The following is a 288358-nucleotide window of genomic DNA, read 5'->3' as shown; positions in this document are numbered from 1 at the left end:
TGACTGAACTTGGGGAATTTTGCAAAGACAAAGGGACAAACATTGCAGTCTCAAGATATGCAAAGTCAGACTGGGACAACACTACAGAAAGACACTTGACCAACCAGTGACTGCTAACTTGTGACAGATACTGGACCTTTCAAAATAAATAAAATAAGAAAAAGAGTGTAAGGACATGGCATTTTATAAAAATATGTTTTCTGTCAGACATTTACTGCTATTTCAATAGAATTTTCCAACGACACTTTCTGAAAACCCATCAAATGTTTTGAGAAGCAGGTCAAATTTTAAAAGTAGTCCCAAAGCTTCTTTTTCCATCCCAACATTTTCAAAAACCATTCTGGCAACACTGAAGATAACATAAAAGGACCTGTGGCTGTAACTGCAGAAAAAAGGTAGTTCTACTGTACAAATTATTGACTCAGAAGGACTGAATACAAATCTACTTTATTTTTCAAGAAAACTTTGAAAGACATGCATCATGATTCTAGAATCCCTATAAAATAAATTGAAGCTTTGCATCTGTAATACTTTCAAATGGGAAGAAGCTCAAATGACTTTTGAAAAGTGCTGCATGCATCATGTTTTCGTTCTTGTTCTGGCTCCAATCTGTTCTTGGGGTTTGGTCCTCATTGTCCACTCCTGTCGTTTGTTATCTATGCCCTCACCTGTCACTGATTACTCATCTGTTCCCACTCACCTAATCAATTCTGCCAGCATGCATCTTCCTCTGTTCATCCACAGTAGGTTTGTGTTTTTCCTATCCTTTTTTTATGGTCTTGGTGGTTGCTTTTATTTTTTGTAGTACCTGCTCCACATTTTGTTATTTTTTCAAGATTTTTTATCCATGCCATCTGCTCACCAACAGTCATATTGTTTTGCATTTTGATCCTCTACCTTGCACATCATGATTAGGTGAATTTTAAATACTAAGTCCAGATAGAGAACAGCACTTATGTTTTGGTTTCTAACACTTATGTTGCTACATGTGACAAATACCCTACACCTAAAGCCTAAAGGCATTTTACATTTACAGAGATGTAAGTTCTTTCTATTATCTGCAAATCATAAATCATAATTACTTCCTAGAAGTTGTCGTCTGCAGCATGGTGTTAAGTTGGCCCAAAATTGTGACATCCACCTGTGCATAATGTGCTATCTGCAGGAATAAAGGCATGCAGAATCACTCTACCGGCGCTGAATTTGTATTTAGAAATGCAGGTTTTGTTCTCAAGGGCAAACAGTCTTAACTCCATCTTTGTGGCAGTCATTTTTGTCCTGTGAGTTTGGAAGAAAATACAGAAAGAGAAAAGAGGAGCATGCAAAGAAAAATCCAACTTTTTGTTTGTTTTTTCCTGTATGGGCAGATAATCAGTTGGCAGAAGAACTTTCTAAACTTTTTCTTTTCTCAAACTCCACATCATGTTTGCACTTTTCTCATTCATCTTTACCAGATAGTGTTTGTTGTAAATGAATTTCTGGCATTGAATTGATGCCGACAAGGAGAGAGGAGATCTGTTTTGGAGATTTAAATCTCCTCTTGTGTAATAACTCTGTTATGTTTATCTACAAAACGACAGGAGTGATTAATGCTTGTGATACACCCTGACATCTCGTAGGCTTTCTGATGCTGCTGTTTGTTCACTCAGAGAGTGAGGATTGTAGTCGAGTGCTTTAATAATACCTTTATTTTTTTTCTTTTATTTTTAAGTCTGCTGTTTTATGCTAATCCTTTCAGTCCTTTATGCCTTTGGCCATTAATTTTTGCCCTTTTTTAAAGTTGTCTCTTTTCATGTGTAAAAATAAACTGAGGGTAAAGAAATTTTAGTTTTACTTTTGTGTCATGGAACAAACTTTTCTGTCTCTGTACTATTTCCTCACCTCAAGGGAGCCTAAACTCATGCGAATGAATTGAAGGACAATGAGCATAAAAAGACTGAGATTGAGATAAACCACAGAGAAACTTTGTCTAACACATAAGATTTTTTGGGGTTTTTTTGGTAAGCATGAAGGTTTTATTAAATTTGTATTTGTAGATAAATCTCTGCTGCCTCCTACTGTTGAGTTTGGTGCTGCCATCTTGTGTTGGGAAATATTGCACCATAATTGGTTGGAAGTGGGGTAATAATTGGGGTCAGGGTGGATGTTAATTGTAAATTGCCAGATAATGTGTTGGTGTGTTCTGTTGGTGTCGCCTCAAGAAATCACTTATTGGTTCCAGCTCCGGGGGCGTGGCCAGTAGCAGCTTATTTGCATAAAAGTGACAGAGCATAAAATGGCTCACTCTGAAAGGTACTTAAAATGCACAAAACTGAGCAGGTAAAATTTCAATATCTGAGAATGATTTTGTGCAAAATTGTAATGAACATGTTTTGTAAAACCCAGACACATGCTAAAGAAAGCTTAATCGATACACTTTAATCTGAGGATTTTAGAAGTCAAGCTTAAGTTCCTTGACTTTAGGTTTATAGAGTGAAAATGAATAAAGCATGATGAATAAATCTGATAATTCTTTGTAAACAAAGTTGTCTTAGTGAATTTAAAGTTAAGTTTTGTTTCAGTGTTGTTGTTTTTTTTTTATTTCAGGACAACAGAAATGGAATGAACTATACTGGTCACTGGACTACGAGAGTCGAGCAGCGATGTAAGGCCAGACAATGAATGGAAAGAAAAATCTCCTGAAGAGCAACGTTTGGTGCAATACTGTTGCAATACCTGAACAATTTCCATTTCCCTTTGTTGTTGATGGGTTTTGGTTTGAGCCTTACAGATGAGCACAGGAGCTCCTCTGATACCAGGGTTACGGCTGACAAGATGACAATTTTTCTGATAGATGACGGATCAAAGAGATTTAACGTCGCAGTCAATCAAACTTGGAGGGTGAAATGATGAACCGAGGCGAAGACCAGACTCCACAGGCCTCTGCTTTCATTTTGATAAAGTCTAGAGGCACAAAGTCACATCCAGCTGAAAAGTTAATAATCTAGACATCTGAAAGAAAAGTTTGCAGATGAGTTGGCTGTAACCGTTTGAAGGATTTTATTTAGCTGTTGTGCATTTCCTGTGTTTTCTTTATTTTTTTTATGTATTGTTTTCATTTATTTTCATCTGGGTTGCTTCTTAGGTGCCAAGGGAAACCAAGTAATCATTGGAAGAAAGCTGCAACAGTGAATAGCAGAACCTTCTGGTAACCACACCTACATTTCCTGTCAGTAATGTGTCTATGTAGGAGAAAAAAAAAAAAAAAAAAAAAAACTTTAGTCTGGTTTTGTAGCAAAATTTCACATTTGAAGCCTAAACAGTGAATATAAAAATGTATTATCTTACAAGTAAAAAAAAAAACAGAAGAAGTCATGATTGCATCACCAGGTACAATTCTTGTCATCTAATAAATAATATTCACAAAAAGGGTTTGTTTTGCAAACACCTGAGGTCAAACCAATCACGCTTCCTTCTTGCTGCTGTCTTAGTGGATTTCTACGGTAAACATCCTGCATGGTGAGCTCTTTAGTGGATCAGGAAGTAGCTTTTCCAACAGATTAATAGTGAACGCACTGAGGAGAAGGTTAGTGAACAACACTACTGCATTACACTTCTCTTTCCTGCGTTACACAGCCGTCAAAATAAAAAAGTGTTGAGTGAATTACAGATATTACAGACGTTTGTCAATTCAAAACCACATGTAATAAATGTGTCTCTATGCCCACAAGGAAAACTTCTTAGATTCACTATCTGAAGAATAATAGAATAACTTAATCTTACATTTTTTTAGTCATTTTTTTGAGTTTGAGTGGACAGTTTACTCTTGAGGGGATTTGACTGAAAACTCTTTGATGTAATGAAGTGAGGAATACGCTGTGTGATGGATGAGAATAATGTTTACATTTTGATGCATTATGCGTATATATGAAGTGGTCAATATTAATGTTTGATGAACTTTAAATCTCTAAAATTCACCAGTAATCGTGTAAATTAAATGTTTAAAAAATGTACAGTGTTACAATTGCACATCTGTCTGCAGCCATTTTTACATGTGAGTGTAAAACATTGAGTTGGGGGGGTCATGGCCAGCAGCAGCTTATTTGGATCTGAAGTGACTAGAAGCCCTAAAACAGGAGCTGGAAGTTGACCAAGCTGACCAGACTGAAGTCTGATCACCTAAGAATGATTTTGTGCAAAAAAATAAAATGAACATGTTTTGTATAGTCTTTAAGTTTCTTAGTTTCTTAAATTTTGAGTTACTTTAGAATATATACAATAATACTTTGAAGAATTTGAATTAATTCAAATTCAAAAATACCTTATTGATCCCAAAGGGAAATGAAATGAGTTACAAGATTTAATTTCCCTTTGTGATTATTAAAATATTTTTCAAATTAATTTAAAGAATTCCTTTTCTGATACTTTATTAGCCAAGTGAAAACTGAGAAATGGGCTTCCATACCAGTGAACTGTCATCAAATTAAAGATTTTTGTTTTTTCAAAGGTCAAACCATTTTTCTGAAATAAAATATTGTATTTTAAAGCTTCTTCTATATGTTTACCTAATCAATTAATCTGGAGAAACTAAGCCTTTTAAAAAGAAGTGTCTTGCATGTAGAGCAGCACAGAATTTGCTCAGTTTGCTCCGATCAATGCCTGTCGCTCCTCTTTTTCCAGGTGGTGGCCTTTTTGCCAACCTCCACCTTAAAATAGCCCGTTGCCATTACGGCTCCTGTGTATCCAAGCAGATGAAGTCCCAGCCGAGCGCTCCGTCTGCACACTCGAGCATAGTGATAACTTCAGACAGTTAGCTGGCTCTGCCTTCTCCTCATGCCAAGCTGCAGAGCTAGCCTTTGCCCCAGCCACCGCTGCTGAAGCTGTAATGACCGGGGACCTTTAAACCTCAGGAAGACGGACGCCTTCAAACACTTCACAGCTATAAAAAAAAAAAAGAAAAAAAAAAAAGAAAAGATCAGGAGGTAGGAGAGGAATAACAAAGCATGATCCAACTTCACCTGAGAGATGGATATTTGTGTGCGCAGGTGGGAAAACATGCCAAAATCACCAAGTTTCATCATGTCCTTGGCAACCATTTCAGTAGTCAGAAGATGTCTGATGAAATGTTGTTTGTTTCTGATGACTTGTAAGGAAATAGGAAAACCAACAAAGACAAACCCATGGTTACAGGTGTTTGCTTTCGATCTGTCTGACTGACCTGACGGATCACATCACTTTCAGCTTAAAGACATGTTTTATTCATGAAACACTCAGCCATCTGTAGCTGCTGCAGGGGGGAGACATGGATCATTGTGGGAACACGATAGATTCAGACAAATCTGAAAAATGTAGTTGTGAAGCATGATATGAACTTAATGGAAGTGAATTTTTACTTTCCTTGCTTTCACAAGAACTTGATTTTCTTATTTCTTTTTAAAGAAAAGTATTGAAGATTGCTGATTTGTTGCTTGAAAATTAAGCACATTTTTAATTTGTTTTACTAATTTATTTGTAAGTTGATAGTTGGTGCAGTTAAACTCAAAGTTAATAAATTGAGGTTTAAATCAATTTAACCAATTTAACCAGTCCTAGTACTGCATTAGCAGTAAGACAGGTCCTAATACTTATTATTTCCCTTTCTTTTGGCATCCACAGATTCAGATGAGAAGTGAATGTACCCCATGGTTTATTTCACCAACATTCAGTGACAAACTGTTGCTGTGGTAACCTTATCCCCTAACAGTCCCAGAAAACAAAGTTTGAGAGCTGGCTATTATTTTCAGCCAACCAATTTACACAACCTTATTTGACAGCGTCCTAATTAAATTTACTAGGCAGATGATTATGTGGGCATGTTTATGAAATTGAGTCTGTCTTTCTGTCAGATCGTGACTGAAGTACTCAAATTACTATAATCAATTTATGGTTGTTTATGTATCCAATAGCTTTCATCATGTAGTCCTTGCTTTTACCTGCTGCATTTGTTTTTTTCTTCTCTGACAGACCATGATTCTTCTGGCCTTCAGTGATCCTGCCCTTCCTTGTCTAACACAGTAATGTCAGCAGCTTGCCACTGAAACGTCATAACTAAAAATGCTCCAGAATGTTATTGGCATAGAGAGACAACAAACTTGAATTGTCTCTAGAATTATATTAAAGGTGACTTTAATTATTATTCTTCTACCTTGGAAAGGTTAGGGTAGGTTTGTGGGCGATGTAAAACATGTTCATTTGATTTTGTGCAAAATCCTTCTTTGACAATAAGATTTTAGTCTGATCTGTTCTATTTTGATCTTCCTTCAGATCAAGCTGTTTTAGGGCTTCTGTCTCTTTAAGTCTAAATAAGCATCTGCTGGCCATGTCCCCCAACTCAAAGTTTACACACACAAGCACGCATACAACAAATCAACAAGAAACACTTGTCTTTTTCCAGCAGCCATCATACGTTGCATACAGCAGTAAAACCAGCTGACCAAAAATGGTGGAGATCAGCTTGGTTTCCCAGGTGATGGACTGGACTTACCTGTGGTTGCCATGTGAGAGGCAGTGCCTAATGATGTGTGACATTACATTCGGAAGGTTTTTGAAATGGCTCATTTCTAGACACAAAGCATTAACTTATTGCCAAAAATTGGCTGTGTGGTTTATTTAAGCACTACCGCTGCTACTGTTTTCAGAAGCAGTACAAACATAAATAGGCGTACAAAACGTGCAAGATGTGCATTTCACATAAGAGGTCCAGATTTAAGTCAAATTTGGGCTAAAAAATACAAAACTTTGGTATAAAAATGACACATACTATTTATTCAGAGTGTTGTAAATCATAATTCAAAATATACAAACTGGCCAAATTATATGGTATTTGCACCAACACAGGCAAAGCAATCTGAAAATGTCAAAAAAAAAAAAAAAAAAAAAATTCCTTTTTTTCCTGCAGTTCCTTTGCTCTAAAGGTTTTTGTGTTTTTTTTTTTTTTTTTTTTTTGTTTGTTTTGTTTTGTTTTTGAGGAGGGGGTGATCAGGGGGGATTATTATTTTTGTGCTTTTGGTTGCAGAAAACAAGCCAACAGGAAAATGGATCATATGATGTTCTTGGCCTAATCTCTGCTCTCATTCTGAAGAGCTAAATTGTTGAGTTCCAAAGGTGTATTTGTTGCAATTGCCTGAAAAGGAGATGTCATATTCCAACAGAGTTCAACGGAGACAAAAAAGGTATAATTCCGATATGACTGAAGTAGATAAGAGCTCTGAGAGTAAAGGAAACATGTCATTTCCATTTCAAGAGCTGCTAAGGAATAGAAAAACATCATTCAGAAATCTGAGATGGTGAACGGTACACAGCTGTAAAGGGGGGAAAAAAATGAAGATTCTTTTTAAAGGTCATTTTGAATACTTTAAATTATCTTTAAGAGAAGGAAACTTATGAAATCAGCAAACACTAATTTAGTTTTGCAAAACAAAGCCAGACATCTTGGAGGAAAGAAGTTTACAAATGTTTTTTTGTTAAAAAACATCCTGATCTGGAGGTTAAACTGTGTAGGTTTTGATGACAGCCGTCAATGTACTGCATGTTCTTGTGGAAAAGATCAAACTGCAGTACTTGCTGAATCATCAGTCTGATGCACTGAATAAAGGATCTGTAACTCCAGTTCTCAATTATCATTGTCCTGGATACATCCCTGCTCTGGCACACCTGACTCAGCAAGTTTTGCAAAGGCCTGGTCATTAACCATTTATTTTATTCAGGTGTGTAGGAGCAGGAATTACTTCAATCGAGGTAGCAATTTTTTTCTAAAATATTGCTATCGTTTCAATAAAACAGCAGGTGGATATGGAGTTGGATTTAGTTATGAATCAATAATTGAAATAAGGCGTAAGGCATTCTAACTTTTATCCTGAGTTCGAATGTTTAAAATCATTTTGTTTAAGGAAAAAATCGGGGTTAAGTTCTGGTGTTTGACGATAATTAAAATACTTGCTAAATAAATGGATGTAACATCACAAACCAGAAGTGGTGGGGGTGGACATGATTCCTTTGAGGGAGACATATCATGCAAAATGCACATTTTACACATTTTTGTAGTTCCATTTAGGCTGCTTCTAAAACAGTGCAAGAGCTTAGAAATGACCTGAAGTTTATTTGGCAATAAGTAAATGTTTTATTTGGTATCTGGAAAATCAGCAGCTGCAAAAACCTTCCGAATGCAATGTCACAAATCTGTAGGCACTGCCCCTCCCCTAGCAATCCTATCAAAGTCCATCTTCCACCTAAATGGAGCTAAAGCACATTTGGTCAGTTTTGGTTCTACAATAGCCCCTGGAAAAGATAAATGTTTTTTGTAACAGAAACAACTTGCTGCAGTCTTGTCGGTTGTGCAGGATGCTCTACTTCTGCTTTTCTAAGCTGAAGAGTTGTAGAACTGTTCATTGGCTTGCACCCACCCACCCAAGTAAACATTGGGGGGCCTGGCCAGCAGCAGCTTTTTATGGATTTAACTTGACAAGATGACCCAAAGCAGCTCATTCTATAATCGGCTCAAAATAGGCAGAACTGAACAGACTAAAATGCTCTAAGAATGCTCTTGTTAAAAAATGTAGTGAACATGTTCTGCATAGACCAGATCAAGCCTAACCTCTTCAAGGAAGCATAACAGAACCCCCTCCACTGCAGAATCTGTTGTCTACTGTAGTGCCTTCTACTAGTCCAGCCTTGATATTGCAGTGTATTTGATGGTCTGAAGACCATGTAGAAATATTGTTTTCCTACTTTAAGAAATGGAAGAAAATCTTCCATATTGATGTGTAAGCTCACTTTTTCTACGTGTTCTGACACTTTTTATTACATTTAGCCTTTAAATATCTTGGTTATACTCCTGATTTCACTACTCCAATTATATATTGCAGTTGTCCAGCACTAGAGGGAGTATCAATTACCTAGGCCAACTGTTGTAAAGCTGCATGTTTGGCAGTTTTATTCCTTATAGGCTTCATTTTTATTACTTCTTAGCTAACTGATTCACAAAAAAGATTGTTGGCTTCTTTTTTCTGCAGTATATTTAATCCCAGACTGTCAGTGAAGGCTTTTAAATACATTTGCCTTCCTTTTTGTGTCCTATTTGGTCCTTTTCCACAGAGCCTTTCTCAGTTCAGTGAGCAGTGCACAGTACAAGCTGAACCCAGCACCACAGGTTGGATTAATATCTCACCTTCTTTTTCACCAACCTTTACAGATTTATGTCAGAGATTCTTTTCAAACACCACAGGCCTCCTACAGTAACTCCTATTTGATTGTAAAAGTTAATGCATCTGTCTGCGACGAGGTGATGGAACCAGCCTAGTGCAAATGCAATATTCATAGAGATTTTTCTTACAGGTAATGGCAAGAATGAAATATGGTTCACCGTCTACAGACGGTATCAGTTTATTTCTTGGGTTTACTAGTTCCTAAGAAAGCAATACTTGTATTTCCTTGTTGAAAGAAGAATAAACTCCTAAACTGTTCAGGTGACTCCCTAACCAAACACAGCCTTTAAACAACAAACTGTTCCAACTGTTCCAACAAACTAACAAAACGTTTCTCCAGTCGGGTTAAAAGAAGTCTGTTCAGGGGGAATAAATGTAACACTGTAGTCAATTATCAATTACTTATCTCTTTAACATCCTAAAATTACTCTTCCCAGAACCTAAACTCTTAACATAGATCCAAAACAAAGTATGTAAATTGCCTGTACCTGACTAGTCTTTATCTGTCACCCCAAAGCATATTACTCTACTTTCAGTCACACACACATTCACACACTGATGGTGGTAAACTACATTGTAGTCACCGCTGACCTGGAGAAGACGAACAGAAGTGAAACTGCCCTAGTTTTGCCCAAGGACACGACTGAGACAAACCGGCAACCCGCTGGCTGCAGGATGGACTTCCATAACCTCCACCTCAACCCTGATAAGCAAATTGGACACCATTTAACATAAGATGGATGCAAAGTATGTTCAACTTTATCTTTGGTATGTGTGGAGTATGGGTCAAAATTCCAGTAGTGGTTTGAGAGAAATTTGTGACAGTGTAGTACAAAGTGGGCAAGACTCTGCATGAGGTGAGACAGTTCCTCTTGTGTAATCCTGATAAGTAAAAATGGTTACATGAGAACTAAAATAACAGGAGAAAATCAATTTGTCCACTTGACTCAAATACATGGAAGAAGAGTGGGGTGAGTGGGGTGAGGCAGTGCAAAGCTGGGCCTCAGCTGTAGAGGTGATGGGTCAGACACAGTGAATACAACAGCCCATTGGATAATGCTCATTACTGTTTCTCTTTGTATCACCGATAATGTGTGGAAGTTATTTGCTTCACAAGATCCATTTGATAGTGGTAGCATCACAGTGGAATTTCTAAAGATCATTCAAGTTGTTAAAAGCGTGGCAAAGTCTGGAATTTGACAACCTTTATACATCTGTAGTAATTATTGAGTCACTTTCTTGCATGACCACCACCTATATAACTCTACACTCTAAAATGTATTACCTATATGGATTCACTTTAATATTTATGTATTTATTTGAGAATCATTGCATGGGCATGAGTCTAGAAACCCACCATCTCTGACCAGGACTGTATTTTCCCTCTATTTTCAATTTGCTCCTCTATCATATATCCTTTTGTTCACTGAGTCCTCAGTGGTTTTCCCCTCTCCTGCCAGGTTTCTGAGACTGTAAAGTACTCAAAGCGAAGGTCAGAAATCTTGCTGGTGGTGCCAGCATGTAATAGTCCTCTGCTCTCAATCCTCAGATGGTTAGGTTGTTAGAAATGCCCTCCAGCTGCTCCCAGTGGGGTGGAGCAGAGTGTCAGCTTCTCATACGGAGGTCAGACAAGGGGGGTTGAGCAAGTTTTTCCTCCTTTGGCTTTTGTCATCCACTTTCTCAGTCTGTCAGTATAAAAGTATGAGCACAGCTTTGAAACTAAGATTTCCCTTCCCCCATCGGTTTAATACAGAGAAGCTGAAGCACAAAGGTTTCTAATTTTATGCTGGTCTTTAATGAAAATATATAAACTACACCTTCAGTGTAAGTTTTATGTCAAATACACGTTTATTCAAGAAGTCCCAAACCTGGACCTTTGCTGAATGTCTTAATCCCACAAATGCCAGAAAATCCTAATAATGTGTATATATATATATATATATATATATATATATATATATATATATATATATATTATCAGTATCATTACTTATATATATATATATATATATATATATATATATATATATATATATAATATATATATATTATATATATATATATATATATATATATATTATATATATATATATATATATATATATATATATATATATATAATATTATATGATTTTTATCTGAGCTCGGGTCCTCTACCAGAGGCCTGGGAGCTTGAGGGTCCTGCGCAATATCTTGGCTGTGCCAAGGACTGCACATTTCTGGACTGAGATGTCTGATGATGTTGTTCCTGGGATCTGTTGTAGCCACTGCTCCAGTTTTGGGGTTACTGCCCCGAGGGCCCCGATGACCACAGGCACCACTGTGGTCTTCACCTTCCAGGCCCTCTCCAGTTCCTCCCTGAGGCCCTGGTATTTCTCCAGTTTCTCGTGCTCCTTTTTCCTGATGTTGCAATCACTTGGTATTGCTACATCTACCACAACGGCTTTCCTCTGTTGTACAGCAACATCTGTGCAGAATATGGACTGGAAATCCCGAGATCAAAGTGGGAAACACCCCCAGAGGTGGTGCAGAACGCCAGAGCTAAGATCCTGTGGGACTTCCAGATCCAGACAGACAAAATGGTAATGGCGAACCAACCAGACATTGTCGTCGTTTGTTTGCTTAGTTTGCTGTATCTCAATTTTTGTTCCAGTGGTTACCCTTTTTGTATACCAAAACCAACTTTTAAACACTTCTGCAGAAAATGTTGTTCTCGGTCAGGGGTGTTGAACTCCAGTCCTCCAGGGCCGGTGTCCTGCAACATTTAGACATGCCTCTGCTGCACCACCTGAATAGAATGATGAGGTCATTAGCAAGGCTCTGGAGAACTGATCTACACAAGGAGGAAGTAACTAAGTCATTTCATTCCAGCGTTTTGTACCTGTGGCACATCTAAAAACTGCAGGCCCTTGAGGATTGGAGTTTCAGACTTGAGATGGACAAAAAACTTTATTTTTTCAGGCAGCTTACAGGGAAAAGTGACTTTGGTGCTCAAATATCTGAGAGAATGTATCTTTAGCCGTTTGGAAATCATTAAATTTGTTCCATTTTGAGTCTCTTTCACTTTGTTTCCAGAGTTTTTTTTTTTCCTACATAATTCCTACATAATAAAACAAACATAGAAAGATAAGAGAGAGCATAATTTCATGCTGTGAGGAGTATTATACATGTAGTGACTGCAGACACAATGGAAAGAAGTTTCTACACCTGCAGAAAGAGAAAAACAGAACTAAGAAACCACAGTGGCAAACAACAAGCACGTCTAATATTAACTAGAACATCACCAAAAAGTACACAATACTAATTAATACAAGTTGCAATTTATGGCAACTGCCCTGTTTTGGGACTTTGTACTTCAAACTGCCTTAAGACTAATAGTCCACATGGTGATTAAACTCATTACAGTGGATCAATAGTATTTGTGGGAATTTGTGACAACTGCTGGTTAAAATCTATGAAAACCTGAGGGCTCCTCTCAACTATCTTATAACTGCATATTTTTTATAGTTCAAACAGCTAAAATACCCTTTTAATGGATCTCATCATAGTTTTTATATGGATATTAAGTGTTTTTTTAAAAAAAGTAAAGTATATTAGTCTTTGAGAGGACGAACTTGTATTATTCTGCCACTATCAATATATTGCTTAAAAACAATCTTAAAACGACATTATTGTCATGTATCACAATAATTTCTCAGTTTAAAATCCAGAAAAAAATATTGACAGGTCTGAGTCATGACAGACATTGAAATCCAAAAATCCCAAGTATGTCTCTAGTTTAACCAATGATGTCAGCACATAAAACATAAAACATAACCAACTACATAACCAACTACTTTCAATAGGTTATACAACACAGTTTAATTCTCTTTTTCAATCTAGTACTATAGTGTTCTCTAAGAAAAAGCTTGATGTTGTTTCTCATCTAAGGTGCATGTTGGTTGGAGTGTGTTGGCCATGCTTGGATCCCTCTGAGGTGTCACTCTGGGATGTAGTATGCACCTGTAGCTTGAAGGATGTGTGCTCCATATTTGGGTAAAATTCTGTGCCAAGCCCAGTGATCTCTGAGCGTGGTACCGTATGGGCTGGACTAGTGAGCCGAACAGACGACCGGTGAGGCTGTTATTGGAGAGTTGATCCCAGGGGTTTAAAGAACCAGCTTCATCTAACCTCTAACCTTCCACCACAGCCTGAGGCTCTGGCCCCCACTGAAATACATAGGCACAGACAAACAGCAATGTCTGCATGAAGCAATGTCCAAAGAAAAACAGGACTGACATGACTTCTTCCAGCTACAACTGTAGGTCACAGTGGAGAAAAGCATTGAAATAATATATTTTAGAAGGCAAAAGCAGTTCATGCAGAGACAATCTAAAAACTGAGTGGGCACCATTATTTGAGTGTTATATTATTAAACAGATCCAGGCTGAAAGAATAGGCCTCAGAGATCCACTGAAGCAACGTAGTGATTTGAGAGAAATATAAATACCAGCTACAACTGTAAGAGAAAATGCCATAATCACATTCTGTTCTCGAAAGTTCAAGTTTGCTTAGTCATTTTAATAGTTTTATTCACTTCTGATTTATTTTCCCACCTGACATGACTCTAAAAATACTGTTATTAAATGTCCAGTTTATCTTCATGGGTGACAGCAGACAGTTTGCTTTTGGTTGTTTGTTTTTTTTTTCTTTGTATTAAATGATGGTGTGTATGATCGTTTAAGTGAATGAAGCATATCTTTCCTAAGCTTGACCAGTTAAGATATGTAAATGTGCTGTACAAAATATGTTCATTACATCTTTTCCATAAAATCATTTTGAGATGAGATTATAATCTGTTCAATTCTGCCTATTTTGAGCTCCTTTCAGAATGAGCTGTTTTAGAGCCTTTAAATACAAATAAGTTGCTGCTTTTCACATGTGAAAAAGGCTGCAAAAAGATGCACCATTATACAACCACACAAAAGTATGCACAACCAACAAAAACGAGCCATCCAAACAAACCTAGCCATGTGTGAGAAGGACAGTCATAAATTAAATCAGTTTTTGCAAAGTCAGGTTCACTTTTTGCTAGCCTAATGTTTTAGCTGCTGGTCTTGGTCAGGATTCTCCTGCAAATGAGATTTTTAATCTAAATTAAGTTTTTTAAAAGTTTAAAAGCCAGTTACTCTTCCACATAAGAGTTTGTTGATTTGGATATTTTTTTCATTGCATTAAAACTCCATTTTGTTTTGACTTGAGTTAACTTCTGATTTTAAAAATGTAGAGTTATTGGATTAATAATCTCAGCTCTAATCAAATTTGAATATTTAATTTCAACTTCCCTGAAAGTTTAAAGTCAAGCTATTTATTTTTTATTAAAATATTATCAAAACAGTAATTTAAAGTTAAAATGTAACTTTGCTTCAGTTTGAAAAGGCTTTATCTCCTTCCTTCATCTGACATATTAGTAATTGCCACTAAGAAAATTCTGCTCTACACAAACGTCCTAATATAATTACAATAGTCACTTCCTCTTCTGTGTCTGCCTCTCTGTCTCACTGCCTCCCTCATTCTGATTATCTTCTCTCTCTCTCTCGTTCACTTTCTGGCTCACAAATCTTGAAAATTGAGATCTGAAGGATGGTGCAGCACGAAGCCTCGATACAAGGCTACCACTCTCAGTCAAGCAAAGACACTTCTCTGGCACAGGAAGCCGGGTGGGAAAAAAACCTTGACAGAAGGATTTCTCAAAGATTTTAATCTTGAAAGAGAAGAAACTTGTGGTTTAATATTACCTCTGTTTTATATCACACTGAGATGGGTTGGTTTAAGTTAATCATTCAAAGGAAAATCTAAATTACTCTTTTTATTATTATTTTTATTTATTTTTTTTTACAGAAACTTGAGACCAAATTAAAAGGAAAGGGTAATATGGAGTTGTCTTTGAATTTTGCTTTCTTTTGTCTTTTTTTTTTACAGTCAAGTCAGCTCCCCAGATGACTTTGGATAATTTCATGTATTTGTATCCTGCTCACATGAGCTGCTCAGCTGAAGCACCTTCTGTCGATCTCACCAGGGTGATGAAACATCACCATAAAACTACCTCATTCTGAGAAAAAGCCTCAGACTGGAGGGGAAACACATGTACTTGTGATGTTGTCCAACAATCATAAACTGGAAAAAATATCTCTTATGCTCTGTTCTTGAACTAATTTGAAGACTACATGAATGTTAAAGTTCTACAGCTATTGATTCTGTAGAAAGTTGGCAACCTGAATCAAGCCTAGATCAACACCTCAGCATCCACTGAGCTCACTGGTGGTTTCCAGTCGCTTCCACTTTATGCTCTAATGGTTGGCTGTGGCATGTTTGGGAGTGAGGAGGTTAAATTAATCGATTGCTGTAGTCTTTTAAGGGCAGATATAATTTAAACTGGAGTTAGAGCTTTGGTATTAGTTTCTGCTATATACTGTGTTGCCGTTAGCAGAACTAATATTGATGATTAGTTTCTTAGAGTTAGCTCATCTAACTTTTTATTTAGCAGTGCCCACTACCACTCTTGGCAATGATCCAGATTCTGATGTTTGAAAAGTGCTGCACTACAGTGAATTTGATTTTACAAGTTGTGAAACATGGAATATCTATTTTTTCCTCATTGCTCTTTCCACCTGCTGTTTCAAAGATAATAGCTTTACAAACAAACCCAGCAAAGGCTGGCATCAGTCTGGGTTCAGCGTGCTGCCAAAGCCTTCATTTCAGCACAGCCGGGCAGAGTTTCACCCTCCTCAGCCCGAGCTGCGGCCTCAGGATGCAGTCAGGATGATGGGGACTCCCGCAATGATTGAACATAATGACGTGTGAAACCATTAGGCAGCTAATCAGAACCGGCAATGAAGCTGAAGATGATGAAGGTGGCGCTGGCGAGGAATTCATCACGATTGTCCAAAAAAGGAAACAGGAAGGGGGATTCTGCTGCAGTGCTGTGTGTGCTATAAGAATGAAGGCAGACATGGAGAGGATATATAAATAATTCACTTTAATCAGGGGAATAAATCTAAGCCAGCTGCATTTGTGTGGGCATCACCAGTATCATTACTTTTTGTTTTTACTGATTTGTTTGGCAAAGTAAAAATGAAATAGTTTTCTTTTCAGTGAGGGTTAGGGTTGTTTAATTTCTGGACCTCAAATATTTGCCTCAGTCTGCTCACCTCAAATCAGTTCATGTCAGTACATTATAATCTTCTGTTGTGCTGGGGGAACTACTGACTGGACAGTCGTCACTGACCCTCAGACAGAGAGGATTCCTAACTGAAAGTTGAGCGGTGGGGAGGTGTACATTTTCACTTTTCTAAATTTAAAATTATTGTCCTTATTTATTATTCAAATGTTTTAGCAAACTAGATGGTCAGCTTTTCTGGATTGTTAGCTGCATCTAGAAGAGGGGTCCCCAAAGTCGGTCCTCAGGGGCCGGCGTCCTGCATGTTTTAGTTCTCTTTCTGGTTTAACGCACCTGGATCCAATGATGGCTTGTTAGAAGGCCTAAGAAGAACATTGACTTGCAGAGAAGGTTGTTGGTACTACCAGGGAGGGAACTAAAACATGCAGGTTGCCAGTCCTCCAGGACTGACTCTGGGCACCCCTGATCTAAAAGGTGGTGCTCGATCCACTCAGGAGTTTGGAGCAGAACGGTCGCCATGGGAGATTAAACGATTTCCCAAACAAGCATGAAAGGATCAAAACAACACTTTAATTATATTTTTGATGAGGGAATAACATTATAACTTGATGTAAAGGTCAGTCATTTTACGTATTACTACCCCTTTAAACTTGTATGGATATTGTTCCAACTGCAGATACTCATATAGCAAAGCTTCAGTGAGTTGCAATTTTTCTTGTACCCGTTACGTGTTTTAATGAAGTTAAATTCTGCCTTACTTGTATGTTACCTTGTGTCTTCCATTTTGAAATGTGGCACAGATAATTAAGCCACTTTTACCCGTCAGATTTACACAGGAAGAAAACAAGGAGCCACAAATGACTAATTAAATGAATCTACTTTATTTGAAGTGTGAATTAAAAAAAACATGCTTCAATTAGTAATGAAGCTGATATAATGAAGCTGGTGGTGACGTAACAGTATATTAGAATTTCACACACCCAAGTTACTTTTATGCTAGAAACCAACAGAAAGCAACAACTGATGAGGTTGCCAGATGTGTTGGTGGGAGGAACATGGCTGTAAGCAGCTGACCTGAAACATTCTTTCACTGGTACATCACACACTTCACCCACAACGAAGCCACTTCAGAAGCTTTTGCCTTAGATTTCTCTCTCTGGTGTCTCTCCACTCTCAGTTTTCTTTTAATTATTATATCTAAGATCTTTTTGCCGTTTTACGATAAATAACTGAGAAAGTTCCTATATGAATGGCTTTTAGGACATTTTGCACTTTTTGTGAACTGCAGACAGACACAGTGCATTCTGAAAGTCTTCACAAGATTTCACTATTTCAGCATCTTGGAATATTACAGCTTTACTCCAAATATTAATCTCCCTGACATTATAAAACTAAGTCCCTATTAAGACAAGGTTCAAGACAGTTTTGGGGCAATTTAATTTCATGCTTGTTGTTTGACCTCTGACCTGCTAGTGGACTTTACATAGACAGGTGTGCCATATCAAATTAAGTCTATTCAACTGTATTCACCACAGCTGTACTCCATCTAACCCGTAGAAAAATCTTAATGTTGATATTCATAATAATGAGGTATTTGTGGAGAATCAGGGTCACACTGAGAAATTAATTGAAAATAAAATTACAAAAATTAATTCACAATGTTATGAGAATAATCTCAAAATAATATGGGAGTAGTTGAATTACGAATATTCAGAATATTATGACTGGTATTTTGTGATTTATATTACACTTATTCTCTTTTATTACGACTTTATTCTTGTAATTTGATGACTTCATACTTTAAGTACAACCTTATTTTCATTATTTTGACTTCATTCTCTGAATTTATGTTTTTCTCAATAAGTAATAAGTACAATGTTAATATTAATTTAATACAATCTGGAAGGAAGCTGTAACAAAATGTGGTAAAATGAAGTGTTGTGAATAATTTCCAGTTGTACATACTTGTACACATCTGTGTGATGTTTCCTCCAAAACATCTGCATATTTGGTATATCCAAGATTTTAAAGAGACTATAAAAGTTTGAGATACATGTATTATTCAGATGTTTTTTATGTCTGTAAAGTGAGAAGCAGAGCTTCAGTTTGGTCCACATTGATGCTGCTTCTTCTTTGCAGGCAACTTTCCAAAGCGAAATCCGTCCTGACAGAAGAGAAACTAGCATCTAATGTTTCACAGTTATTCTAACAGGCAGCAAGCTGGGAAATATCTCTCACTGTACATGCTAAATGCCAGAACTCATCATAGGAAAACAAGCTTTCCAGTGACTAACAAGCACTGATGTTCGGTAGTGGAGTGAAAAACTTGACACACTAGTTCTACAACATTAATACCTCCTGAGATGCTCAGATTTTTATTTTTTTATTTTTAGCTGGAGGATTTCAATAAAATATTCATAGAAATTGCACCATGTTTTCCAAGTTATTGCCTGACATATATTTGATAAAAGCTTCCAATTTTAACTAAAAATATTCTGAAAATTTTGTTTATTTTTTCCCAATGATAACATCAAAAATGCTTTAAGTTTTATTTTTTTACCTTTACATTGTTTTGGTTAATAGGCACATTTATTTTACGTTGAGAAAGTAGGAATAGTCAAGCTAAAAGGTTAGATTTTTGCATCCCTCCTGCATGTGAGTACGGGTTTCAACTCTGACTCTGAACGTTACATAAAGTTGAGTCAGCAGAAAAAAAGCTAATCTGAGAGGTGTTATTACAGAGCGAGTCACTCAGCTAGCCAAAGCTAACACAGATATATCCACAGCTAGTCTAACAGTTTGTCCAAATGCTTGTCTGTGTTTTTTGACAGCGACAAAAATTAAGTTTAAACAAAATAGCCTCATCTGAAACCTTGACCGATGTTCTGAAAATCATAACTCTGAAACATTAGCAATTCTTTCTAATGGCTTTTTTCTCTCCATTTTGATAAGTCTCTGATATTTTGGTCCATGCAATGTTTTGTAGTCCTATGTGTGTTGAAAGGTCTGGCTGTATGGAAGTACTGCCTTGGCTCAGTTGTGTTTGTAGTGTTAAGCTGTTTTCTAGTCTGTCAAATGGACAAATGTCTGACCTTTCACCAAACAGGTTGTATCTTAAAAGGTAGTTGGGAAGTTGCAGCGACCAATCAAGTCTCTGTTCTTGGCCTTAATTTTCCATATTTTCCTTAAAAGTTATATTATGTACCAACTGCTTCAAGGCTATTTAAACAAAACTATACTCTGTTGCAAATGCAACCCCCTTTACATGATAAATGGCATGGTTGTTTTATATGAGGTTTGAGAAAACTGTTTAATAATCAATTATATTGTTTGGTTTAAGGCCACAAATGTTTCAAACAGAGCAAAAATAGTTTCTAAAATTTTTAGCTAAAGTCTATTTCAGTAATGGTAGCCAACAGATGGAATACTATGTGCACTTCATTTCAGCCTGAAAATAGTACAAAGAATGTATATTCTTAACTGAGCAACAAACAACAAAGGCAAAACTGATAGAGAAACTAAAGAAAGAAAAGTATTTTCTTATTTTGACATATAAACTCAATTTCAACAATTCAACTAATTTATGGCTTTGTAAGTGGCTTTAAATGACAAAATCAGAAAAAAGATATGTCATGTAACTACAATCAAAACTATCCCTGGGATTAGACTGGGCATTTTGGAGATTTTGTAATATCAGTTATGTGCTACTAATGCTTTATAAAAATGATTTTTCAAAAAAAGAAACATTTCAAACTCATCTGGCTTTGTATACATGAATTCTGATCCTCTCCCTGATTTTGAGCCATTAGTTTGTTTCATTAAGTCAGTGAAACATAAAATTCCAATTAGGAAGAATCTTGTGTGTGTCTGCCAAAAATGCTAAACTGTGGCGATTAGCAAACTAATTTACACTTTGACTGTCTTTGGTTTTACATTGGTGTGTGTTGCATTTGACTGCCGCTTCTCCTCTGCTGCCTCAAAAGCTTTAATTCCACATTAAATGGCTAAACAATATGACTTGGGAAAGTCAATATCCATTTGTTTTTACATGAAACGGATAATCAAGTCATAACTACATTCAGTTATAATGTTGCATTATATGATTACATTGGGTTATTGAAAATATCTGGTTATTTTATTGGAGGACGTTCTTGAAAGGCAACCATCACAGAACTAATTTAAGTACCAGACGGTTTCAATAAAACTCCAGTTAAATGTTGAGATTTGTTATAAGTCCATGAGCATTTTAATTGCCTCTTTTCAGCCCCTGATGGCCTCAAAAAGATATTAAACTGTTGCTTCTTGCTTAAACTTCAGGGTGCATTCACATCAGCCCTGTTTAGTCTGCGTTGATTGTGATCTTGTTCCTTTGCCTCATTTCAGAGGTGTGAATGCACAATTGAACTCTAACGTAAACTAAAAAAGCAACTAGACTGCTAAAAACCTAGGACTCAGGTTTTTGTAGAAGTGAACTTTGGTGCTGTTCAATTGGTCCAAAAGCAGGAAGTGGACTAAGGCTCAGTGCATTCTGGGTAAATACTATCAAAACAAACCAGGGTGTATAAGCGGTATTTTATCAAAGACAAAGAAATCCTGCAGCAGCCAACACCTCTCCATTTTTGTTTACAAAGAAGGAAGTTGTGCTCAATGTCCCCTTTAGACGTGTTTGAGTATTTTCCTTCAGAGTATTTGGTGCTGTGCCACCACAAGTGACGGGTTCAGGGAGGAGGTTGTTGTTTGACATAATAAAGTGCTAAACTAAACCACACAGAATGAAAACGTAATAAATGTTGCAATCTTAGTCCAATAGGTTTAGTGGATTGGAGGCTATCAGGTGTGAAAACACGATGTGTGTCAAGCATGTTGCAAAAGCACATAATTTTAAAAGTGATACTGTCAAACGGATAAAAACGTATTCTTAAAGTGAAATAATTTGCAAGGGGAGCTAGCACTTTTTATTAAATCAATGTTAAAGACATTTTCTTTAAACAAGCTCCTCTAGCTTACTGAAAAGTTACATGAAAGTTGGTTTTGTCTTGAAGTGTTTTTGTAGTGTGATGATAAACTGTAAAAAGAATATCTGGTCACAGAAAAGGCTGCACAACTTCTAATTTTGTTCAGTGAATACTTCACCATTAACCTTGGAGAAACTGACAAATAAAAGCTACTATACGAGCCTTCTGTGGCCAAAGAGGAAAGGTGATTTTTAAAAAAGAATTTACTGTACCTCAAATATAGGGACAAACAAGTTCATTAGTTAGTAATTAGCAAAGGTCACCAGTAATTATCCCCTTCCTGTGACCATAAACTGTGTCCTGGCAAGCTCCGAGGCTTCTGTGGCAGATCCATACTGGATATTCAGCAGCGGGTTGCGAGTCCATCTGTTAATATCGACGGCTGCTTACAGAAGCATGTCTTTATAATTGCATGTGCTGCTCAGACACGCTGCATGCTCCACTCCGGCAAAGGAGGCAAAACGATCTTGATGAATGTGTCTCTGCAAATAGAGGAATTTATACTCTTTTGCTTCACTTTCCATCACTTTTAAAACAGCCCAATATTATTTTCATAACAACTATTGATTGCACTTGTGCTAAAGCTCTCTCAGCAAATTAGGTGTGTGTAGGTATACATCATGTGTGTGAGCATGGCATTCTGCACAGTTTCGCTCTTGAAGCAAGTGTTTGTCTGTGTGTAGTCGTCCATATAGCTGATATGTGTATTTAAATGTTTACTGAAAGCTTAGATTTTTACTCCAGTATAGTGGAGTTATCAAGCAAGCAACCTCAGTCATACAGATTAAGAAAAAGGTGCAGTATGCACAATGAATAAACTTTAATCTTAAATGTTTCTCTGAGTTACATCTGTCTTCAAATAAAAAAGGGCCAGATGGTCAGTGTCTTAAAGAATAGAAATTTGACCAAATCCTTCAGCTTTGTCCTCTCATTATGTGGCTGTATGTCCTGTCACCTAGCAACTGTGTCACTACTAAATACAATTTAGTAAAATTGAGCTTGAACTCTTGCAGAGCTTTATTTATTTAACCCTTTAAATTAATTAATCAAATACTTGTTACTTTTTTTTACAAACACAGACAGAAAATTCCTATGTAAATTAAAGGCTAACAAAACAAAATGCTTTTCATTTTAACTTTTTATATAGTTTAGAAGAACACTATTTTCCATTAAGTTTACAGATTTTCCTTATCCATAGGAAAGTCCTTTGTGTCTTCAAATGTTTAGCTATAGATAAAATTATTCTTAAACGATTCCCTGAAAAAACAATATTAAGTCTGATAAAGTCTGTAACAGTGTGCCAGAGCTTTATGATGACTGCATTTGTGTAAATCTTGAGTATTGGAATCAGTGTTTATGTTTTCCAGCTTGAAAAAATGTCAGAGTGCCAATTTCACAGAGGAATGTATCAACTTCCAGATCTCAAATACACAATATTTTTTGCTGATTCTGTGAAAAACTCTTAATTCCTTGCTAAAAAACTTATCTAAAATAATTATTGATTAAAGGTTAATCTTTTATTACAGATACATTTTATTTGTAAACCTTTTCACATTTAAAACTCCACAATGTAGAGGATGCACAACAGAATTCAATGAACTGAAAAACTCTGCAGACTTCAGTAGAGGTGATTTATGCCAAAGAAAAACAGGTTTATGTTAATAAATTGTCAAGATAGAAAGACTTGGAGACTTGAAAGGACTGAAGACAACCTACCAGTTTTGTTCCTCTGAGTAGCTAGGATCTCCATTAGGAGGATAAGGTCGGCTAACTTTGCTGTTTCGGGGTTTGGTGTTACAATGATAGATGATGGTGCAATTTATTTTGAAAATAAATTTGCTGAATGAAAACTCACCAATTTTGCAAAAATGTTTTTCAATCAAAAGGTTTTGCGCTAGGATGAGGTGTTTTTTTAATATATATAAATGTATTTCACACAACTGCAGTGGAAACACTTTTATCGGATCTCACGACTCGTGACCAACAGTTGGATGTTACAACTGTTGAAAACAACAAAGACGATGACCGGATGTAGGAGGATCATGGTTTGTTAGTGTTTTTTGGACAACCTGCAGCTGCTTCCACCAGAGCTCTCACAGTTCATTCTTCTATATTGTAGCCGCTCCCAGGTCTTTCACTCCCAGGTCTTTCGAAAGACACCACCATCTCCTCTGATTTTGATGAGCACCAGCCCCACAGTTGAATTATGAATATATCTCATGTAAAGTTTACTTCCATCACTGCCATAATTTGTAATGACTTACGTAAAAAAAGTGTCTTCTTGTTTAATTTAACTTATTATTCAATGGAATTGCTGCAATTGTGAAATTGCACTTTTTTTTCGACATTTATAGAAATGTAGACAAAGTTTTGTGCACATTTGTAACGGAAATGCAACTACTGACCTGATGCTCTCTGCTGGTTCTCCTTAGATGTAAAACTGTTTCAATTTGAACAATGAACTGAGTTTAATGCTCTGATTGACACCCGGAATCAGTTGGAATATATGTGACTGAATTGAAATGATTTTTTTTGTAAAGTTCCTTGGGAGCCATTTATGGAGCCATTTCACATTTGTTGTGAAATGGCTCCGTATAACTAAACTGAATCGATCTGACAAAAGAGTGAAGGTTTTGCACTTTAACCAGATGTAAATGTAATGGTGAGAAATGTAGTGGAAAACAGAGTGGGGAAAAAAACTGCTCCAACACTGTAGCTACTCCTGAGAGTTACTACTGCTGAAGGTGGTTCAACAATCTTGAGGTGTTCATGGTTCTTCCATTTTGGCTCCATCTCTTATTCTCTCCCGTCTTGCTCCTGGTTTCGCCCCCCTTATCCTGCCTCTAGCTCATAAATGTGCATCTGTCCGTTTCTGTTTGAGGCTTTAAATTGTGGTCCTCTACCCCCACCCTCCACCTTCTTCACTCAAAGGAAAACTCCACCTCCTCTCTGCTGTTTATGTAGTCTCTGACAGTGCATGCTCTCACTCTCTCTCTCTCCCCATAACCTTCCTCCTCCGCTTAGCATCCTCTCCCCTCACACCGCTCTGTGACTCCACTTGCACTCGCAGCCTGTTTCCTGCCTCTCCGTTCTCCGTACTCACACACACGCATGCGTGCACACACACTCTTCTTTCTCCGTCTTGTCACACTCGGTCCTGTGCAGAATTGAGCTCTGGGAGTGGAGGAGATGATGCTGGCACTGATTCCCTTCTTTTCTCTCCTGAAGAAGGGAAAACTAGTCTGAGAGAGATGTTGATGCAACAGCACCTCTTTCCCTCTGCCTGCTTCCTGCCACGCTCCAGCTCATATTAGGTGGATTTAAGCAACAGAGAGAGCTTTGCAATTGTGGTGTACTGGATCTCCCGCTTCTCCTTTTCCATCATCCCACCTCAAAGGATGCTCAGATCCCTGCAGGACCAGGAATATCACTTCTGGAACTGTCATTGGGCTCGCTGCCCCGGCATCGTTGCAGTCTGAGGCGGCCCGGTCCCCTGAAGGAAAGCAGAAGCATGTCAGAGGCACCTGTGATGCTGAAGAAAATGAGCCGAATGCGTGCCGTTCTGCAGGACTCGAGCCTCTGAACCAGATTGAGATTATCTTGGAAGAAATCTTTTGGATCTTTGGAGTTGCTTTCTCATGGTTTTCTAACTTTGATCCCTTGGATCCGACCAATAGGTAAGGCTTTGACTTCCTCTGTTGCTTCTTCAAAGCATCTTGTCTTCGCATTGTCCACTTCACCAGATTTGCTTTTGCTGGACTAGTTTCTCAGCTCTGGAAGAGCTCCAGCTCCGTCTGATTAGTCATTACTGCCGCTGCTCTGTCCTGTTTACTATGCATCACCCAGCATCTTCGGCGGCGGCAGCGCTCGCAGAGTGCTTCTGCTCGGCTGCAGAGCAGAGAGGAATGCCTCTGCAGATGGGAAGGCATTGACAGCGGGTGTTAAGTGAATTTGAGTTTTGTCATGATCTTTCTCTGCTACTATGAGTGCAACAGGAAGCAGTACTGACACTGTGATTTTTAGTCCTGGTTGGTTCTCAAAATCTTTGATGTATAGTATCAAAGTTATTTTCTGAGGAATTGCTCCTCTTCAGTTGTTTTTTTTCCCTTAATGTGCTTGTTGGATTTGCTTCAGGGTTGTTCCATGTTCCTTGATGCATCTCCTTTCTGTGTTTTTGTATCGTTTCTGGTGTATAGGTGGAAAATTTTTATCAAGACTGAGATTTTCTTGTCATTTTTTTTTCTTACAATTTAGGCAAGGATTGGTCGTAGCATGGCTAGTCTACCAATATGTTTAGCTCTTTTTTGTATGTCTTCATTTATCTAGAAAAATCCACTTTTTGTGTGTTGGTGAGCAATTTTTGCTTCATTGGTTAGTTTCTTTCAGAACATGTCTTATTTTGTGTTTATTAGTCTTCCTTTAATTTTATTTCACATCCTTTGAGATGACTCAATAGATGTACATTTGAGTCATCTTTGGTCTATTAGTTCTGATGTTTCCTTTAAAATCAAATCTAATGTATGTATTACTATCAAAACTGATGACTTCCATAGTAAGTGAGAGATTTTGCAGTTAATACATATTTGTGAACATTTGTCATTGTGCTTAAATTTCCCTTTTACATTGGTGCTGGATTTCTTGTGACAAATCTACCATTTTACTGGTTTTCAGTTTGCTCTTGGCTGGAAAAAGATTTACCTTTATACATCCCATCTTCCTTTATTTCTTTCGGTTTTCCATTAGATTTGCTAGTGAGTGATCTCAGCTTCATCATTCCAGAATAGTTAGCTACCCCTGGTTTAAAAGTACCTATGTTTTTTGTTTTTGTTTTTTTTCTTGGAAATTAATGGCTGTTTGCAAGTTTCTGGACTTCACCTTTAAAAGGGAATTTTAATGCTTTATTATTATGCATTATTATTTTAAAATGATGCTTCTTGGAAAAAAAAATGTCTTGACGTAGCAGTTGTAATTTCCAGTGGACAGATGTAAGATTTTCATAAAATATTTTTCTTATGAATTGATGAGTTTAAAGGAGTTTAAACTGATTGTGTTAAACTGATCATTCTCTGTTTTGTTTTGCAGCATTTGAAAGAAAAAGATGATTATGCTTTGTGTTTATTGGATGATTTGCAGGTATGTGTAGACATATGAGCGACAGAGGCGAGAATTTGCCAATAATTGATTAGGAGGTAAAATACAGAAAAATCAGCTGTTTTAAATGCAGCAACACTGAGAATTACAAATGTGTTTTTTTTTTTTTTTTTTTTTATGTATAAAGACTCAGTATGGTGTTTATACTTTGACCTTTCTTTGAGTTTAATTAAATTCAGGTTACACATGAGGGCATTGTGTTTTGTATAATAAACTAGAACAATCTTGTAATTCTCTTTTATGTTGCACTGAAAACCATTACATTAAGACACCAAGCACTTTTTCTCTGTACTGTATTATATTTCTAAATTGTATCAAAATGAGTCAACATTTGAATCAGTATCAGATTTCACAGAAAACTGGTAATTGGTATCAGGAACAGCCTGACAAGCATCTAAATCAGGCTTGATTCAAATGGACTAAACTGGGACCAAAAAGATTCATGTAAATATAGTGTTAAACAGAAAAAAACCACACAAAGTTAATTGTTTATGCAAGAGATTTAAGCATATGTAGGATAATCAACTTTCTTAATGCATCAAAACACCAGATTCCAAAAATATGAAAATATGGAAATATGGAACCTAGCAGAAATTAGAGGAGTACAAAGGAGAAAAAACGATTGGTATGAGCTTGAAAAATTTAGTTAGTAAATGTGACTAAATCTAATAAATGGGATGAAATAAAAATAAAATGTACTGTATTTGTTTACCCCTGTCTATCAGGCAAGATTTTTCTTGACTAATGTAATTTGTTGTGTGTGTTTGCCGTTTTTTGTTTGTGGCCAGTCAGTCTTGCTTTTTTTTTTTTCTTTATGTCTTCTAAATTGATCTTAAAAACTGGACTCAAATGTGTTTTTAACTGCGTCTAGTGATCTTGGAAAAATCGATTCCGATTGCTCAACCATGTGTTTTACGACATTTTTTATGAAACTACACCACACTGTTTCGGTCATTGCTATAAAAAAAAACACTTCCCAGCTGAGTCTTTTTCCATTCTTTTGGTTTAAAGGCTTTAAGATATCTCTAAATATGCCATCTGTGTGGTTCATAGTCACTATAAACTTATACTCAGTTTCTCTCTTTCTATGATTGATTCTCAGAGGTAAACAGAGTTGCATTGTCAGGTTTTGTTTTCCATAAGATGTGCTTGTTTTTGGTTAAGGGAGTCTTTAGTTCTGGCCAGTTTATGCTGGTTTTGGTTTATATAAATCAGACTTTACTTTTATTTGGCTTTTAGTTGCAAACACTATGCAGCATATTGGTAAAGTAGAGCAAAGATCTTTTTTACACATAAAATCAGAACAGTCTGGCATTAGAATAGAACACATTAAGCATGGCTGTTCTGGCTACTAATTAATTGCAAGACATCTGCGTGAATGGTTTACAACCCCAAAGTGACCCGCATGTGCAGAAGAAGAGTGTAGACTGGAAGAATGAATGGCGCCATCTATGAATCAATTTGAAAGTTGTTGAGAAATGGGAGCTGACAATCTTACTGCAAGATCATAGGAAGATGAAGGAAGTTAAGACAAAAGAAAGCACAACTAATAGAAAAGGTTTTCTATGACACATTGACTCCAACTTCTGTAGAGAAGTCTGTCTGGATGCTTTGATGCAACATTAGCATTCAGACTTCAGAAGCTTTGAAAACTCTCAGATGCATTTCCGATTTACAACCATATATGGAAGTGACACAAATTAGATTTGTTGACAGGTGAAAAGATCAGAATTAGATTGTTCAGACAACCAAAATAATCTCATTTGGTCGCATTTGGTTCCTGTGTGAATATATAATTTACTAAGAAGGAGGTAACAACAAAGTCCTTGTACTGACCCCAAATGACCCCAAATCATGTAATCTTTAATTGCTGATTTATTTCAGCAGATGAAGATACTGATCCATGTATGTAAAAGAACAGTTTCTGAGTGGTTGCATTTTCAGGTTTTATTTTCATGTACAGTACATGTAAGATGCACATATAACATGTAAGATACATGTACAGTTTTAAAGGAATATGAGGACATGTCAACTTCTTTGCTAAAATAAAACATCTTCCTTTTTTTTTTTTCAAAAATTAACCATAGATTCACTCATGCTCCATTTATCCTGTTTAACTTAAAATAGAAACACATTGTGTGCCCTGAGCTGGACGGCTGTGAATGAGATCTGTTGCATTTAATCATGATGGGCATACATGTCATAATAATTTAGCTTTAATCATTTATATGGGCACAGTTTTACTGCTCTGTGCCAAAACTGGGAAAAACAAATTCCATGAAACATTATTTTATTCACCTACATTAATACATTGGAAAGGTCCAATAAATTTGGAGAAGTTCTGTGACAGTGGACTATTTTGGATGAATTTCCAATCAGATGGTGATTCCAAGATAATTGGTGTAAAGGACCGTGCAAAAGCCCAAAATAATCAGATGGCTCACTAGTTTGCCAAGGTCTGGACGAATTGGTTATTGTCTGCCTGGACTAGAAACTGTTTGAACATCTCCATGAATCCATGAACTGCTAGAACTCCCTGAAGATTGAGCGTCTTGGCCACAATGACTGTAGGAGTTAAAGGTGGGTCTTTCAAACAAAAGATTGATTAGTTGGCTGTTCACCATTGTGGTAGCAGGTAGGGATGGAAGAACTGTTGTGTTGTTTTTTCTGGCCTTTGAGTCTCTTAGGAGGTTTTAGAAGTTTTTAGGTCTGGTGTTGAACTTGATCTTGGAAGATCTGGACTTGGTGTTGGTCTATTCATGCTCAGAAGCTTTTTTCATGGCGATAAACATGGGTGATCAAAGTGTAGCTTAATGAGAAGTATTCAAGCAAATGTTAGAGCAGATGTATGGATGTATCTCAGATGATATATATAATTGCTACCATGAGGGAATTAAAGAAAAATCCATTATAATTTCTGCTTGAGGATTTATTTTGTGTAAAAAAAAAAAAGTTCAAATAAATGTTTAAAAGGCAAAAATGAATGACATTCATGCCTTTGAGAAAAGGTGACCTTCCTGCTGTGAATCTCAATTAAGAGCATCTTTGCTTTGATTTAAAGTGCTTTTCTCCTCTTTTTTTATTTTACTGGAGCAATTGCATATAAATACTCTGGAGTTGTATAGTTTTGGCTCCGACTCTTGTTTTTCACCAATTTTTTGAACATGCTGAGTCTATTTTAGGTCAATTTGAATTCCCTCTCAGAGCTCAATATTAATTCTGTTGCAAGAAAAGAACAACTTCTGCATTTTCAAATATGTTCCTTTGAGGCCTTAATGCTGCACACACAAACGTCAGAAACAAAGAAAAGGAACTGTTTATTGTGATTGAAAAAAAGGAAGTGGAAAATAATGTGAAGATGAGTTCTGGAACATAAAATCTCTCCACCCACATCATTAAAGCTCAAAATAATGAATACAACCATTGATGTTACTGAGAATGTTTCTGAGGAGGAGCGCTGCATGTGTTTACTACTTTGTTCAGAAACACCCAAGGCTTTCTGTTAACCGGCTGCAAAGATGACTTGATGTGCTGTGTTTTCTTTTCTACCTGCGAGCTACTTGATTGTAAACAGTTAAAACTCAAAATGGGTAAAAATCAAATGAGGGCATTTGAGCCTGGAAGGGTGAGCTGGGGTTTGATGCTTCTGGTGGGCAATGAGGCAGAATAAGAGCAAGGACTCTGTAGTAATAATAATAATATAACAATACAGAGGTGGAGGAACCGCAGCATCAATCAGCCTTCAACTTTCATTTGTAATGGGTCTTTAGTGGCTGTTTGGTTGGTGTAACTGCACGTGAATTTCAATATGGTGGCACCTATTGGTAAAACTGCATATTGCCTTTCTCATGCCCGTCCATTCTTATCGTTTTGTCCATCCGTCCGTCTGTCCGCCCATCCATCCATCTATCTGTCCATTCATCTCTCCATCCTTTCATTAATTAATCTATCCATCACCTTTTTGTCCTTCCACCCATCATCATTTCATTCCATCTATCCTCCTTCCATCTAACCATTTGTTAGTCCATCCACTCTTCTATCCTTCTTTCATCCATCCTACCCACCAGGATATTGTTCATCAGTCCACATTTTACACTTTTCATTTTCAAACTTTGTAGATTGTAGAAGTAATTCATCCATCCATCCATCCATCCATCCATCCATCCATCCATCCATCCATCCATCCATCCATCCATCCATCCATCCATCCATCCATCCATCCATCCATCCATCCATCCATTTTCTGATCACCCTTCTCCCTAATGGGGTCGGGAGGTGCTAGTGCCTATCTCCAGCTGCGTTCCGGGCGAGAGGCGGGGTTCACCCTGGACAGGTCGGCAGTCTGCCGCAGGGCAACACAGAGAGACAAACAGGACAAACAACCATGCACACACACACTCACACCTAAGGAGAATTTGGGAAGGCCAATTAACCTGACAGTCATGTTTTTGGACTGTGGGAGGAAGCCGGAGAACAATGTCTGTTGCTTTTACTGTACTTATGAAATTGTTGGAAACCAATTTGGGTTGTTCCCCAGAAAAGCTCCAGCTGGCTTGGTAAAAGAAGGCTGAGGTTGGGGAAGGAAGATGAGTGAAAGGACAACTGGCAACTCTGACATATGTGAGATGTTTCTCTGTTTGACTCCCCCTTCACCTCACAGAGCATTTATAAATTACTCAGGCTAAAAACGAGCCCACTGCCACACACAAGAGGATCATAACTGCATTAGATCTGAGAGGACGTCACCTGGAAGCTGATTCAGAGCCAAAGGACGGGCTGATTTGTCCTTCAGCGAGATGCCACCCTGAACAAATCAGCCGCATTTTAGTCCTCTGACAGCTTCCTCTGTTCCCCTTCAGCCTCAGGACACAAACGTTTTGGGAACAGATCGACTTTGAGGCATAAAAGATGGGATTTAGAGGGAGAGACCGATCGTGTAGGCATTATTCTGAGGAAGCTGGAATGAAGATGGAGGCAAGTTATCATTTAAAATGACACTAAACCTTTCTCAGATGCAGCATTTCTTGTGTGTGAAGGGTCTTCCTTTTACTTTCAGTGGTTTTCATTCTGTAGCGTGATCATAAAATAAAACGCTTATGTTTCTCTGCTTAGACTGACACTGGCTGGCGTTTTGGGAAACTAAGCCTCGTCTTTTCTGCAGTAATCAAACACGTTGGGGAGCAAACAGTGATTTCATGTGCAAGTGGTTAATTAAGGAAGTGTTTGCAGGAGGAAATCAGACTCATTCTTAGCTTACAATTTAATTATGACATTCTGTCCTCTTTTTTTCTAGAAAATGCAGGATGAAATTATTTATAGATATTGCATACCTCATAACGATTTTCAGATGACAGTCTGCAGTAAACAACATAAAACTGACAAATAATGGTTCAATTTTACTTGAGCAACTTTCGCTTTTAATAAGACTTAAGATATAGGTTGAGTTTGAGTTTGGTATTTTATTTAAAATGCCGTGATATTTCAATCAGATTAGTTGGATTTCATCCAGGGTATTAATATTCCCACAGTCTATGGATAAGAAACAGAACCACAGCATCACAAGACTCCTACCATAACTATACTAAAAATACTATAAACTTCAACTTATTTCTGCCATAAGAAATTTCACTTGAGGAAACTGGCAGAACTTATTGCAATACACAATAATGTTGATTTGAGACCATTTTCAATTTGCTCATAATAATGAAAGTAGACCCTCTCAAAGATTAAAAAATTCTAATTCACCTAACAAACATGTAATGCTGGATCTGGAAGACATTTTAGAATAAAAAAAATAAATAAACAGAACACCCAAACCAACAAATGAAGGGCATTACGAAGTCTCTTTACAAGAAGTTGCCTTCAAAAAAGTAGAGGAGACCAAAGCACCACACTGAAACATTTGTCACCCAGTCTTAGAGAGAGAGATCACTCATGCAAAAGGAAATTATGAAGCTTTTTAATTCTCTTGTTCTGGGCCCTTCCAAATATTTCTTCTGATCCTGAGAAAGTTTTACATTTGAGGTTACCGGATGGCAAGTGAAGGTGGATAACTGCTTTTTCTTTATCATTGAAAGAATTTAACAGATGAATCTCATCTGCTCCCTTTTGTTTCAATCAGCCTGCAAATTAGATTAAAATGCTGATTGCTTTCACAGCTTCCTGATGTTATCATAAGGCTGATATGAAGAGAATATCATAGATCTAATTATCTCACAGTAATTAAAAACTATAGTAAATTTTCCGATATATGGATGCATAATAAAAATAATATTCTGTTTCCCATATTAGCTTCCTGTAGTTTTCCACTCCTGTTATGTCTTTTTGTCTTTATTCTCCTTGTTTTCTGCATTTTTTTCTTCTTTTCAATACAATACATCTTGATTTCTTAGTTTTTCTACATACCTCTAATACCGCTTCATACAACTTACACCATCCAATTAGCGACAGCAGCAACATATTTTATTACAGACATTGCGAGAAAACATCCGCTGAAACCTCCATAAATAATCTGGTAAAATGTGTGTGTGCATTAGTGTTGTTGTTGTAAGGATTGTGTTTGAGTGGGGGGATCTCTCTGGGGAGCCATGGAAAAGAAGGGCTGTGGACTCCACTTCCTTTCCGCTAATTACCCGGCAACCGTCTTTGCTAATTGTCAGGGCTTCATATGCACTTGATGTCTTTAAATATATAACAGCAAGAAGTCACCTAAAGGAAGCAGAGAAATAGTGATTGGAGAGGGGGAGGAAAAAAAGAGGTCAGCGGCTCTGCTTTGAAGTTGTGCAGGACCCGTAACCAGCAGAATAGCTGCTGCTGGATGTGGGTTCATCTCTCCGAGCAGTGCACACACATGAGCTGCAAGTAAATAACTCGCAGTGACATCAAACAGAGACGATCGTCCGTTTCTGAACACCCACCCTTACAGTCTAACGTGATCTGCTGAAACCAAGACGGAGTGAAATGTTTGTGCCTGTAAAGCTGCCCTGATTTTATCGCACTAAAGACATTAAGATTTTGCTGTCCCAGATCAAATTTACCAAAAACTAAAAACATTTCTTGTTTGCAGCTCTGTGAAAAACTGAGTGTAATAAAATACTACTACATATCTCACCTTGCACTGTTACCTTTTTCTTAAGGGCATACTTTTAAGGACCAAAACTCAGAACCTTGCCTCCTCTTTAAATATTTCTCTAAATGAATTTTAGAGCAAAATGTGACAACCAGGAGAAAAAAAACAAAAAAACAGGATGTTTCAGATACCAATCCAAGGTAGACACATGCAGCACCGGTAAAACAAAATCCATGCCTGCAGTGAAATATCAAAGAGCAATCAGTTAAATCAAGCTTGACATGAATATTTAAAGCAAACATGAAATGAACATGGAGTAAAAACAGGAAGGATTTCACACTGACTGCTGACAGATGACGCTTGTCTGTGTTTACCCAGAGATTTTCATCAACTGTTTGTGTCTTTAAAGCCTTTTCCAAACCAAATCTGAGGTCTCTTGAAAGTCCTTGCTCTCCATTTGGGGTTTTATTCCCCTCCTACATGAGTGATCCTGACAACCTGTATTAGCGGTGCAGAATTTTCTGACAACATGATTTGTCTCACAGAGAAGAACAAACACAAAAGGTTCACATGAAGGTTGGGAAACCTGGCTTTGGAGGGAATCAAGGCTTTTGATTGCATACTGTAAGTGGAGCAAATAGATTAAACCATGAGTCACATTGCATAAATACACAAGGGGAGGTGGAGGCCAAAAGGAATCTGTAATGCCTGATTGCTCACATAGATTCCTGAGAGGCTACATCGTAAATACAGCTGGTGTAATGTCCTGTGAAGGAACATGGCTTTCTGGGGAATAAATGGCACCTGGTCCTAAACCAATTAGCACATTTCAGAGTGAACCCAAGCTACGCAGTTGAGATTACAAAGAAAGAAAACCAAAACAAGATTCTTAATACGTAACTGAATTCAGATCATTTTCTCTCTGCTTTAAAGTGGATTTGCCTGTAGATGGTTTCCAAAATAAAGGCACGGAATTTTGTCCCCATTTGTTGTACAACTGTATATCTTGGAAAAGCATTAGTAACACCTCCTGCACAACCAACAAGAGTGCAACAAGTGGTTTCTGGATGGCAAGTCAAAGAACAAAATGTGTTTTTTTGTTTTGTTTGTTTTTTCGCAGCCTTTGTACATAGCATACAGCAATGTATGCTATGTCGGTACTAAATACCGACAGCATTTAGTTGACCAAACGAACTGGGGCTTTGCTTGGGTTGCTCAGCGTTGGGCTGGGCTTCCTGGTGGTTTCTAGGTAACATTATATTGCCTGCTGATTTATGTTACACTCCAGACCTTTTCCAGATACCAAAACACATTGACTTATCGATTTTTTTTTAAACAGTGAAAACCCAAATGGAAGTACAAAAATTTAAATTTTGAATAATAGATCACATTCAAAGTATAATCTGAGTTTTCAGTAAACATTCTGGCCTCACCTATTTGTTATAAAGAAGATATATCCATCACTCTTTGAAAAAAGGCCAATCTTTCACACTCTACAGCGTGTTTTTAAATAAAACACACAAATATAGATAAAAAAAGTCTGATTCAAAGCAGCTGCAAACTCATCTTTTTAAGAAGTGAAACAATCTTTTCTTTATCTGAAAAGCAAACTTGTTTTAAAATGCAACACTTACAGATTCAAAAAGTTGATGTGCTTTATTCATAATTCAAACACTTTTCTAACCTTGAAAACACATTAAAATTCAAGCATGTTCTATGCGTTTTGCAGCAGCAGTAAAAAAAAAAATGTAATGGAAAATAAAATGTTTAGGATTTTTCTATTCGAGCTACAAATAACCTTCATCCCAACCAAAATGGGATGACTAAGAGTTTTAGCATGCCTGCAGATGAATTAATGCTGGGAGGAAACACTTTCATGGTAAGCTGGATAAGTAGCAACAATTATAAATCTGTCCCTAGAGGGCATGAGCCCAGAAAAAATAGTGCCCAAAAATATGTGAGATAGGATTTTCAAAGGCTGCTCATTTGAGAGTAGAATACCCTCATCAGCTTCTGGTGTTACTGATCAGCACTTCTGTAATTGCAATTGCAATAATTGACATACACTGTTGTCCCAGGTAACAAAAAAAAATAACACAAAGGAGTTTAAGAGTTTTTACTGAATATTTTTAGACTGAAATATAATAATAATCTTTTTCTTTGTACGGTTATGATGGAGATATAAGGTTGGTATATTTACCATATAAGTCTCCAAATTGCACCCATGCTCAGTTGTGCTGGTTGCTGGATCACCAAAGGAAGGAATGTGTAGCCCTTAAACTATCAAAAGGAGAACCCAGGCACAAAATGTGGACTCACAATAAAATGAGTTACATAATTATCTCTTCACTAACATACTTTTCAGTCAGAAACAGGAGAAACAAACAGTATTTGAGTTTGACCAGGCCCAAACTGTGATTGCTAGCAACTTGATCAGAGCTTCTGTAAAGGCTCCCGCACACTCAGGCACACAGTGCATATTCTCAGATTTTATTACTGAGTGTACAGATTGCCAACATTTTGTTTTGCTTGCTCTTACAAGCCACTTAGATTTTAGTGTGGAGTAAAATAAAAGACACTGATTTGTTTGTCAAAAATTGTGAATAATTCTGATGAGGTATTGAATGTAGTGAATCAAGACGTATGCTGGCCAAGAGCAGATGGTTTTCTGATGCGCTTGTATGATGATTGTGTGATTACTGGACCTTGAAACAAGGCAATGAGAGATGATCACTTTTGCTAACAAGAGGCTTTAAGGCATCATTCATTCAGGGATTTTATTGACAACTTCTCAGGCATCATGATTGCTGAACAGTCACAACAAAAGGAGGGCATTTATCTCTTTTAGAAATTATGTTGCAGAAATCAAACTGCATTGGTGGAGTTTCACATGGATTAGTCATTGTACCATGAGATGCGACTCTTAATTTGAAAATGTGGTTGTTGTCTTGGAGAAAATCAAGGAGGGATTTTGAAAGAGGGTGAAAGCGGGTCTCAGAAGATATAAAACAAAGTGTCCAAAACGTGGAAACAATAAAGTGACAGAGGAGAAAAGGAAAAGGAAGAAGATTAGAGAAACAGACCATCATACCAAAATGGAGAGAGTAATGTTGTAAATTAAGTGAAACAGCAAGAATCTAATTTAATTTGCATCCAGAAAATAACCTTCTCTTCATACATGGCCCTCATAAAAAATGTTCAACCATCTGTAGTGTCAGTCTTTAAAGGAATTAGCTCTTGTTCATTCATCTTCAGAGTGGCAGACTGCTATATGAACCAATCATCTGTCCATTCATCCAAACAAGGAACCTGCCTGGATAGAAACATGCTGCAGCACCTCACAGGGAACACAGTCCCTCCTCTGGTTCTGGTTCTTCTCTGTGATCTGGTCCCTCTGAGATGAGACAAGAGAAACTCAGAAGGAAGCCATCCTGCAGCTGTCTGTATCTGATGAACCATCTCATCCTTTCAAAGTGGAGAAGCAGCATTTCTATTCTCTCCCAGGATTGCAAATCTCCTCACTGAAGCACATCCCAGCCACCCGCTGGAGGTACATCACTTCCAATGTTGCCATATCCTCTTATCATAAGCAACTTTGTGCTTGATTTTTTTTTTTCTGATTGCAAATATGGTGAGTTGCAGGATGTTTTTTTTTTTTTTTTTTTTTTGAGTTTGTGTTTCAATCTGAAGTTGCTAAAATGGAGTTGGCCAAGAAGACTATTTCCCAGCTCCCCACAATAAAGCAAAAGGCTAGTGGTCAGTAGTTTGCAGTATAGTCTTTGTTATGCAGGTATACTCTGTAAAACCACTTTAAAATCTCTTCTATTTGTGTTCACCCACTTAAAATAAGCAGAGTTTCATATCAAGCCAGGCTATGTTTGTCCAGTTTTTCCTGAATGAGCTGACTCATTTCACTGAGTGTGAATGTAGATACATGGAAGATCTGTTTTTGTGGGGTTTTTTCCTCTTCTTTTTTTTTTTCTTTGTCCAAACTGGCTAAAGGCAGTGATGCTGTTCCACTGAGCTTTGTTTTATTTTTCACATACTTCTGTTCCTGGAGCTAACAGTGATTCTGTGGTGGTTTATTTTACTTGATGAATTGGATACAGAGGTTTAAACTCTGTTTAAAATATAAACTGGAGCAGCTTTTGTCACATATATTGCGTTAAAGTAAGTGACTGGGCTCTTCTCAAATGTGTGTAGCTGAAAAATAACCTATTGTAGTTTATGTTGGAGTTGGAAGCTCCAGTAAAAGATTACTGTTTTGCTTTCAAAGATGACATGTTTCCATGATTTTCTGTAGTGGAAAATCTACAATTTTTAGTTTGTCTGTAAAAATGCACTGAATGTTTGCTTTTTGTTATCATTTCACCAAAATAGAGGGGAAAAAAAACTGATTCCAGGAAAAAGAAATGTCCTTGGTCTGAGAAATTTCATTGAGTCAGGATATAAAAATTCATTATTTGATTTCCATCTCCTGACGGCACCAGCTGAATACCTCTCTGTAACCAGCTGTGGAAAAATGCCCCTAGTGCTTGGTTGTAATACCACAGTATCATTTTAATGTAGATGTTCCCACTGAAGCCTTGATTGGTATTCGGTCAGCAATCAGAAAGAGAATATTATATTCGAAGTGAGAAACACTTTTTTTTCTCCTTTTCCAGACCAACCACATAACAAATTTAATGTCTTGACATAAACATTGAGGAAAGTAAAATGTGAATTGTGTTAGCTTTGTGGTGTTCTATGTATGCTTTTCTAAAGAGGCGTGTTTCACTACCAATTGTGCTTCTTACCAAAAATATGTGAATTTGCTTCTTTATTGACATCTATAATTCAAAATTTATTTATTTTTTATTTTTTTTATTTCAAACTTTTTTTAGACTTCAAACCACACAGGCTGTTGTTGTTACAACCTGTGGCTTTTTATTTCACCCACTGAAGCTGGAGAGTTACCTAATATCTACGTCATGTCAGGGTTCAACTATGAAATGCTGAATTGATTTCAGTACCAATAAAATAACAATAAAGTTATGTCTTTTTGCTAATCTGGATTTTAATATTGAAATAAAAAAGAGCTAGAAAAGATCAAATAAATCAAGATTCTGAAAATAGTTGAAATCCATGAATACTTAATACCTCTTCTTCTCCAATAATTTGTCCCTAATTAATTTTTAAAACTATCAGTCAGTTCATAACTCTAACTATAAACATGCAGGTCATATAAAATAACAGTCTTACTCCTAATTGTCTGATTTTGGTAGTCTTACTTTGTGTACATTTAAATGTGTCTTAAATTTATCTTTTTGGATCAATTTATCTCTTCAGGTTTCCCTTGAAAAAGGGATTTTATCTCAAGGGACTTCCTGGTAAAATAACAGTTCATGATAAACAAAAGTAAATAAAACTGTCTATATTGGTTGAGTAACATTGGTATATTTTCATTCATTAAGCAGCACTGACATAGAAATCTTAACATAATTATTAATAAGATTAATAATGTAATAGTGTATCAAAATGGTGTTGCTATTAAATTTGAAAAATCTATTGACACCCACACTGACTAAAACCAAAGTATTTATTAAGTGTTATCAGCTAAACATAAGTTCTAGCTTACAACTGAGGCATCATGAAACTGACAAAAGGTTAGTTAGTTTAATTATTTGCCCAAAATATCTTAGAATATTTCTCCTTCATTCTGTCATGTTTATCTTTTTGTAATTCCTTACTAAAGGGTAGAATCAGCCTCAAGGTTACCATAAGTTTGAACTAATATTGGCTTTGTGACTGATGATAATATTTACCTGTTGAACGGTTGGCTGCTTTGACTAATGACTACCTGATTTTCATTTTCTTAACTCCTGACTTTGCAGGAGGGCTGGAATAAATTAAAGGATATAAAACGGGGGGAGGAGATGGAGGCAATGGCAGATGAAAAATGGGCAATTATTGAAAATGTCCACAAATCCTCCATGGGCGTATTTCAGCGATGCAGAGTGTTTGTCATTACAGATAATATTGTCATGCAGTTGTGTGTAGAGAAAATAAAATTACACCTAACTCTTATTATGCTTCACTTCATTTTTAATAATAAATAAAACTTGTCAGGTTTTCAAATTTGCACATTTAGTCATTTCCTCTTTAGTCATGTATATATATATATATATATATATATATATATATATATATATATATATATATATGTATATATATATATATATATATATATATATATATATATATATATATATATATATATATATATATATATATATATATATGGAATCATTTTTTATTTTTTAATTTTTTAAATTACCCCATTGTTTATTTGGGATGGAATATATATATATATATATATATATATATATATATATATATATATATATATATATATATATATATATATATATATATATATATATATATATATATATATATATATATATATAAAATGTGACTTGAGCTAATCATAACCTTCTTGCATAGAGGTAAAATTACCCCATTGTTTATTGAGCCAATTTTAGGAATGCGCCTTCCCCTTGGTTGAAACATAAGAGGAAAAGAAATGTAGAAAATATTTTAAAAAAGCTTTGTCATCAATGATGAACACAAGTCTGATTGGATTGGTTCGCATAGCATCCAGTTTCATTGTGACTGAGGTTGTACTTCTGTCTGGTATTGAAGTTTCTAACTCTTATTCTGGATTTATTCTAATAAACACTCATTTTTGCTCTACAATCTCTCTAGAAACTATTAAGTTAAGCAAATAATCGCTATAGCAACCCAGATGGAAATTATATACACAATGCAATTTCACTCAAGAGTAACTACTTTATTACAGCTTAATGCAAACATAAAACTTCAGGTCTGTTGGTGAATATTTGTACTAAAGTATTTGCATCCACACAGTTTTCTGTCAGGTTCTGTGTTTTTCTGTGTTTTAATTCCGAGTTTCTGTGTCCTGAGTCTCCTCTTTGTCCTGTCTTCCCCTTGATTGTTCCCAGGTGTGTCTTGTTCCCCTGATTACCCTCAGTGTATTTAGTCCCTCCTGTGTCCTTTGTTCCTCGTAGGGTCCTTGTCTAATTGTAGTTGTCGTTAGTTGTCGTTCTTTTGTCTTTGTTAACCGCCTGTATGACTAGATGCTACCGGTGTGAGCCCTGGCTTCCGCTCAGCCGTGCTGCCTAGCCGCGAACTACTTTGTTGACGTTGTGGACTATTTTCATTAAATATTTCATCATTCACCATATCTGGGTCTCCAGCGTGCTGCCTCACCACCTCCACCACCACACTTTGACATTTTCTGCTCTTTGTGTGACAATTAGTCTGAGCTGAAGAGTTTTATGTCAGAGACTCAATGACTTGTGTAAATGTAAAGAGGAGCTTCGACTAAAAATATATTTATCCACCATCCCCTTTGTTAGCTGTACTTTAGCTGTAAGTTTATACTCCAGTTGGATTTCTACCAATCACTTAATAATCACTTCAGGTCCATGCAGTTATTTGTGGGAAAGCATAAAGCAGCCCAAGGATTCGAGGAGCTGGTTTTGAAAAAAAAAAAAAGTGTTTCACAAGAGCCCATAAAGGAACTTTATTTATCCATTGTCTACATTTTTCCAGACTGTTTGAATTTTGAAACTTGAATAAACTCCATTCTGCCTTCCAACTTTTTTTAAAAATTATTTTCCACAAAATCTCTATGACAGCAATGCATTCACAATGATTAATCACAACACCGTCAGCAGCTCAGTTCCTCCAAGTGTTTACTTTGGGACAAATTGGGACAGATTTGTCAGTTGCTGAACAACCCACAGAACTGACTGACAGATGGTGTCACAGATAGAGCCAGGTTGTTTTGGTATTTTCCCCTGAATAAATACAATCATCATTTGAGAATTTTTACCTGAGTTTAGTCAGGTTATCTTTTGCCTGATATTAAATCTGATCTGAAACATTTGTGTGACCAAATTATTAAAAACAGAAAAGATTTGTTACCATGCAAAAACAGTTTCCCAGCAATGTCCCACTGAAGCCAAAGGAAGTCTTGGGGATATTACATTATTGAGTTTACTTTTATATATTTCAAACTTAAAATTCAAGATTGAAAAAGTAGGAATCACAAATTCATAGTTCATAAAATGTCATTTGAATATCCAAAGAGACAGTAGTCTGAACATATATAGCACAAAAATACATTTGTTTTCAAGTAGACAAATATTTTTCATATATATATATATATAAGAAAAAAAATATTTTTGAGAATAAAACCTACTCCAGGTCACTAATTCTGACCTTTCAGAAGTTTTTGACCCATCTCTTGTCAGATATAGAACAGTTCACCAGAAGTCAGTTGTGAAACAGAGGCAGCAGTACCCTTTCTGAAGTCTGCAGTTTTATTGGTCACAGCTGGTTCTGTTTAATGAGCCTCTTTCTCCTCCACAAGCTGCTCATATATTGTTGTTTCCAAAAAAAGCAACCTGCAACTCTTGTTCTACTTCTTGCAACGTCCTCTTCTTGTTTTCTATTGTCTCTTAATCTTTTATGCATCTGTTACCAAGTTTTCTTTTCCAACTGCAAATAAATACCCCCCCTCCCCTTAAATGCTGTGTAGAATTGGTAGTTCTACACAGCATTTAAAGATTCCACGTAAATACTGTCATCATGCTTTCACATGGAGCTTCACACACACCTTGCTGTCTGTTATTGTGCTGGCACTTATTCCTTTTCATTTGGTTTTAATTTAGTTCCGATTCATATTGTGCAGAAGGTTCATCTTTGCTGCTGGCCTTGGTTTCTGTTCTCTGATTAATCAAGTTTTTATTTTCAATTTCAACAGTCTTTTTTTCATTATTGAAATCTTTAAAAAGTTACCATTTAAAAGTTACATTTTGATTACTGTCATTAGCTTGAAGTTGAAAGCTTCAAGCTTCAAGACTTAACAATCCAACTGCAGTAGGTAGCAAAGTTGTACAACCCAGTGGTATGGAAATAATTAGCCAAACAGATTAGTAGCAGGTGCAACTTTCTTTAAAATGACAGTGGAGAAGGTAATGGTTGCCATGGGAATGGCAGCTTCATTTGTTAATTAGGGCTACCTATTATTATTTCCATGCTAATGAAAGGTTCAGTGACCGTTAGCCAAGACTTGCTGTCTGAGTTTATTTAATAAGGACCAGCTAGCATAAATAAGATAAGCAGTAGCAGTAGCGGAAATACTTATTGGCTAATGTTACCTTATTTTCTAATAACCAAGCTAAACAGATTTTCACTTGCTTTTTGCTTGTTAGTGAAAAGATTACTACTTAATAAGCTAACTAATAAGCACTTCATCTAATTCTAATAAGTCTAACTATGCTAATAACCCCAGCTAATCGTAAAACCCTTTTAAAAGTTGTCAAATAACAAATATGTCCATACGTCCTACATATTTCAAACTTCCTCTGTTTGAACCACTTTCAAAGGTCAGTTGGATATCTGTTTGGCTTCCTGTTTTGGATGAGCTGTCACATTAAGAGACAAATTCTGCTCCATCTAAAGTGGATCGGGCAGCTCTGGTGTCCAACTTCTATCACCTCGTGTGACATATTGTCCCTTCTTATAAAACAAATCTTTTCACATTTTTAATCGATAAGATCTTTTTTCCTAGCTGAGTAACATGCTTCTACTTGTGTCAAAGAAAGGAGCAACATCATGGAAACGGCAACATCTTGCACTTTAACACTGCGGCTCTTCAAAACCTAAAGTGTCGCGGAAAGAAGGTGATCTTGAATTAGTCTAGTGAACTTGAGTAGCTTAATCAGAAGGGCGTTGATTTTAGCAAGTATTTGGGTAATAATGGTGACCCTTCAAGTTGCTGTGTAACCATAACGACGTGCTTGCAGCTGTGGAGCTCATGCATCTTTGTGAATCAATGAAGTTACCAACTGGAAGAGCTGCAGATTTGTAGCTTTTGATGATGATTGTTTTACTACTAGTATTCATAAAGCAAAGGTGTATTACTGTTTTTAATTTCTCAAATTAAGTCCTGGATTAAAATTTTTACAGATTTTTGTTGCTTACAGTATTCTAAAATACCATACAGTGTTCTTTATAGGTTTCAAATAACATATGGAATGAACTATTCCAAGCTATTCCCAGTGCCTGTCAGTGATCGACCACAGTTCAGTTGAGATGCGCTGTGTCAGCCTCTTGAACAAACTGTACTGTGTTGGTAGCTGTGTGGCAGATCCTGTCACATGCTATCAGGGTCCGGTTGAACATCCACTTTGTCCCCACACTGAAGAGACTTTTCTTTTTTTTTTTTTTCCCCTGTGAGTCAGAGATCCTTTTAGCTCTGCAGCAGAAGATTGCTAACAATTCTCCCGTTTTTCTTCTGTTCCAATCATCGCTTGTTGGCTGAAGAGCTTCTTTTGGTCACCGCTAAATGGAGGAGACTGACAAACACTCCTGCTCCAATTGATTCTTTTCTTTACAGGTTTAAGTTTTCTAATGAAAAAGTTTTAAAAATACCTCCAGATGTTGTCACAGAGGGAGAAATTACATTTAAATATTGCCTGTTTGAATAAAACTAACATTTGACTGAAGTGATCCACATTTTCTTAATTTTCTGATGGCTTGTTATGATGAATAAAAAGGTAGAACTGATCTAAGAAAACATGATAGCATTTGTTTATCTGGACTCTAATTTATAGGACACATTTCCTCTGAGAGAAGAACAGATAGTTTGAGGACTGAAAATGCATGCCTTTTAAATTGTTAAAGGGGAAACAGGGAAATTAGAAACAAGAGCTTCTTCAAAATCTCTTCCAATAGGCTGGAGAAATTACAAATCGTAATTATGTAAAAGTGTTTGAAGATCCCTCTTCACCGCATCGCCTCTTCTCCAATGAGCAAACAATCCTCAATAACCAGCTTGCTTGACACATTAACTTTCTCCACCAAAGGCGATCAGAGATCCTCAGGTAAAGAGGACATGCTCTTAAAAACAGAAGCTCTCATTACATCTCCACAACACTTGTTTCACTTCTCCTCACAGCCCAGAGCGATAACACCAGCCGCCTCTGACCTGCACAGGCGCTCCGGCTGCAATCTCTTCCCCAACAAAGGAGCCAATTTTTGACTCGAGGCCCTTACTTTGAATATTACGATGAGAAATTAAAAGATGGAAGAAGGGAAATAAAGTCCTGGGCTCTAATTAAAGGAGTTTTGTGGATCCCACCGAGAGGTGATTATGGAGAATAGAAGTTCCTAACAAGCATAGCATAAGGTAATCCTGCCCTCTCACAGCTCACAGCACCCAGAGGCAGTAATGGCTGCTCAGGGCTTGATGAATACATGGACTCTGTAAAAACTAAACATTTTTTGGGGTGGGGATGCAAACATTTTCAAAATCTCTTCCAAGAAGTTACAAAAGTTTTTGGTTGGGCTGTATTTATTTCCTCATGGAAACTCTTGGCTCATATTCGTCACATCCTGTAGGAGTAACTCTGATTTTGCGAGATATTTGTTTAGATTTTTGGGCAGTTTTCCCCTAACAACAATCTTAAGAATGCTCAAATGCAAAATTTTGCAAAATTCACAGACAAACCAAGAGTTTAAAAATAAGACCCATAGATTTTTTGGCAATAAGTTGATATTGTTTGGTGACTGGAAAATGAGCCCTTTCAAAAACCTTCCGAATATAATGTCACAAATCAACAGGCAACCCCAGCGAAGCGCAGCCTGTTACCTAGCAACCGAAGGTAGGCTCTAGCACATTCAGTCCTTTGGTTTTGCAGCGCTTGTATGGCTGTTGGAAAAGTGTTTTGCTGTTGAGTTACCATCTAGAAGCCATTTGCTGCATTCTTGTTGGTTTGGTAGGAGGCTCCACTTCTGCTTTTAAAGTGTTACGGTTGTATAAGATGTTAAAGCATCTTTTTGTTTGTTTGTTTTTTTCTCTTCAGAATTGTTCATATTTGTTTACTCTCAACTCACATTTGAACATTTTTGTCTGACATCTGAATGTTTGTCAGTTAAATATATGAGTGTGTGGAGTGCTGTCTTTGTTTCGTGGCTCTACACCACATATGACGCAATATTACATACATATTGTCTTATATGTATGTAATATCTTAGTTTCACATTTTGATTTTAGTGACTGAAATAGAAATTATAGCTATGATTTATTTATTTACATTATGTGTGTGGTCTGTCATGTTCTGAAAATAGACAATTTTAAAACATTGCCCAGTGAACAAGGCTTCAAACAGTGACAGAGATGGAAATAACCAAGTAACTGGAGTCAGCAAGTGTGCCTACATATAAAGGAAGTGATTTCACAATAAAAGTCCAGAAATTCAGCTTAAAAATTCTGTTTACTTGGTATAAATAATTATCATGCTCAGAAAAGCAATGCAAACAACAACTACAGCTCAACAACAACCACAGCTGCATCACTGGCAGTTTTCTTGGCTTTGATGTGTTTCCTTTTATGTTTGAATTGTAGATTTTCATGCTACCAGCAGGTACATGCATGGCAAAAGGTTATGAATCATCCCATTACAGCACATTAAAGTGTTATGTAATGGTGTCTTCATGCTTAAGAGCCTACATCGGATATATTTCAGTGAACAAGATAGCCGTGCAGGATTTTATTTGAATGCTGTGTTGTCAAACAGAGTGGGATTAAAACGAGAAGCGGTGAGCTGCTTCTAGTCTGTGTGGTGATTTACTCCACTTGAAAGAGAGTAAATGCTTATGGGTCTACAAGCTATTTAGACAAATAACAGTAAGTCTTTTCTATCTTTATATCAAAAACATTTTAGATCAGATTTTTCAGTTGTGTGAAGATGAATGAAAATATATTTTAACATTCTTCTTTCTGCTGGTTATAGGTCAGGTTAGAAGCAGAGCTCACACTTCAGCACTTTAATAAAAAGTGAATTTCTCGCTGTCCAGATAAATATGTGGTGCTTTTTTTTAATTCTTTAGGAACCCATAAACAATGCCTCCATGTGGATGTGGGGCACAAACAATTACAAACTTCTCAGTTTAAAAAAAAAACAAAGTTCATGTGAGGACAGAACCTCAGACTTGAAACTCAAATAAGCTTAAAGTTTGTCAAAGACTCTTTGCTAAATATTTGATGGCAGTTGTTGTTGTCACCAAGAGTGTCACCAGTTATTAAGCTTAAGGGACAGTTATTTTTTTACAAAGCACCAAGTTAGTTTGAATAGCTGTTACTTTTGTGTTTTTACACCTAATAATCCAGTAAACTTGGCTACACTGCGAACCGAAGTTGCAACATGTGTTAAACTTTCATCTGGTGTGGTTCTCTTTCACACCTCACTGTGTCAAACCAACCAATTTTTTTTTGAAAAGCCTGATGAACAAGTTGAGGTGGTGTTGCACCAAGAACCACTAGAGGAAACGGCACAAGCACCTCTGAAGAAGACATGTGCGCAACGTCGTTCTTCACAAAATCTACATAAAAATGTATCAGATTTTAGTGATTGTAGGATTTCTCTTGTTGTTGGTAAACTCATGAGTCATTAGACTTGCATTTACCCAGAATGCCCTGAGCTGTAGTCGACTTTGTGCTTTTGGACCAGTCTCTGGTCTGCTTGATATCCAAATATGCATTTGAACTGCACCAGTGTTCACCTCAACGAAACCGAGAACTAAATAATTATGAGGATCAGGGTTCACTTTCCGTCCACATCAGACACCTCCCCAAATGAACTAGACTTTATAGGCAGTTTGATCAAAGTGGATTAAACAGAGCTGGTGTGAAGCCACCTTTAATCGGCATTTGGAAACAAGTTGTCTTATTTTCACAGGTTATCTTTAAGCTGGACTTAGTAGTAACTGCCAATATCTAGTCTGTGTGGTGTACTAAGTTAAAACTGAATAATATCAAAACAAACTTTTGAACACTGAGAACATTTTATAAAGACTTTATTTGGTTAAGCAAGAAGAAACTCTTTTTATTCTTATTTGTAATTTTAGAGAACAACTAAAGCAAGAGTCTAATCAGTCATCTAGATGGATTTAGGGGGAATTAGAAAAAAGGGAATGAAGGATACTTCAGAAAGAAAAAAATTGAGGCTCACGCAAATGGTTAAAATAAAAAGCTGGGGCTTCCCGCTGTGATTTAGCACACATACTCCCACATGGTGCTTTTACTACAGTTAAGGATGGTAAAGTCACTCCTCTGCCATAATCCTGTGCAAGAGAACTAAGACTGTAATGTACACAGCAGTGCGTATGCAGATAGCGACATCAAAGGGCCCGCTTCATGAAAAGTGCTTCATGTAAGAGGGATTCAGCGATCATAAATGTAATTCAGAGGATCCGTCTGACCTGGAACAGCTTCCTCTCCCTTAAAAAACAGTGTACTTTAATGCAAGAAAGAAATGAGCATCAGTGATGCTGGCATTCCAGTCGGCGGATGAGGGCACAATGAACCCAGAAGTTATTGTATGGCTTCTGACTTTCATTTGTCCTCCAACTCAAGCGGATTTACAAATTAATCTGTCAGAGCTTCCTGTCTGATCAGGGGAAAGGTGCTGAAAACACAAGCCTCCTTCTGTGCTGCAGAAGGAGGCTATAATCCTGGATAGAAATGAGAAATAATCTTTTAAGAAAGCTGGCTGCTTATTACATTAGGTATCATTAGATTTTAACCAAACTTGACTACTGCAACCTCCAACTAGACCTCTCTGAATCTGAACTGCTTGTCTTTCTATTCAAACTATTAGCATCCAGGATAAGCCTGTTTTGCTGAATCAAAGGGAGTTGTGATCAAGGACCAGCTTGGCAAAATTCACATTTTGAATGTTTTCCTTTTAGTCTCTACTGCTTCTGAAAACAGCAAAAGTGCATAAAAAAACAAAACGTAAAAAACAATACATTTTATTTCGATTGGCGCAATCTTCTATAACCACATACCAAAACAAACTTTCTCCTGTGTTTTCATTGTGTTACCAACCGTAGTGAAGTTGAGTATTGGATATCCGCGCTCCACAGAGTAAGGGGCGTTTAGCTCAAGGTTGATCCGATTTATGAACACTGATTCCGGCCATACTGTTACTTTTGCTAGTCTATCTTGTTAACAGATTTTCTTTGTATTTTCTAGACCTTGAACACATGATAATGTCACGTATTCTCCATTGTTGTTGTGTTTCAGGAAGCGAGAGTAGAAGATTAAACTGTGAGAGTTTGGACCTGAGCTCAGGCTAAATGAATTTAAAGCATGGAACTCAGGCAAGTTGTCTGCAGAGTATTTTGAAATCTAAACCTTTTTTGTCAGTTTCTTGCTTTTTCAAATGATGGAATGACTCTAATTTTTCTTCCTGTTGTAAGATGTTGAGCTGTGACAAAAAATCTTATCAAAAGCTGATATTTAATAACCATATGGGATATATTTTCTGTGAATGTGGTGTCGTTGCCCAGGGGGCTGAGCAGATCCTTTCCTTTCCCCAATTATGTTGTCACTTTTTTACCCAGCTTTCACTTTTCAACATCTTCATGTTCTTACAGTTTTTCTCCGGCTCTCTTTTCTGTTCCTCACCAACAGTTCACTGATTTTTCCCACATCTCTCTTTCCTGTCTCACTGTCTTCTGGTTCAAAGTATCAGCTTGTTTTCTGACTGAAAGGCTCAGTTCATTTATACATTTCTTTGGCCCTGAATTTGTGCGAATGTTGTTTGGTGTCATTATTTTTTGTGCTTTTAAATGATAAAAGATTAGCATGCTGGAAACACCTGCCATGTTTATCATTGTTGTTGTGCTGATATAAGTTTTGGTTTTCCAAATGCAGAAAATGTTGCTCTTGTCTGTCCACAGAAAAAAATTATTAAAATTTTACCTGCTATTCAAATGCATGTTTGCAAAGTTTTTGAATTAAAGATGCTACCTGGGGCATGTAAAGCAATAATTTTATTAATTTCTGTCTGATCTTGGGGAAAATTTGCAGAGACTTCCAGTCCTGGGAACATTTGCAAGCCATCTTGAATGTTTTTCACTTGTCAAGATTCCTTCTTTCTGTGGATTAATAGTTTGGAAATGTCCTCCTCTGCTTGTACATAAATTTGGCTTGGCTAATTAGTAGTATGAAAGGATATCAGCAAAACATCTGACTCTACCAGCAAGGTTTGATGTGAGAATGTAGCTTAAAGAGCAAAAGTCTCTTAGCATCATCCATTCTCTTGACTTCCACCTTAAATTGTTAACAACACATTTGACTGCTTTAGCAGAGAGTCTTCTTTTTAGCTCACTGAAATCTAGTGTGGAGTTTTGTGTTTAAATCATCAGTTTTAAGCAGGTGAGAAACGATTATCAGCCTAAAAGATGTTCAATACCATCTTTACTCAGACTAAAGAATAACTGTCCTGTTCAGGCTGTGTTAGCAGATTTATTTCTGGGCTTAAAAGGCATAATAATACCTGCAGGCACCATTTGGTTTAATATTCAGTGTAGATGAGACTAAACCAGGAATATATGATAATGGGTGCAATGTAAATAAATTACTCCGGTTCTATTCAGTGGCGGCCACAGGGCTCCAAGCGAGGACAGGAACCATTACTGTGACGGATGTGAACCGGAGCGACGGGCTCATCGCGGCCCGCTGTGCTCTGAGACCCAAACAGGCAAGTCAGGAAATAAAAGCCGGGCTTAGAAAACCTCCTGGGAAAAACAAAATACCACAAACGCGGAAAAAGAGGTGAGAGTTTCCGCCTCCCTCCAGACCACATTTTTACGATCCCATTATATCATCTCTGCAGTGGGAAGCTGTGATGATGGGAGGAAGGGCTATTCTCTGCAGATTTAGTGGTCAGGACGGTGAGGAGATGTATATTCACTTTATGGTCATTAGCCGGCGAGGAAAGTGCACCTTCGCTGCAGCTGCTTTGGCGATGCTCCCAATTGGTTGGAAAGAGATAGCGTTCCCCTCGAAGGATCATTTGAATCCCTGTAAATACTGCTATCAGCTGGGCCTGGAAAGACACATTCATAATCACAGCTGCTGTCCAACCTGCTTGAATTTATACTTGATTTACAGGAAATTTATTTTAGTATCATAATATAAGAATTCCTAAATATTTTTAGAAATAAAAGGTATATAATTCAGATTTTTAGTATGCTTTTTTTCCTTATTGTACAATTTTTGTTCATATTTAATACTGTTAATGCAAACACAATGAAGGACACTTTAATGGTGCAAAGTCCTACATAAACGTTCACATATTCAAATTTATTCAGTAAATTGAACCAAAATCAGCATTAAACAGAATCTACATTTTGCACATTTTCCATTTCAAATAAGCATCATTCCATTAGCAAATGGGGATTGTTTTCAAGAATAAATTAAAAGTGCAAACATTTATCATTGATTATTTTTCTTTAATTTGTCAAAATTTAAATCACGTTGTCATTGAAAGAAGTTAAATTGACAAATCTTTACAATTTTATGCCACTCTTCTGATATTATATTGTATTTATTTCAAGTTCTTTAATTTAATATTCTTCTGTTTTGACTAAATTCATCACATTTTATGAAATATTTTTAGTTACGTTCATTGCCCAGATTTGATGTATAAATTAGCATGATAATACAGCATTTTTTTTACAATTTTTCCATTTAGATTGAACTCTCCAGTCTTTCTTCCAGTTTTAATTGAAGCCAAAAGTATTTTGGCATTAATTTAAACTAGTACACTGTGATTTCTGCTTCTTGTTGTCTCCTCTCTCTGCAGCTGTGAAACATTGCTGCAGCTTAATTACTGTGTTCATTTCATCAGGGCATTGTTCCTCTGAACAAAGCTGAAGAATGGCAGATGGCTTGAGCTAAAACACGCAAATATGCACAAACAGACAAATCACACGGCCAACAATTGCGGCCTCATAGAGGTATGCACATTTGTTTCTAATTAGAACTCGCTTCTTTTTTTTTTTTTTTTTCCTTTTTTATTTACAGTCCAGCTCACCTTTTGTCACGTTAACCCCTCGGTCTGAGATACACACAGGGCAAAGAGCCGCCAGGAAGCTAAGGCTGAGGTATGCAACACAGAGGAAAATGAAACATGAAAACTAAAAGTAAGGATGGGAGGGAAAGGCAGGAAGAAGGCAGCAGAATCGCCTTGTGAAACATTCCTCTGTCAAAAGCTCCTCAGATTTATCAACCCAGTTTTCTTCCTGCCTCTCTCCTCAGATAATTGGAAGGAAGCGTGTGTGCACAGAGCCATGGGGGAGACAGAAAACATATTTTGGCAGAGCCTGACAGGTTAGACAATGATAGAAAAAGCAACAAATGCTGTCAGGAGACAATAGCGGCTGAGTCAGTGAAGACCCGCACTGCGTTATCTGCAAGTCTGAAGAGCACAACCCAGAGTTCAGGGGTGAATGTAAACGTGTTTTTTACCTGATTGTGTCTGTGTGCGTGTGTGTGTGTGTGTGTCTTTACATGGCGCCCAGGCGGTGTCCTTGCAACAATGAGACCAGCAGATTGACTGCTGTTAAAGGTCACAGCTTAATTATCTGTAGTAAATCAGCCGCCGCCGTCTCCTCTGGTCATAATGCAGTTAGAGCGCAAGTCCACTTCAAGTGGAGAACAAACCACCGCTGAAGTGACTGCTTTGACATTTAAATCAGGGAATCCAACTATGTTCTTCAGAGAGAGAAAAAGCTTTATTTAGCTGAGGGACAATGGTTTTTATAAAATAATGAGCCACTTATAAAAGCACTTATTTACAATGATGAACGTGAATGCCAAAGCCAACTTCTCAAAGACAAGCCCACATTCCGGTCATTAGCGTTTCAGATGTAAAAGCAAAAAACAAGCAGTTGCCCTTCTGTGTGCTATGAATATTCAGGAGGATTCATCAGAAGCGTCAGGCAGAAAAAATAACACAATTAATTTTAGGAAATTTGAACCAATAATAATAAAAAAAATAAAAAAAATAATCTCAGTTTAGCCACTAACATAAAAATATCTGAATAATTTGTGACTGTGATGTCTGCTTTACCTTCACATCAGCCAACATTAGAAGTAAACTGTAAAAACATGATGTAAAGTTGTAGCAGGTCACAGAAAGTTGGACTTTAAAGAACTGAATTATCATCTTTGCCCCTTTTATGATATTTTCACATTGGCAGTTTAGTTTTTATGCCTTAAATTTTTGGTTTTCAGTGGAATGTTCAGCTCAATGTGATGATGATGTCACACTCAAGGTTTTGACCCTGTCAAAAAATGAAAACTTGATTCACACAGCTTTGATGCTTATAGTTTTATCAACACATGTACAGATTGCATATCAGAATGCAGGTGTTTTTGTCTTTGTTTATTTAGTATGTCTTTCTCTCATGTAGGACTTATGGTTTTCTGTCAAATCATCGAAGAGCACAGAGTAGTCTCCTCTTTATGCCTTTATGTTTCACCTCTGAAGCTTTCTTTCAAATCTAAAACTGTAGGGTATGTTTACCCTTTCATACATCATTTAAATAATAATAATAAAAAAACAGACATACATTTCTTCTTTTTATGTGTTTCTTCAACAAAGCTTTTACATTTTTGTTATTGATGCCTGACATCTGTTGAATCTTTGAGTACATGAGGCATTTACTGATCCTCCAGATCCATTTTGATTAAAACAAAGAGCTTGAGAAAAAAAAATTGATAAACAAACTGTTAAAAACAAGCAGCTTGATGAATTAAAATGGAGTTTCAAAATGTATTGACCTATGAAACTCGTTGTAAAATGTCTGACTGGTGCTGAATTTCTAAGAGGCAGGAACTCTCTGAAGGTTTCTGTGAAGGTCTTCAAACATGAAGACTCATTATCTGGATATGGACTTCATTTTTTTTTTTTTTTCCAACAAAGTTACGATTTGGTAACAAGTATTCTTGAACTTGTCATCTAGAATTTCACCTGTGATAGCAGCAGGATGTTTGAGTCGCTGTGCTATATTAGTTCTGATTTATTTTTTTGGTGTTTGGATGTTAATAATTATTCCTCTGCTGTGCAGCCTGAAGGAGTTTTGCGCTTAGGTTCTTTTTTTTTACTTTCGGACAGTAAGGATTTGTAACCATGACAACAAGATATGGTCTTTACAACTGCAAGCAGCTGATTAGCATCTAAAAACTTGTGGAATATCATCTCTGCTGTCCGTATATTGAACTGTTAGCATGTCAATGACAGCAACAGTGTCTTCAGTCAGAGGTTTTTCAAATGTGATGAAAGAATGACTGCTACTGGTTTTACTTTCTATCCACAGCATTTTCCTTCCACAACTCTTTGAAGATACATTTCTTTTAGGGATAAAGTATTCTGGGAGTGACTATGTAAATCTTGAAATTTAAACTAATAAAGAGCCAAACACCCCATGTTCTTTTTAATTTCTTGCTTAAGACTGACCTACTGCCTCTTTCCTAAAATAATAATGGTCTAAGTCATTTTTTGCCAAAAGTATTTTTTTTTTCCCTTTTTCTTTCTTCTAGACTGTCATTTAGCAAAAAAAGGTGTTTGTTTGTTTTTACAAAAAAGAAACAGTTATTAAGTTATTTTTAGGCAAAAATAACTTAAGCCATTATTTTAGTTACCCAAAACTGAAAAGTTAGAAGTTTTTTTTTTTTCAAAGTTCTCTAAAGAATAAGAGATAATTGATTAACTGAATAAATGATTTCTTCACTGGTCATGAAAATGCGGCTCCTTTGCAACCTCAGACAGATGAATATAGGCAGACAGATGGATAAAATTGACTCCAACAGTGGCTCGTCAGCAGAATGGAAGGCTGGCACGTCCTTCTGGTGCTGAACTTTGTGTTATTGACGTTGGTTTACCGACATTACTTGACACTGAATTTGGCCGCAGCTCTGATCAGCTTCAACCTGGGCCCTCGGCGGACCCCAGCTGATGTTTTATTCACCACGTCTGAGATAAAACGAGCCGACATAAACCCAGTCCTGCTGTTGCCGGGACGCTCACCTGCGATGCCTCGTAATAAAGCTCCCTCTGTCTGTCTGCATCAGTCCGCTGCTCCCCCACCAGTTGTCTCCACCAGCTGTGAGTGTCCAGCCTGCTCTCACTCCTGGAAGCCATCATGGTCACATACGTGAGAGCCTGAATGGAAATGAGAATTACAAGCTGGTTCAATGGTGTCATTTTATAATCACGCAGAGATACTGGAATAGATGGAGCAACTTCTGTCTGGATTTTCTCTGCTGTTTGCTGAAATTATGACGAAATTATGTTTTATGTAGTTAAAGAAGAGTCTTTTTTGGAACAGTTTCATTTAACTAGCTGTTAAAAAAAGAGCTTAAAAAGAAGGTTTTTGCTGTTGTTGGAATTAAATTATGGAATTATGATAGTAGTTTGATGAAGGGGTTGTATTACGTAAAATCAACTTTTTTGAGCTTTTCATTATGTTATAATGTTATTCCTTATCAAAACACGCTTGGAGTGTTATCTTGATTCTATCATGCATGCTTGAGAAGTACTTTAGCTGAATGGTACTTTTAGTTTAATTACCATTCAGCTAATTAAACTAAAATCTTAAAGAAAATTGATGTTTTGAAATAATCCCAGCATAACCAGAAATTCTGTCAAAACTGAAAACAAACTAAAAGAGTTATTAACTATATTAAGTTGGTCTTTTTAGTTTCAGTAAAAAAATTTAATGTTTTCTTCACAATCAAAGATTTTTCAAGTTAAAAAAAAAAGAAAACGTTTTATTTGTATGTATTCCACTTCTAGTTTAGTGGAGTTCGGGAAGATGCCGTCACAGAAACATCATATAGTCTGGTAAAGCATATTTAAAGCCAATTACTTCAGGATTTTCTCAAATGTAACTCTTAAAAGACTGTATATTTCATTTAACCAATAACATTTGCACTAAGTTTCATTTTCTATAAAGTAAAAGTGAATTCAGCTGCTGTCTTCTCCTAATCCACATCTGTTTGCATTATTAACGCCTCCTCCTGTTTCTCCATTCAGCTCAGTGCTCTGTCGCCTGATTAGGAAAGAAAGAAAACAGTGTTTGATTTATCCACTGCCACCAGCCAGCTGAGCAATCGTCCGCCCCGCTGCTGGCTATCAAGGGCATCGCTGATCTGACTATAAATAATCAATTATTCCAGCTAATGACCCTACAAGATCCCCCGTTAGACGAGGTCAGCCTTCTACTTGGCAGGCGCCCCGCTGCCCCCGCCGAGCCGACAAGTGATTTGACATTAGCGGGCGTCAACACGTCCTCTCGGCCTCCCTGACCGAGCAAAGGACCAGCTCTGCTCGGCCGTGACGGAAAACTCTGGGCCAGAGCTGTCTCTTCACCCCTCTGTTCTTCTGCGCAGCCAGTCTAAAGTCTTTTTATACATTGAGAGTGGAAAAAGTGGCAGAAAGAAAAGAGGTCAAACTGACCTCCATTTAGGGCACTTTTTGTACTTAAGATATCATTTTTTTTTCCCATTCTAATGTATCTGGAAACCATTAACTGTATTTAGACCGTCTTAATTACTAGAAGTGACTAAGTCTGTTTTTGAGTAAAAGGTTGCTAGAGATTTGTGGCCCTTGCTTAACATTAAAAGCTAAAAATAAAAATAAAAACACAGCCAATGAAAGAACAACACTTGTTTTGTTCCTAAAATTCTCTAAGATGTAAATTTGTCAGAAAATAAAAACACAAAAACTTTCCATCTGCATGAACTCCATTTTAACCTGGACAGACTCACATAGAAAGAAAGGTTATTTGGCAAATAATAAGAAGACGAGTCTCTGTGGATGATGGGAAAAGGTGGGCATTTATCGAATCGTTTGTCATGTATCATGAAAACATTTTAACCCTGAAAAATTTGATTTATTGCTGTGATAAATTTAGTTAAGTGATGGTGAATGAAAAACAAACTGACAGAATGACTAGACATATTATTTTTGCTATTTTCTACACAGTTTGTTAGGTGAGATCAGCAATAAGTATCATTAAATTTAAATTCAGCTACATTGTGGAGTTTAGTGATATAAATCACCTTTTTTTTATCTAAGTGACCTCCTGAAGAAGCTTATTTCATTTGGGATTTTTATTTTATTTTATTTATTAATTTTTTTTTTCAGGAACAATATTTGTGTTTCTGGCACCTCAGATACCTGAAATATAAGTAATAAAATAGTTTTTAGAATAATTTTGTCATTATCATAAAGTACCGCAATGAAGGTCACAATATGTTCTCATTCATAAATCAAACTGAAAACATTAGCATTCATTTGCAGTCATTTTCTAGTGATCTAATATATTTGTGTCACATTCTCCTCTTGATTTGTTTAGCTAAGTCCTCCACTGAGGTTCTGAGAAAAACGTTTTACAATCTCATAAATGAAGAATAAAGACATTGGGAATGATCAGTTGTTCTTCACTAAAACACAGTTGTTCCCTGTTGGTGAAAAGTAAAGAGTGAACATACGTTTGAGCTAACATCCATCATAAATTACTTTTTTTTATTTTACTAAACCCACAGAGAGACTTTAAAATGTTGTTTGGGAACCAAATTAAGATATCACTGCTCTGGCTCACTCATCTTAAATAAACCCAAATTGCTTCTTTTTTTTTTTTTTTCAGGTCTGCTAGGAATGGTCCTAAACAGCATTATGGAGAATAATTCTTGTAATGATGTCCTGAAGGTAGAGGTATTTAAAGACGGAGGCCTGTTTCAAGGCATCAAATTGTAAAGCTAAATTTGTGTTTTGTTGTTTTGATATATACAGCATTTTCATAAGAACTGAAGGCAACACAGGTACTTGATTCTGCTATGAAAGAGAACCCTGTGCCTGAAACCCACTCAGCCACTGAAAAACAAAAGAATTTAATCTCACAGTTCTGAGGCTATAGTAAGAATTTTTCAATTAACTTAAATCTAAATCTGTCATGTATATTAAGAGTTAGAGTTAACAGTACATAGTTTTATTTGTGGCTCTCTTAATAAAAGAGAAGAGAGTACTGGCTCCAGAAAAACCGTTACAGTATTTCAAGTATGGTAAAATCTATGTTGTTCATGCAGTTCACTGTTGATCATTAATTCTGCAATTTGACAACAGGAAATCAGTAAAACACCAATAAAACATGTAACAAATGACCAGATGAATCTGTTAAAGACCACTACTATAATGTCTTTGAACAGTGATCAGCTAACTAGTAATACCAGGACTATTCCTGGTGGTCTGTTCTGAAATTTCTGCTGCAAAAAAATTTATTCCATATTAGTTAAAAAAAAAAAAAAGTAAAACTAGTTTCATCTTACTATCCGCAACTATATTCCAGAAACCTAAAAAAATAGTTTTGACTATAGGCTACGACTATCTTTTCACTATCCTGAACACTAATTTAAGATAACTACAGCTATCTTAAGTAACTAATATGTCTGGTCATAAACCCGTTTCAGATGTCTGGTATGTAATGTAATGACTTGCCATATAGGCCACTTCTGCACTGACTATGGTTTTATTTGTTTTCGGACATGCAGCTTGATGAAACACCTCAATGAACTTGGTGGAAAGTAGAGCAAAGAAGTCTAGACTTAAAAATGAGTTTTTGAAACAGGTGCAGTAAATGTTCCAAATGTGGTAACTTTTTCACAAAAAATGAACTTGGAGTTTTCAACATCAAATGAAGCCAAACCACTGTTCTGTCAAGTCAGAGAATTGTGTGATGTTATGGCACATAACATAATGTTGCGTCATTTAAATATTTGAAGTAACCTTGGTTGAAATTAAGCAGTGTGTTGCATCATTTATTTTTAGACATTGAACCTTCCTTTTAACTTCATGTCAATTTGAAACAACTGAGATTGAATCTTAACTGTTGATGGCTTTGAAGGTGGCATAGCATTTGTGTGGCGTTTGTGTCTTGCAATATCATGATGGATTGACTGACTGATGAAATCTGCTGAATCACATGGACTCACCTTACACAGTGACCAATCAAGCACTCAGCAGGGGAAATTAACTTTCAGATAGCAAGTTTCAGCTCGGTAGGTCCAGTTTTGACCTGCCAGATGTCCGACGACCCCTCTCAGCGGGTCTGGTTCTCAGCTGGAGCGCGCCAGATGCCCGTCGACCCGCGGCAGCGGCGAGCGACTGTTTATCAATCAGCCTCGGCGTCCGCTCCAGCCTCCACCACCTGTCCCACTCTGTCAGTGTCAGAGCACATTTTCGGGAGCAGGCCAAAAAGCGAGCGGATACATTGAGCTACTGGCTCGCAGGAGGGTTTCTTCATGGGTCATTATGTAGCAGAAGAGTGGGCTGTTAACGAAGCCATTACTGCAAGCGCTTGGGGCCTTGTGTGGATCTGGTGGGGGGTCTGCTTCTTGGCCGTGTTTTTAGTTTATTCAATTATTTCTTATCATTCAGGATCATGTAAGTGCAGAATGTCCAGTTGGATGGGATGAGGGAGACTTGGCAAGAAGGCTCCCTGTCTCATCCAGCTTCATTAAGGTCTTTAGAAACAACCTTCAAAGAAAAACAGCACAACAGATTCCAGAACTGTTTTAATGTCCATTTTATTTTGCCCTCCAAAGACAAAAAGGATCTAAATTAAAGATGCAGTTGTTAGTTCAAGGTGTTTTAAATTTGCCACTTTCAATTTGTCATATGGTTTCTAAATGGTCTTAGAAATATTTATCAGAATTTGATTGGTTTTAAACGATTTAATTGTCATTCTGACTGTAGATTTGAGCAAGTGTAATAGATAGCTTTTGTCTTCCAGCCAGTTTCTCACACATAAAGACATCTTCTGCTCTAACTGAGTGATATGTTCTCTTGTCTTTCCCATTTTGAAGAGTGATCAAGAGAAATGTGTCATTAAGTCTGATTATATTTACACACCAGGGAAAACAGGAAGACATAGAAGTTTCAAACTAGACTGATGGACTGAAAACTGTTCCACCACACAGCGCTAGTGTCTTGTTTTCCTTCCTTACAGAAATGAGGTAGGTGTAAATTATTTTGATGGCTATAATATAGCAGAGAAGCAGAGTTGTTGTGTAGGAACATGTAAAGAATCTCAGACTGATTCTCTCTCTGCCAGAGAACCCTTGAGGAAAATGATGCAGAGCGCACCTCGGGCTCTAAAGCGATCTGTTTTGAAAACTTTGAGTGCGGGCCTCCATCATCCCTCGGCTGCGTTTCAATAAAGACATTCATCCTATTGCTAATGCATCAATAAAACTGCTCATATATTCAGACAGTATAGTAAATTTTGATTAAAGACCGTGAACACTCCCAGTGCCTGATGGTCATCTGAAAAGAAAGCTTCACATCATAAACCTGCTATACACCCCTCGGGGTGAAACATAAAACATCTTCTACTATGCTGCATGCAGAACCACAGGGCCGTGATTGAAATATTAACTTCCAGAGGTGGAGATAAAAGCTGGGGTTTGCTAATTTATCTAAAATGCTAATATTTTCTCAGGATAGAATAAATTAACACAATTAAAATCCTTCACACTCCGGACAACTGATAAAGGTGTTGTGTGTCTGCCGGTATTGGCCTTTTGAATGCTAAGTAATGTAATTTATTCTTATCTGGAGTTGTTCCAAACTTCATATTATATTAGCAATCTCTAATCGGAGTTAGACGAAAAGTTCCAGGAATTAAAGTAATTTATAACCTTCGACAGATGGAGAGATCTGCATGTTCTATTGACAGAAATACCAAACATTGGCAATATTTATGTTTAAAAGTATCCTACATTCCTGAAGACAATTGTAAAGGTGCTCACACTTTATTCTTGTACGACTTTATCCTTGTGATGTTATGACTTCTTAGATTTTTTTTCTTCTTAGCATTGCCCTGATACGCTGTCATTTCAAAATGCAGCTTTAAAAATAAAATGTATCTTTGAAATGTGTTGAGAGGTTTTGATTATAATTTGTTTTAGAAATCCTGCATTGAGATATTTTGTACAACTTAATGCCACATCATTGTGATTTAGCTTGACTTCCTCCCTCCTTTGATTAATTGATTGATTGTCTGAACCTGTTCCAGTTGTACGCTCTCTGTTGGTAAAAGCCAAACCTGTTAAGTTTCTTTAGCTGTTCATCTGTTTGAATTCTCGTTGTGGTTTACCTTGGACAAATTATGTCGGTTAGTTGCTGTTGTAGATTCCACATGAAAAAACACTTTACCCTGAAATACGACTGACTCAACAAACACTTTATGTAAAGCCCCCAGTTGGGCAGTTTCTAGGAATCCTTTGGGATCTTTGCAACAAAACCTTAAAACACATAAAGTTTAGTCAATATAACCCACATCTTGCCCAGCATTAACTTTGAGCCAGTTACGGTCCTGCCATTCATCACCTCTTAGAATAGAAAGCATTAAACCTGCTGACATAAGGTCTGCTGGCTGCCCAGTTCCCTCTTGACCTTCTACTCCAAATCCAATTTTGTATTTTCCACCTTTTTTGGGGGATACAAAAGTTGATCTGATGATGCTGCAGGATACACACTGCCCGGCAGCTAGAGGTAGACAGGTGGGTCACGATGTAGTATTTATGACTCAGTAGTGGAACAAGCAGTTTGACTTTCTGCAACACTGTTATTCATGTCTCTGCGGTCGTTTGTCTTTGACTTTGGCCTCAGTTATTGTACAGTTTCTGTCTCTGTTCCTATGGAGGTGCTTTGCTGTATTTTGTAATCTCAATAAAAAAGAGACATTTACTTTAGTAATTCAACAGAGGAAGTGAATCATCTGTATTATATCGATTGACACAGAGTAATTATTAATTGTATTGTTTGTGATTATAATGAATGTAAATCCAAAATTAAGCTTCTCAGCTATGTGAAAAATTGCATAAAGCCAAAATATAAACTTTTTTATACATAAACGTGTGAAATGACAACATTCACTAGAATATACAATTGAATCCTTAGTTATGCTGAAACAGCTTTAAGACGCTTAGTCACTGTTGTGGTTAGCTGCTGGTTTCTCATCTAACATTAAACTCTTGATGTTTTTCTGGGACAAAATATGAGAGATTACAAGATAGGAGATACGTTTCCTGCAGGCACCCAGATAAGAACTGGTGTGTCTGATAAGTTTAATCTTTTCTGTGTGTTGGAGTCTTTGAAGTCTGCTGGTTTTGATGTCCTGAAATGAAAACTCATTTAAACCTCATCGACTCAGAGACTGCTCATAAGCAGGTTGAACAATATTGTTGCAATACTCAAACATAAAAGGGTTCTTCTGTACATAATACATGAAGAAAAAAAAGGTTTACATCTGGAATAAGATTTATTCATTTATTGGGTTGAAGAAGAAATTGACAATTATTTAGGGGACAAATTATGGTAGCCTTAAGAACATATTTGTATAAATCTGTAGAAAATGCCCAACTTTTGTCTGCTAACTTTGCGTTAAAAGATATTTATAGCAAAATATTGAGAATCTCATAGTTATCAGAACAACCAATACTGAAGAAAATGTTTTTTTGATAGAATTTAATTTTGTGAGTAAAACAATAAAAACATCATAATTTAAATATTCCTGCTCTTGAAAACTTACTAATCATAAACACTAGTTTAGCTAATGCTAATGCACTACACCAAGACTGTACTTAGTAGAAGCAAACATGATCTGCTGTGTATAACCATGTGCAGTTAATAATTGAAGAATTAAAAGTGGCCTGAGGATGAAGGCTTGAGGAACCCCATATGTGATTTAATAACATCAGGAAATTTTGAAATTTTCTGATGTAATTAGCAATATTATCATACTCACTGCTGTAGAAATTTTAAACCACATGCAATTGCTTCATAATTCCCCCTTTAAAAAGTTTATCAAATAAAAATAAAAGGCCACAAAATTAAACATGCTAAAATCTATTTGAGCCTGAGTCAGTTGGTTCTCTTTTTTTAATTTAAGAGACTTTTTATGGTTATTGTCCAACATTTTATCTACCTTAAATTATTAATATGCTGCTGCAATAATGACATTCTTTTTTTTTTTTTACGTATTTAAATATATATCAGCACAACACATTGACAGCTGGTGCTCTTTCTGAAAATATTTTAAAAGAAAATAATCAATAATTTACCTCTCAAGGTTTATTGCAGCTGTAATTAAACTGTAATCCAGCTCAGTGAAGGTTCATTAACTCTGAACGTGTTCAGCTGACTGCGTCATGCTGGGGAAACTGCGGTATGCTTGGTTCATTTTGTTCTAAATTCAAAAGTTACTTCCTTTCTCCCTGAGCTGGTAAAGATTTCTCTTTTTCTGACAGTGGGAGACGCAGGATGACTGTGAATGACGGTGTCTGGAGGTGCTGGGTTTCATGTTAAAGCTGTGGCATGCAAGTTAAAGCCGTTCATTCAGTTGTCTTGCAGCTGTTCTCACCTTGGAGATGCTAAAAATATACTAAAGATGCATTTTTCTTTTCTTTTTTGCCTAAATAATAATAAAAAAAAACATTCTGTAATTTTGATAGTGTTTTTCTTATTAGAAAATAATGAAATCAATATTTCAGGAGAAATTTTTTTTGTTTTTTTCTTGATTGGAGCAACATTGAAATGGATGACATTCATGTCATTCTGAGGAGCAGGAATATGTTTGGATGCATAATTTGACACCGTTACATGATATTCACACATTAACATGCAGGCCTAGTAATGTGATCACATGTGGATGTCTATAGGCCAGGATAATTTTATGCACAGGATAAATGTGAGATGTATAAAGGTAATAGTTAGACGTGTGTATATAATTGTTTATTGAATAAAAGTAATTGAATCTTTGAACTTTTTTAAAAAGTAGATTGTGCAAATCTACAGATGCACTGGGTGAAAACCTCTAAGCACAGGTTAGGGTCCCTTATATGAAAGTAGGCTGACAGGAAACGGGGGCAAGGAGAGGGGGGGAAGGCATGCGGCAAATATTGTCTGGTCCAGGAATTGAACCCACGACATCAATGTCAAGGACTCAAGACTCAACGTTATCCCCTACGCCACCACAGCACCCCCTTTGTAGAGCATATCTAAAGTATTCAAAAGAAATGCAGTCTGGGAAGCAATGCTACTTTACACACTGGCGTTTGCAAAGTAGCCAATCTAGGAGCACCATTCAGTTTCTTTACCACTAACTGACTGAATTCCCAAGAGTGGAGATAAGGAAGATTGTAGATGTTAACTACTGTAGTAGTTTTAAAATTGTTTCCAGTGTGTGTCAGTGCATAACATGGTACATTTAGTGTTTGAATTAATATAATATGCAGTTAGAAGCGTTTCCAGAGAGAGTCTCCATAAACTCCACTGTATTTCTCAATTTCAAACATGGGATTAATTAGAGTGGTTCCCCTTTACAGCAAGAGTACTCTCATAAGGACTAAACAGTCAATTAACCACATATAAAAGGAGCTGTAAAAACTTTATTGACAATTGTTAGTCATTGTGTGTTATTTAAGGCCTAGAGACCTAGAAGTGACCAGTACATTGCAAAAAACAAGTCAGGAAAAATACCTTACACCTGTCTTATAATTGTTCACTGGTTGATGAAGTTTCAACAGCTTATTACATATTTCTGAGCCTTATTTTAAAATTATACCATTGTCATTCTGATTTACAATTCTGAACACAGTTGAAAAGGTGTAAAAACAATGACACATTCCACTAAAAATGAAATGGTCAAACCTTCTGTTATTACAAACAGCGTTACCAAGCCTGACCGTTAGTTTTAACAAATCAACCAGCTTCATATTTATATTCACACATTTATATTCAAGCAATCAAAATTTCGGTAAGAACATGGATGAAGTCGGACATGATGTCAGATCACAATTAAGACTTGTTTTGATGGCAGTCATGTAACACTTCAGTGTTGGTGGAAATAAAACCTTCCTCCTATTCCTGACACAGCCAAGGTGACTCTTCCTCAGCTTTAAACCTTCAGCTGCTAATGAGAACAGATCTTCAGCTTCAAACTCTATAAAAACTCCAACTATAAAAGTAAAGAAACTCTGCTCACTTTGTACAGTGACCTTGTTAATTATTACACTATATGGAGATTAATGGATCTCTGGACATTTAGGAGGCTTTAATACAGAAACAGACGTCATTCAGGTTCTGGAAACCCTTGAGATGTAATCAATGTTATTTCAATGTTAGAAAACTGGTGAAGTTTAAGTTTAAGCAGACACTCTCTGTTTAGGTCCTATATTTTCTCCATCACTGGATATTATTTCCGTTTTTGTAGAGCGGATACTGGATCTGAATGAATGCTTTTGTACAAATATTTTCTTGTTCAAATTTTATACAGAAACGGAGAAAGCATCCCCACTTGACAAAAAAGGGCCATCTGGTTCTTTTCAAACACCGGTTTAGTTTTTTTTTTTTTTTCCAAGTCTCTACTGGCTGTTAAAATCTACTTTAAAACACTTAATCTTTAATTTTCTGACCATAAACTGAAATATAAATAATTATACAGGAAGAAAAGAGAGCATATTGAAGTAATCCTGGCATTTTATGTTTTATTTCTCATTATTTTGATTCATACCGATATCTAACACATATTTGTATGGAAATAAGTAATTTTCTTTTTTGAAACATTGTGTTCTTTAACAAAATGCTGAAGAAATCTGAAAAATTACCATATAGTAGTTCATCTTTAATTTGAGTTAAATTTTCTTCTGGAAAATGAAAATCTATGCAGTTATACAGGTCTTTAATCTGATATGGTGCTAATTTATTCAGTCTTTTTTTTTTATTAACAACAATATTTTCAAATTTTATTCTCTGAGTGAAAGTGAACCAGGGTAAAGACTTTAGAACTGGGAAGTTGTGCTCTATCTTCCTGGTTTTAGTGAGAACACAAGCAGCAGCGTTCTGGATCAGCTGCTTCTTTTTAGGCAGATCTGTGAGGATTCTGTTTCTGTAATTAATGAGACTAAAGATCAATGCATGGATGAGTTGCTTTAGATCTTACTGAGTCCTTTTTATTCTGGAAATGTTCTTCAGGTGATAGAAGGGTGACTTTGTAACTGTCTTTATGTGACTCTGAAGGTTCAGTTCTGAGTCCATTGCTGCACCCATATTTTAAGCCATCAGTGTATGGACCTGAATATGTTGCCTATGATAGATAGGAATTTTTTTTTATCTTGTTTTAATTTATTAATGTAAATAATAAATAAAGTAAAAAGTACAATGTAAATGTAAATAAAGACTGAAAAAGCCACAAAACATGATTTAATTTGCAGTCATGTTGCAAAAACCTCCTGCTTGTTCTTATATTTCTTACCTGTTTTATCAAATAATCTTTCTTTTGCCATGTAAGCTGTTAATGAATTTTGGGTTTTCAGTGTTTAGGAAAGCGGTTTTACTCTTATATCTCAAAAAAGGCTCAAATTTAAATCTACATAGAAAAATCTCAGTCTATATTGCTGTGGTTCCAGCACCTTGCAGCACAAAATGCATTATTTGACCACGTTCATGCAGCTGCTGATCCTCTGACAGCGATTAGGTCTTAACAGCTTCATGGGGGCTTTAATCCACAGGTGCATGGAGTCGCCCTTGGCTACACTCAGATATTTTCGGAGAATTTTAGCAGAAGTAACATTGCTCTGCTGAACAGAACAGCTGTGCTTCATCTTCCTCATTCTGTAACTGCTCAGAATGAGGATTTATTTAGGAGATTTCCATCTACAAATAAATAATACAAGAGTCCATGATTAAGATAGAAGTAGGAGAATAAAGGAAGGTGTAATTTACATAGTTAGTTAATCAGTAGCTGTGATGAAAAGTTTTCCTTCCCTATATGTTGGTGTTTCACTGCTTTAATCGTGAAACAACCCATACTAGTCGGCTGTGAAGCATCACAGTGGGTAGCAGAGCCGCAATGACCTTTGGAAAACTCTCAACATGGGAATGAAGCCGTCCCTGAGTGGAACATGACAAACAGGCCGTGCTGAAATTATTCCAAAATGTCACAACCAACAAAATAATAAAAATCATAAATCCCTTTTTTTTTTCTTCAAATCCCTTTATGCTCCGGTGATTCGTTATGCAATAAAGTAAAGTGACACATATTTATCCACATCTTTCTAAGCTGATGAACATTGTTCATCATTCGAGTTCCGCCATCAAAGAAATAAACTGTTTGGTTGCAGGAAAAGCAGTCAGTCAGCTGAGACGTCAGTGAGTTAGGCTCATGTTTGCAGGCTTTCCTGTTCTGTTTGCTTTGTGGTGTTGGATCAATAAAATCTTTACCAATCCGAGGAGAGGAGAAGCAAGCAAGCTGGCACAAAGTTTTCCTGTAATTGCAAAACTGCGTTTCATTCATTTGAGCTCAGATGCTCAGATGAAAAGTCATCCTGCTCCAAAGAGCAGGAACAAACCTTCAGGTTTGTCAAATTTGTAGTTCAACAAACAGCTGATGGACTGAAATATGAATGAAACTCAAACTAAAGACAGCCAGTTTGACTTTTGAGTTGTATTCAGATAGTTAAGCTAAATGTAATAAAGTAAAGTTTAATTTACCATCCTAACTCTTTCTTGACACCAAAAAATCTGAGACTTCTATAAGCGTTGACTGTCCCAACTTGTGATCCGTCTGCAGGATTTGAATAATGATGCTGTTAGACAACAGCATCAACACCCTGGCATTAAAGAGCCAGTGTGTCACTATTTAAACTTCAATGTTTAGTTATTTAAGTCAGTACTTCAACTTCTATAAGAAATGAAAGAAATCACCACAAAAAAAACATCTAAAAAACTGAAAGTATATTAGTATATGAGTAATTTATATATATATATATAAGTGGGACTCACCCTGAATGGTTAACTGAAGGGCGAACAATCCTAATCCAGAAGGATCCATCAAAGGGTCCAGTCCCACACAACTACCGACCAATAACCTGCCTCTCCACAACCTGGAAGCTCATGTCAGGCATCAGAGCGGCCAAGATAAGCAAACACATGGATAAACACATGAGCATGGCACAGAAAGGTATCGGTGTAAATAGCAGAGGAGCCAAACACCAACTCCTCGTAGACTGCACAGTTGCCCGAGACTGCAAAACCTGACACACCAACCTGTGCATGGCTTGGATTGATTACAAGAAAGCCTATGACTCAATGCCGCATACTTGGATCATTGAATGCCTAGAGATGTATAACATCAACAGGATTCTGAGAGCCTTCATTGCAAACTCGATGAGGCTGTGGAAAACCACCCTTGAAGCCAACTGCAAACCACTTGCACAAGTTTCCATCAAATGTGGCATATACCAAGGACATGCTCTCTCCCCGCTACTGTTCTGCATAGGCCTGAACCCCCTCAGCCAAATTATCAACAAGACTGGCTACGGATACCGACTCAAAAATGGGGCCAACATCAGTCACCTTCTCTACATGGATGACATCAAGCTGTATGCCAAGAGTGAGCAAGACATCGACTCACTGATCCACACCACCAGGATCTACAGCACTGACATTGGGATGTCATTCGGACTGGAGAAGTGTGGTCGGCTGATCACAAAGAGGGGGAAGGTGATCCACACAGAAGGAGTCTCACTCCCACAAGGAACAATAGCAGACATAGAGGACAGTTACAAGTACCTAGGTATACCACAAGCAAATGGCAACCTCGATGAGGCCACAAGGAAAGGAGCCACAGCTAAATACCTCCAACGAATAAGGCAAGTCCTGAGAAGCCAGCTCAATTGCAAGAACAAAATCTGTGCGATAAACAGCTATGCCCTGCCAGTAATCAGATACCCTGCTGGAATAATCAGCTGGCCAAAGGAGGAAATAAAAGCCACAGATATTAAGACTAGAAAGCTACTAACCATGCATGGAGGGTTCCATCCCAAATCCAGCACCCTGAGACTGTACACGAGCCGCAAGGACGGAGGCAGAGGACTAGTGAGTGTGAGAACCACTGTCCAGGACGAAACAACTAAGATCCATAAATACATCAGGGACAAAGCCTCAACAGACAATGTGCTCAGTGAATGTCTCAGACAACAGGAACGGTTGAGGTGCCAGAGATACCATCATGGGAGGACAAGCCCCTACATGGGATGTACCACCAGCAAATAACCCAAGTGGCTGATATCAGTAAATCCTACCAATGGCTGGAAAAAGCTGGACTCAAGGACAGCACAGAGGCCCTCATCATGGCCGCCCAGGAACAGGCCCTAAACACCAGAGCAATAGAGGCCCAGATCTACCACACCAGACAAGACCCAAGGTGTAGGTTGTGCAAGGAGGCCCCTGAGACAGTCCAGCACATCACAGCAGAGTGCAAGATACTGGCAGGGAAAGCGTACATGGAGCGACATAACCAAGTGGCAGGCATAGTGTACAGAAACATCTGTGCAGAATATGGACTGGAAACCCCGAGATCAAAGTGGGAAACACCCCCAAAGGTGGTGAGAACGCCAGAGCTAAGATCCTGTGGGACTTCCAGATCCAGACAGACAAAATGGTAATGGCTAACCAACCAGACATTGTCGTAGTGGACAAACAACAGAGGAAAGCCGTTGTGGTAGATGTAGCAATACCAAGTGATTGCAACATCAGGAAAAAGGAGCACGAGAAACTGGAGAAATACCAGGGCCTCAGGGAAGAACTGGAGAGGGCCTGGAAGGTGAAGACCACAGTGGTGCCTGTGGTCATCGGGGCCCTCGGGGCAGTAACCCCCAAACTGGAGCAATGGCTACAACAGATCCCAGGAACAACATCAGACATCTCAGTCCAGAAATGTGCAGTCCTTGGCACAGCCAAGATACTGCAGGACCCTCAAGCTCCCAGGCCTCTGGTAGAGGACCCGAGCTCAGAGGATAAGAACCACCCGCGGTGGGTGAGAAGGGAATTTTTTATATATACGTATATATTAGAAGTCATTGAGCACCCTCCCTTCCATCTGATCAGCCTGCTTCCTGGGCTCCTCCCTTCTAGCTGGTCCCTCAGGGAGGAGACCCAGGGGAAGACCCAGAACTCCTGGAGTAGTTATTTATCCTGTCTGCCCTGGTTGCACCTTGGGATCCTCCAAAATGACCTGGAGTGTGTGACACATCTGGGTTTCAGGACCCAGCTGGAGGAAGGTGCGAGAGATGCATTCCAACAAAAAATAAATATTTTTGAGATTTTACAGAGGGTTAAAAATAACAAGATGTCATCTTGTGTTTTCTACTACCTGCTTGAGCAATACTACACTACAAAATCACAAAATATTACAAAGTACATTTGTTAGGTTTCTAGTGCAAATGTCTTAATGCACTTGAAAATGACAGAATTAACTTACAAGTAACTTTTTAGCAGGAAATAGGTACTTGTTTTAAGACATTAATTTCATAGCATTGACCAAGATATTACGTACCAAATGTGCTGCTATGTCAGCAGCACATTTTGTATGTAAACTAATATTTGACAAAGAAAATCCATGTTTGCTGTTATTTTTATCCCTTTTTTTTATTAATATCAAACCAATGAAGTAGTCCTCTTAACACTCCCCAGGCAGATATAATGAATATTTTAATCCCACTGGTTCAGATCACGAGGAGAAAAACATATTTAGCATCTGATGGACATTAATGTTAATGGTTTCTAACCACATTTGAATCTAATACAGTTGGTGACAATGCAATCTCCTTCAGATTTATTACACACAAGCTCCACACAAATATTTGCCTTTTCCTTCCTGTCGGAAATCAGCCGTGCGCTCTCTGGTAATCCTCAGCATATTGGTTTGTGACAAATTGTTCGGTTCAGAGTCAAACGTGGAATGGGGAACATTTGTAAACAGCCGGTAGCACATTTCACCGCGTGTTACTGAGACATTAATCTTGATCCGTGTTAGCAGAGACAGTCTGATCGCCGTATGATCCCATTGTTGATATTCACAGGTGGAATGAAGCTCCAAAAAGGATCTATAGTTGGGTGAAATGGATATGTGAGAACAGAGTCAAGGTGTTTTGGCTTCAGCTCTTGATGAATATATGATTTCTATCAAGCCCAGATGCAAACCAAAGACTGATTGGCCTGCTGAAAGCCAGAGTGTTTGTCTGGTTCCTTGTTGCTTTTGTCACAAAATGAACAGATTTTGTCATCATCCACAGCTGCAGAGGGTGTAATTTCCTGTTTGAGAGTAAAAATGGAAGCAGAGGGGGCTTCGCCTTGGCGACACACTGTAAAAGGGGCTTTTATATGCTTTAACACAATAGGGGCTCACTGAAAGTGGATTATTGCACCTGGCTTCTTGTGACGGCACGCCATTCTGTGGGACCGCCGGTGCAGCGTGCAATCCTGTAAAAGCCAGTAACCGAGACCCTTTTGGGACCATGACAAGTCCACATGCTCACCCTGGTAGAAATCAGAACATCAGGGCTTGAACAAGGACTGGCAGTGGGAGTGCTGGTCAGGTCATTGATGTGCTTATCCTGCTGCTCGCCTGGATTACATCTGCACATTGTAGTTTAGTATAGTAAATTAAAGCTTCTACATTTTAAATCTCATTTAGACAAGGTGCAAAACAACCTGTTCCCTCAACTTAAAGATTTTTTTGTTTTGTTTTTTACCATATCTTCAACATTTCTGTGAACTATCTAGCATGCAACTGTAATTAAACAGAACAAATACATTGAAGTATATTCCTCATGCAAAAGCAACATGTCCTTTTTCCCTGGTGGCCACTAAAAAAGTGAAACTTTTTACTGTGGGCCCCTGTGAATAACTGAAATCCACAGATACTGAAGACCTCTAAAAATGTTTCTGCCAATTTTAATAGTTTAAAGACCTTCATTATTTATACACATACAGATGAAAGTGTCTTAGCGCCACCACAGAAGCTACTTGACAAACGCCAGGCAGTAGAGAAACAACTAGCATTGTGGGTAAGTATTTCAGCTTCCCAGCTGCATTTTGTGTTTGAATATTTTGGATATACTCTACAAAAATAATTGTAAAATAATCTATGTTTTAATTCAATGATATAATTTGGTTTTTAGCTGATAAATAGTATATTGAATATTAAATGATCTAGAAGATAACTGTTAAGTAAAAGAACAAAAACTGGGGATGTTTTCACAGCAGATAGTTCAGTAGACTACTGGCAACAAAAATTGCAACATTTGTTACGTTTTTATTAAAACCCTTTGAAAAATCTGTTCCCTATCCTCGCCTGTGGTGGAGCTGTACCAAGACCAATGAAGAAAGTTCCTTCTCTGTAAAAAATAAACAAAAATGAAGTAGTGTGAGATTTTAGCGCTTGTAGGATTTCTCTTTTGATGTTGGGAAAAGACCACAAGCTATTTCTCCCACTAGTGCATGACACATATGTTAGTTTTGGTGTTATTTACCCAGAATGCCTTGCGTCATAGTCTGCTTCCTGCTTTTGGAGTGGTCTCCAGTCTGTTTGCACCACCTGATACATATTAAAACTGCACCAGAGTTAACTATGTTCAAACCAATACCAGGGTGAGGTGGACCAGAGTTTAATTGTGCATTCACATTTCCACCAAAGAACAGGACTTTACAAGAAAATGGACTAGAGTTTGATTAAAACAAACCAAACAGGGTTGGGATGAAGACATCCTATTTTTTTTAAAATGCCTTTAATTTAAACTTACAGTGAGTTCACTGTACTCCAGTGGCCTCCACAATAATTACAACTCATTATTGAGGGAATTCCCGTTATGGATCCCTTCTTGTCAGACCTCTGCCATGCAGCGTTATAAAAGAGTCCAACCTGGTACTAGCAATTGTACCAAAGTGGCAACTCGCTTAGCTACAGTCTCCTCTTGAAATCATACCATGGGGTGTGATGACCTATGTAAGTATAAAAATTTAATTTTTGTATGGAAGAGATCTCCTGAAACTGAGCTCACTTCATTGCTAAATATGGGCCATCCATGAATGAAACATATAAATCGGTAGGTAGTAGTAGTTCTGCTCCACTTACTTTAAAGGAAAAATTCTTCCTTTGCAAACTTTCCGTCTGCAGCACTCTTGAAGTATCAAAAAGAAACATTGAAGCAGATGAAACTTGTAATTTTTCACAGCTTTTCTTTAGAGGGGAAAAAATGTCATCCTCATCAGTTTGATGTCTTTCTTCTCAAGCTTTTCCCTTTCGTTGCTGTAGACTTCTCTCCATTTCTTAAAGTCAGGCTCCGTCTTTCTGATCCGATTTTCCTTGTTCCATTCTCCTTTCCTTCCGTCTCGGATGCAGTCATATTTCTCGCTGCATTCAGCTATTTCACTTCAGCATACCTGAACAGACCCGTACAGAGGCAACGACAGAGAGAGAGGGGACTTATTAAACATTTCCATGAGAAAACTGCGGCATGAATTACATCTTTGATATGTTCAACACTGATTTTTTTAACAGCTTTTTATCATTTCTGTTTTGCATTAAAATTTAGAGTCATTTGACAGGAAGAGCTTTCCTTGCAACAACCAATAAAATGAGTGCAGAGGAGAGTTCCTTTTCATTTTGAGGTATCTCATCATTCTTCCTAATTTCCTCCTCCAAAATTGCCTTGGCTGACTCTCTGCTATCCTGCTTCCCCTTCTACAACCATTAAATCATTTTTTAGCAACAAATTTCTGTCCTGCCTCTAATTTTTGTTTGAAAATCTGGTTAGAGTACCCTCTCATCGCAGTGAATGCTCCCATCTTAACCCAGCACAATCAATCCAGCAGCGGAAGGTGGATTATAAAAAACGGGATAATTGCTACTCTTAATAAAAAAATCTTTTTTCATCAGCTTGGATCGACATCAATAGCTCCCACAGGACTTCCTTAGTGAGCTGCCAACATCGTGCGGAGCCCTTAACCTCGGGTGTGGTTAAAACCTTCTCTGTGAACCTCGAGGTTGCCCTGAACATGGAGCAGGATCTGCCAGCTCGGTTTCCAAGGAGCATCACATGCTAGTGTTTGTGCTGGCAGTGAGAGATGTAATGCTGTTATCACGGCCTCTTAACTTTGTTTGCAGTCTCCAAGCGTGACTTTCAGAAATCTTTAAGCTGCAGCGAAGGAGAAACGTCCTTGATGACGGCCCTAGGGATGTTGATGGAAGAGTAATGACGATGCCGTTCCACTAGGTGGCACCTGTACAAGACATGTGTGACTCTTCTGGTAAAAGAACAAACTGCTGGAGTTGTTGAAGTTTTTGGCAACTGTCTTTTGTTCTTCCATTTGCGTCTGATGCTTCTAAAAACAGCACAGCCACTTAAAAACATTCACCCAGATGGTTTATGGCAATAAGTTCATGTTAAAATGAGTCATTTCAAAAACTTTCAGAAGGTAACATCACAAATCAGCAGGTACTACTCATCACCGAACAAACACAGCAAAGCTCAATCCCTCACCTAGCAACCCCAGTGAAGCCCAGACTGTCACCTAGCAACCCAGGCTGAGTTGCAGAATGTTTAGTTCCTGGAAAAGACAGAGTTTTGTTGTTGCCTTACCATCCAGAAACCACGTGCTGCTTTCTTGTTGATTGTTCAGGAGGAACCACTTCTGCTTTTCAAAAATGTAATTGCACATCTGTTTGCAGCCATTTTGAGGCGCAAGTGTAACTGGGGCGTGGTCAGAACCAGCATCATTTGGATTTAAAGTGACAAGTGACCTTAAAACGGCTCATTCTGAAAGTAGCTTAAAATGGACAGAACTGACCAGACTAAAATCTCATTATCTGAGAATGATTTTGAGCAAAAAATGTAATGAACATATTTTGTCTGAACTATAGACCTATTGAACCTGTTCATGACTCAGTTTGCCAGTTAGGTGGAGTTCTAAATGGCAAACACCCAAAGCTGCTGCATTTTGGGGAATAAATAACTTTTAGAGTGGTGCTGGAAAATGCACATAAAAAATTATACACACGATCTACATTCCTGGTGGTGGATTGATAATAATCAGGCATTTATAATGTTAAATCCAGTAAATGAGAAAGGAACAAGCCACCAGAGAACTGAAAGTTTAAGGCCTTTCAGAATGAATAATTCTCAAATAACAAAAGAGCTGCCTTTCATTATGCTGCTATTCATCAAATTAATATTAGTAAATGTTCACTGACTTTAGCAACAATTTTCTTTTGTCATAATTGCAAAAGAGTGCTTTCAAAGCTCTGTGCTTGCACATTTTTCATAAAGAAAAATATAATTTATCTTTTTATGACAGTCATGGTCAACAAGAGAGATTTTGTTGCTGTTAAGAAAAAGACATGAATATAAAACCATTAATTTTTTTTCCTGCTTGATAAAACCTAGCACCGTAGGGTCATGTCTGAGCATCTCAGCTCAGCGACAGAGGCGCCGGCCTTTCTGTGCACAGCGGTGTGTTAGAGAAAAGGTCAGGGGATTTCGTTGATATTCTGCAGCCGTGCGCTTTTTTGGCAGTGCACTCGAAGGCGCAGCGGGCACTCGAGCTTGAAATGATGTTGCTTCCTCTGGCCAGGAGGCTACGACTCCCATGCCACACAGCATATGCAGGACGTCATAAATCGTGCAGTGTAAATAAAGAGCCGCTTCGCTCTAGCACGTCTCACTCCTTCTGTGTCCCTTTTTTATTTTGTAAATGGTATCTCTTTCCACTTTCTCGCCCTCATTTTTCTCCTCTGCACTTCCTCTGGCATATTTTCTTCCTCTAACCTTTTTACATTTTCCTGCCTGATGTGGTTCAGACAAAGCCCCATAATCTTCAGTCTGGAAATTTTCAAAAGTGTGCATCCAACTGGGATTTATGTACTGTATATGCACATTTGTAAGTAGTTGTTATAAAAAAAACAGTTTTTTTTTCTACTCTGTTGGTTTTACTTTATTAGTCTGACAGCAGGACAGGGCAGAGGTTTCTGCTTTGACACGTGTTTGGATTCACCGTCTGAACAGAAATAAGCGTTCCTTGATTACGGGCTTACATCTCTCCTGCTGAGCTTCCACAGCGTTCAGGCTCAGCAGGTAGCGTGCTACTGCTCAAGAATTATTTCAAACCAAACAATACTCTGTTGTTTCACAAAAACAACATACAAAATGAATGTGCAGCAGTACAAACTTTTGATTATATTCCCCAGAAAATCAAGGAGTTCCCTATTGGCAGTGTTTTTTGAACCCAATCATGCTTATAACCGAACTCATTTGACTTAGAATCTTGTATATTCTCTCCTTCCTCAGCCTGGTTCCTTTGAAGACCACACTAGGCATTGGGGATGATATCAAGGAGCCGATGACTTTGGTTTGGATCCACTAAGCACCCAAAGGCAAGTTTAATTTTCTTTTCCTTTTCGTTTAAGGGATAATATTTTTGTAAAATTGACTTCTCTGAGGTTTACATCATGTTATAATCTTATTCCCTAATTACCTGCAGTGTTGCCTTGGTTCTTTTATGTGTATTTAAGAAATCCTTTAATCTCCATGGCAACCATTCAGCTGTGCAAAACACCTGGGTGGACCTATGAGCTTCAGCTCAAAGACTGAGCTTGATATCAAGCCTGTTAAAGGCAACTTTAGTTAAAATTAAGTGCTAATGATAGCAGGTATGTTACACACAGAATAGATTAGGAATGACAATGCATCTGGTGCTGACATATTGGAATGGTGAGGTGGGAAAATCTGCTTAGAGCCCCCAAAAGGCAGCCTGATAGATTTCAGTCATCATGAGGGGGAATCTGTTTTATTCAAAAATTACAAATATCGTAAACTTTAATTACGTGCTAAATTTGTCCCCACTGTAAACTAGTAGAACCAAAAACAAATGAACATACATCTCCTAGAATTAAACATAAACCCAGTAAAATAATTCAATTAAAAGGGCAAGATGGAGAGGAAAAAACTTCCACATTTAAATGGCTCCTTCCAAAAGAACATGTGTTGCTCCACAAATCTCATTAAACCAATGCGTGAGCAACAATAATTAAATATGTTGCTGATTGTTATATTTCTGTTATGAAGGCAGCAGGAGATATGTTCTATTACACAAAGGGGCCACAGTGAAAGGCCGATTTTACTCATCAGTGACTTGTAACCTTAATAGCCGACTCTCCATTATTTGTGTCACACCCATTAATGTGCTTGAAAGCCAGTTCTCCACAGAGAGCAGCTAATGCACGACATGAAATCCGACCCAAAGCCTCTGGAGCAGTCTTGACTCTTGACTTTTACTCACTAACGCAGCCATGTTGTATTTTCTCTGTAATTAATATAATGGATACAAAGCAAAGCATAATTTATAGTGTTAGATGTGACTTTTATAACTTCTGCAACTGAAATTTTATGATAAAATAGTTTTGCTATTTAAGAAAAATAAAATAATCATTCTTGTAACTCAACATGAGGGCTTTGGCAATTTATTACAATAAATATGAATGATATTTCACTACACTTTCAATTTTCTAGATCAGAATAACTGAAGTCAAGATTTTCAAATTTATACTGAAATTGTGGATTATGTAAAGTAAATCAGCATTTTCGTTTAGTTGTGGAGTCTTGAAAAGTAATAATGGACATAATCTCAGAAAAAAAAAAATATGAGAAACTATAAATTTGCCATTTTCAATTAATCAAAATGGCATCATTTTGAATTGTTCCAATCCAACAATCAACTATGTGAGCACTTGTGTAATCTGTAACTGGAGCATGCAGACTCATAAAAGGCCATTTTGTGAAAGAACACACTCAGAGCAGCAATTAAGCCAAATCTGTATAAAAATATATTTGGCTTTTAAAATAATAATTAAATAATCTTTGTCCATTAATATACCTAGAACTACAATGGCATAGATTAGCTTCACCCAGTTCAAATTGTGTATCAGAAAAAAATATTAAGCACCTTCTGTTATCCAGTTAGTAATTAGTTGATCCATACAATAATCACCAGATCAGCCCAGCACTGTGCTGATGTCAAGTCAAGCAGACAGGATAACATACAAAATCTTCTTTTCAATGTTCAGCCTCTCTGTTTTTTTTTTTTTGTTTTTTTTTATTTGGTGACTTTTAAAAAAAATGACAGTAATTGGGCCTACTGATAGGTTGCTTCACAAAAGTAAGACAGGCGATTTAAATATTTCAGCTTCAGAACTAGCTCAAACATAATTTTCTGTATTTTTTCATCTACTGGCTTTTCAAAAAGCGATGAAGGTGAATTACGAGCATTTTCAGGCGAATCCTTCTCTGATCTGCTTTTCACTTCACTTGCCTGCTCAGAACAGGAAGACTGCTGTCTGATTTGTACAATCAAGACAGAAATTTCAAAAACCTTTTAAGTCTCACCGTTGGTGTAAAAGCATCAAAAGAAAAGGCCGCATTTCAAACATGTCCTCTGACGTTTGCCTTGAACTGGAGTCAAACATTTCCTCTCAACTCCTTCCACTGTCTCCACAGAAGACGACTTTTTGCTTTTGTCTTCTGAAGTACTCTGTGCTTTGCTCAGCTGCCAGAGATACAGCAAATCGGAGAAACTGCTGTCTCAGTCCAAAGCCTGAAAACACACAAAGTAACGAGGTTGAAGTGGGAGGGGATGAGGCGTGTGTTAGTGTGCTGATGAATAGAAATTACCTTCCTGCACATATTTTCCTTCATACGTGTGAAGAGGCTGATAATGTCTCTTAAACAAAAACTGGGCCAGGTCCGCTAACCGGATTAGCAGCAAAAAAAGAGCAGTCGGCATTTTCCTGAAGGTACCGAATTATGTTTTAACTGCACTTCTTTCTCAACGCTCCCTTCCTCCTCCATATTGTCTGTTTTCACTTATTTTTCTATTATGTATTTATGCACTTGTGTGAGTGAATCTCTTGAGAGAGCAAAACGGCAGCGGCTGAAATGTGATTTGTGGAAAAACAATATCGTAACTACACCCAGAGATATGAAAGTCATGTTGTCCCTCTTCCAGCCTGTGTGTTAAGTCCACATTAAATAACTTTCAGAAAACAAAATTCACTCAGTTTGAATTTTGCAGCTGAAAGAATTTTTTCTGGATGCTCAACAACTACAAGATGAGAGGTCTGTCTTCTTCTCTTCCTGTTTTTTGGGTTTTCTTTCAGATTTTTAGAGCGAGTCTTCGGTCTCTATTTAGTCCTGTCTTCTGCATCCTTTGTCAGTCCCCTTTTTGGTCTCCCTATGTAATCATTAGACATGGTGACATGTACATGTAAACATCCCATTCAAAATATTCTGATTGAAATCAGCTTGATCAGAATGACTTTGTAGTCTGAATTAGAGGGATTCTTAATCCAAACAGTGTGCATGTAAACACTTGTGCTACTCAGGGCTTGTATTATAAATAAACACTGGTGTGTCTACACACATCATGATCCAGTTAATTAATTTTGTACCCATATAAAATACACATCTGTAATTACTTAATATGAATACATTTTAATCCAATCAAATTGAAATGATTGGATTGAATTATTTCAATCCAAAATTTCTTGATTACATGTGCAATCAAGAAATTTTGCACATGTAAACATTATCTCTTGTCATAATCTGTATTATAGTGCAGCTAAAGTAGAAGTAGCCTCTAAGGGAAAAGCCTCTCTTTGTTTAAGGGTGAGTTTACATGAAGCCGGAAACTGGAAACTACTGGTAATATTGGATGTTTGTTCCACATTTAGCTGGCACCGTCAAGACACCTACAGTTGACTGTAATTGTCAAGTCAGGCCACTAGATGCCATTATGATTTAAGGATGTTATCAAACAAACTGCTTTTTTTATTATTTTATTTCTACAACAGAAAAACAAGACTGCATAAAAACATACAAAAAATGGCAAAGACCATTTTTTGGTCTTTGCCACTTAACATTTTTTTCCACATAATATATCTCAACTTTTCCTCCCTCATTATTAATACACTTAGAAAAAGTATGAATACTATTAGCAGGAGAATAGCAGTGAAAGATCTGGAAAAAAAAAAAAAAAAAAAAAAAAAAAAAAAAGAACAGATTAAGTAGCACAACGTAGCACAACGTAGCACAACGCGCTCCGCTGTGTTTTTTTTATTATTATCTGCCTGCTCATGCATAACTGTGCATTCTTGTGCTTTGTGCTTTTGTATCTGTGAAGTACTGGCTTAAAAAATTTCTGTGTGAGACTCCGGTCACTGGAGCAAGCAGCTGAATAACAAAAACAATGTTACAGTTTAAACGAAGGGAGTAGTTCTCTGAGCAGAAGCGACCATCTTTATCAACTTGTTGAGATGTCTTAAGCCTCCATCTGAATGCTGCTCCCAGATAAATGATGACAGGAGATAATTTCTGTTTAACGGAACCCCAAAAAATGATCATTCATCCACCATCGTACTTGATGGTTACCATGGTGTGATTTTTCCTGATACATACTGTCTTGAAACATCATCCAAAGAATATTCTTCTGGCTGTGTTTTTTGGATATGCGCTTTAAAAATTGTTGAGTCCATTTTTCACAAGCTCCTGAAGGCAAAAAATAGAAGTAAACACGCACCTGTTATTCAAATGATTGTCGGTTTGAGTTATGGGTGCTTTTCTTTTCCAACAGCAGACTCTTTGAACAGAGTCCTGACAGAGATGGAACGCTGGAGTAATTGTTCCATTGCTCTGTGTGAAGCCGGCCCATCCATCAGGCTGCCATGTGTCCTACAGAGAATGTGTATAATGCAGGGATGAGGACAGGACTTGATGATGATGATGATGATGATGATGATGGGGGATCTGAAAGAAGAAATTGCTGCCTGTCTGTGTGCACAGCCTGAGCTGCATGAAAATGTCCCTCCATTGTACATAGAGACAATGCAGGAGAATTAAAATCGGGTGAATTTTAACCAACCTGGTCGCTGCCAGTAAATAAACTCCTCGCTTCAACTAAAAGCAACAAAATACCCTGATATTAACGATCTATTGGACTCGTCCCTGTTTAATTGTACATTAATTTGACCGTTTCAAGTTGTTATTTTAGATATAAATCAGGTGGAAAATATTCACCAGTGGAAAAGCTCGAAACGAAACTCATCAGCTGCTGACCTACTTAACTGTATTAAATATACGCCTTAACAGAGATCTCCAATGTCTCTATCTAAAAGCCTCAGACTGTGTCTGCATACTGAAATAAAACCACAGGAGTAACTGGGCTTATTTTGTTGTTTTCCAGTTAAAGTTTGCATCGAAGTTATATCTTTTTTTACTTTATATTTTGCATTCTTAAGAGCTTAAAGTAAGCACACTTATCGAGCCAATAGAAAATAACATTTTTCATAGTTGAAACCAAACTTAAGCATTCACTAAATTTAAAATAAGAAAATAGGCAAAGTGAACTTTCCTGTTTTAGATCAGCTAAGCTCGAAAAATGATTTCTCTTTGTGAGCTGCTACAACAATTCATTTATATTCCCTTAATATTTATCAGAACTACAATTTAAACTATGGATTGAGTTAAAGCTTTTTAACAGTCGTTTGCTTGAAGTTTATCCCTTTCCTTCTGACATAACTCAGTCAGGTTTGTTGGCTGCCTTGCTCACACAAATGTTTCAAGTGTCTGTGAGCTAACCTCTTAGCATCATAGTCAAGTTCCACAAACTTGGAATTTAACTTTTTCAAGTGATCAAAGTGTACAGATATTACAACTATCGCAACTTTGGATGGAACAAAGTATAAAAGGATCAGTATGTATAGTCACTTTTTCAATCGATATGAAGGAAAAAAGGCAGGTTTTGGATAGCAAAATGATTATTTGGTTTCATGGCAGAGTGTTCAGACAGCCTATGCCTTCTTTTTTTTTTCGAAAAAGTGCTCTGTAGCGCCAACTTGAAGGTAAAAATCTAAACAGTTGGCTGCCCTTTTCTTGCCCATAGACATGTACAAGTCGTGGATAAAGTGAAGGTCAGCCCTCATGATCCGCTTTGCTGAACTAAATGTTTGCTACTTTTTGGACCTGTCCTGTTTTGTGGATGAGCCAAACCACAGAGTGATGGATGAACACAGTCAGACTGAATGATGGCTTTGTTGATGACTAGCAGTAGCTCGCTGGTCATCTTAAACATAATAGATACTTGACGGAAAATTAAGTTATCTTTTTTTTTTTGTACGGGATAATAGACTAAAATCATGTTAACTATTTTACTAGATAAATTCTAACAAGTAGCATGCTATCTAGGTAACATGCATGCTATGCATGGATGTGGTTAATTATACTATTAATAATTTAGGTTGGCTATAACTACATCTAACCTGCAACAGTGTTGAATGTGCCTGTAAAACAATTATCTTTCAGAACAACATGGCTCACACAATCAATTATCTTAGCCTTTAGCATAATCTGATGTCATCTTTAGATCAGGCTAAAGGCCAAAACTTGTCTACTTACTCCAGGCTGACAGAACTAGAAGGTATTTATTGTCAGAATAATTCATATGTCACAAAAACTTGAGCAAAGAACTGCTCAGAAGCCCTTGCACTGAATTGTTAGTGTAGTTTCAGCCCACTTTAGATTTCTAACTAGTCACACGATGTTTGTCAGACACCAGATGCAAAACAGTTATACTGTACTGATAGGGAATTGCGAGGACAGAATGGAGCTCTGGAAGAAAGAATAAGTTTTGGTTAACACAAAAGTAAACTTTGGAGTAAATAACATAATACAATCATACTTAATACATTGGAATACTTAAGTTTGTTTATTCCTGTAACTCAGTACACTACGTGAAACATATTGTACAGATTAATTACAAACAGACTAATATTTTCAAGTTATGACCAGGTAATTACATTGATTTTTGACTTACAGATAATAAAAACATGACCTTTTAGACTAAAATATAACAAACCGACAAAAAAAATATATATATATTTCAGAAATGTGCTGTTAGGAAAATATATGTTTGATACCTGCTCATAGGTCATTTACAAAAAAAAAAAATGCTTTTAAATCAACAGATGAGTTGTATATTCTAATTTACTGACAAAATTGTGAACTGGATAGGAATTTTATAAAATTATATTCTAAAGTTAAATACTATTTGGCTAATAAATCTCCAAAAGCAAATATTTTCTGAAACAATAAGTGGTTTTAATGAGCTTTACTTAAAATAAATACCCTTCACATTGCATCAGTTTATAAGGCACAATCATACAACTGTTTTTGGATAATGGTGGTAATTTTATTAAATCTACATAAAAACTGTCCTTAAAAATGACAAATCTGCAAAATTATTCTCTTTTGTTGGTTTCCTCATGATGACCAACTGCTTTGACTCTTTCCAATCTGGTTTTCGTGCTCACCACAGCACAGAGACTGCCCTCGTAAAAGTATTCAATGATATCCATATAAATACGGACTGTGGGAGAACCACAGTGCTGGTTCTGTTGGACCTCAGTGCAGCTTTTGACACTGTCGACCATGACGTATTACTGAATCGACTTGAAAGTTGGGTCAGACTCTCCAGTTCGGTGCTCGACTGGTTTGAATCTTACATAAAGAACAGGGATTTCTTTGTTTCAATTGGAAACTTCTCATCAAAGAGGTCAAAGGTCACATGTTGGGTACTATAAGGTTAAATTCTAGGACCCCTCTTATTCAATATTTATATTCTCCTACTAGCTCAGGTTATAACAGAAAATAATATTAGCTACCATAACTATGCGGATGACACACAGCTCTACATTACGATGTCACCAAGTGATTCTGAACCCATTCAATCACTGAACAGATGCTTAGAACAGATAAATGTGTGGATGTGTCAAAACTTTCTCCAGCTGAACAAAAACAAAACTGAAGTCATTATTTTTGGACCTAAAGAGGAACGATCTAAAGTCAATGCACAGCTTCAGTTATTACAACTACAAACTAGCAATCAGGCCCGAAACCTGGGAGTAGTGATGGACTCGGACTTGAACCTTGCAAGCCACATAAAGACGATTACAAAGTCGGCCTTCTATCACCTGAAACACATCTACAGGACTAGAGGACTAATGTCTCAGCCAAATCTAGAGAAACTCATCCATGCGCATTGATTATTGCAACAGCGTCTTCACAGGTCTGTCCAACAAATCAATCTTCCAGCTGCAGCTGATCCAGAACGCTGCTGCTCCTGTTCTCACTAAAACTAGGAAGATAGAGCACATAACATCAGTTTTGTGCTCTATGCCTTCTTTAAGCTCATATATTCTTTGAGCTAAAGCTCAAAGAATATATTTTAAAATACTGCTGTTAGTTTACAAATCACTGAACGGTTTAGCACCAAAATACATCAAAGATCTGCTGTTGTTATATCAACCTTCCAGACCTCTCAGGTCTTCTGGTTCTGGTCTGCTTTGCATCCCCAGAACCAAGAGAGGAGAAGCAGCTTTCAGCATCTATGCACCAAAAATTTGGAACAAACTTCCAGAAAACTGTAAAACAGCGGAAACCCTGACTTCCTTTAAATCTCAACTAAAAACACACCTGGTTAGAATTGTATTTGAAATGTAATATGTAACAATGTATTGTCTATTATATGTTGCACGATTTTGTGTTTTTGTGTTTATGATGTAAAGCACTTTGAAATGCCTTGCTGCTGAAATGTGCTAAACAATTAAAATTTGATTTGATTTGATTTAAAATGAGATTTTTCACAAGTTGTTTCTGTTTAATCCTTCTTACAGGAGTAAATGGTGTCTAATTTCACCTTCAAATGGAGCATTCATTCTTCATAGTGGACATCCATAGAGCTAATACACAAGACAGGTTTTATGTGCTTCTAAGACTATAAATCTGATTTATGAATGCGCAATGGTTTTTAAATATGCAACTCAAATAAAAGTTTATTTTTGAAGGTGTTTAAAATAACCCTATTTTATCTTTATTTCTGTCCTGATTTTAAAAGATTTTGTTAATCTGACTCTTCAGCTTCACAGTGAAGTAAATGAGCTCCTTTGTATAAAGGAAACAAATGGCGGCCATCATCATTCCATCCAGGTAGTGAATTAAATCAGTCCACATTCTGTGATGCTCCTGCACAGCGCTTTCTAATTTAGCCTTGTCCTTTTCCTCCAAGTCCAGAGAGGTTGTTGACAAGATGAGGACAGGGAAGGTCACAGTTGGTCTCTGCACAGCTTTGTTATGAGAATCTCTCTCTGAACTAGATTGGACCGAATTAACAAACTTCACTATAAATCGGGGGCTTATCACGCTAGAAGAGATGCAACTTTGTTGTTTAGGTTGTTGTTGATTCAGTAAATATTAATGTTTTTCTGTCAACTTGTAAACATCTGATATTTAATCCAGCAGGTTTCTCCAAGCCAAAATGTTAATTGGTGAAAATATTATAGTTGATACCAGAGAATTACATACACCATACATACTTTTTTTTTTTAACTGGTGAAGCTATATCAGGCAATTGTTTTTTTTTTTTTTTTTTGCTTTTTTTTTTGTTGTTGTTTTTGCTTTAGATTAGTTAGATTTGTCAACACCATTTATATTTTTTTGAAATAAAACAATAAGAAAATATGCCAGAGATGTATTTACTAATGTCTTCAAAGTCAAAAGTTTACATACAGAATTACTATTGTCTCCTTAACAGTGAGGAAAAGCCCAAATGATGATTTCTCTGCTTGGTTAACCTACATTTAAATTATTTGGAGACTGACCTGTGGATGAATTTTAAGGCCACGCCTTGAACTGACCACTTCCTGGTTTCACACAATAGGAAAGTCAAAAGAAATCAGCTAAAATACCAAGAAGAGAATGATGGAGGTTTATAAATCTGGAAGGAAACCAAAAATGCTTGGCATGCAGTTCAAAGGAAACACCACCAAATTCTGAGGACATTGATATTCTCTTATCACTGTGGCATCAATTGGTTTGTGGAGTACAAATATTCACAACTAATTTAATGATATAAACCACCAGACAAGCAATAAACTTTTTTTTTTTTTTTTTTTTACTTTTTACTGACATTTATACACAAAAGAGTCATGTAGGAGGAAATCTTTGACTTAAAATGTAATTCTGACTCAATAAGGGGTTCAAATAAATTTTTCCAACATTAAAATTGGAGATTGCACCAACAAGTACAACAGCTGTCCTTGATTACATGAGTTAATACAGTAATACTAAAAATAATGCAAAAACATAAATCGGTCTGAAAAAAAAATGTAGTGTTAGTAGGGTTGTCAAAATGATCAATATTTTGATATATTTGACACCAGAAAAACTGATTATTCAAAGATACTCATTTGCATCAAAACATAAACTGACCTATTTACATTTTCCCAAATTGTCACATTACATCAGGCAGATGGACAGAAAAAAACAGTAATGTCAAAGAATGCCACATGCTAACTGTGATTACAAGCTAACCCCACAAGCTAATGCTACAAGCCATGCTGATATAGTAAACCTTCCAGAGATATGTATTTAACTGTTTTTAAATGTTTTTGAATTATAGCTTCACAGACTCAAACAGCCTAATCCACTGTTCTGATTCACGTTAATCTTTGTACAAACTGTGAAAAAATGTTTTAGATGCACCAGATCCATTTTTGTTTTAAAATAAAAATTTTAGTATAGAATGATCTTTCGTTTTTTAAATCTATAACACTAAAATTCTTTTTTTAATAAAATAGGGCAAGATTGCCCTCTGTTTACTGGATTTACGCTAAATATAGAGGTTAAAGTTTGTTGTATTTGTTGGTCTTAACCAAACAGTTATTCTGTTCCTTCAAAAAGGGTTACTGTGGTATCAAAATATTATATCAAGTAATTTTCTTAGTATCAATATTGAGCCTGAAATAGTATAATAACAATGTGTTTGTGTTGTGAAGACATCCTAGTTAAAAATATGAACTCCAGCTCAGACTGCAGTGTGGATTATTACTCACCTCCATCCACTTCATCCTTCTTTGCACAGTGAGTCAGTGATGGCTTTAAATATGCCTTATTAATGGATTTAGTTACACTTTTCATGAGTTATAAAAGAGGACAAACATTTTCCAAACTCCACTGTTAAATGACACTTTGCAAAAAAAAAAAGAAAAAGTCTCAGTTTGTCAAACTGTCAATCACAGTGAAAGAAAGATCTTTGTTGTCACAATTTCTCTGTTGATCTAATGTCATTTACACAGAAATACTGCCAGACGGACCCTGTTAATAGAATTTTAATAGAGCAATTACAATTTCAGCACATGGAAAAAAGCCGGCGGCCCTTAACAAGTCAGATTAAAAACAGTTATTCTTATTAAATTTAATCCATGATGCAGCTGATATCTCTGTGGAGGGAAAATGGAAGGCTGTATGTCATTAAGACGCACAAGAAGGAATAAGAGAATAGAACCAAAACAATGTTCATAAAGAAAGTGTGATTAATTAAAGATACAATGGAGGTAGTATTTTAATATTAATGGATATGAATGTGGCATAATGAGGAGATGAAAGCAGAGAGTCACTGTCATCTCATTTGGTCTGTGTCCTCTGAGGAAATGAATATTCATAGTGATCTAATCACAGGGTATTAAGATGTAACAGACATTCTTGTTGAAGTCATTACATTTAAAAGGTCGTTGCCGAGGAACATGAAGTTGTTTTACTGCTCAACGTTTGTTGGATCCAGCAGCAGCGAACAGCTGAGATGAAATGACAAAAACCTGCTGAGGCTTCAGGATTTCAGAACTATGAAGAGCAAAAACAGACACACGCCGCCTTTATTCACTCAACAAGCTCTTCATTAGGAACAATTGGACCTCCAGTTTGTTCATGCACTCATCTAATTGGCCAATTGCATGGTGGCAGCACAAACGAAACAAAGAAACCCTCTGAAATCTGAAGCAGCAGTAGAAACAGGGAAAAGATTGTTTGCTTGGTAAAACCTGAGAATGAATCGTTTGAAGGTGGTGAGCTGTAAACCAATTTCTGGAGCTGTTTTCCATTTTACCTGAAGTATTTTGGTGCAGTTGTTTATACTCGTCTCCCTGATGGATATATTATTTGCACCATTTAAGTTGCAGATTTTGTAACTTGGCCTAAGTTAATGCAAAGGGAGAGGCAAAATTGACTGGACATAAGCAGATTAACCTGGTCTTGATCTCGGCCAAGCAAAGACGTAACCAAAAGGATGATCAGGTGGACCAGATTAGCAGAACTCAGGTGCATATTAAAAAATAAGAACATTAATTAAACTGAATATATTTCACCAATTCAAATCAGGATGAAAATGTTAGAAAACTTGCATATTTCTGTTCATTTCTATGCTCAAAGCATTCAAACTATTTCATAACATCAATAAGAAACAAATTTCAAGCACTGAAATATGGATTTATTGAAAGGTATGTCCATGTTCTGTTCCGTACATTCTCAATGCATAAAAAGGCCTCTGTTTATGTGAATAATCGCACCAGAGCAGCGCGGCACAGAGGTTCTGACGATGTGTCCTGGAAGCCCAGATTGCTTTAATAATCATCTTCAGATCATCTGCCTTAATGTTTCTCATCTTGACAATACTCCAAAAATTCTCTTCAGGGTTCTAGTTAGGTCAGTTTGCTGATCAACCAAGCAAAGTACCACCATGATCATTGAACCGCCTTTTGGTACCTGTGGCAGTCTGGGCTGGTACAAAATCCTGCTGGAAAGTGACATCAGTAAAAAGCTTGTCAGCAAATGGAAGCATCAATTATTCCAAACTGTCCTGGTAGATTCCTGCCTGTTCTCAGGAGTAGGGAAAACGGCTCCCTCTGGTGGTGCTTTCAGGATCTATTTTCTCATTTCCTTTGGTTTTAGTTGGTTTGACAAATCAAGCAGTTTGTCAAACCAGTTTGCTAAAACCAGTTTATAAATGTGAACTTCAGGTCTTTTATAAATGTGCAGAGATTGTGAAAGTTGAATACTATCATCAGTCGTAGTGAGGCTAAGCTTTTCCTCTTGAGGGAGTTTGCAGTAGATACCCTGAGGTACTTCAGGTATCAGATCAGGTTTGAACCTTAGGGATATGTTTCTTTGAAGGTTTCCAGGTACATTTCACTGGCACAGATTCCCAAAATACTGTTTATATTACAGTATCAATATGAACTAAACTCTGACACAAAGAGAGACACCTGGTATAGGGCCTTTGGAGGAGATCAATATTTTCCATGTGGTATTGAATGCTAGATAATAAGTCACATTGTTGTACATTTATCAGAATTTACCAAAACACACCTAGATGGATTCTTCAAATATTCTGATCTCTTATTGTTTTGGCCTGCTTCAGACCCAACAGATTTTATTTTAAACATTTAGGGTTTATTCACACCACCCCGGGTCAGCCCATTAAACTGTAGTTAATTTGCCTAGAAAGTCAATTTTGTTTGTTTGTTTAGAGGTGTGAATATGCAATCAAACTCTGGTGTTCTCCCCTTTAATTTGTTGTAAAATAGGTTTTTAGCAATGTTCCCTCTAAGCTGCGCGCCTGCGTAATCGCGCACTGCTCACATATTCTCAGCGCACAAGAAAATCTATGTAGCGCATAAAATAAAGTCCAACGTAAAGTGGACATTGAGCTCAGACATCAGTTTTGACTATGGACCAATAAATTTTTTTTTCCGTACTACTTTGCGATCTAACTCAGTGAGTGACAGGAATCCAGCCAATGATACGATACGGTTCACTTTCGCTACGCAGCCAATCAGCATTGTGCTGATTGGCTGCGTAGCCAATCAGCCATCAACCTGGGCTACGTGGGTTACGTGCCTTGGTCATATGCGCCGTGCAGGTGAGAATAGTGCTGTAGAATTAAGAAACGTGAAAGCCATCACCTTATCATGTCTACGTGGGACATCCACTCACCAAGCCAAAGTAAAAAAAAAAAAAGAAATGCACTTCTTCTAAGATCAAATGGAATCAAATCAAATGAAAGGAATGGTCTGCATTTGATATTGAAATGTTGAGTTCAGACTTTTGACTATGGATAAGCAGACATTTGTACACTGGCAAAGAAGTATGAGGCCATTCTCCTCCACCCACAGATTATGGAGGCCATTAACAGTCAATATGCTGAATTCAAGTACATAAAGCAAGAAGCAGACTGACCATCAACCTGGGCTAAGTGAACAACCACTGGAGAAGTGAGAAGACGTGAGAAGCGAGAAGGGCAGACGTGAAAAAAACTGTAATTAAATATTTTACAAGAATTTATACTGCATCACAAGCTTCAGAAAACATTTCATTGTGCAAAATGTGAATGTTTTAATATGAACAAACATTTATGTCTGAAAGGTGTAATGTTTCATTTCTCACCCTGGCTGAAGCAGGACTCTAACTTATAGCATGCATCTCATGAACAGCAATGTTTTCTTTTCTTTTTTTTATTTTAATTGAGCAAATCACTTAAATTCAAAGCAAACGAATGAAAATTGCTGATGTAATTTGATTTTTTTAATAAGCCATGCAACTTTCTATGATCCCAGATTTATGATACTTGTACGTGGCCACGCCGTGTACACTGATGATGCTCACAGTGGTCCTCAGTGTGCCCAGGAAGCTTGTGTGTACGCCCAGACACATGAACAATTAGAGGGAACATTGGTTTTTAGTATTAATTTTGTGACACTACATTGAGTATTTTATTTTGAAGGTCATGTCAGGGATGGGATAGGAAATCAGCCACTTTGTTTAGTGTTGCACTCAGTCACACATGAAGAGGTGCATCTGTTGTGATCAGCTTTGAGCCAACATCAACGTCTGTAAGTTTTCATTCTATATTCTTGATTAGATTTTATTTAAGATCTTATTTTTTAAGAATGTGTGAAGTAAATGTGGAATTTTGAGCATGGCATTATAATTTTCTTAGTTTAACTTTTTTCTAGTGCTAATAAATTAAACACAGCTATTTTTTTATTTATTTATGTTACAGTTTACTCCATGTTACACATGTACTTGGGTCACCAAAATAAAGAGGAGGCAAAGAATCTACATCCTAACTCAAGCATTAATTCAAAGGGAATTAGGCTTACTGCTAAATTGTGTTAAGGAACACACAAGGAGAGCAGATTAGATGGTTCAGTTAAAGTGAACTCTTGTGTTTTGAATGTACAGGTGAACGGAAAGCGGCCCAAAAGCAGGAGGTGGACTATAGCACAGGGCATTCTGGGTAAATGCAACCAAACAAACATGCATGTTTAGCCATTTGGGGGAAGAAATGGCTTGTGGTTTTTTCCCTGAGACAAAAGCAAAATTTTACAACTGCTAAATTTCAACACTCCTCCATATTTATTTACATTTTGTGAAGCAAGAAGTTCCACTCAGTCTGTTTTTGTGTTGTTTCCTTCAGTAGTTGTTGGTGCAGTGTGACCACAGACAAGGAGGGGAATGTTTGACACAGGGTTTGGATCGTTTGACACAGTGCAGTGTGAAAGTGAACCACACCAGCTGAAAACATAACAGATTTTTGCAAATTTCCTCCAATTAAGTCGAGTGTACAGTACCATCAGGTGTAAATCAACCTTGAAGATGTCTCACTTGTCAGCATACCTTGAATTTATCTCCTCAGATGTTTGTGTTGCATTACTGCTGGTTAGTTCATTGGATATGAGAACTGTTTGATACCTAAGGATGTAACGGTCAGAGTTAAAGAAAAATATCTGATAATGGATTGGAACTTGACTTAAAAAATATAAAAAAACAGCCCAAATATGATCTACCAGACTTTCAGGAATGCTGGAAAACTTTTGATGATGATCACTTTAAGTTATTAGCATGTGAAAAGCCAACCAATAATAATTTTCCTGTTAATAGTCAGCTTGCTAAAATTCTTCACCTTTTCTACCAGAACCATCTATCACCTCCCATTTCTCTGGTATTTCATCCCACCTCTCCCTGTTGGCTGTCTCCGACTTAAGAAAAAACCTCGGAGGAAGAATTACGTAAAGTTTCTCCTTCACTCATCATTCTCTCTCATCACAACAGAGTTTATACATATATTTATGACCTCCACACGCTTTTTTTATTGTTGTTTTCTGCCACCTGTCAATGAAAACTGCCTTTGAAAGTTATCAAAGACTTTCTCTGAACAGCAGAGACTCGAATGACCTTTTTGTTTTATCAGATGGCACTCAGGAGGACCTGTCAGGAGACGTGATGAGAGAAATGACATTCCAGATGGTGGATTCATACCTGTAAGAATGTCATCTTGTCAAAGGGAATCATTGTTCTTGGGATTTATTGTCATGACACTGATATTGAAGAGATATTAGATGCAATGACCAAAAGGGGCCTCAAAAACTGAAGTTGTGCTGAATCCTAATTGTTTCTCTTTAGGGACAAAAGTAATGACTTAAGTTTGAATTTTTGTTCAGCTAAAGTCATGGCACATCAATAACTGATTCATTTGTTCTAAGTATTGTTCTAGTATCAATCAAATTGTAAAACATTTTTTGTGTCAATTTAATCTGCTTTAGGTGTCACACCCTGCAGAACACACCATGTTCTGCATGGTTCAAAATCTCAGAACTCTACATAAAAATAGCTTACTTTCCCCCCTAAGACTCTTCAAGTTGCATACAAGCCATAAAAAAATAACTTTGCTAGTTTCAAAAAATTTACTTTGCTAGGAAAAGGTGTGGCGTGCACATATGTGTTTAGCTCATCTACAAGTTTAAATGTTTGCCATATTTTTTTATACAAAATAACTTTAACTGAATCAAATTTCACGAGGAGTGTCTTTACAGAGCAGCATTGAAGTTTTGAAATAGAGTCGAAGATGGATTTCCTTAGGCTTTGACTGGACCGTTCTAACTAGCAACTTTGCTTTGATCTAAGAGTTGAAACTGGTTCTATGATTTGGGTTGTTATTCAGCTGTTAGGTGAACTACTTCTAAAGTCTCTGATTTTTTAAAGATTTTCACTGACTAAACACTCTTGAAATTGTCAATAGAAGTATCAAAAAATATTCAACCCGCTGTTGTTGAAGCAGAAGTAAATCACTGAAGTGTCTTTCTTGTCGTTACTAGGAGCAGCACACATCTTGTTTAAACTCTTGGTAGGTCGGTTAAAAACAGAACCGCTTTATGTTTGGAGTTTCAATTCTATAGGCAAACATGCCTCAGTGCTGTTTGAAGGCCTTGTGTCGAAAGGCATTAACTGTCATTTTCTGTTAACTTTTTGAGGGCACATCTTTGGTTCCCTCTAGATGCAGGAAAGTGGTGGTTCAACAAGCTCAGATGAATGACCCTGAAAGCGTGAGGCGCCGCACTTCTAAGATGTTGGTGTTTGCTTTGAAAGCACAATACTTTAAAAGAGCATTGTACGGATTTGAGTTTTTTTAATGCATTTTCTTTTTTTTTAGGTTTCTGTGTATTATTGAGTCTTCGTGTTGTCCTATCTGCCCCTTAATTGTTCCCAGTTGTGTGTTGTTCCCTGATTACCCTCTGTATATTTAATCCCACCTGTGTTTCTTGTCCCTCATGGGGTCTTTGTCTATTCTGTTTTGTTTGGTTTCAAGTCTGCCATCAGTGATTCATTTGTATCAGTTGCTGCCAGATGTGAGCATTAGTCTTCCACTCAACCTGCGCTACCTGGACTTTGCATTGGTATTTCCATCATTAAAATCATAATTTCCTTCACACCAACCTGGATCCTCTTTGTCTGCCTAAACACAAGTTATAACAAGTATACAGGGAAAACGCTTCAGGGGGCAGGACGACTGGAAAATGTGGGAGTCATTGTTCAGATATTCTTCACTGGTTCATATTCTTTTGTCCATTCTTTATATTTCCTGCAATTATAGTGTTATGCTGCATGAACATCAAATGGATACCTATATTTTTGGCCAAAAGAACACAATCTAATTAGGGATGCATAATCCACTTTTTTTCTTTTTTATTTCTGATGCCAATACTAACCTGTAAGGTTTAGAACAGGCTGATACCAATGCAATACAGAAAAGCAGTCCTAAATTGGCTCAAGATGTTTTTTTTTGTTTGTTTTTTTTTTTTTTTTTTTGTTTTTTTTTTTTTACACAGATATGCATGTACTGAATTACCAATTTAGATGACAACTCTGCACCAGTACAGCTCACCAAAACATAACAATGGCATTATAAGCTTGGTCAAACATGTAAAAAACAACACAACTTTAATTTGTTCAGTTAGTGTTGTCACGATGCCTTGAACTTTCCAAACCCACATGCAAGGTTACTCTCAGGAGATAAGATTTAAGATTTACAAAGACGAATAACGGATGATGCAGACATGTCTGGTTGGGAGTGGGAGCTGGGTCGGATATGTCGCCGATCTGCAGGCAGATTTGACAAGTGAGAATCCGGTGACAAGAAACCTGCTCCAGAAAACTGATCTTACTTGCAGGAGTCAAATGGTCTGTTTGGGAGGGTGGCAGGAAGGTGTGAGCGAGCGGCGGTGGATTCAGAACTGAACCGTAACCTTGAGACAGGGCGGCGATCGAGCAGCTGTTTAGTGGGCGTAACTCGCCAGGGCAGCACAGTGGAGCGGTGTTGGAGGAACCCAACTGGATCCTCAGATGGAACTTGCAAATCCCGCACTTCGTAAATAGTGTAAAGCGACTGGAGCCTAGGAATCAGAGAAAGGTACAGGACAGGTAAATGTGCGAAACAGACAGCTGCACTTTTAGGAAAATCAGAACCAGGTGTACCACAAAAGTGAAAACACTCTGGTGGCAATGTGCCGGGAACCCCCTCCTTTTATGCTCCTACTGATGATGCTATGTGCTATGTCTACAATGCAGTAAAGAAGAACATTCAGAGCATTTCTCATTTCTCAATCTTGCAAAACTTTTTTGTTGTTGTTGTTTTTGTTATCAATCTTCAATTTTCAACATAAAAAACCTGTAAAATTAATAAGTAGGAACAGGCGAAAATACCGATAGCTCCGTATAGATTGAACAGAGTAATCTCTTATGTAAGAGTAATCTATTATATAAGCCTTTAAAGGATTTAACTCATTTAACACATTCAAGAAATAACTGTTCAGTAAACAGGAACCTTCTTCAAACAAAGCTGATCATTTCTGATAAACCCAGTTTCTCTGCACTGTCAATATTTTGGAGCGTTCCCATTTTTTAAAAAACTGGTTCCATTTTAGTGGCCTTTGTTCAAAACAAAAGCTGCCATAGAAGTGATTAATGAACAGTCATGCTTTGGTGACACGAGTATTACATCATTTCAGCCAAAGCTGTCCTCATCTTCTTACTTTAACAGCCGTTTGTAGTGGACTACCTCTTCTGTCTGAGTCAGTAAGAGCTACAGTGTGTAAATCATGGAAAGACCCTAAAAATAAAGATACAGAATTCTAAATGGCTGCTAACCTAATAGGCCTGAAAGCAAATAGGCATCACTGAGGTGAAAGGGGGCATAAAAATGAATGAATTCCTTCCAGGGGTCACTTTATGTCTGTCTGAGCTCAGGCTGTATGTCTGAGTCGGTTAATGAACCCTTGGTAGCTGAAGCCGAAGCCCCCCCACCTCTCTTTTACAAGATAATTTTACAGCCCCGGTGAATCTCCAGGAAAGCTATCAGTGTGTGTCTGAGTGTGCATGGAGGCATATGTGTCCTCCTCCCGCGAGGGTTTGTCTTCATAATTTATATGCTTGTGCCAGTGTCTGTATGTGACCTGAAACAATGCCCTCCCATTTTACTGTCTGCAGCAGCACTTTTCTAACTGAAATTGAAAAAAAAGGGACTAAATGAAGTACAATAACCTTAAGACAAGGCAGCAGTAAGTCACAGGGCGACAAGCTGAGTGGAAATAATATCACTGCTGTCCTCTGGGGACCTTTTACCTCTGGTGTTATTGGATTATACCCATAACAACTGATACTGGAATATGAAGAGAGTAAAATTGTCATAGACAGAATCATGTTGGCATCCTAATTGTGTCTGGATGTGAAAAGATGCCTTATAACCAAGGGCAAACAAACAAATAGTTGTGCCAAAGTAAAGTTCGAAGTTAGAGTGAACTCCATTTCAACCCTCATATCCACCAATTAGGAAGATAAACAGTCACTTTGTGGTGTACACCTGTTCCACTGCATGTTAACATAGGAAGACGATCAGCCATTCACATTGCAGTACATTTAATCATCCAGACATGGTGAAGATGACCTTTTAAATCATGAAAGTTCAAACCGATCCACTGGGATTTTCTGCGACAAACATCTCCCCGCTTCCTAAAAAATGGGCCAATAAATAAAATATTGAGTGTGTGAATGAAAATGCCTTGTCGATGTGTAGGGACAGTTTTGATATGATAGAAAATACTATTAACTTTTTACTTTTATTTTACTTTCTTTGACATTGGAAGTTCTCTTCTATTTCTTTTCTGTGTATCTGCCATGTCTTCTCAAATCCCACTTGGTCATGGCAAAAGACTGACTGTACTGAAAGTGCAAGTAGAAATGGCACCAAAAAGTAGCACTAAGCTACTCTGATTATGTTTTCTGTAATGAGAGGCCAGTCAGAAAAGCACACCTATCCTTTGGAGGTTTTGGGTGTTTTTGCAAAACATCAGGTAGGCTATTGAGGAAATAGAAGTGAATTATGTGACAATCCAGCCAAGATCTGGACATAAACCATTCAACTTTTGAACTTTCAATTTGAACTTCACCAAGAAAAATATGAACATTTATCCCCGATTCTGATGCTGCTACCCCAAGAAATGACAGCAGAAGACATGAGAGTTTTACCACCACATGTATTGTGCAACGGCTGCTAGAAAAGACTAGTGTTTTGTTATTAACTAACCATCCAGAAACCAGTTGCGTTCTGGTTGGTTGTGCAGGAGGCTCCATTTCTGCTTTTCAAAGATGTACATTTGTATAATTGTGCATCCATTTGCAATCATTGTCCTGAGCGAGAGCAAGGTTTCCCCCAGAAAACTCGCTAAGCCTGGTGGATGTGCACTAGGGGAGTCATAAATCCAGCGGACCGTCGTGTTTTTGAGTTAAAAAATGTTTAAATTTGACAGGAAATTTGAAAATACCATTTGATAATTATGTGTTTTTGAAAGACTGGAAAATGAACGCCTGAACAGCAACTATAAAGTCTTGAAAAATGCAAACTTTTAAAAAAAGACTTAAATAAATAAGCAATGTTTGGCCTGGTGGGGGACAAGAAAAGCTTTGTGGCCCGCCAGGCTTATAATACTCTGGGGCAAACCCTGAAGTGGAAACATTGAGTTGTGAGGCATGCCCAGCAGGAGTCAATTTGATTTAAAGCAGGAGTGTCAAATTCCAGTCCTCAAGAGCCACTGGCCTGCAGTTTTTTGATGTGCCACAGGTACAAAACATAGGAATAAAATGGCTTAATTACCTCCTCCTTGTGTGGATCAGTTCTCCAGAGCCTTGCTAATGACCTAATTATTCTATTCAGGTGTGGTGCAGCAGAGGCACATCTAAAAGTTGCAGGACACCGGCCCTCGAGGACTGGATGTTGACACCCCTGATTTAAAGTGACAAGAGACCATAAAACAGCTCATTCTGAAAGGAGCTCAAAATACATAAAACTGAGCAGAATAAAATCTAATTTTCTAAGAATTATTTTGTGCAAAGAAAATGTGATGACCATGTTTCATACAGACTATAGACCTGTGCAAGGAAGCATAGATTATCTTTATGGAATGGTTTGCTGAAAAGATCAGCATTTACAACATATCCAACCACCTAATCAAACACTGATATCTTTATACTGTCGGATACAAAAATTCAGATATTTACAGGTGAATTATGTAACATGGATGTTTGAACTGCCACGCTGTGACCCTGTTCTGAATGGGTTTACTGTGGAAAAGTGATGGAAAGCAGTCACACGGAGGTTAAATGCTCCGTTCATGTGTAATTTCCACCCCAGTGCCCGACTCTTGCTCAGCCATGTGGATAAAAACAAGAAAACAAAATGATGACTCTAAACATTGCTCATCACCTCCCTCCCATCTGCTTGTAACACCCACCTCTGACAGATCACTGCTCCCACTTTATCCTCCTCAACAGGCTGAGTGTTAGGAGCGGAAAAAGTTAATACCTTTTTGATGATATTTCATTGTTCTGTTCATCCAGAGCCAACACAGAGATGAAGAAGAAAAAGTAGAGGATTAAATGGGGGAAGAAGAGGAAGAGCGCTTTAATCTCCTGCGTGGCATGCATGCAATAATACCTCGACTCAAATTATTTTGGTCAGAGCTTAAAGATGAATAAGAGTAAAAATATATATGCTGTGTACCAAAATCTGCTGCTGTTGCTTAAAAATTGCAGCATAAGAGAAACCATTCGCTCGTTTAATTTACCTGTAAGACAGTTTATACCAGAAGGGAGCAGCAGCCAAACGAGTGATTAATAAGAAGAATTAAAACGCAAATAAAGCAGATAAGACAGAACTACAGAAACATAACAGTTATATTGGCCAATAACAGCCATCCATACATACATCCAGAATGTTGGTTCATTTCTCTCTTTGTCTACCTGTCAGATTCCTCCAGTCACTTTCAGAAAAGAAATCCATCCATCTGTCTTGTTGTCACTAAATAGCTTTACTGCAAAAAAAGAGAAGTTTCCAATAATATTGTTTCTACCAAAATAGTGTTGAATTTGACTTCCTCTAAGCTCCAAGGTTTCAACCCTGCAGCATGTCGGTTCTTCGTTCACCAACCTCATGAATGTTTCTGTTCTTCATTCGCTTGAATCTTTTACTCTTTCTCTTGTTTCTTTCCTTTACAGTCCTGCCAGCACAAGGTCCTACATCATGACCATTAAACGTTTTACTCATGCTGCTTCTTTAATTTCTAAATATGAGTGTAAACAGAGGATGAGAATCATAGCTGGGACCGATGAGCTTCGATGGGATTCAGCAATTTGTTTAAGATCAATCCGTGTCGGCAGCAAAAGTACAGATAGCGAGCCGTGACAGTGTTGAGGAAATATGAGGGAGAAATTACAGACATGTAGGTAGAGCTGGTTGTTAAAGTTATTCACACTCCATTTACCCAACGCTTCCAGCTGACCTCAGACATTCAAATGGATGGAAGCCCTCGCCTCATCCGACTAAGTCTTCTGGTGTTTCTGAGCGAGAACCAGAGCAGTTCTGTATGAGCGAGCATTAGGCGTGCGGACATGATCGCAGACACAATCGTTTTATTTCACCTTGTTGTTGCAAAAATTGCGACAGCAGTTGGCATAGAGCATTGGAAGGAAGCTGAATTTTGCACCTTTCCCAGGTCCAAGGAAGTTTGAAAAATTCACTGAAAAAACACAAAATATGTTTGATCTTGTTTCTCATACAAATCTCTTAGCACACTTCAGAAAAGGGCAAACTGACAAGTAACCCTTTGGCAAGATATAGGAGCTTGCTTTAATAAATAATAAATAAATCCTTAATATTGATGAAACAGGAATAGTTCCACTGGCAGATTATTTCACACATAACAAGACGTTTTTCTCATGTGATAAATGCAATGGTGGTTTTCTCTGTTAGCCATAGAAAATTGAAAAGAAAAAGTGTAAAATGCTTTAATCATATTTATTTTATCAGAATTAATTTTTATTCTACTGACAAGTTGTTTATTATTGAGTTTTCACTTTAATTTCCTACTTTAAAAAGTGTCTCAAACACAAGGCGAGCAGCTCGACCTCAGGACCTGCTGTACAAATAATACCCCTGTGCAACAGAATTATCAGCCAATCAAAATTGACATACAATGATGGTGCGTCCCACAGGCCCAGCTGTAAATAAAGAGCTTCCCTTTCATTCCCCTCACTGTAGTGAACTTGGTATTTACAAAATGGTAGCCGCATCCCCTTAAACTCTGGTTGACCTAGCTGCAACAGACTTATCAAAATCGCCTTTTTCAAGACGCTCTTTAATGGATAAAAAAAGAAAAAAAAAATTCCACACCAAACCTGGATTTGCTAACACAGACCAGTGTAAAATAGTGTGGTCAAGGGTCCTCAAAGTGAACAAAGAAACAGCATCAGCCATTGGTTTCAGATTTTTCTGATGACTTTTATTTGATAGATTCACCTCAGACATCCCTCTTGAGCTTCCAAGAACTCAGTGTTTTTATATTCAATTAGCAACACACCTGCAGTTGAGAGGATCAAGCCACAATAACTCTTAATATGTTATGTTAACATACCAGGCACGTTCTCAGTTCGTTGTTTGTCATGTAACGTTAGTATACCATACAATTATTCAGCCTGTTGTTGCCTCTTCTATTTTTTATTGCCTTTCAAGATGACATGTCTGTTCTTGGTGTTGGATTTTAGCAAATAAATTTCCCTCAAAAATGCATCTTATACTCCAGTGCGACGTATATATGTATTTTTCTTCTTTATTATACATTTTATGGCTGGTATGACTTATACTCCGGAGCGATTTATTTACCGGATAATACAGTAGTAATTTTAACCTAAACATATCGATGGAAACTGCAACATAATGCTAACACAAACAAACCTGGGATAGTAAGTGAAGCAAAGTTGCAAAGTAATGTTTAAATTTCTGTAGCATTATGACCAGCTACAGAAAGTAAATTACTCAGAAATAAGAATAAGGGACAAGTGGTGAACACAAACTGAACCACTTTGTCACAACCAGTAAGAACTTTGTAAGGCATTTTAAAGACTGTATATATGAGCGCTACGAGTGGCTTACTACTAGCACTGAGCACAACTTCCAGGGGATTTTATTTCAAAGTCAGTGTTTCTTTTCTATTAGCTTACATTCTCAGATGAACTTTACTCAATATGTTTTCAAGTTTTGCTAAATTGCTGGCTGTTCAATTGTGTGCACTGTTGCCTCTGTATTTTGTTAAAATGTATTGCTTGTTATATGCATTGTTGCTTTACTTGGGTTATTTGTATGGGTTTATGCACACCACTGGGTAAATGAAATAATCTGCCACTTGAATTGGCACTTTTTTTATCAATATTAAAGATGATTGTTTTGTCTTATTTTAAATATGTTATCTGCACTGAAACTAGACTAAAAATTCTTGACAAATTTAGCAGTGTTCAAACTGAACCAGCTTTGCTTTCCCAGAACAGACAGACATGAACAGCAGGAGAGATTTTTCCTCTTTGATGCCTCTCCCTATTCTTTTGGTATTGGTCCTCATCTGGTGTTTTCTTACTGATTAAATGTGGTTTAACAAGGAGAGCTGTGTCCTTTAAGCACACCGCAAAATGAATTAAATGAAGAGTCAAGGTATCAGAAGAGGAAGTTCGGAGGATGTTGTTTGCTGCTATTGAAATGTATTATCAGACTGGCATTTTGCAGATCAAATTATTTGGCTGGATTTTCAACCACAATCAGCAAAATTACCAAAGATAGTTGATGGGAGTGAAAGGCTTTGTTTACGACTTGACATCCAGAATGCACAAAAAATGTCTTGAGCATCCTTATTTAAAGGGTGTATTTAATCATTTTCATAACCTCTCCATTTCAGTCTTGCTCAGGCTTATGAATCAGACTGAGTTGCATTCATTTCAGATGCCAAGACTGAGAAATATGTAAAAATGTGACAGGTGGCAGAGCATGCAGCTGTGTGGCCACAATCCATGCAACATGTTCCTGGTGAAATTTATTTTTGTCAGTAATAAAACAATTTTTAGTGATTACTGTAATCATATTAAAGTTCACATCCAGTTTGGAGGACATGACTCAAAAGCTTGGGTAGAATGCTCTTACTTTTATTATTTTACATGAATGTAAAATCTGCTTGTGTTTTTGATTTCACCAAATATTTAATTCCAATCAAATGATTGGAATCATTTGAGGGTTTTTTTTCCCTCCATTTCATTTGTAAAAGAAAATGGTTCCACACTATGCTTCCAATTCACAGCCAGATTTCACTTGCCTGGGCAGCATCATAATGTTTTACTTGATGCCAATAATTTGTCCCTTCAGATTAAAAAAAAAAATTCTGCTTCCTCAAAACTGGATTTTCATTGGAAATTTAAAAAAAAAAAGTTTTGGTGCTAGGATGAGGCAGTTTTTTTGGTTGTATTGAAATTGGCTCATTTCATAAAACTGCAATGCAAACACTTATTTTGCATCACACAAGTCATTTGATCAACAACAGGATGTTTCCATTGGCGTAAACCACAAAGAACATGACAGGAAGTAGTTTGACAATGCAGGGCCTGTTTTTTGGTGACTATTACGTTTCGTATTTAATAAAAACACCACAATTGCAAAAAAAAAAAAAAATTTCAACACTAGTGGTATATCAACAAAGTTTTGCAGATATTTTTAATGAATATGGAGTTTTTGTCATGAGCTTTTGCTTGAAAAACAAAATTCTTAAGCTTCAAATGTGGTTCATGAAATACCCAGTTCTTTAGAGCGTACTGTGATGACGTCCAATGGGCCGCTCAAACTGCAGATAAAAAATCAGCAAGCATGGCAGTATCTTCCACTTTCCTTACGTTGTTGTAGGTTGTGTAACACCAGCTGTTACACAACCTGTGAACGGTCATCGACTCTCAACCAAACTCTCAGTGTTCAGAGTGTTCTAGAATGAAAAATAGGGTTGAAATGATTCATTGTGATGAATCAATTTGCAAAATAAATGTCAACCAATTTAATAATCAGTTAATCATTAACTGAAGTGCCACCTGCTGAAAGAACAACAAAATAAGAGCAGTAAGTAAGTCAAAAATTGTGAGAAAAATCTACATTTTACACTTAGAATAAAGCAAAAAGTATTTTTCTGTAAATATGTTCTACACAGACCTCAAGTGTTATAGTTTTAGCTTCACCTGTGTTAAATTGTGCAAACAAACCCTCCTAAACTTCCTATCAAGAACTATTTGCTATTTAATTAACTGTCCAATCCAAAAAATAGTAAATCGATCAAACCTACACTGTATAATTGCAAAGTTCACTAAACAGTGCTTTCCTTCAATTTTGTTATATTAAGAATTTTTTGCTGTATGCATCTTTTGCAACAAATAATCATGTGTACACTAAAGGAATGCTATGTCATTGCATTTTAGGGAATAATATATGTATTTTCTTATTTGAAAAAGAAATGAAATTATATGTTTAATTGCCTCTTTCAATGTATTTATAATACTCTATAAAAGCTAATGAAAAATCTGCAGTATGTGCCAAATTTGTTTATCGGTTTGGAAATAAGTAGTAATTTATAATGCAAAACTAAAGGTAATCTCAGATTTTCAACAATAATATGTGAGTATTGCGATGACAGTGATTGATTTTTGAACACAGACATTCATTTTTACATGACATGTAAACAAAAATATATTTTTAAATGGGAACCCAGCGGAAAAGGCTAAGAGTGGAGCTGAGTAAACCTGGGCTGAGGCAGAGCTCTGGTACTGACAGAGGGGTGGGGATCCCATACCATCTTTGTGACCTTTTGTCCCACAATCCATCAGGGCGTCAGAGACTTCATGGCCCCATGCCAGGATGACAAATCTGCCTGTCAGATGAACACAGTCCAGCATGACAACCTGGCATTTTACGCGCTCAGATTATCTTTCAAACCTCGACACTTGGAAGAAAACGTGACATTCGCAACTGAGTACAGATTTAGAGTTACAAAGAAAGAACTTTTTTATACATGTTTACTAAAATTGCTAAGCACTGGGAACTTATTTAAGAAATTTTGCAGCAGAATATATTTCTTTTTTGGGGGAGAAGCAAGTGTGTCCATGTTCAACATCTGTTAAATATGACAAGTGTATCATCTTTTCATAATTGCCCTAATAAACTATATGAAGAAATTACACGAGTAATTTGAGAAACATAACATGCCTTTTTGCCTGCAGAATGTGATTTTATCTCTTAAGGAGTCTGTTTAGTCTTTATTGCCTTAACATCTATAGGCATAAATTTTGTAGTAGAAAAATGTTCTTAAAATGTTGACTTGTATTTTAAACTTTTTAGTAAAAGTATTTGACAGCTAAGCTTACAAACAATGTACACTTTCAGTTATCTTTTTGTGTTTGAGTAGCTGCAAGGTTTACAACTGCAGAGTTAAAAAACACTTACAAAATGGAACAATCATTTTTTAATCCCTACAGAATGCCTCTGAATTTGGACAGACCCTCTTTCAAGTTGAAAGCTACACAAGCTAACTGTTCTACACAGACTATTTTCACATAATAGGTTTCATGCTCAATTACCAATTTTTTTTTTTTTTACTTATGTTTTCATCTGGATGTACAAGCCATTTATTAAATGTGACCATAGTCAGACTTATTTTTGAATGACTTATGGCTTTAAAGCAACCCTGACGTGCAGACACAAAACATGAAGTTGAAAACTACACAAGCTAATGGAGACTTGTGGGCAAGTGAAAAAATATTCAAGCTAACATCCGAAAATAATAATAAGCTAACCGTTATTCATAATCCATCCTACAGCATTCAATTCCATTATATCACCATGCTTAAAGCTAATCAATCTAACTCTAATAAAGTATAAATATGAAATGCTGTTAACATTTTATTATTAATAGAAAAGGAGGCTGATGGCAGCAATTATTCATGTTCATAACTAAGCTAAAATTCAATCAAGCTAACTACTATTTAAAATCAACAGTTAATAAATCAGAAACATTGAGCTAACTGCTACAGCTAAGCATGACAATTGCCCATGGTTTCTTACAAAACAACATTTTTTTAAGCTTTCATTCAAAATCTGAAAAAAATAACTATCTTCAGACTAATCTACCCGTCTTTCTTCATTTTCCATATTTAGAGAAAATATCACCTCATTCTACAAAATGATTTTTCCAACTTTTTATAGTGAATTAATTTTGTACTAAAATTGTTTAATTTTGTCAGCTTTTGTAAAATATTTTATGAAAATAGAAATAGTTTTTTGCTGCTATAGGTGAGTTTTATTTTTGTAGCAGTAAGTCTTTGAATACAAAACAGATGCTAACCCTGGGACATTCCTTAAATCTTGTGTGGTGAAAATTTGTGCCATAAATCCAAAAAGATGGGAGAAAAATCTTTATAGGTGTTTTTGTCCTTCTGGGCTAGACCAATGTTTTACAACTTTTCAAAGCCCATAAATATTTGGTCTAAAAGCAGTTATTGATTTCTAGTGATTGGACTTGGCCACTAAACCCTCAAGATTCTAATCCATTATAGAGTATCCCAAAGATACTCATTAGGTTCTTCTCTATAATTTCTCGGGATTTAATGTTCTGTTACTGACTGCCAGAAATAGCATAACTGCAAATTGTGACAAGTTACAGCTGTTTCAATGGTGAAAAAATGGAACTTGCTTCATTACTAAAAAGAAAGTACCACGCATTATGTTTTAAATGTGGTTGTAAAACCTCAAACCAAACAGGCAGCCTGAATGTTTTGACATCTGTATCTCAGAGTAAATGATCGCGCAGAGCATCAATTAGCATAATAAACCAATTCCTTCAAACGTTACAGATCAAAACATCAAGTTATTGTGCCTATCCTCCCATTTTATTCTGCAAATGAGATTCTTTTCAGTATAATGACTGTGTGAAAGGACAACAAAACTTCTGACTCTTTTTATTGAGTCTATTGTTCTTCATTTTTCTTTTGCTGACAGTTTTCAGCTTCTTGTCACTTTCTCTCCCTCCTTCTTACTATCTTAGTGACACAGGAAGTACCTTTCCTTTGCATTAAGTGACAGCTTCTGCTTTTGTTCAGACAGATTTAGTTCTAATCCATTATCCCAAAAGCTTCAAACTCTAACTTGATGAGTGAAGGGGGGGGGGACCTTAGAATTTTTTTTTTCCACATTATAAGTTGACAGTTTGCTTCTGGTGAAGAGTATGAATAAACTGCATCGCAGATTAGAAGATGAAGTCCAATTTCTTCAGTTTAGCCACAATTATACAATAGTGTGTGGTTAATCGGTTCCCTTTCTGGGAATTCATTTAAATTAATGCAAATATTAAAGAGAAGAGTATATTTCCAAACAGTCACGCCGATCATCAGAGGCGGATAATTAATGTGTGAATTACACAGATAATTAGACTAATTAACCTCTTTTAACCCTGGCAGCAATCATAAAGCCTATCAGTATAAATTAATGGTGAGAACAGCTTGAAATCCACAAACTAGAAGTTTAAATTATAGTAAAAACCCCAAAAATGAATCTATATGTACAGTAACTATGCACAAAGACTGCACAGTGTAAACAAACTCTGAATAAGATGTGGTGTTGTGAAGAGTTTTTTTTAGAGGTATACATCAGTTTTAAATATCTTGTGTTTTTTTGTTCTTGTTGTTAAACAGAGAGGTTAAACAGAGAGGTTCATGTTGTCCATCATTCTATTAGTCATGTTCACCATCTTACTTTAGGTGCTTCATCTTGAACTTCAGACCTTCATAGGTTAATTCAGGCAGACGTTCTTCAGCAATGACCTTTGTGACCCTTCTTTTCATTAATAAGGGTAATTGTCATGAGACCTTAGAGCGAACGTTGGAAATGTTGCAAAAAAGAAAATGCAAATTAGGCATGTTTCCATTTACTGATTTGAACACAGCTGAAGAGAGAATACATATCATGCAATCACACATTAAGCTGTGTGATCAGTATGAAAGTTAGGCTTTAATTGGTTTCATACAATATTCTTTCAGTGAAATAAAATTTGTATTTGCTCTAAGACTCACAAAACAGAAATCATGTTTTGCAATAATTTTATTCAAATAAATGACTGTTGTTTTAGTGGTTTGCTCATGCCGAGAAGATGTAGCTGTGATTGGCAGATTTTACCACCTCTGAGTCGCATTAGCAGGTAGTAAAGCACCATGTTTCTGTGTCTCACTGCAGCGTTCCAAATGTGGTAATCTGTCACTCACACCTACTTCAGAGTGACTGTGTAGGCACTGCAGCTGGTGAATAAACAATCTCTCTTTAAAACTGCTCATTCGCTCCTATCAGGTGGAGGCGTGGATGCCCTACCATTCTCCCCTTTTCTGAAACTGTCCTACCATCTTGTCCTACAAGACAGTTCTGAAACTGTCCTACCACCTTGTCTCTTTTTATGCTTGGTTTCCCACCTTTGAGTACTGCCAGTTTCAGCAAAAACAAATAAGTTGTGTTCTTACAGAGAAGTAGCATAGAAGGTAAAGTTCATTGCAGGTGTTGATGTTTTCTTGGATTAAGATCATGAAAAATACCACAGCAGTTAGTTTTAACACTGTACAGCAAAAACCAAGTGTTATGTATCTAGTTTCTAGTGAAAATATCTTAAATTACTTAAAATATGACAAAAATAACTTTTCTTCAACATATAGGAGCTTGTTTTAAGTAACTTAATATCATTTTTTAAAAATAAGTTCTAGTTCCACTGGTAGATTATTTTACTTATAAGACATTTTGCCCAAGTTATAAATGAAAATTTTCAGCAATATTAAGGAATTATTCAGTCATCTTCTCTCTTTTTATGTTTACCTTCCCACCTTGAGTGCCACCAGTCTCAACAAACATAGACATGTTTGTGTTCTTACACAGAAGCAGGAGAGCAGAAAACTTTGTTGCAGATGTTTTTGATGTTTTCTTGGACGGAGATGATAAAAATGCCACATCAATTCGTTTTTACAGTATATGCCTGTTCTTTTTCGCCTTTGGACTCAGTTTGAGGAATTGTTGGATAATTTAGGTCTTCATTTTGCTGCTGTTAGCAGGTGGAACATATGAGGCTGCAAGGTTATTTTGTCTGCAGAACTGATGAGTTAGAAGCAGGAAGGATATGAGTGAGTTTGACAGGAGCCAGACTGTGGTGACTGGATGATTGCCGCTCTAGACGGTGTTCCTGGTCTGCAGTGTCAGTATCTGTCAGAAGTGGTTCAAGGAGAGAACTGACAATGTTGTCGAGGGTGGACTAAGACTTGCTGATCCACATGGGGAGTGAAGGCTGGCCCACACTGCAAAAACATAAAATCTTACCAAATATATTTGGTCAATTTTCTTGTCCAAATATATTATCACCCTTAAGTAAGTTACAAGTAACTTACTTACTTGTAAGTACTTACAAGTAAGTAAGTTACTTGTAACTTACTTACTTGTAAGTACTTACAAGTACCTTTTTACACCCATTCAGGAGGATATGTCTCTTTGAATGTCACAGCTGATATTCTATGAGTTCAGAAATTCTGCCTGTAAATCTATCAGCGTTTTCTTGGCCAAGAACTGTAATTGTTTTTTGTTTTTGTTTTTTTCTCCATTAAATTCTTTGTTAATTCCTTAACAAGGAATTAACAAAGAATTGTTAATTCCTTGTTAATCATAAGGAATTAACAAGTAAGTAAGTTACTTGTAACTTACTTACTTGTAAGTAAGTTGCTTGCTTCTTACTTACTTACAAGTAAGTAAGTAACAAGAAAGCTCCTATTTCAGCAAGAAATAGGAGCTTGTTTTCATGTTAAAAAATGTTTTAATATTGATTTAAAAACACTGCACTGCCACATTATTTCACTTGTAACACAGGAAAATGCGTTGTTACGAGTGAAATAATCTGCCATAGGAAATCATATTTTTTAATCAATCATAAGGAATTATATACTACAAACACAATTCTATATCTTCCTAAAAAAGACACCTTTCAGTTGGTTTGATCTTATTTACAATGTAAGAAGATATCTGGACTAGAAAGTACCAAATTACTTGGTCAAATTTTGTGCTTTTGCAGTGTATGTAGTCTGAAAGTCTCAGTACTGGGTGTGTAAGTATACACCCTGGACAGAGCGATGGAAGAATGTCAAGTTTTATTTAAACTACTTCCTGTCACCGGAAGGTGTTTCCGAATTTTCACTCACAAAATTAAGATAAATGAAGTCCTACGTAATCATTGCTGCCTAATTTTTTAAATGAAGGTGTTTTAAAATGAACACATGCACACAAAAAACAATTTTGATGGCAATGCATGTGTAGTCATGCCCAGCCTTTTGTCAGGAGGGGAGAGTGTTTAACAAATGACTGCCAATCCAGGGACACAGGGGCCAGGTACCTCTGCTGGTGAGTTGGCCAACAATAAATCTCAAAAATCAATATGACAGGGCTCGGGGTAATCAGTATCAATGATTCTAAACTGGAATAAGTCCCTTGAGGAGAAGAATGATAAAACTGGTTGAGCTTGGTGCCTGAAAAAACATCCTGAGGATATGAAGGATGGAAAAGAGGAAGAAAATGAGGAGAAAGTGAGGATAGAGGGAGGGGGCTATTGATGATTTTTACCCAGAAGGCATTGCAGCAATGTTAGAATCCCTGTTTTGTTTTCTGTCACTTTTGCAGTTTTCATTTTGCCCATCATATATTTTATTCTCCATTCTACAGCTGCCCTCTTCACTGTTACCCACTTGAATTTCTACAGATTTTTTGACTTGTTTTTGCTGTTTGTATAGTGTTTTCAAAACCTAAACCTTTAAACTTTTGACCCTTTTTATTGTACTACCTCAACCTTTAAGTTGTTCATGAAAAACAATAACTAATATTTCCTTTAATATGTCTCCTCTGCACAGTCTGTTATTTGTAAGATAAATTAAAATCTAATTTGTCACAGCATTTTTTCAGAGGCAAGAGGAGTAAACTCTGCAATGTTTTAAAGCTACAGAAATTCCTTCATAGTGCACAACATGGTGAAGTCATCATTTCCATGACTGTGTGTGTGCGTGTGCGTGTGTGATCAACACACAATGCAGTCCCCACTGAAACAGTGGGGTTCTTCCAAAATAACAATCATAACAGATGGATGAATGTTTGGACTGGTCAAATAAACAGAGAAGGTAATCAATGGAATGGAAATGCAAAATACAGAACATATTAGAACACAAGTTTTAAAACTTTTTAAAACTTAAAACTTTTTAAAATGGCTTCAAATGGTCTCTGAAGGCCAAACTAACACAAACAAGTAGGAAAAATATATGAGTTTTGAGACCAAACTTTAAAAACTCTTTGTCACTTAAGATGACCTTTAGTTTCTAAAAAAAAATAAAATTAAAATAAAATTAAAAAAAACATAGCATTGAATAATATAAAGGAGGAAGTTAATAATAACTAAACAGAGTTTGTAACCAGTGAAAAAACTGATAACTTGCGAACCAGATGGCCTGTTGGCGTTTTCAACAGACTCGTGTTACTCGGGGATGTTTGCTGATTTCATGTGCAGTAGCTCCTTCTCTGCCCTTTACTGAAGACGGTATTTAATCCAGTACCTCTCCTGGTACTGGATGGAAATCCATTAAAAGCTACTCTGTCATGCTGGAAACATCTGGCCCCTCTGTGGGTAAATGTCAACAAATAACATTCTGTCAGCGTTTTATACATTTATCTGCCTGTGAGTATCCTACTCTTACTCTGACTTGGCTGAATCGTTTTTGGCTTCTCCTTCCTGATGAATTTTTCGCCCAGATTACTCACTAATACCATCGAGCTTTCTGCATCTCGTACTTCACTGCCAAAGGATGCTTTTTCTTGCCATTTTATTCCCTTCAGATGAATGTCATGAACCTGCATTTACATGACTCTCATTGAAAGAGCTGCATGCTCTTTCAATTTTTTCAATCTTTCTTTACTACTAAGTGACTGTGGAAGGTGCAGATACACATTTTGTCTTTTTTCCTTTTTGATTTGATTTCAAATATTCATTTCTCTGCTTTTTATGTCTGAAAGGTCAAGCGTTAGGATTCCAATCTTTTTATGTTCTGTACTGAATATCAGCCTCTTCCTCTCAGGTCCTGAACTTTTCTTGAGTATAAGAAAAACAAAACCTTAAGGATGAAAATCAAAAGAGAGCCTGTATTATATTTAATATGCAAGAAATTATGCAGACATGAGATGTTGATATGTATCTCTTTTGGACCAGAACAACAGAGGATATTTGTTTCCAGTTCAAAGGGCTTCAGGATATTTGATGTTTTGATGCCTTTGTGAGAAATGAAGCCCCACATGGGAAAGAAGAAATAGTCACACGAAATTGTTCAAGTCATTTGTTTTGAAATACTGGTCAAAATATTAATCAATGAGAAAAGATTGTACTTAAATAAAAAATAAAAAAAAAACATTCATGTACATTGTGTTGTCAGATTTTTAATTGTTTAATTAATTTATTTATTTTTTTCACAATCAAGTTTGTACCAAGTGTTATTACATTATAACAAGAAAGTTATAAATCATTCTGAGACAATGAGAAGTTAGTCTGGTCAGTTCTGCCTGTCTTGATTTTAAGAATGAGCTGTTTTAGGGCCTGTTGACACTCCAAATCCAAATGAACTGCTGCTGGCCACGTTCCCCAACTCAACGTTCTCACTCACATGTAAACATTAAGTTTACAACATTTAGCAACATTAAGTTTACATGTAAACTCAAGGTTTACATTCTTCACTGTTTCTGTAGGCTTCTTCTCTCTGCTCCAGGCTCCTGCTCCTGGTTGCTTCACTGCATCAGTTCAGTATTAGACCGGCTGATGACGGTGCTGTGATTCACTTGTCTGGTGTTTGATTTTCAAATATTCTGTTTTATTGAGGATTTTTGTACCTATGTTTTGGCAGCGTTGTGATCATGTCAAAGCAACAACTTATATTAAAAGGTGTTTTATTGTCCATCTTGATCCTGCACTCTTCCATAAAAGGACTACATAATATCGCTCTTAGAAACATGTGATGACTAAAATCACAATACTGTCACTGTGCATCACTCTGAAAATTAAGTTAAATAAAGAAATCCCTCCATAGAGAGCGTTCATTCCATATAGTTAGCATCAGTGTTATAAGTGATCCATATGAAACAGTAGTACCTCAGCACTTTAGAACTTCAATCCTCAGAATACTGGGATTTTTTCCATTGTTTTAGAAAGCTTATGTCAGTCTGCTTTTCTCCATCCATACGCTTCTACAGCTCCATACCGGAGGGGGTTAAAAAAAAACTCAGAAACCTGGGAACCAGAACATAGAACAGAGCTACAAACTAGATGTGAATCAGGGCAAATTGATTTTGCCATTCATGATGTGAACACATGAAGCACATGATGTGTTTCACATTATGTGTTTCACATTATGTGTTTCACATCCGGTTGATGTGAAACACATGATGATTAGGCGGCACAGCAAGTGAATAGCATGATGAGTGAATATTACTGGTGGTGAGAGTAAATAAACTAAACTAAAATAAAACTAAGAAAGAAACTAAAAAGGACATAACAATAAACCAAGAGAGGACTGATCAAAGAAAACTAAATGGAAACAAATGAAGAACAAAATGCAATAAACTAAGAAACAAAGTCAATACAGAGGAATAAGCAGGTATGGCAAGACCTTTTGAGCAATAACTAATACAGAGGTCTCTATGACAAGAATAAACAAACACTATTTTCAGATAAAACATCAAATAATATTGTTAAAGTGCCATGGATTTGTTGATACCACATCTACTACTAAGAAATATATCTTGAGGATGATAACAGTGAAGAACTTGTCACTTTTCATGCTTTCAATTTCAATTGGACTCATTAGGATTTGACTAAGAAGCAGCTTTGTTCTTTGTAATTTCCATCCAGTGAAACTATTAATCTATAAATCAACAGAGAGGTCTACATAAAGATATAGTCCATATTTCTAACTCATGTTTGTATGAGTTAAAAAGATCTGAAACTTTAGTTTTTCCACTGAAAGCATTGCACAGTAAATGCCTTGTGGGTGAAATTTTATGAATATGTCCCATTCTTCTGAAGGCATCTCAAAGCTGCACCACCAGAAACTCACAGAAACACTGAACAAAATAAGAGTTATGAATAATGTAGTTGCAGTTCTACCCATGTTGTAATTTTGCAAAGCACTGTCTTTTAGCAAATAGATCAAAGTTTAAACTGGTATTGTTGCACATCTTTTATCTGGTCATTTTGTGCAAGATTTAGCAACTAACATCAGAAAATAGCACAAAACAGATTTTTTTTTTTTTTTTCCCACTCTGATTGGCTGCTGAATGGCCTACCGATTTTTAGTTGAATGCTTGTTCATTGCATTTTTGTAGATGCCTGTAAAAATAAGCTTTATTCAAATGGCTTTTTTGTTCTCTGGGAAATTATTTTTGATGATAAATATAGAAACAAGCTTAAAAATCAAACATCAACTATAGTGATAGTAATATTAACAATAAAATAATAGTCAGTTCAAAGTAGCCTACAAATTCTTTGATGGGGGGCGGTAAGGGACCTGGATAATAAATAGGAGGCGCTGGCCCAAAAAAGGTTGAGAAGCACTGATCTAGTGTGAGAAAAATAAGCAGAATTGAACTGAAACATTTTAAGAGGGACTAGAAGACAATGACTAAATACATTTTACATCACCTTCACAGCTGAAAACATCTAAATTTAGAAAAACTTCTCAAAAAACAAAACATAAAATATTCCAAAATGTAAAACTTGCAGACTCTGGAGAGTCTTGTAATAGTTTTTGTGCTCTGTGTATCAACCATTCATCCATAAACTAAGTGTCCTGCATCTATGGTGCACATCAGTGCTAGTAATATACATGGATTCTAGTATTTCTGCACAGCAAAATTACACATGTTTAACCGCAACGATCAGGCTCTCAGTGTGCAGTAAAGCAGCATCAAGCAGCAGCAGTTTGGAGCAAGTAATGGCTGCAGTGGTACTTTGTAGTTTCTGTTATTGGCATTAACAAGCGGTCGAAGTGGGAGATGGTGGACATTTTTGCCTTTGATCAGATTGTTTTATATGGCGATAACATGCACTTTGGGCTTCATACCAAACTGACATGAAAATGGCAGGGAAGTTGAGGACAGAAAAGTAAATCTGAAAGGTCACCAGTGAAGGAAGACTGAACCCACCTGTATACTGAACTATAGAAGCCAACTCTCTAATAACTGTTCACTGTTACTAGGGCAGGACTGGGAATGTTGAGGGATTAGGAGGAGCATCAGATAGAACAGGGGGAAATAAAGAAGTTTCTTCATTTCTTTTCTTTTTCTTTTTTCCTGACTCTCTTTCCACCGTGCTCATCATTTCATTTTGCAGCCTCCCCTCATTATCGTTTAGCCCTAGGCTTTCCTCATCAGGCCCTATCTCAGTTGCTACATTTTTTTCTGTCACCATCTATTCAGAGCAGATTAGCAGAGATCAAATTACCAGCCAGTGCTGACTCATGCCACTGTGACTTGAACGTAAAGATCTTCAAAAAGAGCTTTGAAGTTAATCTTGTGTCACATCTTTTTGTTAATCTGAGCCTTATTTGACATGGATCTCTGGTTTTGTTTAGATTTTTGTTTTTCATTATTATTTTCTATCTTTTTTTTAAAGAAAAAGCAAATCTTTTCATGGACAAATGTGTCATCATGAATAACGGGTAAATTGAAAACTCAGGAGGTGTGACATTCTGACATGAAGTTATCAAATAAAAAAATCTCAGCTTTTAGTCATTCTTATTGGGCATGTGAGACTTTAATAGCATTTTTCTCTGAGTGCACTTTTGTTTTATCTTTCTCTTGCTACACTTATACTAGTGAGTGACGGAGGATTCCTTGTGGATGCATTAGACAGCATTACCAGCACTTGATGGACTTTGGTACTTATACCCTGTTCATATAAAATTATGCATGCATCCAAGTGTGTTTGGAATTATAATTATTACTAGAAACAAGCTTAAGAGCATGGAAATTAAATAAATGAATGCACACAGATGGATGCTCAGACTGGCTCTCATGGCGCTCACACACAATGTGTTCATTAAGCCACCCAGCACAGCTCTCTCTGCAGAGCAGTGGCACAGTGTTCAGCTTTGATACTGCAGGTAATAAGTCATCAGAGCTTGGAGAGCTGAAGAACGCAGGAAATGTTTATTATACCTGTCCTCACAGACAGGATCTCATAAACACGTTACAGATGTGCTGTAGGTGCCTTTTCTCTGTGGATCAGTTGTTGTTTAAGGCCTTCCTAGCCCAAGTATAAGATATTGTTTTTCAGTAAATATCATTTTAAAGTGCTATAATAAAAGTTTTCTGGTATGGGTCATTGGATTGAAAAACATTTCTCTTTTTTTCATTTTGTCTTGTTTTAAATGTCATTTTGTGGGATTAGCTATTGACAATCTCTTACTTGAGCATTCAAATCTTAGTTTGGATATCACACAGTAGTTGTCATTGAGAATCAAGCTAAAAGTTACTAAGTCTATTTGGATATTAACCAGCTTCTATCTGTGATTACGCTGAATGAAGAAGCTTAACACCATACCAGTTACTCTAAGATAAAATACCAGCTATTCTGAGATAAGCTATTATTTACAGTGAGGTCGAAAGCTGCTTAAATTGATGCTAAAAGCTACTCAAAATAAGAGCTACTCAGTTGAATTAAGGATAAGTGGAACATGGCATTGAGCTAGCAGCTACTCAGAATTGAGGCGAAAGCTCCACAAAGTAACAACTACTCAAATTAAGTTTAAAATCTAGCCAGAGATAAGTTAACACTTACTAAAGCTAACAACTTCTCAGAGTTAGGCTAGTAGCAGCACACTGTGTGAAGCTGAGCTAACACAGGAGAGTAGCTATGTGAAGTTAGATCTAGACCTGAAGGGGATCCATGAATGATTTGATATAAGCCAGTTGCAATAACCACTTTTAAAATAAAAAGAGACAAAATAGCACACCTACTCATTTTATACCTTTGAATGGAACAAGGGATATTATCTCAGTCGATGTTAATGTTGCTATGCTAACCAAAGCAAACAAAATCCCCCTGCTAGTGTAACTGTGAGCTGTGTAAAGTGCCCAGCCCATAACAAATGTTCTGGTGGCCCTGTATAAATAATTTAACTAATAAGCTGATACTATTAGAAGCTATTGTGTTTAAAAATCTGTAATACATTATAATATGCCCAGATAAGCGTTGGCAGCCTGAGGGCTACAGTTAGTGAAGGAACATGGATGTTGTTTAGTTGACAGTGTTGGTTTTGTGCTGTTTGGGGGGTTTGCAGTGTGTTGCTTCTCACCCCGCAGAAAATTTGCAATATTGTTTAGAGTTTCAGGCTATGTTTACAGTAAAACACTTCACCAGCCCACCCGGGATGCTGAGGCCTTCCTTTTCCCCAAAGACTTGAGGATTTGCATTTTTACTTGCTAATATATTTATATTCTCAGAGTTTTGGTTAAACTGCCTGATGTTGGTGGCTCACAGATGCAGACTCTCCCACTGGAGCTGTTTTATCCGAGAGCTCATTAGGTTTTCCGGTTTATTTCAGTCATGCAGGTGTTCATTTCCCATTTATATCTTCATTTTAATCTGGATGCTTTTCAGTGGTCTGTGCTAAATTTCAGGAACTTTATTGGACAGCCAGAGTGTAACATATTGTAAAGTATGGTCACTTATTACCACGTCAAACAGCATATATTTATTTTTAATTCACAAAATCCTTTTACAAACACTGTCTGCAAGGATATGCATAATGTTTCACTCACAAATTTTCCATTTTTGGTTTATTTGTGCTTATTTCATAATGACAGTCTGCAATATGTCATTACAGAAGCTTTGACTTGAGGTTACATAATACAAATATAGAACCTGCAAAGACATTATATTTATCATAATGTCCTGGCATGTAAAACCCTCCCAAATGTAAAAGGGTGTACTTTCTTTCCCCTATGACTAAGCAGAAATGACTTTAATTCAAATATCTGATCTGTGATAACAAAACAATCTGTGATTTGAACACTTCAAAGCAGAAAGGGCAATTTGAACCTTAAAAACATGAAAGTCACAATGACAAGGAACATAATCCATTGCTTCTTGTCAAATAATGAACTTTTTCAATATTCAGATAAAGTTGGATGCTGAAAGTATAGAAAAAAAATAATGTAAATATCAACAAGATAGTTAGTTTGTTGGTACTGGTTACACTAGCAATCATTGTGCAGTCTCACTTGCAGAAAATCACTGTTCACATTCAACGTTTTTCATTATTTGTACTTTTTTACTGTCATTTATGTGTATTTGCACCTGTCTCCGCAGCACAAATGGGCATAAAAGAGAAAAGAAACTAATTTACAACAAGTTTGTGTTGTGTATTTTGAGATACAAAACAGAGCACCACATATTATTTGTAGGATCCATCCAAAAAATAAAGAACAAGCATTTTCATTTGTAATTATTCATAGCGTATTTTCCTTGCTTCCTTCTCCATCTCACTTTCTGGTTTTACTGGTCTTTTTAATTATCTTGGCATAAAATAGCAACAATAAAGTCCCATTCAAGTGACGAGATCAGCCTCTAAAATATGGCACCCAATCATCCGCCGTCACATCAACTGTTCAGAGCTTTATTGTCTTTAAAATAAAAAATAAGCTCAGAACCAACATAATCATTTCCAGCAGAGAACGAAGTAACAAAGAAACTTTGTCCAGATAGGGATACAGTTTTTAATTTGAGTCTCCAGCAGATCGGCAACACCCTTCATTAACCTGCCCTGACCTGCTCATTAATTCACATTCCTGCTCTAATTGGGCAGCGGTGTGTGTAATGCTTCGTCGTTCTCTTGCTGTACTTGTGGAAAAGACGCCTTGATATTGGCAGGACTGTCATGCAGCCTTGGCTCAGTCTTCGTCAGCAGAACGGCCTCTCGCCACATGTGGAGAATGAGAGCTGCTTTCTTAAAAGATGAAACTTTAATTAAATTGAGGTGATGGGAGTGACTGTCTTGCTGCATCAGAATAATAAGGACGTCCTTATGTAGGGCATAAGGACAAAAGAAAAACAAAAAATCTCAGGACAAAAACCTACTGTTAAACTTTGGGAGTTTCATGAAACTTATCTTTTTATCAAACTAAATGATTGGGAGGGAATCTGTATCTCAAATGGTCAAGCCTAGGTATCACTGTTTCTCATTCTCAATTTGTGGTTTGTGAAGCTAGAGAGTAGGGTTTAAATTGAACCAAAGCTGGTAAGAAAGTAGCTTGAAATCTTTCTTGGGTTTTTAACTAAAGGGAACAAATTATGCAAAATTCACATTCCACATAATCCATTCCACATAATCTTTGTAATTACATTTGGGTCTTAACTGCTTCTTAAAAAAGCACGAGTGCTTAAAGAGAACTATCCAGGTTGTGTTTTGTAATAAGTTAATGTGTTTTTGTGTATGGAAATCAAGCAGTTTCAAAAATCTCCAAAATGTAACATCATAGCAGGTTCACCCTCACCTAGCAACCTCAGTGAAACCCAACCCATTACCGAGCAAACTAAGCTGAGCTCCAGTACATTTGGCCACAGTACAGTGGCTGCTGGAAAAAAAAAAAGTTTTATTGTTAACTTACCATCCAGAAACCACTTCTTGCATTCTTTTGGTTATTCGGGAGACTCTGCTTCTTCCTTCAAGGATATGCAGTTGTATAATTGTGCATCTGTTTGCAGCCATTTTCATGTGCGAGGGTAATCGTTGAGTTCAGAGGCATAGCCAGCAGCAGGTTGTTTGGATTTAAATTGACAGGAGGTGCTATTCAGCTCATTCTGAAAGAAGCTTAAAATAGGCAGAACTAACTTGACTAAAATTTCATCTAAGAATGAATTTGTACCAAAAATGTAATGAACATTTTTTCATAGCCCATAGACCTGTCTTAACCTGTTCAAGGAAGCATTATAGCTCACCTTTGATATACTTGACCCGTCCATCAGTTCTGAAAAAAAGAATGATGTATTTAGAGGAGTTGTCAAATTTCAAATTTGGACTTAAATGTGGGCTTCGAAGGATGTAGTTTCTGAATTTGGACACACCCTACGTCTGTTTTCCAACCTCAATCTGGCAAATCTTTTCAGTAAGCCACTTCCAGTGTCCTCTCTGCTCGTTAAAACACAACTGTCTAAATGCTGGGTGCATTGTGTGTTTCACCCTGCAGGCTATAATTTATCCCTGACTGATTTATAATGCAGTGTGTCTGTGATGGGGACAAACCGAAGAAAAGTTTACTTGTACTACGAATAATAATCCTTTATAGGTGAAATACAGCAAAAGTGTATCTTATCTTTGTGGTGGTGGTATAGGTTTTCCTTTTTTTAATTAAAATGCCTTTTCTGAGTTAGGCAAAGCTGATTGACACACAATCTTAAGTATATTAAATGTCAACTGTGCCCGACACAAATGTGGTAAAAACTCACCAAGCTTATTAAAGTCTATTTAGACATATCCTTTTATATTTATATGCCGCAGAATAAAATGTGGATATGATATATTTGCAATATTGTTCTATCAAAAATATAACTACTCTTACACTTGTTATTGTAACCTTAAGCGCACGTGTTTCTGTTTTGTCTCTAAAATGAAGGCTTTGACAGGTTTATTAGCTCTAAACAAACAAAAATAATTGAAAGTAAATTGCTAATTGTAACATCAAAAATAAAAGTCACTCTTAGGTTAAATGTACACTTATTTAAACAACTTCTGACCTGGTGGTGATGCTTTTGCCTCTGACACACTTATAAATTCACCAGACCAATACATAATGAATTCTTAACAAGCCATTCTGTGGATACCACCAACTTGGTATCTTAGTTTTCTTGTCTGCAACAAAAACCTGTCTGCTGTGGGATTTTCTGATATATTGTCAGGCTTTTTATTGAATGTCGGGTTTAAAATTTTATGGGTTTATTCAATAATAAATCTTTGGGCCTGCACTACCAGAAGCTTAGGAAAATTTGTCAGCTGAAGTACTTCCTCTGAAGGTTGAAAGAAAATAATATTCTAAATTATTATTAAATATAATTTTTTGAAAAATGGTGCTGCTTCAACAGAACTGCCTCAGCAGTTGAATTTTTGTAAGTATGCAGTCATTGACTTCTGTTTTTAAAAAAGATGTGAGCTATGATGAAAGCACAAAAGTCTACACAGCACAAGCATGGCCAGAAACCAGGGCACAGAAAGTTCAAGCAACCTCAAGAGCTTGATGCAGGTTCTTATGTGAGGGATTTTTTGGGGTAGTTTTGCTGATCTGGTCTTCTGCTTCTTACCTGTTTCTGCTGAATAAATACTGAGACTGAGGGAGTTCTGATCCCTCATTGGCACTAGCTAAATTGGGAAATAATGGTAGAGGTCAGGGAGGGGATGATCATCTGAGAGGTATTGTATCTGTGACATGCTGACCTTATCTTTTTCCTTCTTTCATAGGTGATTAGAAAAATCCCCAGGTCCCTGTCAGGTACTCCAAATCAGCACTCTGAGGTGAGTGGATGTTTTACTCTTTACTCTGTGCATTTATGTTATAATGCAGTTCTTTTCCGTAGGTACTTTGTGGCTTCTTGGATGAAATTGCAGGATGAGCTGATAATGATGGAGGAAAACAGTTAAAGTTTTGATTGTTCATCATACTGTTCTTTTCTCAGTGGACTTTTCAGACAAGGATTTAGCTTAAGCTGGTCATTAACTCCAACTTAAATTTCCCCTTTCATGTGTGCTTATATTGAAAGTGAAATAAACATTTCCACTGGTAGTTAACCCAAATTACTGAGTAGCTTTGACTAACTGTTGAAGCTAATCATTTTTTTGGCTGACTGTGTCAACAAGCTGCTGCTGAGCTGAAACCCTCACCTTACTCGTGGTTAGTTCTGTGCATCGGTTAGCTCTAGTTAATGATTGACATAAACTAGTCAATTCTGACTAATATCAAGTCAGATACAACATCAACCCCACTAATGGTTATCTCTTTAATTAGCTGCAAGTCAGATGCAACATTTTCACTTTCACCAGCTTTATCTCTGAGTAGTTTCTAGCTGTGACTAGCTACTTTAAATGTCTGATGCTTTTATTCTGTACTTTGTGAGTTATATTTGGCGTGATATACTGATGAGTGTGGCAGCGTGAAGATGTTCTGCAGCTAGATCTGTAGGTAATGCTCATTTTTGTGCTTCCTAAATCAATTCTACTTACACAGATACACACATTGTAATTGCTCTGTTGTTTGTTGCTTATTAAAACCCTCACATCTCGTTCTCACCATCTCTCTGATGGTTCTTTTAAGAGCAATTTCCCTCCACAACCCGGTTTGTTTTAACTGAAAATGTTACTCTTTTTTTTTCTTTTTGCTTGGATACAAGTAATTATTAAATTCTCAATACATGCACTGAAAGTTCTATCACTAAGGATGCAATCTCAGTATGTTAAAACAATAAGTCTAGAGCTGGTTGTTTCGATGATTGTATAGTGTTGAATCTGATGAAACATGAACGTTTTTATTGCTAAAAAATATCTGGATTACTTAAACAAGAAAAAAAGAAAAGAAAATAGCAAAACAACCAAAGACACAAATAGAATTGCTCTTGGGCAAGCCTAGCCATAAAGGCACAACAAACATGCAAGTGAATATTAAATCCAAGAGTGGCTTGTCAACTCTTAACTTTTGAAAAATAAACTTCAGATGAACTGTGAATGGATTTTTAAATGTACAGTTCCTGGATGTTTGCAGTTCAGCTTGAATGTAAAAATCTAAGATGTTGAATATTGTAAAAGAAAAAAAAAAAACCTCAGGAGTGAGGTTTGTAGGTTCATATGAGTGAGGTTAAAAGAATGTTCATATGTTTTTGTTTTGTATTTCCATTTTATATGGTGTTCTGCAATGAGGTTCTTCTAAATGTAAAATATATGGGTAAATACATGTTCTTATGCATTTAAATAGCCCAAAACAAGCTAAAGCAACAAGCTTACATCCATCATAACACTTTTATAATCAGCTTAATTTTTTTTCTGTCTATTTATTTATGCATGTGCAACATTTTGCAACAGTCTCTGAATTTTGCTCGTTGAATAAACAGTGATTGTGGACCACTGGGAAGACTGTGGTCCACCCCCCCAGCTTGGAAAATGGTATTGAATGATTATGTTTTAAGTGAAGATGCATTTTTGTTGCATCGCTGTGTTGTAAAACATTGTTTAGTTAATACTGTTTTACAGGTTAAATGGTTCATCACAGATGTATGGCTTAAATATAAATTGCTCCGCTGCTGCATTAATTCCATCTCTGTTTTTTTTTCAAATATCAACTAGTATTACTAGAATTTTCTCATCCTATTTTAAGTGGTACATGAAAAAGCACCTGGGAACTTACTGACATGAGAGACCATTCATCTTTAGATATAAGTAGTGGTATTACAAAAGAAGTCAAAAACGCATGGTCTTGCATTTCCGCAAGACTATGTAGGTAGTGCAGCAGACTACTTGGACAGTATGACCAGGTTTTGAAAACAGTGCTCTGTTTCACCAACTTGAAGGTTAAAGTCAAAACGGTTTGTGTCCAAGATGTGTGGCATCTGCAGAGATGTTGGCAGCCCTCGATCCATAGTAGACGCAGTGTTGGGAGGGAAGTCATCAGTACAGTAGGAATAAATGTTTTTTTTCTGAAAGAAGTTTAATCACATATATTGTTCATTTAATTAATTTATTAAAATTTGTTGGAGCAACAGCCTGCACCTTTAGAATCTAAAGAGTCTCCAATGTATATACCCACAATGCATCTGGATAAAAAAGGCTTAGAACCATAAATATCACTGGAACTTTTAAAAACATACATATATTATCATTAATATCTTCAACATGAAATATGTTGTAATTTTAAAAGAGCAACATTTTTATTCCCATTTTTATTTCTCTATTAATAAAAAAAACATTGAAAAAAATTTGGCTACAATTTTTCTGATAAGAGATGCTGATATTTGCACATAGCTTCCAGCTTAAAGACAAGAAAAATAGACCTAAATAAAAACTGGTACTTTTAGTGTATTTTTGTATTGGAAATCAAATGTAATTATTCCATGCAAAAACTAAAAAATAAACTATATATTTTTTTAAGTATTTTTGAAACTTCAGTTTCTTTCTCATTGTTAGTCAGATTTTAGGAAGCACAGTTGGAAGGACCAAAAAGCCAGTTGCAGCTCTTTGCAGTTTTTACCAACCTGTGCCTAGACAGCACGCTTATTTTGACACTTTAACACTTGCTCAGCACATAAAGTAGCAATAAACATGAATATAGTTTATGTTTATACATGTTTTCACTTCTTGAGATTAGAAAATGTTTCTTAAATATGCAGTTTGCATACAGATGAAAGGTGCATATACAGCAGAAATACACCACCAGGCTTCTAAAGCACTTAAAGCTCATACAAGATAATTGCCCATTTCTTGATACCTCGGCGGCACACTGAGACCAAAAGGCTGTATGCATATTATCAGCATTCGAGATGTTCTGTGTTGCACATTTCCTGTTGCAGTTGGTTCTGTTTGAGAGTTTGCTGGCAGTATAGTAAATCGGCTCTACAAGGTGACACATCTAGTAACGTAGCAGCATTTGTTTTTGCTCCCGGCATCGCCTCTCTCTGCGGTTCTGTTTGATTTCATAAAGCCACTTCTGTTTTCCCATTGCAGGAAACAACTGTGAAATCAGCCTAACCGCTCTGAAAACATGACAATATGTGCCACAATAAGGCTGACTGCTCCATTCCTTTGAGTAGTACAGGAGCAGGCACCTGGATCCCAGCTCACACCAAAGCATATGCCGTGTGGGCCCAGATTCAGGACTGGCACCTAGGCTTTTCTGCTCTGACTCCACTAAAAAAAACCAGTGTGTCATGTATGACTGAAGAAAGTTAAATACTCACCGCTCTATTGTTAGCAAATGACAAATTAAATTTACGTGTGTAGCTTCAAGTCACAACAAATGTCATTTAAAGTCATTGTCTCTCACTAAAACCACAATCCAAATATTTTTCTGGTTAATTTTACATTAGTCATAATCCATTACAAAACATTTATTTCCAAGGTAAAGTAAATGTGAGGCTTATTCATGAAAATGTGAGAAGAGCTGTTATAATTTGTATTATGTATGATTTAAGAATACATTACACCGGAAGCATGCACACTGATAAGCTGCTTATCAATTTGCTCTTTTTTTTAACCTTTGGACGGTTGTTATAATGTGTAATCGGGACTATAAGTTATTGTTTTTATCACTGAGAGCAATAGAAAAGTATCTCAAAAGCCCAAATTCTAGGAGTTGAAAAAGAAGCTTAATGAATGCAGAGAAAACAAGGGGAAGTTCAAAGTTCAAACCATCTGTTCTATCAGTAATAGCAACAAGGATCATATTTCCATCTCCTTTTCTCTGGAAGACTTTCTAACCAGACGTAAATGTAAAGACTTAAATCTTCAGTAACTCTAAGGTTAACCCTTAGAGTTACTAAGTAGACCAAGATTCTATTTTTTTTATCCTTACAGTTGTATGTCATATAACCACAAATTAATAGGATCTTCATAAAAACTTCTTACCCTTACTGCCAAAAGAGGTAAATATTGCTGATAATGAGAGAGCTTCTTTCATGACAAAACCAATAAAATATCAAGAACTCATCCATCCATTTTCTGAGGACCTTTCTCCCTAACGGGGTCTGGAGGTGCTGGTGCCTCTCCAGCTGCGTTCCGGGCGAGAGGCGGGGTCACCCTGGACAGGTCGCCAGTCTGTCGCAGAGCAACACAGAGAGACAAACAGGACAAACAACCATGCACACACACACTCACACCTATAGGGAGAATTTGGGAAGGCCAATTAACCTGACAGTCATGTTTTTGGACTGTGGGAGGAAGCCGGAGAACCCGGAGAGAACCCACACACACACAGGGAGAACATGCAAACACGGGAATCGAATCCAGGACCTTCTTGCTGCAAGGCAACACCGCTACCCACTGCGCCACTGTGCTACCCCAAGAATTCATTATAAATGAAAAAAAAAATACAACATCTGCAAAATCTGGGTCTGTGTAAAATCACTTAAAAAATCAATAAAAAACTTTTAGAGTAATAGTTTTAAGAGCAGCTTGCAGATATCTATAAAACTTTACTTTCTCACAGACCTAATTTTGTTTTTCTGGCAGTATAATGTTCAGGGAGGATTGGGTGGTGATTTTACTGCTGATTATTCTGAACAAATCTGATGAAACCACATTAGTCGAAGGAGAGAAAGAGAGAGAGAGACAGATGAGAAAAGGATAAACGGAGGGCTGTTGGAGGTAAAAAGAGATTGAAATGTGCAGAGATGTGGAAGTAAAGGTGAGCAGTTAGAGGAGGTTGAAGTGGAGAGGACCTGATCCAGCTGCTTCTGAATGAACCATCTCAAAGATGCCTGTTAGCAAAGCCAACAACACCGGAAGGAGAGCGACAGCAGTAGAACAGGAGTCAGAAATAGAGAAAGGAGTTCTGGAAAACGCAGTGTCACTGGAGGCGAGGCGCAGAAAAAAGGAAAAAGCAGAGCTAGACTCTGGAACAAAAAGAAGTAAACGCAGCATAAACACTCTGTTCTGCTGTGACTGTGATAAACACAGAACATGCAAGACAATCAGAAACAGACACCCAAAAAGCTGAATCTTAGGAGAAACAAGCTGTTTGTGTGAAAGTCAGAGGAATGATTTTGATTCTGGGTCTGGATTGAGTGGAGGAATTAGTCTAGGACCTTGCTGTGAGAGATAGAGCATTTAACATGGCCTCCATTCCAGTAAGGGAAGGATAACAGTTTCAAGCTAAATTGTCTCCTTCTTCCTGATATGTACAGTCTATTAATGATGGTTGTATACCAAAAAACATAGACAAGTTAAAACCATCAGATATAACTACTGTTACTGACATAGTAATTTAGATTTCATTTAGTTTATCTTTTCATAAGCTTTTTGAAATCCAGTTAATATCATCACACATGTTGAAAGGTCTCCTTTGTGTCATAAAATCCTAATTTATCTTTTATTTTCACTCAATTTTAATGCATCTTTCTGACTGGGTTTCAGTTCAGTGTTAAAAGTGATTTATAATTTTACAAGTTAAACATGAAAGTTTAACATTTCAGTGATTTTAAACTGAATATTATTTTACCTGCCTTTTAATATTAATATTTGTGGCTTGAATTTCAACAGTTTAATTGACCTTCTTCCTTGTTAAAGTTTAAGCTGGATGTGTTGTGGAAAATTCACATTTTGGACATTTTTGTACTTTCATTTGGGCCAAAGCAGTTTTAAAAATTCAGCTCTAGCTGTTTTTTGCCAGTAAGATCATGTTTATTGGTAGCTAGAAAATGAGCCGTTAAAAAACAAACATCAAATGTAACATAACAACTCAGGCGGAACTGCCCCTCGCTTAGCAATCCAAGCAGAGCAAAAGGAGATTTGGTCAGCTATTTTACCACTGCATGAGCTGTAATAGTGTTTTGTTGTTGACTTAGTGTTTAGAAACCACTTGTTGCATTCTTGTTGGTTGTGCAGAAGACACAAATCAAATCAAAATCAAATCAAATTTTATTTGTATAGCACATTTCAGCAGCAAGGCATTACAAAGTGCTTTATGTCATAAACACAAAAACACAAAGTCATGCCAACCAAGACCTCTGCTTTTTTAATTATTTAGGGTTGTGTAACTGTGCATCTATTTGCAGCCATTTTTAGGAGTGTAAATGTTGAGTTGGGGAGAGTGGCCAGCAGCTTCTTTGAATTTAAAGTGACAAGAGGCCCTAAAACAGTTCCTTCTGGAAGGAGCTCAAAAAAGGGAGAAAAGAGCATATTAAAGTCTCATTATCAAAGAATGATTTTGTTTAAAATAAATTGTAATGTACATGTTTTGTATGCCCCTTCCACCTATCCTAACACGTTCAAAGAAGCATAATAGGTCAACCTTAATACAAGATGGTTTGAATCTATTTTCTCTCAATTATTCTCTCTTGCAATTGTACGATTTACAGTTATGGAAGGTTTTTGTGACTATGGCCATAACCCAGGTACTGAGTCAGCATAAATGATTTTACAAGGGTACAATTCTGGCTGAAAGGAGAGTTTCTGATAATGGCAGAAATAAAAGAAATGACATTAAACATCCTGAAAATGTGTCTTTGCCGATGAGCAGACAATATTAGAAGGCTTTCATCTTGAACAAAGGTAGTCTGTGGAGGTTCAACATCACAGCTGGTGAGCTGATTTCCCAGATGAGTGAAATCAACAACTCTTCCCCCCAGGTAATAATTATCCTTGTGGCAAACATTTGAAATCTAACTGGGTTTTTTTTCTCAAAGAGCTTGTACTATTATTGTATTCTTCACACAATGTGGTATGAGCTTTCCAAAGCCAAGAAGGGAACCTATTCAAAATTTGTCATAAGATCAGTTGCTACAGTGCAGTATGAAAGAGAACCGCACCAGCTGAAAATGTAACATACGTTGCAATTTTGGATCCCAATAGAACAGGGGTCGGAAACCCACTGAACCGCATGCGGCTCTTTAGCGCTGCCCTAGTGGCTCTTTGGAGCTTCGTCAAAAATGTTTGAAGATGGGGGTGAGAAATATATTTTTTGTTTTAATATGGCTTCTGTAGGAGGACAAACACGACACAATCATTCTTAACGTTTTCCAATGCTATAAAAATGTGTAGAAGAAATATTCAATTTTACAATTCTTGGACCGAATCCTCTGCATTCGTTGCCAGTGTGAAAGAATTGCCTGAATGTTCGCTCTGCAGCGACAAGTTGTCAAATAACTAAAAGAGTACTGTACTTTCTGGAGCGCACCTTAATAAAAGCCGAAACTACAAATTTTTTGAAAAAAAAAAAAAAAAAAAAACTGAAAACATACATAAATATGCGATGCAGTAATTTTCATCAGTACACATTTAGAATGACACTTAGCGATATTATTTTGTTTCGTTGCTCAGGTCGGGTTGCTCAGGGCTGCTATGTGTTACTGTTGCACTGACTTGCTTGGCATTTGCACAGAAATTGAACTTAAACTCCATTCATTTAAATTTATATACTTTACATTTTCAAAAGTCTGCCGTTTTATTACAATCTGTTTGTTGTTCTTTTGATCATACACTTAACGGTGATTATTCACGAAGAGCGATCGTCGTTATACAAACTGCATTTCGTGGCAGATTTTCTGAGTTCCAAAAGGGGAAAACAATGACACTTTCCCTGTCGCTCTTCACACTAAAACCGATATAAAAAATCTGATTTCTTTATTGCATTTCTTTAATTTTGTAAATTCATTCATATTGTAACAGAAGGTAAACTTAAAGCACCATCGTACAACAGAAGAGTCACGTGATGCGTCATTCCTTCCAGGACGCACTGCAAGGAAAATAAACATTTAATCATGAATACTAATTATGTATACACTTATGTATCCACTTCATTTTGATAATACGTTAATATAAACACCTAGAACCTGTTTTGCCTTCATTATAAGCCTTATATACGGCTTTTACTTTTTTGCGGCTCCAGACAGATTTGTTTTTCGTTTTGTGGGTCCAATATGGCTCTTTCAACATTTTGGGTTGCCGACCTCTGCAATAGAACCACATCAGTTGGAGTTTAAAGTATGTTATTCTGTTTCCTTATTCATTCATGTCCAAATCTGCAAACCCAAATCATGCTATTCAATTGTTGTTAGAGAGAAGAAGCTTTTTGTTTCCTAACAAGCCATATTTTGTTTTTCAAATTCTAACACTTAAATCAAAGAATGGCAAACTTTCTGTGTCTCTGCAGAGCATTTGAAAGATAAAATTCCTCACAAATCTCATCAAAGTTGATATATAATTAAAATAACATCTGAAATTTATCTTCTGCTAGACTACAGCAGCGACAGGAGAGAAAGTGAAGTTTGTTGGCATTTTAAAGTGTTCCATATGACTGCCCACAGCAGGAAACATCCTCCTGTGAGGCCTTATGATAATAGGCCCATATGTGCCGGCCGCAGTGACAGTAATTAATTGCTACACAAAACTTACGAGGTCGCCCAGCGGAGAACAGTGACCTCCATACATGAGTGCAATGACACAGTGGGGTTTTGTTTTACAGCAGCATTGGGGGAAAGACTACGAAGGGGTTGATGGGGGGTAAATTAGTTAGTGAGCCAACCTTCCCCCATAAGGCAGTGGGGGCGGCTTCTCGCCTCGATCGTTTTGGCCCCCGGATTAGAGAAGTGAAATGGTGTGGGAGGTCAGCTGGGGATTTAATACATGTTACTGTCGACAGCGCTCTACCCGTACTCCCTTTGGTCGGCTCATTGTGTCTGAAATAAGCAGGAAAAGTGTGGCAGAAAATTATGGAATGATGACGATTCATGGAGATGTGAAGCAAATCAGCAGGAGTTGATGGAAATGAGAAAGCTGGAGTGCTTCAGGAAGGATGGGGGATGAACAGCTTTCAGATGTAGAAATGAGAAGATGCAGAGCTTTACTGGGAGGAAGAGATTACTCAGAATGGGGCTGAAAATAAAGAGGTGAAGAGAGTACAAATAGAAGCCTGGTGGTGGAAGGAGGGAGAGAGAGAGGGTTTGAGGGTTGATGTCACTTGACAAAAAAGGAACTAATGAATCTGCTTCAAGCTTAAAAGATAAATGATGAAATAATTGATCTCTTTGCCTCAGGGAGTCATTTCAGCTCCACGTTTCTAGCTTTGGGGCACCGGGTGATCCTGAAATATCAAGAAGCTGGGAAGAAAGGAAAAAAAATCTGTTGTTGCTCTTTTTTTTGTAAGATGTTTTGAAATAAAGCGGGAAATTCTGGGATATTTAGCAGAAAATAAAAACACCATCTACAGCGTATCATCTGGTCTGAAACTCATTGAGACATTAAGAGCCAGATTTGTCTAGTGGACTTTATATGGCTTCGATCGATCTTAAGTAGAAACTCTATGGAGATGGAGCTTATTGAGGAGCTGCAGAGTCACACATTACCCATGCAATTTAAATAAACTCATCTTTTACTCCAGCTAAATCCTTTTAATGTTAAGATGCTAAAGACCTTGGAATTCTTAGCAAGATCAATAAACCTTTAAAAGAAGGCGGAACAATTACTAAGGGATTAACAGGATGGGTCAGTTTACTTTGAACAGATCTCTGATTCGATAGTCTGATTCTAGAGAGGAGTGAAAAAGTGCTTTAATGCATTTATTTGGATCAGGATATGTAAAAAGCTGCTATAAGTGATGTCTTATGTTCTGCAGATGTAGACAGCTTCTTCTGTTTTCCAAATACAGACTTGTGGGATTCTAACAATAAAGGGTGGGGCATCCTATCCCCTAATGGATAGTCTTACCTCCTTTAGATAAAAAAGCTGCAGTCATTGTCTGTAAAAACCTTGTTCCACTCATCTCTCCTTTGCTATCGAATGTTGATTTTCTTGTACCCGGTGACTGTCATGGAACTTTCTTTTTCCTAATGCTCCACCAGTTCTTAATGGATTTACTGGTATAGTTTTGGGTCATTGTTATGTTGAAGGGTTTAGTTGTCCCTCAGCTGTATTTTTATACAGATTTTCTCCTACAATACCCTATTGTACATGGTAAATTTATTCAATGACACTTCTATCTCAATGCTTCATTGTTCATATGAAGTTGTTTTCCTTGAACTTTTATTTTATGGAAAACATGTCCTCTGTGGTGACGAAAGCTTGAATTCACATCAGTCCTGTTTAGTTCACTTTTATCAAACTCTAGTTTGTTTGCCCTGACAGTCCAGTTTGTTTGAGTAGGTGTGAATATGTGCAATCAATCTCTTATCAACCTTAGAAAGTGAACTCTGACCTCCTAAAAGGTTAAGTTGAAATTAACTCTTGTGTGGTTCGAATGAATTTGTGAATTCCAAGCGGTTTTTGTGTCATTTCCTTTGGTGGTTCTTGGTGCAGTCTCACCATAGATGAGGTGAACAGGTTTTTAGAAGGGTTTTGGTTCATTTGTCACAATGCCGTGTGAAAGCCAACTGCACCAGCTGAAATGTATAATCAAATGTTGCAATTTTAGTCACCAATTGAACCTAGCCTCTTGGACTATCAGGTATGAAAACATCCCAAGAGTGTCCAACCACCACAACTGCGTCCTATTGGTAAAGATAAGGCTGTTTTGACATTATCTTTAGCATCTTTTACCATCTTGTGGTTTGCTTTTAGGGTAAACTTTCTTCAATGGCTGAATTCAAATTTCTTAAAACCTTTTTAAAATTTTGACCAGCCTAATCATATGCTACGGCCTTCTTCCTGAAGGCACTAGACATCTATTTGGATCTCATAATGGAATTAAGTTTCACTTCAATAGTCAAGCCACTTCAAGCCAAACCTCTGAAGTTTAAAACAGGATGAACTTTCTTCAAAAAAGTGAAAAATGATTTGTATATAGTGTTATACATTATGTTTAGCAATTTTACAATGGAATAAATTTGTTTATTTTTTAACTAAAACTGACTTTCTTTTTTCTACCTTTTTCAAAACATTTTCAAAGGTCTTTTTTAAAAATGTTAATGTTTATTTATATTACTGTGTCCAAATATTTTTTTTTCCACATTCTTCTATGTCTGCATCTCTGAACATCTCTGACCTGATTTGATCAGTTTCCATGCATTAGCTTCACCAGCTCTGTTAAAATGTTTTGTTTAAAGGTCCAAACAAATCAGTTAGATTTTTTTCGTGCAGAAAATTTTCCCAAATATCAGACAATTTTTCCAGTCTCTGTGCGACCGATTTCAGTGCTCTACACCCTGCCTGTTTTACACGTCAGTCATCTCTGGAGTCTACAAATCACATTTAATAGTAGCTCCACTAGCTTTGATCAACAGACTTTCTGCCAACGCTTTCATTTGACTGCTGAATGGAGGTGTAACTGATGGGAGCTTTTACAGCAACTCCGGGGCCCTGAACTGCAGGAGAAACAAGCTGGACGAGGTCAGAGACACTATTGCACCTGCTTAAATCCTATGGTCAATATTTGAGAGAGGGGGTTCAAAAGGAAAGGTCAGCTGTTCACCACAAGGCTGGCAAAGAACTGTGCATAGACAGTTATTCCTCAGGGCAATCTGATGCACCGACTAACATCAACTTTTTTGGGCTGTTGAGGGAAATACCCTGGAAAAGATGTTGGAATCATTCTTGGCTTCTCTCCCAAGAGATGGTGGGTCTCTACGGAACGGGTTTCCTGTGCTTCAGTTTAACCCTCGGGCCTGGCTCCAGCAGGGTTCCAAAGGTTCCCCTTTTGTTCTAGTTGCCTCAGACCAACACCTCAGATAGAGGTGTTGGTCTGGCTCTGTGAGGGCAAAGAAGGATGAATGCAACATTTTCTAAGGTTGTGGTTTATGCTGCAATTTTACTTTTTACCAGTGTATTTTTTATATGTTTAAATTTAGCGACCCTAATAAAACTTTCAAAAACCATAAAGATGTGTATGCACCAAGAAGGTGAACTGCACAAGTAGTTCATTAAACAGCAATTGAAGTTTGAACCTGCACAAGCTCTGATGACACATTATTCTGCTCTGCAGGGAGAAAGAAGTCTGCCACAGGAGTTTTAATTAGCAATTTGAAAAAAAAAGAAGTTTGGCTCTTTCAGCTTCAGCTTTGTATATTAGAGTCTTGCAACCATGACATTGTATTTATTTTAGTTTAACTTGAAATGTGCATTAACTGCAGACTTAAGAAAATATTTTTGCAAGGCACATTTGGAACATTTACTAATGCCGTTTTACCATTACACAGGAAACAATTGCATTTAACCATATCTTTAGGTGCTTTGTTTTTCTTTTTTCAAATTCCTAAGCAAAATATTTGAGAATTTTTATTTTAATTTTAAACTTTTTTTATTGCCTCTGAATTCATCAAAGGTAAACAAAACAAAAGGCATCATTAGAAACTAAAAACTTTCAAGTCAAGAGAATGATGAAAGGCTAGAATCTGAGGGAACTCTGCAGGATGCTCTATAATTAAAATGGAGTTGTATAGGTGGTGCCTATTGGTTTAAATTTGCTGACAAAGAAAAACATAAATACTAGAATTTAAATCACAGTCAGGGAGATGCGTAGAATAATACCCAGAGCGTATTAACTGAGATGTTCTAATTTTCCCAGAATGATCTGGAGTGCAGATGGTAAATCCAATTAATTGCCTTTGAGAGACTCTACTGGGTCTTTTATTGCTTTATTTCTGACTTTTCTCGTACTTAATCATCTCCTGTTCCTCCTCACACAAGTTAAAAAATATAAACAATATGCTGAACATTTGGAAGCACAAGACTCAAGAGGATGTTGCAACTAATAAGAGCTAAATACTAAGAAAAATGATTAGTACAAAAAACAAAAACAGAATTTAATCTCACAATTCTGTTTTCTCAGTATTCTCACTTTTGATCTCAATTGATTAAAGTCAGAATTGTGAGGAAACTGTCAGAATTCTTTATATTTCAGTAGCCCAATTCTTCTATGAAATTCTGCTTAAAGTCTCTGTAAAAGCGATATTTTAGGGAAATATTAAATAAGAAGAATAAGATGCTTATTATCTGTTAACTTTACCATTAAAAGAGCAATTTGATGTCTCCAGAATGACTCGACTTTATCACCTCAAATGCCGTCTGACTTGTTTCCCACAGCACTTCCAAGACAGTAAAATAAATAGAAACGTCTCTCAATAAAATCAGTACATTAAAATGTCATTAAAAAGTCATTTTAATAGCTCAGTACTGAAAGAGAAACTCAAATAAATAAAACTACATTTTAGGTAGTTTTTGCTGATGTACCTTTTTATCTGCTGTCAAACTTTTTCCTGCTACTTAACTTTCTGTTGATATGCTTGAAACTACAGAAGAGGATTAAAAAGAAAATAATTCTGACATTATTTACAACTGTTTTTTTTATTTTTTTATTTTACCATATTATGGGTTTAACATACACATGTGTTACAATTTCAAGTTCAGGAAGTGTTTATTCCGTTCGTTTAGCAATTAACTATAAAAGTTTTATTCAACCTGCACTCTTGTATTTAAATGACAAAAACATCCAGGTGACTTCAGCAAAAGGAAAAATAAACCCTTTAGAAACGAGGGGAATTTCTACTTGTGTGACGGTCTGTCCAAAGGCAATGCCTGACGTATTCATCTCTTTACCCAGCTCAATTATTCTCACACACACAGAGGAGTTGTGTTCTCCACTCAGTATTAACTGCATCCTGCAGACTTGCCTTCAGCAGCAGCAGTCAGACGGCGTAGAGAAGCAGCCTGAATTATTGAACAAATCAAGGTCCCAGGCTATGTTTTTATATGATTTTAGTAATGAGGCCGCTGGAGATCACACTGAGAGTAGTAGAGAGAAAAAATAAGGTCTTCATCTGATCTGCAGCGCGCGTGTGTGTGTGTGTGTTTGTCCAGGTCTGATCTTAATAGAACATGAGTGCATATTAGAACATTCCCTATCAAGCCATTTTCTCATGAAACAGCCCTGCATTGTTTGCAGAATCTGCAGAACCACTTTGAGAATCTGATGGAATAATGACTGAGTAAAATTACAGTTTTATGGTGCAAAACACTTTTAAATATTTAAACTTTTAAATCAAAAACTGCTTAACAAAATCGAATTTGGTTGAAACCAGGTGCTTACATACATTCCATAAGAACCCAACCTTTTTTTTTTTTTTTCTCACCATCGGCATTAAATCAGACTACATAAATTTTCTTGTTTTGAATTTAGAAGTTTAATTGCTCTAGAACAGTTAGAAGACCCATTTGTGTGAAATTTTGTTGATCCCTTCAGATGTTGCTTCAAAATATTGAGGAAATGTTTTTGTCTTCTTGGCATCATCTATTCTATGAAGACGCTAATATCAATTCAAATTAAATCTGCTCTACAGCCCTCAAGCACAAGTTGGATGTCAAAAATTGTCTTTGTGAAGCCACATTTTCTTAAATTATTGATGCATGTCTTCACTGTAAAAAGTGTAAGATAATGCTTTGTTTTTTGTTCCCTGAGCCTGACTGATATATTTATGCAATGATATCGTTCATAACCTCTCAGCTAAAGCTGGGCTTAAGGGTGGAAAACATCAAATGTGAAGCTGAAAGAGTTTAAATTTATTTCGGGTCAATCCGTTTTTCTGTAATAGATTGTTTCCATTTTTAGCACTTCAATCAAAACATGCTTCAACCAGATTTATCCACTTTCATGCCTCTCAACCCAACTGTGCTTTTGACAAACAAAGTAATTAGTGAGCATCTGTTTGGACAGATTGATTTTTACGTATTGAACACTGAACCAGGTCAGTGTTCATTTTCTATGACTGTCACTGCTTTTATTTTGCTCATAGGATGAAATTTCGGTTATCAAGAGCTACTGGAGATCAAACACTGCAAGCATCACTGCAAAGATTGACAGTACAGAGTCACTGGGATGTTTTCACTTCCCTGCAAAAGATTCAACCACCAAGACACCTACTGAATATTTAATATTAAAGTAAACACTTCTCTCTACAGTTGAGCTAGTGTGACTCTTTGCTCTATCCACTGCTTCTGTTTCACTTTCCACAGTTTTTATCCTTAACCGTGTTCTGCCCACTCATCAGAGCTGATCTGTCTCCAACCACAGCCCTCATTCCTCTTCCCTCCAACCAAGTGAATCTCTTCTTTAAACCGCAGTTTGTAAATGTTAAAGCAGGAGATCCGATGTCTTTTTCCTGCTGTGAGAGAGTAATCTCTGTCAAGGATTTAAGAAAATGTTCACGCTATCGTTTCAGTGGGGCTGAACCACAGATGTGGAGGATTAGAGCGAACATTGAATATAAGATTATATCTTAAGGTGGCCTTTTTTGTCACTAAAAGTTTTTTTTGTGTTTTAAAAAAAAATGAAATTAGAACTGAATGGTTCATTTTATTGAACTTGTGTAGAATATTGAAGCTCTTGATGGGTCAGTTGGAAAATATGGATTGTTAGAAAAAAAAAGGTAGTTTCTCTAAAAAGGATATAAATTGCCCACTTTTACTTTTTGCTATTAATGCTTCAACTTTAAATATATGATGTTGATTATACCATTGTAGAAAGCTTGTCCTAGACCTCTCAGCTCTACAAATTTCTCGATGTGCAAAACAACAAAATAAGATGACATCTGTAGTACTAACTGCAGGTTTCTTTTCCCAGAGCCATGGGATTTAAAGACATTTTGATGTGCTACCCCAGAGCTTTTTAATTTCCTTTTCTGATTTTTATGTTCTTCATACTGAATAGTCTCATCCTTTGATGTCACTCTGCCCATTCCCTCTTTGTTTGATCCCTTCACTAACATAAAGACTTTTAATGGAAGAACACCACTGACAGCACAGCTGGATGTCTTCCAGTGCTGACATGTTGCTCCGTCTGCATCTTGCCATCAGTACAGTGCATCGCCATGTCCTATACTCAGCAACAACAGTCCCAACATCACTGATCAAACAGCAGATACCAGGCTTACAGGCACAGAGAGCTCTCCTTATCAGCAGCCAGCAGCATAGGTCTGTGCTCACAGTGTTAACTTCATTTAGAAAGACGCTTTATTCAGTGGCACTTCAGTTCACTACAGTCCAGCTCCATTCGACTCATTTTGTGCCAGTTTAATACACTCTACAGAATTCTTTCATGTTTCTTTGTGTGGACATTATATCAAGCTTTGGTTAATAAGTATTTGGTCTCATTTAAAGACATTGGATATGAACATAATCTAATTAGATACTGAAATGTTGAACTTGGTACAGATTTCAAGAAAATGAAACAATCCATTAAAGCTCTAATATTATCTTGAAAGCACAGATTTGTTTCTAGTAAAGAGTAGAAAGCATTATAATAACATTTAATACATTAATTAGGACAAAACTAATATGCAGAAATTAAGCATCTGTTTAGAAAAAAAATATATATTAAAGTGTTGCTTCCTGGATTGCAAAATGTACAATATAAAACTAAAAAAATGTTTATGTCCTTAATGTAAGTAACTTGAATTAAGTTCCTAATATTATTTTTCTTTAATTTGCATCTTTGTACCATTTCAGCACATCCTTTCCATCTGGGAGCTCAGATTGACGGAAAATATGAACAGAAAACGTCTTGTTTTGCCAAAGATATTTATTTTAGTCTTGCGAAAACTGAAACTTTTCTTATCTTTTTAAATTGCTCTCAAACGTCATAGTCTGTCCTGAATGTCAGCACAGCTAGCATCTGGCATCCCTCAACATTTCAAAAGGAGACGATCATTGAAGACTTGACACATGCACACCAGAGTCTCATTAAACCAACAGCACTGATGAAGGTTGGTTGGAAACTGAGTAAAATGCCCTGTCCAAGGGCACATCGAGACAGAGGGAATTGCCAGACCACTGTTCTCCCCATCAGTTCACAACTACCCTTGTTTTCAAGTAATATACTTAAGTAATAAACTTAAAGTTTAAAGACTTTGACACTTTTAAATCAGTAAGAATCACCATGGTCTTCCTCTGAACTTCCTGTCTTCTAATATGGCAGATATAACTTTTAAAAACCTGTGAATCATTTAGGCTATGTTTGTATAAGGGCAGGAATTACCATAGCAACCACTGTCTCTGCAGTTTGTTTCCTAAAGAAATGGTGAAAATCACCACAATAACAGGTGATAAACCCTTTTGTATGGGGCTGCAGAAATTCAAAACTATTGTAAAAGCCAATATTTTGCTAAGGTTCCACTAACTAAATTCCCTGGAGATTCCTTAAAATTGACTCAAGTGCAAAGGAAAATTTAAGTTATTAACTTTAGGCCATACAACTCAACGCTAACGGCTGGGGCCACAAGGAACAATAAAACTTCAGAATCATCCTTCGAGCCAAGTGGTACGACTGGAAAGGGCGCGTACCGCCATGATAGATATTAAACCAATAGTGTGGGAATCACCATAGCAACTAGGCTTACAGACACACAGACAGACTCCATATTCCACTAAAAGACAGAATTTCACTGTAGTAACTATTAATCCAAGAGTTTGTTTCTCAAAAGAGTGGGAGTCACAACAGCAACTATTGAACAAGAAGTTTGTGTTTCCTAAAAAGGCAGCAATGAAAATAGCTACTATTAGTCTAGTAATTTGTTCCCTAAAAGGGCAGAAATCGTCATAGCAACAATGAAATCAGCGGTTTGTGTTCCCTAAAAGTGGGAATTGACATAACATCTGGCTCTGTTACAAACTCACTTGTTATGCCCCAAGCATCTCTAAGAAAAACATCATATTTGCAGATAGTAATTACAAGAAAATAAATTGGTATTTCATATTTTCATTTCACTCTATTATTGTGAAGGGCGAACGAAACCTTCATTAAGATAAAGATCAAAGTCATGCCAAGGTAACGTCTGTGGATTTGTTGCAGGTGTGAAAGTTGTTTTCCTTTATCCTCGAATATCCAGCTAAACTACTGAACAAATTCAAAACCATTTCTCCTGAACCTAAGATGCTTTTAGATGATTTTCACATGTCATGCATAGTGTGGGTTTACTCTTGTTAAATGGTAGATATGCTGCCTTCCTATTGGAGACAATATAACTTTTTGTACACAAGACATCAAAATTTCTCAAATTTGCAGAGTATTTGAAGGTTTGATATTGTTGTTTGATACTTAAAACGCTATTTGATACTCAAAGTTCAGATTACATAATTTACACATTAAGCAGTACACAGTAAGAACAGAATAAACCTTCATAGAGGCAAATAATTGGATGAACAAACACATCTGGAGTGACGTACACAACTGACATGTTTAACACATTTTAAAAATGTGTTAAGTATATATATTTTTTCTATGCAACCGCCATCTTTTGTGGTGGATGGAGGATTTGCTGAGATCTTTCTCACTTTGTTTTCCAGCTTCAGAAAAATAGAGGAAGCCACATCCTCCTCCATAAGCCACCCAGTAAGCTGTTTGTAAAACTGGGATTTTGATTTGTGGATTTGTGGATCTTCTTCACAACCTCAGAAAAGATCCTGAGGTGGTGGATTATTCCCCAGGCTTTACTTATAAACAAAAGAATTAAGGAATTTTGGGAGCTTTGAGGGTAACACACATCAGGGGCACACATGATGTCTTTTAAAGCCTTTAACACACATTGGTAGCATCAACCAGAGCTAATGCAGCTATCATTAATCCCAACAGATGGCAAAGATATTGACTGAATCTTTTCTAAAACTTCAAAATATTGATATTCCTTCTGGATGTCCACACTTAGTCCATATAGCATGTCCCAATTAGCAATATATAAATTAATTGAATGATAACTTAAAATGAGCTTCTGACATGTAATATGTATCTGAAAGGCAATTTGTTTAGAGACATCTTAATACATTTTATTTCTTGGTTTTAGTTTTGTGTTTTATTATTTTTGGTTGTATTTTGGATATTTAAAATATATTTTTTTTCAGTTGCACAAAATTAAGATGTATTGGTCTTTGAGGGAGGAAATTTTGATTATTATTCTGCCATTGTCAACCTATTATTTGAAAATATCTATATTATTGCTGTTTACTGTGACAATTACTAAGATAATTTAACATTCAGCTAAAGGTTGTTTGACAGGCCTATTTATTACATGATAAATCAGTAGCCAGTCAATACCTTTTTCTTGACATTAATAGAGACATTTTGTATATTATGACCTCACTTTTGTCTTACTTATACCTCACAGGAATATGCAGCTTGAATTTTTTTCTGTCTCTTTTCGTCTTTCTAGCGGCCATCTTTGGTGGCTCTCTTATTGGTCTCCTCTGCTTTATCTCTTTCCAGTTAATATGACAAGGATTAAAGGAAAAACATATTTATAAGCACAGAAAACTATTCGGGAAGAAATTGGACTGCTTGTGAGATTAACCATAGATCTTGTTGTGCCTTCCCAGATCGATGCTCTCATTACTGTCCCATTTGATCTGATCCTCTGTTGTTCATCCGAACTTCATCTTTGGCTATCTCTTTTTTTAATTCATGTTGTACTCTTTCCTTGATGTCAGCCTCCTCCGGTACATCTCTCTGGATAGTAATAACTTTGTTAAAATAGTTAAATTGCTCTCATGTCCTGTCCTCTTAAAAAACATAAAAAAATCAAAGTAGGGAGTTTTTAGAAGCTTCTTTGTTACGTCTTCACACTAAAACTGCACATCCTGTACAACTTTAGTTATCAGATGATTTGCAGAGTCTTTCTTATGTTTTATGTTAGAAACATGCAGCTCAAATTTCTGACTATAAGGCAGATGGGCACTTGTGAGAAATGAGTTTCAGTGACAGAGATTAAGACTTTAAACAGTATGTTAAGTGTGATTTACTGGAAGTGAACCATGACTGTGCGCTACCATTTTCACATCTGGGCCGTATTTGTACTGACAACAAATACGGCAACGTGGAGTATAAAATGGGATTTCAATCTATAGCTGATTACATACACACAGGAGGGAAATGATTATGTAATTCTGACATAATGGTTTTTAACTTTAATAAGAAATGTTGGTTTGCAAGCTATAAGGATACTGAAATAGGAGAGTTAGCAGAAGTATTTTTTATTTTTTTTATTTTTGTATAGTCTGATTCAAAACTCCATGTTATTTCAAATCACTGTAATGCATGTGAGGCTTTCTCTCATTACAAGTCTCAAATTTTATTGCAGGAATCGATAGCATATCTTGTAGTGAGTTCCAGGCAATAGGAGCGCCTTTATTTTGACCCGTTGCTCTTTCCAATCCAGCTGTATTTCAATTGCCATGTCTGTCACCTATTGTTAACCACTGGCAGATGAACAATTTAATGCTTTTAGATCTCAAAAAATTACAAGTTTAATAGTTGAGAAAGAAAAAGCCTGTTCTATACCCATAATGATAAAAAACACAACTGCAGTAATAAAAGCATCACAAACCATGCAATCATTTCTCAATGTACAGATATGGCTGAAAGTAAAAGTGGGCTCTAAAAACTGCCTTCAGTCACTGAGGTACAGAAATATGTTTATGGAAGACTATTTCATGTCTAATATAAACAAACCTCCTATTTTCTTGCATTTCACCCAGGAGGAGAATGGCTGCTGGGCTGATTGTTCAGTATACTGTCAGAAACTTATTTTAGTGGCTCAACAGAATAAGAGACTGACTGTTGTCCCTTCACAGCAGCTGTAGAAATTACTTTAGACTCATGTTCTGTATTGTATTTTGTAAATATTAAAACTTCTTTCAAGACTAAAACAGTAATGATTTATCATTTAAAGTGAACCTATAAACGTACCTTCTCTTCTGTCAACATGGTACAGTAATGAAAGTCATGCCAACTTTGTTCTTTTATTTCTGCCATCAGTCGAGAGCCCTTTTGTTGTTTTATGGAATCATCACAGATGGCAGTTTGGGACAGTTTATGCAGAGTGTAAATATCTGCAGATTTCACCAGCTCTCTTTGGGATCGTTGACCTTTCAAAGCACCCGGTACAAAAACAAAACAAAATCGAGTCTAGTTGTTTTTGGTTGTTCAAATTAGCCCCTTATTCTCCTTCAGTCAATCTACTTTGTGTAGTGCACCAGTACAACACAACCACAATGTTCTTGGCAACACAGTTCAGTTCTTGTTTGCCTAAACATTAAACTTCTACCTTTATGTAAGCAGATGCAAATTAATTTCAGTTGGTCATTTTGGTGTTATTGGTAGGCCACCAGTCCATAGTGATTTAAAAACTTTCTTTACAGTCGGTGTCAGGCTTGCACCTTGGTAGTTTCCTGGTTGTTCCTGAACATCAGGAGTGCCACAATCTTAACCAATCTTAAACTACATTCAAATGGGGGCAAAGTTTAAATTCTGATTCTTTGAAATTAACTGTATATATTTAAACTGTCTTGATTTTTTTCTCTGTTTGGATTGCTGAAAATCCAAAATAGGGTAGGTAATTATTATTATTATTATTATTATTATTATTATTATTATTATTATTACTTATGCCTGAAATTTATATTTTAGCTGTGTATAGTTTCACTTTGTTACATTTTACTGAACATTGGAGTTCTCATACAGACCAGTCTTTTCACCATCAAAGAAGATCAAACACCTCCTTAAAGTCTACCAACATTTTCGGGTTGTGTTTTCCAAGACAGTAAGTTGGGAAAATAAAGCAAACAGTAGGTTAACTGAGATTATGTTACCAAACAAAATTGGTAGTTTCTTTCAATCTATTGTTTTTTGAGTGAGGTCATTTCAGAAGTCTATGTTTTGTCCTTACCAAACACACAGCTGTAATTTAAGGATCGGTTATTTATTGAAACACTCGCTTGTAGGTATTTACTCAGCAGTTGTGAGTTTAATCAGTTCTTCTCCAGTCTGCCAGATTCGTTTCATTGTGCAGATCCTGTGCTGTTCCTACCCATTTGTTGGAACCACATCCTGAGTAGTACAAGCTGGGCCAACTTGAGTGTTGCATGCATGTGATTTGATTGGCAGCAGACTGTATTCATGAATTTGCCCTGATTTTGCCTAACGATGAGTGGAAGAGCATATACAGCGTCAACTATAGTTACTTCAAAATTAATTTTCTTATTTCAAACGGATTGTTGTTTGTACTGGAAACTAGACTAAAAAGAGTTTGAGTTTCTGCAGTATGCTGACGTCTGCCCAGATAGTGAGGACCACACTGCCAGTGGAGACACGCCCAACTAGGCAGAAACAAACTAACATTAATTGGCTTAACTGAAATGCAGGAAAGTGAGAAAATTACTGAGAGGCAAATGCTTTCTGTTTGCCAGACGTTTATTGGTAAAAGTAAAAAAAAAATCATATCTTCCTAACAAAGTACAATGGAGCTTGTGGTATTATTAGAGTTAATATTTTCTCTTGATCCACTCAAGAAATTTAAGGAAACTCTTGGGCCAGGCTCTTCCACCTAACCACCCATATATATTGCTGTAATTTTTTTGGTTTTACTTGTTCTTAAGATTTTCAGTCCATGCTTATCTCTTGTCTTGCGCTCGCTTCCCTTCGAGGGCTAAAAATGCCATCTGTCATCCGGCAGTGACAGTCACACCCCTCCAAGGCGGCCCCCTCGTTTCTGACTCAATGAACCTCCGGCAGTGGTGCCAAGCTGCACCATTTTTCATCCCTTCTTTTTTCTTGTTCTCTTCCAGCAGAATGTTCAGCTCATCAGAGTCTGCTGCCTGCCAAACCCATCATCTACATCACCACGCTCCAACAGAAATACAATCACTGCTTTCTATTCCAAAACTAAACGTCTCGGTGTAATATGAGCAATATGTTTAGTCTTTTTCTCCCTGTTTAAAGAGTGAAGATGGATTATACTGGTTGTTATCAACCCTGATCCTCACAACACTGGCTCACATAAAAATGTAAAGTACGACATTAAGTAATTCAGGCTAATAAAAAAAATCTGAGTTGAAAACAACGTTAAACTATTACAGATATTTTAGTAATTGAGTATGTATCGCTTATTCTTATGATTAATCAGATTTTAAAAAATTGTTAAATACAATAAAGGTAAATCTGTCATAACACCGGTGTTACTATTGGATATCAATATCAGTCCTGTTTTTCATTTTTGAGCATCCCTGACAGTTACTTTTCTCTAGTTTAGAAAATCAACCTGTAACAATAATAGCTCATTTTCTAAATTAACCTGAAGAAAAGCTGTACAACGATCTAAAATTCTATTTAATCTAATAATAAAGAGGCAGGCTCACAAATATGCTTATAAAAAATTTATATGATCCAGCTTATAGTTTATGTATTCATCTTCAGTGAATTTAATAGATGAACTCTCACCCCATACCTATCAAGCTTTGGGTTGAGAATATGGGACGCAAACAATGTACCGGCGGGAACATGGTGCACTAAATAATAAAACATAAATTAATGAAGCTTCGAGGCAAGTAAATTTACTTCGAGGAGTTTTGATATTGAGGTACTCAAATTATTCAAGGAATCATTTCAACCTTAAAAATTATGTTGAGCTACAATCTTGTACACAGGCTACATGTATTTGTTTTGAACAGAAATACGGACAGCAACATTTTTGCTTGAAATATAGTTTTATTTTGAGTAGCTTCCACTGTAACCATGCTGGCTTAACATGTCAGTCTTAGTTCTCTCTACAATGAAATGATTGAGGTCTGTGTTAGTTTGAGAACCGCTGCAGCTGCAAATTTAACTGATAATATCACACCAAGTGCAAGTCTGTCGAGATGCTTTGCTTGTTTTACAAATGTTTTGCATTAATTATTGGTGGAACTAGCATAAATTAGAAAACTAAGTTCTGCCATTGTGTACTTGACACTACGTTCAATATCTTACAGAGTCACAATAAAGTTCAGTACACAGTGCAATCCACCACTCTCTATTCTGATAAAATTCAGTACAGAGTATGCTGATGTCAGCATCGTATGACTAACATGCTAATTCTGAGATTTTAAAGTTGTAGCTCCAGATAACTTAGTTTAAGTCCTTTTCTATTTGTCAGTCAAACCTGGAGGAAAATTGTTGCTTTCAGTTGTTGAGTTCACTCAGCAAATTGTCTCTAGTTTGTATAAGAATCCTAAAGATATAATTCAACTTTATATTTGCATTCACAGCTCATAAAAGAAATTTGACTTGTTGTTGACATCTATCAGTCCATCCCCTGGTCCTGTGGTGAATATCTGGAGTCTCTCCAGGTGACTCAGCATTAGATGGAGTGAGTTGTGGTTGGGTATCTGATCAAGATGTCTTGTAGATGCCTCTGTTTGTAGGTTTTCCCAGCACACAACACTGGCAGGAAATTGCATGCTATATATTCCTACACTAGAGAATGAGCTATAGAATGCTGCTGAGCTGAAGGATGATTGGGTTTCCATCCTGGATCTGTTTTTCTCAACTAATCCATGAAAAGTGAGGACAATAGCTTAGAGAGTAGATGACAAGCTAACTCGCTTTGGCTTCTGAGTGTTTTGGGTTTGATATTTATTTATTTATTTGTCACATAGTCTGTAGGTAACATTCATCTTTTCTAAATATCAACTTTGTCTAAGATATGTTTTTCAATTGAAGCATAAAAGGCTGTAACTGACATGTTACAGGTTTAAAGTCTAAGTGGTGGGATGCTGCTGTCATATATGAACAGCTTGAATTAAACTTTGAATCACCTGTTTGTTCTTTTCCATGCGGTGCAGGGTGACAGCAGAAACAGCGCCTGCATGTGTCACACTTTGTGTTTCAAGTCCTGCCCGGGGCTTTTCTTCACACCAGCTGTCAGCTTTTCAGCCCTCCTCATTTTCTTCAGTGAATCTAAATGACACCTCAGAGGCTGAACTTTGTATTTGGCTCTGTAATTTCTTCACACTTTGAGTCTCACCATCCCGTAAGGTTGCCTTGTCAGGTGCTGCTGTCCGTCATGGTGTACGGCTGTGTTAACGAAGAGACAGAGAAAACGCCAGCCTTGGTACGCTCACTGTCACCTGTACTCCATGTTATAATTATCCAGAGGCAAATGATGGTCTGTCCCTCACCCTGATCTCACATCCTCTCCCACTTCAAACTAATCATATGAAATCCCTTTCAACATCTTCTTTTTGAAGCTCACCAAACACCTGAATCCTCAATGTCAAATTGTCCTCACATTTACGAAGCTCCATGCTGAAGACGTCTGGAAAGTGGAACTGTAGTTCAGATTAAGAATAAGTTGCATTATTGTAATTTTCATTAATCGACAGGGCACGTGTACCTCTTGATGTGCTGTAGAAAGTTTACCTGAACCGCTTGCGTGTGCCTGGTCCACACGGAAAGATTTTAAAATTGTTAAATTATTTTCAAACCTGAGTGACCACACGCAATGATAGGAAAAAAATAATAATAATCAGCATAAAATGTGTGCTATGGAGCCACACTGAAGGTTCATACACACAAACTGATTTTACTCACCAACATTCAGATTTCAGAATGAAGAACCTTTCCATTCATTGATCTATCCATCCATTCATTGATCTATCTGTCATCAATTTATCCTGTCAGTTTGCCCATTAATTCATTCATCATCCATATTCAGACAGTTCATCTGTCTGTCTGTCCATCCATCCATTCATTGGTTTATTTGTCCATCAGTCAATAAGCAAGCCTCTCTAATAGTCAATCTATTGATTTTTGTCTCTCCATTCATCTCTATAAATCATATTGAATCAATGTGATGATAACATCTCTGGGGGAGTTTCTGAATATCTACCAGACACTGGCAGAAAGAGACTTTCGCCCTTTAGAGGAGATTGAGTCTGCAGAGCATCATGTTTTAGATTATTATCAAAGCAGTGACTGAAGGCAGCTTGAAAATAGTTTATCTGCCTGCAGAAAGAAAGTTAGCGTGAAAAATAATAGCATAGTTTATCTAAAATTAAACGCATCTTCTTGCTACATCACAGCTAAGCTAACCATTAGCTTAATGTGGTCCCTGGAGGAAAGGAGCTCTTTCTGTTGAACTTTGAACTCTGAGCACCGTAGTGGGAGTAAAGCTGTGGTTGAACCTAGATTCCTCTACTCAACTATGAATTTACTAAATATTTCCCCAGTGAGTTGGTTCTTTGCTGTAATTTGCTTTGGAAAAAAGTATAGCTGGAGAAATATGAGGGAATGATTTTTTTAAACTCAAATAAAAATAAGAATTTAACTCTGATTTGAACAGCATCCTTAAAGCATCCATAACATCCCAGAGTTTAGATATGAGTGAGGCATTCAGAGACCTTCTGGCAAACATGACGTTTCACTGCAGTGTTTGAGCATCTTCAGCCTGGTTATTTCAGAGAGTGGCATCCAGCTCATAGCTTTAGGTGCAAAACAAAGCAAACATGGCAGAAGGTAATTTGATTTCACTCGGAGATGGAAATAAATAGTCATATTTATTTATGACGGCATCTGAGACAGAAGGTCACCGGCGTTCGGAGTGACTCTTAAACCCTGTCGCCAGTCTGGTCTCACTCTGTAATTGGCTGTTTTCACACGCACAAAAAACCGGGCTTGGAAAGATCCGGATGCTCTCGTTGAAAGACGCTGGATGGGGGATTTACCTGCCTTAGGTATGATTTGCACAACAAGATAATAAAAACAAGTTTCAAGTATAATACTGTGAGAGAGACACCTGGAGTAACAGGAGGGACAAAGATATTTGCTAAAGCTGTAGGATGGCAGTAAAAAGTGTCTGGAATGCAACATAATAGCCTAAAAGGAATGTTCTCTCATCCTTACACAGACATGGATTTATTTGTTATATCGCAAAGGTTGGAATAATAAAATAAGATATATTCAACATGAAAAAGTGAAACTAATCAGACATTGCAACAATGCAAACTATCCAAGTGATTTTGAACTAGTTTGTAGAGAAAATATTTCTTTACACTTGAAATAAGTCAAAACTTTTCACATGTAACTTTTCAGCCACATATATAAGCTTATTTTAAGCCATTAATTCCTTAATATTGATGAAAAAGTACAAGTTTCTCTGTTATGAGTTTGCCTCATAACATGGAAAATATGATTCTTTTTTATTCTTTTGATTAAAAAGGTTTGCCGCTGTCATGAGGTGGCAGGATCGAAACCGGCTTCTCTCACAAAACTCCAATGGAAAGACTTTATTTACATAATACAAGTCAAGTCATCAACAAGTGGATGTTGCCACTGGCATAAACCATGAAGAAGAAAACAGGAAGTAGTTGGAGGATGATGGTGCGGCATGTTTTTAGGGGCTTACTGTGTGAAACAAACTTCATGTGTGATTTTAATTGCGTTTCTTAGCAACGCAATTGCAAAGTTGTGTTTTTTCAACATTAGCGGAATATTGACAAAATGATGTGCACATTTGTAATGGAAACTGACCAATGAATTGATAAGCATACAATAATCATGTCCTGGTTCTTTGGTTGTCCACAGTATTGTGTCTGTGTTTTCTTTTTTATATATAATTGGTTCAAACTCCAACTCAATTTTTTTTTTCAGACTCCAGCCTAAACTATCAAAAAAACTAAAACTGTGGAAGAGCATGACTTTCCTTGTTCAACAATCTCTTTATCTTCAAGTAGATCTGTGTACATGTTCATTATTTTACAACCTTGTGGTTTTCCTCCTCTCTTTACAGAAGCCTTATTAGAGGGGCTTCCCTTTTATTTATTGGTTAATGCATCATCAAGTGGAGCTCCAGCAGTAGGTCAGGGATGCGGCGCGCCTCCTCCTTCCTCTGCAAAGCGCCTCCCTTTCCTTCAGCTCCGTGGCCTTCGTCCCAGCTGCCCGCTTAAGATGCAGGACTTGTCTCATCTGCTGGACAATCACTCCTATTCTTTTAATTTAAAAAAAAAAAAAAAATTTCAGGCTGCCACTGGCTACATTTATGTCTCTGATTTATGTTGGAGTTAAAGGAAAGAAAACATCTGAATTATTATTTTTAGGAAGGAGGGTAGAGGTTTTTTAAAATGATTTTTAACTTCTTTTAAATGACACAGCACCTTGTTGGGGTTTTTTTTGCCATCAAAGGCTCTCTGCTGTGAAACTACTTGATGTAACATCAAAGAACAAAGTATTCCCCTAACCTACCAGAATCGGTTTCGCCACAAACAAGCCGGCAGAGAGAATGGGATCAGTGTGGCTGTGAAGCGAGGAGGCAGGAAGAACGGGGAGGAAAGAAAGTGGAGCTTTGTAGGAGAAGCTTTCTGAGGCTTTTTCCTCCCTCGCTGTCAGGCCACAGAACATTAAAGTGGGGGAGAGGAATTTGCATTCTTTAAATCGTTCTTTCTTCTCCTTCATAACTCACATGCTGACGATCTGGCAGTAAACTTCCACATGCAGTCTGCGAACCATTGGGAGCAAAGAAATCGTTCCTCACCAGAAGAACAACCAAAACCACACTGGTTTAATGCCAAAAAAAAGAGAGAGAAAAAATAATTAAAGGAGATATTGTCTATTTTGTTTGCAGATTTGAGGCCCGCCTACAGGAATTTATTGGCAACTACCATACAGTCTGAAAAATTTTAAATTAATCTTACATTTCAGCAACAAGCCACTTCTACCACTGTGAATATACCGTGAAGTCCACCCAAATCTGCTTTTAACTGATATTATAAAACTTGACTAAGTACAGGAAAATTTGAAAGTACTTGACATTAAGCACTTGATCCAAAAAGTGTGTCAAGCGCTTGGGCACTTTTTTTCCAGTCTGATTATTTGGTGTCTGGAAAACAAAACCTTCTGACTGTTGATTGACAGTCAGTCACTGCACCATTACATAGAAACAGGTGGCTGCTGGAAAAGACAAGTGTTGTTGACTTACCATCCAGAAACCACCTGCTCCATTTATGTTGGTTGTGCAGGAGGCTTTAATCATGTTTTTCGAAGTTGCCAGGTTGTACAATTGTACATTCGTTTGCAACCATTTTTACATGTAAGTTTACATGCTGAGTCGGGGGGCGTGGCCAGCAGCAGCTTATTTGGATTTGACGTGACCATACTCCCTAAATTGGCTCAGGCAGAACAGCGCAACTATAGCCTCATTATCTAAGAATGATTTTGAGGAACAGCGTAATAAGTTTTTTTTTTTTTTTCTTCATGTCCATCCGTCTATCCTAACATGTTCAAGGAAGTATTGCAGCTCATTGCTACAACAGTTTAGAGTATTTGAACTGCAGCTACTGAGAAACTTCCTAGTCATTTCACTCAGTTAGGCCCCTTCCTGCTGTCTGGCCGGACCCTGCGCCTGATGTATTTGCCCACAAAGCATAGTGGCAGCAGACAAGGAAAATAAAGGAGGTTGTCATGACAAAATAACACTGTGGGGTGAGTCCCGCCTCTTTAAACTTGAGACCCGAAACCCACATGTGTTCTAAATCTGGCAGGAAGGCAGAGCTGCAGCTCGGAGACACAAGACTGGAGCAATGAGAGGAGAAAAAAGGAAAGCGTCAGAGAGGAGGGTCACTGAGCGTCCAGGAAACAACTCCCAAACTCAGGGGCTCGGTCTGGAGGAGACGGGGAGTGGTTTGTAGCTGGAAAAGCTGACAGGCGAACAAGTCAGAGGGGAGGGGAATATAAGGAGAGAGGTGGCTGCCTTGACTTTGAGTTGGTCAGTGAAGGCCTCATGCAGCTTCTCAGCAGTGTCTCTGTTCCATTTTTATCCGCCTGACGCTGGTCGGTTTTCAGTTAATCTCACCGTGAGCCCAGAGGGAAGGGAAATAAAGGAGTACATCACAGAAGGGGGGGGACGCAAAGGAAAGGAAACATGGTAAGTTTGTTTCACTGCCTTGTTGTGAATACTCATTCCATGTGATTGCTGGTGGGCGGGGAGGTGGGACTCCAGCTTATGGCAGAGTTCCTCTGCTTCTGTTTTACTCTGCTCCTGAAACTTAATCACCACTTTACAAACAAAATGTCCCTGAGAGCAGAAGAGTTACACTCACCCATTCATAGATGAATCAGCATGAGGAGTGATATCCAGGAAGTTTGACTCCAAATCTAACTTTTTTTCACCAAAGAGCGGGTGGGCTGCTTGCCACATTTCCCCACAACATTTGGTTTTCATTTACTCTGTCTCCCTGGGGAAAAGGCTGCTATAAATAAACAACAGAAGCGGACTGTGGACCGACGGTAGTCAACTGTCTGGATTTACTCTGGAGGGACAGACACGCGACCCAACGCCAACTGAGGTGGGTCGTGTGGGTGATACCCATCAGGGCTGGACGTTTTCTGGTTGTTAAAGTGTACATGTTGCTGAATTTGAGAAGATATTGTCTCCATTTCCATTACAAATGTATGTAAAACTTTTATACTCCACCAATGTTGAACAAACACAAATTCTCAGTTGTGTTTCCATTAAATAAGAAATTCAGTCAAAATCACACTTGAATTCAATTTCATTATGAAAATTCTGTATTTTTATGTTCAGTTTGCACACTTATGTGGTCAATTTAAACATAATTAGCGCATAATGCTGAAACTGTCGTCACACACACACCAATCAACTTGTCCAGCACCTTCTACTCTTCCCCAGTGACAATCTAAACTGGAAAACTGGTCACCAAAATCAAAAGCCCGATCCAACATCTTTCACTATACCATTGATCATCCAAACCAAATTATAACCCCAACACCTTTACGTCTCTTCCAGTTAGTTTAAGAGTGTATGCGTGTTCACGTCAAGTTTTCTAATCATAGTCTCAAACAGGAACGTTGGTCACCAAAATCGCAAAACTTGTCCAAATCTTTAATGTCTTGCCAATCATTGTCCACAGTATGGACAATTGATTACCAATGCCAAATGTAATGTAAACATCGCAATTGCTCTACCAATAAATGTCCAAGACAGACTATTGATCATCAAAGCTACACTGTTCAACACTTTTTTACAGCTACCATTTATAGTGGAAGGCAGAGTGAACTATAATGTTCTGGTGTGAAAAAAACGTTTTCATTTTGTTACAGTAAAAAAAAAAAAACAAGAAACAAAAAAAAAACCTAATTCAAGGGGAAACAATTTTTAGTGAAAAGTATTGTTTTGTTTCTTTTTATATTGGCATGTTTCAATTAAGCAAATTTATTTTTAGGATTCCTAATTGCACAATTTTATGGGAAGTAAAAACACAGCTATTGATGTGCAGATGGAATTCCTTCAAGTAAAACCAGAATATTTTGATGGGGAAAAAATGGAAGTATCTGATTGGATCTTTTACGCTTATTGAAACACAGAGTTTGTGCTCTTCATTGAGGACAGTTTTCTAGATGAAGTATGCAAATCACAAACTTTAAATGAGACAGCCGCTCCTGCTCTGTCTATGCATAACTTTTGTTCTGGGTCAAGCAAGATCTTAAATATTTTAGGTACCTTTAATTCTTTATATCAGTAGAACACGACAGGGCCTGTGACTTTTAAATGCCTCAATTAATTGTCGCCATTGACGCTCCAAGAGAAATGAGTTCTGCACTTAAGGTTAAAGAAATTGTATTTTTACTTTAAAACGGCTCATGCTCCAGACACCAAAAAAGGATTAACTTATTGCCACAGAACGGCTGTGTGTTTTTTGAAGTGCTTGGACTGTTTAGTGGAAGCAGTTGAAACCCACGAGAATGTGCAAAAATTTGCAAACATGACTGGAGTGTAATAGATCCCCTTTAAAGATTGTGCAATGATTGTGTGTGGTGTTGGTAAATGGACAGAAGTGTGAATCTCCAGCCAGCTCTGTTTTCTGTCTCATCTCTGCTGCAAGGAAGAAGTCCAGAGCTCCTCTGAGACTCGGACATGTTAAACATCCCACCTGTTTCTGGTCCCACAGCAGCTGCAGATCCACACAGAGTTATATTAGGAACAGAGTCACAGCTATAAACATCCCACCCCAACACACACCCTGACTGACCGTCTCCATCTGCAGACAGCTTCAGGTTTTCACCTCTGTCTGCAGTGATATGTTTACATTCTGCAGCTCTGAAATCGTGGACTGGGATCAGTCTATATACTGAACATCTTTCTCTTTGTATAGACTTCTCATGGGAAAACACTGCATCCACTCTCTTTCAGAAGATGCGAACATTAAACACTTACATAAACTGCAGTAATTTAACATAAAGACAATGGTGTATAAACAACTTAAATATCATGTCCGAATAGACTTAATGTGGCTGCTGTTCCCTATCTGTTTCCCTTACAGTCTTTGTGATGAAGCTCCACAAGCTCCAACACAGGAAGAAAACACCTGTTTATCTTAATTAGAGGTTTGCTGGAGAAAGATACAATGTTGCACCCCTCTTCATTTTCACAGTTTTTTCACTCATTACTGTCATGGCAAAATTTTTAAACATACCACCTTCAGCAGCAATAACTTGGAGGTTTTCTGGGAAACTTCATTACCCTCTCAAGTGATTGTGGAGAAGTTTTGACCCTCTCTTCTTCCCATCAATCCTTCAGTTGATTGAGGTTTGCCAAGCTTTCTTTGTGCATCACCTTCTTAAAGGGCATATATTATTCAGAAATTAATCAAAGATATTCTTGGATCATTGACGAGAAATATTTTGGTCTGTCAATGAATCTGATAAGTGGCACCTTGCTGTAATCTAACTGGTTTAGATGCTTTTTCCTCTCCAGGTTTAAAACTGATGTAAAACAGCTGACTTCTTTTCTACTTGAAGTAGAAGTTTGTCATTTGTGAGTAAATTCATGTTAGTGCATTAGAATGCATGTTTGTTTGTGTGTGTTTACATAAGATTTGTATCTTGGTAAACTAAGGCACAACAGGCAAATGGGACCTATATGCGACTTTAAATGGCAGTCTAAATGGCCCAATTTTCACTTTTTCTCCCCCAAAAATTATATTTGTCCAACTTTCATATGTGCTTCTAAATCAGATACATATTAAATATTTTCAAAGTGTCTCAGTTTATACAGATTTGCAGACCTTTATTTTTCCAAGTGTGGGTATTACTTATATACTGAAATCAGGCATGTTCAGGAGACTTTTATAACAGGAGATAAGGTTTCTTTTGACAGTCTGTTATCAGCCAGACTGATTGTCTTTGCAATATGAGTAGAACAATGAAACCCAGCAGACTAAAAACATCTTAGTATTTGTAGAAATTTATCTAAGAATCAAATGTAATTTTAAACTCTGTTTTCCATGTTTTGTGGTGTTGTTTTACTCATTGTTAAAAATTCAGCATAATAATGCTACATTATTCTTTCAGAATGTCAATCGGTGGTTAAAATATTCACTTGTTCTGCTTCTAGTTTTTTCACTACACACATTAATAAGCAGGGGATTGGGATAGCCAGCTGCTTCTGCATATTAGGGAATTATTGAACTTAGTTTTCAACAATGGAAAGTTTTGCATCAGCATGTTAATGCTGTTTGAGCATATGAAATGTAACTTTTCATGCTAGGATAATGGTATGTACATGTGTTTATTAGCTTGTTAAATATGACTTTGCCTGTTGTGTTTTAGCATGTAAAACATAATATATCAACATGATGAAAATGTCTTTTTTTTAATTATTATTATTATTTACTTTTTTACTTAAAACATATGGCCACTATTTTTACTGTATCAAATGCAAATGTGTTGTATCATTTATTGTTTGAATGGTTAATTTGCAGCTCATTTGCACCATAAGATATGTTATTCAGAAGTGTAATTTGCATTTGTTTAACACGACAAGTGGTGAAGTAGGCTGTGATCAAACAGAGACAAGTCTAATTGGATTCCAGTCAAAATGTTTCTGCTTAAAAATACCTCCTACCATAAATAAATAAGCAAAGAGAGGAATTAATTAACAACAAAAGTTGTTTTTCTCTTCTTAGTACTGAACACTAGCAGTTTGGGTAATGAGTGTTTCTATATTCATTACAGCAGTGCTGTCCAGTTTGTTCACTGATTGCTCTCAGTATGAGTCCCTGCAATCACAAATTTGAAATGTAACATATTATCACATTTCAGCAAAGACAAACTAAAAGCCGAGGTTCTTACTTTCTTTTTACTCACAATGTAAAAATGTTGCTGAGTTTAATGACTGTAATCAACTCCTTGGGAGAACAAAGCGAGGTAATACAAGTTGTGATCTGGTTAGAGGTCTGATTGGCAGATAAATGTTTGTTTGATGCAAATTGGCTCGTTCTGCTAATTGCTGGTGTTTCTCACAGTGTGACTGTGCATTCTGTGTTCAGCAGTTTTAGCAACTCCAAATTGTTGCTCAGGATTTCTGTGTGGTTCATCTCATTACTTCCTGGCAGGTCTGTCATGTTTTTTTGGAAACCACTGGTTATTCTCAGATTAAAGTTTCACCTATTATTTCCAGTGATTGGAACCAAATAGCCCATTTCACCCTGAACATTTCACCTGCAAAATTGACTGAATGCTTCTGGAGTCAGAACCCAGTTTGAGAGACTTCCTACAATGTCTCCTTCTCCCTTCCTACATATATGGAAAAGAAGTGCATTGATTTTTTTTTTATTTTCATTTGTTTTCTTCAAAATCCTGAAGAACACATAGTCAAGAAAGATAAATTATACTTAAGATACTTTAAAATCAGCCTCAAGTGAAATAGTAGGATTTCATAAATTCATTGCTGTCAGATGTCTGAGAAAATGACCATTAGCTTGAAAAAACTAAGATGTTATTTCTGAAAACAAAGTCAAAGCAGAAGAGAAGGCACCAATAATGGTCAAAAACCAAGATGTACATAGCAAAGAGATATTTTCTTCCCCTTCCCATGGAGAAATCGTACGTTATCAGCTTCATTATTTTCAAATTTGGTTAACATGCCATCGAAGAGTTAGAAAAAAGTGTTCAAGATAAATCTTCAGACTACACTATTGAGTTTTGATTGCTGGTTGTTATATCCAGAATTCACTTCCTGACTTGAGTTTGAGGTAGGTTGCCAATTGATGCTAATAAGTCACTGGTTTGGTCACCAATGTTTTAGTTTTGGACTAATTAGAGGAAAAGTGAAGGTATTAGATAAACCATTTGACTTTGATCAATGTAACTGTTGTGCTGTATCAGGAAACAAACACAAAATAAAGAAGTTGGGTAGACTGGTTGGTGGAAGTAGCTTGGTTTTGGTAGATGGACAGTTTGCTTTTGATTATCAGTGGTCTGTCTTACACTTTTATTGGTTGAGAATTTAAGATATTGATATTTCATTTGGCATTGATAACTAATTGCCCACACTATGACTGGTTGAGAATAAAGATGTTGGAAAAGCATTATGATTTTGGTGACCAATATTCTTGTTTAAACTGTGATAGGGGAACAACTGAAGGTGTCAAGTAGGTCTTTTGAACTTTGTGACCAATGATACGTCCTTAAACATGATGGTGTTGGATTGACTGAGTGTTTTTTTTTTTGTTTTTGTTTTTTTTCTTTTTTTTGACAGTTTCAATCTGGCTATGTTTCTATTGACCAAATAATTGCACAAATTGAAACCACACAAAAAAATAAAAATAATAATAGTAATAATAAATTGCTTAATGAAAACATGGCAATTTTGAAAAAAAAAATCTCATGATATCTGATTAAAAATATATTGTACTAGGATGAGTTCTTTTATTGGCTGCATTAAAAATGGCGTATCTGCAATAAAGAGCCATGACACCGGTCACATGACTTATCCGGATGCTACCACCAGTGGAAAAGGCGAAGAAAATGACAGGAAGCAGCTGGAGGAAGATGGCGTGGCATGATTTTTAACAACTTATCGCATTAACAAATTTATTCACGTGTGATTTTAATTCCGTTTAATATTTAAAGAAAACCAACAAAGTTTTAAGCACATTTGTAATGGAAACACAGCTCATGACTGACGGAAATGGGGGAAGATGAACAAACTGTTTAGCTTCAGTCCACTATGTCTTCAACTGCAGCTTACCGTCTTAGTAACATGAATTTTACCTGGACAGTCTTTTTGTTACTTACTCGAGTTTTGCAGTACTTGACTCATAGATCCAAAGGTGGTTGACCTACAGAAGATTGAACCTTTACTCAAGGATGAACACAAGAAGAATATTGGTTTTAATGTAAGCCAAAAAAAAAAAAAAAGATATCCATGGTGTTTTAATTTTTTTTGTACTTTTATTTATGAAACGTTATTACCAATTTATTTTTGAAAGAGCAGTTCAGACTTCTTTATTTGAAACATTTAGAATATATTTTTTCTGGAAATTTTAAATTTTATTTTGTTTTAATTAAATTTAATCTCAAATATGATTTTAATCTCAAAACAAGATGAAAATACAAATTATTTTCTTCATGAAAAGTCCAGTTGTCTGAATTGTGATTAAAGTTCTATTTGAATTTGAGCACCAGATTGGCTATTTTTATTTATTTTTTGTCCTTTTTTTTTATTCCATAGTCTTATACTAATATTAATATAAAATTTGCTGTGTTTTTTTTTTTTTTATCTTGACAACCTCTTAATTGTTTTTTTAAATGCCATCTGTATTTCACCATTGCCATTAATTTTCCTGCTTCTCTGTCTTTGCACACCCACCTCTGTCTGTTTCCTCCGTCACGTCCCTGAGAGGGTACAACATGACCGATTGCCACTTAGCATAAAAATTGTTGTTCTAAATGGTGGCAGGCTCCCAAACAACAGAGCAGCGTGCATACAAATGAATGTTTAGCCGGCATCAGAGAAGATGGACAGCTGCAGCTGAGCACCTATAATGATGATGCCGTGGATGGACGCAGTCTGCAGCCGGCGACACAGACTTTTACTGAAAACCATCTTTAAGTGAAGTCAAAAACACCATCAGTCAGCTTGGCGCTCCTCTCACATGGAGAATTATACAAAGTGCTTTTGTCCAGAATGAAATTACATGTAACATAAAGAATGATTTTCTCCTAAATCTACTTCTGTGACAAGTTAGTGACCTTCCTTCCCTTCAGTCTGCAGGCTTTATGGTCTGCTGGAGTGTTTTAGGTTTATTTTTTGTATTCTTTGACATATGCACATATACAATAAATTACATTATTATAGAAAAGTGCATTTAGTTTAGTTTACTTTAAACTCAATTCATTATGTACGATAAAAAAAAAAGTAAATCTTACCAAGTATTTTTGGTTAAGTTTTTAGTGCAAATATCTTAGTGGGCTTGAAATAAGACAACTGACATACAAGTAACTTTGCAGCAAGTTGTAGGAGCTTGTTTTAGGTGCATAATGATCTAATATAGATTAAAAACACTAGTTATCAGATAACTAGTGTTACAAGTGAAATTAATTGCCAGTGGACCTAATATTCTCAACAAATATTACAGAATTATTTAATAGAAGCATGCTGACAATATTTTTAAGTTAGTTCAGTCTTAATTCAAGTGGACTAATATATTTGCACAAGAAACTAGAAAAAATACTTTGCAGTGTGGGTTTATGGTCCTATTTTTTTGGTTTTTATATACATCTTTAGTACAGTTTCTTAGGCCACATCTGCTTTGTGATTCTGGATGTTTGTAGTTCATGCTGCAGGATGGTGACAACCAATCTGTTGTCAGATAACCACAAACATGCTGTATGTAGCCTGCTGGACTTTGCTGCCCAAACCGATGCAGTTTGTGGTAGAGCAGGTGGTATACGCTTTTAACATACTGTTTGAGAAAGTAAGGCCTTCATGGACACACAGCATATCTGACAGTTGGTGTTCTTAATAGTGAAAATAAAGTTTTAGCTCTTTTCATAGTGAAGGAGTTGTTGTCTTCACCGTAATGCTGTACAAATAGATGTTTTTTAACAGATTTGGGTGAATTTGCTGCAAAACACACAGGTAACTGACAGCGTAAAGAGTCTGTGAATGTTTGAACCCTCCACAGAGATTCTTTAAATAACTTTGGCTAAAAATGACGAAGAGCCAACTAATATTTTTAAATGGATTCATCCATTCACTAGACTGTTTATCTGGGTCCATCCACACAGTCTTTTATTCCAAAGCTACATATTTAACTCAGAAATTTAAGGGGTTTTTCTTTTTTTTTCTCTCTGCTTGTACTCTACTGTCATATTGGTCCTATTTTCAATTTAAAAGTATTTATTCAAAATTTCTTTTAAAAAATGAGTTTGAAAGAACTGATCACACTGGAAATTTAAGGGTGCATTTTCATCAGGCCCGTTTAGTCCCCTTTAATCCAACTGTAGTTTGTTTGTACAGAAACTACAGTTTGGGGAGGTGTGAGAAATTGAACTCCTGATGTGGACTAAAAAAGTGAACTTTAAAATTCAGTTTGGTTTAAATCCATAATGTGAATGGAAGCAGACTGGAGAGCACTACAAAAGCAGGAAGTGGACTGTAGAGCAGGGCATTCTGGGTAAATACAACCAAAACAAACTCTCAAGTCTTATGCAATGGGAGATGTGGCTCAGAGACCTTAACAATGAAAGTTGGCGTGTTTGATAAGTTTATACTGTAAGATTTTCTATATAGAAAGGTTATCATAGGTGAACATTGCCCTTTTAGAGGCTGCCTTATAATCATTTCAGCTAAGATATGAGGTTTGGACTGTGTGGGAATCAGAACATATACCAAAGCGAATTTCATCAGTCAGATTGGTGGTTGAAAATAAATCCTTTCCCACCCAACCTGTTTGGATCTTTTTCCGCTCCAGAGCTTCAAAGTCGACAACAAATCCTCCCTCTTAACTTTCCAATCCTGTGTCAGAAGTGTCATAGGCTCCTTTCTCCTCCTCTGCTCACTCTCTGAGATGCTCTTTTATGTCTGAAATTCATCTTTTCTTTCTCTAGATCTTTATCCAATGTTTACATTTTGTTTCTAGCATTTTCAGGTTCCAGACTTTGCGTTTACTTCTCTAAATCCGTTGCTTCAGCAGCCTCTTCATTAGAGTCTGTCTGCACTGAAACTCAAAGAGCTGTGCAGCACTTTGCGTAAAAGCACTTTTGAAACAAATGAAACATCACAGTGATAGCTGATATCGGCCGGCACTGTCACCCCTTCTTCTGTTAATAAAAAGGACTGCCAGACTATAATTATAAAGGTCTTTCTCATCCCCATAGCAACTGACTGCAGATGCTAGAAACCTCTTCTCTTTGAGCTGATGTGACTTCCATACATCTGAATATCAAGATATGGACTGAATCTGAGGCTGTTCAATACTATTGAGTGTCTTACTCAGCTATAAACAAACACTACTCATCAAGTTCAGAGAAATGTCGGCTCAGAATTCAAACTTTGTCGTCTTTAAATTATGATGTCTTTTTAAAAATTGTGATCTTACTCATAAAAAAACATAGCAAGAGGCTAACAGATTTTAAAAGTTCTTAGCCCATTGAATAGTACTTTTATCTACATATCAGCTCCAATTTCTAATTGCTAATACCATTTATTAGTGAAAGTTTCTCAAATTTCCAGGAAGTTGGGTTCTATTTTAATATTTAATCGTAATAGTATTTCATTTTCATTCATTTTAATTCAAAATCAGTCTAAGTAAACTGAACAGAGAATCGAAATTGTGCCATCACTCATCAGGCAAATGATAAAAATGAAAAACAGTTTTGTAAAAGTCCTAAGTGGGCATAGCTGAGTGACACTGAGGGCTTGGGCCAAGTGGGGTTGTTGTAATTCAAGTGTACTAAGATATTTTCACTGGAAACTAGACCAAAGGTATTTGGTAATATTTTGTGTTTTTGCTGTGTGGTTATGCACTGGTCGATATAAGGATGCCAATATTGAAACGGTTTTAGGCCAAAAATGCATCGCTAATCAAATTTACATGAAAATGTCAGTTTGCACAGAAACGTGAAGATAGAGACCTAAATAATCTATTTAGGCAGTTAATCATAACATTTTGAATGATCCTCTGCTGTGGCCTGAATGCGCCTTCTCACAACTTCCTCCTGGCGTGTATGGATTCGAATTGTTCTGGAGGATTAAGCCACCTTCTACTGGTACATTGGAGACTCAAATTACAAGCACAAAGTTTCTCCAGTTCAGGTGATCAGATATTCAGCAAGACTGCGCAATGAGTTTCTGATGGAACTTTCTTCTTCTGGATTAGAATGTAGACGCACTCTGAAACCTCTTCATTGTGCTGTTAGCTCTGGGAAAGAGAGATGCATTGGTGTCCAGGACGTGGATAATGCTTGGACGAGCTCATGGGAATCTTTTCTTTCAATTTAGTTACCAGTACTTTTTGTCTCACTGTTCTGTCTGCAGTCCAGTTCTCTCTTCAGAAGTTGGCATCCAGCAACTTTCAGGTCCAACACACCCAAATCCAGTGGCTGAACTATCTCTTTAGCATGCAATTAAATTATAATTAAGTTTGGCTAATGATCAAATTATTTGATTCTGATTCAGGCCCCTGTTTTAATCCCTTGACACACTATGTTGCCAGCAGTACAAACTAATTTAGGAAACTGTAACTCATGTTTACCTTTCATAGAACTAATTCATAATTTTTCAGTAAAAACCCTCAAAAAGTATAAGTATGTCATACTTATCTCACTGCAAATATGTGTATCTTATAATAGGATAGACGCTCTGATGTTTCATTGCCTGCAGTCATAAGAGTCTAATGATACCACTTTGTGTAGATTGTGAAGGTCTTTGATTCTTTCGTATCTCCATCTCACCAGCAAGCTATTACAAGCTGCTATTTTCTCCAGTGGTCTACCACAGAGTGTTGCATCTGCATTAGCAAGTAATCAGGGCATGGGTTTTATTAAGATACAACAGTCTGTACAGGATCTGTCTGGTTGTATGAGACTGTTGTCTTTAAATATCGGCAGCATGAACCTGGAGCGTTTGCTTTCTAAGAGTTTCCATATTAGTCAGAGAATGGAAAGTGAAATCTTTTCAGGTTGTAGCTTATGTGAACTCATTATAATCTTATCTGGGCGGAATAAAAGTTCAGCATTAGCTCTGCCCTTGTGTCCCTTTTTTTCATACTCACTCTTGACTCTCCCTGGAGATCTTTTGAGGTAAGAGCAATGATCTGCAGCGCTCACCAAAGTAGAAAAGTCTTTCTGACAGAAATTCACTCTGCAGCTGAAACTAGTCTCACAGGTATCCTGAAGATTTTAGACTTGTTGGAAAATTTATCAGGGCTCATTTTTCGACAAGTAAAATTAGCACTAAGCACCAAGGAACACAGGCGGGACTCTTTGGACATCTTAGAGAGAGAGGCGTCATTGGTTTTACTTCAACATTTAAACAAAAAATATCCTTTAACAAAACAGATTTCATGGTTTCTCTAATTATCTGAAAACTTTAGGATAGGGGAAAAGAAGAAAATACAGTAAAATATGTCCAGACTTTATTTGATATCGGGGACATGGATCTTTTTTCCTCTGAGGAGTTTCCAAAGCAAGTTTGGATGTTGTGAGCAGGATTTTGTTTTTGACCAAAGACAAAATGATGGAAACAGTTAATTTAACTGTTGTTTCTTTTTACATGGCCATTGAAAATCCAACAACAGTGATGGTTTATCTGTGCTGTTTTGGTATTTTGTTCACAAAACGTTGTATTTATTTTCATATTCGAATCTGCAGAAGAAAGTTGTCTTAAAGTGATGACAGTGTGTTTGGAAAGAATCAGAGTCTGATGCACTGTCCACAAAATATGGAAGGAATCTTCTCTGTGGAGCTTCTAGACTTGACAAACTGGCATTCTACTCGGTGTTGTAAGGGTTCCATGTTGTGAGTTCAGCGTGTCTATAGCACACTGAAATGAAAAAAAATATATCTTGTGCCAAAAGTTGTCGTTCGCAACCATGAAATTCTGTCAGAATTCAGAGAAACTGTTGGAATGTTTTTCTCCAGTTCTGACCAACATTTTTACTTTGATGTACAATGGCATTAGCGCTAATATTTCTTTATGCTACACCATACATTAAGTTTGACCCAGGTTCTACACTTTAGAAGACAATTACCCCTGATACTGACCAAATGTATGACGGCTGTGTCAAGGCCTTGGTCCTCAACACAGCCATCACAGGTTCGAGTCTTTGGCCAGATTACCTTTATCATACGTCTTCCCCTTCTCTTATTACTTACTTTCCTGTCTAACCACTTTGAGATAAAGGCCACCAGAGCAAAAAACAAATACCTCAAGAAAATTCTACACATAAGCCAGGTGAACGCAAAACACACTTGTTCATTTTGGTCAGACAATGTTGCAGCTAATTTGTTTGCTATCTGACAATTTTATTTCAACTAGATCAACTTTATGCTCACAAACAACACCAGCAATAGCTTTGATGTCCTGACTCCTTGTTGCAGTAGTTAAAGAGTGAACTTTGATTTATTAACTTCCCTCATGTTTGAGTTGTTTCTTACTTTAAATTTGAGACTTAAGATGTTGTATATTTTGGAGAATTTCTGGAGATTTCCAAGCTGGTTAATTCGTGTTTGTGTGCGTGTGTGTGTGCATGAAGTAGCCACACATCCATTGGTAATTGGGACAACAAGCATCTTTTGTTGATAGCCATCATCTGCATATTAAACATATTTGGCTTCAAGGATGTAACTCTTTTTTGTGACAGAGGAGTGTATTTAAAGTTCAAAAATCTCTGAATAATTTTGCGATAATTTTGCTACCTGTTGGTGCAGTCACTGTTTTTCATTCTCACTCCGCCGTTATCACTTTTTGTCAATATGTATGAACTCAAACAAGCCTTGAGAAGTTCGACTGAACTGCTCTGCAAACAAAGTTATTGTTATTATTCAGCGCCAGTGCTCCCCTCGAGGGTGCTTCCACTGCAAAGCATATGAGTGTTTATGGTTCATGACACAATTATGATTAAGATGTTAGCCTCTAACAGAGAGGAGGAGGGGGTGGAGAGGCAATGAGCGAAGGAGGGGGAAAAGAGACAGGCAATTTAGCATCGGCGAGCCTCTCGTGGGATAAAGGCGAGCGGCGTACTGCTGACCTGTCACTGTGCTTCTCTCTGATCTGAGAGCACTCTCTACCCAAACATTAGCCTTCTCTCCTTGTTTTCAGCCCCATTTCTTCTTAACAAGCTGTATTTCTATTAAACTCTGAAGCTGTGTGGGGATTTCCTCACATTTCTCGCCTGTTCAATCACATCTGGGAATATATCCTTCTAATGTGCCGAATTGGACTGAATAAACTGTTTAATTTAAAAACACAAAGCAGTTTGTAAGCTTCAGCGCTGGCATAGAGGGATCTGAATGATGTCCCTCCTCATGGTGTCTGAACTAAACTTTAGATCACTAGAAAAAAGGAACACATCGTTGGTTAAGAAAAACATCTACTAACGCAGGAGTGGTCATTCCTGGAACAGTGTTAAAAACATTCTGACATGCAAAAAGAAAACTCAGTCAGTTTGGAATAGAGATGCACCGAACTGATGATAATATCTGTATTGGTCCAGATTTTGAAAAAAACTCGAGATTAGGAATTGTGACATTAAGGGCAGATCTAGTCAGTCCAATTCTATACTTTGTGTGGTGAGCAACATCATGCTGTATGTACTTTTTAATTATAGTTAGAATTCCTAATTGCACATTTTGAAACATTTGAAAGATTTGTCCCAGTTTATTTTTGCTTTTTTTACCAACGAAGTCAACATATTGTTTTTTTTTGTTTGTTTGTTTGTTTTTTTTCTTTGTTTTGTTTCTTAATTATTTATATTACATGGAGTTTTGTCAGATTGGGCTGAAAAATAAAAAAAACAGCTTGGGCAGGTTGTTCAAATTTAGGCTGCTTTCCACAATGTTTGGAGGGTTTTTAGAAAGGTGTTGGTGGAAAATTCTTTGGAAATAGTTATCAGGTGGCAGAAAAGCTCTTGAGTGTGGTAACATAGCATTTATAAATGCATGAATCTCTATATATTGAACTCTTTTGAACTCAACATCAATGAATAGTCATTGGCTAATCATAAATGGATCTAATTTATCACCAGGCAGTGGATGGATGGATGGATGGATGGATGGATGGATGGATGGATGGATGGATGGATGGATGGATGGATGGATGGATGGATGGATGGATGGATGGATGGATGGATGGATGGATGGATGGATGGATGGATGGATGGATGGATGGATGGATGGATGGATGGATGGATGAACATTAATTGTAGACAGCAGGGAATAAAGTTTAGAAATCAAAATGTTTTCTGTTTTCAGACCTGCATTGTCCTGTGGATGTTTCCAGACTATGTTGGGCATCAGTGTTTTCTGAAACAAGCAGCAGATAATCAGACGTTCAGACCAGAAAAAACCTGGCAGCTGTCTGTGTTGCCTGGAAGATGTTTTTGAAGCAGCTACTTACATCCATTTTTACATCTTTTTCTCTGCTCATGGAATTTTTTTTTTAATTTCCATCCAGCCTTTTTTTAATTTTTTTTTTCCACATCCCTTTTGGCTGAGGAGTTGCTGTAGCTAGCTTGGGTATTTATAAAGTCAGAATGCGTGCAACCTCCAGTAATGGTCTATATATTGGCAGTGTGGCCATCAGTCTCACACTGCATCTATAAAAGTCCTAATGGAGAACTGCTTGGCTATTTGGCAGCAGGATTGACCAATAACATTTTGTAAAACCTCATTTCTCTCCCTAATCAGAGACAGGCTTTGTTTGTGGACCATTGGGTTTTCTAGCTGCTCCGTGCATGAATAGCTGGCTCAATGAGTGGCACCGTTGGACAGCACCAGGATGGATGCAAGGGGGGCGCAAAGGCCAATGATTTGATTTGCCACCAATTTGCCACTTATTTTCTTTCTCCTCAGAGCCACTTTCATAGCACACACCTTCACGCTGGTTAGAGTGGCCATTATTTAGCTTCCCACCAAGCGCCATCTAGTTTCCCCGGCCTGCGCGTCCTTTCAGACTTTATTGGAAAGCTATCAGTAGCTCTTTGTGCATACATAGAGAGTCTGCACAAAGCAGAGAGCAGTTATATATTATTACTGCACTGCATTTATTTGATTTGTGACACGTTGTGAGAAAAATGTGTGTATGGCGTGACAGCATGTGAATGTAGCAATGAGAAACCATCAATAAGCACATTACTAAAAGTTGATTAGAACTTCCATATTCTTGTCAGGCAGCCAGGATCTGATCATGTATTCATACTGCCAAGTTCATATTTCATCCATCCATCATCTGTTCACCATTATCCCTATTGGGGTCGGAAGTTGCTTGTGCCTATCTCCAGCTGCGTTCCGGGCGAGAGACGGGGTACACCCTGTTTGTTTCTATTTTGCCAGTCTGTCGCAGGGCAACATAGAAACAAACAACCATGCACATACACCTAGGGAGAAATTGGACATGAAATTCCAAGAACCCACGCATGCACTGAACCCAGGATCCAGGACCACCTTGCTGCAAAGCAACAGTGCTACCAACTGCGCCACTGTGCAGACCTTCAAGTTCATATTTCTCATTACATTTTTAAAAATGTATGCATTTAATTCAATTCTTTCTTATTTAAACGTTGTTCTACACATTTACAACACTTTAATAACCTCATTCTGGCATTCATTCATAAATATTTAATTTGATTTTATTTTTGTTTCATTCACTCAATAAATATTGAAAAGTTTATGTAACAACTGTGTGAACCTTTATTTGTGTTGCTCCTGAATTACTTGTTTTATGGCTAATATCTTTTGAGGTCTGGAAAACCAGCCCCTGCAAAGCCCAGCCTGTTACCTACCAACCCAAGCTGAACTCCAAACAAAGTTTGCTTTGTTGGTCTTTCTGCTGTAAGCGCTGTGCAATGGCTGCTGGAAAGGTCAAGTGTTTTGTTGTTGACATACATCCAGAAACCACTTTCCACATTCGTATTGGTTGTGCAGGAGAACTTCCTGCTCCTGTCAGATTTCCCATCAAAATCTGTGGGATTCCCACTCAAGTGTCACTCTGACATATGTTTAATTTATTTTCCTGAAATTAAATGATTATGAAGACCTTTCTGCTATTTGTTTTATATTTCTTACTCCAGATGTCCTTTTAGTACTTCACACATGTTTGTAACCGGGAAATCGCTGCATTTATACCTCCAAGCTTCCTCTCAAACTTTATTCCCTGTGTTTGCTGACTTTATCATTAGGTTTAAGTACCGGAGCCATTGGCCCACCAGGACCCACATTGTTGTTTTTTCCCTTTGATTGCCTATTCCTGCCTGTGGGCAAAGTTATAACTGACTGCTCCTGGGAGATTTCCATAGGAACCAGTGGGATCCAAATTCCAGTGCAGTTCCCTGAGACATTTTATTTACTATGACCTGCTGTTTGTTTTGTAGAAATGAAACAGGAATGAGAAACCTTTTCTTTGAGAAGATGCTGAAACAGGAGAATTTCATAAATAATGTCCAAACTTTTTCCAACATTAAAATCCTCCAATTACATGCAAAAAAGCAAACACTGTTAGTTTGAGGAACGTGTTAGCAAGAAGAAACTTCAACAAACTGCTTGCATAAGTTTGTACGCCCTCGAATTAAAACATGTTCTATTCATTTTCAGGCTTTGGTTGGAACTATTGCCATCTCACATCTCAACCTGGCATTTTTAGCTCCACTTTGCCCAAGTTTTCATCTCATCAGCCGATCAGGACAGATTTGCTTCAGGGCTTGAACTAGACTAATCCCAAAACTTTAATACTTCTCATGAAGTCAGTTTTTGTAAATTTAGGTGACCAGTTAAACCCATAATTATTCATACCCAGTGCCAACCACTTATGGAATGAGTAACATTTACAGAAAAAAGGAAATTCCATCATCTGATGCATCAAGAACAATCATCATCAAATATACTGATTAATGTTCCAGTTATTGCAAATCAAAAACCGCTCCAAACTATTTCATATTCAGCTTTCATATAAAAGCACTCAGTTTTTTGGCTGATTTGCAGTTTTCTTTAATCTTGTTCCAGATTAGAGGAGTATAAAAGGAAAATGCTTTCATGTCAATTTTCTGAACTGGAAGAAAAAAAAAAAGTGATATGCTCTATATATATATATAAATTTATGTATGATTTTGAGATAATCACCAATTGTATGAAAGAGATTAACATGCATTGTATTAGTATCTTTCAATTAATATTAATATTGTGCAGCTATGTGCTTTTGTTTACACAGAACTTGATGTATGTCTGAGTTAGATTTTATGTATGTATTGTTACTCATTTTGTTTGTCCTTGTTGTATTACATCATCGTTACCCTTTGTCTAAGACACATTTCTTCAATGGGAGACAAATAAAAAATCAAGACGAGACAAATTTTACAGTTAATTTCCGGTTATATGGAAAAATGTTAACTCCTACCAGAACTGCCAGACACAGACAAAAGAGAAAAGAGAAAACAGTCCAGAAAGCAGCATATTATTTGGTTTTATTTCATTCTTTTTTTTTTTTAAGCATTACCTGCAGTACAGATTGTCAGGGTCATGACCCAGCTTTTCCTTATCAGTAACGCATTATACTTAAGCGTTCAAGTTGCTCCATCTGACTCGCTTTGAGTTCTGCTGCTCCACCGCCAAGATGCCGTCCTCCCACCTGAAGACGCTTGGCAGGCTTCCCAACCATCCTGGCCTTAATTTATACACCATATTCGGAAATCAAATCACCTGAAGCACAAACAACTCATATGAACACACAAAGAGCATGACTCTCTCACATACTTTTTCAGATTAGTACTGCAACTTATGATTATTCTATTATTCTGACAATTAATCAAATATTTGGGTAATTCTTTGGATTAATAACTGGGCAACAAAACCTGCCTGATAGGGACATTTCTTTGTAAGAATTTCAACCAGGTGATGCTAAAACTACCTTGTCACGTCTCCTGTGTTCAGCATATTTACAAAGAAAATTTCTTATCTTGATAGCAAAATGAGTCGATTTTTCTTGGTACAGTTTTGGCTCTGAATATAATCATTCAGCAAATGTCCAATTTCAGAGTTGGTTATGATTAATTGATAACTTACTTATTTTAGCAATCAATTTGTCATGTTTAATTTGATCATCAATGCAGATTAGTGTCTTAACTGATACAATTGATCGGCTGAACTAAATAAAGAATAATCCATTTCTATTTTCTGCCTCTACAAACTTTTGACTCTAAGCTTTAAGTTAAAAATGCATACATGACAAGAAAAGTTTCCTCTGAATCTCTAATATTTGTAACTGACAACAGCTCACCAGCTTTTACTGACATAATCTGTTTCATTCCACATCAGGTTCAGGGTCAGCTATCTGAGCCTGTCACAGCAGACAAGAAAACATCAAAACTAATTTGTGGAGAGGAAATGGGAAACCTGTCTGCCAGTCTTTGGATTGTGTGTGTGCTTCTTCATAATCGGGCTTCATGGTGTAAATAGAATATTCCTGTCAGCCCGACTGGAACAGATGTTAGTTATGGGAAGTATTAAGAAGGTCTCTCCTGGCTCTCCTGGGGCCGGAGCTCACGACGGAGAGGAGAAAAGCAAGTGATGCAGAATCAGGAGGTTTATTAATCTGTGCAGGCCATGGTGTCGCTGTGAGGATACTGCCAAGAATCTGATCAAACAGCCTAGCGTCTGATTGGCTGGAGCAGGTGGTTGTGTTTGAATAAATCCGATCCCAATATTCAGCATGGGTAACCGGAGCCTTTCGGACCAGCTGACTTAGATTCAGTCAGAATGATTTCCTGAGTATTACAGACTTTTAATCAGTTTTTTTATTTTATTTTATTTATTTAATTGACTTAATTCTGAGTTGATTGTCTTATTATTTTTCATACAGGTCTGTTTTATTTACTTTTAGCTCATTTTGATTTTGACTGCTGCTTCATTGATTCTTGTAAGATAGATTTTGTATTTTTTTTTCTATTGCTTGTTTAGTAACCTTAACAGTTGTGGAACATCTGCAACCAAAATATGAAACTTTCAAATTATGAGAAAATATATTCATAATGTATACTATATTGTGACACATTTTGTTGTCATTGACTCATGGTAGGTATGACGATGATTGAATTTAGCACTTTCAGCATTAGCTTTCACTAAATGGCGTGCTGGTGTAATGCTTTAGGATTGCTCTTTGCTAACCACCATATTGGAATAGCATTTTAGTATTAGTTTCCACTAAATACTGTGTTGGTATAAGCATTAGCTTCTACTAAATTTTATTTTGGAGTAGCACTTTAATCAAATCAAATCAAATTTTATTTGTATAGCACATTTCAGCACCAAGGCATTTCAAAGTGATTTACGTCACAAACACAAAGTCATGCAACATAGAATAAACAATACATTGTTACGTATTACGTTTCAAATACAATTCTAAACAGGTGTGTTTTGAGTTGAGAGTTAAAGGAAGTCAGGGTTTCCGCTGTTTTATAGTTTTTTGAAGTTTGTTCCAAATTTTTGGTGCATAGATGCTGAAAGCTGCTTCTCCTTTTGGTTCTGGTTCTGGGGATCCAGAGCAGACCAGAACCAGAAGACCTGAGAGGTCTGGAAGGTTGATACAACAACAGCAGATCTTTAATGTATTGTTAGCATTAGCTTCCAATAAATACCACATTGTAATAGAGTTGTAGTGTTGGCTTCCAGTAAATATCGTGTTAGCATAGTGCTTTAGCTCTGGGGGTGGTATTGTAATGGCTCTTCTGAACATTGTCACATGGTTTCTAGAGGCAGGTCAGTTCACTTGGACTGTTTTATATGAAAAGAAACTAAACAACTAGAAAAAGCAAACTCATCAAGTAACTCAGATAAAATTAAAAGTTGCAGAATACCTGTGTGAATACATTGTATTTACTTCAGATAGTTGTGAATGGAGCTTTTCTTCTTGTTATTTGTTCATATTGCATAATTTCCATTAATGTGTGAATGCAACTTTAGTATGAGTAAGAAATGCTTAGGAGCCAATTGGATCACAGCCCTCAACTCTTTCCAGCGTGTTCATTCGTATCACATAAAAAATAATAAAAATTCCTCCATAGATCGAAGATGTTTTGCTGACTGCAGCATTGGTGTCTCCTGCAGCTTTCAGCACTTTTCCCCCCGTTGCCCTGTCTTCTGCCATTTGTTTCAGTTAAGGGGTAATGCGTGTGGCTGTCAAAAACGATTGGCTTTGGTGGTGTGAGGCTTGCCCTGCAAAGTGCGCTGGACAGTAAATTGTATTTTTCCACACGGTTATTAGGGCATTATTATAGCAGCGCTGGAAGTGAACAATGCCTCATCGTCCTCACAGCCGTACAATTAGAATCATCATTAATCGCTTCTATCAGGACATCAGCGGGCTGGAGGGGTTATAATAGAGTTATAGACCACTTATTGGGTAATCAGTCAGTGCGATTGCTAACTAAACTGTCTGTCATGGTGCCAAAACTGAGTGGATGGTCATTGGCTCAAAGGAGAGAACAGGATTGTGGGTGTGTGAGGGGAATGTTTACGCTTCTGTTCAGATGCATTCTTTATATTGTCACTCTCTAAAGAGGCTGTGTATCCTGCACAGCCTCCTGGTTGCAAAAACAAAAGTTTGATTTTAAAGCCGTGCTACTGAATTTAAATGTGAATGATTTTACTTAATTCACATTGTGCACAATGTGAATGCAAAACCTTTCACATTGTGCACATCGGAGCACAATTTGTCTTCTTTGCCAAATTGTGCTCTGATGAAGCTGAAGATGTAGCTACATGGTTCTGCATGCAAATAAGCAAAATACTAATGCAGCAGTGGCATCATGCAGGGTACAAATTATACAGTGACAATTGAAAAGGAAAGTCGATCTGTTGTCCAAGATGGAAACTCTGTCTTGTTCCATTATAATATCTGTCTACATATGTTAAAGTAATATATCACTGATGTGACACTCACCACAATCTTTGTGTTGCGTATCTTTAGAAAAACATTTTTCTTGTTGAATGAAACACACCCAGTTTGCCTATTATTCTGAAAAAGCGTCTAACAATTTTGTAAGTAGATTTTAACTTAAAAGTTGTAGTTATGTCCTAATTTATTTATTATTGGATGTGGGAGCAAGCAAAATAAATCCACTGACCACAAATGGCTCGTAAGCCCCACTTTTAACACCCTTGTTGAGTAAATGGTCACAATAATTATGTTATGAGGCTCCCAAATACAATAATTATTGATTTTCATCCTGAGTAAATATTTGTTCCTGGATTAAACTATTTGCAGGGAAAGTCCAGCAAGCCGAAAACTGATAGTGTAGGGGAAGGTTTAAAGAACAGCACGTGTCAGAGCTGGCGTACATGAATAATAAATTTTATATAAATTGTATGTTTAAATATAAGCCAGGTTGTATTTTAACTCCTGTACCTGTTTTCACTTGTCTTAAGAGAGGATGGAGACATCTAGAGCAGGGGTGCTCAAGTCCAGTCCTCGAGAGCTACCGTCCTGCAACTTTTAGTTGCAGCCTTACTTCAGTAGACCAGGTCAGCTATGAACAGGCCTGGTAACGAGTCATTCATTTGATTCAGGTGTGTTGGAGCAGGGATGCATCTGATAGTTGCAGGATGGTAGCTCTCGAGGACTGGACTTGAGCACCCCTGATCTAGAGGGTCAGGCTCAAACCTGGATTTAAATATGGTCTGAAATTTCGGTTTGCCAACCCATAAAATTTATTTATGGGACCTTTACATTTCTGTGCTGGTAGTAAAGGTCTTAAATTTGATTCTCAATGGTCTTAAACAGTCTTAATTTTATGTTGGAGAGACATACAGAAAAATACTGACACTTATCAGCACAAGCACTGGAAAAACACAAAATCTTAAGTTAGTTTCTAGTGCAAAAATCTTGGTATACTTCATATTAAATAATAAAAGTTACATGTACGTTAGTGTTGTTTTATTTCAAGCCTACAGGGACATTTGCACTGGAAATTAGGCAATTTAATAAGAATTGGTGTTTTTGCAGTGGAAGCTAGCATAATGTTCCATCCATAATCATCCTCATGCTCTGTCTCCTCAGATGACCCAGGAACAGTGCTCTCATAGGAACAATGTCCAGAGTTCAGAGAAACCACAAGTGTACAAAGTGGGAATATACGGCTGGAGGAAACGCTGCCTTTACTTCTTCGTCCTGCTGCTAATGATCCTGATCCTGATCAACCTGGCACTAACTATTTGGATCCTCAAGGTCATGAACTTCACCATTGTAAGTCCATATTTTGTGTATTTTTGCTGTTGAAGACTCTCTGTGTCCCCTTCTTCATCTCATTTTTGATTTATTGCCTGATGTATAAAAAATGGGCTTGATTTTTTTCTGTGCATCTGCATATATTTTTCATTGACTGCTCTTTTTAAAGCTGCTGCTGCTGCTACACATACAAGTTACACAACATCGCATCCTTTCAGTAACCTACATTTTCTGATGATTCCACATGACATGAAAGCGTGAGCCTTGAGTATTTAAATTGGCCCAGTTATATTTTCTGGGATGATTAATTAGATGTTGAGTGCTGATCTGAGGTCAGCAGCTCTCTTGGACATTCACCAGTCTCAGTATATCAGCTTCTTATTTGCATCACTGTGTTCTGCTTTTTTCAGGCTGCTGGTGATAAAAGAGAAAATACATCTCCTTTCAATTTTAGGGTTCAAAATATTGGGATGAAAACAAGTTTTTTTTTTCTTTTTTTCTTATTTTATTAGGTTCTAAGCATAAATGTAACTTTAAGTTTACACAGAAGACTCCCCGTGTCATTATTGATTAAATACAGATTAACTTGAACAACACTAAGTACACCCTTGCTACTTCCAGTGGATTCAGTAAAATATTGGTGTGCTGTGTTCATTCATGACCACAAAATCTGACAGAAAACACTTCAGAGCACAGTTTCTGCAACCTGTTGGATCAGGGGGGTGTACCACCCAGATAGCTTTTCCATTCTGGCTTCATCATTAATAAATAATAGTGCAGAATCTGTTTGTTTTAGAAATATTATAGCCAAGTAAAGGCAAAATCAATTTCATTATTTCCTAATATATATATATATATATATATATATATATATATATATATATATATATATATATATATATATATATATATATATATATATATATATATATATATATATAAGAAACAATAGATTTACCATCTTATTTCTTGCTTTGTGGTTTTTATGATGATGGTTTTGAATCATACACAGGGTTCTGGCCGGGGGTCTTTTTAAAAAAAAATATTTTTCAATATTTCTTCAGTGGTTCCAGTGAGCAATATGATATGAACGATGTATGTGCATGAGTATTGTTTACAAAAAAGAGTTATCAGGCATTCATTTAAAAACCTAGAAAGGAAAGTAGACATTCTTAGGAACCTCTCTGTTTTGCTTTACTTGATCTTGATGCTGTTTTGGACTTTTTACTTTTGTCTGGAATAAATCTGCCGGAGTTTCATCTCAGACTGTCAAAACCAAACTCCCGCCTTTGTGTTTTCCTCCGACGTTAAATGTATATCGGCACCATGAGCAAATTTATGAAATGAGCCAAATACACCTCTCTGCTTTCACAAAGCTCATTAATCATTCTCGTCCTCAAACATAAAAATGAAAGCAAAGCAGTTTTACTTGCACAGCAAATATGAAAACTCGACGACAAATTAAGAGGAAAAGAGCTAATCTAATAATACAAGGCCAACAAAACTAATTAAATCACGATTCCGTTAATCCAACAGAGACTGGGTTTTATTACAAAAATTGCAGCGTGTGGTGTTTTTGAGCTCATGTGACTTCAGTGTTTCTAAGCTTTAGAAAACATGTAAAACACTTGACATCCATCAGTGCCTGCAGAGCTGCTGTCTCTCTGAAGCTCTGAGTCAGTCTGTCTTCCTCTCTTCCCCGCTGTGTTGCTTTGTTTTTACTATTCCCTACCTTCCTGGTTTGTTTTCGCCCTATCAGCTGCACACATTGTCTTTCTGCTTGTATCAATCCGGTGCGTAGCGATGAGTCGGTACAGCCGAGGCAACACACAAGACTTACAGCACACAGGGGCACGCTCACATGGTTGTTGATGTGAATAATACATGAGCCCCGTTTCACAACGCGGCTTTAATATGAGATCTACATAAATCAGGAACGGCTTTCTCAGATGCTGAGCCGTGCGTTGTGATGAAGAGCCTCAGTCAGTCGGGCTGTTTAATGTTTTTAATGTGTCTGCTTGATGGATTTATAGAATACGGAAAACTTTTGAAATGTGGTAGATGGGTTTAAAAGGAGGGGAAAAAATAATAATGTCAAAGGAAAGGAATATTTCTACTACTTTTTCTACCTGGTGACGTCTCAGTGACATCCTTTAATCCAGGTGCATGTTTACCGTTTGTGAGACTCATAAAAAAAACTGTTTTACAAGTTTACTCTTCAAAAACAGTTGTTCCTAATAAACTTTACACTGATTAAAACTGAATTATTCATGCTTATGGAGTATTTCTTGATCATCTATTAAATTATTTACCTATTTGTCACAGGAATCACTTCAGAAATATTAGTCATAATGGATTAAGTTATAACCTGCTGTGTATATAATGTTATAAGTCTAACATTTAAGAGCCACAAAAGCTACATGGAACAAATGAGTTTATTTGGTTCAGCTTATTAAAATAATTTGGTTTTAAAATGAAGGAAAGGCATTTTATTTTTGCTTATTGCTAGGTAACCAGAAAGTGAGTTAGATATGCAGCCAATCTTTCTTAGCTCTCCATGATCAGCTTTCCTCTGTCAACATTTCCCACAATGCTGTGCGGTATTGTATTAGTTGTATTTTCTATTAATATTGATCATATATGTATTGTTGTTGATTCGTTGCCCTTGCCTATAACTACCAAAGACATTTCTCCATTTCATTTGATTGTTTTATAAAGGTCTTTTGTTTTTTTACATTAATAGCACCTGTTGAGTAGCTAGTAAAGCTAAACTTAGATTCACTTGGTTGCAAAAACATCTTTCATGTTCCAAATGGGAGCACTGACCTTAAAATACAGAGCTCCCTGCCAAAGGAAGTCAAAGCAGTGTCGTCAAAGCTATTTTTAGTAAAGTACACCCAACAGAGCAGTTTCCTACTATAGTTTCAGTTTAAGAGATGTTCAGAAAGTTTTCTCTATGAAGCAGCAAAGGTGAAAGGTCCTTATGAGTAATATAAAGTGTGTAAAAATCCATAATTAATAAGTTTGCAGCATGTATTATCTGTTTTTAAAATACCTGAGTATTCAGGAGATAGGAGGTGGAGAAAATATCTTGGATAGAGGAGGCAGAGACATGCAGAGATTAAATATTCACATACACTGCAATTACAGAGACAGAGAGTATGAATAATGAACGTGGGCAAGCAGTGGACAGCAGGATATGTCCAACAATGTGTAGGTGGATTTAAATCAGGTAAAAATGTGCCTTTAGATGCTTAAGGAGTATCTAAAGGCACTCTAGCCTGAGCCCCTGAAGTTGGAGCAGCAAGTTTTGATCTAGTGGGCAGGAGCTCAACAGTTTGGCAAGCAGCACCACAGGTGTGAACAACACAGCTCAGGAAATGTTGCTGGTTTTGTTGAGTTACTTTTTGGCAATCCCAAATTGTCTGATGACCAGCAGTTATTTTTGCATTTAAAATAGTTGGAACTTTTGTGGTCACAGAAGCTTGGAAAATTGGCTGACAATCCTTAAAATGTGCCGCTTGAACCAGACTTAAGGCTCACAAACTCCACTCCTCTCATCTCTACTCCTGTCCTAACACTCTCTGACTGGTTGCTAAGCTAACATATACATATCCCTTCAAAATAAGATGCAGATGCTCCACAAAAACAAACATTTTACTTTTGTGAAATTTTTAACTCGCGGTAACTACTAATGACCTTGTTTCTCTGCAGCCAGACGAAACAAGCCCCAGATGCCATTGTTTCTCATCTGGGAGTGATGAGAGACAATGACACCCGAAGCATTGCTTATGCACAGGGCGCTTGGTCTCATGCAAAGTTGTTTTAAGGCTTCATTGCCTCATTAACGAGCTGGTCACCATATCATGCAGAGCAGCTTGGAATGTGGGAATCACCTTCTGGGATAAATCCATTCTCCTGTCTCCTTTTCCCCTTCACAAAGAAACTTTCCAAAAACATCTGGTCTGTTTCTTACTCATTTTGCTGCTTGTGACTCAATGTTGGTGCGCAAGACATATCCGAGAGAATCCGGTTATTATATTTTGAACGTCTTGACCATAAGATGTTCAAAATCTGATGTTTAACATCCTGCAAAATGATATAAGACGTTCAACATATTGTATATGTGTGAATGTACAACCTGTGACCTGTTTGACAGTGTAACATTTACTCACGGCTTCAGCTGGGAATCAGCTAGAGGTACTTTGATTTAGGGCACCTTTATATCCTTGAAACTGAATCTGTTTTTATTGTGTGAGATTGTTTTGTGTTGTGTTTGGGAGCTGGTGTGATGTGAGGGGTTTGCTGCAGGTGCAGGTCAAATACAAGTTCAATTCATACATCAGTCCAGTTTATTTTATGTGTGTGCATAGGTGTGCGTGTGTGTAGCTTTGTGTGTGTGCATTAGAGAAACTTGTGTGTGACCTTTGAACTTTTCTGCTGCTTAAATGACCCATAATATATTCCTTTTACCCTAGTGGAGTGCAGCTCAAAGGGAAACATAAACAAAATATAACTTTTTCTAAAGATGGGGTCAATTTAAGAAAAGGTATAAAATTTTAAGTTGGAAAAAGATAGTTAAAGGTATTTTTTCCACAGCTAAACATGACAGTGGGTCACTTTTGACCCGGAAGACAACACAAGGGTTATCTTCATATAATCTGTAATGGTTGTGTTTCTTCCTGCTTGCACGATTGCCCTGATAAACAAATAGACGGCAAGGAAACTAATCACTGCATTTCATGTTAAATAAGGCATGGGCAGGCAGAATGCATGGAAATAAGAATATTAATGTCAGATCAGTTTATGGAGAGCATCTATCTAGTCCAATGCACACACAGTTATCTGTTTTGTTGACATGAAATCTAAAAGGCTTGGACAGACTGAACATCCTGGCAAAACCTTAATACTAAAATTGTACTCAAATATAATAATACATATGTAAAAAGAAATTTAAATTGATTCAAGTTTTAAAATGTATTTTGTTGTGTCCTATGTATCTAGGGCAGAATAGTGACAGTTGTTGAGTATCAGTGATCTTCAGTTCGGATGAATACGACCTGGACGTTGGGTCACATTTGAATCTGATATGTAACAGATATCGGTCGCATTCGAAAAGAATCTGACCTGTGTTGTTCAAACTGGCATACAAAGATCAGATACAGGTTGCATTAAAGCAAAAAAATTGGAATTGGGTCACTTCAGGCTGCAGTGTGAACTCAGCCTATTATTTTTCTATTTCGACAGTTTTCCATCCCAAAAAGAAAGTTGATTTGGGGGTTTGTCACACTGTAAGTGGATTTCATATCTGATTGATAATAACTTCAGATATTTGGCTGATTTCTTTTTTTAGATGTCAGACCTGTTGCCCCTTGCTGGTGCATAAGCAGCTCTGTCTTAAGATTCAGGTCACAGACAAATGTCCTGACATTTTTTGTAGGAGTCAGGATTCATTATTCAATCAGTCAGGGCAGGTCGCTGTGACCCACATGCAGCCAAGCAGCCTCAGACTGAAATACACCTGCATCGTATTATTATTATTATTATTATTATTATTATTATTATTATTATTATTATTATTATTATTATTATTATTATTATTATTATTATTATTATTTATTTCTTTATTTATCTTTCAATTTTAATCATGCACAGCTACAGACACCAAGATGAAACATCATGGTCAAGTTCAGCCACATACTGTATTTCCAGTTGGTTCTAGTGAATCTGTTTATCATAATAGAATAAAAAACACTAAGGAGTCAGGACTATAACACTTGTTTATTATATATATATATATATATATATATATATATATATATATATATATATATATATATATATATATATATATATATATATATATATATATATATATATATACATACATATATATATGTACATATATATATGTACATATATATATATATATATATATATATATATATATATAATGTTTTTGTTGTTGTTAAATTCTATCATAATAATATTATTACTATATTCTCATATTTAAACAAAAATTCACACAATCTCGCTTTTATACTCAGACATGGGATGATTGAAATAAAAATCACTTTTTGAAAATACTTTCATTTCTAATTCTTTTTTGAGAAAGAAAAGTGAGAAAAAATAAAGAATACTGCCAGATCTCAGATCTGGAATAAAAAAAAGATAGAGATTTTATTTTGTAGCCAAATTGCCAAGCCCTAATAAGTTCCCTCTGGATTTTAAAAAAGTAACCTGGAGGTTCTTGTAAAAGCACTGTATGAGTTTTGTATTTCTGTCCTGACTTGGAAGCTGCTGAGATCTTATACACATCCAGCTCCCAGATTTGCACACCAACACATGGAGTGCCTGACTAAATTTGGCCTGTTGTATAAAGAGCTGTGTTGCTTGTTGAACTGGTTTATGGCAGTGATTTTGGCCCGTGCAGTGCAGTGGCATCTGGAGAGTCATCAGTCAGCCTGAAAAATAATAGGATTTTCAATTTAACATCCGAGTGAGACTGCTTAAGGTGTCCTAGAAGCAAATTGCTATTGGTTGTGTTTTTCTTTTGCCCATAGTTATGTCTCCCTTGTTCACTTCAAAAAAAGCCTTCATCATAAACATGAGATTCTTGGACGTAATCATCACTTCAGGCCAGTGATGCAGCCTGCATCAGGTTTGATTTTTGCCCTGCTTTTTGCATTAACAATGAGATTTCTCAAAAACAGGTGTAACTGGAGCAATTTTCTTTTGATGGAACTAGCATGTTAGTTTCATGCAAGACTGCCTTTCGAGATGTGAAATGCACTCATGAGGAGCAAAGTCATTTCTGAGTAATTGTGCCTTCTAAAGTTATTAGAATGATAAAAAATATATATATATATATAATTTGTTATTTTGTCTTGTAAACCTGGAGCAAGACGGCACAAACGGTGTAGCCGAGTAATGAAAGATGACCTATTATGTTTCCTTGAACAGGTTGGGGTGGGTTTATGGTTTATACAAAACATGTTCATTACATTTCTTGCACAAAATTATTCTTAGATTATCAGATTTTAATCTGACCAGTTCTGCCAGTATGGAGCTCCTTTCAGAATTACCTGTTTTAGGTTCTTGTCACTTCAAATCGAAGTAAGCTTCTGTTGGCCACGCCCCCCAACTCAACATTGACACTCACACATGAACAGATGCCAGCGGAACCTCCAGCACAACCTGCAAGAATGTATCAAGTGGATGGAGGATGGTAAGTTAACAACAAAGCACTTGTCTTTTCCAGCAGTCATTATGCATTGTATATAGCAGTAAAGTCAGCCTACCAAATGTCTTGTAGTTCCACTGGGGTTGCTTGGTAACGGCACTGTGCATATGAATTGTGACCTAACATTCGTCAGATTTTTCAAATTAGCTCATTTTCTAGACACCAGAAATTAACTAATTAAAAACTGCTGGTTGTTTCTTTTTAAGTGCTGGGGTTGTGTTTTAAAAGCAACTGGAAATACAAAAATATGTAAAATGTGAAATTTGATGACTGATACTCTTTAAAAACTGTGTTTTTTAGGCTTATTTCATCTGTAACTTTGTTTTTCTAGTTCAAAGGTTTTTATTTGATCTTTTCCCCTCCTTTATTTATGTAGTTCTTCCTTTCTCCTCTCCACGTTCTGCATTTGCTTCCTCGATTGATCCGGCTCTGTTTACACTTTTGTTTGCCTGAAGACATTGGGAACTGTTCCTATAGAGAGAATACGGCCGTCTGCGGCTGGTACAGTGGGAAATAAAAATGAGGTCTGTTTTCAGGCACAAGCTCAGTCATGAAACATCTGAGGAGGTTCAGTAGGTAAACATCTCCGGGTTTGCTGCTGATTGTTGCTGCTGCTTACGGGACAAAGAGCAGTAATTTTCATCTTGATTGCAGTCTGCCTTCCCTGGATCCCCCATGGTGTTTCACTCATGCAGAAGAAGGAAGAGTAATGAGAAGTCAGAGCCGAATAACTAGGAAGCTAACACTGATGAAGATGTTTCTGAAAACAGTATTTCCATGTTTTATCTGGCTTTTTTTTTTTTTTGACTGTTTTTTTCAGTTTTAGGTCTGTAGTGAAAGTATTAATCATAGTATGAAAGTTTTTCCTATGCTTGTGGAAAATAATCACAGAGGTTCAATAAAATCTGCATACATTAATGTCTGTTCTTTAACAGTGCCCATCATAACAAGTCATCATACTGATTTATTTCAACATTGGTGTCTATCTAAGAAGTTAAATTTCAAAATACTGCAAAACACATTATAATGTTGGTTATAGATCAAGTTCCCAATCATCTTTCTTTCGCTTATCTCAGATTGGGTTGCAACTAACATCAGCTGATTATGTGAAATTCCATTTTGTTAATTAAATCCTTCAATTCCATCCCCATTTTCCACATCGCAGAAATCTAAGGCCATACATAAAGGAGAAGTATTATGCAAACTCGATTTCAAAAAAGTTTTTGTACTTTCATTTTGGTTTCAACTGCTTTTTTTTCTGGAAAATCTGCAGTTTCAAACACTGCCAGAAGCTGGTACCACAATCAGCAGGCACTTATGCCAACCCCAGTGGAACTCCGGCATGTTTGGTCAGCTGGTTTTATGTGTTGTACAATGACTTCTGGAAAGTATAACTGTTTTGTTATTTACTGACCATTTAGCCACTTTCTGCTTTTTTGTTAGTTGTGCAGAAGGCTCCATTTCTGCTTTTTAAAGATATATGGAATCTATTTGCAGCTATTTTCACACGCAATTATAAACATTGAGTTTAGACATGTGACCCCAAACTCAATGTTTACTGAATTTAAAGTGACAAGAAGACCTAAATTAACATCATTCTTAAAGGAGCTCAAGATAGGCAGAAATGAACAGACTAAAATCTCAGTATTTTACAATAATTGTTTTGCCAAAAATGTGATGGACCTGTTTTGTCACACATAATCCTATCCTACCCTGTTCAAGGAAGCAAAATAGTGACTAAACTGATGCAGGAATTACTGTTGGAAAATATTCGCTCAACTAAAGGATTAAAGGATAAAAATAAGTTCAGCAGTTGCAGAGAAACCCCCTCCAACTTTGGACTTTTGACTGGGTGTTCTCCTAAGTCACTTAATCCATTTTTAGTTGACTGAAAAGAGCCAGAGAGCAGGACAATTAACCAACGCTGGATTTTCTAACAAAAATGAAGTTACAGCTGAGGACACTAATTATGTTTGAGGCAGAGTCAGTTAAATTTATAAATTTAGGCCTCAGGGGATGACTAAGAAAGTTAACATTCAGGCTTTCATAGCCCCTAATGGGAAAATTAGCTTGCTCCAAGACATGCAACCTAATGTATAATTACAGAAAGTGGGGAGATTAAACACAAAAACACTAGTAGTTCAACAGGAACGTTATTGAAACTTACTGTGCTCTTGAAGCCATTTCACTTTGTGTTTTTACTGTTTAAAGCTCGAAAGATACAAATTAAATTTCTGGATGACAAAGTGAAAATGTACAAGCATCCTGCTTTTCTGACTGCGAGATGCCATGTTAAACCTTACTTAAGGTTCAGTGTGCAAGTAAAGGCTTGAGTCCAACATTTAAAACTAGAATTACCCAAAATAAATTTGAGCTTTATTTTTGCAGAGAAATGCTTTTATTTACGTATTTAAATCTTATTTTCGCTGCTAAAAGTTTCTTGCATTCCAGTCCTCATGCCTCATTCTGGGTCTTTGGTTCAACTCAGCATGATGCAAAAACTGACTCTAATGTACATTTGTGTCATTAACATGAATCAGATACCGGACACAAGAAAAAAATAAAAATAAAAAAAACAAGTTTTTTGCAGTTTTCAATGGTTTGCAGCAGTTTTACAGTATTTGTGAAATTTTGTTTCACAAATATGGTAAAAATTACCATATTTTTCAACATATTTGTTCTACATATTTCTCTCATGAAGCTGCATTCTTGAAACATAATTAAACTTATAAACAAGGATAAATTGCTTAATAATTTGTTTTATAAAAAAAAATATCTGCAGATTTTAATGCTGAAAGAAATATTACTCTTTCCAGGTTTTGAAACCAGTAACCAGTTTTTGCATATAAAACAAGTCTGTTGAGAAAATAGTATATTTTGGATTCTGTAAAGACATGGGCCAGGCAGACACCTCCCAGCACGTACAGTCAGCAGTTTTAAACATAATCAATTTTTTGCCCTTTTCAAAATTTACTTCCACTTTACCCTACAGAAGACCCTACAGAATTTAAACTCAATGTGAGATTTTGGTGAAATTCAACTGAATAAATGATATCCAAAATCCAGATGCCAATAGTGAGAAACAATCAACATTTAGGAAACTGTTCGCTGATTATATGGATCAAACATATAATTATTTGCAGCTCACTTTTTCTACAGAAATTAGACTTTTTTGTTTTATTACATTTTGTTTAGTTATCAAGGCAAGAGGGCGGACATTTTTGTCCTGAAAACTAACCTTAAAATCAGAGCTATTTTAATCTAAAGTACGAAAAAAAAATATTTCTTAACTTGATGTTTTAAGCCCATCTAGAGAAAAGTTTGGACCCAGCTTGTGTAGAGAGCACCAAACAGTTCATGTTCTCGGGCCTTAATCCAGGCAGATGAATCAGCCATGGTCTTGGGTCCTGCTCCTTAAAACACAAACTGTTATGGGGATAAATTAGAGATAAAGTGTCAATGAACTGGGAAAGCATGGGAGGCAATTTACCTGTCAGGAAGCAAAGAAAGGGCCATCAGTCTCTGATGTGCTCAGTTCTCCACTGAGTGATGAAGACTGAGACTATTTGCAAAACTCACACTTATGAAAACCACAAATCTTCTGCTAATGAGTCGTTAGTTGGCTGCTACTAAAGATCAAATGATGTGATGCTTATTAGTCAGAGCCCAACAGACTCAAACAGCAGCGCCCTGGCACAGTAATTACTTCAGCTGATGTACCCTTCAGCAAGGTTCTGCACATCAGTGTTCTCAGTTAACTTCGACAAGAGGTCACCTGGCTTTTTACTCTGTAAAGAAACTATTTGCTTCAGTGAACTTATTTCAGTCACAGAGAACTGAGGCAAGGCCTTTCTGGGTTTAAAGAGCTTTTATTTTACATCACAGTGATGTGACACTTTACTGACGTTTGGTAACCTCCCATTTAAAATGAAAAATCTAGAAAGCGAGACACCAAATTACTTATTTGCTAGAGAACATAGTGACAGTACGTCACAATAAATTAATCCAATGATAAATTATTTCTTTTTGCATGATTGTTTTCCTCATGTTTCTTTCTACCAAAAATTGGATGACAAAAGTCTTTGGTCTGGTGATTTGGTCTCAACTCGCCCTTTATTGAAGAACAGTTGAACATAATTTCATGTTTTTCATGGAAAATTAACCAATTAGTGGATTTATTTTTCTTCAGCATATTTAAAATATACTGCTCAAAAAAATAAAGGGAACACTCAAATAACACATCCTCGATCTGAATGAATGAAATAAATATGAAAATAATTTCCACCTGTTGTCTATTCCATTTGCACAACAGCAGGTGATATTGATTGTCAATCAGTGTTGCTTTCTAAGTGGACAGTTTGATTTCACAGTAGTTTGATTTACTTGGAGTTATATTGTGTTGTTTGAGTGTTCCCTGTTTTTTGAGCAGTGTATATATACTAAAGAAATGCTTCTTAAGAATCTGAAATACCAAGATGCAATGCTACATGACCTGCTATTGGCTGGAGCTTCCATTGTATTGCTAAGACAGTTTCCACTGTATTAATGCGTATAAATGTATCCTTGGTAGTTTGGACTATTAAAGTATACAGTTATGTAATAAAGGTCTTCATTACTTAGCTGGAAACACTTCAAATGTGTGTTGGATGTTAAAAGAAACAGGTCCAAACAGATTGAAGTATGTATTGATTGTCTGTTTTTATGCGGTGGCATCTCAGCTGGAACCGGTGGTGTCCTGTTGAAATAAACAAATGGATCATATAAGTATACAGTTTGAGATGCACTGAAATGTTTTAAGGCCTTGTGAAGATGTGGCTTACCTACGTCTCTTCCTCAATAGAGTGTTCAGGCTAAAAGATTCCCTGGGGCCTGAGCACCTTTTACAGGTTCCGGAAAAGCCCAATGCAGATGGAAGTGGGAGCAATAGAACTATGCACTTTAGAAGGGTAATGTTACATGTTTTGGAGTTGCTTAAAAATTACTACTATTCGATAACATATGTTATTCTGAAGATTTGATTATTTTTGTCAAAGTTTGTTTGTGCGTATGTATTTTGTTTTACCTTGTTTCTTGGTGGGTTTGTGAATTGGAGCAGCCAGGGACTATAAAAGGCTGCATGTTGGCCTCATTGTGAGGGGTTGCTGCTCAGACCCTTGGCCATGGTGAAGCAGGGTTGTGTGTGTGTTAAATGTTGATGAATAAACACTAAGTGGGTCTGCACCATTTCTCTGCCTTAAGACTCCTACTTAATCTAGCCACTAAAATCCATTCTAACAAGTTATGAGTGTTTTTAAAGGAAGTCTCAAGTATTTGTGAATTTTAGCTACTCTTTGGTGGTTTTGGTCCCTAAATGAATAACAGGGTCAAGTGTGATATGATTTTTGTGCTTTGTCATAACTGTCAATTGGAACATGGTTTTCAATCTTTTTCAAAAAACAATCCCATTAAAATACATCAAGGTTTACTACTAGCTCAGATATTGTAAGACTATATTTTCAACTGTAAGATTGTTTCACTGCTGTCAGCACAAGGTGAGACCAAAAATAAAGCTCTCTAGCTGGATTATTTAGTATTTCTGTGGATTTAATTTAAAGTTTCTGGAATGACAAGGTTTTCTCAGGACATCCGTCTGCATGAAAGCATCAGAAACGCTGCATCTGTGTGCAGCCTCTTCCAGTTCGGAGCTTTTGATGTGGGGCATATTAGGTCTGTTCAGTCTCACAGCTCCCACCAGGCTTGTTTCCTGCAGCGTCTTCCTCAAAACAAGAGCTAATTCCCCCTTCTTCATGTTTGGCATGCTTTAAAAGCTACAGTGACGCTGACGTGAACACATCGACGATGACAGAGTCTAAATGTAGGACTCACATCTGCATCTGATAGATTCCTTTCAGGGTTGCGATCTTGCTTGATGCAGATAAACAGCGACTGTCCTCTAACCGGCAGTAAGGATCAATATTAACATCGACTCGTCAGGCTGCTGTTATGTCCCGCAGAGTGACACTAGGGGTTGGTTTTGTGTCTCAATCTGAATGGGGTAGATGGGCACTGTCAAAACTAACTCTGCTGTCTCAATCAATGACAAAACACTGACGTGTCCAGGCTCTGGGAAACAGATATTCTAGATAAAATAGGTTTTATCTACTCCCAAAAACCACCATGCTGAGCCAGTGTCTCTTTCTCACTTCATCTTTGCTGTGCCGATTTAAAGAGTTTCATGTGAGGCTGTCTGGATGTTTTCTGCCTTCTATATGTATTTTTCCCTGTCCAGCTCTATTTGTCTGGTGGTGACAACTAGATCATACACCTTGGAGTTTTTCAGGTCTGGAAGAAAAACATAAACTAGTTTTTGTTTTTTGTTTTTTGTCTTTCTTTTTCCATTTTGACCAAATCTTTATGTAAGATGATAATAGGATGATATAATTCTAAAGATGGGTAAAAAACACTTAAACCCCTAAAAAAAATCACATGCAGTCTATGTAACACAAGGATTGTAGTGATTCATTCTATATTTTAAGTTGACTGGATTTCATACACTCTAAACCAGTGGTGCCTAAAGTCAGCATTTCTCCCTAGTTTAACGCACCTGGATCCAATGATGGCTCATTAGAAGAACATTGACCTGCTGAAAAGGTTGTTACTACCAGCAGGGAGAAAACAAAAGCATGCAGGATGTTGGCCCTCCAGGACCCACTTTGGACACCCCTGTTCTAAACTCTTAAAATCTTACAAAGTATTTGGTAGCTATGATCTAGCCGTGTATGATCTAGTTGTCACCACCAAAAAAAAAGCAGGTAGAAGGCAGCAAAGAATCTTTGAATCTTTCTGTTAGAGATCTGAAACAAATACTGGCATCTTGGGGTCACCCAGTTTAACCGGAAGCCGTTAGTTGCTGCCTACATTCTAACCAAATAGGCTTTTTTGCTTCTTCTGGTTTTGAATAATCTTCTACGGTGGAGAGCAACAGTAACTACAGAACTTAGTAAAAAATAACGCACTAGTCATAAACATTATTTCTGTAAACTAAGCTAGCGCTGTGGCAACATATTTTTGTGGTGCTAAATCACTAATTTCAGTTCACATTATATTTACTTTTGAAACTGTTCTCTGCTGTCCATGTTTTAGTAAATTAGTGCTTTCAAATGTATCTGGAATAGTTAACTTAGGGGAAGTTAAGAGCACTAGGTATTTCCCAAGTTTGCAAAAGCAGCAACGAAAATTAACTGCATTAGCAGATTAATGGAAGCGTGCTGACCATTGATTCCTTGCATTCTTAGCAAAATTGAATTCTGTATTTAGTCAGGTTGTTTTTCCAACTAGAAATTGCTTGATATGAAACATGCAAAAATAAAAGACTGAAATACTTCCTCATGGCACTAAAAATACTGAATGAGTTTTATCAGTTAGGTTTTTTCTACTACTTCAAATGTGAAAAATGGGTGAATCGAGTTTCTTCATTCTACCAGTTGTTCTAAAGCTTAATTTCTTCTACATTTTCCCAGAATTTCACCAACATATTTATTTTAATTAAACCGTTAATAGCATAAAGATGGAAAAAAAAAATTCCTTTTGTTCCTCCATGTTCTTCAAGAAACTGATTTAAACTGATAAATCTAAGCAGCTTCACATGGTACTACAAAAAAAGCAACAACAATGAAAACAGAATTTTTTTTCCACAGGTACACTATGTTTTTCCAAAGAATGGGCATGTCTGCTTTTAACGATTTGCACTATGGCCTCTTTGCCATGTCATTTTATTTTCCTTAGAAAAACAGCCATAGCATCTTTATTTGTCCCAGAGTGAGTAATTATTTTAGCTTCAAAGGGGCAGGCAGTAAGTCATGAACAGGTCAAAACAAGAATCGAAGGAATCATTTCGGGTCAGGAAAGACATCCAGTCCATTTAGAAAGAAGACATCATCTTAGGAGCTCCGGAGTCAACAGCAAAAAAAAAAAAAAGAAGGGGGAACCTGAAATGATGAACTAGGGAGATTTAGTTTTAAGGTGATTACTTTGTTTCTGTTGAAAAAAAAAGCAGAAAAAAAACAAAACAGGAGTGCAGAGATCTACATTTCCATGTCTTCACTTTGGAGTGGGCTTTGTTTTAAAGGCTTTTGAAAATTCTTCAGATCAGAGAAATTTTTATTTTTATTCCAGTGGCAACCCGTATTGATGAAACTCTAGAAGGAGCCCTTAAGCCACAGAAATGTATTTTGATTTCCCACAATTTTGAATGAAGTTAAAACTGTGTATTAATACATTCATGACTGTATCTGAGTATTTCCAAAATATAACCAAATTCATCCATCAATCCATTCATTTTCTTCTTCCATTGTACCTTGTGGGGTCGGTCAGGAGGGCTACCTGTGCATAGCTCCAGCAAGACATTTCGGGCAAGAGGTGGGGTCACCCTGGATAGGTCACTAGTGTGTCGCAGCAACTATAAACATCCATCCATCCATCCATCCATCCATCCATCCATCCATCCATTTTCTGATCACCCTTCTCCCTAAAGGGGATGGGAGGTGCTGGTGCCTCTCCAGCTGCATTCCGGGTGAGAGGCGGGTTACACCCTGGACAGGTCGGCAGTCGGTTGCAGGGCAACACAGAGACAAACAGGATAAACAACCATGCACACACACACTCACACCTAGGGAGAATTTGGGAAGGCCAATTAACCTGAGTCATGTTTTTGGACTCTGGGAGGAAGCCGGAGAACATGCAAACTCCGTGCAGAAAGACCCCGGGACGGGAATCGAACCCAGGACCTTCCTGCTGCAAGGCAACAGTGCTACCAACTGCGCCACTGTGCAGCCCGCAAATATAAATAGATAAAAATAAAATAAAAAATGTTCTTTTCCGGATGTTCTCAAAAGGAGTTGTATTTGAACATTTTTATGTTAGTCTCCATCTTTGCACCCATTTGCTTGGAAGACTAATATCTGTCTCCAGAGCAGGTCTGTTGTCCTGGTGGAAGATGAATCTTATGTCTGCCACTGCTAAAATCTGACGTCTCACCATTTTCATTTGCATTTTATGAATAAGAAAGGTTTGCTCAGTGTCTTCAGAAGTTGTCTTATTTTTATTCAGCGGTACTTGGTGCAGCACCACCATAGGCAAGAGGATTGAACAAGTTTAATCCTCTTTCAAAAAGTTTGATTCGTTTGACACATTGCAGTGTTGAAGGTAACCATGTCAGTTGAAAATGTAACAAATATTGCAATTTTTGTCTTCAATCGAACCGAGTCATCCAAAATGCCAGGTGTGAAAATACCACCAAACTTCTCCAGAACTTTGTCCCTGACCTATCAGCTGTGTCTTCATGGTCTTCATCATTCTGTTTGTTCACTGATGGTCACTGAGACCTACACACAATCAATTAGTTTCAATTAGTATTTTTAGGGATGTAACAGTAAACATTTTTCAAACTATGCATCATTGTACTGACATGAATTTCTTAGTGTTGTTACAGTTCATAAAATCTCAGGTCTCCAGGTTCGTTGAAATACTGGATAAGTATTCTGGGCTATATGGAGAAAAATCCTTGTGCAAGAGGAAATAGAGCTGAGGGCTTTAATCTTCCTTCTGAAAAGCGGAAAGCTGAAATTCTTGAAGACGTTGTTGGAGACGTCTGAATGAAGGCCGAAGTCAGAAAGGTTTGACACGAAGGAGGTAATTTTACTCCTCGCTCTCCATGTAGACTTGCACAGTGGTTTAAGGTTTGGAGTGAGTAAGAAATGTATTTTGAAAAAGTTTAACCACGCTCTATGAGACGGTGACCGGACTTTGCTTCTGTCTTTGATGGAACTTTGACACAAATAACCATTAAATGTGCCAATTAGTCAACTGTAATTACTTAATAATCAAGAGATAATTACAGCAACTTACTGTGAAAATTACTATCACTATATCTAGAGTGTGTTGGGAACTTTTATCCCTGGCTGTCCTTGAAGTTAAGACATTAAAGGTTTTCTCTTTTGTTCCGTTGAGTTTATGTATGACTTTTCCACAAGATCAGTGAAAAACTGTCATCTGAGTTCAAACATTCAGAATAAAATAGGGGAGAAAGCAGATGTAGATGTCTTGTAGACAGCATCTCCTCTAGAGAATATTTCAACCATTTGGGGCTTTTCAGGACTGAAAGAAGAGCATGAACTAGCTTTTGCCTTGTAGACCGCATATAAACCCAGCCAAGCCCAACCCGTCACCTAGCAATCCAAGCGGAGCTCCAGCAAGTTTGGTCAGCTGGTATTACTGCCACAGCTGCTATGTAATGGCCCGCTGGAAAAGTCAAGTATTTTGTTGTTGTGTTGACTTACCATCCAGAAACCATTTGCTGCATTCTTAATGGCTGTGCAGGAGGCTCTATAAATGCTTCTCAAAGATGTAAAGTTGTCCAGATGTGCATCTGTTTGAAGATATTTCCACTTGCTTGTTGGGTTTGTGGCCAACAGCAACTTATTTGGATTTAAAGTGACATTTAAACAGCTCATTCCGAAAGAAGCTCAAAACAGGCAGAACTGACCAGACTGAAATCTTATCATCTAAGAAAGATTTTGTGCAAAAAATGAAGATGTTTTGTATAAACAATAGAGCTGTCCTAAGCGGTCCCAGGAAGATCATCTTTGCTGCTACATTTATCTACAGGTTATGTTCATAATGCTGACTTATCAGTGTTTCTGTGTTTAATCTGTTTTTGGAGAAAATTCCCCCAAAATATTAAGACAAATTGAAGAGAAACCTAAAAGAAGTTCCTCAAGCATACACTTTTCTAAAGTCTAAAGGATGTTTACTGTCTCATCTTTCAGACGTATTTCAGTCTTTAAATATAAACAAAATCAACAGCCACGTCTACGTATTTGTTATTCCATCAAGTGAATGGCAGCTTATGTTCGGTCTCTTTGCTGCTCTCTCATCCACCGCCCCGAGCCTGCAGGCTTTTACTTTTACCCTTCAATCACCGTCGGTGTGACGTCCTTGATGGTGCACTGATGTTGGCCTCCGAGGGCCATGGCATCCATCCCAGATGAAGATGGAGTTAATAGAAAATCTATCAGCCTCTGTGACACTGACAACTGGTGACTGCAGGCGGAGACAGCAGAGGTGGCGCCTCTGAAAAGCCTTGCTGCTGTTGTCTGTCTTTTCATGAAAGCAAACATGCTGCTCTGACTTCTAACCTGGAACCACACAAAGTTTTTCTGTTTGAATTACTTGTATGGAAATCATCAGTGGAAGATGTGAGATGAATATGGATTGCTATTTTTCTAAACTGCCCGACGAATTAGATTGTTTATTTTTTTTAAGTAAAGTTTCAAGCAGACAGAAGGTCCAAAAGGAGTTTGATGGCTGAAATCTGTGATTCCCATTCCTGAGAGGAAAAGTCTCAGGAATGAGACCATCAAATAAACATTGGACACTACGGAATTGTTGATAGGCAATTGATTTGACCAGAAATGGTTATTGAGTTTGAAGAGTTAAAGAAGTGTTCATCTCAGAGACTGTATCTTTCAGATCTGGTGGAAGCTGAGAATTACACCATGGATGTGGAGGCAATAAATCAGCAGCAACCATGTGCTAACCGTGTGTTGATTAGAGAGAAAGGATTCACACTGCAGCTGGGCGACACAACTTAAAAACAAAATGTCAGATGTTTTCATACCATCATCAGATGTCTGATTTTAATACATTCTTATTCTCACTTTATTTTCGTCTAAAAGTGAGAAAAGAACCATTCAAAAAGTTGATGTTTCTTTACTTATTTTGTAGCTTTGCCTGTGGGTTAGTAAAGGGGTTTCCATCCACAAGATGGAAACATTTTTGGGGGCGATAAAAAGCCCCCAAACAGGAAGTGATTAAAAGCTGCACACATATTCTTCGACATTTTGAACGGTTTATGAATGGTACAGTTGTTTTCATCCAGACTGACTTTTCAAAATGACACCAGGAAGAGCAGCAAATGATTAAAGGTCCACAACATTTTTACTTCCAGACTTTGTCCACTCATGAACATATGCAGTCATTGCTCTCGCTACTCTTTGTTCCTATTTCTCTCTGTATTTATCTCTTTTACTCAGTCTTATCTCATCCTGACTCCATGAGGACCACCTTCCCCTCCGGCCCGCTCTCCTCCCTTTCATCTTTCTTTCTTCGGTTCTTTCTCTGCCAAACTCCCACCTCCGTCGGCTTTCTCATCCCGTTGATGGATGATGCGGCACCACATTGAGGGCCTCAATCAGACCAGGGAGGAGGAGGATGAAGAGCAATCTCAAAGCCAATTCGGCTGATAGCTATCGCAGGGTGTTCCTACATGACACTGCAGCTATCAGCCGCGGAGCGACAGAAAGAGAGCAAACCTCTGCAAGTTGCTGCTCCAGGTGGTTCTTTGCTCCAACACTATCGAAAAACTTTGTTGGTATCAAAGAGACAGGATGTAAAATGTATTAGTTTGGAGCAAAGCCATGTTGGCCCAAACCGGCTGATTGAAAGAGCGCTCGATGAGATCCATTGTTGCTTGCTGAACGCGGCGTCTTTTACCGTCTGAGTGCTTCTTGGCAAATGGTGCCCAGGTGGCCAGAGCCTTTGCTTATTTGCATCTGAAACACAAAAGCTGAGTATGTTGGCACTTGAGGGAATAAACAAGAGTCAGTAGTCCCACATTATTCACAATTCATTTGCTTTGTTATTGGGAGATTTTCATAAAATTGAGCTTCACAGATTACAAGCTTAAAGATAGCAGGCGTGGGGTGTCCATTTGTGGTCCTTGGACACATTTTGTTCTGGCTCACAACTGCAGTTCAAAATTCTAGATATTAAGTAATCGATTTTTCTATTGATCATTCTGATAACAAATTAATTGGAACTCATTCACAGCTTATTTTATACATTAGAACAATTTTCAAAATAAAAATAAACAAATAGCTCGATTAATTTGATTTTTTTTTATTGCACTTGAACATTTGCAGCAATTTGCAAAGGATGCATTTGATGTTAAAAAATATGTCTAACATCAACATGTGAAAATCTCAGGCTTTCTGTTTAACATCAAAAGTTTTTTGAATCAACCAACTTATAACTTGACAGCAAAAGTTGCTTAACGAGAGATTTCATAGAATTTAAACCAGATAAAGTGACGACTGTACAAGTTGAGGAGTTCATAGTGGAACATATTTATAAACAAAGACTTTTTTGCCATCTTAAATACTATCTTTGGCCTACCTACTGCTGTGGACATGTTGTTTCAAAAAAGGCCCTTTTTAGAGTTCTTATACCAAAAGTTAACAATTCATTCCTTTAAGTTGATGATTAATTCAATCATCAATTCATGGTGATTAATTGTTTCAGCCCTAAATCTAATGCTCCACACTGATTCAGATAACAACTCCTGCATCCAGAGTTTATCTTTGAGTTACTAAAACACTGTTTATCTGCATTGTTTGTCTCCAGGAGCTCTCTGTGAGTTATTTTAAGCAGCGGCAGCTTCATCGTATCATTAAAGCTGTAATAACAGCCTTCAGCAGCAGAGTGTGAGAACGTTCAGCCGTTTCTTTTCTCACTCCTGGGTGTAACAGTTCAAACACTTGATCCCACAAGACCTCGTCTTGCGTAGGAGTATTCAAACACAGCTTTCACCTTTTAAACATGCGGAGCTGTGATTAGTGTGCGACGTGCAAAAACGTCCGACTTCTTGTAATATTTCCCTAAGAGACGTCTATATTTGCTTTAGCCTCGGGTGGCGGCTTGATGCGTATCGAGCAGACACTCGATAAGAGGCTGGGAGCTCAGTGTTATTGACAGCAGCGTGTCCTGGCCCTCTGAAGGTGTCAGCTTTACAGAGCGGGGGAGAGAGGTGGAATGGATACCGATAAGAGGACAGATATGAGCGAAGACACAGGGTCTTTATATTTCTGCTCCTGGTTGTTCCGTCTGCTTGTGGTGCATCACACCACTGGGTCAAATAAATCTGCAGAACAACAGAAGGAAGCAAAGGCCCAGATGGTATTTTACAAGACGTTTTTCACTTGCTCCAAACAGAAACAGAGTTCAAACAAAGACCACACAGAAAAATACTGTAACTTTACTTTGGCTGTGTATGCACAGCAGATGGTTATGCTCACTTCTGATTTTTTGGTTAGATTCTTGGAGATGTTCACACCACTAATTAAATGCAACTGAAATCTTCTGTGTTAATAATTTACAAACCAGAATGACCAGCATGCACAGAAAAAGAACACAGATTTCACTTTGTTTATGGAAGGAATAATGGATGGACAGGCTTATGGATACATTTTAAGGTTCATTCAGCAAGATACATGTTAAGATTTTGTGTCTTTACTGTGTTCCTATGTAAACACAACAAAAACACAAAATCCTTCCAAATATGTTTGGTCTAGTTTCCAGTGTAAATGTCTTTGTATACTTGAAATAAGGCAAAACTAACTCACAAGTGACTTTTCAGCAAGAAATTGGACTTTGTTTTAAGTCAGTCATTCCTTAATATTGGTCAAAAACGTATTGTTCCACTGGCAAATTATTTTACTTATAGCATAGGAAAATGTCTCGATTCAAGTGAAATAATCTGCCAGTGGAATTAGTACTTCCATCCATTCATCCACTTTCTAACACCCTTGTCCTTAGTGGGGTCAGGAGGGGTGCTGGCCCCTACCTCCATCAAACTTTTCAGGCGACAGGTGGGGTCACCTTGGACAGGTCGCCAGTCTCCCGCAGGACAACACAGAGAAAGACAGCCATGCGCATGCACCCACACACACACACACACGCCAGGATAATTTGGAGAAACCAATTAACCTCACAATCATGTTTTTGGACTGTCGGAGGAAGCCGGAGTTCTTGGAGAGAACCCACCATGCACAGGGAGAATATGCAAACGTCATGCAGAAAGATCCTGGGGTGGGAATCGAACCTAGGACTATCTTGCTGCAAGGTTACAATACCACCAACTGCGCAGACAAGGAATTAGTACTTTTTAAACACTATTAAGAAACTGTTTATTAAAACAAGCTCCTGCATCTTTGCAAAAGGTAACTTGTTACTTTTGCAACAACATTTATTTCAAGTGTATGAAGATCTTTGGCACCTGGAATAGACCAAAACTGCTTGGTGAGATTCGTGTTTTTGCAATGTAATAAAATATCATCTTAAAATACCACTGGAGGGAGGCACCAGCACATGGAGGTGAGCCTCATCACCACCAAACATACATCATTTTAATTTATCAAAACTTTCCACAAAGTGAAATTGAGCCATCTTGGAGCTGAAATGGTGTAGACCTACGGCCACACACTTTGAAGCACGAGTAATGATGAAAAGCAATCTGTCCGCGTTGTAAAATTGTGAGCGTATGGATGCGGCTGAGAAAGTCCCAGTGTGGCCAGAGATGGAGGGGGGAACAGATTCAGAGCTGCAGAAACAGATGGATGGTCTTTATTGTCCCAGCATGGGAACTATGAAGGACCTATTCATGGCTTGCACATGTTCATGCTTCACAGAGGGAAAATTGCCCATAGCAGTCTCAGAAATGTTCATTTATGAAAGGGAAGAACACATGTGAGTTTCATTTAGGTGATGAAGACACAAGGCTTTTTTTAAGGAACTAATAGTATGTGGTAGGAGCTGGAGACCAGCATAGATACTCTGAGGTGACCGTATGGATGCGGAGTTTCCTCAGAGTATCCATGCTGGTCACAGTTACCTTCAATTATTCATGGCAGCTCAGCTTAATGGGCCGCCTGCAGTGATCAAACTAAAAAAGGTGCAAGATCAGGAGGGAAGCAGGAATACAGCAAATTCAGCATCTGAGCAGATTTTTGAGCTCTTCTTGTCATCTTCATGTTCTATCCTGACCAAAGCTCCTTTTTTTCTAATGGAATAATTCACTTTGTGAAATCTACAGTAAACAGCTTGCATCAGTAGCGGGTCAGTAGAAGTGTAATAATACAAAAATGAACATCTAACATATATTTCAAAGTCCTTAATGTGCTGACTTTGCCAAAAGTTCAGTACAAATGTTCAACATATTTGCACATGTTTTTTAAATACACAGATTTCCTCTCATTTTTTATGAAGGCAGAGAAATTGAATTATTGGACATGGACATGATTAATTATTATGCTGGGTTTTCATCAATTAACAAAACTATTAAACCATACTTTGTCACATCAACCTGACCAATTCTCTATATTTGAGAGTGATTAAATAGGAAAATAATGAGAGAAGGGTAAAACATGCGGCGACAGCCATCAGGCTTGACTTAAACCGTGATTGCCGCATCAAGGACCAAGCCCTCCATATGGGGTACTGCACCACTGCAGTGACCCAATATGGTGTATTTAACACAATTATTTACCAGTTTTGTTTATCCAGGTTTTATGGAAAAATAAATAAATAAATAAAAACCATTATTGTGAGGCTTTTGAGTCAGCTGATTCCAAGTTCAAGCTTATAACTTTACCTGTATGACCTCAGTTTTTTTTCTCCTCACTGAATCTATGTTGGAAGCTGGCATTGGTGGTCACCTCCAACTGAAAAGTTAGTCTTGCTAACCCTAAAGTGCTAATAATAAACACTAGCTCCGGCAATGCTAAAGTGCTACACCAAAATGGTGTTTAGAGTAATCGAAAGTGTTAACATTAAGATATTAGTTCCACCAACACAAAGCTACTATCCCAACATGATCTTTTTCAGGAGCGTTAGATTCAGTCTTGTTGATACCTACCATCTGTAAAAGGCATATAATGTATTACAACATAGTGTATTGCCCTCTACAGGGTCAAATGTGTTATTCCATACCTACCTTCAGAATGTAAAGGAAACAAACAGTCATTAGGAATGACAGCAGTGGATGAACACTTCTTTGCCTCTGCCTATTCCCTTCCCAAACTGCATCCACTCACTTGCACCTGCAAGAAAGTGTTTCCACATTTTTTCTCAGAAGTTAAGCTTGTCTTTCTCTTTCACTCACAGCTGGATTTTCTGTTATTTCTCCCTATTGTTTTCATTACTTCATTTGTCTTTCTGTTTCCTGAGCGCCATGCAAGTTTCCTTTTTTATTTATTTATTTTTTGGTAGAGAAGTGCAAGAAACTGTTCCTTGCCTGCAAGAAAGTGTTGCACTTGGGTCCTTCCATCACCACCCACTTAAACATGACAAAATATGATTTTAATATCACTTTTTTTGTTTGTTTTGGTTGGACACCCCACAATAGATGTTCAGGTCAGCACTGAACATCTATTGTGATTTGTCATGACACCTGTTCTTGGAATAGCTGCACCAAGGCTTAAAACTCTGAAAATGAGCAGATTTCTTTATTAGTATTTCCTATTTAACCATGAAGTTAAGCTACAGCCTGTTCTGCCAGAAAGTGTTGCTCCAGCTAGTCTTCTTTTGGGTGACATAACTTATCTGTATGTGCTTCTTGTTGGGTGTCATCATCAAACTTTTGGAAAATTAAGAAGCAGGAAGAGCAATGAGACGTCTCGTGATTCCCCACTGGGAATAATTCACTAATTCATTTGCTCTGCTGCGACCAAAGACCATAAATTTTAATATATTGTGTGTGGGGAGGATTATGTTTTTGGATAATCCTCAGTAAGAACCTGATGAGTCAAAGGACTGAATGAAAACAGGAAGATGGATCCTTTTGATTACACGTTTTGATATTTTTGTAACAATATAGTGGATCATGACATATCAAAATCTAAACTTTTATATGAAAAGGCTGCTCTTTGTGTATTCCCTCATCATTACTGCTGGGTCAGTAGTATTTACCTTGAACTTGAACTCCCTGCAGATAATGCTGAAACGTTCAATGCTCTAATTCAGTGGATAAACTTCCTCACTTCATTCCCCTCCTCTGGTGTTTATGCAGATGTATGAAATTATTTCAGCACCTGCTGAGGGCTTGAAAAATGTAATTTTCCAAAAACAGCATGCAGAACCTTTTGGTGTTTTTTTCGTTCATACAATACAAAAATTGTCCTTTAAAGGCTTCTATTTGGAGACGTGAACATAATCAAAAACACAAAGTTTGAAGGAATTTAAGCTGCTATTTTTTGCTGTGAAGCTCAGTGAGCGCTTGAAATCAATTCCACAGGCTTTGGTTATTTTTGGAATCATAAGTTTACCACCCAGGATGAACTGTGACAGAATTGGATGTAACTTGGTTGGAATGCAGATGAGAGATGGGTCTGAAGACACCTGACATCTGACAGTAAGATATGCAGGGGGCCGAGATGCAGGAGACGTCATCAACATTTCGTATGAGTGAGAGTGAGGGTTGGTATGAGGCAGAGACTCATTATCGGCTCCTGAGCCAAAATCTGACTGTCAACAATCTCATGCAAAATCTGGTGCAAAACGTCCCAATAATTCCTGTTTGCATGCCAGTTATAAAAATGGATGAGACATTGTTATTAGTAGTAGCTTTTTGACAACATTATTATTAATATTATAATTAGTAACAAAATACAAAGGTCATAATTATAAAATATTATTTTTGAAGATTATTAGTAGTACTAAATGTATTAAATTTGTTAAGATTATAATACTATAATTATCATTGATTTTTTTAAATAAAGTAATTATTATATTTAGTGTCATGTACAACAGTAAATGTATGAAATAGATGAGCATCAAGTAAAAAATGTTAAATGCTGAAATCCAGATATTACATCAATCAATCAACAACAAAGTAAATACAACTAAAGTTCAAAACATTCTGCTTTGAACCAGTGATTTATTTACATTGATTCTACCAATTTGAAATAGGCTCTTTAATGATTTTAACATTAAAGGTGTGATCGAGACCTTGCCCCCATAAATTGTTGTAAATAACATATTAATAAAGCAGTCAAAAAGAGTTTATGTTTATATATAGTTTTTGATAAAGGTTCGCCTGCCTGTATGGTTAAGAATTAGAGAATCACATTTTCATTTTTCCCATTTATTTTGATCTCGATCATTCTGGTTTCCCACTTCATTGTGTGAAATACACAATTGGAGGAAAATTGTTTTATCCACGCATGCTTTTTCAAAATTCAAAAATTAAAGATTTTTAAATAAATGTGTTTTTTTAAAAAGAAAAGGAATAACTGAAGTTTCTGGAGATGGGCGGCGGGTTCATCCAGAACAGGTTTTATGTTCAACTGCTGTAGAAGTTGTCCATTTATGTTAAATATAAAATGCTATTACCTAAGAGATGTTTTCAAAATTGAACTAAGCACAGCTGCTTCTTGTTCCCGACAGGACGGCATGGGCAACCTGAGAATAACAGAAAAGGGCCTGAAACTGGAGGGAGACTCTGAGTTCCTCCAACCTCTCTATGCCAAAGAAATCCGGTCCAGTCCAGTAAGTAACCTCTATGTTTTTAAGACACGAATGCCAGACAGAACTTACACCTTCCACTGTTACACTGACTTCTTTAAGAGGTCTACATTAATCCATGGTAACCTATAGAAAAGGATGAATTATAAGCCAAATATTCAGCATTTGGCAGAGTCCAAAGACCTGGACATTTTTGACCAAAGAATATTGTGTAACACTAGACCAAAGCATATTGAAAAGGTGATGAAAAGAAAAGAAAAACATTCTGCTTTGAACCAGTGGACTGTGATTTATTTACACTGATTCTACCAATTTGAAATAGGCTCTTTAATGATTTTAACATTAAAGGTGTGATCAAAACATTATATTCCTTTTTAATGAAAGGAAATAAAAAACAGAAAGGGGGGTTGGGGGTAGAATATTTGGGAAAAGAAAAAAATAACAAATTTAAATTGTGAAAAAAGAGAAAAAAATACAATAGAGAAAAAAGGAAAAATGTGAAAGGGGAAAAGCAAGGAAAGGGAGTAACAGAAAAAAATGGAAAAAAGAAAAGGGGGAAAAAATAAAAGCAGAGGGGATAAAAGGAAAAAAGTCAGAAGAAAAATTTGAAAAAGATAAAAAGGGGGAGAGAAAAAAGAGAGAAAATAGAAAAAGGAATAAAAGTAACAATGGATAAAAAAAATAGAGAAAACAGGGGAAAAAACAGTGGGGTTAAGATGGGCTCATGCCTGTAAAATGGCTGGATTTCTTCATAACTATGACTGGTCTATTTTTCAGTCAGGCCAGCCGTGTCACAGTCCAACCACGTTTCATCAGAGGTCATGACACAACATTTCCTGTTGAATATCACATGATATGAATCTCTGATCAATACGGCTCCATCCTCAGGTACACTGTCAGCCTCTACAGGTGTGTATGAAAATAAAATGCTTTGGCTTGCGGGTTTAGGGTCTTTGTTTTGTTTTCGGTTTTCCTTGCTGTTGTTCCCACAGCAGCTGCAGGAACATGCCAGGGAATTGGAAGAGATGGGGGCAGATAAAGAGAGAAGCACAATCTCCCTCCGTCTCTTCTGTAATAATCTCTGTGTGCAGGTAGCGGACGGAGGGCTTAATAATGCAGGAGAGGCGCGCTTTATCTCTGTTGTCTACGAGCTAACGTGAGCTAAGGGAGAGAATGACTGATGGAGGTGGGAGAGCAGAGGAGAGTAAAGAAACAATAGAGAAGAAGAAGAGATGGTGATAGAGACAGAAGCAGGGAGACAGATGGTGGAGGACTGAATTAGAACCAGACAGTCAGGAAGCAGGCGACTCTGGTTTGACAGAGCAACTAAATCATGCATCTTCGCAGCAAAATTGAAATTAAGTCCGGAGTTCTCCAGGAAGCGAATCCAGATAACATGGATAATCTCCCCTGTGCACAATTTGGCACCCTGTTGAAGCGGCTTAATTTGGCTCAGGCCAACATGTGAGCATATCTATAAACATGTGATAAATACAGAACATTCGCTGGCAGGTACATTAAAGATGCCTGCAGACTGTTTTAGTCCCCCTCATAAAATATACATATTTATTGCTGCCAGAAGAGTATTGGAAGTGGAGATGATGTCTGCTCCGATTAAACTAAGAGGAGAGATGAATATAAAATCAGGGCTAAGAATAGGAAAATGAAAAAGGTTGAAGAGAATCAAAACACCTGAGCTGAGAGGAGCTGAATGACCACATCCAACATGATGACCAAGGTAAAATGGTCAATTCAAGATTAAATCATGTTGAAAAAAATCAAAAGGAGAAACTTCGGCAAAACGTCCTGGTCTCTAGAGGCATGCAACACTGCATCTTTTGGTATCAATTCTATCCCAAATAAATGCATAATATTGCTGATTTCGATACTTATTATTTAAGTTTGCTGTAATGTCAAATTTTTGACTTTTAGGTGTTTTTGTGGGTTTTCCTTTAAATATTTTTTTAAAACCCCGGACATAATTTGGACAAAGTTTACACAACTTCTTTTCTAAAGCAATAACCAATCCTTTTTTCACTCCAATGGCAGATAACTGATAACAACCGATAACATACATAGAAACAAGAAAGGCTAGTGAGCAAAAATGTAAAGACATGACTCAATCAGTACTCTAAGCAATATCAAATACTCATGACTTTTTAGAATATATGCAATTCTGAAATGAAAACCTATTAAAAAGCCAACATTTGCCAAAATATATCAACAGAAGGACTATTATCTATTTTTTTTAAATTAACATATATTTACATAAAGTTAATTATTTATTGATGTGAAAACAAACCTGCTTAAAAAAACAAGGTTTCCAGAATTAATCAGAGATTCAACATCAGTGAAAAAATGCATTTCTCAAGATCAAAATAGAAACTGCTGACTCATCAGAAAAGTTGTGGCAGCTCAGTATGATAAAGCACAAAGTGGCTGATCAAGACAAAATATTTTGGATTTTGAGAGTTGAGAAACTATACTACAAAAATAAAACAAAATTTCAAAATGGAATCTGAACCTAAAGTATCGCACTGGTATCAATCCGATATTGATACGAACCTGGTTTTGCTATTACTGATATTTTGGATCAATTCCACCTCTAATGTTGTTTTCCCAATTTTAGTATCTACTTGGAGTTTTGTATTCTGTTTTGGAGTATTGTTGATAAACTTCATGACCAAGGGGGAAATTGAAGCCAGGTTGTATTTTTATCCCTCTTTGCAAAATTTCTCAAACTCAGTCAGACTGGATGTATATTGATCAAAATTCAAGAGTTTCCACAGTTTTTCAGTTAGATGTGTGTTCTGGACTTTAACTAACAGATGAGCATGATAAGTGTATGTTTAAAGTTGTCCTGAAAAAGTTTGTGCCTTCTTAAAACATTGAATTCTGTCACTTGTAGCTTTCCCTTCGTACTGCTGTACAAATTGCTGGTATTTTAGGCGTCTCCATGTGTAACATGTTTAGATTTCAGCTCTAAGTGCAATAGGCCAAACTTCGCTTTAGCAGTATTTTAATTTCATTTACTGTGGATCAGCTCCACTGTTCAGCATATTTATGGCTGGAGAGTAACATACAGCAGCTGAAAGAAATGTATTCACACAGTGAAACGATGCAGTATGATTTGAAGCAAATAGATGTTTCCTGTGTCTGGAGTAGATTTACTTCCAGAGATTTTTTGTCAACTCTATTTGGTTATTTTAATTCAACTATCTTGTCTATTTACGGACTTTCAGCATGGGAGCTGTCTTGCTGGGTGTAATAAGGTCCTCTGTATTATCAGCAACATCCACAAACAAAAGTACTGCACACTGAGCCTAAATACAGATGATTGTTCCTATCCTAGAGTAGATAAACTAGAAATATATTATATGGATGCGATTTAGTACGAAATAATAGGGCTGAAATGTTCCCAGTGTGTATTCCTCTTTTAGAAATGGAAGATATTGAAATAAAAGTCACAAATATAAGAACGCTTCTGCTCTCTTCCTGAACTGAGCAGAGCCACGAGTAATGAGAGCTAACAAATGAGCAATGAGCTGTCAGCACAATGAGCTTCACACTGTAAGGCAGAGAACTGAGAGAAATATAGTGAAAACTTTTTTATTCAGGACCACGCAGCAAATATGGAGAAAGTTCAAATTTAAAGTTATTTCTCACAGTCTGACTGGATTTTCTACAAATCTTCCTACCTCATTAGTTTTAAGCTAATTCTAAACCAACTCATAAAGTTGGAGTTCACCTCCACCTATAATGGACATAAAAATCTAATTATGTACATTAAATTATTAATCTGAACTGTTATTTTTCTATAATTATGGATCATACAACGGAAATGATTTCATAAAGACGATCCAAGTGTACAAGTTTCAGTTTATTGTGGATTTTCGGTTATTCACCTGATCAAAATATTTGTTAGAATTTTTTTTTTTCTTCTGGCATTATTCTGGACATATGAGTCACAGAAACATGCAATGTTCAATAGCATTTTTTTTTTAATGAGAGCTAAATTATTGCACTTTTTGGCTTTATTCTAAGTAAGACAACAAATATATAGTTTTCTGTTTGTGTTAGAAAAAAAATAGCTTCAAGAAAATATTCCTACTGTATTGGAGATGTTATCAAGTATTTTTCTTTTTCAAATATTAGTGTTCTGACAACCCTATCCCAGAGGTCAGTTTTCAATACAAGTTGAATCCATCAGAAATTTGCTTGTGATCAACCTTGCTGCATCAAAATAAGAGAGAACATGAAGAGAGGAAACGGAATCGCTGTACACCTACAAAATAAGATTATAAAATAAACATCTGACTACTTGAATAATTCTTAACAGTTGATAACGAACACTTAAACACCAATGTCGAACTTCATTCAACTGACAGTTTACAAAACAACCAAGTAAAGTAGCACCTGAAATTTTTCAGAAAAAAATATTTTAAGAGAATGTAAGTGCACTAAAACTTTTGTTGGCAAAAACACTAAATGGCTAAATAAACACTTAGCTTGGCTACTACTAAAATGGCTCCAAAGTACTTGCGTAAAAGTACATTATTTTGACCATCATAGAAAATTGATCATGAATTCAAGGTTGTGCTTTTATTTTAGAGTCTAGCCAAAAAGCTTAATAACATTTAGGCCCCACATTAAGTAAACCACATCTCTGTATCTGCATGATCAAAGTTTAATATGAAACCTCCTCAAATGACTCCAGCTCCTCAGTTGATTCTTGTTCTCAATACTGAACTCCTCACATTGTTCTTGTTATTACTTGGGGATCACACGTTATGTGTATTTTCTGTTGAAACTTCAATAAGTTTAATGTCATCACTAACACAAACATACACGCACACACACACAGCCAATCCTTTGTTGTGCTGGGAGCGGAGCATAGTGGTCCGGCCATTATCTCTAATTAGGAAGTTGACTGAGGCATGAAGAATAACCGGAGAGAGTCTGACGTGGTCAGCATTCACGATCACTCAAAGTACCCTGGGAAAAAGAAAGTTGTCAAAACCAACAGAAGGATGAATATAGGGCTGGTTTTGACTCTGAAGTTGCACTTTTGTAACTGTATTCACTTCTTTCTGGGGAAACTGTTGTAGTTTAATGAGCTGATGGCTCAAAGGCAAAAACTGCAGGCCTCAGTTTGGAATTAACCTTAACTCCAAAATGCAATTTAAAGACCCAAGAGGAAGTATCACACCAAGTCCACAGGGGGCAGTACTGCTGCTTCTCATCAGCTTGTTAAAACTGCAGATAAGAATCTGCCAAAAAAAGGTTTGTGTTGCAGATGTGTTATTCTGGGTAATATTAGGGCCCATTTCAAACCTGGGCCCTTTCTTGTTCTAGTTCTACTAGTTCATAGTTATGTTTGGCAAGGTTTTTTTTGTTTTGTTTTTTTGGCAAGTAAAGGAATTCTCTTTTGTCATCTAGCACTATATGCATGCGTAAAATGTGTGCACATAAACAACATGCAACATATCCTGTAAAAAAAAGGAGCTTAATGTCTAAAGCTGGGTTTGTTGGCTGTTTGATCCAGGCTGAGTGTTTAAATAATGATGTGGTGGATCTCTCCGCAGGGCCGCCCGCTGTTCCTACAGTCATCCAGAAACGTCTCGGTCAACATCGTGAACAGCAACAACCAGCTGCTCACGCAGCTCGTCACAGGTAGGACTCAACAGGAGTCACACCTACTGCTTATATGGAGCTCATTGATGTGTCTTTCATGTGTTGTTTCAGAGGCCAGATAACATTTATTTCAGCAACACATACACCAAACCCCACCTGTCCATCTCACCTCTCTTCACAGTAATAACTGTATATTATTTACTCCCATATTGCACACAGAAATTTTGATTTCTGAAAATGGAACATTTAATTGGATCCTTTGAAGAAAAGAACTTTAAGTTCAAAGAGCAAAATTCTATCTGATTAACTTAATGTCAGTCAGTGACTGTATGTTTTGTTTGTCTGGTTTTTGGGGGGTTTTCAATTCTATTTTTTTCACTTGGTGTCTTTACTTTTATTATCTTATTACTCCCATAAGATCCAGTCCCTATTGATGCTACCTAAAAATTTGATTCATCATAATATATTTCAAAATAAGATGAACATAAACCAAGTAAATATAAATGACATTTGAAATGACAATTTTATTTTCAAACATGACTCTATGCAGAAATTATCAGTCCATAAACATAATTAATTGTGCTACTGTTAGTGGCACCAACTTCTGTCAAAGATTTGCAATAAATGGCAATGAGTCTCTCACATCACATTGGAACGAGTCTGGCCCACTTGACCTTCTCAAATTCAAACTCATTTGAGAATTTTCAATTTACTTGAGGTCACTTCTAAAATTGGTTGACTGCAAAATTGCCATTTCAAAGAGTTTGACATCTTTCAAGCCAATTCAAGCAGGAGTTGGAGCAGTTTTGTGTTGCAGATGTGTTATTCTGGGTAATATTAGCTCATCATTTCCAGTTCATTTAAATCTCGTTAATCCTCAGAAATATGCCCTTCATGAGCGTAGCCTCCGTTTCTTTTCTTGTACCATAATCACAGTCTCTCCTTTATTTTTGCACCTGTCACAACCCAAAGGAGATGATGGTATTGGATGAATGGTGCTCACTCTGTGTGAACAAGCCCAGGAAGTTTCTTTTACATTAGAAAAGGGCACTGACATTTGGCTTCTGGCTCTGAAAGAGACGCACCCGAGTTCGCCCCAGTGTTTTTTCCCTTCAGATGACTAATCTGTGTTCATGTTATGAGGAGGAACTTAGAATGACACAATGAATCGCTCTTCTGTCAGTCAGTCACACTGGAAGGCAAATGTTTTCTGCCGCTAGCTTACACAAAGCAAATAAGGTCGGACGCATTCGCCTGTTTTTTTTCTGTTGGTCATGACACCATTCAGGTATGTTTGCTTGCATCAGAGGATTTTTTTCTCAAATTTCCTGAAGGTTTGTCCTGACACATCTTTAGGTATGTTATTATAAATTTTCACAGACAATCATTAAGTCAGAATATTATGTCTGCAATTTTTGATTATGTTATCATAGCAATCCAGTTATTAACATTTGAAGATTAGGAGAAAAGCATTAACTAAAATAATTTTTGAAATGATTTAATGATTACGTTTTAATCATTTTTACATATTGTTTTATGTTAAAACACAAACCATATAACTGACTCTATATAGAATGCTGTTGATTTGCTAATTTTCCATTATAAACTGTCTCAAAATCTAGTAGTGCTGCTTAGCAAACCTTGCTGGGCTCGCACCTTGGCACTGACTGCCACCAACTAGTCTACCATTAGTAAATCTAGCAGTGGTTTTCAACAACTGATTTAACCAGCAGCATTTTGTAACTTCTGCACAAAATATCGTTTGTGCAGCAGTTAGCTTGTTGGACAGTAATGTTCTTCAATCAATTTTTCTAATTAGAACCAATTAGCCCCATCATACCAGTGACCAGCACAGTTAGCCTCAGTGACTGATGATAATTGTAGACTTAGACATGCTTCTTTATGGTAAATTTGGAAACAAATTATTTTTGCTTGGATCCCAGAGAACACAAAAGAAAAAAAAATACCTATAAGTATAATTATAAATACAAACAGAAATATAACAATGTTACTGGTGCAGGTAAGACAAAAAATGACCCTAGCAGTTATCAGCAGTATTGTCAAGCCTATGCAGTTTACTACAAAAGACTTTGTCCCACTCCTTTTTTTCTCAGTAAATTTGCCGAGAAACATTTTTTAGTAAAATTACAGTCAAAAAAATGTCAGTTAAATAAACAAAGAAAAATGAAAAAAATAAAAAATGAAAAGAAAATTATTTTCTTCAAATGCACTTAAGAAGAAAAATATTTTCCATGCGTTAAGAGGGGCCTGATGAAGTACTTGACATAATGCTTAGGTATTTATTTATCAGGGAGAACCAGCTGTTATGATACTACCAGGATAATTAAACACACAAACACTTTTTATTTCATAATGCGAACCTGTTATGGCTCAATATATGCAAACATTTCCATTAACTGTACAACCCCTCAGCTGAATTTCATCCTGCTCATTTGAACAAACCAACAGTTTCTCTTGGACAATTTCCTCACATGAACGACTTGCTTCAGCTCCTTCCACGCCATTTCTCTTGTATTGAGGTCAAGACTTTGAATTGGCCATTCCTGAACATTAATTTAATTCTTATCAAACCATTTTTTGGTTGAGCAACCCCAACATTTAGTGCCATTGTATTCCTCTCTAACCCACTTTTTGCTCAATTCATAAACAAATTTACTGAGTCTTTTATTGATGGAGTAATACAAAAGGCATTATTCCATCAATAATAGAAGGCTTTCTTGGCCTAAATGCATAAAGTGGAAAATAAGAATTTAGCTGATGAAGTCACTACAGTTGGACTAGTTTGCCAACAGGACTAAAACACAACAGCTGCAGGTTTTATTTTTTTCTGTTTGTACTTGTATCAGTTTTACAATATTTTAGCAGACTTGGCTGACATTAGTTATGTTTAAATTCCTTTTAGAATGAATAATATGACTTTAAATTGATTTGAATTGTCCTACCATTTCTCTTTGCATCCATAATAGGTACATCTAATAAAAAAGGAATATCATAAAAAAAGATTATAAAGTATTTTTTTTAAGTATTAGTTCCTTATGAGACATATTTTAATACTAATTTTTAATTAGTATTAAGGAATTGTTGACTTAAACCAAGCTTCTATGTTTTGCTAAAATGTTAGTTGAGTGTTAATTTTGTCTTGTTTTTACCATATATGGACTACAAACAGACCAGAAGCACTTGGTAAGATTTTGTGGTTTTCCCTAGACTGAAATATTTCTACTCTGTGTTTTGTCTAATTTTTTATGATTGCGACTTACAGGTAATAAAAACTCAGAGTGTCTCAGAAATTTTGAAATTAATCTCAAAAATTTGAGAAAGAACATGAAAATTTCAGAGCACCAAATAATTTTGTGTGTTGTAAAATGACACAGGTGAGTAAATACAGTAAGTCAGTAAGGACACTTCACCATTCCCTTTTTTATTTCCAGAGGGAACTGATGAGGACCCAGTCCCCTCTTTGATGTCTTCTATCTGTTTGTGTTCGCTTTAGGATCCAGCGGTTTTAAAGCGCGAGGGAAGATGTTTGAAGTCAAATCCACCTCCGGGAAGCTGCTGTTTTCCGCTGATGAGCAGGAGGTGGTGGTCGGTGCAGAGAGACTCCGAGTGATGGGTGAGTGGCCTTCAGAAGCGCCAGTCCAAAAAGATGCTGATTTTTTTCAGCTGGACGAAACATTTTCAGGATGTTAGTTTTCAGGGGTTTTTTGGAGGATGTATCAAACCGCGGTGGATTAAATGCAAAGCGAAGCTCGCATTAGCATCATAAGGAGAACGTAGTGAAGGCCTCAGATCTCATGTTTGACTTGACAACCTGCAAAGTGTGGATAGAGGAGGATTTTTTAAAGCTTTTCCTCAGAGGGAGGAAATTTAAGCAGCGATTGCGAGGAGCTCATATTTCCAGCAGGACTCTGGGGGAGAGGAGGTGACATGTAGTCCTTTAGACAAACGAGTTTTGCGCTTATGACGGGAGATAAGAAGTGACAGAGCTGTTTTAAATGGACAGCCTCCGAGCGATGGAGACGTGACAAGTGATTTCCTGTGTGAGCGGAGAGAGGTGCAGCAGGAACAGTGAGGAGGCACAAACAAAGCATCTGCATACAATTAAAGCTGCAACAAAGACGGTCCCGCGGTGTTATGGGAAACGTAATCTGCCTGCAGGAGGTGACAGATTTAATGTCAGCTTTCTCTGTTTCGCAGGGCCGTGTCACAAGATTTCAGCATTAAATTAAATGGAAATTATGAAATTTGTTTGACAGTGAGGCTCAGCATGAGGGTTATTACCAAGCCGCTGCTGAAATTACCATTTTCTGGATCTGGAGGAAGAGGGGGAAATTTATGCAGCCAGGGACCTCAGGAGGTCAGATATTCAACGAGGGAAGCTGAATAGATGATATGCTAAGTGGATGGATTTGCTAAGCAATGAGTTCACAGCCAGAACAGCCATCCAGTGACTTCACAAAGTCAATGGAGATTTCCAGCAGCAAATTATTCCTTCTAAACTACCTGCATAGTTTATTTCTCTGCAGACATTTAGATGCATCTTCACTGAGCTTTATTAAGCAACCTGTTGCACATATCACTCCAGGAAGGAGTGATTATACAAGTCAAGTTTATTTGTAACACATTGCAGCAACAAGGCAGTTCAAGGTGCTTTACGCCAGAAACATAATATAATAACCAATTATGAGGCAGCGATAAACATTATATTTTGGAAATTGCCATCACCGTAATCATGAAGATGATAATTATGTAACTGATCATCGAAGGAAGCGCTACACAGGTGGGTTTTTAGCCTTGATTTAAGTTTTCTGGAAGTTTGTTCCAGATTTGTGGTGCACAGAAGCTGAATGCTGCTTCTCCATGTTTGGTTCTGGTTGTGGAGATGCAGAGCAGAACCAGAACCAGAAGACCTAAGAGATCTGGAAGAGACAACAGCATTTGTCTGTCAATGCACACAGTTAATACTATTGTGTTTTGTTGTTGTTTTTTCTACACAGGTAAAATATTAAAACTACTATATCAGGCCTTCACAGGTGTTAGGAATCACAGTGAATACTTGAGACACAATGTTAATAACTGCCTATTTCAATAATTCAAACATCAAAAATAGCTGACTGACTATGGAAACATTTCATTTTGAGCAAACCTTAAAATTTAGTAAAAAAGAGAACGCAAATTAGGTGTGTTTCCATCTACTGGAATCAACCAGGTAATTTTTTCAAATATTAACGTTTGGCTTTAATAACAGAAAGAAGAGGTTGCAAATTAGCTTGGATCACACACCTCAGAAAAATAGACCGAGTCTTTAGACTCGCCTGGTAAGGCAGGGAACCACTATTTTGCTATGCCAGAACATATTCAGGAAATGTTTCCATCTCCCATTTGGCACATTAACTTTGTCAGAAAAGCTAAAAACAACCTCAAGTGAACATGAAAAAAGAACATAAAATAGAATAAAAAAATATTGATGTAATCACAGCTACAGTAGCTTTTTCTATGAAAGAACCACACATCTGTAATTGATCCACCAGAGCCTGATCTGACATCATGTGATGTCACTGAACAAAAAAAGTGCATTTTTAATTTTTTCTTCCAAAATAAAACTTGGTGTTTCATCCCATGAAGGGACATGGGATAGTGCAGCAGTAGACCGAAGAGAGCATTAACAGGAAAAAGAGCAGGGAAGCATAAAAGGAGCAAAAAGGAAAAAGCTGCTCACTGGGATCAAGTTAAATGCAAGGGGAGCCAGGTTCAGCAAAATGTTTTGTTTTTAAAAGATCAACTGTGATTCACACTTTCCTGGTTATGACTGAAAATCTTCCTAGCAAGCTGAACTTAGCTGGATTAATGTCATCTGGACATTAGTTTCTGAAACTAAAGATAAATCCCAACATATGTAACCGTAGAGTTCTCTAAACATCTGGTCCGTTGAGGAAGTGATGGAGTTTTGTTGCGGTCCAGGACGACTGGACACACGAGGGTCCAGTGTGAGTGCCACCGTGTATCCGCTAGGTCACTGTGACATCTGGACTAGCTGAACCAGAAAATGTTTCATCAGATGAGAAACAGACAGGGTAGCATGAGCACTACATGAAAATGTCTTTGCTCGTTTAGAGAGTTATCATGTTGCTGCTGTTCGCTGCAGTTTAATGAGAGGAAGAAGCTAAAATTACAGGAAGAGAAAATGCAACGAGGATCAATCAGGTTGATATCTGGACTTGCAATATATCTGGACATGTTTCAAGACACAGGTATTCCTCCAATTATCTCAAAAGCATCAGTTAACCTATCAGACGTTGTTTAAAGAAGCAGGAATCTTTCTGTAAACTCCTGACTTTGAAGACATTAATAAATTAATCTCTAACATGTTCTATATGTCAGACTCCATATTCATTTTTAAAATCTTGCTGTAAATATCTTTCAGTCAAATGTTTGTATTTCCAGTAAAACAAACCCCCAAAAAATTCACAATACAGTTTCCTAGAAAAACTCAAATAATTTATGTTCCAATGTTGAATAAATAAGTTGGCAGATTATAATTTATCATGTAATCCCAGCTCTTTATTAGACTGATGTCAAGTTAACACTGTGATGTTTTTTTTTTTTTTTTTTTTTCTGGCTGTCCACAGAATCACGTTTGTTGTTTTCAATACCATTTCAAACAAGTTGTCAGGACTCAGCACAGATACTGTAAATCTGCTAAACATAAAAGCACAAAGACATAAAAGATATACATTTGTTGTAAGGAAATCCTTTAAGTGCGGTGAGGAAGGGCTGAGTTAATCATTCCTTGTTTCTTCTGTGATGTTCTTTGTTTTGCACAGCAGGATGTTTTGTGAAGGAGCTTAAAACGCCCGCAGTGAGGATAATTAAATTAAATCAAGTTTATTCATGAAGCACGTTTCAAACAACCCGAGAACAAAAACACAAGATAAACTGATTAAAACCATTTAAGTCAGAAACATCAAACTGTTGATATAATTTAATAATTCTAAATATACAGTGCTGCAAAAACTATTCAGACCCTTTATCTATATTATAACATTATTGTTCACAAACTGTAAAAATATTGGCGATGTAAACGTTTATTGGGATCTAATATTTAATATGAATCTTTAAAAATCCAGTGTCAGTATTTGCCTTTTAGGTTCCTCCTGGGTGTAACTTAATCTCTGTATGAGTCCAGCTGTTCTCTGAAGGCTGCACAGGTTTATTTGTGAAGATTAGTGAGCAAACAACATAATGAAGATCAAGGAACAGCAGGGGGTGAGAGGTCAGGGATAGATTACCAAATAATATTCCAAGCTTTGAACATTTCACATTTAGTCAACTATGGCTACATTAAGTGAAGGCAAAAACTAAACTAGAGCTGCTCAAGTCCAGTCATCAAAGGGCATTTTTTGTGACTCTGCATCTACAAGTTGTATGATAGTATCTCTCCTTGACTAGCAATGTTTGCTATCATGTCCAACATTACTGAAGTTAACAGAGTATAAAAATCAATAAAAATTAGACCCGGTATCTCTGACATTCACCTCTATGTAAGCCATTACTCCTCCACCTCATTTACATTCATCGCCACCTGTCAGAGTCACAGTTCATTACTGTCAGACCCCTCGCTGAAGGGATCCTCCCTGCAGACGGCGGCACAGATGGGAGACAACAGGATCGGTGGCATTCTGAGCCGGGTCATGAAAAGGTGCACTGTTTGTTGTAATATTTATTACAAAGTCAAAACAGTGTGTCATTCCACTGTCTCAGGAACTTTTATATGCATAAAGCCCTGCAAGCGAGAAAGGAAAACAAATTTATATGTTTGGAGAAACTCAAACTGGATCAAGATTTCATTTCTAATTTCATTCTGGAAAAGAATTTAGAGAAAACTTTTTTTCTAGTTTTCTAAAATGTTCTCGGTATCATCCAGCCGTAATTACAAGAAAGGGAGGATTGAAATGTTTAACTCTATGTGAAGCAGTCAAGATCTACTTTTTTGAGGGCTTATGTAGAGCAGTGTTTTTGTTTTTTGAGAAGTTCCTTTGACACAATTTAGAACATTCTCACAATAGCTGTGGTTCCATTGCAAATGTGCACAAAACTTTGGTGATCTTCTGTTACTGTTGAAATAGATGATTTAACAATTGTTTCAATTAAATAATAGAAACTTCAAATTAGGAAATTAACATTGTTCCTGCAATAAGTCGTTTAACATCATCCTCCTTGCACTTCCTGTTATCTTCTTCATGTTTTTTGCCAGTAGTAACATCCAGTTGTTGAATACGACTCATGTGATGTGATTAAAGTGTTTCCATTGAAATACACTACCTTTCATACAGCTGAAAAATCACCTCACCCTACATTTTATTGAAAAACTTTTTAAATTGCTGTTTCCATTAAGCAAATTTATTTGCATAATAGAAATGTGGCTGAAGAACTTTTTTTTTTTTTTTTTTTGAGGTCTACATATTTGTATTGCTCCAAAGAAGAGATGGGAATCGCCATAGCAACCAGCATTTTTCAGCATTAACATTAACTGCATTAACATTAGCTTCAGTTAATGTTCAGTTTGGCTCACAGAAAGAAATAAATATATGTTTTATTTAAACCTGTTAGAAATCAGTAGAGAGTATTATTATGACTTTATCAGATCTGATGAATTCCGATATAAAAGCAGCAGCAGAAAAGATGCCCCACTCCTTTATTGTCCTCTTTAACACATGAAAGAACAGAGACATCTAATAAAGCTGTCATATGTCATTCCAGAGCCCGTTGTTCCCTTCCCCTCCAATAAAACGTATAATCATCCTCTCTGTATATCTTTAATTGGCCCAACGGAGGTCATTGGAAATCCATGAGGCTGCTGTCTGTAGCTACTGGAGCTATTTGCAGTGCAGTCAGATCCACTAACAGACTCCCAGCAGGACGGAGACGCTGGTGAACAAACATGTAGGGATAATAATGAATAATTCCTTACATATCTTCTCTGGGTTGTTTTTGAAAAGTCTGGTTGCAGACTCTTTGGTTTTAATCTATGGCATCAACAATAAGTGTTTCTGTTAACTTGTAACTTGAATTGTGTTAAATAGCCGTTAACTGGAAGAGGTGTTGGTTGGTCTCCTGTTCTGAATATTTCACAAATTGTATGTAGACCTGATTCTTCTTATTTTATTTGTTAGCTGTTTGCGATGTCAGCATAACAGCCTCTTCATCACTTCACATTAACTGGGAAAGTTATATTAGCCTACTATAACAATTTTCAATACGAATGCACCTAGATGACCAATATTTACAAATATCATGTATACAAATTTGACACTGTCATTGCGACCACACCACCTTTTTTCTCTGTTTTATACCCCACAAACCTGCACTGCAGCACATTTCCATGTTTTTCAAATGAGATATTAAAAGAAATTGTGCCTGTGTTGGCTAATGAAAATTTAAATGATGAGTTATGATTGGTTTAAAAAGCAGCGGGGGGTGGGGAGAGGCCTCGAACACACCTGTGGGTGTCAAAACTCAGACCGTCATGTGTCACATGATGGTTCAAAAACGACCTAAGAAAAGGTATGTTTACATTGTGTTGTTTTTTTTTTCCACAGTTTCCTGTCTTAACAATGCAAGAAATAATTATCAACCTAAAACAGAATATCTATGTAAAGAAATATAATTTTAATCCTTATCCAAATGCATGTTTGGTTTTATAAGTGACCTATTATGCCTACTTCTGGTTAGGAAATTGTTTAAGTACTTTAACCACCACTTTTAGAGACATGCATTCAAAATGTGCATTTTGGATAACAAGTCCTTTTTAAAGTCCTAAAATTGTCAAATAAAATTAAAAAATAAACACCTTGAATGAGTCATAACCTGTGCATTTTTATTTTGCTACACCTGCTACCAATTTGTTTCCAACAAGTTAAATAAAAATGCAGTGCAGCAGAGGTTTTTGAATCACTGGATCAGCCGATATTCCCTCAACAAATTTTCCTGCGAGCTGCATCCTGCTCGGTCCCTCCTCGAATCAGACTCCGACTCTGGAATAAGCACTGCTCACTGACGCATGCCTCTGGTTTTCCCCTAAGCGCTTAGAGGGAACTGCGGCGCAGCTGACTGTACTGATAAATACAGTACACAGCTCGGAGCGCGGAGCAGGAGCGGCCAGAGGTGCTTAAATTTTACGGGCAGGGAGCAAAGACAAGAGTCGGCTTAGCAGCGAGGATTAGAGTCATGTTAACATCTCAGGTTCACAGGAAAGAAGTAGGGTAGGCTGCTCTCTAGGTAGCAAATGAATCATTTCTTTAAAAATTATCTGATTAAATGGAATTTAGTGAGAAATTTTTTTTTAAGATTATCAACTTTTTTCCTGTTTAAAATTAAGTAAATGTTGGCACACCATGAGAATGCACCAATATTTTACAAATCCTCTTTTTTTGCATCAAATATTCAGGTTAGATTTTCTGAACATATTCTCCATCAAATGGAGACCTAGGCTTTGACTAGACCATTCTAGAACCTCTTCCTTGTTTTCTTCAAACCATTTCTGTGTAATATTACCTTCACTTGGTTCAAATTCTGTAAAGAGAAGGTGTGAACCGCCTTTTGCTAACCGATTATTAATCGGATAATCCAAAAAGAATAATCAATAGATTATCCCTACACTGCAAAAATAGAAAAACCTTACCAAGTATTAGTGCCACTGGCAGATTATTTAACTTATAAAAATAAGATATTTTTCCCATGTTCTAAGTTAAATAACCTCCCAGTGGAACTGGTACTTTTTCATCAATATTATGGAATTATGAACTTGAAACTAGCTCCTATATACAACTGAAAAGTTACTTGTAATATAGATTTGTCTTAATTCAAATGTGAATTTTACGCAACAGTAGGACACATGCACCAGAAACTAGAAATACTTGGTAAGATTCTGTGTTTTTGCTCTGTATTGGTGTTGAGCCAAAAGTTCTGAGCTTTTCACATGTTCATACTGGAGGTTTTTTTTGTTTGTTTGTTTGTTTGTTTGTTTTTTTCACTGCAGATTCATTTTTGGTCCAAATGACCAAGCTTACACTACAGGATTGCCTTAATGCATTTCAGGCAGTAAAAGTTTACTTTATTTAAAAAAAATATTGAATTATTTGCATCTTTAAGTAGATTTCTAGTATTGTACAAAAAGGCAAAAACGGTTTAATGAATGAGAATCTTCCTATTTTCTGTCCAATAAGAATAACTGATTAATCATCCTAATAATCCATAGAATGATCAATTACTAAAATAATTGTTAGTTAAAGCCCTAGTTTTCAGGGTTGTTTTTAGTAATTTGTTTCTCACTAATAGCTTTGTTGATTGATTGATCTGAAAAAGCAATAAAAGGCTAAAACATATAAAGGGGCTAGATATTTTTTATAGTTGTGAAATCACAAAGCTTTCAGAAGAAAACTAATTGTGCCGTGAGGAGAAATATGCTTCTGAACCAGGAGTAAACGGCGAAAACCTCTCCCTCTTGTATTCCCTCTGTGTTTGGAGGACTCATAATTCCCCACCTTCTGTTGTTTTCTAGTCGTCCAGAGTGTCTCCATTCTTCTCTTCCTTCATCTCACACCTGCATGGGCTCTCTCCCACTGACACAAAGCAAAACACACATGATGGTAATGAAGACTCGTCAAATTGATCTGGAGGGCCCCAGAAAATAACAACACTGCCTGATTTCCTTTCCCTTTTTTGTTGTAATTATAATCAAACTCCTTTCATTACCTTCAATTATGTGGCTCTGAAGTCTGGCAGAAAATGTATTCAGGGTCTGATAATAGAGCAGGGCCGGCTGCAGGGGGAGGAACGCAGGTGAGAAGGGGGAGGGCGGTAATTGGAAGAGTGTTTTTACTCCCACCCTATGGTACATGTTATCCGCCATCCCTGAGCTTTGATGCACTCACTAAGTAATCACTGCTCCACATTATGGAGCTCATTCTCTTTCATGTTCTGCAAAAGCAAATGAAAGATCCTCCTGTGATCACAGAGAGGATTTCATCCAAATATAAGACTTCTTCGTCTGAGATCAGAGTCGGAACGGAAACCAAAGATCAATGGTTTTTATGCTCAGATGAGAAAACAGGAAGTTATGTATGCAGAACAAACAAGTCATTTAGTCAGTGGTGTCAGGAAGTACTGTAAGTATTTTTATGTGTTAGAAACTCTGAGTGAGCAGATCATGACTGGCTTAATTAGAGTAAAAATGAAATTCTTCTTTGGATAAGCTGCTGGATGTTTACACTAATAATGTCTAATTCATCTCGGACAATGTTAAGTGCATTTCTACTCTCCAAAAATATAACTAATATTTTCCAACTAATGACCATTAGTTTTATGATCTTATTCTTAAAATAAGATCATAACTGAAGAACAAAGATCATGTTCTTCAGTTATTCTTTATGTATTTTCTTATTCATTCTTTGTTCTGTCATGGTTTTTGTTTCCTCCTTTCTTTCCCACTTCTACCCAAAATATCTGTGAGACCCTAGATCAATTAAAACAAGCAATAATAAAGAAAAACAGAGTATTAATAATGAAAACCAAGAAAGAATATTTTAACCCACTAATTGGTTCTGTTCAATTTGGTCTACCTCTGTTAGTCTATTTTGTATGAAAGAAAAAGTGAATAGCCTGTGTTAATACACACAAAAAAAAATTCATTACTGAATTTAACTTTAACTTTCCATTGAGAACATCTGAACTAATTACTAAAACAAATCAGTTTTAGTCAAGTGCTAGAGGAGAATCGATGAGTTTTTAAGGGTACTTTCACACTTGATGTTCTGCTAGACTCAGTTCGACTGAGGACCAAATTGCAACATGTTAAATTTTCAGTTGCTGCAGTTTGCTTTCACACTGCACTGTGTTCAAACTAAGCAAACCCTTTAAACAACCTGTTCATGCCCCCTCTCTTGTGGTGGCCCTGTATCAAGAACCACTGACAGAAATGACAAAAACTAACCAACTGCCTTTTCAGAAAATGTAAACAAAAATGTAATGCTGTCAGATTTGAACTGTTTTAAGATTCCTCTTTTGTTGTTGGCAAGAAGGCCTTGAGCCATTTCTACAGCAAGTGCTGCATACATATTTGTCTTTGTTGTATTTACCCAGCATACACTGCTGAACCAGAACGAGAAGTAGTCCACTATGGTCCTCGTGGCGTTCACATATACATTTGAACCACACCAGAGTTCATTGCAACCAAAGTAAGAAGTAGGTTTTTAAGCAGACCAGAGTTCAGCTTTTGGTTCCCATCAAAAGCTAGTTATGCATTCATACCTCCATAAATGAACCAGATTATCTAGACACATGAACTATACAGGACTTGTGTGAATGAATCCTTGATCAACATGTGATGAAAGAAAATCTTAAAATGTGTACAGTAGCTTTTTATTTAGTCTCAAAACAACTCAGAAGTTTGTAAGCAAGTTTCAGGAGATGAATATTTCAGGTTCTGTTTACGCCTGCTCCTCTCAACTTTAGCATTAAATAAATTTCTCCCTTGCTGTTGATGTGATATCTCATCACTGCAGCTGTTTTAGCTGAAATGTGCCAACATCTGCCCGTCCTGCTCAGGACTCTTTACAAACCCGTCTGAGGACATTCAGGGTTTCATTTCGCAGATGGATGAAAACAATTCTTTCCTCTTTAACAGCCTTGCTGTATCATGTAACACTTCAGAGTGAGAGAGAGAAATAAAAAAGTCCATTAAATATTAATTTATGCATTCAGGAAGTGAAAGAAAGAGATGCTTCTTTAAAAGGGTCCAAATAAATTTTTTAGAAGTGTGATTTTATAAACTACTTTCAAGTGCAGAGTAGATATTAAAAACAAAGAACAGAATTTCATTTTTAAGTTAAGTTTTAAGTTTTTTCATTATAGTTACCTATAGAGGATATTACCTAAAATTCAGTGTGATTAATTTATCCAAAAGACTGGATAAATATTTGACCCCAATACATTTCTTCTGTTTTTAATGTGACTAACCTCATTTTTTGGTGTAGTTTCACTTTCCTCTCCATGGCTGCATTGCTGGCGTACTTAAAGCAAGAAATTACTTATTCATAACTCGTCTAACAGCTTGGCAAAGGCTAAAATATCTAAGTATTTTTTTTAACTTGTTTTTAATGCAAATATCTCAATACACTTGGGAAAACAATTACTTAAAAGTAACTTTTCAAGAAGAAATAGGAGCTTATTTTCAGTTAATCAATTAATACTGACTAAAAAGTATTATTTCCAGTTAGAGGTCTTGTAAATAGCATAAACAACAATTAATGACAATATGCTATCATTTATTTGCTGCCTGCAGGCTTTCACTTATATCACTGAATCATGCAGAATCATTATCATCGTTACCATCGTTACCATCTGCATTCAGATGGACCTGAAACTGTGGAACTCTAGCACAAACTCAGCAGAAAAGTTTTCTCGCTGCACAAAGCAGCCAGAAAGTTGCCATTAAAGCAAATGATCCATGAATCAGACTAGGAAACCAACTTCCAGCATGGATGTGAGAGCTTGTTGTTTTGGCACGATTACCCAGCTGGACTTCTTCTTTCTGTTGTTAATGAAGCAACTTTGACCTTCAGCCCTTTCTCAGCTAGCAGCTGAGGGTCACAACCTGAGAAGCATTGGAGGTCCGCTGCCCTCTGCACTCTGGCTGCGGGAGCTGTGACCCTCTCTGTAATGAGGCCGGCCTGTTTGTTGTTGATGGTTTTCTTCTAGGCTGCTCAGAAGAACTTGGCATTATTCTGTGTCTGTTTTTGCCCTGTAAACCTCCGGCAAGCGTTGAGTCAGCCTTTTTGGCTCCAGGTTGGCCTGAAAGTGAAATGTTTACCCACAGAAAAGAGCTTTTTCTCTCATTTTTCGTTGAAAGGGTTTTAATGCTTTTCCTTTCAATGTGAGGAATGAATGCATGGGAGACAGTCTAAAAATGAAACAACAAAAAATAATCTCCTATATAGATCAAATCAAGACATCTGAAAACTTCTTTGTGATTGTTTTTTCAATCATTTATTGTTTGAGTTTTCATTTTCATGAGCATATTTTTCTTTCTTCTATTATCTAATATTACTGTACAACGAGTCTGTCTAAGTGACTTTCCAGTGGCTATTTGAGGTATTACATGTAGGGGAAATTAATTATTTATATTTTGGGTTTTTGAGGTCTGTTAGGTATTTATCCCAGCAAATACATCACTTATATTTCAGCTTTATATTTTTGAATTCTCTCCAGTGAAGTTATTCTTAGCATTAAATTCCAAGTTATGGCAGTGACTGACAGCAACTCTGACAACATGACATACCCGATCCTGGTAATAGATACAAAATGAAACCTCTTTTCCTATCTTTAATTTGCCACCCCAAAAAGCACACACACCCACATCCCTACCCCAAACACCCCCACACACACAAAACTTTCTGGATGATCTTTATGTTTCATCAGATCTCCCCCAGTCTGGATCATATTTCCATCCTGACGGCTTCAGGCTGCTCCTCCTTTTACTCCCAGCTCTCCCTCCTCCAGAGTGGACATCGTTAAGCTGTAATAAGACCATAAAAGGCACTTGAGAGTTACTGCAGGGCACTGCGTCACAGCACAGAGTATATTTAAAGCCAGACTAAGACAGACACATTTTATGGCGCTATCTAGAGTGCATGAGAAAAGTGCTACCCAGTGTAGTAACTGCTTACTTGTGAGATTGCGTTTGGCTCTAATCAATAGATCAATAAAAGAGAACAAAATGCACACATGGGTTTGCTGCATGGTGCAGACTTTTATAGGATTCTTGCTTACTCTGTTTGAGTAAGCATGAATTGTTTTGTGATTCATCATTAGACAAGTAATCAAACAAAACTTGAGTGTTTTGTGGTAAACATATGAATACCTGTTGGTTTATATAAAGCTCTGTGGTCAACCTGTAGATGTGAGCGAACTTGCTGTATCATAAGAGTTGAACATCATCACTCTGAAATATGAATTTCAGTTTCCGATACACAATCCAGTAGCAATTCAGAATCTACTGGATAGTAGCCACAGCTGCCCTGGGGCAGTTTGGCCGAAGTGAATCTGCCCTGCACCAGACCCTCTGACCACCAACCGCTGGAAAGGTGGGTCAAGTGTCTTTGCCCAAGGACTTTGACAGAGGCGGGTGGAGCAGGAACCGAACCAGCAACAGAGGTGAAGTCCTACCACCATCGCCATAAACAAAGAATAAGAAACTCCTTATCTGTAAAAGTTCAAATGTTCCCCTGTGAAACCTCTGGCTTGTTCAAGCTGACAGCAGCTCACTGTAGAACTGACTCCATCTCCATCTGACAGATGCATACCTGACACCTGGCTGACTGCGGGGTGTGAGGACATCTCCCACACCTTTCTTCCAGGGCCAGACTGAACTCCAGCAGTCAGGAAGCCAGATTAGATGGTAATCATAGTGAAGGAAATAAGGAACCCCTCTGCTCCCAGGGTCTGCAGATGGCTCCATCTCCAGCGAACACAACCAAAGTCCTGGCCAGGACGTTTGCAGCGATCACAGCTGGGTTGTTTTATTTTGCAAAGGCAGTTAGATGTCAGTGACAGGCAGTGTTTGTTCTATAGGCAGCTCAGGAGTGTTATATGCTCTCTGATTTTATCCTCCTTGACACATAATGGGCCATCTGTATGAGTGAGGAGGTGAGCACGCTTGCAGTAATGTTCTCATAACATCTTGTGAGGAAGCATAACCCACAGCCATGATGCAGTTCTTTCATCAGAGATGCCTGAGTTTGCTCTAAGGTGACTTTGGAAGAAGGGAGGTGGGGCAGTTAAATGAACTCTTTGAAAAGTTTCAAGTTTTGTTCCTCCATAGCAGAACTTATTTAATCTAAAATCTTTGATTGTTTTTAAAAGTGACATTAAAGGAGCAACGAAACAAAGTGCATTATGTAAGACGTCAAAGCAATGCAAGTTACAAGTGAAAGTGACTTTGTGTTTGTCTATTACATAAGATTTGTATAAGCTGTGGAAGACTGGAAAAAAATGTATACTCAAACAATATATGATACCTGAAAATGGATTCAGACTTAGGTAAATGTTTCACCAAACAAACTTTATCATCAAACAAATACAATCAGTGGAAAATTGGGTGTAGATACTGTAAGTCTTCCAAATGGACAATGATGCTAAGAATATAACTAAAGTGGTTATAAAGTGTTTTGTCAGTGTTTTGGAGTGGCCATCACATAACTCTGTTCCCAGTTCTATTCATAAACATTATAGAAGGGGAGATTTGGTGTAGCAGATTCTTTCTTCATATGTTCCATGAGAAATTGCATATCATTTCTAATAATTTAATCTTTTATTGAATAAAACATACATTTTTATTTTTACATTGTGCATTAGTAATTATGTCCACTTTAGAATTAAAATGAGTGAATTGGTGAAGCTGAGCAGAGTCTTAATTCAGACCCCCACTCCCGCCTCGTGTTGGATTCAAACAGCTGCTGAGGTGCTGATTAATGTGTTCACAAGAAAGCAAACATGAGCGCGACAAACACGAGTCGCTCCACCCACACATGGTGCTCTAATTGTCAGGATGGATCTTTTTGTTTGTTGTGTAAATAGTGTGCCACTTGTCAGTTGTCCAGGCTCTGCCCTCATTTGTGTTTGTGTCTGCCATATGGCTTTCTGTCATTATCGGGATAACAGGAGCTGATTGAATGGAAGGGATGCACAGTGAGAGCTTCTAACATCAACATACAGGGAAAGTCGGCCTCCCTGCAGGACAGGTTCCTACAGAAGTGCTTGTTTCGATGCTTAACCTATCTTTATATTAAGTAGAATTAATAAGGAAATTATTACCTAATGTCCGATTTTTGTTTAACTGCAACAAGAAGACAATCTGGTAAAAGAACTGTAGTTCTAATTTACTGATTCTTACTGAAGTCTCGTTTTATTCTGATGAAACCAATATTGTGTAGAATGTCAGGACAGGGTATCTGTGCATCCTTAAAATCTTTTCTTTCAAGTAAGTTGATGTTAAAAATGTTAATCATTTTTAAATCTTGGTGTGTTACTATCATCCTTTATATTCATAGTTTTTTATTATTATTTTATTCAAGGTGGCAATATAAAAGTTTTCAAAAAGTTTCAGCAAATCAAATTTTAAAAAGTGTCAGTTTGATGGGCTGAAATTTGCAGCAGCTGAATGTATCAATACATTCCAATTTTTTCACTGACAAAATAAAAAGTATCAAGGATGCACTGATATAAAAATTGTGGCCGATGTCAATGTCCAATATTATCTACTGTTTTCACCAGTAAACAATAATCACCAATATTATTTATATTATGTATCTTTTCCTACTGTTTTAACACAATTTCAGAAAATGAGCACAGAAACTACTGCCAGACATTTGTCACTGTAAATCATTAGTCAGTGAATGAATCCCAGAGCCTAATAAACACAAACATTTCTCTAAAACCTCCTTCAAGGAGCGAACCTGTGAAGCTTATCGATACATAGCAATAATTTCTGTCAAACATAAATCTATAATTTACGATAAGTCACAGGAACGAAGGTGAAAAAACATGAACAGCAAAAGTAGAAATTCCTACAAAGTTTTTTTTTTCTTTTTATAATTTGGTGACTAATTATTGTATCACCCTCACTCTCACACACAATTTTACGGATATACCAATATGACAATTTGGTTGTACTTTTATCCTCTTCCTGCTACCGTTACTGTGGCTCGTAACGCTGCCACAGTAACTGTCAAAGACGAGATATAGCCCTCTCAAATGCTTCAAACGGTTTTCGAATACATCTCACAGTTCCTGAACAGGAAGGAGTTGTTTGGACTGCTTTTTTCAGAAAAATTGCCTGTGTGTCGCACAAAAATAGAATTCTTTCTCCACCTTTCTGTCTCACACACTCATGACAGTTAGAGGGTAGTACTGCCCTTTAGAACTACAATGCTGGCTCAAGGTTAGAACTCCATTAATGGGAAAACACTGACTTACTGGAAAGGAGCGATGAGTTGGCAGTTAAGAACTACAATGATGGTGGAACTCTGAGTTAATACAGACATGGCGGAATGTTTTGGGCATTATATAACTGATTTAACCCAACCGCTGTTACTCATAAGATTAGTGTAGCCATTTAAAATAAAGCTTACTGGAAATTTCAAAATAAAAGTCTAAATATTCCCCTCAGGCATATTTAGCCTTTACTTTGTTTTTCTATCAGGTAATTGCACTACCTTGAAGCAAGGCATTGAATTAATGTTAGCACAAACATTAGCATTTCACTTCCCCCCATTAGGATTAGCCATTTCCCCAAAAAAAGCTTTTAGGTATTTTTCTTATTAGCCATGCATAGTATACTGAATGGAGTAAGTCAATGTAAGACAACATGCTAGTGATGCTCCACATGCTACTGACAGCATTTAGGCTAATGTTAGCAATTCTGCTCATTTTAACTTGTACACTAATTTCAACTTACTGAATGGCATAAGTCCATGTTACTCAACATGCTTGTTACTCCAATTGCTATTGAGTACATTGCAGCTTACTTTAGCATTGATGCTAATTTGTAGCATCAGACTGCTGCTCCAACCAACGGGCACACTTTGGCAGGTCCCGTTTAAATTTCATCTGAAATTTTCTAGTTTACTAATATTTAATATACAGTATTTCACTGCTCTTTCAACACCTTGAAAAATGAATATCTCTCCCTCTCTAGAGTCAAATGGCAACAAGATGGTAATAAACATCTGTTTTAAATATCAGCACCATTTATCAAACCGATACGATAAATTAAAAATGACTTACTATCGGCCACTGCGGATAAATTGTGCATAATTACACAATATGTATATTTTTCCTAATGTATTTAGTAGGGAAAGAACAGCCAAGAGTTTGGAGTTACACTTTTCTTGAAATTCTTGTCTCTACTACCAGTATACATCATTATGCAAGTCTGGTACCAGCATCAAGTTGATGTCTTCTACTGCCAGAGGGCTAAAGAAAAGGAAAACATATATTCTGACATCACACCAAGAACAAAATGGTCTGCAGTAATTAACTGAAGATACTCTGTAAAGTTATGCATTAATACTTAAGACTCTCAATGATGTGTTGTCAAACATGGAGAGTTGATGTGATTACACTCTCATTCCACATTTTACCTCTTTAAAAATTTCAGTGTCCTCAGCCAATAACCACTGAGTTCTCCTTTCAGTGGGGATGGAGAGATTTTAATTGTCTGTTGGAGCTGCAGGCGGCCCGTCACCCCTCTTGTTAAATCTGTCCCGTGGCTCGTTTTGTTCCGTTTGGCACCGACTCTCCTCCAGCTCACTTTGACCTGCTGTAATGAGACGGTGCACGGCTAAATATATTTCCCGATAATGTGCAATCTCACTTTCCTGTTGCGAGGCTAACGTCGTCCTCTCCTCCCTTTTCTGACCCTGTCCAGGGTCCTTTTCTTCACCCTCATCCTCCCTCGTTTTGGATCCTCTTTGGATTTATATGATGGATTCATAAAGACAAAATTAACTCAGAAAAGAGAAGCTGACTAGAAGGAGAAACATCCAAATGGAGAGGGATAATAGTCAGCATATTCACATTAAATAGATAAAGGGGATATTAGATGAAACATGAAAACAGATAATAAGAGGGAAGACGCTGAATGTGGATAATGGTTTTATAAAATTTTGGTGGCCTGAAAATAAATATGTAACTTTAATTTTTTTAAAATATGTTTTTACATATTTGTTAAAATTGCCACCATGTCATGACAGTTTGTTATGAAACAGATAATTTGTGAAAAGATTGAGCTCCTCCACGTCCTTCCTCAGCTGTTATTGCTGTCTGAACAAATGGACCGCTTCTGACCAAAAACAAGCAATCAGAGCCAAGAGGAGGGTCTTTCTGCTGTCAATCAATTTCATGTGTTCTCTTTCATTTCAGGACATAGTGACAGTTTCAATGAATATGTACAGAAATATTTTTTTATAAATGTTGCACGCTGCAGCTGTAACACCATTTTTTTTATATTCAGGTGAATTTCACTAAATATTAGAATGTTCCTATATATATATATATATATATATATATATATATATATATATATATATATATATATATATATATATATATATATATATATATATATATATTATATATATATATATATATATATATATATATATATATATATATATATATATATATATATATATATATATAACATAGACAAATTATTTTTCAAGAGCCTTGTATTATGGCTTAGAGAAAATGAAAATCTAAACTTAGAAATAAATATAAACATGAAAACATAAACATTCTTATAGGAGTATTGTGAACACATTCCTGGAATTTTAAAATTTTAAGAGGAGTTTAAAAAGCAGGCAGTGAGGAAGACTAATGTGCAAGGATCGGTTGTTGAACAGTATATGTATATTTTCATTTATTTTAATGCCTCTGCTTGATTTAATGAACATCACAATTTCTGTAAGTTATTGGTTTCATTTCTCCTGGCATGTCAGTGATTGCTAGCTGCCTCTCATCTTTCAAACTGCGAACTTGGAGGATTTTTTGTTTGCGCTGACATGTTGTAAATGTGCAGATGCGGTCTTAATTAAACTCTTACAGATGAAGCTTTCAAGAAGCGTAACGGATCATGATCTACAGCAACACCGTCTGTATAAATCACAGATATGTAACGTGTGAAGCCGTGTGCATTTTGTTCTTCTGCAGTTTGATTATTTATTGTTTTTCCTTTTACTCATAAATAACTTCAGATTGTTTATTTCACTTTTCTAAGGCTGTCTGGAATGTGAATCACAGATCAGAGCATCAGTTTAATTAAGCAAAGTGCTCATTAATTAGATTGCACAGATGGAAGAAAATGATATTTTTTTTTATTTTCTTAAGCTTTTATTTCTAAAACCAAATGAAAGTTGATGTCACAAATAAATGACTTCTGGTAAATGTCCCTCATTGTTCTCTTGTCAAGGTGATCTTAGATAGTTTTATGAATTAACTTTTTTTCTTTGACAAGATCTCTTTACATCCATTCAAAGAGCCATTACTATGTAACTTAACGGCAAGGCGCCATGTTTTAAATACAAGCCAGTGTCAGGGAAGTGCTTTTCCTGCACCCTGTCCACAAAAAAAGTCACACCAAGGAAAAAGAAAACTTGGAGTAGGAACTTCTGTTCTCGTGTTTTACCAACATTGTTTTTTTGCTTGTTTTCTAACAGATAATTTAATCTGTTAGAAAATAAATAAAACAATGACAGCACCAAACCCAAAGTGTAAGGGGTGAGCCATATTTTGTGGTATTGTTGTGATATCAATAAAGATGAAAAAAAATAAATAAATAAAAAATGAGGTAGCAGTATGACTGCATGGTACAGTATTCTTAGTACAACACGCACAAATATAGTATTTCGTAAGTGGATGCCATTTATTTTTTTTAAAAAGTGTGATTTATATTATTGAAATGCACATAGTAACTGCCTTTACTCATATTGTCAAATTGACTGATATTTATTTATGCACTCATGGAACCAACAGTGGAGAAAATTGCAAAGGTAACATTTCTGATATTGTCAGAGTATGTTTTTGTTATTTACCATAAATAAATGAAATTTGTTGTGACAATCAAACAAAGATAATCATGATAAGAAACAATACATTCAGTTATATATATATTATATTATATATATATATTCACACCTTACAAGGGTCAACTCCCTGTTCACCTCCCCAACAGGTGAGCGATATCAGCGACTAGAAGTGAAATTATTCCACCGAGTCCATCCTCATAAACTGAATTTTCCTGTCCTATGCTTCTTAAACTTCTGATTGATTTCTGGGATGGATGATAGGAAGAGAGAGAGGTGTGGGATAGAAGTAAGAAACATTCATAAAAGCATTCAAAAAATTATTGAACCAAAGAAATTTTAATCTGAGGACTGAAGTAAGCAGTCCAGAATTCTCAATGTAAATGAGAAAATGAAATAGAAAGAGGCAAACATGAAGAAATAAAGATGGGAGCAGGGGAAAGAAAAGGACAGATTAAAAAAAATAAAATAAAAATAAAGACTGAAAACTGAAAAAGATTGAAATGAGCTAATAATTGTAAAGACAAAAATATTAACAAAAAGGGACATGCAGAGGCGGCCATAGTTTGTAGGAGAAAAATTTCAAGTGTTGTGGAGTTTAAGGATTCTGGCAGACAGGCAAATATTCTAAATGATTTCAATACAGAAAAAAAATAATAGCTAAAACAAATATGTGGAACCCTGCACAATGAAGAAAAGGTTATTTATAAAGAAACTGGGGAATTAGATTGTTGTACCCAGACTTATTAACTGAAAGTTGAGTGGAAGGAAAAAGTGTAGTGGAAAAAAGGGCACAAGCAACAAGTATAACTGCAACTTTTTTATTGTTTTGGAGATTACTTTGTTATATTGGGTTGAACAACATTTCTTGTCTTTAAAAAATAAAATATTAATTTGAAAACTGTCTTTTGTGTTTACTCAGGTTATTTTGTCAGATACTAAAATTTAAAATGTGATGAAAGTATCAAAAACAGAATAAATATTTGTGTAGTGTGTGTGAAACCCACACATTTGTCAACGTATTCTTTGTGAATATTAATGTTTGTTTGGCTCAGAGGAGTGGCAAAGTTTTACCTCAGGTTGGGCCTGTATTTTGAACAAACACAGACAGGAGGACAAGAAATGTATCTAAAAAAATTCCAAACATTTAGGGGAAAGAATTTACAGAAAAGGCACAAAAGAGCAAAAGTAGACACAAAATGTGAAGATGGAAGACAAAGACTAAGAAGTAAATGAAAAGATTCCAAAATAAAGAAAAAAAGACTGAAAAAATAACAGCAACAAGATGAGATGCTGAAATAGGAGAATGTGAACTAAGGCGGTGTGAACATAAAGGGAGAAAAAGAAAAAAAGCAAATGGAAGTACGTCATCAAATAAAGAACTAACTATGGGAACGGATCAAACCCTGGTGAAGTAGGTCAGGAAGAACCAGACTGAACAAGAGAAAAGACAAAGAGTGAGAAAAACAGACATGACTGAGGTCACATTTTTAGAAATAAAAACATTGTAATATTCTCGCTGCAGGTTGTTGAAATAAAACTCTGCGTAGGCTTTTATTGATTCCCCCCATGAAGTCTGTTTGTTCATGTTTACAAGACAGACAGGGACAGGGAGGAGGCAAACTGAAGTGGTAAAGAGTGAGCATGGCAGAGTGTAAATGTGAGGTGGGTCGGTATTGATCCGAGTCTGCCGCTCATACATTGACTGACCAGGAGATGAGGTCTGATTACATGGCAGTTAAAAAGAACATAAAAGGAAAGTCTGGTGAAACAGTGTCACGTCCTCTACCCAAAACCCACAAGGCATTTAAGACTTGGAAAATAACCTGATGAATGTGATGCTGGATTTTGCACCACTGAGTTGAAAAGGTACAAGTCACAAAGATGGAGAACAGAAGAGATGCCTATACATTGTACACACCCCACATAAGTGAGTATTGCTGTACATCACTATCTATCACCTCGATCAAAATCCAACCAACTCTGCTCTAATATTAAAAGAAGGTTACTTTAGGAAATCCCATTGTATGTGTCCTTTTGGTGTTCCTTTGTTGTCCTTATTCAGAATAAGGAGCAGAGCTACTTCTGATGGGATTCCTTCTCAGCAAACACCTTCAGTTAATTATGAAATCTTTACTACTCAATAGCACAATTTGGCTCCGGAGAATAAGTTGTTGCCATTTGCTCTTGATGCTAAATGGTTCAGAAAGAGAAAAAAATAATAATTTCCATCTATTAGCCTGGGTTTCATATTTAAAAGTTCTGTAGTGTGGCAGACGGTGTGTTTTAGAAAGATCCAGTATCTCCAAGCTGTTGGTCCCTAATATAAACTTCTCAGATCTCTTACTGGAACAGCTTTTGTTGCTGAAAACCAGTTTCAACTAAAAGAACTTTCAGCTGACTTCAGCTTCTTCTTTGTCTAACAGGCACATCAAATACATATCAAAAACTGTTTCCGGGCACGTCATTTTTAAAGCTGTAACTAAAGGCATAAAGGACTGTACTGAGGCAACTTATAGAGCACAAACTCAGAGGCAAGCTCATGTACATCACTGCTCTTCCTCAGCAGGAAAATCCAATGTTTTGCTCTCTTTACTCCCTCAGTTAGATGCTCAATCCTATCAGCCCCCCAAGCTGCACATTTCAAAAACACAGACATAAAGATTTTTGGTTCATTTGTGCAATCATCATTGGATATTGATGTAACCAACCACACAGCCGCCAATGTCCGAATGTGTCTTTCCTTGAATTAGTTTGGACGAATAACTTTCAAGTGTCTTTTTTTTTTTTTTTTTTGGTCATACAGATCTGATGCTAAGTTCTTGGGATATGTCAAAGCATCCTTAGAAAAAGAGCATCTTTTTCTAAGCAAAAAATTAATGCTGTTCTCTAGCGATATTGGCTCAGCCATCATTGCAGCTAAATGGATTAACCTACTGAAGAGGCTGTGTGTAATCTTTGTAAATAACTGTACACATTTTTTTTAATACTCCTCATCTAAGAATCCGAACATTCTTCTTATCTGTTCAAAAAGCCAAATCAATAGTTTGATGAAGACTTTCTGAAGGTTTTTCAAACTTTTTCTCTCCACTACGGCAGCTTTATGTCTTTTTATAAACTTGCTCAAGTCTATCAATAGTTCTACCGTGGCAACATGACCCAAGGGAGTTCTGTAGCTTTTTTAGCTGATAAGATTGTTGGATCAGTTGGTGTTGCATCCTTTCACAGACTAAAGTTTAGGCAACTTTTAATCTTGCGCTTGAAAAGCAACAAAGATAACAGTGGCCTGTACATAAACCATGTAGTGCAAACTGTGTTAAAGCTGTGCAACGGCTAAAATTAGTTTTAGCACAGAAAATAACTGTTTAAAAATAAAATCCATAATACTGATTGAGACTCGTCAGTATTTAAATGGGACTATACAATGCCTATGAAAATTATTCACTTCCTTGGATGTGTTTGCTTTTAGAAATATGTCTTCCTTTATTAACTCAGATAATATATATTAGATATTATTATGTTACTCAGATAACACCCAGCTTATAGCCCTCCAGCTATAACTTTAAAGTACAGTTACCTTAATAAAAGTGATGAGTGATGCTATTTTTCCATGATTAAAAACATGTATAAAGTGCAAGTGTTAATGTTGAGTTGAAGGCTGTGGCCACCAGTATCTTATTTGGATTTAAAGTGAAAGAGATACTAAAACAGCTCATTCGAAGAAGAGCTCAAAATATTCAACTCTGAGCAGGGTGCATCTCATTATGCGAGATTAATTATATACAAAAAATGTAATGAACAGGCATATCCATACACGTATCTTAATCTGTTCAAGAAAACATAATAGTTTCCCCATAATGATGTTAAAATGTTTGTTTGTTTTTTCCTTCTCTCAAACCCAAAATTGCAGAATGTTTTGCCACATGCTCCTGAAAAAAATTGAAAATGGTTTTAGTAAGGCCATTTTTCAAAACATTTTGAGGGATGGACTCGGATCATAATTGCTTGGTCAGATAATTTATCCGTTTTCAGCTGGATAAAAACACATGTTGGCCCTTGGCTGACACACAGATAATGATGACTGGACTTTGGTGTTCCCCACAGCAAGATTTTTTTAGAAAAATGTTTCATTTCTCCTACAGACTTCAGTCTCATGAGTTGTTGCCACATAAAAAAGGCATCATAATCCTGTGAAATAAGTCCCTCTGCCTCCTGGAAGTGTTAGCTATCGTCACTTGTTGTTTGCCTGTATTATTCAACTCGGGATGACAGCTTGTCACTTGGTGCTGGCTGGGTTGGATGATGGAGTTGTGTATCACTACTGAAACTCCGAGGATTGATATAAAGTCACTTGCTTTTGTCCCGAACGCTGTCGAGCTTCATGCTTTGTCAGCATCCTGAGGCAATATGAAAAGAGAGAGCAGGAGCAGAGGAGGAATACGATGACCGCGGGTAAATTATTCATATTTGCCTGCAATGTGGGAAATGCTGCCACTGGATACATGCAGCATGTGAAAGATTCAACTCCAACTAGGATTGCCTTGCTCCTTTTTTCTCACCTTTGAACTATCTTTTTGCTTTCAGTAATCTGCTTTTTGAACACTGTACTGTTGAGGTGGAGAATTGCCCCTTTTTATAAGAGCTGCTGATTTCCTTACAGCCTGCCGTTGAGAAGAGAGAAAGGGCAAAGTGTCTCAGTAGGGAGCAATGGCTATTTATTAGAAATGGCTGCTAGCAATACCTCCAGTCTGACTGAAATACTAAAACGAAGAATATTATAGACTCTGCAGCAGAAAATGAACATGGGAACTGATGGAAAGTGAGAGGAGGGTAATAGGGAGCAGAGGGAAAAATATTAAATGGGTGAATATTAAACCTTCTGGACCTGCAGGGCTCTGGAAGGCACAACTCTTTGTCTTCAGAAAGTTACAAACTCACCTCGAGGACTTTGCAGTTTTGCCGTGATAACTGGTCTCCAGAGTGTGCGGTTCAGCTGTTTTGTTCTTGGTTGTATTTTCCTCTTAGTAATTCAGGTTTTCAGGATATATTGTGTAATATTCCACTGTGTGTTGGAGATTGACTCAACTTTAATTTATTTAATTTATTTGTTCTCCATTGTTGTTGGCATCAAATCTCTCTTATTATTACTGCTTTGGTCCAGATTTCTACTGAGCCCAAATAAATTTAACTGTCATACTTGTGATTTATTGGAAGAGCTGTAGAATCCTTTAGCTCAGTGTTTCCTAACCCTGGTCCTGAAGGCACACTGTCCTGCTTGTTTTAGGTATTTTCTTGCTGCAGTACTGCTGATTTCAATTGATGACTGATTAACAAGCGTTTGTTGAACTGCAATCAGTTGAATCAGGTACATTAAAGCAGGGAAACCTCAAAAACACATAGGACTGTAGGCCTTGAGGACGAGGGTTGGGAAACATTGCTTTAGCTTATATCTTATCCCTCTGTTAGCCATTTTTAAATTATCTATTGGCTCTCCGTTTTCTTTTGGCTCAAATTCCCATTCACCTTTAGTTCATTTTTACCCCAGCCTTTAGATTTACTCTCCATTAGCCTTTAACTTTACTATTTGCATTTTGCTCTATTCTTCATTAGCCTCGAGTTCAACTCCCCTTTAATTATTAGCCTAGCTTTTCAAAAGCTCTCTGTTGGCTGTATTGTCAACTCTTCATTATCTCAAATCTTCAGAAGTCAATGTCTTTACTCTCTGTTGGCTGATAGTTCAACTCTCTGCTAGCCTTTTGGTCAAATCTCCATTCACCTGTTAGCTTTTAGCTCAAGTGTCTGCTAGGCTTTAGCTCAACTCTCCATTATTTTAACTCTACCACCATTTCTTTATCTCAATTCTTCATTAGCCTTGAGCTTAACTCCATTTAACCATTAGCCTGGCTCTCCAAAAACTAAACTCTGTGTTGGCTATATTTTCACCTCTTAATTATTGGTAATATTCATATCCATGCTCTTTGTTGGCAGAGAGCAAACTAGAAACTCTCTTCTAGTTTGTATCTCATATCTGAATTGCACTTTGCTCAATTTCTTTTAGCCTTCAACACAAGTCTTCATTAGCCCTTAGATCATGTCACCATTAGCCTTTAATTAAACTTTCCATTGTCTAAGACCTCCTTATGTAAAGCTCTTATTTGCCTGTTAGCTTAGGTGCTTTCAGTATATATCTCAGTTGACTTTGTTCAATCTTTCAATTGCTATGTTAAGTTAAGATCCTTAACTCTTCATAAAATGTTGGGTCAAGTACCATTATCTCAACATCGTTCCTCAATGTTGAGTAGCTCACCTCAAAGAATTAAATCTAAAGTATCCAAATAAAACCTAAACAATGTTAAACATCTGACCAGAGATATATCTTGCATACCTGAATTTACTTTAATATATAGATATATAAGCACATATATTAAAATAAAATATGTCATAGAGATGTTTCCTGTAACACTGTGATATTACTTTATACTCGTGTAATTTGACATATTTGTTATCAATTCAACAAGAATACAAGTCAATTTCATTAGTACAAGATATGATTAATTTGCTTTTAATTTACCATATTTAACATGGATTATTTCATTTATTTATTATCATTTAATTTGAATAAACTTCTGTGTTTGTCTCTTTTCAAGTTTTTATTGAGGACTTGACTCTTACTTTTTTTTTGTTTTGTTTTTTTCAGGAATCCAAACTGAACCCTTCCTCCCTGCTTTCTCTGTCCGTTCAGGGAAATCGAAACAGTTACAAGTTTCACCGGAGATGGTTGAGACAGATTGAGGGAAATTTGGTGCACCATGACAGAAAATTACCCTTCATCCCCAAATCAGTGCAGAACACTGTGATCGTCACAAATCGTTTTTTATCTAGCAGCGTGGAGAGTCAAATTTCCTCTGACAGGAGTAGAGTGGGTTTCAAACCGCCGAACGTCTAGTCAGCGGTCATAATTTCATGGTTAAAAACTTGAAGCTGGAGAGATTGGCTGAGCTCCCAGCAGAGAAGTGATAGTGGAGTGTGGACTTCTTTGAAAGGTTACAGGTCCCTGATATGATAATCAGTTTTTACCTCTGGGGATTAGTGGAGGTTGAATTCTTGATGGTTAATAGAAAGGCTATCCTTGTTCCTTTAATTCATCTTCTTACATTTATATGTTGTTTACTGCAAGCTTCTACTGCAAAACTATTTGTGTCTGCTAATGATAACCCTGCTGCCACATGCAGGGCACACATTAAAATTCAGAAATGATCAAACACAGTTTTTGTGTTTTTGTCGACAATATGCATTAAAATCCAGGACAGCGCTGTAGTACAGTGCATAAACATAAACCCTAGGTGGTCTAAATTGTAGCAACAGTGACTTTTATCATCTTTAGGGTTTTGGGGTAGAGGATGTTTTTTTTTTTTAACTTCTTAAAAAAAGCCTGTTGTTTTAAATTTGGAAGGAATATTAACAAAATATGATAAATATTTTTTTTTTATATTTTCTTCTACTTAATTTTGTACTTTATTTTGTAATGCTGAAATTTTGTGCTTTTCTAGACCAACTCCTCGTTTGCCCTATTTGCAAATATTAGTAGTGTATGTATGTATGAAGGTATGTAGATAGGTCGGTACTTGATGGATGATATTGTTGATTGTTGTACTTTTTGATTGATAAACAGTCTGTGCTCAGATCTGTTGTTTTTCATTTTCCTCTTTTTTTATCCAAATGGATGTTTTTGTTACATTAATTCAGTCTCCCTTCAGCTGCTGACTTCCTCTGGGATGCATTATTTATTTTCCTCTATATTCTGCCCTCTGAACATCACAGTCTAAAATTGAATTGACCTGTGAAACATGGTGACCAATTAGATCTATCTACTCTACACAGGAGATAAAGCTTTTCAGAAATGTCACCTGCAGTTTGAAATGTGTAGAAAAAGGAAGTGTCTTGTGTCAGAAGACCTGAGGTTTCGGAGAAATGTAGTAAAATGTGAAAATAGTGAAACTACAGCAGGAAGCTTAACAGGTTTACCTAATATAATGTGGAGTTTAATCTCCTCCAGTAATGGGTGAAAAGTCTCCTCAGGTTCTCAGTATTTGAACTTTCACGTCCAAAAGACAGAAAGACGATGATGGCCAGAGACCAAACTGTAGGCTCTGTAACAGCAGTTAGTGTCAAACTGATCTACAATGTCTGCTAATTGCCATTCTTCTTCAATCTACAGTTCACTGTTATAATTCAATGCATAATTGGCTTTCTACCAACTCCATTTATTTTTATTTCTTCTTCTTGGCACATTTTGTTTTGGCTTTTGACTCAAACCAGGATGGAAGACAAGTGTTTTGTTATTAATTATTACGGCTGGCAAACATGGCTGGTACAAGCTGCCATTACCTTTAATCCACATTAAATTGGCTGCTTAAAATACAAATATATCCAAGTATGTGTGTTTTTTTTCACAGTCTGTGAGAACGCGAGGGGGAATGTTCATGTGACAATGATACAGTGTCAGAATTATGTGATCGTGTGCTCATGAGTGCCAGCAGATAAACAAAGGCTTTTGATATTCAGTCAGTGAAGCTCATGCATGTCTACTGCCTCAACCAATCACCAAGATTATTCCTGCAGGGAGTTTCTTTTGTGGCGTGTATGTCTCTGTATTTCATCACCTCTGAGACACTTCAAGCCTCAGCTGATGATATCTGGTCCTGCTCGGAGTACTGCCTCATAAACACCTCGACATGGACATGGGTTCACCCGGACACACAGCTGCTCCGGCGCTCGCATTAATCTTTAACGGCATCGTTTATTTTCTCATCCAGACCCTCCGCCCCAACATGTCAGAGCTGTGACGTATTGCTGCTTCCTGCTCGCTATTCATGTGCACCGTGTGATCCAGATGATCAGATAAATCACACTTTATTCACCGGAGATGCACATGAATGGAGCCGTGTCGTTCCTCTGCCTTTGAATGCTACTCCAGCAGGCAGCAGAGCTGAAAATATCTGCATTTTCACCGGTGGAGGAGTCTGATTATGAACAAATTTTAAGTTGAGCTGAACATCTGGGTTCTCACTTTCATATACTGATCTGGCCTTAAAGCATCAAGAAGTAATTTTTATTTAAAAAAAAAAAAGAAAGAAAGAAAAAGTATTTTTACGTATTTTTAGAACTGCCACCATGTCGTGACAGTATAATATGAGACAGATAATCTCCCTGAGTTCCTGTTCCCATGAGAAGAAATGCACCACTCTTGACCAAAAACAACCAATCAGAGGCAGGGGAGGGTCTTAGCACTGTTAATCAACATGCTGCTAACTAACCTGTAAAGGGACTGCAGATGTGAATTAGCTTATGCCAATCAAATGGTGACATTTATGTCAGAGCTCTACATTGCACCTTTCTAAATAAAGTTTTGTTATTTCTTAAATGCATTAATGGCAGAGAAAAAAAAAAAAAAGGTAACAGGAAAACTGTTTATCCATCATCATCAGTCACCATGCTCAGTAGACTTAGCATTCACCACAGGCTCTGCTGATAGGGACAAGCTATAGCATAGAACAAGTGGAGCGCACACACAGACGTGATTGACTGCACTAAGACCCACTTTCTGGCTCTGATTGGTTGTTTCTCGTTATCACTGGGAGCACTGAGAAAAAGCAGAGGAGTTTATTTTTTTCTCAGATTTTCTGTCTCATATCTTGCTGTGACAGTTTAAACAAATATGTGACATACATACATACATACATACAAATATATATATATATATATATATATATATATATATATATATATATATATATATAAAATTCCCTTCTCACCCACCGCGGGTGGTTCTTATCCTCTGAGCTCGGGTCCTCTACCAGAGGCCTGGGAGCTTGAGGGTCCTGCAGTATCTTGGCTGTGCCAAGGACTGCACATTTCTGGGCTGAGATGTCTGATGTTGTTCCTGGGATCTGTTGTAGCCACTGCTCCAGTTTGGGGGTTACTGCCCCGAGGGCCCCGATGACCACAGGCACCACTGTGGTCTTCACCTTCCAGGCCCTCTCCAGTTCCTCCCTGAGGCCCTGGTATTTCTCCAGTTTCTCGTGCTCCTTTTTCCTGATGTTGCAATCACTTGGTATTGCTACATCTACCACAACAGCTTTCCTCTGTTGTTTATCCACTACGACAATGTCTGGTTGGTTCGCCATTACCATTCTGTCTGTCTGGATCTGGAAGTCCCACAGGATCTTAGCTCTGGCGTTCTCCACCACCTTTGGGGGTGTTTCCCACTTTGATCTTGGGGTTTCCAGTCCATATTCTGCACAGATGTTTCTGTACACTATGCCTGCCACTTGGTTATGTCGTTCCATGTACGCTTTCCCTGCCAGTATCTTGCACCCTGCTGTGATGTGCTGGACTGTCTCAGGGGCCTCCTTGCACAACCTACACCTTGGGTCTTGTCCGGTGTGGTAGATCTGGGCCTCTATTGCTCTGGTGTTTAGGGCCTGTTCCTGGGCGGCCAGGATGAGGGCCTCTGTGCTGTCCTTGAGTCCAGCTTTTTCCAGCCATTGGTAGGATTTACTGATATCAGCCACTTGGGTTATTTGCTGGTGGTACATCCCATGTAGGGGCTAGTCCTCCCATGATGGTATCTCTGGCACCTCAACCTCCGTTCCCTGTTGTCTGAGACATTCACTGAGCACATTGTCTGTTGAGGCTTTGTCCCTGATGTATTTATGGATCTTAGTTGTTTCGTCCTGGACAGTTGTTCTAGTCCTCTGCCTCCTTCCTTGCGGCTCGTGTACAGTCTCAGGGTGCTGGATTTGGGATGGAACCCTCCATGCATGGTTAGTAGCTTTCTAGTCTTAATATCTGTGGCTTTTATTTCCTCCTTTGGCCAGCTAATTATACCAGCAGGGTATCTGATTACTGGCAGGGCATAGCTGTTTATCGCACGGATTTTGTTCTTGCCATTGGCTTCTCAGGACTTGCCTTATTCGTTGGAGGTATTTAGCTGTGGCTCCTTTCCTTGTGGCCTCATCGAGGTTGCCATTTGCTTGTGGTATACCTAGGTACTTGTAACTGTCCTCTATGTCTGCTATTGTTCCTTGTGGGAGTGAGACTCCTTCTGTGCGGATCACCTTCCCCCTCTTTGTGATCAGCCGACCACACTTCTCTAGTCCGAATGACATCCCAATGTCTGTGCTGTAGATCCTGGTGGTGTGGATCAGTGAGTCGATGTCTCGCTCACTCTTGGCATACAGCTTGATGTCATCCATGTAGAGGAGGTGACTGATGTTGGCCCCATTTTTGAGTCGGTATCCGTAGCCAGTCTTGTTGATAATTTGGCTGAGGGGGTTCAGGCCTATGCAGAACAGTAGCGGGGACAGAGCATCTCCTTGGTATATGCCACATTTGATGGACACTTGTGCAAGTGGTTTGCAGTTGGCTTCAAGGGTGGTTTTCCACAGCCTCATTGAGTTTGCAATGAAGGCTCCCAGAATCCTGTTGATGTTACACATCTCTAGGCATTCAATGAGCCAAGTATGCGGCATTGAGTCATAGGCTTTCTTGTAATCAATCCAAGCCATGCACAGGTTGGTGTGTCGGGTTTTGCAGTCTCGGGCAACTGTGCGGTCTACGAGGAGTTGGTGTTTGGCTCCTCTACTATTTACACCGATACCCTTCTGTGCCGTGCTCATGTGTTTATCCATGTGTTTGCTTATCTTGGCCGCTATGATGCCTGACATGAGCTTCCAGGTTGTGGAGAGGCAGGTTATTGGTCGGTAGTTGGGTGGGACTGGACCCTTTGATGGATCCTTCTGGATTAGGATTGTCCGCCCTTCAGTTAACCATTCAGGGTGAGTCCCACTTTGTAGCAGCTGATTCATTTGGGCTGCCTGTTGCTCATGGAGAGCAGTGAGTTTCTTTAGCCAGTAGGCATGGATCATGTCAGGCCCTGGTGCTGTCCAGTTTTTCATGCCTGAGACCCTTTCTTGAACATCTGTCACAGTGATGGTTACTGGGGCTTGCTCAGGGAGGTTGCTGTGGTCCTCTTGTAGAGAGATCAGCCTCCCTTTCCCATATGCCTTTTCAGTATTGTTCCCTTCTTCTTCCCTCCTTGTTACCTTGATTTTAGCCTCTAACCGTCTTTTCCATGGTGGGTATTGGGTCTCATGGTTGCTCTTATAGCCAAGTGTCTCAAGGTTGGTTTCTGTTATGGTGTTGGTAGGGATCGTTCTCAATGCTGCATTAAATGATGCATTCAATGAGACTTTCTGATGGTACTTCACTCAGCCGTTGTAATTGGCGCCGAGGAGGCCTGGTTGTCATTCGGGTCATGATTCTCTCTCTCAGGTCAGCAGCTGTCTCGTTCAGCTCTGTTTCGCTCATTGGGGCCGTGTATCCCCTCACTGGGTGGGGACTTGTAGTTAAGTCCCCACAGTCCTGACATCCGGGTTCCTCCCTTTTGCCGTAGCATTTGTGTTGTATCTCGTCAATCTCAAGTTGTGATAGCAGTTGCCGTTTGCGGATGTTGGAACACTGAGCTACTAGTTGTTTAGCGCTTAGTGTTGACTGGGGATGTCGAAGTAACCATTCCTTCCCCAGTCTTCGCATGTAACCTCTCTCACTAGGGTTACTTTAGTAGTAGCATTCCAACAGATCCACATTTTCATCTCTTGCTCATTTCCGTCTTGTTCCAGTAGCCCATTTGTCATCAAGGTGCTCTGGTTCCCCAACACCTGACGCAGACCTTGTTTGGCCGGGCGACGTCTGAGCCGGCATGTTATGCAACTTAGTATCTCTCATGGTATGAGGTAGGCAGTAGCTTGAAGGGTCTTGCCTAAGGACCCAGACTGGATTCGAACCCCGCCCTCTCGGGTGATATACTGATGCCTTATGTATTGAGCTATCCAGTCAGCTTTCTTGCCTTATAAATAGTCATGAAAATAACGGAAACCCATTAAATGAGAAGGTTGTGTCCAAACTTTTGGTATGTACTGTATATATATCTGACACTTAACTGTTGCCTTTTTTTCACTCCGTCTGGTCAATTACAGCACTGTGAAATACATATTAACCAGCCATACCTTGTTCTACCTAATTTACATCTTGTACTGACGAGGCGTTTTTCAAAAATTTGCTCAATCTATTTAAAAGAGGAACAGAAGTGGCTCCACCTGTAGGGGTGATTAAGGAGAGAGTTATGTATTCCACATGGGTGAGCGAGAACATAAATTTGCATAGAGATGTTTTATATTTCCCTGTTTTTGATAGGTTTATCTGTGTTATGAAGAGCTCGCCCCAAAGGAGTGAGACTGTAAATATCCCCGGTGTTCAGAGAAAGTCAACCATTAAACACCTGTTTAATTAAAGAACATCAAAATATGTCAGACATGTTCTGCCAGAAAGCGCTTCAGTCCAGTTGTTGTCAGAATAAAATAAGTTTCTATGCATTTTGCTTGCAGCAAAGGAGTAAATTTAACAAAAACAAAGCATGTGGTTATGTTGATTAAATTTGCTAAATAAATTTGCTCTTTGTGGCACCCTCCAGCTACCCCCTGAGAGGAATATTTGACTAATCCTCAACAGTAAGCTAATTTGTAATAATTTATTTCACTAATAAAGTAGTCAGATTTTTTTAATAGATAAATGAAGTGTAAATGACCCAAGTTATTGTGTGTTTTATTATCCAACCCTCTTTATTATTAACAAAATTGTGGAGAGAAGAAAAAGATTTGTTGTGCCAAAACATTTTGTACGTAGTGCTCATGAGTGTGCATCTGTGGGGGTAAAGGGCATGCCAAACCCTAAATCTTATTAATCATTTTGCTTTTCTTGTGAGCTAAAAATTAATGAGTGGAGTTTGAACTTCCCATTGTTCTAAGATCAGTTTGAACTTTTTACAGTGCGTGGTTCTGACAGGTCGCCAGTTTATTAGCTTTTTTTTGTGGTTTCGCTAACCACAAAAAATGATGGTGACCCGTCAATTTTAGCTGACGGGTCACCCCTTTGGCTGACACCAGCAGATGTCGAAAAAAATGTCCAAGAAATCAGAAGGAACGCACAAAACTATCACTGCACCTGACCTGCAAAGAGCACAGCCACCTTCTCCAATGCGCATCACAAAGCTAAACCACCCGATTAGCGCACCCTTTTTTCTTTTTTTTTTTTTACTCCAACGATGCTAAATAGTAAAGACATGGAAGCGAAACCTATCAAACTCTGCTCATTCATTTTTAGCTTACAGAAAAAGCGCTAAGCCAGTAAATATACAAAACCAAACTGACCCACAGACTCACATGTGCGGTAGATGTTTTGACACATAAGATCTTTTTTTTTTTTTTCTACAATTGTGTTCATTGTAAAGAGGGTTCGATAAGAAAAACTTCTTAAAAAATTCTTTTTTTACTTTATGGAAAATATTTAGGTAGGTATAGGGTGTAGCCGTACAGATGCAGGCGCTGCTGTCCTCCAATAACATCCTGCAGGCGTCTGCATATAGTTAAGAACTTTAATCATAGAAGAGAGTTTTATGCATAAAGCAATTTATTTTAAACATTTTTTATCATTCACTTTAAAATATATATAAATATAAACAAGAGTTAATACTTCAATGTGAAAACATTAAATTAAATAATTTCTTTGGCAGTGCTACCTAATGACAATGACTATTTTTAGAAGTTGCTCGACTGGCGACTGACAATGTCGCCTCGGGTGACCTGGTTGGTGAACCCCTGGTCTATGGCCTTGTCAAAACATGCTGGACGTCCACTTCAGTTGCTAGGTGACGGGGCTGGGCTTTGAAGATTTGTGACATTACATTTGAAAGTTTTTTGAAAAGACTAATTTTCCCGTCACCAAAAAATGTATTCATTTATTTCCAAAAACCACTTTGTTGGTTGTTTTAAGTGCTTGTTCAGTTTTTAGAAACAGTTGAAACCGAAATGAAAGAATAAAAGAGAGTGAACAAATAAGAAAGTCCGTGGCTACTTTTGACAGAAAAAAACATTTTTGTCACCTTCCTTTAAGCACAGTGTAAAAATGAAGAGGTTCGGAAAATGACGTGACATAGTCGGACTAAATTCCTGTGTAATTTGCAAATGCTGAAAATGTGTCAAAAATTACTGTAGAACACGCTCAAGAGTTTGCTTTTCCATCATGCGTACTGTTGAAGCCTTAAATGTGTCACTGAGCAATGGCTGTTTGGACTCCCAGCCATTCAAAGCTCAAAACGCTTTGAATTGCATTTTGTCATGACTATTGATCTGCACCTGATGCTTAGTTGATTTGATGTGACTGAACAGTTGGGTTTATCCCAAGCGGGCCTGCACTTGCACTACAGTCAATCAGAGCCTCGGGATGAAGGGCCAGCCAATTACCTTCTATGTGTGTTTTGTTTTTCTTCAGTGCTGCTATATGGTGCCTCTTTGCAATCAAGCAAAACAAGACAGGAGTAATAGTTGTGAGCTAAAAATTTGAAGTGAGACTCAGTTAGCAGAGCTATAGAGTTGAAAGTTACCACTGAAGTTCAATGTCACTGACAGTAAAAGTATTTTTTTTTTTATTTCACTGTCTGTCTAAATGTACAACAATTTTTGAAATAATCCACAAATTCTCAGTTTTCTGAAGAAAAATGTCAAATAATTAAAAGGGTAATCTGTCAAAAGTACAACTATTGGTTGCAGATGACCATGAATGTAGGGAAGAGTGGTAAGATGAATGCTATGGCTAAAAAAAATCCTATTTCCAGTTTGTTGATAGGACACAGAGCAAGTGATTTTGAACAATATCTTGCCATATTTGGAATAAGACAAAACCTACTCACACAACTTTTTCAGTAACACATATCAACTTGTTATAAGTCAGTAATCCTTGAATATGAATAAAAACTATTTCCACTGAACTTAACTACTTTATTAGAAATTATTGAGATAAAACAAGCTCTTATATTTTGTAAAAAAGTTACTTGTATGTATCTATTTTTGAATGAAAAAATAGACCAAAATTGCTTCATTAGATTTTGTTTTTGCAGTGTAGTGATTACGCATATAAAAAACACAACATATTCTGAAGATTTTTGTATTTAACCTTTTTTTTCTTGTTTTATACAACATTAGAAACACCTTGAAGATATTAACTGATTATCTAACAATTTGAATGGAATAAAATAAGAATAGCTTTAAATAAATAGATCCTCAGTGTTTTTCTGATATATTTGATTCCTTGCTGTGCTTACTGACTACCAGCAAGTAAAGCACTGTAATACGAGAAGCCTTGGAGACAAACCTTCTTTCAAAATGTTCCTGTTGTCTTTAAAAAGTTGACTCATATTATCGAGAAAGAGCATTCTCCCATCTTATTGTCGGAGAGCACAGCCGAGGGCCGCTGTGCTCTCCGACTAGAGCCGTATAGATTGACAGAGCCTAACAGATTATATCCATTGATTGGACAAAAGGGGTTTGTGGTTTCAATTGACGCAGCCTTCTGTCTGACTTTCTGTTCTGTGATTTCAGGGGCCGAAGGAGCAGTGTTCAGCAAATCTGTGGAGACGCCGCATGTCAGGGCCGAGCCGTTCAAAGAGCTACGGTGAGTCAGAGTTCTGCTCAAAGACTGGATTCATGGAAAGGAGCCTTTTATTGATATTATTTTACACTAATTAACATAAAACAATTCTAAATAAATGGTTAAAGGTTATAAAGATACAAAACAGATTAAAAAAAGACACTGAAAATATTATGAGGGCTGTTTATTAGAAAACTACACTGCAAAAGCACAAAAGTATTTTTGTTTAGTTTCTAGTGCAAATATTTTATTACATGTAAAATAAGACAGTTAATTTTTCAACAAGAAAAAGGAGATTCTTTAAGTCAATAATTCTTGAATATGCATGTTTTTCATGTATAATAACATCTTTCCTGTTTTAATTGACACAATTTAAAACCAGTGGAACTAGAACGCCTTGTATCTATTAAAACAAGCAGATTTATCTTGCTGAAAAGTTACTTTCAAGTTATCTTTGTTTTAATTCAAGTGAACCAAAATACTTGTATGAGAAACTAGATAAAAAGTTTTGTCAAGAATATATGTGTCCCAAAAAGTTTTATTGTTTTTGTTTTTTGTTTGTTTGTTTCTTTGTTTTTTCCAACTTTTGAAAACTTTCTGATCTCCAAAATAAAATAAAAAAATTAAAAAAAAAACAGCTCAGAAAATTTTCAAGTTTTTGTTTTTTTAAGAGTGTGAAATTAACTATTTTTCTCACAAATTGTTTATGAGAATTTTTCAGCTTTATCTAAAATTTTCTGAGTTTATTGGTGGAATTTTTTTCTGTCTGTTTGTATGACTCTAACATGCTGCTGTGGAACTCTTTAGAAGCAAAAACCACTGTGTTCCCATCGTCCATGAAGGGGTACATTCATAATGCTGCATGAACACTGAAACATTATTTCACACTGAATGGAGTAGTAAGTAGCTACTTTATTCATTTTCTGTTCTAATGAACTCAATATTTCTTTTATGGGCTATTGAGCCAATCTATAAGAGGAAAACACAATTAATAGACATTAAATTAGTCTTTCTTGGGGTCAATACTTTCTTTTGAGGGGCCAGTAATTCAGAAGTTGTAGCTTCAGACTCGTATCCAGTGAGACCATGAAAACAACCAAGAATAAAATATATTACAACACATTTAAAAATAATGAATAGTTGATATTTTCTTACAGTAAAACAGGCACAAAGCAGCCTAAAATATGCTGAAGTGATGTTGACTCCTGCATTGTGTATTTCAAGAAATGAAAACTTATCTGCTGACCCTCATTTGTCACTCCAGATTAACCATTACAGGAGAGAATATTGCTTTCAAACAGTAAAAATAGTTTATTGACAGCAATAAAGACACAGGCAAGAAAAAATTGTGTTGTAAAATTATAAGACTGTTTGCTGTCGTTTTCAGGATGCTTTTTTTACCATTAAGATTTTCTTTTTTCATTGCGGCCTTGGTTCAGTTATAAATTACATTTTTAGCAAGAAATTGTCATTATGACTTATGTCAAACACACAGCCAATTAAATCACCACCTTAGTTGGCTGCTTAATCTTTTATTCCCATCAGTTTGAAGCCATATTTGAGCCAAAACTGTTTATGAGCTTGATCTTGTTGCCAATAAATCCCACATAAACATAAATAACTTAATACCAATAACTCACAAATGTTGTTGGTTTATAAACAGTTCACATTTTACTCAGCTGCAGATTTTCACACCTTTCGGTTGACTTAAATGTCTAACCCATGTAGAAGGCAGAATAAGCGAACAAGTGAAGTGTGTAAAACAGCTTTTGTGTGTCTGTGAGATCAATGGGTTCATCTTTGAAAACAGATGTTTTATCCTTGTTTCATCTTCCTGGATTATCAAGAGCCTGTTGTTTCTAAATCAAAACTGCAAACATTTTAGTAACCCTTCTCAATAAGATGCAAAAGGGGATAAGATACAAGCAGCGACTAAAAAGTCAGAAAATAAATTGTTTCACATGATATGAGGTTCTTAAAGCAAATCAAGCCTGCTTTCATTTATAGAAACAAACATCATTAGAGACAACAGAGCTTACATACTGAAAGAAACAAATCCATCAACACCATTAAAAACAAAATAATTACTGAATCAGTAAAATCCTGTTTTTAGGAGCTGGTAAACAGAAAAGTGTAGTAATCATAATGGCCTTGTTTATGTTTGCCCTCAACTAGGGTGTTTTTCTTTTTGTAGCAGCCTGGTCACACCTTCATGTTTCTGCTTCGAGTGAACAATGTCCAACCTAACAACAGCTCCTAAGTTGATGTTGCAGCCATGCTTTTAAAAATGTGAGTCCACTACCTTTTCTCGGGGCAAATTATTGCCTCCAATAACACCAATCAAAAGATTTTTGGTGAAATTTGTTTTGAGCGTAGAAGAGCCTTTGCACAGATACAGTTCCAAATCATTTTTGGCTTGCTGTGTGGTTTTTCCCTTCGCTTATTTCCCCCTACAGCACAGGTTTTATGAGCGAGTGTGAGATGTGCACTTTCTCTCTAATGTAAATGTCTTGTTTATCATCTTTCTTTCAGCTGTGCAGTCAGTTGTGATGACAGTCAATCAGGGCAACAGAAACCCACGGGAAAAAAAGAGAGAAAGGGATGAGATGGATGGATGGTCGGGTGGAAAGAATAAGAAAACATCGAAGGAAGAGTGTAGTGAAATGCTGGGACTTCTAAGTGTGTCTAAGCATTTATATCCTCTATATTTGTGTTGTTGCAGTTCAGTTATGACACAATTATAGTTTTCCTAGACAATTACAATAAAAAGTCTGAAATATTATTTCTTCCTGATCATATGAAAATTAGAAAATAGTATTTATTTCAAATTCACTCTGTTGAAAGGCTGTTGAAGTCCTTTTACACCAGCCCCGTTTAACCCTACTTTAGATCATTTATCTAGAAAGCCTGGTTGATTTGAGGAGGTGAGGAGGTGTGAATGCATAATCAAACTCTAATGCGGTCCATAAAAGCAAACTCCAGTCTGCCTAAAAACACAGGTCTGAGTTCGGTTGAAGTGAACTCTAGTATGTTTTGAATGCATATGTGAATGTCAAGCAGAATGCAATAACCTGTAGAAACAAATTTAATGAAAAAACAATCTGCTTTCATCTGTTGAAACAGTCATCAAAAGAGACAATAGATGTTACAAACTGATAGAAACAAATCCATGAACACCATTAAAACAGATCCAGTGTCGCAGGATAAACCAAATCTTTTTTCACTGGTAGAAACAAAACAATTACTGAAACGGATGAATCCATTTCACAGTATAGTCCAGGGCATTCTGTGTAATTATAACTAAAACTAGCGCAAGAGTCTAGACTAGCAAGTTAAATGGCTCATGGTCTCACACCAATGACAAAAGAGAAATCCTGTAACTACTAAAATCTGACACCACCTCATTTTTGTTTACAGTTTGTAAAGAAGGAAGTGTCTTCTTCAGATGTTGTTGTATTTCCTTCCAGTGGTTCTTTCTCCACTGCCACCACTTGACAGATTTCACAAAAGGTGATGATTTGTCTAAAGCAGTGCAGTAAGACAGCAAATTGTACCAGTTCGCAATTGCTGTATAGAAGCTGGCATGATGCAAAAAAGTGTTTAATTTTCAGTTTTGCAAAATACACAAGTTTCAATATCTTTAGAAAAACTTTTTATCAAAAGCGTCTTTGAAATTTGTTTGGTTCCATTCTACAAATTAATTTTCATAATTCCAATTTGTGCAATTTTATGGTCAGTGGAAATGCATCTACTCACGTGAGGTGGATAGCATGATGGTTAAATTTAGCAAATTAAAACAAAAAAAATCCTTCTTTTCTTTATAATGATGTGGAACATTACATATAACCTGTGCTTAATTCCATTAACTAGAAAGTTCTTTCTCTATATGTGATACCTTTTATTGTTCAATTAAACATAGCAAAACAAAATAGATATGATCACTGCGCTGATGGTTTTTAATCAAAAACATATTGGAGCATCTTTTTTGTCATGTGTCTTTATTGTTGGCATATTGGACCTGAAGGTTCACAAACAAAGCATTTCAATAACAGACATAACAACGATTCAGCAATGAGGGCATCGAAATGGCCCAATCGTCATCAATCACTGCTGCTTTCCTTTTGGGATGATTTCAAACATGTAATTTCTGAAGAAAGTTTCATTAACAAAGTTCAGATAGTTTGTGAACGTTCCAAAACACCCGTCTCGTCATTGTCTATATAATTTGACAGTTTGCATCTATGCTATTGTGTTTTTCTTCCTTCATTGTCCTCAGTTTGAACATCTTTGGCACCAGCCAGCCAGTTGAAGATGAAAAATGGCCAATTATGTCAGGAAAGACGTGAAAGCTCATTGGAGTGTAGCCCACAATCTAATCGTTCTCAAATCTCTGCAAATCCATAGCAGGTAGCAATCAGGCATCCAAATCCCATTTGAGGATATTATAACACCAGGCATTTGCACATAAAAACACACGTCCCACCCACAGCTGACACTTCTTTTATTGAAACCATGGCCATCTTATCCATCTGCGTGGTAATGTCTTGTCAACAGGATGTGTCCTTGCATCAGTCAGTCGTCTTTGGGAAAGTGAAACTTCAGCGTGGTTGAATTTGATAATGCAGCTTGATTTATCTCCATACTAACTCTGAGCACAGATAAAAGCAATATATATGAAGCCATAATGTGAACTGGAAGACAATCATGCAATGTAAAGTCTTTTTTTTTTCTTTTGCTTGAGCTAAGACTTGTGGTGATTTTCCTCCTTAAGAAGAGCGTAAAGGACAAAAAAAGTTTTGACATTCAGAGTCTTTTTAAAACTATTGTTAATCTGACAGTATCTCAGTCTGGAGATTTTTCTATTTCTCAGCAGACCCTTTTTTTTTCCTTCATATTATATCATACTCTGATAAAGGCCTCCCTGTTGGATAAATCAATTAAGAAATGAAGCTGAGTCAAACACAAAAGGGAAAACAGTTTAGCAGCACTTTCTTGGGTTACTTTATTTCTGGCAAGTGTTATCTCCGTTATAACTTGACTTGCTTTTCAAATTAAGATTTAACTTCTGTATTTTTCCAGACTCAAATAAGTAAATATCTCAGTCCATTCCTGTTCGGTTTTCCAAAATATATTATTTTCTCATTGGTGAAATCTGTGAAACTGAATAAACTGTTATGAAAGCGCATGACGTTTTCAGGAAGAGCGATAGGTCATAAATACATAAGGAATATTTTTCACGGCCTGTTAAAAGTTAGAACTTTGAGACGACCTTCAGCCCCTGGAAACACGGCGTTGCAGGTTTATTGTTCTCCGCTACACCTCAACAGCAGGAGACAGAGCTGCACAGAAGCATTTCAGATTATTTTACTAACAATGACACCTGGGTGCTGCATCACAAATCACAGTTTAAATAAAAGTTGCTTTACAGCTAGTTTCCTTCACCTTTTCCCACCTTTTGTCTCTTTCCCTGGTTGTCATCCACATTCCTATCTCTTGGATTAAATGCCATCACCACTTTATTCTTGACTCTTTTAGAAAGTAGACTTTAGTTTAATTTCTTTTAGTTTAAATTCTGTGTAGCTACATGGAGTTTTGCTCTTACTTTTTGATTGACAGACATTTATTATGATGAGTCGTCATGGCAACAAGGCATTGTATATTTGGGAAGAACTGGTTAGCGTCTCCAAAGCTAACATGACACCTAAACTACGACCCCGCACTTCAAACTGCAGGTAACAGTTGCAAATCAAGGAGAAAGGAGTCACATTTAGCCAAAGGCAGGGAGCATTAAAGCCGCATGTTTCACATGCTGCACATCTACGTTATCTGCAGCATTAAAAACCTTTCACCGTTATCTAAAGACCAACAATATGAGGAAGAAGAGCACAAAGTTATTAACCTTCGATCCTGGTTGTAGATACGAAGCCGTGGCTGGGAAGAGGACGCGAAAAACTGATATAAAGAAGGAATAAAGCGGAGAAGAAAACAGGTCAGAGAGAAAGATGGAACTTTATTGATCTCTGAGAGGAAATGAGCTTTGCTGTCGTAAAAGTTACACAAATGACATCATGGCAATAAACCATAAACCTACACTAGGTAGAAAAGACTGGAAACATTGAATAAAACAGGTAGACAAGAGATAGAAGCTTGCTTTTTGTTTGATATTAAAAAAAAAACTAACTAAAGAAAATGGAGGAGAAACAAAAACAAAGAAAAAGAGACGTGCATCGAATTCATGTGGGTTGTGAAGAGGAAATGAATGAGAGAGAATTCACAGTCGACTCCCAGAGGAGGAACCTTAAAGAACTAGGGAAGATGAGAGTGGCAGGCCTTTTCTTCAGCAGGCACTTCTCTGAATGTTAACAGCAAATTTGTTTTGTTTGCTTTCAAACATTTCCTTATACATAATGAAGAAAGCAACTGTCGGTTGAGGAGGAACAAACTTGTAGAGCAGTAAGGTGTTTTGACATAGTTGCCACATGATCACCAGATGTCTTAGGTTAAATGATAAATGATATGCTAAATAGACCATGCCTACATAGTGTAGGTATAGGCTTAAAGGTTTTATTCAGCTGTTGACACACATCATCAGCTGATCCAAAGAAAATTTGTCTTCAGAAGTCAAACTCAGCAAATGATGTATTTTTACATTATTTTATGTCTGATTTTCTGAAAGATGCAAAAAATACTTCGTCAGTAGTAAACACACTTTTGCTAACCAGCTAATGTATTAAAGCTGGAGCTAACTTTTCATTTGGCGCTTCTGGATAAATTCTAAAGTGATAATTTACTTGGCTGTTTCGTAAACTTTCATTTGAATAGAGTTCATTTGAAGTTTTGATTATCAACTTTTAAGAATTCTTCAGCCTGTATTCATGATTTTATTTTGAAGTAGGTGAAGGCTGTTTACCCAGCATTATCGCATCTTCTGCAGCCATGATGTGGTGCAGCAGATTATATATATTCTTGTCCTAAATGCTGTAAATAGTTTCAATCTACTGATGTCCTGCATGCTTTATGACCAAAGCCCACCATGTTTGTTAGCCAAATTAGCAACCGAATTAGTGATACATAACAACAATAAATCTGAAACAATATATGAAATGTTTGTTGCAAAGAATCACTTCCAGAATCTCAACGATACAGGTAGGTGTGCAATAACAATTTTGACATGTAGAGGGCGATATAGCACATTGCATCATTGGCATGTGGTAGAAATTGACTTGGTTGAATGTATTGCTTTAACATTAGCATTCTGCTAAATACCACTTTGGTACTTTTGAAGTAGTCCAACTAATTTTTTAGTTTCCAGTGTCCAGCTTCTTTCTGTCTTTTTTTTTTCTTCTTCTTTTTTTGAGGCAGCAAATCAGTCATTTGACGTTTTATCAAGATCTGGAGCTTTATTGGGCAAGAAAGTCCAGCAGTAGATCCTGAAATATAAGTTGAACAATCAGATAGTTTTCTGAGTCAAATAAATTAGTAATTCAGTACATTTCTGTCCATATTTTCAAAAGAACTTTATTTTGAATAGTATTTTTTAAGTCAATTCAGCACTGATTTTTTGTATTGATCAGTATTGACACCAAACCTCAGATATCAGTGTTGTTAGTGAAACATGTGGATTTGTGCATCCCGAGCTTTCAGCAGAGCTAAACTTCAAATTATTTGTGGAAAACCCACCTACTCACTGATTTAATAGCATGGATTTGACTGTGTATATTACATATTAAAGTATATTTTGTGTCTGAAGTGTTAAAATAGGCAGTTAAAAGTGGGAGTCTCACTTTCAACTGCCTATTGAAAAAATCCGTAACCACGGATTTGAGCTGTTCACCGATTGCTGTGGTTCCTAGCCCCTGCAGCTGGGGCCCTTGGTAGTTTAAAGCAGTTCGTCCCCAGAAATACCAGATCACTAAACTATTAAAAAAACATTTCACTTCGATGTAAACTCCTAAACTTGAACACTAAAACATCTCTGTAGGACATGTTTTAATTCATTACAGTATCAAGAACTCTTGTTATAAAGTGTTAAACCTCTTTGTTGGGAGAGAGCAAGAGGTTAATAATAGAAGATGATTATAAATTTAATTTGGACGTTCACCCACCGGGTTTTGGCTGCCACTCCTCTCATACTTTCCTTTGTACTACTCAACAGGCCAGCTTTAATGCGACCTGAATCCATAAATCATCCTGGGTTTGAAACCTGAGTGAAAATCCAACTCTTAATGTAAATTAAAGCCAAAAAAAAAAAAAGGAAAAAAAAACTGCAGGGAGCCAACAGTCATTTTACAGTCAGTATTATCAACTGGAGTGGCAGGATTATGATTATCATCACGGTTAATGACCAGCAAAGTGGAGCTTCTATGCAGACGTGTCAACTTACCTTTCATTGTTCATTAGTAGAGCAGTCAAACCTCAGACTTTATTGCCTGGTGAGTGAGTCAGGTTGCCCTCTTTCACTTTCATGATGTTTGCTTTTGACATTGATCTTTGCATTCCCCCAACTGTCCCAAGTTTTCATTATAGAAAACTAAGATCTTAGTGCCTGTCGTCTTTTTCTTAAACAGCTTAACAGAGTTTATTTATAGTAATGTGTCCAGCATTTTTAACTGTTTGTTGTTGAACTAAGGCAACTGTGGGACCTGAGTGGTAGATTTAATAAACAAAACTGCAGGAACTGTGGACAGGGTTTTAAATGAGCAAACAAAAGTTTACAATAATTTATTAACAAAAAAGATGAGTCACTAAAAAAACAGATGTAGGCAACAATGAGCGACAGAGTCAATGTAATGGTCTGTAAATGGACTCTTAACAAGCCCAATGGGGGCGCGGTCTTCTCCAGCACTCAGTCCCTCTCATCGCCGGCCGACCGATCCTCCACGGCTACGGTGAATCTTGGCGGTGAATCCGGCCATTCTTACTCCAGTACCCGGTCGTGCATTCCTCGACGGCGACCAGTCGGATGGCTCTCCACTGTAACCAGTCCTCCTTTCCTCCTCTCGCCGCCCTGAGGCTCCTAAACCTGTAACCAGTCCGGCTGCGTCTGTCGCTCCAACTGCACCACTACCTCTTTATTTCCCATTCTGCACGCTGCTTAGTTCATGGAGAACACCTGTGCCGCTGCAATGGGCGTTATGAGTGACAACGTCACCTCAAAAGCAAACAAAAAAAAAGAAAAACATGCAAGACAACAAACCAAAAATTTAACCCAAACTAAATCTAAGAAAAGTAAATAACTTCAAAATATAAAAAGCAAATCCAAAACAGCAATGTCAGAAACATGAAATTAACTAAAAAAATATTAGATATTTGCCAAACAATCTATAACAATATATGTCGCAAAAGACACGTGATCAATATCAATAGAACATACATCTTTACTAGGTTTGTTTTCTTGGTAACCTCTATTGAATGCTTCTCCTTCTGATTTATGCTTTGTTGGATAAATGCATAAATTTTGAAGAGATGAGGTTGAACCTGTCCAGAGGTTCTAACAGAGCGGTGTTGTTGCAGGTTGGAGTCTCCCACTCGCTCTTTACTGATGGAGGCCCCAAAAGGAATCCAGATACTGGCCGAGGCCGGAGACATTCAGGCCATCTGCAGGAATGAGCTGCGGCTGGAGTCCAAAGACGGAGAGGTGGGTGAGCTTCCAAATGGACTTTAGAGTTGCTTGGATGCTAAATTCGCTAACTGAATAAAAAGACGTCAAGAATGATGAATAGAAATGAGATTCTCAGGACATCTTTTTATTTGCTTTCTCTTATGTTTGTTTACATTCTGAGTCATTCAGGATATGATATCTGAAATGCTTCCTAGATGACAACTGTGCTCTTGTCTCTTCAAGAGTCCTTCAGTTTTGAACATAGGATAAGACGAACTTTACTGATCCCAGAATTGGGAAGTTATTAGGCACCAGCAGTCTGACACACAGACAGAATGCACAATATTAACACAAAATACAAAACAAAATACTGATATCAGACATAAAAAATCAGATTGGACATCAGAATGTGAATGCTGCTTAATGTAGAACTTTTTTGTATTTGATAGTGTTTTGATGTTTTAATCTTTGCAGTACAGTCACATGATCTTTCATGTCATTTCCACCCCGCTGTCCAGGAACTGAGCAGAAATATTATGTATAACTTTCTATTCCCCGCACAGCCAGGTCCACTCGGCTCTTTGTCGATGGAAAAACCTCCCACTCTATTGGAGCAAGAGGAGAAATTCACTGTCTTTGTCTTCTGGCTCCTGCTCAGTTTAATATTCCTTCTGTCCAAACTTATTTTTAGCAAAAACACCAATAATATTTAGCTCTCTGAGCCAATGTGGGCCGACATTATTAAGATGGCCACTGGCAATTTTCCTGCTCACTGGCCGTCCACCAGGAGTGCAAAAAAGTAGGAAAACTAGAAGAAGTTCATTTCTTTCTCTTTTTTCTTCCTCCATGTGCTAATAACTAGTTATTTTCCATTTAACTATTCCTCCATGGTTACGGCGAATCTTGGCGGCGAATCCGGCCGTTCTTACTCCAGCACCTCCAGCATTTAACTTGTTGTTTTTTTAGCATCTTTCTAATTCTCCCATCATTTTCCTTTGTGAACCTGAGTTCCTCCAACCATTCAGCGATTTGTTACACCCATCAGCCTGGCATTCATCTTTCCTGATAAAAGGATTTCCCTCCGTACATTTCAGCAGTCATCCCTTGTCAGATCTGTGAACATCAACGCAGGAGGATTAGGGGAGAAAGAAAGTATTTAAAAGTTTCCCACAAAACAGTTTGCTGTTTTTAGGAAAAGCTGCTGACATGAGACCAATGGGAGCAGTGGAGGTTATGAAGGTGACCCTGGATCCAGTCTGGTCCAATTAAAAGCAGAAGCAAACACGTGCTCAAAGATTAAATTTGGAACTTCTTGTGAACAGAGCATATAATTAGAACGGCGCTTTCACACTCCATTAGTCCAGCAAATGTCCATTTGTCAAACCTCTGTCTTACACTGCAGCCTCCATGTCTGCGGGAGCTGCTGCCGCAATTACAGAAAGGTTTTGGCTATTATCCGGTGACGGGCCACATGAGGAGATACTGAAATTATCGGAAACGCAGCGCGGCTGCTCGTTAACGGGCCGCCGAGCACGTGTCTGTGTCTTCATTAGATAAATGCAAACGGTCCAGACAGACTGCAACAAGTTTTAATTAGACAGACTCTGCATGTGTGTGGACTGAGGCTGTATCCTCCATCCGAATGTAATCATCTAAATATTGATAATAAAAAAAAAGTTTCTGTCTAATTGAGTTGATTTAGACAGAGCCCAGAAGGTGCAGGCTGTCATAAAAAACAACACAAAACTTGTCTGTAGGATGTGGTGTAAATTTAAAAAATATATTGAGAGGAGGGAGGGCTCTTTTTTTAGGGTTAATAGTAATTTTTATTATTAACATTTCTCCCTTTTAAACAATTAATTTATAGAAAAATAGAAAAAAAATCATATTAGAGCAGGGATGGACGGATGGATGGATGGATGGGACAACAAATATATTATATCTGATTCATGAATGAATTAATAACACCATGTTGGTCTTAGATTTCAGAGATTTCTTTCTTAAGTTTTGTACTTTAAAGTGAATTTTCCAGCGTAATAAATGACATATAGATTATGAACTCAAAAGAATAGTAAAGTAAAATATTTCATTTAGATTAATGCTTTACTGAGCTGATCTACATGTACTCTTACCCTCCTTTACCCACAAATTCCCAGAGAATCCTGTTCCATCTGCCCCTTGTGGTGTGAGGATTTGTTCAGCAGCAGCTGCCTGAGAAAGTCAGCTGAGAATCAGCTTTAAAAGGGGTTCCAGGTCATTTGTTGATGATGCCTCCCCGGAGCTCCTGGTAATAGCTCCTTTACTTCTTCGTTTTATGGCTGGAGAGCTCCTCCTCTCTGTGGCCAGTAAAACACAGGCCGGGCACGAGCCCCAGGAGACCGAGAAGGAGGACAGGGAAGAGAGATTGGATTCATGCAGCAGTGGGTTTTTACTGCACAGACTGAGAAAGATATTTTGTTCCAATCAATGAGAGAGATAAAATGAGTTATGAGTAAATGTGTTTGTAAAGGGAGGGGAGCAGAGAAAACCTGGGGTGCTTTTTCTGTTGTTGCTCTGGAGAAATAACCAACAGTAAACTGCAGGCAATTTTGGGATTTACTGTTTTGGATTTTTATCCAACAAATATTTGTTGAAACAAAAGAAAAAAAAAACACTTTTGTGAATCATGGTTATTGACCTTTTTTCTTATTGGTCGAAGCCTGAGTTAGGTAAACTCCACCACGATTGAGAAAAAAACAAAAATAGGATTCAGTAGAGTGTGGCTCTGTGATAATAGAGAATTAAATATATTTTTGTTTGTGCATCCAGGATGTTTTCACAGCGATTAACTTTTTCCACATTTGGTTACAATACAGACTTATTCCAAGTTGTATTAAATGAATCTGTTATCTCAGATACCCTAACTTATTATTAAAAATAGAAAATCAAGAAATCACATTTAGATAAGTGATCACTCACTTTGACCATCCACCTCTGTCAGTGTTTAAAGCCTCCAGTCTTTTTGATATGATGCTACCAGTTTTACTCTCATCTTCAGGCAGTTTGATTGATTCATCTTTGCAGTAGTAATATTTATCTGGAGGGAAATTTGACTGTCAATCAAATAAGTCTAGACAATGCAGCTGCAGACCACATAAAGGTACTGTCTGGGAATTTAAAGGAAGTGTTATTTAACTTTAAAAATGTCACCTTAGAGAACTACTTTCTAAAAATACAGCAAAGTTTGGAGGATTAATTCATCTTAGGTAGTAAAAATTTGCTCTTGATTCAAAGATAAACTCTGTCCTTAATGTTTGAAGTAGTTGTCTGCTTGACTTGCATTTGATCATTTATTTCTGATTCTCCAAACTGAGATCATGTCATCTGCCATCCCTTTTTTCTTATTAAAAAATATTAATTTGGCCAATTGAACATGTGAACTGGTTTTGACCCAGTTTAATACACAAAATACCATTCCCATTTTGTGTATTAAACACAGTTGTTTGTTAAAGCAAGTGGTTGTGTAGAAGATTTTATAATATTCAAATTGACAATAATGTTTGCGATGAAGAGCATAAAGGACGAATGGTGGGTTCAGTCTTGAGCCGCCACTCAGCCTTTCTACATTTCCTGTGTTGAGATGTTTGTTTTGATCATTATGGGAATAAAATGCTCTCTCATGTTTTTAGGTGAGTGGATCTAAATTAATTTCACCTTGAGTTCAGAGGATAGATTTGTGACAATTATGCAATTTCTGATGCCGTGAAGGCTTGTTTGACTTGATTCTTCATCAGGCCCCATGTAGTTACATAAGCTTAGATTTGTAGGGGCAAGTTAGTCTGAATAAATCTGAATTCATCCTAGTTAAAGAATGATTACTGAAACCCGGGTTAGCCATCACAAAATGTTCAACACAAAAATACAATTTAGCATGTGATTTCTCTTTGCCACTCACACAGATTTCCTAGTCCAGCAAATATCTACCAAGCCAAGTTACTGGTGACATTACGGTAACATTAGTTTCAAATGGCTTGTCTGGAATATAAATAATTGTACCTTTCACCTGTACTGGCTCCCTGAAGCTCAAAGAATAGATTTTAAAATACTGTTGTTTGTTTACAAATCACTGAACGGTTTAGCACCACAATACATCAAAGATCTGCTGTTGTTGTATCAACCTGCCAGACCTGTCAGGTCTTCTGGTTCTGGTTCTGCTTTGCATCCCCAAAACCAGAACCAAATGAGGAGAAGCAGCTTTCAGCATCTATGCACCAAAAATTTGGAACAAACTTCCAGAAAACTGTAAGACAGCTGAAACACTGACTTCCTTTAAATCTCGACTAAAAAAACACCTGTTTAGAATTATATTTGAAACGTAATATGTGACAAAATATTGTTTATTCTATTTTGCATGACTTTGTGTTTATGATGTAAAGCACTTTGAAATGCCGTGCTGCTGAAATGTGCTTTACAAATAAAATTTGATTGATTGATTGATTGATTGATTGATTGATTGATTGATTGATTGATTGATTGATTGATTGATTGATTGATTGATTGATTGATTGATTGATTGATTGATTGATTGATTGATTGATTGATTGATTGATTGATTGATTGATTGATTGATTTGTTCTCATGCTTCAATATTGTCACTGATTTCCTGCAAAATTTACCTGACAGGTAAATATGACACTAAACATCTTTACCAGTAGTCCTTAATCCAGAGATGATTGTCTGTAAAGAGGTTATCAGTTTGTATCCTTGATATAACTCTGCAGTGGAGCATTGTGCTTTGAGCCCAGATCATGACATTATGTGTATATAACATCCTGTGTTCACCGCAATTTTTTTGTAAACTGAGAGGAAACGACATTGTCAGTAACTTGCGTTTCCATTGACCATGTATTTTTGACATTTCAAAATGGAAATAAGGCCATTTTGAAAAACTATTTGTTTTTCAATAAAATATTTTGGTCCTGGGATGATGTGAGTTTTTTTTGGGTGGTGAAATTAGTAGATTTTGCAACACTCTTTTTAGTACCAGGCAAGTCATGTAAATAACAACCAGGTGCAAACTCAGATAATAAAGATGACAAGTTGGAGGTTGACAGAATGTTGTGTTTTCATTGACTTATTACATGAACAGAGGTATTCAATGAATGGATAGCAAATAGCATAGGTGCATGTAAACTTCTGATGGTAACCGTAACTATGCTAAAAAAGATTTTGTCAATCACGTTTTCTGATGTCAAACAATCTACACTTATCTATAGTCTCACCAGATTTCTCTCCATTCACCCAGATTGCTCTGGATGCTCAGAGGATCCGTCTGATGAGGCTGCCAGAAGGAAAATCCTCCTCCAGCTCCTCGTCCTCTGGGACTAGGCAGACTGTCTATGAAGTTTGCGTTTGTCCTAACGGGAGACTTTTTCTGTCCCTTGCTGGCGCCGGATCCACCTGCCAGATCAACAACAACGTCTGCCTCTAGGACTACAACTCTAGGATTTTGTACAACTATAAATAAGATATTTGGTTGGGGGGGAATGACACACAGAGCAGGTCAGTGTACAAACGCTGTCTGCCTCTAGGTCAATGGCGATTACAAAGACTGCCAGAGCCAATGGACAAACAGATAAGCGTCATTTTTCAATCAAAACGCTTTAACCTTAGCTTCTACTGATGTGTTTAAAAAGTCAATAAGGACAAGTTTGCTTTAAGGTTTCTGAGAGGTGTCAAATTTCAGTGCGAACATATATTTTTCCCTAACTTCTACAAGACTCTAAAAATTACAGGTTTCAGTACCTTTTTAATACAGAAGGACAGAATGGCACTTTTTGCTCTTCCCTGGATAGAGACAAGTATATGAGGTTGATGTTTGTATCGTAATGGCTTGACTCTAAATGACTCACATGACACAGCTATTTATTAATAGCAAGCAAACAGAAAACACTTCACGTAGAAATGCAGTGAGTATTTTCTCCTGACAGAAATGGAGAGGAAATTCCTCTGAGATCTACTATAAGAGACACTGATCTACTCCATTTTTTTCCCCTGGACCTTCTCAGTGCCAGAACCACTGGGGTAATCACCCATGACAACAGGTCAAGTATCTTTGCTATTTAAATTTGGTTTTACAAAACAATTGAGAAATATTTTAGCTGCTGTGTTTGCATTTGCTTTTATTTGCACATACAAATTTACAGTTTCTAAGTTTGGCCATATTACCTTCACATCAAAATTTGCAAAGTCTGAGCATTGAACTTAAGTTCAATCAAATTACAACATTTTCTTAAGGTTTTTGTGCATAAAATATTCAGTATTTGTCTTGTTCTCCACATTTATCCAAAATGTCTTTTATCACACAACCAGTTAAGAACAAATCAATCACACCCAATTGATTAAATAATCAAGTATTAAAATAAGTGATTATTGTTCACAATGCTGCAGAGAAATTAGACCCTGAGGTGTCATACATCTTGAAAATATATCTAATTTTAGTAAAATTCTAATGTAAAGTAGTGTGTTTTCAACTCTCAACAGCTGTTTTGTCATTTTGCTTTTTTAACAAAAATCTATTTTCCAACCAGGCTGCTCAGAGACACAAAACTTACATTATGTTGATTTTAAAACACTATAAATGAGTAAAATTAGCTGCCTGAACTCTTGTGGTGATCACCCTACTGGTTTCTTGCACTGTAAGTTTAAAAAAATAAATTGAACCACTCTTTTGAAAGAGGGGAATTGTGCCTGTGCCTTATGTCAATGCACTCGTGGCAAGAAGAAGCACATCAGACAAACTTTCTTTGGCATTAATGAGCTTCATGGTCTGATTTTAGTTTGGTTTTTATCCAGTTCACAAACCTTTTCCTTGTGTGCGAATGCAAAGACCTTCAGCCGCCTCCGACTGGAGACGCTCACATCCGACTGCTATAGGGGAAACAATATGGTGGGTTTTGTGTATTACAAGTTATATTTTTGGTTTTGAAATATTGTGTTAAAGCTTAACTTGGCAATCATGTGAAAGTGTGGAGTTCAAACTGTATTAGTTTATTTTTAAACACTTTGACACTTACCTTAAGAATACATTAAAATATATTTTTGTCATTAGAAACATGTTTCAAAGTCCACCTATAGTCTTCAGAATTTGTTAAATTCTGCACAGGTGATGTAAAGATATACTTTCCAGAAGTTTTACTAACTTGTTTAATAACTAAAAAAAAGATCCAAGCTAATGAAATTCTTGGGTAAGAGTTTGGACACGTGAAATCCAACTAAAGAAAAGATGTTTTATAAATTGTGTTGTACATTTTAACTTGCAAACCTCCATTTTCTTGTGATTATAACACCCCCTCAACATTGGCAGTATTGTGGCAATGTTCAGCTTTTAAATTACCATTACAATACTCAAACTTCCCATGTACAGGTGAAGGGTTAACAGACAATGAGGCAAAAACTCAAGCTTGACAATTATGTGTCAAAAATGTGCCACGTAGTACAGCATTGGTCAGTAAAAAATACAAAAACTTATTTGATCATCTTTGCTGTTGTTTTTTTAAACTCCGTATGTTCAAATAAAGCTTTTGTTGAGATATGAAGGACTTCTGTTGATGGTGAAAAAAGTAGTCACTTTAGTTGACAGTTTTAATAACAGTGTATGAAAATCACTTTATTGAAGATTAGGCTTTTGTCAATGTTTGCAGTTAAAAGAAAGGAAACATAGATGTTGGTTGCACTTTGAGATTTCTTTGAAATGTAAGGTGCGTTACAAATGAAATTTATTATTATTATTATTATTATTATTATTATTAAAAGAAAAAGGTGTGTATGTAATGTGCTCAACAACTGTTTGGAAAACAGATGAAAACCACTTTAAGACAAACAAAAGGGATTTAATTTTAGAACATATTAATGTTGATCTTTAGAGAAAGGTTTTTTCTTGATTTACTAGCCATATGATGTGTTTTAACCTTCCAGCAGTTGCTGGGATTCAGGAGTCTCTCTGTGAGGAAGGGAAGGGGTGGAGTTCTGTTTGCAGCTGCATTGTGCAAAGTTGTGAACCAACTAGAGATGAAACATGGACAGGAGGTGAAAATGCCTCATTTTGTAGTTATTTTGATGCAAGTTAGTATCTTTAATAACATGAATCATTTTAGAATTGATTTGATCAAAATATTTTTTGACAGATCCCATTTTGAATCACCATAAACTAAACATATGTATGAAGCTAATCCAGATGCTTGGGTGCTTTACCAAAAGACAGTCAACACAAGTACAAGAATACTTCAGATTTGTAGCAGGAATGGATTTTTGTTTCTATATCTTCAAGATGTCCTACTCCAAACATTGAGTTATATTTTATACATTTATGAATAATTTGTGACAAAAGATATGATTTTCCATTACAAGAGACTTGCAGATGGCATCCTCACTCTGTGTAGCTATTTATATCACCATATTGGTTATCAATCCAACGTTAAGCGATGTTCAAATAAATGGTGTGGATGAAAACTGCTGTAAAGTTTTCAACACTGATCTAAAACTAGCTGAAGACAGAGGCTATCTAAACCAGATATCATTCTCTGCACACTTCCATTAATCTGTTAATGTGCTAATAGTGGAGCTAATGTTTCACTTTGTGTTTTGCTAACTTTTAAAATGTTTAAATTAATTTTTCTGGAGAAATTCCAGAAAGCTAAATTACTTGGCTATTTTGTAAACTTTCAGTCTAATTTAGGTCGACATCTGTGTTAATGTTTTAGTTAATGACTTAAGAATTCAAGCAATTAGCCATTTTCATTCTCTTATTTTGAAGGGGTGGAAGATGCTCTGTTTCCTCTCCTTTTGTTCTTTCTCTTTTTCTCTCCATATAACTGATTTCAAACAAGATACAAACAGAAACGAAATACAATATTGACAATAGAAAACAATACACAGGCATAACTACAATATCTAAGGGCCGTATAGAACATGTAAAGTATATCTAAATTAAATTGGTGCTTGATGACTGTAGCCCTTTAAGGCCAGACATAATTAGAATTTAAATTAGTGCTATAGCACTACCTTTTTAAAATAAAGTATTGAAAGCACTTTATCAGAATTAATGTTTATGATTTGTGCTGTAGAGCTAGCACAGCTAATTGTGTTTTTAGAGGTGTCCACTACTGTTAATGACCCATATACAAGACATTTGGTCTCGAAAAGCTACATCTATTTTTTTTATTACCTGTTGCAAAGCAAAATAATATTTTTTTATTTTATTTCAAAAATAAGTTATGGTCAAGAACATAGGAATATTTCTAGTATATTTGGACAGAAGATGGACCAACTATAAACATAAACTAAATTTTTTTAAAGTTTACTCCTATAAGTAAAGTTACCACCACCTTCATATGACACAATTTAATTATTCAGCATCTTCAGTGTTTTGTATTCCCTCTTTGTAATGTGTGCCAACTTCTGATTCTGTCTCCTGTCACTGTACATTATATATTTTCCCACAAAACTCAACCTGAATTTGCTGTATTTCCTTTTTGAATACATGTAAATAGACTTTCATAGGGCTGTGAATGTAAATAATATAAACAGAAATGCGGTGATGCGGCGTTAAAGAGGAACGTTGCTCTTTTAGAAGCCTTTTTTTATGTACATGTTTTTATACTAAAAGGGCAAAAGGTACTCGCAAAAAGTAAAAAAGGTATTCATGTTCAGCGGTGTATATAACGCTGGCCTGTGGAGAACAAGCTTGTTTTGATTTTTTTTCATGTTCTCGTGTCTCCAGCTGAGCTCAGATGTTTGCAACAATCACAAAGCTGCAGATGTTTTTGTTTTCCTACGTTGGTGCTGAGGTCTTTGCATTCCTTCTAAGAGTGCTGTGTGTAAATTTGTGCTTGTATGAGCTACGTTTGGTTCTTCTGCTCCGCTGAACGTTCCAACTGAAAACCTAAAGGGAAAAAAGCAGAAGAAACATCTGCACAGTGTTGAGGAGTATTGTTCTTGCACATATGTAGTTTACTCCAACATTCCCACTGAAATATGTTTAGGTTTAATTTATTGCTAATAACACAAGTTTAAATTTTACACATGCAGGATTTGTTCTACTAATCAGTCAGTTATTTAGACATGGTAAACAATAAGTAAACTAATTGATACAGGAAAGATTGTACCTACTTGTTAAACTACATAAATCCAACAAGGTGTATAAAAACACACACACAGAACGAAACCCTAAAGTTATTTACCTGGGCTGTGCCAAAAACAATCCCCTCAGCGCTGTGCTTTCACTCTGAACACTGTGTACCTTCTTTTCTTGACAGCCCACTCGTTTTCCCATCTTTTCTTTACTCTTCAGTCAGAAACTGCCGTTCATGGAGTAGTTTTCAAAGATGCCAAAATAAAAAAAAGGCATTGTTCAAACTGGCTGTGTTAGTCACTGGAGTTTTCTTGAAAAGAAGATGAATAAACAGCTCAGACATTACGGCCACACCACAGCAGATGAAATATTCAGAAATGTATCACTATGACTTGAAAAATGTGAGAGTTTGCACATATTATGTAAAATTGTTCTGGTAATTTTGGTTCTCTGGAGTTGCCATCAGCAGTAAGTATCATTTCATTTTGTGGCGCAGGTACACCTCAGTGATGCTGAGGACCTCAAAGGCAGGCTCAAAAAAATTGTAGAAAACTACAACTTTACTCAAAAATGAGAAAAATATGTACACAATCCTCAAAAATACTTTATCACAATAAAAGCTTTGCAGAATGCTACCATCACTAAAATGTCAGAGGGGCAGTATTGTGTAAAATTGGGTTTTTGAGTTTCAATGTCACGCTCTTGTGTTATGCATTCATCGACAAAATACCTGGAGTGTTTTGGTTGCCTCATGCATGTTTGAGGAATCGTTCTGCATTGTTCTACTGATGTGCTAAGATTCAGTATTTTTGCAGGGCAGGTTTTATGCTCAGGCTAGAATATAGTGTAAGATTAGCAGCTCAGGTTTGAGGGGTCTTTGGTCATTTTCTCATGTACATTCCCCATTTTCACCCTGACTAGATATTGTCATCATGTTGCAGGATTTAGATTTACTTTTATGCACACCTCAACTTTAAAGTGACACTTTAATTTTGTAGATAGAAATCTAAGCTTGAGATGGCTAAATCAATACATAGGAGAATTATGCACCCATTTTTTTTATTCTCATGTCTGCTGATAGCATCAACACCCGACCTGAAACATTAACGTTCATCAGTGATAATGGGTTTAATCTTCACTCAAAGCCAGCGAGTCTCTTTGTTTTATCTCCCTGTGTTTAATACTTTTACATTTTCATGGTACAATTATAGTAATCGTATGTGTAGAATTAATTTCCAGATGGCTTTATTTCTCTCAGAGCATAAAAAAGGAGGAAGACACCTGAAGCTGTTAGCCAGACAGGAGGGAGAGTTTTTATTCCAGGAAAAATTGTTCAAGCTGTGACTCTGATTCAAATTAAAACAAACTGAAATTTTACCTATTAGTCTAATTAGTACGACTTGACACTTGAGGCCTTGAGAGATGGGGTGCATACGTCGGCTTGTGAGCTAATCTCTGTTGAGCAGCAAATAACCTGAAGTTACATACAAATTGATCAATTCAACCTGTGATGGTATCTGCATCAGATATTCAATTTCTCTTTCTAATGACTTTCAATTTTACAATATTTTTAAAAAACATGCAGTTTAGGTGGCGTCCTATGAATCATATGCATATCTTTGTTTTTTCCCTAGTTACTGCTGCTAGTTTCTTCTCATTTGACAATACTAATTGTTCCATTTCACTTGTAATAAAGGACATTTCAGAAAATGTCATATTCATAAAGAAAATGCATTCATGGCAATATGCTTTCACTCGCAGCAGTGCTATTATTAAAAGAGTGAGGCTCTTCATACAAAGAGCCACTCTCTCGGAGATGACTGTTCTTTTGGATTATTGGAACGAGAAGCCCATAAAAGCTTGGAGTGAGTTATTCACAGTGCTTCTTTCTGCCTGAGAGCAAAGTAAAGGAGTTTTTCTGGAAGAAAGTTACCAAAGAAGATGACAGTCTATGAAATGTAAAACCTCATTACTTGAACAATAACTATAGAGAGTGTTTTATTAATAGTTGTGAGGCTTTTTCTCTGAAAACTTGAGCCTAAATATTTCAGATTTTTATGGAGGTGGGAAAAAAATCAAACTAGTCTGCAGAGAAGATCTAAAAACTGCTGTCATTCTGTTGAAAAGACTCATCAAAGTGACACAGAGCTTTTTAAAAGCAGCTCAGCAACGCAGAATCAGACTGTTACCTGCCAAAAGTCCAGAACTCATGAAACATGCAACATATACCCATCACAATCTGAATGTGTGCTACTTTTGAAGACAAAGGAGTAATTTTAAAACAAACTATTTTGAGTCATGCTCTCAAACCCAGATATGTACGTATGCTGACGATGGATGGAAAATTATGCTGTTCATAATCCTGCTGTGTCTGGTAGCAGGATGTCTGTCACAGGCTGTCTGTTTACTTCACAACTCAGTTTTCACTTTATGTGTATGCACTGTGGCAATTCAAAACATGTCTACTCAAACTTTAAACTCAATTAAATCATACATACACATGTTTGATAAATACCAGAATTTATCAAACATTGCATAAAGTTCAGTTCATTACTCAATTTAGTTTAAAAAGTTTTCACTCTGAATAATTTATTTTTAGGAAGAAATCAGGTTAAAAAATTACTTTTGGGAGTAGTGTTACTGCACTGTATTTTTAAATTTTACTTCAAAGCATTGTGATATATCACTACTTTTACTTGAGTAAAACTTATTTGAGTAAGTGGAACAAATATGTTTTTACAAAATATTCAGCAGACACCTTCAGTTTGTGTTAAAGTGAGATGAATTGTTTTGTTAATCTGATGCTAGATTCTATTTGTTGAGTCTGTTGTACTATTTGGAGACCAAGAACGTACAGAAAACACTGTTATCAGTGGAAATATTTTACCCTGTTCTATCATACCATACTGTATTTCAGAAGTTTTATCACTGAGGAAAAACCAGACAGAACAGTGAAATTTTATAATTTTAAATCAGTCATAAAACTCAGAATGAGAAAGGAAAGATATGTAGGAGTTTCTGTAGTGTTTTGGGCACTGATGATGGGAAAAAACACTTTTTAGCACCTTGTAAACCCAGCTTGATGATTTATTTTGTAACAGAATAACAGTAAATGTTGACTTGTGGCTGTTTTTTGTTGTTGTTGTTGTTCTTGTTATTCTCTTTTTATTATTCACACCTATTTAAATATGCTTTGGGTTAAAATGGGAAAAAAAAGTAAAAGCAGAAAAAGTGGAATTTAGGAAAAAATAAAACCAATTTCACAGGTTCCATAATCTTGTTATATGTGAATGTGATTTGAATTGGAGTTTATGGTCAGTTTACCGTGTTTGCTGAAGCACTCATCTGGAGGCAAACACAGTTTGATAAGATATAAAATAATGGATTCATTTTGTTTTATATGTGACAACAAGAGAAAACAATTTAGGAATGAGGCTTGTAAAGAAGGGAAAACCGCTACAAGTGTGAAAATGACAGAAAACTGAATTACTTCCCTCTCACTGTGAGCCTATAAATGCCATAAAGCAGTAAAACTAGAGTCATTTCAGACCAGTTTTCTGTTGCTTGGCTGCTATAATTAGCTTGCTAAGGCTAAACTAAGGCTGCACCCATCAGGACCCCCCACCACAAATGAACATTTCTGTGACTTATTATCAGTCAACAACAAGAAAGGAATTAAAAACACAAGCTGCCCCACTAGGTTTTCCAGAAAGCCACACATCTCAATCTCCTCCCTGCTGAAGCTGGCAGGAGGCTCACAGAGGAGACCATAATCAGCCAATGTTCAGGCTTTTTCTCCTTTTCTATTACCACTGTGGTCTGTCATTTTTGTTTGTGCTGATCCAAAGCTTTGTGTCCAGCTGGTACTTTCTCCCCTCTTGGCTATGGGGCGGCAACCATTTCTTCTTTTTTTTTTTTTTTTTGTCTGCTTCAGGCTGTGTAGTAGCTGGCTGTGATCAGAACTGCTCAGTGTTTCCTGCCCAATAAACTCGCATGCAGTGATTTTACAGAAAACTACAAGGAAAACTGTTCTGTGGATCAGTAAGTATGCACTGCAGAAGCCTGTTATTACAGAATTACAGAATCTAATGCATAAGGCAGAGGGTCATCATTTGTCAGGAATGCAGCAAACTTTTCATAGCTGTTTTAACTAGGAAAGAATCCCATTCACAGACAATTGAAACTGAAACTTGGAACTGTTTTTACATGAGTAAAAACAGTTTACTGATTGAATGTAACCTTAGTCATCAAGAAGAAAGTGACATGTGACGCCTGCAGATTGTAATTTCTGAAGCTGAAACAATTGATCAGATCAATCGTGATGAACTGACTACTAAGCCAACCTAATACTGGTAACTTAAGTCACAGTATTTTATGCATAAACCTATTTTTGCTTAAAAATTTGCTTATAGAATAAAGCTTTTTGGAATAAATGTTTTGTTTGCACGGTACTTTCCTCCTGTCTGTCACATAATCTCCAGACCGTTTGAATAGAAAAATTGGATTCTGAATTAAAAATTGTTTGTAAATCGAATCATGATTGGAATCAAATCGAAACGCTAGATTACACGACCCAAGTGGATTTGCTCGGAAACACAAACTACTTTTTGGGAAAGGTAACATGACTGAGAACGTTTTTTCATTGTATGTTTTATCATTTACTGATGGATGAACAAGTCTGCATAGAGCCCAGGCCTGTCATCATCAGCAATAAATCAATTGATCACATAATAAATTGAAACAAACTCAATACCTTCCATATGTACCATTAGTCATTTTCTTTGTGTCTCTATTATAAACTGTACTACCAAAGTCTTCAGTCTGGTGCGTTGATCTGATCCTTTTTTGATAGAACAATTTTGTTTACGAAGACTTGTACTTTATTGTATTCATTGTTTGTTTTGTTTATTTATTAAATATAATAATACCATCACCATTATGTTACTTGAAAATGGTCTCAAAACAACAATATTAATTTTTATTACTTCTGGGACAATTTATTGTCAGTAAAACTTGTTATTGTGACAAATTAGGTTCAAATTTCCCCCAGTATTTAGTCAACATTTTAATTGATATCAGACTAAGTCAAAATATGTTGGAAATTCTTAGACTGAGTTTTATTTTGGGGAGTTTAATCCTTCATTGGATTTTATCCTGAATCCAGACTCAAGTGTTGTAAAGAGTGGCTCTCTTGGGAGAGGTTATTACATCTGCTTCAGACCATCTACGTTTGAGCTAAAAGCAGAAATCTCACACAATGAGGATCATCAAATGTTCAACATTCTGCTGTAATATGGGCTGTAAATTATAAAAGCTTCTAAATGAAATAGGCTGCAGAAACAATGAACAGGCTTTAAAATGTGATACAATATGAAGGAGCAGAAATGAAAATAAAAGAAAACAATCCAGAACAAAGGTGTGCACTGTAAAAAAGGAACCTCAGGGGTTATCACATTAACAAAAGAATATCATGTACTGTTAACTAAATAATTGCATGTTTGAGCCAAAAACATGATACAATCATGTTGCATAAACAAGATATTCCACAACTTCAACGTTTATAAAATTGAATCATGTTGAGCGAACATGATTCATTATAGTCAGACCGATCCTATGCTGAAGACCACGAGTGAGATCACGCGATATCACGCAAGTTCACGCAAGATTACGGAGAACACGCAAGATTATCACGCGAGAATACGCGAGACAATCGTTTTTTTCTCGCAAATGGAATAAAATGTATTCAAGGTGAGATAACGTGATTCAATTACGTCAGCTAGATCTTCCGCCAAAAAAAAAAGAACGTCGGGGCGTATTACATTAACAAAAAAATATCATGTACCTTTCACACAATAATGTTGGGTTTGAAGCGAAAACGTGATAAAATCATGTTGGATAAACAATATTCCACGACTTCACATTTATAAAATTGAATCATGTTGAGCTAACATGATTCATTATAGTTAGACTGATATTGTGCTGACGACAACGAGTGAGATCACGGGATATCACGCGAGAACACGCGAGACAATCGGTTTTTTCTCTCAACTGAACTAACGTGATTGAATGACGTTATCTCAACTTGAATACATCTAATTCCTCAAGCTCCCAGGCGTCTACCAGAGGCCTGGGAGCTTGAGGGTCCTGCGCAGTATCTTGGCTGTGCCAAGATATATATATATATATATATATATATATATATATATATATATATATATATATATATATATATATATATATATATATATATATATATATATATATATATTTTTTTTTTATTATTTTTTATTCAATATCAATATTTGTCAAAGTTAATCTAATTAAAAAAAACACAGTGACGTCAGTTCCAAAGCGCTATTGTGTCAGACTCATCTCCCGCTGAAGAGGATCCAGCGACATCAAGAGATTACGGAAAATCACGCGAGATAACTGGCTCGCACTTGTTGGGTTTTTTCAAGGGCAGAGGGGAGATTCCTGGCGTGCATCTACTTAATTTGAAGAAGGTAAGAGTCAAACTATTTTCATCTAAATCCATATAAAAATATGTAACTTAAAATTTCTCTACCATTTGCACCATTTTCTACTTGTTCCATACTTGTGTCACATTATTTCATGTTCTGTAGATTAAGTCGGTTAGGTTAAGGCAGATAGCTTTTTGTTTACATTTATCGCCGCACCATGTTAGGTACATTCTGTGCGAAAAAACTCTGCAGAGCCATATGTAGTGTAAGGGTCACAAAGCTGCTGCCAGAGACACAAATGGACCCCGGAAATGTCACAGTTTTGCTCCTCCTGAGCTCCTGGAGGTTTAGTGGATTTTTAACACACTGATCTAACATCAGTCTATTTCTAACTATTTTAATTCTATTTCAGTAATGTTACTATGGAGGTAATGTAGATACACACACACACACTTTACCTTTCTATCATCATCGAGATTCTTAATTAATTATGGTAATAAAAGTCCTACATTTCAGTCGGTGAAACCTGCAGAAGCATTGCTTTCTGAGCTTTGTTAAATGTTCCTAAAATACCTGTTAGTTATGGATTTCTAGTATATTTTTTCAGGCTAAAACTCTCAATGGATTATCCATTATTACAGACTTGAGCTTTCTATTTTTTTCTTTAAAATACATATTCCTCTGCTGTAAAGATGTTGGGGTTTTTTGGACTCTTCTTTGTTGTCCCCAAATAATTGTAGCTCAGAAACAATATTGAAGTTCATTGGTTTAATTTTGAAATGTTGATGTTTTTTGTGTTGATTGTTTTTGTGCTCATTTTGACCTTTGTTACTATTGCTTTCTACCATGTTCAATTCACCATTGTTCTGCACATATGTGCTTGCATACAAGTGTCCAGTGGTTATATTCATGAGGCATTCAAGGGACTTGTACTAAAAGATACAACTCAGTTCAGTATGAATTGCATATTTTAATGGCTGAAAATATATCTGATCTCTTTCAGAACATCACCTGATCACCTGTCTGTAATCCACCTGCGTAAGTACTGGTCAAGGGGCTCATCGGCTATCAAGTTATAGATTTCAGTGGCTAATAGTAAGTTTTGCCAGATCTAAAGTGACTGAATGTAGTGTTAGAGAGCTTATAGAGCTAGAGTTCAGCTAAACATTTATTTGGCCAGTCTGTTTTATTTGTCTTTATTTGCGTGGGATGTGGAAATGTAAGGAGTGTAGTCTCTCTCTGTCTCGTAGATATGACCTGTTAAAACATTTTACACTTAAACACCGGCATATGCGACGTTATCCATGCCCACACATAGACTGTCCATGTACTTGTAAGACATGGAATGCTTTGCATATTCATTTAAGTAGAAGGATATAGACTGTGTTGACCATTCTGTACTTTTCACATATTTCTTTGGTGATATATTCATGTCTTTATTTAAACCTCTAACAGCTTCAGTTAGATGTTTAAATGAGATGTTAAACTCCATTTTAGTCATGGCATAATGAAGGGATACTAACAATTTTAAATATCTTTCAAATAGACTGCAAGCCACTGATCACTTTTGTTGTCACTTCCTTTGAATGTAGCTATGTTTTCAAGTGTGTGAACCTATACTGCTGGAGTTTTGACATTGTTCTCATTGTTTTTTGATCTGCATATTTAGGAAGACACTGCTGAGGTCAGACGAGAGTGCATCCTCAAATGTCTGTGTGTACCTAATGAAGATCCAGAGAAGCTGGTGAGGGAGTACATGGTATGTTAAATTCTCTTTGTGTTTACAATAGAACTCCTAAGAGTTGTTAAAATACTTTCACCAACTAAGGTCCATGAGTGACTCAATCAATGTCAGTCTTAATTTATTTATTTAATTACATGTGAATTGTCTCCCCCCCAATACCCTTCCCTAACTCCCTTAGGACGTTGATGAATGAAATGGCCAAAGCCGAGACTGTCCTCGGAATCGTTGTCATTTGAGCAGAGGGTGCAGAGGCTGCCGATGCACATCTGGATGTTGGGATTGTCCTGGAGGAGGTGGGTTTATGAACAGCTTGGGCAGTGTATCTTCTGCAATAGTGATGCTGCTGGGACTAATCTATGCACTAAACTTGAGCTACCCTCAAGTTTAGTGCGTTCAGCACTAAACTTGCTCAGTAACTCAAGCATACCTTTGAAGTAATACAGAAAATAATAATGAAATTGGATGGAAAGAACTTATCAAAGAAGCACAAGTTCTCAATATGAAACTCGCTGCTAAGTTGAGCAAAGTTTCACATGGAAATGAGTGTTTAAAGTCTGCAGTAGAAAAGATTTATATTGTTACAGTTCTCTAAGTTGAGCAACTATACTGACATGTTTTATGTTGTAAAGAATTGGCTGGGAAATGAAACTGTAACCTTTTTGTAGTTGTTATTTCAATGTCCAACTCAGCTGTGTTTTGTGCTGTGTAAAAAAACGATGTATAACAATTCTGAAAATACAATTGTGTTGTACCTTTTCTAATTGTTGAGTGTTCATCCTACACTTTCACCTAGTGCTATCTTAAAATGCTTGATTAACGCTTGAAAATATGTCTTTGAATTAACGTCATAAAATATGGAAAGGATTTCCACACGATTAACTAGCTGTCTTTTAGCATGAAGCATATTTGTTGAGCTAACTTGCTTTTAGTGAGTTGGACCTACTGAATCAGGTAGTGTGAAGGTACCACTGTAAAATAAGGTGGTTTCAACTAGATTTACATTCATCTTAATGAAGTTACATCAATGATTTGGTCCTAAACATTGCAGATTAGTTGGGCGGGCTGTATTGCATTACACTGGGTCATGCTATAGTAACTGAGTTAAAGGAACCTTTAAAACATATGTTGAGCCAACACATTTCATTTGAATTTGAATAACCTTAATGAATGGAGTTGAGCCAACTCATTTGATTTACAATCATCCATTGCCTTATCATAATTCTGGTTAAGCCAACATATTTGGTTTAAATTAGAACAACCTTAATGAATTATGTTTTGCCAACTCATTTTATTTATATAAGAATAACCACAATATATTACGTTGAGCCAACATGTTTGATTTAGAATCACCCATTGAATCACCATTGTAACAAGTGGAGCCAACACATTTGCTTTACATTGGAATAATCTTAATAATTAGGTTGACCTAACACATTTGCTTTAAATAGGAGTAACACAAGTACATGGTGCTGAAAAAGCAAAGTAATCAGGTGGAAATCCTTTCCATAATTTTTTTATGTTCATCCAATGACTTATTTTTTTCAGTGTGGCTATAAATATGACTTACTGTTCCGCAATGACTGAGGATGTTTTTGCTTTATATAATTAAGGACAGCTCTGGGTTTTGTTCTATTGACTGTAGTACACTCTGCTGCTGCAATGGGGTGAGAAAACCAGGGTGGTAATGATGCAATGTAAATTACATGCAGCAATTTTCAACTGTATAACCTGGGTTGAAGTTATGCTTTTATCCCAACAGCTTTACAAGGTCGTAACTCGACCCAAGTGGAGTGAAGTAGTTTGTTCAGAAACACTGAAACACTGAACCTTTTGGGGAAATGTTTCAATTTCAACATCCATCACCGCAGGTTTTTTTTTTTTTAATAATTGTAACAAGCATTGAAAACAAAATGTTTTCTCAACGACATGCAAATCTGAGCTGCTGCTATAGCAATCAGAAGTGTCTTCAAAGAGAAGTAGCTTCTTAAAATGTTAATTGTATTTTTTTTGCTTAAAGAATGTTTACATATAATCAATTATTTTGCAAAACAAGTGATTCTTAAAAATCTACAAAGAAAGTTTAAATATTTCCAAAATCATCAAATAATTTTATCGATTAATCTCTACCACTCTCAAAAAGAGTTTATTTGCAGAAAAGAAAACATTAAGAGGAGTAATTAAGCCAAAACTGTACATAATATATTTCCATCTTGCAATAAAAACAAAATTTTATGTAAATATCTTTTACCCAAAACTCCTCAAGTGGCGTCTTTATATTCACTAGGATCAAATTCATTGAAGGAATGTTATGTTATAGTAAAAATTTTATCTTCTTGTTTAAAAGATAATGCAAATATTTATATGGACTGACTGGACTGAACTTATAAATGCATATTTTAATATTTTTTCTAATTTTGCATAGAAAAGGCTTAAGTGGTTAAATAAAAATTCTACAGAATGTGCCAATTTATTTGTGAGATTATTGGAATAATTGATAACTAATTAATCAAATTAGCATTAGTTGCAACCCTATTCTCTCTTCAAGTTGATGATATATTTTGATTTATACCACAGTCAAAGCAACAAATTGTGATGTTAAATCCAGATTCACATCTAGTCATCACAGCTTTATTCATTTCCATTGAAAGATTGTTTGTGCACAGGCAAAAGAAACTCATTCCATCTGATGAACGATGGGTCCTCATCATCTGATGAAGTCACCTTTCTGTCAGTTATGCCCCCTTTTTATTAAGAGGGTTAAGAGTGATCAGTTTTTTTGTTTTCATTAAACTTAACTTTAGACAAAATATCACACACTGTAAAAAAGGAACCTCAGGGGTTATCACATATACAAAGAATATCATGTACTGTTAACTAAATAATTGCATGTTTGAGCCAAAAACATACAATCATGTTGCATAAACAAGATATTCCACAACTTCAACGTTTATAAAATTGAATCATGTTGAGCGAACATGATTCATTATAGTCAGACCGATCCTATGCTGAAGACCACCAGTGAGATCACGCGATATCACGCGAGAATACGCGAGACAATCGGTTTTTTTCTCGCAAATGGAATAAAATGTATTCAAGGTGAGATAACGTGATTCAATTACGTCAGCTAGATCTTCCGCCAAAAAAAAAGAACGTTCGGGGCTAACAAAAAAAAAAATGTACCTTTCACACAATAATGTTGGGTTTGAAGCGAAAACGTGATAAAATCATGTTGGATAAACAAGATATTCCACGACTTCACATTTATAAAATTGAATCATGTTGAGCTAACATGATTCATTATAGTTAGACTGATATTGTGCTGACGACAACGAGTGAGATCACGGGATATCACGCGAGAACACGCGAGACAATCGGTTTTTTCTCTCAACTGGACTAACGTGATTGAATGACGTTATCTCAACTTGAATACATCTAATTCCTCAAGCTCCCAGGCGTCTACCAGAGGCCTGGGAAATCAGATACCCTGCTGGAATAATTAGCTGGCCAAAGGAGGAGATAAAAGCCACAGATATTAAGACCAGAAAGCTACTAACAATGCATGGAGGGTTCCATCCCAAATCCAGCACGCTGAGACTGTACACGAGCCGCAAGGACGGAGGCAGAGGACTAGTGAGTGTGAGAACCACTGTCCAGGACGAAACAACTAAGATCCATAAATACATCAGGGACAAAGCCTCAACAGACAATGTGCTCAGTGAATGTCTCAGACAACAGGGAACGGAGGTTGAGGTGCCAGAGATACCATCATGGGAGGACAAACCCCTACATGGGATGTACCACCAGCAAATAACCCAAGTGGCTGATATCAGTAAATCCTACCAATGGCTGGAAAAAGCTGGACTCAAGGACAGCACAGAGGCCCTCATCCTGGCAGCCCAGGAACAGGCCCTAAACACCAGAGCAATAGAGGCCCAGATCTACCACACCAGACAAGACCCAAGGTGTAGGTTGTGCAAGGAGGCCCCTGAGACAGTCCAGCACATCACAGCAGGGTGCAAGATACTGGCAGGGAAAGCGTACATGGAGCGACATAATCAAGTGGCAGGCATAGTGTACAGAAACATCTGTGCAGAATATGGACTGGAAACCCCAAGATCAAAGTGGGAAACACCCCCAAAGGTGGTGGAGAACGCCAGAGCTAAGATCCTGTGGGACTTCCAGATCCAGACAGACAAAATGGTAATGGCGAACCAACCAGACATTGTCGTAGTGGATAAACATCAGAGGAAAGCCGTTGTGGTAGATGTAGCAATACCAAGTGATTGCAACATCAGGAAAAAGGAGCACGAGAAACTAGAGAAATACCAGGGCCTCAGGGAAGAACTGGAGAGGGCCTGGAAGGTGAAGACCACAGTGGTGCCTGTGGTCATCGGGGCCCTCGGGGCAGTAACCCCCAAACTGGAGCAGTGGCTACAACAGATTCCAGGAACAACATCAGATATCTCAGTCCAGAAATGTGCAGTCCTTGGCACAGCCAAGATACTGCGCAGAACCCTCAAGCTCCCAGGCCTCTGGTAGAGGACCCGAGCTCAGAGGATAAGAACCACCCGCGGTGGGTGAGAAGGGAATTTTTATATATATATATATATATATATATATATATAGCCTATATGTTTTTTTTTTTATTTTATTCAATATCAATATTTGTCAAAGTTAATCTAATTAAAAAAAAAAACACAGTGACGTCCGTTCCAAAGCGCTATTGTGTCAGACTCATCTCTCGCTGAAGAGGATCCAGCGACATCAAGAGATTACGGAAAATCACGCGAGATAACTGGCTCGCACCTTGTTGGGTTTTTCAAGGGCAGAGGGGAGATTCCTGGCGTGCATCTACTTAATTTGAAGAAGGTAAGAGTCAAACTATTTTCATCTAAATCCATATAAAAATATGTAACTTAAAATTTCTCTACCATTTGCACCATTTTCTACTTGTTCCATACTTGTGTCACATTATTTCATGTTCTGTAGATTAAGTCGGTTAGGTTAAGGCAGATAGCTATATGTGATATCATTGGTAAGTTTACATTTATCGCTCCACCATGTTAGGTACATTCTGTGCGAAAAAAGTCTGCAGAGCCATATGTAGTGTACAAAGCTGCTGCCAGAGACACAAATGGACCCCAGAAATGTCACAGTTTTGCTCCTCCTGAGCTCCCTGGAGGTTTAGTGGATTTTTAACACACGGATCTAACATCAGTCTATTTCTAACTATTTTAATTCTATTTCAGTAATGTTACTATGGAGGTAAATGTAGATACACACACACACTTTGGTACCTTTCTATCATCATCGAGATTCTTAATTAATTATGGTAATAAAAAGTCCTACATTTCAGTCGTTGAAACCTGCAGAAAGCATTGCTTTCTGAGCTTTGTTAAATGTTCCTAAAATACCTGTTAGTTATGGATTTCTAGTATATTTTGTCAGGCTAAAACTCTCAATGGATTATCCATTATTACAGACTTGAGCTTTCTATTTATTTTCTTTAAAATACATATTCCTCTGCTGTAAAGATGTTGGGGTTTTTTGGACTCTTCTTTGTTGTCCCCAAATAATTGTAGCTCAGAAACAATATTGAAGTTAATTGGTTTAATTTTGAAATGTTGATGTTTTTTGTGTTGATTGTATGTGCTCATTTTGACCTATGTTACTATTGCTTTCTACCATGTTCAATTCACCACTGTTCTGCACATATGTGCTTGCATACAAGTGTCCAGTGGTTATATTCATGAGGCATTCAAGGGTCTTGTACTAAAAGATACAACTCAGTTCAGTATGAATTGCATATTTTAATGGCTGAAAATATATCTGATCTCTTTCAGAACATCACTTGTCTGTAATCCACCTGCGTAAGTACTGGTCAAGGGGCTCATCGGCTATCAAGTTATAGATTTCAGTGGCTAATAGTAAGTTTTGCCAGATCTAAAGTGACTGAATGTAGTGTTAGAGAGCTTATAAAGCTAGGGTTCAGCTAAACATTTATTTGGCCAGTCTGTTTTATTTGTCTTTATTTGCGTGGGGATGTGGAAATGTAAGAAGTGTAGTCTCTCTCTGTCTCGTAGATATGACCTGTTAAAACATTTTACACTTAAACACCGGCATATGCGACGTTATCCATGCCCACACATAGACTGTCCATGTACTTGTAAGACATGGAATGCTTTGCATATTCATTTCAGTAGAAGGATATAGACTGTGTTGACCATTCTGTACTTTTCACATATTTCTTTGGTGATATATTCATGTCTTTATTTAAACATCTAACAGCTTCAGTTAGATGTTTAAATGAGATGTTAAACTCAATTTTAGTCATGGCATAATGAAGGGATACTAACAATTTTAAATATCTTTCAAATAGACTGCAAGCCACTGATCACTTTTGTTGTGACTTCCTTTGAATGTAGCTATGTTTTCAAGTGTGTGAACCTATACTGCTGGAGTTTTGAGATTGTTCTCATTGTTTTTTGATCTGCATATTTAGGAAGACACTGCTGAGGTCAGACGAGAGTGCATCCTCAAGGTCTGTGTGTACCTAAATGAAGATCCAGAGAAGCTGGTGAGGGAGTACATGGTATGTTAAATTCTCTTTGTGTTTACAATAGAACTCCTAAGAGTTGTTAAAATACTTTCACCAACTAAGGTCCATGAGTGACTCAATCAATGTCAGTCTAATTTATTTATTTAATTACATGTGAATTGTCTCCCCCCCAATACCCTTCCCTAACTCCCTTAGGACGTTGATGAATGTGCAGAAATGGCCAAAGCCGAGGCTGTCCTCGGAATCGTCATTTGAGCAGAGGGTGCAGAGGCTGCCGATGCACATCTGGATGTTGGGATTGTCCTGGAGGAGGTGGAAGTTATGAACAGCTTGGGCAGTGTATCTTCTGCAATAGTGATTGTGGAGGTTCCTCCATCTTCTCAATGTTAAGTGTTCTTTTCTTTAGTGTTAGTATTTAGTTAATGTTTTATATTGATAATATTTATATTGGTTATATCACTTTTTCTTTGGTGGGTTTTGGTATTAAGTTGTTTACTAGATTGGGTGCACACATTTTAGTAAACGCTTGGTTTATTTAGAATATTAATTATTTTGTTTTTGGTTGAGTTGAAGGACTGGCTGGGAGGAGTTGATTGTCTCAAACCAGTAATTGGAACCAACCATCAGGCTGCGGGAAACAGGGAATTTGATGTGGAAGACTCCTCCTCTTGCCCTATTGACATCTTCCTCTCACTCTATTGTTATAATATTTATGGTGTTAGGTTGTTTTGTTTTATAGTTGTGTTAAAGTAAAATGTTGTGATTTGAATTTATTTATGTTTATGTATTGGTTGTTTTTGTTTGCTCCGCCACCCCTCCTTGTGTGTGTGTGTGTGTGTAGGCTAGCCTTTGTATATAAATTCCCCTGTGTGTTCATTGAGAAGAGTCAGTTAGTTTTGTTTGTTGAGTTGGTATGCTTTAGTTGATTATTTTTGGGCCCATTTTTCTTATATTTCTTTTTGAAATTTGTTGTAAAAAAAATCTTTAACTCTTTGAAAAATTAAATAGTTATTTTTTTATGCCTTTGTCCTTGAGTTTGCTGGTCGGACCATCACAGTGATGCTGCTGGGACTAATCTACGCACTAAACTTGAGCTACCCTCAAGTTTAGTGCGTTCAGCACTCAACTTGCTCAGTAACTCAAGCATACCTTTGAAGTAATACAGAAAATAATAATGAAATTGGATGGAAAGAACTTATCAAAGAAAGCACAAGTTCTCAATATGAAACTCGCTGCTAAGTTAAGTTTCATATGGAAAATGAGTGTTTAAAGTCTGCAGTAGAAAAGATTTATATTGTTACAGTTCTCTAAGTTGAGCAACTATACTGACATGTTTTATGTTGTAAAGAATTGGCTGGGAAATGAAACTGTAACCTTTTTGTAGTTGTTTTTTTATTTCAATGTCCAACTCAGCTGTGTTTTGTGCTGTGTAAAAAAAAAATGTATAACAATTCTGAAAATACAATTGTGTTGTACCTTTTCTAATTGTTGAGTGTTCTTCCTACACTTTCACCTAGTGCTATCTTAAAATGCTTGATTAACGCTTGAAAATATGTCTTTGAATTAACATCATGAAATAATGGAAAGGATTTCCACACGATTAACTAGCTGTCTTTTAGCATGAAGCATATTTGTTGAGCTAACTTGCTTTTAGTGAGTTGTACCTACTGAATCAGGTAGTGTGAAGGTACCACTGTAAAATAAGGTGGTTTCAACTAGATTTACATTCATCTTAATGAAGTTACATCAATGATTTGGTCCTAAACATTGCAGATTAGTTGGGCGGGCTGTATTGCATTACACTGGGTCACACTATAGTAACTGAGTTAAAGGAACCTTTAAAACATATGTTGAGCCAACACATTTCATTTGAATTTGAATAACCTTAATGAATGGAGTTGAGCCAACTCATTTGATTTACAATCATCCATTGCATTACCATAATTCTGGTTAAGCCAACATATTTGGTTTAAATTAGAACAACCTTAATAAATTATGTTTTGCCAACTCATTTTATTTATATAAGAATAACCACAATATATTACGTTGAGCCAACATGTTTGATTTAGAATCACCCATTGAATCACCATTGTAACAAGTTGAGCCAACACATTTGCTTTACATTGGAATAATCTTAATAAATTAGGTTGACCTAACACATTTGCTTTAAATAGGAGTAACACAAGTACATGGTGCTGAAATAAAGCAAAGTAATCAGGTGGAAATCCTTTCCATAATTTTTTTATGTTCATCCAATGACTTATTTTTTTCAGTGCAAATGAATAAGATCTGGACGATACTGAGCCTCAAATATCTGCATCAACATCAGAAGTGGAAAAAGTTGATCAGTGCATCTCTTGTTCTCATATAACCTTGAAGGTATTTTGTTAATCTTAAAAATAATTTTAGCTTTTTATGGGTTTTTAGCATTCAAATCATCCTTCTTTTCTTCATCAGAAGCAAGCATAAAATAGTTTTTTTTTTGTTTTTGTTTTTTTTGTTTTTTTGCAAGAGTATCAAATGAGTTTCAAAAAGGTTGTTCAATTACAGAAGCTTTTTTTAGCAACATTTTGTCTTGTCCCTTTCATTAAAAGCTTCTAATCAATGATTCTGAGGGCATCTCCACGAGATAATAAATATAAAAACAATGATCTGGTTTGTCTTTTCAAATATCCTGTCAACTCAAAGTTAATCATGTCTTTCAATTAAATTTAGCATAAAAGAAAAGAATCCAGATTGATTTCGGACAGAAAACTTTTTAATTACAGCCTCATCCTGCTGCTCTGTTGGCTTGTAAACAAGACCGAATCGAAGACTTGAAGGGAGAGGAAGTGAGTGGGTGAGAGAGCGAGAGCGCCGGGAGTTGTGAGGATGATAATATCCGCCGCGGCGTCCTGCCTGGTCGGGATGTAAACAAAGAGACCCTCTTTAATAACTTCTGACATTAGCAAGCGTCTCATCAACACTGCGTATGGACATGTTTCGGAGGGCAAATATGTATTTCAAAATGAATTAGGAGTTCAGTAAACAAAATGGGAGAAAAAGTGCCCTAAAGTCATAGAACCAACATCACTAACAGTTTACAATGTGAGCACATTAATTATTATAAACTCACACATGGCATCATGCCTAGAAAAATAATTTACATTGTGCAAAACAATCAAACTGGTTGAATTATTAAAATCTCATTCATGGCATCATGCAAAGTCATGTAAATCAATTCCAAATGTCCAATATTTAAATTGAAAAACTATTCCTGTTGTTTAAATTTCCTCCTCATTAATGTCCACTTCTGTTTACACATCAAGGTTAACTGATTCCTTGCTTGGTTTTTAATGCAGTTTTAGACTGCTTTGATGTCCTTTGTTCCTATTAACCAGTTTGTTTGCAGCCTGAAGTTATACCATTTGGTACTTCATTTGGTCCTTCGAGAAACCTTAGTAAAGCAAAAGGTCTTTCACATCTGCATTACATGAAGGCAAGCAACTTTGGCATCAATAACAGAGTTTTCCAGCTCAGGACAATTGAGCTCCATTTCATAATTTATATGCATTTCTTATTTTTCTCAGAAACATCAGACATCAGAGATTGGGTTGACTACTTCGTAACATTAATCCTGTTGGTCAATAGAGTTTTAATGTCTCTTAAGGAACCTAGTTAAGAACTATTTTTGTTTTGTTTTGCCATTTGCACACACAAGCTCCTTCATTGCCACTTGCTGAGTAAGACTGACAACAGGCACAAGGAGAGGTCCAGACTAGAGCAGTCATGCAGTGCTAATTTGACTAGAAACATTGTATGATGTTATCCGAGTTGTCCGCACTACCTTCACATGAGGGCCGGCATGGTCCAAAGTGGAAAGTGTGTCATTTGACTCAAAAGTCCAAAATGATTGGTCAGAGTTGAAGAAAATGCTAACTACTGTATGGCTATGATACAAAGTCAAATGTTTTAAGTTGTTTTTAACACATGCAGCATTTTCATAACAACTGAAGATAACCTATTTACTTGATTGGACTATAAAATGATACTGGAACATACACAAAACCTCCATTTAAAATAAAGATGCCAGTCTCATTTTTGAACTCTAAATCTAGCAGCAATGTGAATAATTGTGGTCTTCACTTTAGGCTGAGTTTGTCTTTCTCGTTAGGAACATAAATTATCCTGTGCTAATGAGAAGTCATGGTAACTGTGTTTAACAGTTTTCTTTGACAACATAAGGCACATAGTTTTTTTTTGTTTTGTTTTTTTTTTATTACCACAACTCTGTAAACAATTAGCTTTCATCACTTTCCTATGATTCTAAAAAGTTACAAAGCATCAGAAGTTAAAGTATGAAACACTTTCCACAAGGCTAAAATACAAACTTTCAAGTTGTTTGTTAAAACTAAGCTCACAAAGGATCTGTTCATCTTTATTCATCACCATCTCTATAATGTTGTCAGTTGAGTTTTGAGGTGGTAATTAGGAAACCTCTGCAGTTTGGAGCTTTATGTCAAATCTTCCTGAGATATGACATCTTGATGCATTTTTGTTGCAAGTCAATCATTCATTCCTGCCTTCTGTGAACCTATAGTACCTGAGAAAAAGATGTAAAGTCAGTTTAACGTAGCAATTTCCCCTAAAAAGATTGAGTCTGTCATTGTTTTGATGGATATCAATGCAGAGAAAACAGTTTCTTTATGTGATGGGAAGAAAGAACTGACACCGCCATTTACATCAAGTCTTTTTCTCACTGAATCTACATAGTGTAGATTCCATTTCATAGTCCCACTTCCTTGTTCAAAGTCAAAGACAGTTGCATAACATTTTTCTTCATGATAATGCTGTCATTTAAGACTTTAAGAGCTTGGAGTCAGTATCCTGCTGAAGGACACTTCTGACAGACTCTCTGCAATCAAAGCTGAGTTTCATTCCCAACACGCCACAACCTGCTGCTTTATCAGGACCTTTGAAGCCAGATTGCAGTGTACGAGTGGCTGACTGCTGGTTTACAGCATGTTTAAGGTTGTAAAGAGGAGATGGAAGCCATTTTTAGTGGTGTCCCTGAACATGTCGGAGCTCTTCACTGGGCTTTAAAAGCATTCTCATCTCTTTTACTGTACTGGTGCTTTCCTTGATGTGGCCACCAGAGGGATGTGCCTGCCCTGTGGAGCCCCATCTAATATCTCATTAGCTGCAACTAAAATTCATGAAAAACTTAATTTGCTTATTGTAATTTCCAGGTCTGCATAGGGGCGGAAAATTAAGATTATTAGAGATCTATTATTTATCTCAAAGTGATATTATTGATTTATTAATTGATGATTGTGACCCAAAATTCAATTTCTAAAGATGAATAGAATGTTGCACAAATCCAAAAGGGAAATTGAATGCTGCTGTAACTTCCAAATATCTACAAAGAGTACTATGTGTCAGTGTCTCAACAAATCTAAAGAGTCCTCTGACTGAAGACTGTTCCTGTATAACAGTCTCATGATCTTCATGACATTCTATCAATGAGGGTTCCAACTAAAAATGACAATAGTAATTGTTTATTTTAAAGAAAAATCTGCAGATTCTACCTATTTTTTTCATTAAACATTTTCTGCATTAGGCGAATACAGAAAACATTCTGCATTCACAAACATTTATTCACAAACAAGTGAATAAATTCTATTTTTTTTAAAATAAGTATTTTAATGCCTAAAATGCAATGACAATGCATTCTCTTAGTGAATTTAAAATTAAATGCCGCTTGAGTTTTGGCTAAAACATATTTACAGATGAGATATTTCTATTTTTAATAGAAATGTCAGTTTTGGTTCACTTACTGCTCTGATTATACTGGACATTTTTTGAAATTGGAAAGTAACAAAATGGCACATTATGCAAATATCCTTATAATTCCTTGCAAGTATTTTTAAAAAAAATCTTTGATTTTTATTGCAAAACATCATAAAACACTTGCATTATCTTGGAGGGACTCATCAATGTGTAGAGAAGCTCAATATTATTTGTATCAATGCAGAGACAGCAATTTATTAATATTTGACAGTATATTAATGGGTTTGATTAGTACATTCAGGCATCAATGGCCCTTGGGAACATTCATGACTTTGATGTCTCCCTAAATGAAAATGAGTTTGATACCACTACTGCAAGATTTAACTGTAATATTTGCTAGCTTAAATTTTCATTTTTGTTTGGAATTTCTCTTTTTTGTATACCTTGTGGAGTCTTTGAACCTGGCTGCTGAAGTTCTGGGTCAGGTCCATTAAAAATTATATATATATTTTTTAAATTGGCTTGTGGGAACCTGCACCTTAGCGTCTTTATATTTTCAAAACATTATTTGTCTTATTTGTATACATAAGCTTGAGGAATAATTAAAAAAAAAAGGGGGGGGTAAAATTTAAACTCAAGAATCACTGATTGGTGACAATCCACTGTGAATCCTGATTCCTTAAAAGCCATAAATCTGATTCCTCAATACAAAGTTGCTTGATGTATGTAGACTGGTTTCCATAGTGAAACACGTTACGTGAATCTGGACGTGATGAATTGAAGAGTGTAACAACAAAAACTTCAAAGATAGTTTGTTTTCGTTAAAATCACACTGTATGGACCTAGAAAGAATATCAACAGTCTGGCGGACGTTTTCCATTCAGTCTTTATTTTAATCAGATATTTTTTCCTCAATAAAATCACCTCCAAGTTTGCCTTTCTCTTATTAAGGCAAACTTATAAGAATTTACAGAACTTGAAAATCCAGTTTCCTACTAAATTGAACTTCTCTTTATTCCATTGAAATATTATGCTTAGTTTTTTGTTGAGCAGCTGAAAATGTTTTGCATTGAAATTAAGTTTGCTTTAAAAAAATGCACAATTTCATGTTTGCCATGATAGCACATTTCACCATCAGAATGATGAGCGTGCAAAAAACCATTTCAATAAGTTATTTCGACTTATATTTTGCAATAATTGAAAAACAGATCTGATTTTATGAAACAATGTATGCGTAGTTAAAAAAAAATATTTTAAAAATTGCATTAAACTGAATTTCTTAAATTTTGGGGTTTTTTCCCCCCCATCTTCTCTCCAATGTTCTGAAGTGCTCAGGGCGCCTGGTGGCTCCCACTTTGCAAAACACTGGTCTAAACCAAGAAGTTTAGTTCAAAGTTGTCTTTTTGTGTTGAAATTCAGTCTGAACTTCCCCCAGAGCGCTTTCAGATTCCCAGACAGTGTACTTGTTTGTTAGGTCTCCATGCTACTATTCTCAGAAAACTCGTCTTTTTATTTCCTCCCTCAAAATGTAACTTCAAATTATACGTGGAACATTTGCATTTGTGAGGGGGTCTTTTTTAGCAGCTGTGGTCCATAAACTGTGTGAATACCAAGGGTTGACTGTAATCAAATCTTCAGTTTATAAACTGAAATTTGAGTCTTTATCACTACTTTGTGGCTCGGTTCTCAATTCCCTTGTTTCCTTTTGAAAATAACTGTAAACAAATAGTTGTTAAAATGGTGCTTTATGTCCTTTAACCTCTCTCCATAGCCCCCTCTTCCCATCTGGCCATCATCTTTATGACACTGAACACACACTTCATCTGAAAGTTGAGATGAGGCAACAGTCACAGTGTTGCCTTTTGCTGAATCAGCAGGTCTGCCTGGAAACAAATGAGGCCTCACTTTGTTTTTTTTATTTGCAACTCATGATACCTACAGAAGCACACAATGTGAAAGCTGCTGCAGTCGACACAAAGCTGCCCAGAGAGCGTTTAGATGGATAATCAAGATGGTGGTTGGCTTTACAGCTCAATTAGCAGCTGTAATTAAAACACCCCATGAAAGACAGATAGCAGGGATCAGTATTCTTCTCTCAAATGCAGCAAACCGCTGCCCACTGGTGCTCTTACTGAACAGCAATAAAGAGATTCTGATTAAATATTTGTAGAGAAACAAGACATGAGGGTTTTCCTACACAGTTATGATATTTTCCATTGGAGCTGCATTAAACTATCATCTCATACAATAGTTTGGATTTGAAAGTCCTCAGTGAAGTTCATGTAATTCATACATTTTTTTTTAGATTTGGAGTCATACCATAACTTTTGCTCTTTAGTTTTGCAGTGTTGCCTTTGGTGCAACTTTATCAAAAAAAAAAAAAAAAAAAGTTCTACAGTCTACATTCTACAAGAATAAAATGAAAATATTCTTCAGTTAATCACAAACCAGTTTGTTTCAAGCACATTTTGTGTCCAAGCACTCCCACAGTGAAAATGAAAGGTCTGGACACCCTGCTAAGATGGTAAAACAATTCAGAGAGATAAACGGAGATAATATCCAACCATTTGAACAGCTTTAGATTATTGTCCACAGATTAAATGTTGTGAAACATGATGAAAAATCCTGTAGTAACATCTCTGTGCTGGAGGATAACAAACTAATCAGAGCACGTAGCATGTAGCTAAATCCAGCCAGTGAAGAAGGAGCATGGATGCTGCTGATGGATGGAGTCGGCCGTCACTTCGCTGCTTCACATAGGAAGTTCTTATCATGAGGATTACAAATAGCCGAAGCCACCGCAGAGCCCCCTGAATGTCACCCGCTTGGTAAATTGCTCTCTTTACTGCAAGAGCAACAGAGGCATGCAAATAAGTAATTCAAGCACGTCTGCATCCATTATGGCTAACTGTGTGGAAATGAGAAGTCCAACAACAACAAAGATTTATGAAACAGATCCGTGCGCAGCTTCAGGAGGGCCGTCGTTTGCATACATTTTCCCTGTGTGCTAAAGGCCTTCTCTGATGGGATGATTGCTGCGCTAGTTTGAGGTTAAAAATAAATCTGACACAGAAAAAATGTCTAAATCTGTTGGCCACTATCTAATAAATACGTTATTAAGAATGTATTAAATTAATTTCTTAAATCTTGGGTCTTTTTTTTTTTTTTTTTTTTTTTACCATTCCTACACTTTGCTTTATTTCCCAACAGAGGTTTCTGATGGTTTTACCTTTTTCCTCGTCTTCAATTTGAAAATCCATCACAACAAAGTTTTATATTTCTCTGAGAATAAATACATTTTTTTAATGATGGATGAGGTAACTCTCCAACTTTTCTGTAAGATATGATAAAGCTCACTTTAAATATAATTCAATTTAAACATCGTGCCACAGTTACGTTTTCTGTCTATTTTAGTACTTGTCCTTTTTGGGCTTCTGTAAAAGTAATCATAAGTTTTTTTGTATTTTCCCCTACAACTATCACAAACTTCAAGAGGATTTGTTGGGATTTTGTTTGTCAGACCAACAACAAAATTGTGGATACTTATACACCAACTAGGTTCATATCAGAAATGGCTTTTGCTGCAACTAAAGCTGGAAGTGGTTTACAGACCATCTCTGCCACCACCATGTTTTACCATTGGGATGGTTTATTTTGAGTCAAAGGCAGGTTCACTCTCAGCTGACCAGACATCTTCTTCCACATGTTTGCTGTCCTTTACCTGTTCTGGGTGATTTTTCCGACACTTATTTTCAACTTGCTACTTCTCAGTGAATGTCTGACTTGTTTAGTGCCTAACAAATAAAAACAATTTCTAAATGATGTGTACAGCTCCTTCAGAAGCTGTCTTGACTGCTTCTGTTACTGATGATTTCTTTGTGCAGCTTGCTAGCTAAGGTGAATTGAAAAGTATTAGTTTTCTTTTTGCAAAAAATTTCTTCAGAATGCCTGGCAGCCTGGTTAGCATAGCACTGTGTTAGGTCAAATGGTTGATGAATGCCTGGCAAAGTTAACAGGAAATAATGTGTAATCAGAAAAATGGTGAGTTACATGATGGTTTTCATTTCTTTGGAGATTTGGATCTCAACTTGAATATTCAGTGAAGTAACAATGGAGGATTGAAGAGTTTCTTTTTACTAGGGATTGTTTTACCTGCAGGATTGCTTAGAGGGAAATCTTCTGTGCAGTAGAAACCAGGAACAATGACCTCATTGACTGCAGACACATTGCTAAAGTTTGAATTGGATCCCACTCAGTAATTCAATCATCAGAGTAGCACACCTTGAGAGGTGATGGAGGCTTCCCCAAGCAATCAGTCCAGATTGGACTGATCTGGAATCACCAATATGGAATCAGTCCATCAATCTGGAATCAGGGATTCAGTCCAGATTGGCAACATGGCAGGCAGATGAGATCTGGAATCTGTGCTAAGCTAGAAAATGAGCCGTTTCAAAAACCTCCCTATTGTTAATTCACAAGATGGTCACGGCACCTTTACCTGGCAACCCCAGCCTTGCTACCATGTTGATTTTATTGCTTTATGCAGAAAAAGACGAGTGCTAAGACAAGTTTTTGTTAACTTACCATTCAGAAACCACTTGTTGGTTGTGCTGGTGGCTCCACTTCTATTTTTCAAAGATGTATAGTTATATAATTATGTGTCTGTTTGCAGCCATTTTCGCATTCAGTTGGGAGGCTTGGGCAGCAACAACTTATTTGGATTTAAAGTGATAAGAGGCCCTAAAACAGCTAATTCTGAACAGAGATCAAAATAAGTAGAATTGAGCAGACTAAAAGTTATTTGTCTAAGAATGATATGCAAAACATTTAATGAACATATTTTGTGTGGCCCATTCACCTATCCTAACCTGTCCTAACC

At 36.8% G+C, this 288358-nt stretch overlaps 1 protein-coding gene across 3 annotated transcripts; it reads left to right on the top strand.

Moving 5' to 3' along the window:
• The first annotated feature begins 78167 nt into the window (after window positions 1–78167).
• On the top strand, window positions 78168–263233 carry sgcd (sarcoglycan, delta (dystrophin-associated glycoprotein)). Of its 3 annotated transcripts, none has more exons than XM_055046609.1 (9): window positions 78168–78240; window positions 119621–119674; window positions 171649–171834; window positions 198317–198418; window positions 203980–204067; window positions 207543–207662; window positions 243186–243258; window positions 252748–252871; window positions 258120–263233. In XM_055046609.1, the coding sequence occupies exons 3-9, from the start codon at window positions 171649–171651 to the stop codon at window positions 258303–258305; spliced, it is 879 nt and encodes a 292-aa protein (XP_054902584.1). In that variant the 5' UTR covers window positions 78168–78240; window positions 119621–119674; the 3' UTR covers window positions 258306–263233. The 3 variants fall into 3 exon arrangements, with proteins under 3 accessions (XP_054902584.1, XP_054902583.1, XP_054902582.1); XM_055046608.1 differs by lacking the exons at window positions 78168–78240; window positions 119621–119674 and adding exons at window positions 149188–149502; window positions 149824–149923; XM_055046607.1 differs by lacking the exons at window positions 78168–78240; window positions 119621–119674 and adding an exon at window positions 149189–149502.
• The last annotated feature ends 25125 nt before the right edge of the window (window positions 263234–288358 follow it).

This window comes from Poeciliopsis prolifica, unplaced genomic scaffold (genome assembly GCF_027474105.1).
Source record: "Poeciliopsis prolifica strain line A6 unplaced genomic scaffold, Auburn_PproV2 SCAFFOLD024, whole genome shotgun sequence".
In the NCBI taxonomy this organism is placed as follows: domain Eukaryota; kingdom Metazoa; phylum Chordata; class Actinopteri; order Cyprinodontiformes; family Poeciliidae; genus Poeciliopsis; species Poeciliopsis prolifica.
This window is presented reverse-complemented; position numbering and strand designations above follow the sequence as displayed.

What these genes read in the sequence shown, in the direction of transcription:
- sgcd (XM_055046607.1), top strand. An exon ending in AGAGAGACTCCGAGTGATGG is followed by an intron (nt 207,663 to 243,185) that starts GTGAGTGGCCTT and finishes CTGTGATTTCAG; the next exon opens with GGGCCGAAGGAGCAGTGTTC. An exon ending in GAGCCGTTCAAAGAGCTACG is followed by an intron (nt 243,259 to 252,747) that starts GTGAGTCAGAGT and finishes GTGTTGTTGCAG; the next exon opens with GTTGGAGTCTCCCACTCGCT.